General features: G+C 36.6%; 6 protein-coding genes across 12 annotated transcripts; 4 read left to right on the top strand and 2 right to left on the bottom strand.

Annotated features, from left to right (window-relative positions):
• Positions 1-65,994: 65,994 nt before the first annotated feature.
• LOC128865096 (uncharacterized) lies at positions 65,995-168,658 on the bottom strand. 7 transcript variants are annotated; one of them, XM_054105057.1, is made up of 7 exons: positions 168,059-168,184; positions 164,543-164,896; positions 106,785-107,270; positions 106,519-106,580; positions 99,617-99,764; positions 96,891-97,126; positions 65,995-67,859 (listed from the first exon to the last, which is right to left on the bottom strand). In XM_054105057.1, the coding sequence occupies exons 3-7, from the start codon at positions 106,802-106,804 to the stop codon at positions 67,003-67,005; spliced, it is 1,323 nt and encodes a 440-aa protein (XP_053961032.1). In that variant the 5' UTR covers positions 106,805-107,270; positions 164,543-164,896; positions 168,059-168,184; the 3' UTR covers positions 65,995-67,002. The 7 variants fall into 7 exon arrangements, with proteins under 7 accessions (XP_053961032.1, XP_053961035.1, XP_053961033.1 ...); XM_054105060.1 differs by lacking the exons at positions 164,543-164,896; positions 168,059-168,184 and adding an exon at positions 168,568-168,658; XM_054105058.1 differs by lacking the exons at positions 164,543-164,896; positions 168,059-168,184 and adding an exon at positions 168,426-168,561.
• Positions 168,659-172,624: 3,966 nt separating this feature from the next.
• On the top strand, positions 172,625-173,241 carry LOC128863726 (anaphase-promoting complex subunit 11). The gene is made up of 2 exons (XM_054103034.1): positions 172,625-172,875; positions 172,973-173,241. The coding sequence occupies exons 1-2, from the start codon at positions 172,782-172,784 to the stop codon at positions 173,134-173,136; spliced, it is 258 nt and encodes an 85-aa protein (XP_053959009.1). The 5' UTR covers positions 172,625-172,781; the 3' UTR covers positions 173,137-173,241.
• A 20-nt stretch (positions 173,242-173,261) lies between these two features.
• Positions 173,262-175,451, top strand: LOC128863725 (uncharacterized). The gene has a single exon (XM_054103032.1). It carries the CDS (start codon positions 173,262-173,264, stop codon positions 174,249-174,251), a length of 990 nt encoding a protein of 329 aa, XP_053959007.1. The 3' UTR covers positions 174,252-175,451.
• A 3,219-nt stretch (positions 175,452-178,670) lies between these two features.
• On the bottom strand, positions 178,671-180,532 carry LOC128862861 (phosphatidylinositol glycan anchor biosynthesis class U protein). The gene is made up of 5 exons (XM_054101644.1): positions 180,292-180,532; positions 179,598-180,231; positions 179,266-179,537; positions 179,064-179,206; positions 178,671-179,005 (listed from the first exon to the last, which is right to left on the bottom strand). The coding sequence occupies exons 1-5, from the start codon at positions 180,410-180,412 to the stop codon at positions 178,895-178,897; spliced, it is 1,281 nt and encodes a 426-aa protein (XP_053957619.1). The 5' UTR covers positions 180,413-180,532; the 3' UTR covers positions 178,671-178,894.
• Positions 180,533-182,205: 1,673 nt separating this feature from the next.
• Positions 182,206-184,535, top strand: LOC128862860 (U3 small nucleolar ribonucleoprotein protein MPP10). Its single transcript, XM_054101642.1, has 3 exons — positions 182,206-182,410; positions 182,475-184,209; positions 184,281-184,535. Exons 1-3 carry the CDS (start codon positions 182,307-182,309, stop codon positions 184,443-184,445), a joined length of 2,004 nt encoding a protein of 667 aa, XP_053957617.1. The 5' UTR covers positions 182,206-182,306; the 3' UTR covers positions 184,446-184,535.
• A 19,420-nt stretch (positions 184,536-203,955) lies between these two features.
• On the top strand, positions 203,956-286,931 carry LOC128862859 (diuretic hormone class 2). The gene is made up of 4 exons (XM_054101641.1): positions 203,956-204,301; positions 272,512-272,636; positions 275,367-275,477; positions 284,665-286,931. Exons 2-4 carry the CDS (start codon positions 272,539-272,541, stop codon positions 284,798-284,800), a joined length of 345 nt encoding a protein of 114 aa, XP_053957616.1. The 5' UTR covers positions 203,956-204,301; positions 272,512-272,538; the 3' UTR covers positions 284,801-286,931.
• The last annotated feature ends 1,427 nt before the right edge of the window (positions 286,932-288,358 follow it).

Here is a 288,358-nt window from a genome sequence, read left to right as displayed (position 1 = left end):
CATCTTCTATGTAGAGTAAAGACGTACAACGTGAAAATGTCAGCAGTGCGCGCGAAGAAAATTGACGCCTCGACATGCTGATGAGTGGCAACGATATGCATACACACACATACTCATATGTACTACGTACATATATATGTACACATACAAGAGCCTACATAAATATCGCTTTTGCAGTTCACGTACGAGTATTTCGGTTTTAGCTTCGGGCAACAGGCATAAATGCCTGCAGGCGTTTGTGAGCAGTGCGTAAATTGTCGCGCCCAATTAAGCGGCAGCAGCTTGGTGTAAGATTTCTATAGTGCATCAAATTGGCTGTGCTTGAGGAGAAGTGGAAGGGAGTGTTTGAAGGAAGGCAGCTCGCGAGAAGGGTCGATCGGTTGCGTCACACATTATTGCATACGCAAGCAATTTGTACGCACTTACGCGCTAATTAAATTAAATTTTCGACTCGCACCATTGGTAGCCTGCTGCGGGTGTGAATGCAAATAAACGATTTTTAGGAACCCGAAATTTTCGAGATCTCGATGTTATTGTATAATATCGGGATCCCGATATCAGTCCCGAGATTTAGATTTTAATTTTTTTTGCAACAATTTAACTCCAAAAAAATTGCATTATTATTGCTTGAAAACTTCTCCTGCCAAATCTTTATATGGTTAAATATCAAGGGCCGATGTTGGATGTGAACCACACCTAAACGTCAACGGCTCCGTTGGACTTCTTTCTTTGGGGTTATTTGAAAGAAAAGGTGTACTTCGATAAGCCAGCAACAATTCAAGAGCTAAAGGATAAAATAATTCGGCACATTAACGGCATAGAACCACAATTATGCCTCAGCGTCATCGAAAATTTGGACCATTGGATGGAGGTGTGCCGTTTGGCCGATATTTTGTTCCATACGTAATTGAACCCTACCAATATTATCATAATAAAGATAAATGACAATAATTTCCTAAAAAAATTGTATTTTATTCAAAATCAACACCGGCCCTTGAAACTTAACTTTATATAAAAATGAATGTTTGTCTGTATGTCATCGATGAACTCAAAAACTACTGGACCGATTATTATAAAAATTGGTACATATGTATATGTATTTTTCCACGGAGAACGTTTGTAGAATATGCTCATTGATGCCACTCGATACCAGGTAGCGCTGCAGAATAGCAACTTCTGCCCCGTTCAACCGATTGCCATAAAATTTAGTATGACCATGTATTTTTACACAGAGGAAACGAATATGATATGTTCATAGATGTATTGTGTATCCAACAACACTACAATTAACATCGAATTGAAACTAAACTTTGTAATGTTTTTTTTATTTAAAGTAAAAATTATTTTATTTATTTTAATTTAATTTACAAATTTCCTTTTTTGCTCCAAAAGAGAATTTTTGTGTTTCCACATCATCTGTTTCGCAAGAAATTACAAATCCCGAAAAGCCCGGAATAGTAAACGCATAATCCCGAAAATTTCGGGATTGAAAAAATACCCAAAAGCTCGAAATCCCGGTATTGACATATCACACTTACACATACACGCAAGTGGTGCGTGGCATGCAACACCATTCTCGCCACAACTGGCTATAAAATTAAAAACTTAAATGCTTCCAGATGTTGCATAAAAGCAAAATTTGTTGCAGTCACCGTTGCATTGAAGTAAATTCAGAGCGCCAAAGCGACAAACTCGAAGCGCCCGAAGTCATTGTGGTAATTTATGCAAATACCATATGGCCGTTTTCTTATGCGACTAATTCTTCATTTTCGCTCTGCGTCTTTACACTATTTAGCGGCGCTCAACGCTCTGCAGTGGGCATCCGGTCCGTCCGGTTTGGCACTCTATTTCAATTTCAATTTGTAGTTTTTGCCTTCACCGCTCGAGGCGTACGACTTAATGCAGTTGGTTATTTTTACACCCAACGCAAAGAGGTATAAGAATGGCTGCAGCTAAGTCATCTCTTTTTCCACAGGGACTATGCTCACACTCACAAGAGTAATAAAAGGAAAGGAATTTGCTCTCCGATTAGTAAGAAGAGTTAATTTTGCCTAACAAAAAATGTTCTGTCTATTTTATACTTTTTTCACTTCTAAATACGCATTTATTCCGATGAAAGGGGGATTATTGATTTTTTCTTACATTTGAGAGCAATATGTACGAGGGTCGCGTAAACACTCACCAAGTTTCAGCCAGATCGGTATATTTCTTTGTGTTTAGCATTCGTTCGAATTGAGGAAGTGGAGTGATTTCCTTTTTCCATCACGACAGCGCACCAGCTCACGTCTCAGCAATTGTGTTCGCAAAATAAATGGAAATGGGGTTCCAACCCCTATAATCCAAACTTATCTCCTCAGATCCCTTGCACTACTATTTGTTCCCCAATTTAAAAAAATGGCTCGCGGAAAAAAGAATTTATTCAAATGAGAAGGTGATTGCAGGAACGAAGAGCTATTTTTCAGACTTAGACAAATGCTATATTTCGCAAGCGATCAACGAACTGCAAGGTGAAATCCAAAATAAATAAGACTGAGCTAAAATAAAAACCACAGGAGCTTTGCTCTTATAACTTCGAGTTTATTTATTCAAAATAGTCCCCTCTGGCCTCGATACACTGCCAGAGTGAAAGCGATCTAAAAGCTTTTCGAAAGAGTGTTTCAAGTCATTGACCGGAATGTCCTTTCAGATGTCGGTACAAGCCTTTTGGATGACCTCTACGGACGCAAAACGTTTTCCTTTTACGGCCAAATGCAGTTTTCCGAATAGGTAGAAGTCACAGGAAGCCATATCAGGCGAATATGGTGAGTGATTGATGGTTAAAATGCGATTTCTAGTCAAAAAATCAGTCACAAGAGTGGATCGATGAGATGGTGCATTATCATGCAATAAGCGCCAGCTTCTCCCTTAGTGGTATTCAGGGCGACTTCGACGAATACGATGCAATAAACGCTTCAAAACGCCAAGATAGAAAATTGCATTGACGGTTTAGCCCATTGGCACAAGCTCATTGTGGACAATTCCCTTGGATTAGTAAAAACAAATGAAAAGCGACTTGATTTTTGACTTCTTCAAACGCGGTTCTTCGAGTGGTGCCTCGTCTGAGGTCTTCCATTCGGCACTTTGACGCTTAGTTTCACTTTCATGTTGGAAACACCACGTTTCATCACTATTTACAATGTTGTAAAGGAAGTTCTCGTCCTTTCTCACCACATTAATGAGGTCTTTTGAATGTTGAATTCTAAGCAGTTTTTGGCCCTCAGTTAACTCGTGCGGAATGAAACGTGCACAGACCTTTCGTAAGCCCAAATGATCAGTTAAAATGCGATAAATCGATGTTTTGGAGATATTCAACTTCGATTCCATGAATTTCAATGATGATTTTGGTTCACTTTTTATAAATTTTCGAACAATTTCGATAGAATTTTGGGCGATCCGTATGTTCATTGTCATTTATGACCTCACAGCCATCTCTGAAACGTGTAAACCACTCATGAACTCTGGCACTAGATATACAATCATCGCCATAAACTTTTTTCGTCAATGGAAATGTTTCGGTAAATGTTTCTAAAACAAAATTTGATATTAGCTCTTTGGTCGAAACCCATTTTTGTAACGATGACACAAACATACTGACACTTTAGATGGAATAACTTCGCTTCCACTGAACCAAATCCACACTTGTATAACTTTTGCTCTTTGGCATTCTTTGGGTTAAAGTTCTCACATGACTCATTGAGATATAAAACAAGAGTTAGGCATATTGCAGCTCTATCTGAATATATCAATGACCCTATTAGAGAAGCGCGTGATCTTTGAGAAGCCTTCGTCTTTTCATATCATTGGCCTTTGACATTATCTGGGTTAATCCGTTCACATCACTCACCCTAAAATAGGAGCTATACCCCTTGGCCTTATATGGTTTCGTCTATATATATTAGTGACCCAAATTTCTAGCACAATTATCTCTGGATTCAAAGCAAATCCCTCCTCATCACCAGTTCGACGTGGTGCGATACCTCTACTATATTTTGAGTTCACCCTAACGGCCAACTTAACCAAGGTTTCCTTGAACTCAATAAATTCTGGTATTGGGTATAAAATGTTGCCGTTTTAGTTGTTGTTTACTGCACTTGGAGACCTTTAAGGTGGTGCCATGGCATGTGTTGTTCTAAGATATTGCATTATTGTTTTTGTTGTTGCTTAGCTATTTATTTGCATGCTGCTGTTGATTTGAGAGCGAACGAGAGCGGGCGAACGCGAGCTGTTGCCACCAATGATGATGCTTGACAACAACAACAATAACAACAACAAGTGCAACATCAATCATACATACACATATACATATGTGGTGGTGGTGGTTGTTGTTGTTGTTGCTGCCATTGCACTTGTCATATCAATTGTAATTGAGTAACATTTGCAACTAGTTGACTTGCCGCATCCGCATTAACTGAGTTCAACTACAACGCAAGTCTCAATATGAACTTTTATACGTGTAAATTAGTTCACATATACATACATATGTATACATGTAGGTGCGGCGCATATTTCTGTATTGGTGCACATCATCCAGCTCGTGTTGTAATAGAACATCACCGGCTCGTACAACACTTTGATTGATGAAGACATCTTCCGCTACGCAATGGGCACTCAAGAATGCATAGAAACCCACACACACACACACATACACATATATACTAGAATGTACATACTTATGTATGCAACTGAGTAAACGTTTATAAATGTACAATTTCCCTATTAACATTTACAAACTTTAGAGAAACTTTATGCCACATCACATCTTGACCACGCTGACCTGTCCAACTTACAACACATTCGCCGACCCAAATGTCACACTTGTCACTACTTACACATATGCGTGTGTATGTGTGTTTTGTATGTGTGTATTTGTATGGGTCCTGCTAGTAACCACACACAGCACTTGACATCTGTCAGCCAGTGTTGCATTTGATATTACAAAGCACTGTTTGCTCACTTTCAGGCGATTGGTTGTGTGTGCATGCATGCGTGCGTGTGTGTGTATGCAGGTGGATGTCTGATTGGAATAAGTTGAAGTTGTGATATTTGCATAAAAATAAAATGTATATTCCTTATTTTTTTTTTTTTTTTGTTTTAATTGAAGCATAAATTTCCAGAAAGCACAAGCGTAAGCAATTGTTTCCTGTGGATGTTGGTAGAGAACAGATGCTCCGGTCCGGTAATGGGATTCAGATATTCCTTCCCTTCTGCTTTTAAATTGCAGTTCAGGCAAATTGAAACCAATTTGTTTCTCCAAGTACAATAAATTCATGAGTTTGTAGTATTTTTCCATTTCAAATTTTTGGTTTAGGTCAGAAATTGTGAGTACACCTTGATCAAAAAGTTCCAGAAATAACGCCAGGATTTGAGTTATATTTTGTTTTTTTTTGTTAGGTTGCCGTATCTGTGATTAACATTTCTACCTCCAATTTAATCGGCATTGTTTCACATTTGTAAAAGTTACGCCGTCTCGAGACAATCCAGCTCTGTACGTATTTTCGATTTTTTACAATTGTAAAAATGGACTTAAATTTGCAAAAAACGAATTTCAATTGAATTTTGCGTTCAAAATGGATTCAATGGTGCGAAAATCGTAGAAGCGTTGGGAAACTGTTTCGGTAACAATACTCTAAAGGAAACAGCCCTTAACAAGTGGCACGAATACACCAGAAGAAATCCTGAGTCCATCGCGGATAACGATGATGAACGAAGAAGTGACAGGCCGTCGACATCGAAAAGTGATGAAAACATCAAAACCGTGAAAGAGAAGTTAATCGATAAATGCAAATTAACCACCAGAAAGCTGGCAGAGGACGTGAACATTTCTTATGGATCCGTTCGGGGCATTGTAATTAATGATTTGAGTTTGCGCTGTGTTGCTGCAAAGTTGATATTTGGTCCCAAAGGAACTGAATGTCATCCAAAAAGGAGGCCGCGTTGATATCGCCAAAGTAATGATTTTTAAGGCTGAATCCAACTCAACATTCACCAAGCGCAGCATTACTCGAAACGAGACTTGGGGTTATGAGTACGGGACGCAATGCCTAGCATCAGTCAAGTGAGTGGAGAGTTCAGAATGAGCAAAGACTAAAAAACCCACGTCGTTTTCAGTCAAAAACGAAAGTGATGCTCACGATTTTTATGGATTAAAACTTTATTGTACTTCAAGAATTTTTGCCAGAAAGTCAGACTGCCTTTTTTTTTTTGGTTTTTTTGGCGGGACAACTAGCAGGTGCAGCACTCAGCCAACATCAAGTCCATTGTACTGCACTCGGGTTCCCTTTTTAATTTTCTTTAAATCTACATGACCTGCGAAAAAATCTGAGTAGATCTTGCGGTACCAAAGAGCTACTCTTCTTAAGACATCAGTGCCAAAGACCTCAAGCCTGATTCGAGCGAAGGCCGGGCAGACCGTACAGAAAGTGGTCCGCCGTCTCATGCTCATTCTACATGCTGGACCGAGTGCACTGTCTGAGATGCCTACCTTCCCCATGTGCTTTACATATAGAAAGTGACCCGTCATCAGCACAACCAGCTGCCTTCAGTTCCTTCTGCTTAATGATAGGAGGTTCTGTAAAGTCGGTCGGACATGACAGGTAACATCAGTTTTGTCCATTAGTCAGACTGCTAAGAAGGACTATTAATTGGGTGTTATGAGACGTTTACATGAAATAATTCGCGAAAAAAGAAAGCATTTATAGGGAAACAACTCATGGACGCATGGAAAAACAACGCACCGTCACACAGTGCCACCATTATCCGTGAATTTTGGACCAAGAACGAAACGAATACCATACAACAGCCATCGAAATCACCTGATATGACTCACTGCGCTTTTTTTTTTTTGTTCTGGTTCTCATCGAGTAAAAAGATCACTACGGAGAACGCGTTTTAACAGCCGAGAGAAAATAATGGAAAAATCGAAGACGGTTCTGATGACTATACCGAAAATAGAGTTACAGAAATGTTCGAGATCTGAATCGAATGCTGGCATAAGAGCGTTGCAGTTGATGAAGCATACTTTGAGAGGGAGAAGGCGATAATATCAGTTTTGTGGAATAAACTTGCATTTTAAATTTGCTGAATATATTTCGGGAAATTTTTGATCAAGGTGGTGTGCAAATATATGTACTTACAAAATTCCTATTCAATGGAAAATTGAGATAGCAGAAATATCTTTTTAAAAAATTGTTCATTTTAAGTATTTAATATTATTTAATATTTATGTTGCTACCCTTAAAGTAGACGGCAACACAAAAGAATATTTTTTTGTTTTTTAGTTTTTTTTTTAATTCCCACCTAGTAACCACAGGCTGTGCTCCACGCTGTTAACAGAAGTTTTCTCAAATTTCGTATTAAAAATTTATTCCTATTAGATATAATAATTCCCATTGATGCAATTACAATGAAAAGTGTTATTACCATAGGTGACTATGATCGATAGGTGACTATGATATTTTTAAAAAGGCTATACAAAAACACTGCATCATATTTGCAAAGAATATTTTCTTTTCCTTGAAAAAGAAAGTATTCGTATTAATTGTAGAATTTGTCTACATTGAAGTGATTGTACTGACTAGTCCTGCCATACCACATTTTCCAACTCCATCTCGACTATTTGTGGCTTCATTTCAAAAATGGCTCGTCTGATATTCTTTTTAATAATCACAAACATTTCTAGATCAACCGCATGACATCTAAATATCAAGAGCTCACGGAATAAGGTCCAGCGGGAGCCCTGAATACAGCTCTGAGGCGGACAATTGACATTGATTAAGGACTTGGTAGCACATTTACAGAACATTCGAGTAGTTTCGCAAAGAACGATTGTTTGTTTAGATGTGTGACATGTTGCGCCATCTTGCTGAAATCAAAGATCGTCTAAGCTCAAATTGTTAATTTCAGCTTATAATAATGCGATAAATAAGGTTTCATAGCCAGGACGCTTCAAGTAGGAGGCTTGTCATATATGACCTAAAGAGAGCAGAAAGGCTGTGGGAAAGGTCCGGTATGCATATTGCTAACCTCCGCTATTGTACTCCTATCCCTTCCCTATTCTTGCTGTACGTTCATCTATTAATAACTATAGTGAAATGATGGCTGGGATATACAGCTTTTAGTGTAGAAGTTTTGACTGTTGAACTTTTTCTTTCTAAATTTCCTTCTTTGATAGCTTGGTCCCTTGACTCGAACTAGATATATGTATATATATTTGCCGTGGTTTCTAGGAGGAACAAAGAGGCTCAATAAACATGAACGACCTGCTTGTAGCCCTTCTACTTCAACTAGTCGCGTCCACATGTTGGATGATCTCCCACGCCTGCAACTTCCTTGTGGACATCAGTCTAGGCTTTTTTGATACCAGGCTTTTTCAATACCTCCATGAAGCTTCCGATGTGTATGCCCAATCCATTTCTATTTTCCTCGCCGAATTAAACCTCTGCACTAACGTAATAGCAGACTGCAACAGTCAGATTTGCGTTGCGATCATTGAAGCAATCAAATAATGCCCAATCGATACATTGAACAAATGATATATCCCATATCGTATAACATTGAGAGTTATATTTATCACAGATGCTGGGTAGACGAACTAGGACTCGGAGGTAGAGCGCCTTTGTAAATTAATATATCGTACACTCCTTCAACGACCAACAAATTCACACTAGGAACGGATTACATCCGCCCAACGATCTTCTGGGTCAGCAACTTTAAGAATTATGCTCCACATAACGAAGAATGTCCATGCGGTAAGACTTGGGATTGTATAAAGTTCTTTCTGCAGAAGCTGTTTAGAGCACGAGATGTGATCAGAAATATCCAGTAACCGCGACATTATTAAGGAAGTCAGAGAGAGTTGTATCCAGGGCGCACGTATTGCAGGTTGCATTAGGGATGTTGTATGGTGGAACAAATATATAACCACTGAAAGCAAGACGCGGATATACAAGACTGTAATAAGACCAATCCTGACCTATGGAGCCGAAGCACGAGCTGAAAACGCAAAAAACAAAACAGCTACTGCGTACAGCTGAAATGCAAGTTCTACGATCCATCGTAGGAAAAACACGTCTTGACTACATTAGAAACGAGGTTATTCGTGACGAAACTGACGTTAATGACGTAGTGAAGTTTATAAGAACAAGAAGACGAGCTTCGAATGATCATGTTTCTAGATCTATTGACGACAGAATTATCCGAATAGCGAGGAACTGTATACCTGGAAGACCACCAAAAAGATGGCGCGAAAGCTGGATTTCGACATCAGCGGAAGGACAATAACATTTCGTCATTTTGAATGTTAATAATACTTTGTAATTTATAACTATGTAATTGTGTGAAGAAAAACAGGCAAAACCCTATAATAAAAGAATAAGAAGAAGTACTTGGTGAATTTCGTTAGCAGCTTGAAGTGGTTAACGTAATTAGTCATTATTTGGACATGATCCTCCTTCCTCTACCGTCTTTCCCACTTTTGGGTTTTTGTTTTCCACCTTTTCCTCTGTATGGCATCACAATGACTGAATTTGATTCTTTGTCCAAGTGGCCCCTCGTTTGGGTAGCCGTTTATCCTAGCCTAACTTAGAAATAACTAATTTTACAGAGAATAAAATGTTACAATATTTGACCTACTGTACTAAGGTACGAAAACAGCGATTAGTTGCTTGCTATGCAGTTTCAAAGCTCTTTCCACGCCGTCACAACTCAATCTAAGCCACTTGAATAACTAATAACTGTATTAAAATAATTCACGCTTGCACACTTGCACATAATGCATAGGATTTCATGTATATATAAGTGCTTGTGCTGGTGTATGTGTGCTCTAACTCGGTCACTTAACCCAGTCACCTAAGCGCTTTGATAGTTGGCTCATAATCACCAACAACCTTAACAGCTTTGCGTTTTAGCATTTCATTATCACAATTTTTGATTTATCATAAATCATGCATGCACACACACACACACATGAGATTCTAAAGCATGCATACATAAGTAAAAATTTATGTGTAAATAAAATAAATGGCCACAACCAAACGTGCATAAATTGTTTTTATTGCACAAGCGTTTCATTGCCTGAATGACTGTGGCATATGAGGTTCATGCCGCTTGAGGCATTGCCCAGTAGCTAGCGATAAGTAATAGCCGCACCAAGCACAGCGGCAGTTCATCAACGGGTCATATTGTGCACAATTATTACCCCATTTGCAGATACTGAATTTTGTTGTAGTTGTAATTACTTGTACCGTGCTTATGGGTATAATTGTTTTTTTTTTTTTTTTGTTTTTACTTTTATTAATTCTGTAATAGTTTTTGGTTTTCCCCCGTCCCCTTGTATTGCATTGCATTGAAAGTGCGTGTGTGTATGTGTATGCGCGCTTTTCCCTACCTTTAACTATCAATAAATGGGCATGAAATGGCCAATGTGAATCAAAATACAAAAACAAAAAAAAACACACCCACTCACCGCTTGCACCCTCGCATTTTACATAATATTCAACACACACACACATACATGCAAGTGTACATGCGCCTCCATCACTTATAAATTTGTATTTGTGCACCCTTCTTTCATGCGCTTTTTTATTTGTTCTGCCAGCACCACTGCTCAGCTCACCCCTGCTCCTTCATATTAATCCTATCAGCCCGTTGGTGTTTGCATGAGTATATGTGGATGTGTGTGTGTGCCGTAACACACACCAGCGTCAACGCCGCAACCGAAGTTGTGCGGCAATCGAAATCTGCTAAAAAATATATAAAAGTTGCAGGAAGGAAGGTGGCAAGAGGAAAGTGGCAACAACAAAAGTGTTATAAAAAATCGTGTGGAAGAGAAAATGAAAACCGCTTAAAATTGCATATAAACAGTTAAAAGCCACATGAGCACGCTCTATTAATTTGGCTTAAATAGAATTGCGAATGGCCAACCGAATGGTAACTGGCGGTGGAAGCGCTAATAGCGTCAGGTGGAAACCAGGTGAAAAGCGCAGCCCAGGTAGTTGGGGAGGGTTATGTGTCTAGGTGGAAAGATGAAAAAGGGGCGTATGTTTATTGTTTGTAATTGCCATGGGACAAAGATGAATTGAGTACAGGGTGCAAACGGAGGTATTGCTGACACGGCAAATGCATAGAAGAAGTAAATCAGTTTGATCGACCTACCGCTGTGGCATATAATTCTCGTGCAAGTGCGTGCATAGTTGCGGATATAAAAATGTGAATATTTTATTTTTTCCAGTTGAATTTATATACATAAATATGTAGGTATGTATATCTATTTAAAATTATATATCACTAACACCATTAAAATGGAAGTTTGTTTGAATTGCTTTAAATTACCCAAAAACAACAATGCGAATTTGTATGAAATTCTGCACGCAGATAGACCAGCAACAGGAATATGGCAGAGTAGCCTGTGCTGCTTTGAACACATCAACAGTTCCTCTGGATACAGCGAATTTATGTTATAAAAGATACTATACGCAGGCCCGGTCTGCCGCCCTTACTCGTTCATCTGATAGCAATCAGATTTTGGTACAGATATACCTGGGCCCAGTTAAAAACTTCACTTAGAAAACAGAAAAAAAATTTTTTCAAAAACATATAAAAAAATATAAAAATTTTCTTTTTTTTGCGCAAAACAAAAACGTAAGTTTTTTTCATAAACATAAATAATTTTTTTCAAAAACCTTCAAAAAAATATCAAAATTTTCTTTTTTTACGCTAAACAAAAAAGTAAGTTTTTTTTCATAAATATAAAAATTTTTTTGTTTTTTGAAAGCACAAAAAATACATTAAATTAAAAAAAAATAAAATAAATTATTTATTTATTTATTGAAAAGAGTAATAATTATAAATAATTAGTCCACTTAAAGGTAAGAAAAAAAAATCAAGCACTGGCTGCTAAGGCCTTCGGCTATTGTTTTAAATGGTTAATACTATATATCAAGACGAGAAAAGGAAATAATTATATTATATTAGATTTATTATACGCTAAAACTAAATTAATAAAATAAATAAATAAAATTTTTTTTTTTTTTTCAAAAACAAAAGTATTGTAAAACAAGCAGTTTTCTTTCAAAAACAAAATACAAAAAAAATTTTTCCTAAAAGACAAAACAAAAAATTTCGAAACAAAGTAGGTAAAAAACTTTTTTTCATCAAAAAAAATTTTCAAAACTAATTAATTAAAAAATTGAAGTTAAAAAAGTGAAAAAAATTTAAACAAATACAATGAACAAAAAAAGAAAAAAATCCAAATACAATAAAAGTAAATAAAAAAATGTTCGAAAAACTATTTTTACAAAAATTATTATAATTTTTTTTATTTTTTCAAATAAGCAAAAAAGTAAAAAAAGTTTTTTCAAAAACAAAAAAATCAAACAATTTTTGTTCAAATAGAAAATAGAAAAGTAAGTTTTTCTTTCAAAAAAATTAAAATTAAAAAAGGGGAAAAAAAATTTTAAAAAGTACAAAGAACAAAAAAAAGAAAAAACAAATCAAATACAATAAAAGTAAAAAAAAAAAATGTTCGAAAAACTATTTTTACGCAATTGTTTTTTTTTTTTCAAATAAGCAAAAAAGTAAAAAAAAAGTTTTTCAAAAACAAAAAAATCAACACAAAATCAAACAATTTTTGTTTAAACAGAAAATAGAAAAGTAAGTTTTTCTTTCAAAAAACAAAAAATAAATTATACTATTTTTCTTTCAAACAAAACACAAAAAAGGAAAAAAAATTTAACAAAACACAAAGAATAAAAAAGTAAAAAAAAATTTCAAAAAACAATAAAAAGAAAAAAAAAATTTTTTCAAAAAACAGTTTTTACGGAAATTTGTTCAAAACAGTAAAAAAAAAATTTCAAAAAAACAAGTCAGTAAAAGTTCCTTGAAAAAAAATTTTGTAAAATCAGTAAAATTTTTAGTATCATATTTTTTTCACAATTTTACAACAATTTTTTCAAAAAACTAACACAATTTTTTCATGAAACATAAAAAGGTAAAAAAAATTTAGAAAAATTTTAGTACAATTAGTACCATTTCTAGTAACATTTTGTTTTTTTTAATTCAAAAAACAAAAAAGGAAAAAAAATTATCAAAATTCAAAAAAGATATAACATTTATTGGTAAGAAAGCACTTTTGAGCACAAATATATTTATATTTAGGGCATTATAAAAAACATGAAGCTGTTTTATTTCTTCCGTTTTTTGTTATTATAAACTAGATTTTTGCCATTTTCCTAGTTACACATTCTGGCAAAAAAGTACCGGGACTTGTTTAATACAACACGAAATAATTGTTTAATCATCAAAATTTATTTTGTCGCCTTCAAAATAGGCTCCACTCGAAGCAATGCACATACGCCGACGATTAGTCCAGTCATGAATCAATGCACCTTTCAAACGCCTTTGAAGACATCTTCTTCAGCTCCTTCAGCGAATTCTCCTTAATGGTTTCTATCGACTCATAGCGGCGTCCACGGAGTGGCAATTTAAGTTTTGGGAAAAAGAAAAAGTCACAGAGGGCTAATTCCGATGAATACGGTGGTTGTTCGATGATATTTGTCGAGTTTGTGGTCTAAAAAGTGTTCACAATTTGAGCCTTGTGAGACAGTGCGTTATCATGGTGCAAGGCCCCTAAGTTTTCTTCCCACAAATTGGGCCGTTTCCTACGCACATTCTCTGTCAAACGTCACGCTGTTTCCAAATAATATTCTTTATTTACCATAAAACCATTTGGAACGAGTTCACAACACCCTAATAATCAAAGGAAACGAGTAGCATGACTTTCACTTTTGACCGACTTTGACGTGGTTTTTTGGGTTTCGACTCATGTGAATAGCACCATTCAACCGCCTTTTGGCTATTGACTGGTTTGCATGTCAGCCACCTTCTTCCGATGAATTTTTTGAAAGAAATGCAACTCTCTTGGAACGAGACGAGCAGAACGAGATGACCAATTGATGGGCATGCAGACTTAATTCTGAAATAAAAACTATGGCAAACCATAAAAAAACATGAATATCGAGGATTTCGCCCACTGAGAAACACATTTTCATGCATTTGCCCATTTCTTCCCACTGTTTATATTGAGCAGCTGCACTCTGCGTCGCTTCCTCTTTATGTATCTAGTCCGGGAGCCAGGGGTCGATTTTGGACTGCGTTTTTATACCGTTAAAGGAGGAGGGAAAATACGTCAGCTGAACAAGCGAACTTGTAAAATAAATTAAAAAGTAAAATTATATTACTTTATGACGATTGAAATTTTTTTACATAATTTTGGACACATATGAAAATATAATAATGATGGTCAGCTGCGTTTATAGCGGTGGAAAGACGGTCAGTCGAAGCATTGCAAATTCCGGGCGCCGCCGAGATGTATGAACACAATGATACATTCTTGCTTCGGCTGACCCCTCTACGGCGCAGCTGACTATTTTTTTCTTTATTCTACTAAATGTCAACAATACACAAAAAAATTTCAGCCGATATTAAATGAGTTGTTAAAAAAATTTATCCGACACGTTTCGCAGCATCCCACGCACGTACCCACCGCTACTGGACCAGCTGACGGTTGGTTTCGTCATCCATTGGATGGCGTCTGCCTTCAGTATTAGAATCAGTCGGCATGAAATGATGAGGTCAAAATGACCCCTGGCTCTCGGACTAATAGGATTATAATAGTTCGCCTTTATAACTCGAATCGAAGATTTGTCTATCCTGTGCTTTTCGTTCTCTTCTTACTTTACAAAAAGGAGATGGACAATATATTTAAGTGGAAATGGGGTGTTACATAAAATAATTTTTTTCGAGGTAGTGACTCTATGCTATAATTTACTCAGTGCTTCAAGTCTGTGACATTTGGAGGTTTAAAATTTTGTCTCAGTTGAGCTTAAGAGAATTATGGCCCTAGCTGTTCCAATAAAAATTTGGTTTAAAGAAAAAATCGCCGGTTCAGCGCATTTGTTCTACTATCTTGTAATTTTGAAAGCGCTCGCCTTGCAAGCTACAATGGACTAGTGACTTGTGGTCTCATTTCAAGGTCAAGCTGCAAGAAAAAGCCAGATTCATATCACTGTTTAAGGACGTTTTCTACCAGCTATTTCTGGCTGAGATGTGGACATTGAGGTTGTGATCAAAATCGATCCGCAAGATTCAACTTTGAGTTTACACAACTTTAAATTTCGATTTGAAAATATATAATTTGTATAATTTTCCATATATTTATATGTGCAATACTTCATTTGCGTCAATCGAAGACTTGAAATTTTCACCCAACTAGCATACCCTGTATAGGCGTGGACCTGCAATCAAATGAATGCGGTAGTGGGGTTAGCGCTCATATACACCTGCCACCCACACACACACATACACACACACGTACATATGTATGTCATTACATTTGGTGGTCGAATGGTTCGAAGTACAATTTGAATTGGACCTAGGCACCAACTGACAGCCAAACCGCATGTCAATGGAATTGTGTTCATTCGCATTTACTAGTAGTTATTTGAGAGCTTGTGGCAATGCGTCTCTGTATGCCAACACATGTATGTATATATATGTGTGTGTGTGTATGTGTGGGTATACGAGACCTGTGTATGCTGCCCGAATGAATGGGCGCCACTATAGTTTTTTCGCATCCGAATTGCTTTCAGTGGTTAACCGCGAATACAAAATGTTGTAATTACACAAGCAAAATGGCGAGCGAATGGAAAAAAAATGAGCGATGGAAAAGGCAAAACATGGTGATTTGCTTTTTTTTTTAATATTTCTGTATCACTAGTCGGTTTATTGAATTGAATGCCTTTTTGTATGAATTTCAATAAATTGTAATATATCAGTTTGTTAAATTGACTTATTTAATGTATATTTGTTTGTTTGTTTGCTTACATATTCGCTAGCTTATTTATTAATTGTGTTAACTCGCTGGATTAATGAATAGCTTGTTTTTTTTTGTTTTTTGTTTTTCTTTCTTTAATTGTGAGCCTTTATATAATTAACGGCTAGCATTTTTTGTTCTGCAGTAATTATTTTGTCTTTCACCGGGATATGAACGGTAAACTTTAACGCCAGAGAAACTTAAAGCAGCCAGTTCTGAGTGGTACACAGCCATTTCTTGGACAGAAGGAAAACAACCGCCGAAGACGAATCATCCTTCGACACGGCAATGCGTAGCGCCTCGCACAAGATAGTTTTCGAACACTCAACAGATCGAGTTAATGGTAATTCGCCTTACAGCGCTAATGATTTCTGATTTCTTTTTGTTCTCGAATATCAAAAAAAAAGTGCGAGGCCAACTTTTTTCAACGCCTTAAGAAGCTGTTGAAGCCTTTAAGCACCTTGTTTTGGAGTTATCCACTTCGAAGGGACAAATACACTTTGCAGTGGTGGTAGCAGAAGAAGAGGGAGGCTTCCTCTGCGTTGGAAGAATCAGGTGGAGAATGACTTGACTTCACTTGGTGCGTCCAACTGCTGGGCCGATTCGCATGAGAAAGAAACAACTGGCGCACTTTGTTAAATTGGGCCAAAATCGCTTAAGTGGTTATCGTACCAATCAAGAAGAAGAAGACCTCGAACTTCGTAAGTACTTATTCGCCAAGTGCTTCAACTGGAAAATTTACCACAAAGTTTGAAATTTAGAGCTTGACACACCAGTGTGTGTCAAAAGTTGAAGAGCAGTTGTATTAAGAGATCTTCTGAAACGACGTCTCATCCTCATGATCGTTTAGAAGGCGATAAAAGTACTGGATTATTGCGTTCCCAAGATAGAAGCGCGAAAGGAGGTATGAAACAGAGAACAAAGCCTTCATTTCGGAAAAAATCAGTAAAGAGATCTTTAAAGACGACCCTTCGACCTCTTGAACGATTTCCAGACCATAAAAATACTGAAATATTGTATTGGCAAATTATTTGTATGTGAAGAAGTTGAGACGTAGTGAAATAATGGTCGAATATCTACAACCCATTGAGGTCTTAGTGTTCCTCTTAGAGTTGTGAAAACCAATAGTGATCCGACGTATGAAAGCCTGATACGTAGTCATCAGACAAAACATCATTGAGACTATTCAGTGCTACAGGGGAACTCATTCTACGTAACTTAGGTAGATCCCAAGGAACCTCAAGGTTATGTCTACTACCCTTTCATAGCATTAAAACGCCACATGAGTAAGACCTCGGCATCACCATTTTCGAGTTAAGAGCAAACCGCTTCGAATAAGCTATATTACCACTCAATTAGAGAGAGTGAAGCTTCTCCAAGAGTCTAAGTGAATGTAGGCTGGATCACAACTGTAACACTGTCAGATCATGCCCAAATCGGCTTGAGTTGATTATTACAAAGTGCAGGGGGAGTCTTCTTAAGTGACACAGAAAGACATTACTTCGGCCGCTAGAATTTATTCCGAGCACTTTCAGTATTAATCAAAACTAGAGATCAAAGTTCCTTAAGGCTGGATTTTTTTTTTTCAATAATAGACACTAGAGTATGGGATATTGTGTTTGGAACCGTTTTTTGTTTTTTTTTTGTTTTTAGGTATAAGTTGGGTGCCTCTAACAGATGTTAATAAGCCTTATATTCGCCGTTTACTGATATCTGAATATCTTTATAGAGCTGCTGTGAGAAGTGTTAAGATTTTAGGATATGAAAAACATCAGAAAAGATGAGTTTTTCTCGACTCTGAAAGGGCATGAAGTTACTTCAACAAGGTGGTGTGGGTCTGTCTTCATTTACTAAGATATCTTCAATTAAGAGACATCACATCCTTGTTTATTATATACCTCATATTGACAGGCGACCTGCGTGACTGCGGCAACTGGCGCTACTACTTAACACCATCTACAAAATGGTAGCCGCGATCATACAAAGCAGGCTCAAAGATATCGAACGCTCCTTAAGAGACGAGCAAGCTGGCTTTCGCCCTCATCGAAGCTGTGGTGACCAAGCCAACACACTTCGAATTATAGTCAAACAATCAGTTGAGTGGCGCTCCCCGCTATGCATGCTATCCTTAGACTTTAAGAAGGCGTTCGACACTATCAAACGAGGCGCAATATTACTGGCACTGAGTAGAAAGGGAGTTCCCGCCAAGATAATCCGCAAGGCAGATATTGGTTGACGGATGCCCGGTGAAATTTGTTAAAAGCTTCTGCCACCTCGGCACGCCAGACGGCGGAGCAGATGAAGATGTCAACTGCAGGCTAAACAAAGCGAAGGCGGCGTTCGGCCGAATACATATAGTATGGGCGAGCTCGTAAATCTCCAGGCGCACTAAACTACGAATATTCGGCTCATGCGTGAAGTCTGTATTATTGTACGGAAGCGAAACATGGCTTGTCTCTAACACCATCACACAGAGGCTACAATCTTTCGTTAACAAATGCCTCCGCATCATCTGCAGAATGTTCTGGCCAAAAACACTTGGAGAAGGTCGAAGCTGCGTGAACTAGCAGATGCCGACATCTCATGGGACGGTGCAAAAACAACAGCACATGACCGTGTACGCTGGAAGAGTCTTGTCGAGGCCTTATACTCCCCAGAAGAGTGAACAAGGAAAAAACAAAAATAGACACATGATAACAGTGGATGTCTATCTACATTGTGAAGTAGTAGACATCGTCGCTAGGAAGTAAATAATCCAGAGATTTATAAGTCCAGTTCTATTTATAGAACTGCCTTGGAGTTTCATTAGGCTACACTACTACTTCTGGATAAATAACGAGGTCTAACATTACTATGCGCAATACTGAATCAGAGAGTTTTGCTGCACGACTGAGGCCTTTAAAATACAGACCGGAGTTAGGCAAGGCGGACACGCTTCCCTCAGCCATTTTTAATATTTTACTGTGCTTCGCAAGAAACGAAGTAACTGATGCAAAAAGAACTGGGCATAACGTAATAGAACAATACAAATATAGGCGTACGCAGATGATATTGCGATAATCAGCAAAAACATTAATGCATTATCAAATACTTTCTGTGATATAGAAAAAGCAACCGGTAAAATTGGATTGAGGATTAACGAGGAAAAAAACAAAATATATGTTGATGTCCAGAGAAAATAATCGGGGCATATGAATTTGCAGCGGTGAAAACTTTCACGTATTTGAGGTTTAAACTAAGCCACGACAACGCAATGATCATCACAATCGGTGAGAGAATACAAGCAGCATAGAGAGCATTCTACTCACTTAGGTATTAAACTTTTTAAATCGAAGCTGCCGAGCAGACCTTGCAAAATTTCGCTGTATTGACCTATAGTCCGGCCAGTTCGTTGCTACGGATGGAGTCTTGGACAATAAGTGAAAAAGATAAAAAACAAACTTCAAGTATTCGAGAGAGAAATTTTGAGGCTAATCTTTGGCCTAGTCAAAGACAACGGCGAATGGGACCAACTTATAAGATGGGTACAAGTTGTACGGTTCATCAAAGCTCAAAGACTAAGATGGCTAGACCATATCATGAGAATGAACCCCACGAGAGCTCAACGAAAAATAAGTGACGGTAAAACATTTATAACAAAAGCAAGAAGCAGAACAAAGACCAAGATGAATTGACGAACTAGAAGACGACATAGAGAAAATCAAGGAAACTGGAAGGAAGCAATCAAGGATCGGGACAAATGGAGACATTTTGTGCCAAAGCTCACACAGAGCTGTAGCGCTAAATGATGATGATGAACATTACTGGACGAAGAAAGAAGGTATGAGACAGAGAGCAAAGCTTTCATTTCGAAAATATCAGCCAAGTCATCATCATCAGCGCCTGTCATAGGCCTCTCGCCGGTCATTACCAGTAAAGACGCGCTTTTCCCTACAGGCTGTGAAGAGCAGGAAGCAGAGAAGCTCTTACCAGATCTTTGAAGCATATAACCTAAATAATATCTCCGTGAAAACAACATCACTTGTGAGGATTCTTAATGATACTTGGATCAGTGAAGACCCGCAGCCTAATAAGAGATCTGTTCCAATATAAAACTCCTGGTCGCAATGACCAGATTACTTACAACCCTCTCTAAAGCAAACCTACTCTAGTCTAATATAAGTTTTTGAATGAGTTTAAATGAAGTTCGTAGTAATTTAAGTAAAAGTTCTGAAAAGCAAAGTAGTCCATCAACCCTTAGTTCTCAACTTTTCAACTATCCAGCAATCAATTGTACATGCGAACACTGACAAAAATATACCAAATCCCTGCAAGGAAGCAAAGTTAGTAAAAAAAACAATAAACAAAGCAGCAAAAAAAAAACAGAAAATGATTAATTACACTACAACCCTCTCGCCGCTACACTCGCCGCCTCCATATCCACCCATTCTCCAATGAGTTAGCAATCATCGTAGGCGGCATGATAAATCCCCTAAAAGCTAATTTGCATTACAAATGAGTGCGCATGAAAAGAAATCCAAAAAAACAAGGAGTTGAATTGAAATAGAGGCAGGCAAAAACATGTACCCATAGATGAAGGGGAGAAAGCGCAGTGGAGGAGTAGTAGGTACGATTCGAGCTAAAGCAACGCCAGTCATACGCGCATTTTGAGCGATGAGTTCTAAATTGTTGATGACATATCGATTAGCGGCCCCACTATTGCCAACCTAAATTTGTATTATACTTTCCAACACTTTATACACACATACATACACCCACACGTGTATAGATATAAATTCCTATATATATGCGCAAATTTGCGCAATTCCGTTCGACTGTGAGTGTAATTAGTTTGTTTGACAAGCGAAAACGACTTATAAAATATGCAAAAGTGATTTCGAAAAATTCTAAACATAGAGGTCCTTACATGCGCATAGAGCTTACCTGCATGCATACCTATATATGTAGAATGTATTTGAAATTTAATATGCGTGCACATATAGTACCAAAAATCAATGCAAATCTTCACTTTTGCGCTGAAAGTGGAAATAATTAGTTTTTCGTGACGTTTTTGCGCGATTAACGCGTTGGAACTACGGATTTCAAGGTAAATGAGCATTAAATATTTATAGCCATTTTTATAACGAGTTTAAAATGCGAATGATGTAACCGCTAACGGAAAACGTATGTAGATAACTAATTGGTGATATAGTCAGACCACGACATTAGCACCACCCACAGAGATTATAAAGGGTGGTTAAATTTTAAGGGCCGGTGTTGATTTTGAATAAAATACAATTTTTTTAGGAAATTATTGGAATTTCTCTTTATTATGATAATATTGGTATGGCTCAATTACACATGGGATAAAATATCGAGCAAATGGCCGCCGCGATCTCGGCGGCACACCTCCGTCCGATGGTCCAAACTTTCGATGACGCTGAGGCATAATTGAGGTTCTATGCCGTTAATGTGCCGAATTATCTCATCCTTTAGATATTGAATTGTTGCTAGCTTATCGATGTACACCTTTTCTTTCAAATAATCCCAAAGAAAGAAGTCTAACGGTGTCGTTGACGTATAGGTGTGGTTCACATTCAACATCGGCCCTTGAACTTGAACCACCCTTTAGAAAATTTGCGGAGCTGTAACTCACTTAGTCGAACCAGTTAATGGTTTCTAATAGATGCTTTAAATTTGCTAGAAACTTTGTGTGCAATCTAAAACCCCCACCGTAGTGGAATGCGCTGGTGCGAGATTACCATTCGGTAGTGACCGAGTTTGAAACCAGGGCCATGAAACACCAAATGCGAGTAAAAGGTTTTTTAAAAGCGGTCGCCCCTCGCCATGCAAAGGCAAGCCTACGACTGTTTTTCTGCCACGAAAAAGAGTGTATTTCTGCCTCATAAAAACCCATCTGAAATAATATGTCACGAAAAAATAGCATGAAGTATACCATAAATAGGAGTAGGAGTGCGTTCATATATTAATAATAATATAAATCCCCTACTTTTGCATTAGCTCGAGCATTGACTAACTAGCGGATAAATAGTTACGGTTTTTTTTACGCTTCCTGCCTAAAGTGCCTGATTAGAAAAGCGAAAGTTCTTACCTAATTGAGCGATTCCATGTCAAGTGATTCACTTTAGACATTGTGAACACTTTTTCTAAAAATTGTTTATTTAAGTTTAAGAAGAAAAAATTGAAAATTGAAAAAAAAAATTGAAAAAATTCTAAACAAAAATTATTTGGAAATTTAGTGAGTGGTGCAAAATTTGGTATCGAATTTTTTAAAGAGAAATATGACACGTAGAGAGACTGTGGAGATTAACGAATGAGGAGCCCATCCTTAGGCAAAACAAACGCAGAAAGTAGCGATGGATAGGTCACACGTTGAGGAAACCACCAGATAGCATCACGAGAATGACACTGGACTGCAACCCGCAAGGGAGCAGAGGACACGGTCGACCTAAAAACACTTGGAGAAGGTCGATGTTGCGCGAACTAGCAGATGCCGACATCTCATGGGACGGTGCAAAAACCACAGCATCCGTACAATGGAAGAGTCTTGTCGAGGCTCTATGGTCCCGGGAGGAGTAAACAAGAAAAGCAAACAAAAAGTATGTTTGTTTTTTAATTTTTTGGGATAAAATACTCAAAAAGTACGTAAGGAAACATTTTTTAGAAGAAAATTTAGAAAAAAAATTTTGGAAAGAAGTTAAGGTTTTTCTTGAAAATTTGTTTAGTAAAATTTTTTTTAACATTACTCAAAAACGCTTCGCTCTGATGTATTCTTATTTTTGTCATAACTTATTTTTCATAACTTTTCCAGCTATATTCAAATACGTCGTACGCCTTTTTTTTAAATTACAAAAAAAATAAATGTTCCCAGAAACGTTTATCAAAACAATATAAAATGTTCTCCAAACAAAGTTTTAAGATGTATGTTTTATTTAAAAAAAAATCAAAAAGAGAGAGAAATTAAAAAAAAAAATGAAAAATAAAAATTAAGTTAAAAATAAATGAATAAAACAAAAATTTTATGCTAAAAAATACAATAATAAAAAAATTAAAAACAATATTCTTAAGAAGTATATTTTATTAAAACCCAGCAAACACAAAATTACAAACTAAATAGAAAAATAAAAAAAATGGAACAACATCAAGACGCACAAATAGGAGGCACAGCTCGGCCAAACACCCAAAGGGTTGTACCCCAAGCATATAAACATATATATAATATATACTCGTATATTATACATGTATATATTAAAAAAATTTAACTATATTTTGTAATAAAAACTTATTAAACAATATTTTTTTTTTAAATCGAGTAATATATGTAAGAATGTTAAAGAACTAAAATTTTTTTCTAAAGTTTTACCTAAAATATTTTTATAAAAATTTTTTTTATAAGACTTTTTTTATAAAATTTTTTTTTATAAACATTTTTTTATAAAATTTTTTTTTTATTTTTTTTATAAAAATTTTTTTTTTTTTCAAAAATTTTTTTTATTTAAAATCTTTTTCTAAAGTTGTATTTTAGTGTAAATTACATTTTATACTAAGTCTAAGTACACTTATATACATACTATTCTATACACTGATAATGTACTGGTTACTTGAGCCTGGTAGGACAAAGGCTCCACAATTACTATATAAGTCCCTTCAACTTCTATCTGGAGCATAGTACGTCGACAATTACTAGAATCTCAGTATTCGATATCAACCTAACTTTTGTACCCTAATCTCCTAAAAAGACGAAGTTTCTAAATAGCTACTCATATATTTACTTAGCTATCTTATCAAAGAGATTTATATACCAGTTACCCAGGCCTGATCGGCCAAAGGTTGGGCAATTACTAGAAGATTTGTATTCAGTCTATGAACCCTACTTTTGTACTTCCATTCTCAGAGAGCACTAAGTTTCAATATTCACTTAGGTATTCAACTTTCACTTAGGTATCCTATACTAACCCATTATTTGTGTTCTGTCAGCCAAGGCTCAACAATTACTAGAAGTTAGGTACGTGGTATGAATCCCACTTTTTGTCTTAATCCTCTGTACAGCTAAATTAAAATTTCTGTACAGTTATATTTACTTAGCTTACTTATCTAACTAAGTTACCTAAGCCTAACGATCAAAAGCTCAACAATTACTTTAAACTATTCCGGTTAAGAACCCTGCCTTTTTACCCACTCGAGCAGGGACGAAGTAGTCTCATGACACCCATTACATATATCGTTCGATATATCGACTTCAATAAACAGCAGCGTTTTAGAGACGTCAAGATTTTTCCATGGTTCATATGTACAGTTATATGATAAGACAGATGTCACCGGTCACCTATAAAACGTCGATTAAAATATCAAGAACTCTATATTATCATTCACTGTATTCAAGAAGGTTTCAAATGGGTACAATCTAGCTGACAGTTATCTAAAAATGAGCGATCAAAGGCTTACTTAACTCTTACTTTACTCTGAATTCAATCTAAATACCCCACTATGAGTAGTCTCCAATTACATTGCGTTAAGAGAGTTAGCAGAGAGACTCATGCATTGACAGGTTTTGGCAATTTATTTCTTTCTTAGTTAATTTCAATAGTTTTTTATGAAAATGTAGTTCAGTCTCATACGAAATCCATATAAATCCAAGCAAAGTGAAAAAAAATCAACAAAATTTCATCAAAATTTTAAATTTTTAATAAGCATTTTTAGAAAAATTTCGAGTACATATGTAGTTTTATAGTCTATTGAATTTTGGTATAATAAAGTACAAGTTTAAAGTGGATCGATAATCGCGTTGATTTTTGCAAATTTTTTGCTGAAGTTGATGTCTACTGCCTTTCATACAAAAAAATGCCAAATATTCGTTTTATGAAAAACAAATGCACAATACCGTCAACCAAAAGAAAAAATCACAAATTAATGCAATAATTAATACTCCCCACTTTTCTTAAACACGGGCAAAAAGTAAGGTGAAAGGTATTTGTCAAACTTCGCGGGATTAAAATTTCGCTTTAGTTTTTTTTTTCATGAGTTGGCAGCACTGTTAATAACATCTGGGCCAACTTTCATGTGAATGTCATTATCAGTAATATATTTACGCTTGTGTTTACCAAACGACCATGAGTGCATTTTTCGACTTTTACAATATCTGATTTGATTGAGTTTATAAGTGGTACAAAGACTTCAAAGAGGAGCGCTCCGGACGACCATCGACGTCAACAGATGACTAACACGTCCATAAAGTGAAGGAGTTAGTGCTCAAAAATCAATCGGTTGACTGTTAAAGACCTTAATGATATGATCGGAATATCAGAAGGATATGTGAAAACCATTTTGAAAGACCATTTGGGCCTACGAAAAGTCTAATCTCGTTTGGTACCGAAAACTCTCAATTTCTTGGAAAAACCCCGTAGCGTTGATGTGTGTGAAACAATGCTTTCAGACTATCAGGACAAGCTCAAATGCATTCATTACGGGAGATGAGACTTGGATTTACGCTTACGACCGTGAAACAACCGACCAATCAAGCGAATATCGTGCTAAAGGAGAGGCCAGACCGAAAAGAGCACGTAAAAGTCGTTCAAAAATAAAAGGTCATGATGACAGTTTTTTTTCGATTTTCGTGGTGTGGTGCACTATGAATTCCTTCCACCTGGCCAAACTGTTAATAAGGAATATTATTTGAGCGTTATGCGTCGTTTACGTGAAGCAATTCGTTTAAAAATACCAGAATTATAGGCCAACAACTCTTGGTTTTTGCATCACGATAATGCACCGTCTCACACAGCACTCGTTCGTCGTGACCATTTCGCCAAAAATTCCACGCATATCGTTCGCAACCACCGTATTCGCCTGATTTGGCTCTGTGTGACTTCTGGTTATTCTCAAAACTCAAGAGACCACTCCGGGGAACGCGTTTCGAGTCGATTGAGGAGATAAAAGCTATACCGGAAATAGATTATTTGGCATGTTTCGGGGATTGGAAAATTCGTTGGCATAAGTGTATATCATCGAGAGGGGATTATTTTGAAGGGAATGAAATTGATTTACATGAATAAATAAAGATTTTTCATTTTACAACCAAATTCACCTTACTTTTTGCCCACAGAGTATATGTGAAAGTAAAAGCAAATTTATTGTGAATTTATAAAAATTTCTTAGGATACTAACTGTTAGAAAGGACTTTTTAATTTGCCTAAATTGCAACACATCTGTCAAATTTTGGCAATACAACTTAAAATAGTTTAAGAGACTTTATTTTAAGCTCAATAAATTCAGAATTATCATAGAAAAATTTCGCATTTTGTTGAACCTTGATCAAAATGTTTACTTAAGCAACGACTGTAACCGATGAATCAATTAAATATTTGAAATATTGAAGAGCAAGCAATTTTTCTATCTGACCGAAAAAAACTGCTAAATTGACTTAAGTTGCTTTATAAAAAGTACAGAGATATATAAAAGACAAATTTAATTCCTTTGGTAATAAATTTTTCCATGGTAAAGCGACTATCCCTCCTACTCAAGCGACCAAGTCCAACGCGAGCCAATCTCTACCATAAACGCGATTATACAAATTTTTATATCTGCATATTTTATCAATTGCCTACAATTCTCCATAAATAAAAAACGTATCCAACTTTACACTTCGTTAAGAGTGTTATTTATGAAATTATCGACACACGAAATGTGTTTAATCAAAACAACTCGAATTTTCATTAGCCGCCCAGATAAAAAGAAATAAGTAAATTTATGAATTTTCTGAATTGAAGGCAATTACCATTGACAGTCATAAATTTGAACGGCACATCTATTGGGTAGTGACGCGTTTCAGCATGGCAAGGAGCCTGTTTTTTACTCACTTTGCGATGGACATTGAAGGAGAGTAAGGCAAAGGCCAACACATTAGAAATACTGAGAAGGGTACGCTCTATGTATTTGTTATTGTTTTTGGTTAGGTATTTATTTGAATTGAAATTTATTAGCATAAAAAAACACAAAAGCGTACACTTACCAAAAAAGCCGCATACCATTTGGAGACACACATAGGTACAACAACAAGGCACATAAATTTCGTATGGTACTGAAGAGGCTACCGGATCGAAAAGATAGATACAATCGCAGAGTGTAGTGCATAACAAGTCAGCAAATATAAATATGTAAGCACACACATAGGTATGTGTGGCGTGTGGCATGCAGCACGTGGATTGAAAGTACAATAAGAATACCCGTGTACATACATATATACATACAAGTATGATACTTAGTAGATAGAGATGAGAAAAACGAATTGGGAAAACTTGCGACAAAGCATTAAATTATTTTGTGTGAACTCCAGATCCGCAGGCCGAAATAAACCCTTTTTTGTTATTTCTTTTTTTCTTTTCTTGAACAAAAAATTCTAAATCTATTGCCAGCAAACGAGTAGAGCAGAGAAGTCCGTACATTTCTGTTTTTTTTTTAATTTTTTTTACTCTTACACAAAGTAACGAGCCTGAGTGTAGCGCTGAAGAACCAGAAGATAAATGAAATAAAAAATAAATAAAAAAAGGAAAGCAGTAACAGAAACACCAACAGAAACAGAGAAAATATTCAAATTGTCTAGCTTTGTAGCCCAGCTCCGAAATGGTAGTGAGCACTGCGCACATAAAATTTCAATTCCAATATACGGAGAGCGAACGAAGTCAGTCTGTTGTTGTCGTCACAACCGAGGGCCCCCTGCTGACTGGTTGGCAGCCTGCGGTGCGGCACTGCAGCAGCTAGTGTATGCGACGTTTTTGGGTGACATTGCGGTACACAATGCATCATTGGCTGACACTATGGAGGATTGGGGCGAGGGTTTTACCCTTCACACACACACACACACACACACACACAAGGGCCCGGGAAATAAGCATACATATGCATGTGCGTAAATACTTTTTCAGTGGAACCTGATGTCTGGTTTGGCGCGCTTACGTCTAACTTTACACTCTATACCGGAGCAGTTGAAGCACTGAGCCACTGAGCTGCGCGTGGTCAGACAGATAGGCCCAACAAACGACTTATGTGCGCTTGCATGTGCCTACTCGGCCCGCCACTATTCTTATGATTTTCTGTACCTTTTATGCTTTCTTCCGCTGCTTAACTTTCTTGCAACAGTTAACAGTTTATGCTTTGCCCGTCTGCTCAATTTCTTTTTTTTTTTTGTATTCTTAGTGGCTTCGCCGTCAACGTCGTCTTATGCTTCTCTATTTCGTCTACTTAGTTTATTTAGGCAGCTTAAACATTTGAAATATAATCGCAACAATAGTTTAGGAGGCTTGTAAGAAGCGGGGCTTCCATAGGGAATAAATTGGCATTTTAAATGACTTTGCTGTGTAGTATTCATATTACGGTCGAGCTAAGACATGAAGAAGAAGGAGAGTAGGTGGTAGATATGGGTGAGTGGGAGCGAAGAATATCAGACAATGGACACTACTGATGGATGACACATTACGTTCATATCGTACTATATATCGGGTGCTTTTTAGCTGCATGAGAACTATCGACGTCGATAACTTATGGTTTAGCAGCTGATAATGGCAAACTTTGTTGATGTTTCTGTTCAGTTAGGATTGGCAAGTCATCATCAATCGTTTAGCGCCCCAACTTTGAAAAACAAATTCTGTTCACGAAGCACACAGTATTGAAAAAATATCGATCGCTGTCATCCTCAACTTGTGGGTCTACATGGAAAATATTACTTAAGGATCTTGTCTTATTGCCTATGAAACAACTCCTGCAAGTATTGAAACCAAATGGGCATCGTTTGCGGCGCATTTTTGCTGATTGGGCTCATTTGGATTTATTATTCAGATTTATTGGAAAAAGTAGCCAAAAATTGTATTGATCGAATGGACCATGTAACTCGTAGCAGCGGCAAACAAATGCCGGATATTATATTCAAAACATAAATGACATGAAATTATGTACCAGATTATAATAAAAAAAGAGTATTCCTACAATATTTCTGTTTCGTGTTATCATTTTAAGTTCTCAAGCTCTTAAAAAACCGCCTCATATTTAGGAAAGGGCTATTGAATGTAGAAGGGTTGTCAATATAAGAGGTAATTTATGATGCCCAAATTTCCGGACTACATTACAAATATCCCGTTACAAGTGATGTAAACATAAGTGGTAATTTATGATACCGAAATTTCGGAAAATTTCTAACCTTTTGGGGTCGAGAAGTATTAGAGTGCGTAGTAAAAAAAATAAATACGTTGAACATTTTAAAAACTAAGGCGTTTCTTAACACAAGGCAAATTTTTCCTAAAATTAAAAAATAATTATAAACAAACTGCTAATGTTCAAATGCCTGAATGGATTTCTTATTGCATGGATTTCACTTCCACTTGACGAAGTAATGCCGTCATCTTCCGTCTTATCAGATTCAAAGTAATATTCGCCAGATAACTATCTAACTTATCATCTCTAGATCGCTTAGCCATCGTGCGTAGGATAAAATATAAAATATTTAAAAAGCCTACTGGTTCCTCTGGCAGTAACGCTGAGAGACTGAATCGAAGAACTGAAATTCGTTCTGACTTTACCGTCGTCTGACGTCGTAAGTTTCCATTATCAGGATGATAAGACTTCATCGCTAATGGCCCCTAATATCTTTGAATGAAAACGTGACTCTTTTACTTTACGCTCAGAACGACAGTCGTTCCGAGCCTTACAGCTACGTACTACACTAATCCCAAAGGATTAATACAGTCGCGGGAAATATTTAATATAAATAATCCCGAAATTTCCGGGTCATAAATTACTGCTTGTATTGGCATCCCTTGTACATCTAATTTACAATTGAAAAGAATTTTAATTTACAATTTGAAAGAAATTTGGGACTAAATAAAAAATATCCGAAATTTCGGGACCCGCCCTGAGATATATTTTTTTTTAAATTGAAAAAAAAGCAGTTAAGCCCTTCGTTTTTTTTTTTTGTTATTGAAACAAAACAAGCAAAGAAATTTGTAAAAAGAAATTAAGGTTTACGTAGGCCAAAAATATACAAATAATTGCAATACATTTAGTTTAATACGATTTTTAAATCGTATTTAAGTAAGTTAAGGTTTCGCTATCTTAGTCAGTTGCAATAACTTCGTCTATTTCTTGAAATTTCTCTTTGAACTAAATGCCCGGGTTTTGAAGGTTTAACTTGGTGCTGCTCAGCGCTCGGTTCAATATAAAAAATTCGAGAAACGACTTCAATATCTTCAATTTACTGGTACATATATGCTTAAACTAAAGAGTGGCTCGCTTTAACTGCAGCGGTCTCAAGCAAGGATGGTGGAATAACAGACTGCGCCCATCAGAGAGGCGTGACGTCACAGTTGCGTAAGAGAAATGTTAAAATGCGAAGTAAGTATGAAAGAAGAGCAAGAAGTTATACAAACAACACATGAATAAATTACACAAATGTGACGTCATACAGGCAGTGATTCATGCAAATTAACTGAGCACGGAATAACCGCACGAGATGGACGCACGCCGCCTTTGTATTCCGTAAATCGTGAGTCATAGAAGGCTAAGGAATAGTCATGCATTTTTTTACATAGCACAAAAGAAGAGCTGGTGATGATTTCTACTTACTTATCGAATGAATTACGGATTATGAGACTCTTGTAGAAAGAGAGTGATATAGCGGCTGATATGGAAAAATGTACAGTTAAAACAAATTCGGAACGATACCATCCAGTAAATGTTAAGTAGGCATTAGATATTCAGTGCCACTGTATACTAAAAAGCCATACAAAAAACAGTATATCAGTAAATGAAAAATATTATTAATTTACGATTTACTAAATAGCTTTTTCTGCTATGAAAAAGCTTCTCATAAAAAACATCTGCCGTTCGGAGTCGGCTTGAAACTGAAGTTCCCTCCTTTTGGGGAACAACATCAAGACGCACGCCACAAATAGGAGGAGGAGCTCCAATTATATATATATATATATATATATATAGATATAGATATAGATATATATATGAATAGCCGGAATTTCTTTTTCACCCCCAATTTGAACAAAAGTATTTCAATGTGTAACGCTTTGCCTGTCCATGCAACTGTTCAATCCTTAAAGCTTTGGCACGACTACTGCTAATTATAAATTCTTACGGTCATTGCATTTTCAGCAAATACTTCCAACGAGCACATAATCTCCTATTTTAACTCGTCAAACGTTAAGCTCAAAGTGATACGAGTATGAAAACCAGATTTGCTTACCTGAAAGTAGAGAAGAAAAAGAAGATATTTAGAATACGCAAGCATCTGTACATTTATTGAGAATTTATACATATATTTATATGAGTGCATTGCTCTTATTATTCTACTGATTAAAGCCTACATTTATTTAAAATATATCAAACAACTGACAGATGGTCGCATTTGTACTGCTACAGTTCATAGCTCGTGCCCACTTGGACATTCGTGTCGTTGTTGCTTACTTCACAAATACTGCAAATAACTTTGCAATACTCTTCAATTCACGGAATCCATGCACTGTGCCTGAATTTCGCAAGACTAATGCAGTCCATTTTTCGATGAGGTACCAGCTGGTGGTAGCAGAGGAAAAGGAAGGTCTCCTATGCGTTGGAAAGATCAGGTGGAAAAGGACTTGGCTTCACTTGGTGTGTCCAACTGGCGCCGGTTAGTACGAGAACAAAGACTGGCGCGCTTTGTTATACTCGGCAAAAATCGCGCCAATCAAGAAGAAGAAGAAAACAGTCCACTCATTGATTTATTAATTAGATTAGTTTAAGGTGGCTGCCATTCTATCATGTGGAAGAAAGTGCACTTAAGCCAGCTGATCCGTTGCTATATCAAGTTAACAGAAACTCTAACTTTGTCTTTTCTTAACTTTCCAGTAAAATTTGTCCACTGAATGCGCCTGAGGAGGCAACAAATATTGCGCATATCCGCCGAGTTCAGATCTGCTAGCGAATCGAAGAAGTAGTTCAACGAACAACGGATTGCATCTTGGGTGTAGCCGGAACAGGATGCATGAGCTAGAAACAGAGAATCAAGCCATCCTCTACTGGGTTCCAGGACACAAGGGAATGGAAGGAAACGAGAAAGTGGATGCATTAGCAGGCGCAAATCTTCCTATACGTAGCCACGGTCGGTATAAAAGCACCTCTTTGCAAACAACGACTGACTATGGATACGGCAATGATTCAAGAAGCGAGCTCAAGGTGGAAAAGAACCAGCTAATACAGCATAGGGAAGGACTTCTCCGAGCCGTTTGATACCAAACGAGGTTTCAGACATGGGGACTCGCTGTCGTGTGACTTCTTTAACCTGAAGTTGGAGAGCATCGTACGAGCCGCAGAACTTAATCGCTCAGGCACAATATTTTATAAAGAGACAAAACGAATGGGTCTGTTGGTGAACGAGAACAAAACAAAGTACCTCCTGTCTTCAACCAAACAATCGGCGCACTCGCGTTTCGCACCCACGTCATATGTAACCATCCTCCACACTTGGTATCACTTTGGATCAATTTCTGGTGTATGCGATATTTACAGGATCAACCAAGTCCGACCTAACTTAACCGTACTTTGGGTATGGCAAGACAGTAACAGAGATAATGCTCTGCATTCACTACTTCCTCTTCGCTTCGACAGTTGCGGCAAAAATCAGCTGATCAAAAGAAAAAGAAAAGAGCCCCATCATATTTCCATGAAGTTGGATGCCGGAATTCTGTTTTCGTTATCCATATCGAATAAGGACGAAGCCCTTCAAATATCTTAGATCTATCATCTCTGCGGACGCAACATCCAAAACAGAAGTTAGAGGGAGGCTCCAGACGGGAAACATGGAAATCTTTTCGCTATGCAAAGCTCTAGACTTCTCGTTTCTTTCTAAACGAGCGAAGCTGAAACTCTATAAAACAGTACTGGGGCCTTTCGTTACTTAAGCTTCTGAAAGCTAAACGACTTCCAAATAGCCGACGAAATTGATCTTCAGCACACTGAGGAGGCTAGACATGTTCTGAGGAGGAACCCCAATGAAATTGCAAAAACGATCTACATTAGTAAGCTGTATGTGCCTTACAAAAGGAGCCGTTCTAGAAAAATCTGGATTGACACAGTTGATAACGACAACAAGACTTTTGGGCTGAAAAACTGGAGGAAGTCAGCAAAGAATCGAGATTCTTGGTCGAGGCTATTAAGGGAGGATGAGGTTCAGCACGGACCGTCACGCCAACATTCATGGTGATAATGGATAACGTGATCACATCAAAAAATCAAACGTTTGATAAAATTACATAAACTTTATCTTAAAAATTCCTAGGATAGACCAAACAAAAAAAAATAATAATTGGTACACTTCTGTTCGATGTTTGGCGGAGCTCCTTATTTGAGGCGTGCGTCTTCATGTCGTTCCACAATTGGAGGGACCTACCGCTTTAAGCCGACTGCGAACGGCAAATGGTTTTTATGAGGAGTTTTTTTTTTTTCAAGGAAGAAATGCACTCGGAGGCTTGCCATTGCCTGCCGAGGGGCGACCGCGATTAGAAAAAAATTTTGTCTATCATTATGCTGTGCATGAAACAGAGACTCGAACCTACGCATTCCCAAATGGTAGTCACGCACCAACCCCTTCGGCTACGGCGGTCAAACCAAATACAACCTAGGAAAATTTGCCAATAAATGAACGAATGAATGAAGAAGAGGTTTGCACTTCGACCTCATGGTATTTTCTGTCCTCTACTCATCAGAAGAAGAAGAAGAGGAAGAGACTCATCACAGTACCTCATCCAAACCCAGTTTCCTTAATGAACTTAAGAACCCCGCTGGTTGAACTAAACGCATATATCTTCCTTTCGTGAGATATCTCAACCTTTTTCGCACTAATAGCATCACACTAGAGAAGAAGATTTGCTGGAGTCTCCGGGGATTATACGCAAAAACGAAAAGAGCGAAAAGAGTCAGTGGACCATATCCCAATACCGCGCAAAAGACTACGCGACCTGAGCAGATGTTGTGCGTGAGCATTCACAATTTATGCTTAGAGAAGGTTATTAGTAGGCTGAATCTCCTTGTATTGTTCACTCCCCAGTAAGCACTTCGCCTGGCGTAGTTCCTGACTCACGTATCTTAGCCTTAACTCATCTGTACTCAACTTCTTCATGGCGTGTTGTTCCATATGACGGAAGGGCGCGGTTCCTCTCTGATTGTAGTGCACATCGCGATTGTTCTGGCAACATTCACCTAACAGTTGTGTGAACTGCAATCTCTTTATGTTTACTGTTCATAGTTTCGTGGCAGCCACTTTACATGCCATTAACATTTATATGGCCACCACTTTCCATGCGATTACTTACCCCCCACACCGGCATCATTATTTGTTTAGTTGTGCGCATCTAATGCCAACTGCAGCCACTTTAGTCACGCTGGCATGCTGATGTTTGTCCTTTGTTTACTATGCGCCGCCGCCGCCGACCACCACTGATCTGGCTAGTGTCAGCCAAAGCGTTGCTAAGACTGTCACTGACATCTGATATGGCCAAGAAATGTTTGTCAAGTCAGCAGTCGTCAGTCCGCAGTCCGCAGTCAGCAGTCGCCTGACTCGCTTGCCGGTATACAAATTTTTGCTACGCGAAACACTACTTTGTCTCGCAAATGTTGTCATTACTTATGACTGACAGGGAGACACTATGCAGTTGTATATGTGTATGCATGAGGTGTGTGTGTGCAAAGGAACGGCTTTCATTTGTGGTTTACTGCTCATTCACTTTTTCCTTTGTTACTTAATTTGCCCACTCAACAGAAAGTGCTTGTATGAATGTTTGAATGTATGTCTGTATGTATGTTTATTTGTAATTTCAGCTCACATAATGCTGAGTACTAGTTGGTAGATCAGCAAATACCTACGTAGTTCCACGGATACCTACTCGAATGCTTGAATGTGAACAGCAGCAGCCGCGCAGCAGCATTAAGTGATGGTCGACAATTTACTTTTGCTTACATTCAAACGCTTATCCGAACAATTAAATGGACAATGACCACAGACATTGTATGTGGTATTTTGTTGTTCCTCTTCGTCTCGTCGACTAATTGCTGATAAGCAATTGAGTGTGAGTTTCATTATTCGATTTTTTTTTCTCATCTTCTTCATCTTCATGTACGTGTACGGGCGATAGTTACATAAGCACGGCTTCAGCTTATGGGTCATTATGTGGAAACCATGTCAGTTGAGATTATGCGAATTTGCATGAATTTATGGGCGAGACCGTCACCATAAAAAAAGTATCAACTTCATATGCGAGAGCATAGCCGGCGCGCATATGCGAGTGATCGACCAAAGAAACATAATCGCCATGGCAATAGCTCACCAGAGGCAAATAAACATACACACACACACACGTGCATACATTCCCACATATGTCTAAAGACAAATACATACATATGTAGGTAGGTACTATGAAGTTGAAGAAATTCTGTGGATTTGACTACGTCATCCGAACTTGACTTGATTCGCTTTGTATCAGCGGCACTTGAACGAGCGTCAAGCATTGGTTTGGTCGGCCGACTGTAGTAAATCTGGACAGCCGTGCACAACTCTACACAAACAAACACACACACACGCGCACATACAAGCATACCGATGGACGCCCAAAACGAAAACATTCAAATATTCTCTGATTGATTTTTCGGTCTTCTATCTTCGTTTTTTTTTTTTTTTTTTTTTTTTTGTTATTTCTCTGCTTATTCCCCTCTTTACGTTGTCTGTTTTATCTGTGCGAGCGGGTGTGTGTGTGGCCCTGCCAGTTGCTGGCGTTGTCAGCTTCATTTCCAGCATTTCTTTTTCGTTTCCATTCAAATCAATTCATCTATTCAAACTGAATTCCGTGCTCCACAAAATCCCTGCAGTTTTTTCGTTTCTGTTGTTTTGTGTGTGTGTGTGTGTTTTTGTTTTGTTCTTGTTGTTGTTAAAGCGTTGGTTGAGTAATCGAATACATACAAAATTGTTACCTTTAGAAGATTGCTTTGCTTGTAGGTATTAGTTCAATTCAATTATTCATTCATTGTGTGGGCTTTTTACTATTGTAGACAGGAAACTTGAATATCTACGAGTATGCGAGTCAAGCCTTTCAACAACAATTTATAGTATTTTCTAAAATCCATTTAAGTGCTGGTTATCAGCGAGAAAATCTAACCAAAAATTAAACCAAATAAATGTTTGTTTGTATCGGAAGCAGGTAATTTTGTTTATTGATGCAAGGGGGGATAGAGTTTTTAACTTTACTAAGTCTGACTGATCGCCGACGTAGTCGAATGGGTTGGTGCGTGACTATCATTCGAAAGAGCACAGGTTTGAAACCGCGGGTAATGAAGCATCAAATGATGGAACATTTTTTTTCTAACAGCGCTCACCCTTCGGCAGGTAGTAACGAGCCTCCGAGTGTATTTCTGCCGTGGAAAAACTCCTCACAAAAAGCCATCTGCTTTTCAGACAAGGATCTCGTGGAAGATGTTGTTATTGAAAGGTAGGATGGCCATGTAAAATTTGCTTTTTGAATCGGCTATAAAAATAAAAAAAATAATCAATATTTTTTCAAACTTTTTTTTTTATTTTGAAGATTGAACATTGTCATTTATGAATGAAAAATAATATCGTTCAAATGACTGCCACGACTGGCTTTACGGTAGGCCATTCGATCAACCCAATTTTTAGGCACATTTTCGATTGTTTGGGCTCCAATTTCATGAATGGCAACTTCGATTTCGTGTTTTAAAGCATCAATCTTCTCTGGATGGTTCGCATAGCATTTGCCCTTAACGGCTCCCCACAAAAAATAGTTCAACGGGCTTAAGAGGTTATACGCAGTTATGACTTTCAAAAAAATCGATTTTTTTTTATTGCATTTTTGTAATGTTCATATATTCAAAAGTATACGCACGAAATTTGAAGTAGATCTAAGCAATACTTTCGGAGTTATACCTAAATATGTAGAGATGCCTCGGAGATGTGTCAACCGGTATTGAAACTTTAAACGTGTTTTTTCAAAACGGCATTTTTCAAGTCGGTGTACACGATATCTCGAAAACGGCTTGTTTGATCGGTCAACCGTTTTAACTCAATCTTTAAAGATACATTTTCTAGTAATTGATCGTTCCTTTTGTAAATCTGATACTTATTTTCCATTTTATAATCAATTTACGGCCAAATTTTAACGTAAAAATCGAAATCATTTCTTTTAAAAGCTGCCATTTTGTGAAAATTCACTATTTTGATTAGCCGAACGATTAATTACTAGATAATCTAATATATTATATTAACAAAATTTGTTTGGTTTTTTGATTTCAGATAATCCAATCCTGAGTTACGATGTACACCGTAAATCGTCTTTTTTTAAAGGAGGTTCCAGAAATCGCCTGCAGCGCGCTCTATAATCAACATTTTCATAAATAAAAAATTTTGTTACGTTCTTGAAGGATGCTTTTATAACCGCCAAAAATTTTGAAATTAAAATATTCTGAAGTTTCTTCAGGATAAGTCCTTGACAACCCGTTTTTTTATTTGCTTCATAACTGCGTATAACCCCTTAAATCACAGCTCCGAGGCGGTCATTTTCGAATGTGACTTTCTCAGCACAATTTCGGGAATTCCCAAGAGAAAAAAGTGAATTTTGTGCGTCGATTTATCTCTATAGATTAGACTTGGGTCTATCACCATAATAGATGTTATTCAATTTCAATTGAACCATAAAATATAACAATTTGAAGGTTTCAGTTAATATGGGAGGTGCATGCTACCTTTTCTAATGCCTAACACTTTTCACCCCCTACACAGGCAATTTGGCAATTTGTGTACCTGAATCAAAATTCATTATCTTAGGGAAAACCGATTTGATTTTAATTTATATGGGAGGTGCCGCGCTTCCTTTTCCAATACGTACCACTTTTTACCATATCACCTTGAATTTTTGTTAAGAGGCCACATCTGTGTTTAACATTCCTGTCAAAATTTCATCGCCAGTGCTTGGCATTTGTAAAAGTTACTTCGTCTTGAGTAAATCTACCTCTGAAGATGTATTCGATTTCTTACAGTTTTAAAAACAGGCAAACAACGAGTTTGCACTAAATTTTGCATTAAAAATTAAATTAAAAAATTAAAAAAGTAAAAAACTTTTTAAATGTTGGGAAACTGTTTCGGTGGCGATACTCTAAAGAAAACAGTCGTTTACAGGTGGCATGAACGCTTCAGAAGAGATCGTGGGTGCATCGACGATGACGCTGACGAACGTAGTGGTAGGTCGTCGACAACAAAAAGTGATGAAAACATCAATAAAGAGAAAAGAAAAGTTGGTCAACAACTGCAAATTAACCATTAGAGAGCTGAGAGAGGATTTTAGTATTGCTTAGAGATCTATTCAGGGCATTGCAATTAATGATTTGCGCCATGTTGCTGAAAAGTTGATCTCAAAGAACCTGAATTTCTTGCAAAAAAGGTACCTCGTTGACATCAGCAAAGACATCAAATCCAAAGCTGACTTTGACCCAACATTCATCAAACCTTCAGTACGACATGCATATCAGTACGACACGCAATCCATACATAAGGCGAGTGAGCGGTAAAATCGAAGACGACTTTGAAGGCTACACCGAAATCAAGAGTTCCAGAAATGTTTCGAGAGCTGGATTAAACGCTGGTATAGGTGCGATGCAGTTAATGGGTAGTAAATTGAAGGCGGTAATAACACTTTTGAGAAATGAACTTGTGTTTTAAGTTTCCTGAACATATTCCGGTAACTTTTTGATTTTTTATATAATTTAGGCACTAGTGTCAAGTTTCAGTTCTTTAGCTTAATTGGTTTTAGAGATATATTAGTTATATATGTTGGGTAGTCGAAAAAGTCTTTTCGTATTTTGTCAATTGATGTCGTTGGAGTCATCTATCTCCAGTGCTACCAATCACAATGTGTCATATCATATGGTGTTAGAAAGGTGACATTTTAAGCTTCATTTAACCAAAAACAAATTAAGTTCGGAGAAGTCGAAAAAAAGTTATAGCTGTTCAAAAATGAGTGAAAATAATGAAGAAATTCGCTATATTTTGAAATTTTTTTATAAAAAAGGGAAGAATGCCACGCAAGCCACCAATGAAATTTGTGAAGTTTACGGAGACGATACTGTATCAGTTCGTGTAGAACATCGCTCGCTTCCGTTCTGGAAATTTCGACGTGAAAGATGCACTTCGCTCCGGTCGACCTATCGTTGAAAAAGACGATGAAATTATGGAAAAGATTGACCAGGACCGTCACATAAGCTGCCATGACATCGCCAAGGCACTAAACATTCATTATCAAACGGTTTTGAACCATCTAAAAAAGGCTGGTTACAAAAAGAAGTTCGATGTTTGGGTACCACATGAATTGTCTGTAAAAAATTTAATGGACCGATTTAACATCTGCGATTCTTTGCTGAAACGAAAGGAAATCGAACCATTTCTGAAGCGAATGGTAACAGGAGACGAAAAGTGGATCAAATACGACAATAATTTGCGAAAAAAATCATGGTGCAAGGGTGGTGAAGCTCAACAAATGGTCGCAAAGCCAGGATTGACGCCTTGAAAGGTTATGCTGTGTGTTTGGTGGGATTGGAAAGGAATCATCCACTATGAGCTGATCCGGCCTGCTCGAACGATTGATTCTACACTTTACTGTCAACAACTGATGAGATTGAAGCAAGCAATCGAAAAAAACGGCCAGAACTGATCAGTAGAAATGGGACAACGCTAGGCCACACACATCTTTGATGACTCGGCAAAAACTGGGAGAGCTTGGCTGGGAAGTTTTGATGCATCCACCATATAGCCCTTACCTTGCACCATCGGACTACCATTTGTTTCGGTCAATGCAGAACTCCCTTAATGGAGTAAAGTTGGCTTCAAGAGAAGCCTGTGAAAACTACTTGTCGCAGATTTTCGCCGAGAAACCACAAAAATTTTACACTGATGGAATAATGTCTCTAGAAGAAAAAATGGCAAAAGGTGGTCGACCAAAATGGTCCATATTTGGTTTAATAAAGTTCATTATAAATATAAAAAAAAATGAGTTGAAGTTTGATTAGAAATACGAAAAGACTTTTTCGACTACCCAATATATCGGGGTTAACACTTTTGTTCTCCCAAGGATCAATACTCGGACCTGAACTTTGGAATATAAGCTACGATGAAATCTTTCGAATAGAGATGCCTGAAGATGTGCATTTGATGACATTGCAGCTGTAATAATCGCCCGAAACACTGACGAAGCCAAAAGGAAGTTAAATCAGGTGATGATCCGAGTACAGACATGGCTAGAAGACCATGGATTAAAGCTGGTCACAGAGAAAGCAAAGCTAATCCTTCTAACGAACAGACGTATCCCATTAGAAGTAGACATACAAGTACTCGATGCCACTTTATCGACAAAAAGAGTGGTCAAATACCTAGGAGTGCAATTAGACACAAGGCTAACTTACTGGGCGCACATAAACCATGTTGCCACAAGAGCAGCCAAAGTAAGCGGCATGTTAAGTAAGCTCATGGCAAACCTTGGAGGTCCAACGCAGAACAAGCGAAAGCTTTTAATGGTTACGACGAACTCGATTCTCTTATACGGATGCGGAATATGGGCAGATTCACAAAGGGTGCAATGCCGGCGGAAAACTCTGCAATCTGTGCCACGCACCTGCGCTCTCAGAGTGGCTTCGTCATACAGAACAGTATCTGAAGCAGCGGTGTTAGTTATCAGCGGAACCATCCCTATAGATATGGCGAAAAGAGCGAAAACGGAGATGGGAGGCAAAAAATACAGGAATCCCAGTACCACGCTTCTCCGATATCAGAGTTCAAAGGCTCACACTTTGGCAGGCAAGGTGGAATTCTGAACGGTATGGTAGATGGACAGCGAGACTAATACCCGATCTAAAAAAGTGGGTAGAAATAAAGCACGGCGAGGTTAACTATTACCTCACACAGTGTTTGTCCGGACCAGGGTCCTTTCGCAAGTATTTGTGGCGAATGGGAAAAGTGAGCCTACCAAACTGCATATACCTATGGAAATACTGAGTATGATGATGCGGAGCACACCTTCTTTAAATGCGAGAGGTGCAACGTTGAGAGAACAGCTCTGCGATGCGCTATTGGAGTATTTACACCTGAAGAAATTATCGAGAAAATGATGATAAACGCAGGAAAATGGAATGCCGTCGCAAATTTTGTGATGGATCCGAAAAAAGAAGCGTGAAATGGAAAGTTATGCTGAAGAGCATTGAGCATTGGTTTCTCAAAACAGGCAACCCTGGACGCAGGGGGAGTAAGTAAGAGTCCTTCTTAGGACACCGTCTTGGCCCTCTACCTCGAAGCAATGCAGAAGCAGTCCCGGGGTGGAGGGAAAAATCTAAGAGAAGAGGAGGGATATTTTTAATGGAATCAACACACACGTAGTAGCGACGGTTACTATATGGTGCGAAGACATTTTTAACCCAACCTCACCGCCAAAAAAAAAAAAAACACTTTTGTTTCATTAAAATCAGACGAACGGTACACTCAATATTTTTTTATTTCTTTTATTTCAATATTATTTATATTCTTTAAATGTTTTAGTGTGTGACGTATTTATAAAATGATATCACATTTTTGCTTTTCCCAAAAAAATACCGTTATATAAAATAAAGGCATAGTTTTATTTCGATTTCTCCTATTTTCATTGGCACCCTAGTCTAGACAAAGAGTTTACCAAGTTTCATTAAGAAATCTCGCTCAGTCGCCGAGAAAACGAGTTTCGGCCCTTGCCCCATTCAAGTCGAACCACACCGAACTGGTGCGCCTTATTGAACTCGATCAAAAATACTTAAGCGGTTACTGCTTCAATAAACAGGAGAAGAAGAAGATACTACAAAATCACTTCATTGCATATACATGAAACCTTTAGTGATAAAAATCGCTTAGGTGGTCAGCATCTATCAATGGGATAAATATTAATGTAAGCATTGAGGCAACATTTTGATCATGCAGCTTATAGTAACTGCTGCCATTCAAGCAAGCGATAATAAAACCTTTATAAATGCATTTCCGTATTTTGTCAAAGTAAATCGCCTTGCTCTTGTCCTGCTTACACTCAACGCTGTGCGGCGACTCGTATTAACAAAGTGAATTGTATAACAGAGCCGCAAAGCCATTAATCGCATTGCGGCGACCAAATAACTAGTCGTGCCATATTTTCGATGATACGCTTTTTAAGAATCCACTTGAAAAAGGGAAGTAAGATAGGGACACAAAAAATCCAGCAAATCCGGCAAAGTCAGCATGAGCAATGCAGTACGAAACACCATTGAATTCAGGGATTTGTTTAAGCGTAATATACAAAATACGAATATAAAATACAAATACAAAAAAAAAAACACAAAAAAACACTATGATATAGAAAATCAGTTGAGGCAAAGGAACTTACCTTTTTAAAAAGACGCAAATGTTGTGTGTTGCAAAACCGAAGAGGAAAATAAATGTTGCCAGTGTTGAGCGCTGAGCGGAATTTCAATTGCTGTTGCACGTCGACGACCATGCGACCATTGCCAAACGTAGCAATATTGAGGAAAGGAGTATCCCACAGTATCCAGCACGTAGAACGTGTCCTCCTCCAACGGTTGGCTGCCGATGGCAAGCAACCAAACACTCCAAGCACAGGCACTGGCACTGGCACTGGCACTACTACAAGCAGCTGCTGCTTTCGCGAACGTAGCAGAGGCAATGGTGTGCGCGAGTTGTTGAAAGTACTTAAAAACGTATTTTGGAATATGACCAAAATTTATATCCTTTTTCCGTAGTAGTAGTGGTAGCGCTTCGTGCTTCATGCGCAGCTTTTTCCGTTTTCCGCTGCCAAATGCGAATGTGTGAATGTATTGGACACGCGGTGTTTGCGTGTGTCTGTCTGCTTGTCTACCGGTGCCCTCTATCTATGCCTGCTGTATTGCTTTTTGCGTGATGCATGCAGCGTGCACACACATACCGACACACAGTCATGCAAAAAAACACAGCGCCTGCCTGCCTTTGAGGAGTACGTACGAGGACAACAGGAACAAGAAACGACAAATTCCCCACCAATAACAACTTTTACTATGTATGCGCGTTTATGTGTATGTGTGTGTGTGTGTTTAGCCTTTTGTAGTGATGCAGAGGGATCACAGCGTTTTGTCCAGAAGGCAGCAGGAGGCGCGTTACCGACAAAAAGATTTGTACGCGTATGCAAGTTTTGAAGGGGAAGTGGGCGGGGCGCACAGTGTACAACAAAACGGTAGAATGCAGAACCGTTGAGTACCGGCAAAAACGTACGCCGACGAAGGGAGCTTTGACTGGTGCTCACGGACTAACGGAGTGTAAATGCAGAAATAACAAAAACAAAAAATGGATGGCGAACAAATCAGCGAACGAACGAACGAACGTGGGGCGATGTACGTACGACGAACCGAAACAATGATAATAACAACACACAGCAATAACACAGAACAATGACGACGATTTGGTAAAGTAAAAGAAACGAACTGAATGCAAACTAACTGCGCCGCTTATGAGCGGAATTCAGTAGTTATCCTTTATTATCCTTTCAATTTTATTTTACTATTTTATATTTTATCTCTTGTCAACTCCAACACAACGCACACTAAGTTAGGCATGGGTGCGCGTGTGTGTGTGTGTGCGTGTGAGTGTGCGTGAGTGTATCTGGATGAATTTAGCCGTTGTTGAAGCCGGAAGGACGACACTTCACTACAGCGCCACTAACGCCACCACATTTTCGTGTGGAGTAATTTTTGTTCACGTTGTGAATTTATTTTAGTTATCAGCAATTTTTTTTTTCTTTGTTTTCAGGTTTTCAGTTGGTTGCCGGCTCACTTTTCTTTACTTTTGCACTTTTACACTGTTTCACTGTTTTCATATAAATTTTATTTTATCAAAATTCAAACTCACGCATTTGCGGCGGTATTCGAGAGCGAACTAGAAAGAAAAAACACATAAGCAATTAATCTACTGTAAGGATATGCTGTTGCGAGTAAACGTAAATATTGCAATGTATAGGAAATTAGTAGCCGCAGTCACAATAAATAAGTGCAGCGCGCAAAAGAGGTCGATGTGTGTGGAGTGGGCGTGCGGTTGCAAAATCAATCTCTTCTTCACGCATATTTCACATTCAGCGTGACTGTGAGCGACGAGATTTTTCACAAGCAGTCACATCTTTCACTTCCTCGTTCATTCACATTTTTCTTTAACAATATTTTTGCACACTACATTCATTGTTACATTACACTTTTTTTCATTTTATTATTACACTTTTTCCGAATTGGATTTACTGATTTTATCGATTTTTTCCTTGTAGCTTCTTTCACTGAATATGCGTAGGCATACTGCAGCATAGGCGCGCACACGACAAAAGCAAACACGAAAAACACGCAAAAAATAAAAACACACTACCGCAAGGATAAGCGCACCAGCAGCACTGTAACAGCGATATGTAACAGCATAGCAAAGTGCGTGTAAATTCACAAAAAGAAACTAAAAGAAAAAACATAAATTTACCCCACTTTGCCTGTTATTGGTATTTTTCTTCGCTTTTGCTTTGCTTTCTACACAGGCATTCTATTGTGACAACGAGACGCGCTGTATGCTAGCGCCACCAACACACACACACACACCCATGCACGCACAAAGCGAGAGCATACAAGTAGGCGCGCGAGTACATTTCTATTTGTGATGCTTTCTATTTTACCTCCACTTCCTTTTTAATATACTTTTCTTCAAACCTTCACATCTATGCGCGCGTGTGTGTGTGTGCGTTAGTAAGCACACAACTTATCATAAAAAAAAGTTCTAATAGCATTTTACTTTGTGCGTTTGTTTGTGGGTGTGTATTTAAGCACAAAGGATGGCTGTATGCCTAGCTGCATAGCTGATTGTTTGACTGGAAGTACGTACGGAACTCGACTGGTTCATTTGATTTGCCATTCTGCGGGCGAAATGTTGTGGAAACGAAATGCAGCGAAACGAAATTGCACGCATACAAATGCAATAAGGAATGCCAAAACATAAGCAGAGAGTAAGCAGAGAACGTGATTCGGAGAGCGTGAATGGTAGAGAGCGCAAGTGATGAGGTGGTATCAGTGTTGGGAACCAATGCAGAGATCTTTCGCCAAGGCTTATTTCGAATTATTTTGATAATAAATAATGAAAGCGAATAAGTTGGAATTTCTAAGAGGGGAGCCTGATTTAGAGGCTTCAAAAACTCGATTTTTTTTTTTTTTTTTTGCATAAATGTCTTCCCAAACTATCCAAGAATGTGTCCTCGAAATTTTAGAAGCAAATTCAAAATATTTTCGGAGTTACGGTAGAAATTGTGACCAAGCGTTGAGCAGGTATACGAGCGGATTTTTTATATACAAAAACTTTAACGTGCGATTTCTCGGTTTTTTTATTTTTACGATTTTTCCTAATTGGCGGGAAAGATAGGGAAAACGTCAAACGTCCCATCGAAACGAGATAACATTGATTGTATCCGGAATTAAATTCTCTTCTAGTTGAACCTAAAAAACCTTAAGAAAGTTATGATTAACCCACTTTTTAAACAATCCAAAGTGAATTTGTTTTTCCAAAAAAATGAATTTTTTTTTAAATTAGCGAAAAATTATTGAATTTCTTAATTTTTTTTTTAATTTTCTTGGTTTAACTGGACTAACTATACTAAAATAAAAATGTTTTTGGGTTTTTGGCTTGAGATGAAAATTGCGACCTGCATCTTTCCCGCCGCACGACACATGCACACTCGAGGCGCTTCGGCATAATGCTTGTACCAGGCATAATATGACATATATTTTAATGAAAAAATTTGAGAAGACTTTTGAAATATATAACAATAAAACCTGAAAGTTTCGTTTCAATTGAATATTTCTTTCCTTCCCAAAAAAATCCACGAAAAAATCGATTTTTTGAAGCCTCTAAAGCAGGCTCCCCCTTAAGGAAACAAATTATTTTTTAATTTACAATATTTTATTACATATAAAGTCTAAAAATGAATGCCTTGCCTTTGGAAGCAGAGAATGTCAACCCTTGGTTAACCACTACATATTCGAGAGTCTCGAGCAACTGTCTGGCTTAGACATTAACAACCTAGGTTCTTAGACCGCACAGACTGGATACAGTCATGCTGTAAATAACCATTTAACAAGTTGGTAGAGAGAATGTGGCAACAAAATAGTGGGGAAGCGCTAGTTTGATTCTGAATGAATCATCACCACTTTAACCAAGCTAGCTTACAAATAATTAGTAAAAGGAGTAACCAACAATAAATAAAAGGCATCTAGGCATATTTCCTATACCCATCTGTGAGGTGCCCCTTCAAGTTTGATCAGAAATGGTTTTCTCACAATTTTATGCGGTCAAATCAGTCTTATTAAGAAGTCGACACCATTAGTACGCCTCTGCGCATTGGCGCTTCCATTGAGCTCGAATAAACCGAGAATTTCAATTTTCTAAAGCTCCATTTCTCTGCATTCAAACGTTTGTCAACAAATGCCTCAGAATTATATGCCGTATCTTTTGGCCAGGGGATAATCTCCAATATGGAACTTCTTTTGCTTACTAAAAGTTGCCCAATTAATTCTGATATAAAAAGACGAAGATGGAATGGAATTAAATGAACTCATTGTAGAGAAGACGATAATGTTGCCAAAATGGCAAGGAAGGGACGCAGAGGCGGCTACGTTAAATTTGGATGCGCGCAATTACCCACGAGAGTCCTTCCACCACCGCCTGGAACCAAATCAGACACATAGCGGCTGACAGAAAACATTGAAGAACATTTGTTTCCGTTCTAGAAGCTATATAATATGTATAGCATGAAACTGTAGGTCGCTCCATTTGTGGAGAATATTAAAACGCACGCCGCAAATAGGAGAAGTAAGACGGCCAAGCACCCAAAACAGAAGGCTGTCAACCCCAACATCCATATATTGTACAGGGTTTATATGAAAAAAATTAGAGCTATTTCCACAAAATCGTAAATTTCTTCAAAACATCCCTTTTGACATAATTCTGAACGCAAGCTTTTACATGACTCGAACGATTCCTGATAGACGGATTCCGCAAGATGCTTAAAAGTACACTTGCATACCCCTTCTGCTGTACTTAGGCCCCATAGTAATATCTTTTGAAAGAGGATTTCACTTTTGGAAATAGAAAAAAGTATGCAGAGACTAAACCACGAGTGTTAAGAAGTTGGAAAACCATCGCGACGCCTTTTTGTGTCAGCTAATCAGTCACACAGTTTTAAGGATCAAAGTGTCACCATCGTGTCTACTCAGTGCAAGAGTGCTGCGATGTTGTCATGGCCAAAAAACGTTCATTTATTTTTTGTGCTTGTCTTAAAACCATCAAAGAATAACTCAGATTCATACAAGACGCGTTGAATTTACAGATTCAGAGAACTGAGGCTAACTCGCACCTGAATGTAAACTAAAGACCTTTTCGACACAAAGGTATCAAGCCGAACTCTTAGGATAGTGAACTCGAATAGCGGATTGAAGTATGCAGTACGCACTCCAGGTATTCTATGAGAAAATGCAATACTGAAGAATGCCAGCAAAAGATTGAGAGATTCATGGTTGCTAAGTAATCGATAAAGCTTCAAGTTCACCAATATCGTCGGTGGAATTCAAATTTCTGCAAAGAATTCGAGAGTTAAGTTGCCCGGTCACTGAACATACACACAATTCCTGGGTCATCACACAGTAAGCAGTGACATCAATGGCATACCGGTATGGAGCTTCAAGCTAAGGTCGACGAGAATAGCAAACTTTTCTTCGACTTTCGCCAGATTCAGGAGGCTTAACTTTGCATGAGATATTTTGATAAAACAGAGTTTTCTTTACTTTTATTATTTTTGAAGAAAGACTACTGCGTACTTATGATATATTGTGCCCCTTCATGGATAAAAAGAATGTGCTTCAACCCTCCGCTGGGCACTCGCGTCTAGCCAGACTGGCTTTTTCGATTTTGGACGTGAGTTTAACATATTTCTTGTATAGCTAACGACTTAAGCTGTCAGGTAGCTTCTATTGATTATGGATAAGACCTTTTAAAAATAATTCTCGAACAGAACGAAAAAAAGGCCAGACCTGGGTGTCTAACTGAAAGTTTTAAAAAAGGTGTTCAACCGATGGTTTGTTCTATTTGGGACAGGAATATTAGTAAAAACCGTAAATAGCCGGAACTTAGCGAGTCCTTTGGCATTATTTCGTCACCCAGGCTCAACTTCTGCCTTTTTGCATCAGAGTAGGACATTTCCCAGAAATGTTTCTTGTAGTTTCGTACAATGAAATACGGTTATAATTCTGAAGTTATACTTTGATATACTTTGATAGACTCAAGCTTTTCTTACACCGGGTTTATAATATGAAAAGTGCGCGGAGAGCTTCAAACCTAATAAATTCATTCGGTCTATTTCCGGTCTCTTTCCTCTTATTTTTTTGCCTTGACCGCAAAAGTACTCTGGACTTATTAAAGGAATTGATACTCCCTTTTTTGCGAGTTTTTCACATTTCCTTCAATGTCAATACGACCCGAGGCCCAGAGAGTCGACGAGCCTCTTACCACCAGTTAGTTACCAGTTTAGAGATTACTTATTGCGTAATAGCGCTTTGTATGCTCGCAGTTTCTTAAATAGACTAGAAAATTCAGAGTGACGTGAAGAGACCAGCTCTCTTTCTTCCACTCATATAACTTCTTTACCTTTAACTCTTGACGCGATTGGGGAACTATTCCGCGATGTTTGTTAAATCTCAATTTTTTTTTGCCTCTTCCAAATTTTAGCCAATCCACTCCAATTGGTGTGCATTAGTTTGAAAAAGTAGTATGAAAAGTAGAATTAAGCTACAGGGACTCTGCCCTGTATGTGGAGAGGAGGATGAGGCGGTGGACCACTTTCTGTGCACCTGCCCGGCCTTCGCTCGAATCAGACTTGAGGGTTTAGGCTCCGCTGACTGTTTGGCACCCCAAAATCTACTTAGATTTCTTCGGAGGTCGGATAGATTTAAAGAAAATTCAAAAGGGTTCCGGAGCGCAGACTTAATGTTGTCTGAATGCTGTACTGCTAGTTATCCCGACAAAAACAAAAAAAGCACTAGGATTCAAAAAAGCTCAGTCTTTAACGTTGACAGTCTGTTCCTTCAGTCTTTTTGTAGCCTTCACCAGCCTATTGTTTCAGTGGTCCCAGAATAAGCTCGAGTTTACAGAGACAGAAAAATCACACCTTGGCCTTTAAGAACGGTTTACTTTTTAGCAAGCATTGCGTGTCGATACATAGTAGTTTTTGTTACCAGAATAAAATCTTCATGGTTTTTTTTTTGTTTGTATTGCTACTGAAGTGGCAGACTTTGGTATTGAAAACCAAGTAAACTCGCCTAATCGGGGTCATACGCCGCGGCTTTTAGCTCGAAAGAAAATCAAATTGTTTTACCTTTTTACGCATTTGTTTCTAAGCAAATTGTTAGAGAGGCGGTAGTGTCCCATTAATATTTTGCTTATTTCAATTATAGACAACCATTTTTTGGCTTCTAATATTCTGGTGACAAAATGTATGGCGCACTTTTTTATTGGACGAGTCACTGAGCACTGAGTCCAATATTTCAGGCGGTAAATCTATAAAAATTTGTGCGGCCACCGCAGCCGAATGCACCTGTGCGTGATTGCCATTAGGGAGTGCGTAGGTTCGAATCTCCGTACATGAACGTTAAATAGTAGAACAAGTTTTTTTTTCTAATAGCGGTCGCCCCTCGGCAGGCAATGGCAAACCTCCGAGTGTATTTCTGCCATGAAAAAGCTCCTCATAAAAATATCAGCCGTTCGGAGTCGGCTTGAAACTGTAGGTCCCTCCATTTGTGGAACAACATCAACACGCGCACCACAAATAGGAGGAGGAGCTCGACCAAGCACCTAACAGAAGTGTACGCGCCAATTATTTATTTTTTTTTTATTATCATTTTTTTTAATCTATTTATAATAATACTAAGACGTTGCCTGTGGAACTTTAACAGATAAATGAAAAAGAATGAAACGTTGAATTAGTAGATTTCCCTACTAATTCAACCTAAAAGCGCCTATACCAAAAGTGAAAACGCTTTTCGCCAACACTGGACTAGAAATGGCACCTAATAACAACAAAAGCGAACGAAACGGTCGAGTGTAGGGCAAACCGCACGGAAAATATGGGAAAATCAAGACACAAGTAAAAAAAAAAGCACGAAGAAAGCGATGTAATGAGGCAGATGAACGGGCGAACAAGGATAAAGCACTTAGGAAAAAAACACGAGAACACCAAAACGGAACGAAGAGAAAGGAAACATAGTTAGGAACGACGGAAGCACTAAGCACGCATACATATGCATATTTAAATAGTTGTATGCATGTGTATGTGTGTGTGTGTGCGGAGAGCGCAAATAGCTGCTGCTGAGAATATTGCTGATGAAAACACTACACATTTTGTTGTTGCTGTTGAGTAGCAAGGATATTTTGACAAATATGTATATTCAAATGTATGTATGTATGTGTATGTATGTATGTATGTACATGATGTGAGTTAGTTCGGATGGGCATGCGTTGTGGTGTACGTGAGCGTATGTGTGTGCGCGTGTGTGTGCGTTTTTTTGGATTTTCAGTTTCAGCGCTTATGTAAACATACAATGCGAGCCAGCGAGACAACGATGCGGGTCTTAAAAGGAAAAATTTAGTAATAACACACATACATACATTCTGATATTTTGTCTACGAACTGTTAAGAATACCAGCTACACTGAATGGAAAGGACGAGGACACTGTAGCAAACGCAAAGCCATGCACTCATATACAGTCATATGTATATGTTCATATATGTATGTATGTATATGTGTATGTCTATATGCAAACTATGCATGGTTCGTTGCCGTTGCCGTTGCCGCTATTTGGTTTTATTATTGTTGGGTCGTTTCGGAACGCGACCGATTGAAGCCGAAAGTACCCGCACCCGAAAAATTCGCTCAGGAACATGGGAAAATTACAGGCGGGGGTAATGAAATTGTTTTATTTTTTTTTTGTTTTTTAGATTTTAACAGAAACCGACAGGAAATTGGGCGCTGGTTTTACATATTTTTTGTGGATTTTCTGCGGATTTTCATTTGGAAATATTAAAAAAAAAAATTTTTTTTTTTCAAAATTAAAAAACTAAAAAAAAATTTTTTTTCCATATATAATTTTATAAACAAGTGGCGTTATTTTTTGTTGCGTTAGTGCATTTCTACAGCCTTCTCAAGCAGGCGGTAGTTCTTGGCTCATTTGCAAGTTGCTTATTTAATTTTGTATAAAAAAATTTTCAAATATAATTTTATAAACAAATGGCGTTATTTTTAGTTGTGTTAGTGCATTTTTAAGGATTTCTGAAACAGGCGGAAGCTCTCCCCAAGTTGTTTATTTTACTTTATAATGCAGCTATTCCCGGATTTTTTTCAGACATTCAAAGACAGAAACCGAGAGCCATTACTTTTGTAATTCTTGTTGTGATTAAAGAAAACTGAGTCTATCCTCTACTTTGGGATTCCCAAACACTCAAGTTCTTTGATGGGCTCCACTAAAAGCCCTGCATTCATGCCAATCCTTCCTAACTAAACATAAACCTGTATTTATACGAATTTTTTTGTACTCCATTTCATTTTGGGCATTTCCTCAACAAGCACAACAATACACACAGCGCTAAGGCGTAAATCCATATTATCATCCCTGCTCTGACAGGAACAGGAGTAGAAAACAAGCAGACCACTCTATGTAGTTGGGAGCAGCCACAACGCTGCGTATCCCTTTCCCCATGGGCAGAGACGAAGCGAAAAATCAATGGGAAAATTTTCACATCGCATTCAAATGCACAGGCTGCTGTTGCCGCAACTCCAACTGAAGTGCTGCCACAACTGCGACTCCTAAGGCTAAGCAAAAGCGAAAAATTCTTAATTTTTTCCAATTAGAAGACACTAACGTAGTCTGCGAGGTATGGGTAAGGGGGGTAAATAAGTACATAGGTACTTGCAACAAGCCGACAATTAGACAAACTGAGAGTGCTAGAACTTTGTAGCAAAAGTTTATGCCGCGTAGCGCACATTTTCTTGCTTATTCGCTTTAAATTTAATTAAATTTCGACAAATTCACTACATTTGCACTTTTTACTCATTTCAAAAGTTTCCATTTTATTCCGAATATAAACAAATTTCTCGCACTTTGTCACATTTCATTCATTGCCTGCTTGGCTGGTCGCTTCGGCCGGCCTTGTGCCTTTGACACGCCTGTGATTTACGCGTAATTATGTATTTAATTTGCTCAATTTATTCATTCATTTGTTTACTGTGCTGTGCTTCTTGTGCATTGGCTTGTCAACACCACTCGCAAACGATTTAAAAATAATACACAGTTATTTGTTTATTAGCACGCCCCACTCGCACTGTTCGCACTTTTCACTTAAATGCCACTCGCAAATTGGTAAATGCAACGCGCTGCTCACCACTGTATTTCAATTGCAAGTAGTTTTGCATAAAATTTTCATTGACGAAAAAACACCAGAATGTATTTTTGATTATTCATTCATTCACAATCACAATTTTCACTGAATGCGAGATACAAACGCGCGCGATACCACCTCCCCAAAAGACGGCAAAACAGAAACAAAGTCGCTGTCATATAGTCAAAGGCGCTGTGCAGCTAGTGGCGCCCGTTCAGGGTTGCAAGCAGTCGGTGAGAATAGTACGAAATGTAACATGCATGCGCAGCAGGGCGGAACGTGGCTCCAATTGGAACAAAACACCATTGGGAGAGAGAGAGAGAGAGCCAGAGCGAGAGAGTGCGAGTGAGAGTTGATATAGAGAGAGTGTACACAGTATGCCCGAGAGCAGTGAGCGGGTTAAGAACACAGAAAACACACATAAATCTAGTGGAATGCGACGAATCATTTCCAATGTTCTTTATTCTGTATAAAATGTAGCTTTATTATTTGATGTTTGAAGTCATTAAAAATAAATTGTAAATAAAAGCAGAAGACTATTTCTCTTTATATTTGTTGTTGCTGAGTTTTTTGCTTAAGTTTTTTATTTTGCCACTGCAGTGAGGCGCATTGCCACACCGCATCAAATTTGCAGCAATCTAGACATGAGTGCTAATATGAAGCAGCGATGCCAGATAGCTTGCAAGCAATTCATGTCTAAATTTGGAGGAAAATCTGTTTTGAGATACATTTTTTTTAGGATTTGAAAACAATAACATTACAAAAAAAATTTTTATGTTTAATTCTCGTACTACAAAAAGATATTTTTGCGTTCGATTATAACATATTTTTGTGACTGTAGTTATTATTTATGAAATTAAGTTAATTATTTAAAAAAAATTGCTTCTGCCACAACTCGAAAAAACAGTATTATTAGCAGTGGCAAGTCACCAAGTGTATTTCTGATATAAAAAAGGCTTCTCATAAAAACCATTTTCCGTCCGGAGTCAGGTTAAAACTGTAGGTCTCCCAATTTGTTGAAAAATATCAAGACGCACGCCACTAATAGGAGAAGGAGCTCGACCAAATACCCAATAAAGAATGAAAGCGCCAATTACTTATAACACTGCGTTACAAAGACGAACTTTTTTTTGTCCTATGAACCAAATATACTTTTTGGGAAAGAGGAGAAAAAATAAAAATACACGTGTATCGGTGATTTTCATGTACACGTCAGAATTTTTTTTTCCAAATTTTCGGCATAACTTGAAGGAAAATTTTTAATGTAACAATTTTTAATTTTAATATAATAAAATTAATAAAAAAATTCCGGGTTTTATGTCACTATTGTAATGCGGAGTGAAATACCTTTCTTTTGATACCCACATCGGCATATCTCATGCAATTTTTTGTTTTAATTTCGAACAGGTGGCAACCCTGTGAAACATTGTCAGTGGCAACACCAAGGTGAAAAGTTTAGAAATGGGATACACTGACTGTGTGCCCAATTTCATTCAAATCCGTTAAGCTAATCCTGAGATTGTGTGGCTACACAGATATGCATACAAAAATTGCTTGTTTAAAGTTATAAAATACAAAAAAACAAATTGTGACGTGTACATGAAAATCGCCGATACACGTGTATTTTTATTTTTATCCCCTTTCCGAAAAAGTATATTTGGTTCATAGGACAGAATGTGTGTAACGCTGTGTAAGTAGTAGAACGTACGACTATAACATTGATATATTATCAGGGCATACCTGCATACCTGCTAAGGATTCTCCAGAGCGTGAGCTGCTGTACGATACACCAGATAGGCAGAAAACAAAAGCAATAACGTCTGGCAAAGCTCAAGGATCTCAACTACGACGAGATATTGAGCATAGAAATGCCAAAAGATACATATTTAGTGGGGACAGATGGCTCGCGGAGAGAAATGGTCTGAGGGAGTAGATTGGCGACATCGCGCCGAACAACATTAACAGCAAAATGCTCGAACGTGAGAAGATCTGGAACGCGGTCAAGAAATACATCGAGAACGTACTACAAAAAAAAACATTTACCTCGACACCGGGCAACAAAGCGAAGCCGCACAAATAGAGACACAAGAAGACGAGTCTATAGCATGAAAACTGGCTACAAATATAGTGATCGTAGACGTGGGTGAATAGAATTGGTCCTTTATGGTTGTCGTTCTGGACCCTCTCGAGGTAATATAGAAAGCAGTCCCAGGAAGGGTCTCTCACCAGAAGGAGAGGAGGGATCATTTTAGTGGCCACACCACACGACGCAGTAGACGACGGTCGCTGTAAGTGCGAAGGCATTTTGAACCCTAGCTCACCCACCAAAAAAAAAAACAAAAAAAAAATATGTTGTCAGTCGGAATAATTTAAAATAATTATATTTATAATGCCACATTTTTCTTCATTTTCAATTCAAAAGGATTCAGGTTCAAAATTCCAAAAATAACTAAAACTTCAGTATGCACAAAATATTTTTATTCAAACTCAAAAGTGTACTTATGAAAATTGATTTAAAATCATTTCCCTATACTTCTTACAGTAGGATAAATATTAATAAAAAAAACCCTATAATCACAGCCATTTAAGATATTTATAATATATTGTGCTGATGGTCAAAAAGCATCAGATGTTTTCGGAACACCCACGTTACAAACGGCAAAGGCGGTAGAAAGTAAATATTTAAAAGGTCTCGCATTTAGCTTAAGCAGACTTCCTCTTACACGAAAAATTAAGCTAATAACGTAGGCAGAAAAATCATCACTGAAATATTTAATATCTCTAAGTGCTAAGTTAGCATACAAATCGTGCAATTCTGATTTAGCAGCTGAGTCTAGAAAAGTCAAAAGTTTCTTATCCTTAGCATTGTCTAAAAACGAGGGTATGAACGCAGACTAGGATTCAGGAGTAAAAGCATTGAGAGACTCCATATTTAACATTAGCGCGATATCCTTTCACTTTTTTACCCAATGAGCCCTGAGGCGTACAGTTTCCTCAGCAAGGATGCACGGAAGCTCGGAGTGTTGTAGATATTGCGGAAGCAAATCTGTTCCAATGTGAATCGTATAATTCGGAGTATTTGGCGATAAGAAAATTACTTTTTTAATAAAGAAACGAAGAAGTCTCTCAACTGAGTGGTATGCATTTCATATGTACATATATATACATATCTCGGATTTATACAAGAAGGCTATAGAAACAGTAGTAAAGCCAAATTGTGTCATGTCCGTTTCTAACAATAATTTTTTTGGTTGTCAGCGGCACAAAGATTTTGAATTCATTATTAAAATTTGTATTAATATTTCGTGAAATATCTCGCATTGAAGTTTATCTTTAAAAACTCGAAGCACTAAATTCATTTTATTTATGGATGTGAGGAATGGTAGAAATTTTAGTTTTTTTTATGTAATGAATGAATCCAACTGCTGTTTCTTGATTATTATAATTTTTTTTTGTTTTGAGATATTCAAAGTTTTAACTTATTTTATAAATTTCCGATTTATTTTCAAAAAACTCAAACAAGGGCTTCGATAAAATTAGGCATTAATAGAAAAATATTAAAATTCGGTTCATTTAAATGTAACTAATCAATCGAGAATATTGAAATACAAAATACTTATAATAATGAGTTTATGCAATATTGGGTTCTTATAACCTTCTGTTGTCTGGACGATGGTCTAAGTAATTGAAGTCTTATTTTATGGTATTTAAATTTTAAGATATTATATATATATGGAAAAAAAATTTCCTAGTTTGTGCATATTTCGCTTCATTGACTTTAAGCAAAAAAAAAAGTATTGCAATTTATTTGCATGTATAGTTTAATTCGTAATAAAGGGCGTTCAGAGAAGGTGTTGTTTGAAAATAAAAAAATTTAAAAATTTAGATTCTTTCAAGGTTAACTTTTTTATTCAAAATGCGATTCTTAACAACTATATGTGGAAAATTACAATATCTAAATGTCTAACATGAGCAAGTCTACAGATAAAACCCGCCAAACAGTCTATTAATGAATGCCTAATTGTGCAGAACGTCGAGACAAAAAGTGAGGTGAATTTATTTGTCAAACTTCGCGGGATTAAAATTTCGCTCTAGTTATTTTTTTCACGAGTTGGCAGCACTGTTAATAACATCTGGGCTGACTGTTAAAGACCTTACTGATACGATGGGAATATCAGAAGGATCTGTGAAAACCATTTTGAAAGACCATTTGGGCCTATGAAAAGTCAAATCCCGTTTGGTACCGAAAACTCTCAATTTCTTGGAAAAAAGTCGTCGCGTTGATGTGTGTGAAACAATGCCCTCAGACTATCAGGACAAGCTCAAATGCATCATTACGGGAGATGAGACTTGGATTTATGCTTACGGCCAAACATTTAATAAGGAATATTATTTGAGCGTTATGCGTCGTTTACGTGAAGCAGTTCGTCTAAAAAGACCAGAATTATGGGCCAACAACTCTTGGTTTTTGCATCACGATAATGCACCGTCTCACACTGCACTCGTTCTTCGTGACCATTTCGCCAAAAATTCCACACATATCGTTCCGCAACCACCGTATTCGCCTGATTTGGCTCCGTGGGTCTTCTGGCTATTCCTAAAACTCAAGAGACCACTCCGGGGAACGCGTTTCGAGTCGATTGAGGAGATAAAAGCTGAATCGAAGAAGGTGCTGATGGCTATACCGGAAATGGACTATTTGGCATGTTTCGGGGATTGGAAAAATCGTTGGCATAAGTGCATTTCATCGAGAGGGGATTATTTTGAAGGGGATGAAATTGATTTACAAGAATAAATAAAGATTTTTCATTTTACAACCACATTCACCTTACTTTTTGCCCACAGTAGTACATAGATGTTGAAGGTTATTCAGCAAGACTTTGCGCTTATGCAGCAAAATTCTCACCAGATCGAATAGTTTTTGGCCAGCCAATTTATCTGCCTTTTGTTATCCTGGTAGAAGCAGTTTCTTGAAATTTTATACCAACCTTTGAATTGTCGACTCTTTCCCACTATTATTTCCACCAATAAAATCACGCCTTTTGTGAAATGTTGTTCTTAAAGATCAACCATTTTCATAACAAGTTTTAATAATTTTCACGCGTTATTCTAAATCGTCTACTTGAAAAATGTTAAAGATGACTTAAAAAGGTACCTTCTAGGAATTATTCATTTCTGACATCGGGACGTCACTTTTGAAAGACTTTTTATTTGACTAAATATTGACCTCTGTTACTCAGCACACAAAATGTCTTAAATTTTATTTCTTTATTTTATTTATTTTTTTTTTTTTATTTTTTTTATTTTTTTTACTTTAAAAGAAAGCTCACATATATATGAATAAGTACATATGGACATATGTATGGGTAGGTAGAAAATGTTTCAATAAAGGATACGTGCAAGATCATAAACATTGAAAGCTTAACTTTATTTAGACACATGAAAAAGTACTTTCTGTAATGCGGTCAAAGAGATGGGTAAATTAAAGGAATCCTAAAATTTCTTACTTAAATTAACTAAAATTCTTTCTAATCTAGATACCAAGAACAAAAAGTGCCAGAACTTTCACTTAAAATAAAACTAAAAATTGGCAACACTACCTCAAATTTATTTGAAAGTTCCCAAACGGCAGCACTGGTTATCCCTACTTCTTCGAGTATGGCTACACCCTTTACTGCAGGTTTTTACGACCGATTTGTTTATGCACTGCATTCCTCTCTACTTAATTCTAATACAACCATAGGTATATTTTATTGCTACTTAATTCACTTTTCTGTTTTTCAGATTTTCAATATTTATTTTTCTCGCCTATCATAAAATCATATTTGTTTTGCTTATCGGGGCACAATCATCTTTTCTTCACTTCCAAACCAACCGACCACACTCACTGCTCTCGGGTTGTTTACGAATGGGGCGAGTGGGAGAATGCAGACATTTCTCCTATTGGAAGCGGCAGCCGCTGCAGCGGTGTCGAACCAAAATACAAACACAGCAGTGGCGCTTCCACGAAATATGAAGACAAAGTGAAAATGGCAATTGTGAAAAGTTTGCTAGTAAATACTCTAATTTTGTATGAAAATCACTTGCAATCGTTGAATTTTTATGCACTGCGTTAGTAGAACACTTTAACTTTTGAATTTCGCATATAAAATCTAATTTTCAAACGATTTCTCAGACGAAATGACACATAAATACAAACTCGACCGCACCACCGGACAATGAACTTATTACTTTGCTACTGCGCTCTCACGTCTGCTCTTTGCGGTGTAGTGCACTCTCCGATGCAGTATAGAAGTATGTGGCTGGTTGGTGTGTTTAAACAACGGCGTTGAATTGGGTTAGTTCAGGAAGCTTAAATAACCTTGTTTCCTTTTCCTTTTAATTTTGAAAAAAGTACGATCGGTAATTATTTGAGTGGCTGCTGACGCAAAGAAATTGAGAGTGTACAATAATTTTTTGAGAGCATTTTCACTAATGTCATGCAAAAAAACAAAAAAAAAAAAAATTATTGAGTGTTAAATAAAAAGCCGAAAAAATAAATAACTTCTAAAATCACCTACAAAAAATACCAGAGACTGCAATAATTGGAAAAAATATTTATATATTTTATTAAAATGCCATTGAAAGTTGCTTTTGAGATGTAATGAACCTTTTAAATGTATCGAATAGCCTCAAACTATTTCTCATTAAGGTGATTGAGTGATTAATGCCCCAAAAAATTACGAGCTGTCCTACTTCCGCGAAATTCAGCAATAAACCACATACTTACCGCAAAGGCTGTCCGATTGAGACAGTAGTCCATGAAGTTTTTGGAATTTAAAACTAGCGCTAAGCCATGTGGAATCCATCCCAGGAGACTTTCTGAATATAGAAGTCACTTTTAACAACGTTAAATTGTAGTCCATCCACTTCACTATTACTATCGCATGAAGCACTGAGTCCGCTGATTATTCTCTGGATCAAAGGTTTTTTGAAAAACTTTAGAACCTCGCGCAGAATGGATTTCTGATTCACCTACCTCGGAAGCCATTAATCTAGTTATCTTGATCATAAGGATATTCCTATGGAATTCAGTTGCATACTCCAGTTATTGGCTCGGCTAAAGAACTGAACTAAAAAGAACAACCTAGGGGTCAAACTCTCCAAGACTGCGGCATTATAAAATAGACTGTTTCAGAATTCCATCACTTAATGGTCGGTAAATATCTTATCTTGGCTAGGGTAGGTTAGGCGCTTGTGGCTGTCGGCTTAGAGCAGCCAACTCACTTTGACCAAGTAGTTCCGTTATGGTACCACTCCGTAACACGGAAACCTCAATGTTTATTCATCACGGAACCATTTAAACGCTCTTATGAAGCTTAGTATAGATTTTAGCCCAACACCGGATAGTTGCGTAAGAGAATCAAAATGGTATTTTCCTAACAACCTTACTCTACTCCTAGCAAAGGATGGGCAATTACAGAGAATGTCTCTCTTAACTCCTGTAGTCCCTGATGGGACATTGGGTCTTTATAAATCGCTTCCAACGGTCACTTCGCGATGATTTTGGCTTCTTTGAATGATTTCCCTGCGGCCTTAAGTTCTTTTTCGAAAGTTCTCTTCCAAGGGCAGCTAAAGCGTATTTTTTTCAACTGCCTTGCAGGTTCCAATCGAGTGCTTATCAGCATATTCCTGTGGAATCCTTTCGAAAAGTATGGCCAATTCATCTCCTCTTCCTCTGCTTTATTTCAGTCTGGATGGGTAACAAAGGAAATGTTTTAGTGTTTCTTCCTCTCCCTCGGTTGACCACTTCTCCAGTATTAATGCGAAAAAACCCACGAAAAACCTAGAAGAGTGCCTACCTAACAGCCAATGATCGGAGACACAAGCTACGACCTTAGAGATGTTCTCTCGTGAGAGGTTGAGCAATTTATCTGATCTTTTCTTAACTATTTGCAGCCAAATTAGCCTCCTGGAGTATTTATATTTTTTATTCTTAATTTGCAAGTTGCCACAGGAAATCCAATATTGTCTCTGTTTTCAAGCATTGGAAAATTGGGGCCCTTTCTGGCTAGCTCATCGGCCTTACAATTTCCTTCAATATCTCTACGTCGCGGAACCCATATAAGACTGACCTTGAAGGCGGTGCTAATATCATTTAGAGTTGCCAGCCATTCCTGAGCAACCTTTCATCTTAATATAACTGCGTTCATTGGTTTGATGGCCGCCTGGCTATCCGAGAAGATATTTATCGTCCTTTTTGTTACGGCGTGTACACAGTTACCTCCTTTATGGCTAACACTCTGTCTGGTAGACGCTACAGTAGTCCGGAAGTCGGATAGATACTAACTCCAGAAACTCCATAGCCTACTTTATTTTCTAGCTTGGATCCACTAGTGTCAAATTATTTCCCCTTTTCTCCATGGCCTTTGAATTTGCCACTCTCTTATTGATGGGGGTGTTAGGCTTGAAGAGCTTGTTGAAGGTGTGTTTAGGGAAAGACTAGTCGATTTCTTGATTATAACTATTCATAGGTCCACTGACTCGTGTCGCACTTCTTCGTGAGTGCAGCCCTGTAACGCGGAGAAGGTTGAGCCATCGTGGACAATTACAGCCAGAAGAAAGACACCCACGCTAAGTCCAACCCAGCTCTATCTTAAGTTTAACAAGGGAACTGGGTTTGGAAGAGGTATTGTGATAAGTAGAGGGCACAAAAGGCCATGAGACCGAAGTGAAAACCTCAAACTGGATCTAATCTAATCTAAGGCAAACAAATTAGCGGGTGAGGTGTAGTCGACTCCCTCTTGGTATGGAGATTGTAGGTATACTCCTCTCAAGCTACAAACTGCGTGGTGCAAGTAGCATTGTCAATACAGCCAACCCGTGATTGGTTGACGTGCGAGGCTCTTAAAGGCTCTACTTAATCGGTCAAGGAAAAACATCTCTACATTAGTTGCTTTGATTACAGGCCCCCGTTTTCTAGATCGACATGCTCAAAGATTGAACGTTGCAGAAGCTCCAAGAATGGGGAGGAGGAAGAGTCTGTGAGACATCTTCTCTGTCACTGTCCTGCGTGGAATGCCACTCGGTTTAGATACTTTGGGTCATAGTTATTAAATGATACTGATGGCCTTAGAGATATCCATAAGTGTCAGCCAGATCAATGGGTTTGCGTGTCAAACAAGATGGTTTAACGAAGAGCAGCAGACAAAGTGCTACTGTGAGATCACAACGGATATCCAATAAGGGTTCTTGAGTATTTTTCAGCGGCTGTATGCTTCCATAAAAATCTGCCGAGCATTTACTTTTTTCTTGCCTATTGACTTTTGTTATATAGAAGACCTTATGGTCCCTTCAAAATCTTTCACAGTCAGTTTCATAGTAGTTTTGTGTTATCGATTTGCTTTGCTAAGTTAATGAAAATTTATTCACTCCAAAAATAAATAATTCCTTTTTTAAGAAAAACAACCAATCTATTGTACTGTAATTCCATTAATTCCGTAATTATATACATATTTTATTCAACTTAATTCAATTGCTCGCAATTATCGATGCGATATTAAATCGCATATTTCGTATACTTCATTTCGTGATAACAATAAATATAATATATGCATAGGTAAATGTATATGTATATGTATGTACATATGTATAAATATGTAATTAACAAATACTGGAATATTTTAAAATAATAAAATGAATTTTACATTTGTAAGCTTTAAGTTTTATTTTAATTTGAGCTGCCTTTTCAATTAAGTACAGTGAAGGTACGAAGAACTTGAACCTTGCTAACTGGACACATTTTAATTGAATATTTTTTAACGAGTTTCTATTTTTGTTTTGTATTAAAACTTCACAAACTGGGATTATTTATAAATATTATTGATTGTATTAAAAATTAAATAGAAAAAGTTTTTGGTTGACAAAAAAAAAATTATTTAATATAAAAGAAATTAAATTTTTTTTGGTACCATATTTTAATAAAAATAAAAAAGTTAATTGAAAAAAATTAATTTAAAAAAAATGTATGTATATCAAAAAAATTTAATTTAAAAAAGTAAAATTTAAATTTTTATAAAATTTTTGTTTATTCTTTTTAATTTAATACAAATACTGGAATATTATAAAATATTAAAATGATCTCTTCATTTCTAAGCCTTAACAAACCGGGATTATTTAGAAACAGTATTTATTATTCGTATTAAAATTAAATAAGAAAAATTGTATTTAAAAATTTTTATTTCTTATAAAAATTTTAATTAAAAAAATAGTATTGTTTTAAAAAATTTAAATATTTTTTAGCACTTTTAATTTCTGGTAATTTTAACAAAAATAATTACTTTACAAAAATTTACTTTTTATAAAATTTTTATGAAATTAAAATTAATTCATTTTAAACTTTACTTTAATTTTATAAAAACTAAATCTTTTTAAAACAAATTTTTTTCAATAAAATTTTTTATTTTTATTAAAATTTGGTACCAAAAACAATTTAAATAAAAAAAAATGTTTTTCTTTTCGCATTAAAACTTGCTTTAATTAAAATTTTGCATAAAAACTAGATTTTTTTATTAAACTTTCTTTCTAAATTAAACATCTTTTTAATTCAAAAATGAAAACAAAATTATTTAAAAAAAAATTTAAATATTTTTTGGCACCAAATTTTAACAAAAATAAATAATTAAAAAAAAATACTTTTTATATATTAAAATTTTTATAAAATTGTGAATTTAAATTTTCCTTTAATTTAAAAGAAATTTAACTTTTCTAAAACAAATTTTTTTAATGAAATTATGAATAAAAAATTAATTTAAATTTTACTTTCATTTAAAGGAAATTAAATTTTTTTAAAACATATTTTTATTATTGAAATTACTTTTATTAAAATTTGGAACCAAAAAAACTTTAAATTTAATTTTTTTCACTACAGTCTTTTTAATTAAAATTTTGTATAAAAGGCTTTCTTTACTAAATTTTTTTCTAAATTAAATTATTTTCTAAATCAAAAATTAAAAAATAATATTTAAAAAAAAATTTAATACTTTTTGGTACCAAATTATAATAAAAATAAGTAATTTAAAAAATAAAAAAAATTTAATATATATAAAATTAAACCTAATTAAATTAATCTAATTTTTTTTAATTTTAGTTTTACAAAATTTTTTTTAAATCCCTTTGTTTTAATAAATAATCTCTATTAAATTATTGATTTTTATTAAAATTTGGTACCAAAAAAAATGTATATAAAATTTGTTTTTTCTTTTTTCTTAAAATTTTTTTAATTAAAATTCTGTATAAAACTTAGCTTTTATTATTAAAATTTTTTTTCTAAATTAAAAATTTTTTTAAATAAAGAATGAAAACAAAGTTATTTTTAAAAAAATTTAAGTATTTTTTGTACCAAATTTAAAAAAAAAAGATAATTATATTAAAAAAAATATTTAATTAAAAAATTAAAAATTTTATAAAAATTAAATTATTTCATTAAATTATTTTTTATTTTATTTACTGAAATTTTTTTTGATTTAAAAATAATTTAGAAAATTATTTTATAAAAAAAACTAGTTTTTATAAAACTTTGAATTATGTCAAAATTTAATGAAAAAACGGAACAAATTTTAATTTTTTTTGCCATGAAATTTTAATAAAAATCAATAATTTAATTAAAATTAAATCTTCAAAATTAAATCATTTTTTACATTCTTTTTAATAGTTTTTTTTGTCATTTTTGATTGACAAAATTAATTAAAATTTTATAATTTTTTTAAAAATGAAAATTTGTTTACGGTACGAAATTTCAATAAAAATACAAAATTTAAATTGAAAAAATTTTATTAAAAAATACAGTGCACTCGCGGTAACTCGAATAGCCGCTAAGTCGAACGACGTGCTAACTCGAACTCATTTTTCCCCTATTGACTTCTTTGTAACTCGAACAATAAAAAAGCGCTATAACTCGAACAAAAAAAACAAATTTATTTGTACACACATTCTTTTCAAACATGTATATTACATTTTGTACATAGATGCATATGTAATAGTATATGTATATAAATTATATGTATACTAGTGTATTGTCCATATGAATATTTCGGCGTTAATATCCCGTTAGTTTTCTGGGAACAACATCTTGCATTGACCAAATTGCTTTAAATTTGTCATTTGTAGTGTATCAGTGCACGTGAGTAATGGATCGTAAAAGGTTGAAGTGTTTAACATTAAAGAGAGGGCTGAAGTCCATAACAAAATTAAACGTGGACGTAGTGTTACTTCTCTAGCGAAGGAATATGGGGTAGCCAAGTCCACCATAAGTCTTATAAAAAAGAAAGATAAGGCAATTTATGGCTTGCACTAACGCTACCGGCAACCATAAGCTTAAACTTCTCGTTATTGACAAAGCAAGAAATCCTCGTGTTTTCAAAAATTTTAACTGTCCGGTGGAGTACAAAAATTCCAAATCAGCCTGGATGACTTCGGCGATTTTCAAAGACTGGTTTCATAATTCGTTCGTGCCGCAGGTAAAATCCAGATTCATTAAAACAATTTTTTTAACCAAGTTAAATGACTTTAATATTTAGGTAAGAAAATATTTGAAAGATGGGGGACTACCTGAGAAGGCTCTTCTTCTAATTGATAATGCCCCATCACATCCCAACGAAATCGAATTAAAGTCCGAGGATGGTTTAATTTTAACTATGTTTATGCCGCCGAATGTGACACCATTGATCCAGCCAATGGACCAAAATGTAATTCGTATAACGAAACTATACTACAGAAATTTTCTACTGGCTTCCATTCTCAACAATCGATCGAAAAATCGATATCGATGACTGTTTTTTTAACATAGCACACTCAATTGATAAGTCGAACAAATTCGATAAATCGAACAGCGCCTGTTTTAATTAGTTCGAGTTATCGCGAGTGCACTGTATTTAAATTTTTCCATAAACTTTAGTTTTCTTCGGTATGAAATTTTAATAAAAGTAAATAATTCAGTTTAAAAAATTTAATTAAGAAAAATTTACTTTTTATAGAAACTTTAGTTTTATAAAAAAAATAGTTTTATAAATTAAAACAACATTTTTTTAAACAATTTTTTTTAGTGTTACTTCACTTCTATAAAAAGTAGTTGTTTTTTAATAAAATTTTTTTAAATAAAAAAATTTATTTTTATTAAAATTTGGTACCAAATTTTATATTCACAAAAAAATTTGGTTTTCCTTAATGTTTTTTTCATTAAAATTTTTATAAAAATTAATTTTTTTATTACATTTTTTTTTTATAAAAATAAAAAATTTATTTATTTTTATTATTTAATTTATTTAAATAATATTCAATTTTTTATAAAAACTTAAGTTTTTTTGGTACGAAATTTTAATAAAAATAAATCATTTAATTTAAAAAAATTTAAAAGAAGAAAATTAATTGAAAAAAGCATTTGTTTTTCATATATGATTTTTTTTTCATTAAAATTTTTATAAAAATTTATTTTTTTATTACATTTTTTTCTTATTTAAATTGTTTTTAAAATTAAAAATGTAATAATAGTTTTTAAAAAAGCTTACATTTTGTTGGTACCAAATTTTATATGAATTTCTGCTTTTTTTCGAATTTATTTTTCATTATTTTCAGTGCGCTCTAAATGAGATTTTGCTTATTGGAAAACAATTATGTCACACCGTCCTATCATAAACCTCGATTGCCAGTCACACTTGCATGAGATAATAAAATATTATATATAGTATATCAGAGAGCTTTGTGCAACTTATTAAGCGGCTTGGAACGAAAAATTTGTTATTCAGGTCCTTCATTTTATTTATTTATTTATTTTATCGCTTTATTAATTAATTTATTTACCTGAAATATAATTATAACTGATTTATTACACAATTGAGGCAACTAGCAGCAGGGGCTGTCAATTTAGTTTCGTACTGAGAAGTGATGCCTAAAGGTATGCAACAATTCACGAAAATGTGACTCGCATTCGAGATAAATGATGAAGCAGGTGAATCGAATATCATTTTGAAAACAATTCAGTTCAAGATTGTACGTAATAATTTATTTTGAATATCCACAGTTGAATTATAACTACAATAAATATTTTATACGCAGCTAAATTTCCCTTGATTACTTCGGAACTCACGTTTCTTTTAAGTACTTATTTATGTTACAAAATTTAATAGTTCGTGGGAATATCAAAAAGATAATTCTGTAGGATTGGCGCGGGAATGAGCAACCCATTTTCTTAGCAAATTTAAGAAAATATACAAAATAAACTACAAATAAATGCTCAGATATTTACAATCGAATATAATCGAACTTTATTTATTATAAAAAATTTAGCGCCCACTTTCGAAAAAACCACCTAACCTTAATATTTTTATTTACTTTATTTTTTTAGGTTCAAGTTCAGGCAGCTCCACTGTCTAATACTCTAATTTTTTACACTCTCTCCTTAGCGCTCACTTAAGTACATACAACAGCATGCCATCGCACACTATCCCCCCTTCCATCCGCGCTCGTTAAGTTCTTCTCCACCATTTCCCACTCTTTCTAGTCCAGCTGCTTACCCTCCTCCTTATTCTTGCGGAACGACACTGAGTGTATCAGCAATGGCGGCAAATTGCCACGCAACATTTGCAGTCGCTTACTTTTACCCTTCTCGCCCTTGTGCATGCCTTCAGTGGACATTGACATAGAATTTGTAGATGACGATGATGGTGCGGACGATAGCATTTCATTGCTCTGCGTCTGCATTGCTGCCGCTGAGCGACGGAAATAACGCGGCATCGAGTAGTCATACTGATTGACGCGCGCCGCATTGGCCGTCTGTATGGAGTAGAGACTTTGCGAGACCCGATACTTTTCTATAGTAGGTGTATCTTCGTAGTTCTTCGGCAGATTGCTAAACGATATGGATGGTACTTCGGGTGTCATGCTAATGCGAGAACCGGAACCGGTAATCGAAAAGATGTCGGTCTCACTGGCCGCGCTGCGCACATTGAAATGTGGCACACTGGTTGCGCTGCGTTTGAGCTTGCGCGGCGATGTTAAACCCGAACTGGTGGTCATCAAGTGTGTTTGGCGATCGATGAAGCGCGGTGGACGGAGTATCACCTCGTTCGAGTCGGGCTTTGACGGTTGAACACGATCCATACCTTCTTCAGCAATCGCGTCGAATTTCTTCGGTGTCAATGTTTGGCTACCCTCGGGCGACGAATCGGTGGTTAAGGTGAAAGTGATGCGTTTTTCTGTGGTGCCATCTGCCGCATCAGCTGGTGTGGTGACAGCGCTGTTGGGCGCAATGCTTTCGGGTGTAACACTTGCGGGTGCAGCACTTTTGGGTGCAACACTTTCGGGCGTCTTCTTTTCGAAATCACCAATAGCAGCATCAACATTGTTGTTATTTCCTAAAAAATAGAAATAGAGAAACGGAGCGAGAGAGAATGTTAGAGAGCGTGGTATTACGGAAGGCGAGTAAGCGAATATGTATGTAAACTACAATAAATATGTGTGAATGCAATGCCTATTTTATACAGGGTGGTCCAATTGAACTCTATGCAACTAAAAACCTTATAACTTTCGAAGCGCTGTGCACATTTCGCCTATTCACAGCGGGTTTTTTTCAACCAACCGTAGTAAATAGTTTGCTACTGTTTTTTAAGATATTTTGTCTGTGTCGTAGACATAGACTCTAGCCGAGACTATAACCGAATATATCATTGGCAGATACAACCAATTCTGAGTCTGTGGTCGAACTTGTCCTCTAATTTGTGATGTGCGACTTGAAGGTGCTCCACAAATGGAGCGACCTAAAGTTTCATGCTAGCTCAAAAAGGCAGGTAATGAGCCCACAATTGATTTCGACCCGGTTCGTACCAAATAATACTCACGCATAAACCCATTCGGCTACGACAGCTGCCAGAAAATTACAATTACAGAGCCCGTTGCTCTATCTCCGTCCCTCTCTTCATCTCTATCTCTACCTCTATCTCTATAACTATCTCTGTCTCTATCTCTAACTATAACTCTAACTCTAACTCTACCTTTACTTTATCTTTATCTTTATCTTTACCGTTATCGATATCTTTATCGTTATCTTTATATTTATATTTATATTTATATTTATATTTATATTTATATTTATATTTATATTTATATTTATTTTTATCTTTATCGTTATCTTTATCTTTATCTTTATCATTATCTTTATCTTTACAGTTGTAAAATATGTTTGCCTATCAAATAACTGCGTTGAGTACTTTTTACTGCACCCAATATGAAAAAGAATACAAAATGTTTCACAAAAACCTATTAAAAAAATTCAGCGTTCTGAAAAGTGGCAGTTCAATTGGACCACCCTGCGTATCTAAGAAATTTGTCTAGCACAAACAAAATATTTACACACGAAAAACACTCAAAAACACTATTTTATAAAATATAAAACAAACTAGGTATGTGTGATAAATAAAATAACAATCAGAGCACCCCTTAAGCACGACTCTCAAACTTCTCATTGCTAGTCGTTTTTATTATCTTTTTTTTTCTGTAATTTGTTCAATATTTTGTATTCAGCCAATTGGGCGATAGCCATTACAACAATTTCATGCACAGCTCATTAGAGTTTTGAGCAACATTTACGGGTACAAAGGGGCATGTGTTAGTATGTTGAAAGCGTATTGCAATTATAGCTATTTTGCAAATAGCAGTTTTGTTAATCATCAGAGAAGAGTAGTATATGTATGGTATGTACATATGTAAATAAAGACAGCGCCACCAACGGAATTCCCCAACTGTAACTCACTCGACTCATTTAATTTTCGTACTGTCCTATACACATAAGTACCCCTATGTGTGTATATATATGTAGGTATATGGCATGTAGATTTTTGTTAAGGAATGCAGAATGTCTGTTATCTCAAGTCTCCTATCGAACATAGTTTTACACATCCCTACTTGAGATTTCGGGCTAAAATCTGCGCTTCAAGTACTGCCTTATAATTAAAAGAATTTTGGCACTAAAAATAAATAAATATACAAAAATATATAAGCAGATTGAAAATAGGTGTAATATAAATTCATAGGTACAGAGATGTAAGTATATATATAATATTTTTATATGATTACGAGTATGTAAATTGAAAGTTACTATCATACTTAGAAAATATTTTTTTTTTTTTGAAAATGTATATGTAGTTTTCTTATTTTATATACAAAAAAGAAAATTTCTTGAATGCAGCAGTGTGCTATTCGACATATTTTCTGCTTGCCTATCCACGCTGAATATACTTGTATGTATGTATGTATGTATGTAAAAACATTGATAAGTTCGCGTAAGAGTCATTAGTTTCAGGCCGATAGCCTCTGCTGCTAGTTGCCTTGATTTTGTAATACGTAACAAAAAGTAAGTAAGTAAATAAACAAATAAATAAATAAATGAATAAATAGTTGCAGCTTTTGCGTGATCTGGCACCTACCGACATTTCGGATTCTGCAGGGTGATTCATCTAGTATTTGGAAAGTAATTGATTTCGAATGTAAAAACCAAAGAAATTGAAAATACAATTTTGAACAAACAAAAAATGTGTTTTCATTGTTAGGCCCGGGACTTTTCAGCCCTTGTGTCATATAAAGTGTAAGCTCTCCTAACGGCCAACTCTACTAGTGGGGCATTTCTATTAGCCGGGCACCTCCCTTGAGCGGGTAATTTTTTCTATACCAAATCTTTTGTATCGGAAGAAGTTACCTTCTTTTGCGTGGGCATCTCTCTTGGACGATCAAAAGCTAATACACCATAGATGTCTCTGGCAAATTTTCAGAATTTAAAAGCGTAAATAAAATTAAAAAAATCGAAGCCCAACTGAACAAAAGAAATGAATGTTTCTGGTATATACATAGATACTACGGAATTCAGAAGGTGTGACCAACATCAGACCGTTAAGCGACTCTCACCGAATTTAATCCAATCAGCTGATTGGCTGACATAACTGGGGCAGCGGTTTGTGTGCGAAAAAACTGAGATTGTGTTGATGATATACGAAAAACAACAACGCAGTCATTGCTAATGCTACTAAGTTGCCGTCCGAACCATGCTCTGAACTCTCGTTTTTTGTGAGAGCGCAACCAAGAACTCATTTGAGTACTTTGCAGCAGGCTGATGAACAGCAGATACACGAAATGAGGGAATGCTAGAAATAAGGCACCAAAAATAGCTGACGACAACAGTTCGTTTCGACATTAGTGCTGCGATGTATGTATACATTTCGCAGAAGAGAGGAAGAGAAAGATAAGAGAGAGAAAAATATCAATGACGAAGGTTGTGCAAGGTTGATATTTTAAGCTAATTAATTGATTGAATTATATTGAAATACTATTTTTTAGGAGGAAAATATCCAAAGTAAATAATAAATGGGTTGAACTAAGTATTATTTTCCCAGGCAGCACAAGACTTGACGAGAGAAATCAAAAACCTGTAGTAATGAAACCACAATCCTGCTGTTGATCAGTAAGGAAAATCAAATCCTGTTGTTTGAGGCGAAATGACGAAAAATCCTGTAGCTTGAGACGAAATGACGGCCGAAAAAGATGAGGTAATTTCTTCAACAATATTTCTTCAATATTCTCCGTTTTATAAAAAAAAATTGAGTGTGGGAATAAGTTTCCGCCCTCGTAAAAGTGGTGTCGAAGCTGATACTATTTTTGTGTTCGCTCTAGTAATATACTGGTGATTTGAAGGGGTATATGTGAGGTCTAGATCGCAGTAGTTGACATTCGTTTGAAGCATAAATCCCCTTTTTTATCTGAAGTCAAAAATGTCTACGTTCGTCCCGAAAAAAACAGCATTTGCGGAAAGTAATGCTTCATTATTAGCTTTTAAAGAAAAGTGCAGCTGAAACGTGTCGTATATTGATCAATATTTACGGTAATCACGCTCCATCAAATACAACTTATAAAGAGTGCTTTCGACGACAATTTCGACGTGAGTCGTAAAGATCGCGAAGGGGTACCGAAAAAATTCGAAAAAATGCGAAGATTCTCAACTACAACAGTCATTGGATGAAGACGCATGTCGAACGCTTGGTGATATGTCTGAAAAGGTGGATGTTGCCCAATCAACTGTCGGTAAACGTTTGCAGACGATGGGAATGGTGCAGAAAGCAGGAAGCAGGTAACTGGGTGACATATCAATTGAAGGAGAGGGATATCGAGATACGTTAGGTGACGTGTGAGATGCTTCTTGAACGGCAGAAAAGAAAAGGTTTTCTGCATCGCATTGTCATTGGCGATGAAAAATGGATCTATTATGATAACCCTAAGCGTCGACAAAGTTGGAGCCTACCAGGTGAACCAGGTCCATCGTAAGCGAAAAAAAAATATTGATGCTTCAAGGGTTATGTTGTGCATCTGGTGGGATCAGAAGGGTGTCATCTCTTATGAACTCCTTAAACCATCTGAAACCATCACTGTGCGATGGTTCGGCCGAAAAGGGACCGTAGACATGACAAACAGATTTTGCTGCATGACATCGCCAGGGCACACGTTGCTAAATCGGTTCAGAAATATTTAGAGGGACTACCTCAGCCGCTGTATTCCCCAGACATTGCACCTTCGGACTACCATCTGTTCCGATCAATGCAGTCAGCCCTTATTGGAGAGCGGTTCACTTCTTACGAGAGCATCGCAAACTGGCTCAATAAATGGATCAATTCAAAAGAACTCGGCTTTTTCGTCAGGGGAATCCGTATGCTGTCTGAAAGATGGAGTAAAGTTGAAGCTTCCAAAGGCACATACTTCACATAATATCAAGTATTATTTAATTATTTAAATAATTCGTAACTTTGGCTAAGAAAGCACGGAAACTTATTCCCATACCCAATATTTCAGTCAAAGCGTACGTATTTTCATGGAAAATAAAACCTACTTATTCTCACATATAACAAGTGCTGATAAACTTTAAAGTGCATAACTCACAAATGTCGAGTACTGTTTTGGTTTACATTTTGAGTGAATATTTGAGTGTTTTAATAAACGTTGCGAGTACCATTAGGGTGATCCAACAATCTCCTAATGTGTGATATTTTTTAAGAATTTATTTCATTTAAGCCATAAAAAATTAAAAGTTATCTGTGTTAATGTGTTTGTTGTTTACACATTCTCTTTTGTTACTTGCTTTTTATTTTATATTTGAAAATTACAAGATTTGTTTAAGCATATAACTTCATCATTATTGCATTATTCTTGCCCTTCAATCGTTGATAATTTTATTTAAATCTTAATTTTTGAATACTTGCTCATTTATGGGGTTAGGGATAGTCAGAGGCCCGAAAAAATGATGATTTTCAATAATTTTTTTTTTGCTAGTCAAATGCGTTATTAATTAATAATAATAATGCATTAATACATCAAATTTGGACTTGAATTTAGGAAAATTTCAAAAAAAAAAATTAATAATTATAAAAGTTATCGCTGTTTGGGTGGAGCCCGTTTCTCCAGAAGTCATCGTTGGAGATTCATCTAAAATCAATCGGACAAGAGAAATTAGTTTTATTAATAGATAATCTTGTGCCTGATTGAAGCTTTCTTGTTTTTTCCAAATTAACTATATGGCGGCCTTAGCAAACATTTTTCAGATTTTCGAGAAAAAAAAACCGACAATTAATTGTTAATAAAAAAAATCGAAATTTTTGAAAAAAAAAAAACGAAATTTTTGAAAAAAATAGAAATTTTTGAAAAAAAAAGAAATTTTTGAAAAACAAAATCGAAATTTTTGAAAAAAAAATTGAAATTAAAAAACAAAAATCTTTCGAGCAGCTACGAGTTTTTTATGGTTTTCAAAAGCTGTACAAATTTTATTGAAATCTTCTAAACGGTTTTTAAATTACAGTGATCACCAGATCATAGTTTTGAGAAAATCGCATTTAAAGTTTTGCTATCGCATGCCGAAGCGCCCTTTGTTAATTGATGAATAACTCGAAAAGTATTTGTCGGATTCACTTCCAATTTTCACACAATATTTCTAAGATATTAGACTTTAAGAAAATGCAAAGAAAAAATCCAATTTTTTGAAAATTCTGAATACCCATACCCAACTTATGTATTTCATACTAATTTTTTTCGCGGCAAAGCAAAGTTTCGGATCTTTTCATCTATGGACCGAACAACGGCTATTTGAAATAGCTTAACCCTTTCGCGATATTGTTGCCATATGGCAACAGTAAACTTTAAAAGGCCGTCAACACTCTCTTGTAAAAAATATCAACTTTTTTGTTACATATTTTCAAAAATTGAAGTTTAATGGTTAAACAGAAATAAAATAAATAATAACCGTCCATTATACATCGGTAATACAACATTTTTAAAGAAAGCCTTCTGGCATATATATAGCACTTCACTCTGAAATTTGTATTTTGCATTTTTAGATTTTTGAGGCATTTTGGGCAAATGTTTTCAACAATTTTTGAATAAAGTATATAGAAAAATGTTCAATCTGTCATTTGGCATATAAATATTTTTTCGCTCGCCATATGGCAACAAATTTCTCGTAAGGTGTTAATTTGCATTAGATTGCAGAAGAAGTTTATTTGCGATTGAAACCAATACAAAACATTTGTTGCCATATGGTAACATTAAAAAAAAGCACTTAACAAAAAGAAAAAATAAAAAAAAAATTATTTGTATTGTTATTGGTCCTAAAATAAATACTCAAAATGGCGCAATAAAAAGATGTACCGAAAGGGTTAAGAACGCGTGCGAAATGAGCGGGCAGAATTCTGCTGCCGAATCCCCTATGGCATCGCAGCCGAAGTTACTTTAACATTTTTGCTTCGGATGGCCAAACCCTGTAATCTACCATCCTTAATAGATACTCCTGTCAAATTTTCGAATATAGCGACTGCTTGTGTTCGAAAAAGTGTTCGTACAGTTAAAAAAATAATAATTTATTTTCATAAATCATAAGTAAAACTAATGGTTCAAAAAAGTTATTGCATATTTTACTACTACAGTGGTATCAATCAAGAAAAAAATAATTAAACTAAAATTTTTAATTCAATTATAATACATTTTAAGTGAGGTGAACAAATAAAAATGCATGTCTTTCAATGCCAAAGTGAAATTCGTACATTATAAAGGGTGGTTAAATTCAAGGGCCGATGTTGAATGTGAACCACACCTAAACGTGAAGTTTTGTCTGCATTTCATTCGACATTTTTCAAGACTAACTCAATTTCAACCATGGAAAGATACACAATAGAGCAACGCGTTAAAGTTATTCAGGCTTATTATGAAAACGGGCGTTCAAACCAAAATGCATATCGTGCGCTTCGTGCCTCAGTGATGCCGCATTTGGGCGAATGATAATCCAAGAGTGATTGCCGAAAAACCAATGCACCCACAAAGAGTGACTATTTGTTGCGGTTTATGGGCCGGTGGCATCATTGGGCCATATTTTATCCAAAATGAGGCCGGTCAGGCAGTTACTGTGAATAGTGTTCGCTATCGTGAGATGATAAAGAACTTCTTATGGCCCGAATTGGAAGATATGGATGTGGACGATATGTGGTTTCAACAGGACGGTGCCATTTCTCACACAGCTAAAGAAACAATGGCTATTTTGCGCGAAAAATTTGATGGCCGAATAATCACACGCCGCGGCGATGTCAATTGACCGCCAAGATCATGTGATTTGACACCGTTGGACTTCTTTTTTTGGGGTTATTTGAAAGAAAAGGCGTACGTCGCTAAGCCAGCAACAATTCAAGAGCTAAGGGATGAGATAATTCGGCACATTAACGGCATAGAACCTCAATTATGTCTCAGCGTCATCGAAAATTTGAAATTTGGACCATCGGATGGAGGTGTGCTGCCGAAGCCGCGGAGGCCATTAGGCCAATGTTTTTTTTATGCGTAATTGAACTACACCAATATTATCATAACAAAGAGAAATGACAATAATTTCCTAAAAGAATTCTATTTTATTCAAAATCAACACCGGCCCTTGAAACTTAACCACCCTTTATTAAAGTAAAGTTAATGTAAATACTAATATTTCGTTTGCATGCCTTTGTTTCTGATAACCGTTTGCAATCTATTTGTCACACTTTTAAAAAGTTTTTCACAAAATCTAGGGTCAAGTTTTTGCAATTTGTCCTGAAGGCACCCTCTTCATGTCATTCTTTGAAATTATGCTAGCTTGCGGATTTAAATCTGGACGTTGGGCTGGTGTATCTATGGCATGCGCGCAATTATATAGCAACCACGATCACACATGCTTCGGGTCATTGTCCTGATAAAAATGCAAATCTTCCCCTACACCAAGTTTTTCTTTACAAAGTGGCAATTTTTCTTTTAAAATGTTAAGATACTACTGTGGGCAAAAAGTAAGGTGAATTTGGTGTAAAATGAAAAATCTTTATTTATTCTTGTAAATCAATTTCATCCCCTTCAAAATAATCCCCTCTCGATGAAATACACTTATGCCAACGTTTTTTCCAATCCCCGAAACATGCCAAATAGTCCATTTCCGGTATAGCCATCAGCACCTTCTTCGATTCAGCTTTTATCTCCTCAATCGACTCGAAACGCGTTCCCCGGAGTGGTCTCTTGAGTTTTGGGAATAGCCAGAAGTCACACGGAGCCAAATCAGGCGAATACGGTGGTTGCGGAACGATATGCTTGGAATTTTTGGCGAAATGGTCACGAAGAACGAGTGCAGTGTGAGACGGTGCATTATCGTGATGCAAAAACCAAGAGTTGTTGGCCCATAATTCTGGTCTTTTTAGACGAATTGCTTCACGTAAACGACGCATAACGCTCAAATAATATTCCTTATTAACAGTTTGGCCAGGTGGAAGGAATTCATAGTCCACCACACCACGAAAATCGAAAAAAACTGTCATCATGACCTTCATTTTTGAACGACTTTGACGTGCTCTTTTCGGTCTGGCCTCGCCTCTAGCACGATATTCGCTTGATTGGTCGGTTGTTTCAGGGTCGTAAGCATAAATCCAAATAAATTCACCTTACTTTTTGCCCCCAGTAGTACATAGCCCGATTCATAATACCCTGAATAAAATGCAATTCTCCCGGACAAGATGCAGAAAATGAACCCCACACCATTACTGACCCAGCACCGTGACCCATCACTGTAGGCTTCATATTTTTGGCAAGTCACGCTTCGTTTGATTAGTCCGGGAGCCAGGGTCATTTTGACCTCATCATTTCATGCCGACTGATTTTAATAATTTAAAATTTTTAACAACTCATTTAATACCGGCGGAAATTTTTTTTGTGTTTTGTTAACATTTAGTAGAATAAAAAAAAATAGTCAGCTGCGCCGTAGAGGGAGGAAAATACGTTAGCTGAACGCAATGATACATTCTTGCTTCGGTTGACGGTCTTCCCACCGCTATAAACGCAGCTAACCATCATTATTATATTTTTATATGTGTCCAAAATTATGTAAAAAAATTTCAATCGGCATAAAGTAGTTTTACTTTTTATTTTATTTTACAAGTTCGCCTGTTCAGCTGACGTATTTTCCCTCTTTTACAGCTCAGCAGACTATTTTTTTTTATTCTACTAAATGTCAACAATACATGAAATAAATTTCAGCCGGTATAAAATGAGTTGGTAGAAATTTTTTTTCCGACACATTTTCACACCGCGGGTGCGCCAGCTGACGTTCACTTTCGTTATTCATGAGAGCTAAATCACAAGTATAGCCAAGAATTGAACGGTATAAAAACGCAGTCCAAAATCGACCCCTGGCCCCGGACTAGATCTTTTCCATACATATCGTCTGCCATCTGAACCAAAAAGGTTGAACTTGCTCTCATCAGTGAAAAGCACGTTCCGTCAAAATGATAAATATTTTGATTGATGTTTCTTAGCAAATCGCAGCCTGGCTTTACGATTACGTTCGTTGATATGGGGTTTACGCCTTGCTCTTTTGCATATCAGCCGTATTGAGTACATTTCTAGTCGTCTGTGGGCAACATTTTTTCCCAAATCGTTTTCGGCGATTTTTGCAAATTTCGGTGCACTTAAAAATGGATCCCTTTTGACTTGCCGTAGAATATATTGTTCATCACTCGGAAAGAAAATTTTGCTATTTGCAATTTTTAATCTATTTTAAACACTTTTATCCTCTTTGTACCGTTTTATGATGTACTGTACGGTCGTCGATCGTCTTCGATTTACAATTTCATATATTTCCCGAAGCGATTTTTGGTTTTTGGTAATGATGAATTACTAATTTTCGCACTTTAACACTGGTTTGTCCCCTTCGTCTGCCCATTTCACATTTTTATTATCCTTTATCAACAAATGACACAATATTTAAGATAAGGCAGAGAAGTTTAATGTTTGGAACTTTACGGAACTCCACTTTAAAAATAACGTGAACTTAGTTGTAATTGCAACCAAAGTTGTCTGATAAATTAACAGTGTACGAGTTTGGCTTTTGCGTTGAAAATGGGAAATAATAAGTAAGGGAGCATTTCAAATTTTGCTTTTGTCGTTTAATGCACTACCCAGTATACTAATTAAATAAAACCAATTTGTTTTTATTGCAAAGCTAATCTCCTCTATTTAATGTAAAACCAAATAAAGGGTTTTCCAATAACAAGTGTTATCTGTCGCTATCGAGAGATGATTAACGATGCTTTATGGCCGGAATTAGATGGTTTTGATCTGGACAACGTTTATTTTCAACAAGACGGCGCTACGTGCCACACAAGCAACGAAACCATTGATATTTTACGGGAAAAGTTTCCGAACCGTGTTATCTCTCGAAGAGGTGATCACAATTGGCCACCGAGATCTTGTGATTTAACACTTCGTGACTTTTTTCTTTGGCCCCACGTGAAAGAGAAGGTCTACGCCAACAGCCCAGAGTCGATTCAAGATCTCAAAGATGGAATTCGTGAGGCTATCGAGGACATAGGGCAGCCACCTTGCAATTCGGTTATGGAAAATTTCATGAAAAGGATATTGTCCTTGCTGTAAGCGTGGTCGTGGTGATCATTTGTTTGATGTTATTTTCCACTATTAACGGCATACCTTCCTCTTTATAATAAAATAAACATCCGATCATTTATATTAAAAAATAGCATTTTTCTTTGAATATCAAAATAAAACCCCTTACTAGATAACCCTATATCAAGGTGGATGTACGAGTTTTGCTTGGAGCTACTGTAGTTTACGTGCACTAAATACGAGTAATTTATTGTAGATACTAATATAATACTAGGTATTTTTTTATTCATACCAGCTAATGAGGAATAAAAGTTATTTATTATTTTCTGTATTCATGCGAACTGGCACCTTCCGAATTCTATGGGTTTGATTCCAACGGCTATTGTTGACGTTTACTTAATTTGTTGGCACGAAGTATATTGTATTTTAGCACTCCATTGTGTATTACTAAGTATTAAAAGCATTGGCCCCTATTATGAGTTGTATTCGATCATCGATATTCGCTGGTTGGCGAAGATCGAAAATCGAATGTCAATTTGGTATTATGAGCGGTGCAACCCTATCGAAATTTTCGTTGTTTACCGAATTTAGAGTCGAATGCAATTTTGCTTTCGATCGTGTAGCGTATAGTGGGAAAACTTGTTAAAGTGTAAGTTGTTTGCGATTATTTATGGTTTTATAGTAACCAAATAATAAATATATACTAATTTTGTTAATATTATGCAGGGCGAAAGTCGTGAGTACCAAACAACAATTAGAAAGGCGAATCCACAATTCGCAAAAGGGATTTGCACCAAACTTCAAGCAGCAAAAAAATGGGAGGAATTTACAACGGAGCTGAATTGCTTGGGACCACCAGTGAGAACGGCAGCAAAATGGATTAAGCTTAATAATGGTTTTTTTTTGTGATGTTTATAGAAATACATTTTCATATTTTTTTCGAATGACGAATAATTTAATAAAGAAAATTTATAACAAAAATAAAACAGAAAGTGTGGTGTAAAGGTTTCTATTTAATTCTTTTTAGATTTTTCTATAATATTCTCAAAATTTCATTTCTTATGTTTTCTAATTCTCCGTTATTTGACTCCACTTCAATATCTTCAGCATCATCGTACACATTGGGTTGAGCAAGTCCTAGCATACCTTCATTACCAATACTCAATTGGTACGATCCCTGAGCACAAACTCGCAGAACTGTGGCTAGCTTTAAAATATTTGGAATCAATTTGGCTCGGGTGCACTGCTGCAACTGGTTTTCTGTACTGGACAGTAGGTTCACAAACGGCTCTTTAGATAATCTAAAGTTCTTTAAAAATCTGTAAGGAAATTTCTGTAATATTAAGTACGTCAACACATTTTGAAAGCTCTAAATTTACTCAGTGGAAGCCATTTCTAGGTGGTTGGATGCGTCCCTCAATTGTTTCCTACTTCTAGCTAGTTCCACTAATCTTTCATCGTCCGATGAATCGTCGAACCACAACTCCGTTGTACTCATTTTCACAAAAAATACTTTTTTTTACCTTTTAAAAATAATGTTAGCAAAGAATTTCAACACAATCGGTTTTTCTTTTATTTTGATTTGCTGTATCAGCTGAGAAAAAATTATCTATTGTAAATGCGTCGAGCGATCGAAATTCACAATAGTCATATTCTTCAACGAATGAGCACCATAATACCAAATGAAAATTCGTTCGATCAGAACTTTCGACTACAGTCGAAGATCGAATGTTGCTCATAATAGGGGCCATTAAGAGTAAATATTCAATTATGTTTGACAGCAGAAATGAGAGAATAATTCCAGATATTTTTGTTACATTTGCGCCGAGATAAGACTTAGTAAGGAAGCTATTTTAAATCATTTACGATAAAAAGTCTCATTTTATTACCTTAACGGACACTAGAATAAAAAATAAGGTCCGAGAAATTGGTTGAGCGGCACAAAACATAATTTCGCTTCGGAATGCGAATACAGCAACAAGATTCTATGGTGCCTACACTCCGGTTCACTTGATTAGAGGCAATAATTTTTATGGAAGAAAATCTTTATATAAGCAACCGTAGTTGATATAGTAATTCAAGGTTAGCTGATAATTCAAATTAAGGCAGTACTTTGCTCGAAAGTAAAAATGCATCAAAATATTATTCCATCTAACGGTATTTCGCAGCAGTAAAACTTCAGCAGCTGCTGCTTTCAGAGAGTACTGCCCAACAAACCGGCATGCACGAGCAATGGAGCAACATTTCTCGTTCTCTACGTACCGCCACCGAAGAAGAAATCGGATTCCGACGAGCCCGAAAAAACAGTTGGTACGACGAGGAATGTAATGCTTCTGCCGAAAGAAAAGATGCCGCCTATAGAGCCACGCTGCGATCGGGCGCAACGCGAGCCATGTGGGATCGCTACAGAGAGCTGAGAAAGGAAAAGAGACGTATTACCCGACAGAAGAACCGAGAGGACGAAATACGTGAGTGCGAGGAGCTTGAGATGCTGGCCAATAGGAACAACGCCCGAAAATTCTACCAGAAAGTTCGGCGGTTTACAGAAGATTTCAAGACCGGGGCGTTTTCCTGTAAGAACAAAGACGGCGATCTGGTGACTGACATCCAGAGCATTCTTAAATTATGGAGGGAACACTTCTCGAACCTGTTAAACAGTGACAGCTGCGCATGTCACAGAGAATGTGAAGATCCCGATACCCCAATCGTTGACGACGGAATTGTCGTTGCGTTACCTAACCATGACGATATGAGAATAGCGATAACGCGTCTAAAGAACATCAAAGCCGCGGGCGCCGACGGACTGCCGGCTGAGCTATTCAAACATGGCGGCGATCGAGCTAGTAAGGTGCAGGTATCAGCTTCTATGCAAAATATGGTCGGATGAAAGCATGCCTGCCGATTGGAATTTACGTATGCTCTGCCCAATCCATAAGAAGGGCGATCCTGCAATTTGTGCCAATTACCGCAGAATTAGTCTTCTAAATATCGCCTATAAGGTTTAAGCGAGCGTATTGTGTGAAAGGCTGAAGCCCACCGTCAACCAACTGATTGGACCTTATCAGTGTCGCCTGGAAAATCTACCATCGACCAAATATTCCCAATATGCCAAATCTTGGAAAAGACCCATGAAAGGAAAATCGACACACACCATATTTTCGTCGACTTCAAAGCTGCATCCGACAAAAGGAATTTCCTGTATGCAGCGATGTCCGAATTCGGTATCCCCGCAAAGCTAATACGGCTATGCAAGATGACGTTGCTCAACACCAGCAGCGCCGTCAGAATTGGGAAGGACCTCTCCGAGCCGCTTGATACCAACCGAGGTTTCAGATAGGGTGACTCGCTGTCGTGTGACTTCTTTAACCTGATGTTGGAGAGGATGGTATGAGCAGCAGAACTTAATCGTTTAGGTTAAATTTTTATAAGAGCGTACAATTGTTGGGGTATGCCGATGATATTGACGTCATCGGTCTTCACAACCGCGCTGTTAGTTCTGCCTTCTCCAAACTGAATAAAGAGGCAAAGCGAATGGGTCTGGTGGTGAACGAGGACAAAACGAAGTACCTCCTGTCATCAAACAAACAGTCGGCGCACTCACGTATCGACACCCACATCACTGTTGACAGTTATGATTTCGAGGTTGTAAAGGACTTCGTTTATTTAGAAACCAGCATTAACACCGATAATAATGTCAGCCTTGAAATCCAACGTAGAATCTCTCTTGCCAACAAGTGCTACTTTGGACTAAGTAGGCAACTGAGCAGTAGAGTCCTCTCTCGACGAATAAAACTAACACTCTACAAGGCTCTCATCATGCCCGTCCTAACGTATGGCGCAGAAGCGTTGACGATGACAACATCCGATGAAGCGACACTTGGAGTGTTTGAGAGAAAGATTCTGGATGGAACGAAGAGCTGTATGAGCTTTACGACGACATAGACATAGCGCAGCGAATTAAGATCCAGCGGCTACGCTGGCTGGGTCATGTTGTCCGAATGGATACAAACGCTCCGGCTCAGAAAGTATTCGATGCGTTACCAGCTGGCTTCCTCTTCCTCTGCATTGGAAAGATCAGGTGGAGAATGACTTGGCTTCACTTGGTGTGTCCAACTGGCGCCGGTTAGCACGAGAAAGAAACGACTGGCGCGCTTTGTTAAACTCGGCCAAAATCGCGTAAGCGGTTATAGCGCCAATTAAGAAGAAGAAGGTCGCTCCTCAGCAGGCAATGGCAAACCTCCGAGTGTATTTCTGCCATGAAAAAGCTCCTCATAAAAATATCTGCCATTCGGAGAAGGCCTTGAAACTGTTGAACTCTCCATTTGTGGAACAACATCAAGACGCACACCACAAATAGGAGGAGGAGCTCGGCCAAACACCCAAAACGGGTGTAGGCGCCAATTATATATATATATATATATACAGTGTCGGATAAAACATATTGGACTGATACCTATTAGTGAAACTAACATAATAATATATATGTACATATAATATATATTATATACAGTCCTGTGCAAAAAAAACCGGGCAGCTAATTTACCCTATTTAAATTTCTATAGCTTGAGTATAAAGCTTCTTGGCGGTAAGTAGCTTTTTTTGTGTATAAATAGAACAGTTTTGAATTAATTCGTATCATAATTTAACCAATAAGTGAAATAGTTGATACGTGGCAAGTGTTAATATCAAAAATATGCCAAGATCGAAGCAAATGCGAGCTCTCGTTAAGGGGCAAATTATTGCACTATCACAGCAAAAATTGTCCGTACGTCAAATTGCTGCTAAAGTAGGCTTCAGAAAATCATCTGTTGCCGATTTTTTAAAGAAATTTGCAGGAACGGCGTCAACGGAGCGAAAGAAAGGATCTGGACGACGAAAAAAGACGTCGCCTGCTGAAGGCCGGATGATTAAGCGGATGTGTATCCAGGACCGTTTCAAATCTTCGGCAGACATCAGGAAGGAGTTCTTGGATGCAACTGGCGTCGAAATAGATTCATCTACTGTGCGTAGGAGATTGATAAATGCCGGTTTTGTAGGAAGACATCCCGCAAAAAAGCCGTTTTTGAACGAAAAAATGCGTCAAAAACGATACCGATGGGCCAAAACTTATGAAAACTGGACTGTCGAGCACTGGAAGAATGTGATTTTTTTTGGATGAATCCAAGTTTAACCTCTTTGGATCGGATGGTATCCACCATGTGAGGCGCAGATCTGGCGAAAGATATAAAACTGGATGCATACTGCCTACTGTAAGACAGTCAGTTGGTAGAATGGTATGGGGCTGCTTCAGCTATGACGGAACGAAAGTACTGGCTCTTATTGATGGTCGGGTGAACGGAGATGCTTACATTTCAATTTTAAATAGGCCTTTAATACCTGTCATTGAGGAGCAGTATTCTCTAAGAACGGATGTTATATTTCAGGATGATTCTGCGCCATGTCACCGATCTCACAAAGTAAATTATGATTTTTGTTAAACCTCCCGAGTGTTTTGTTTAAATGTCGAATCAAAAAACCAATGATTTATTCCTTATTTGTTGCAGGTAAAAGAATTTATGGAAAAAAACGGAATTGTCCAATTGGAATGGCCGGGTAACAGTCCCGACCTAAACCCAATTGAGAACCTCTGGGCCATTGTAAAGAAGCAGGCAGCTGAAAAAAAGCCGAAGAACAAAACTGACCTGGATAACATTATAATGGGCACTTGGCACAACGATATTTCGGAGGAATTGTTGCAAACCCTAGTTACATCAATGCCGAGACGTATTAAAGCGGTAATTAAGGCAAAAGGCGGTGCGACCAAGTATTAAAACTTCAAATTATAACATTTATAATGAAATAATTAATTTTGTTTTGAATTAATTAGCTCTAAGATTATATAATAAGGATAAACTAATAATAAAGCATTCGTTATTGACTACGCTAAAACAAATAAAGTATGAAAATATTAAAAACACGTATGAAATTTATTGATTTTATTTCATACTTTTGTATTAAAAACACAATGGAATATAACCACATTCAAACATATTTGATAAAATCCATACTACTTCAAAAAATGGAGTTTTCAGACTGTCCGGTTTTTTTGCACAGGACTGTATGTACATATATATTCTCGGGATCGGGATTTGAGCAATCGACTTTTCTGTCACCAACTCACCAATATTTTTTCCTCACCACTGCACCTTATTTGTGTTGGCAAGCAAAAACAATTAAGGCATTTTATCTCGTACAACTTCTCTTACACCGGCAAAGCACGCACCCACCCACATAGTTCCCACAGCACATACATACATATTGTGCATACATACATATGTATAGACGTACCTTCGTACGTGGTAAATACGTCATTTTTGTTAGTGGCAGATATGCACAACACAATTTGTAAATAAACGTACATACACACATACATACATACGCACATGTACATACCTGCTCATTAGTTATCTAACAAAATGACTTTAAGCCTCTTCAAACAAATTTTGCATTTCCAACTGAAGGCAGTACGGCCGACAAGCCGTCCCAACCTGTCGCTAACGGGAACATATTTATAATGGTAGTGTTAATAGGCAAAGCTGCGCGAAATAAAAAAGATCATGAAAAGTCTGACTGTGAAAAATGGTTGTGTGGATAAGAACAATAACAATGATGAGTGAAAGGCGTAAAAATAAAATAATTCATAGATAATATGTCTGTGAAAACAAAAATGTCAACACATGATAAACGGTAAATGTTTTAGTCTTCTTCTGGGCACCCTTACAGGCAATAACTCATTGGGTGCACCTGTGTGTGCGTGTGTGTGTGTGTGGGTTTGCTATTAATTTGGTATTTAATGTGGTTTGTTTTTTCTTCCTATTTTTGTTGATTATTTCTGTCTTTCATATTTCCAATCAGCACCACAAATTACCGCACCTTCAACGGGTAATCCATCACAGTGCGATAAGAACGAAAAATGTGTTAATTAAGTTGCTTCTGGTGTGGCGAAATATATACCAGCGTGTGTGTGTGTGTGTGTGTGATATGATATGTGTATTTGTACCAACAGTAATGGCACAATTAAGTAACGACAAATTTAGCACCTACATACATATGTATGCACATATGTACATACATCCATACTTGAAGCGCGTTTTTATCAAATGATAAACTCGCTTGTCGCTCATCGCATGTGTGATGTGTACGTCCATATGTGCATGTAGGTATGTATGCGTGATGTGTATTTAAGTGTTATTGCATAGGCAAGCCGAACTGATTTACGAGCAACGATTAAGAAATTACAAACTGAATTCAATCAGTTCAATATGCGAATAATCAGGAAAAGTGGCAAACAAAAATTACTCAGCTGACTTTGAGAATATTTAAATCCAATAAAAACACAAAGGGTTTTCAAATAGGTGCACGCAAATGTTGTATTGAAGTGCGAAAGCATGCTTGATTTAATTTTTTTTTTATATATTCGTTTGTCAAAATATTACTGTAGGGAAAAAGAAATCCATTATTTCCTCGGTTGATCCATTATCTCGTAAAGTATCGATCAAACAATTTAAAGTTTGTGCTCGTTGTCAAGGCGACATTTCACACTAAAAAAATTCTTTTGCTCTTTTTTTGTTTGTTTCACTCAGTTGTGAGTTACAGGATGCGAACAGTGCAAGTAAACAAAGAGAAAATTCGGTACATTTCACAGTTTTTCTTCGATAAAGGCAAAAATGTAAGCCAGTCCGCTGTCCGAGATCCGATGTCGAGAGAATGAGTACTATTCGTTCTCTAAAATTGGAGGATATTTACAGATTTGCCAAAGAATCTGGAAAATACTCACGGGACTAACTATCTCTGGCTATATACAGCAGTGGTAAGGTCTATTATGACATACGGTGTCTTAGTCTAGTGGCCAACACTCGAGAAAAGAACAACAGTAAAAATGCCTAGAAAGTATTCAAAGGGGTGCTAATCTCTGCATAAGCGGGGCACTAAAGACTACGCCCATGGCAGCGATGAATGTCATGCTGCACCTATTACCGATTGAGGCCTACAGCAAACAGCTGGCGGCGAAATCGGCACTTAGGTTAAGAGAATCTTCCAACTTAGCCACTAACAGAAGACGTCTCGCAAGAATACTAGACGAATATCCCTTCCTACATCAAACGACAGAATTTTGTAGCTCAGTGGAGTTGCATTTAAACACATCCTTTACCACAAATTTCCCAACGAGAGAAGATTGGGACAATGGGGTATTGGACAATAAAAGCGGAATCAGCATCTATACTAATGGTTCCAAGCTAAATGATCAAGTAGGCGGAGGCCTTCATTCCGAAGGAATGATTGCCAACATCTCATTCCGGTTGCCGGATCACTTCAGCGTATTTCAAGCTGAAATAATGGCTATCAGATTCAATTCAAATTTCAATTTCAAGCCAGTCCGTTGAAATTGTGAATGGTGCTTACGGTACGGATACTGTTTGTTAAGCTAATTACGTGCAATTTTTTTTTCGTCAATTCCATTCAGGCATTTTTTTCCAACCTAATATCATTCCGGAACATAATGTTTTATGTTCCCCTTTATTTGCAGGGGAAGTGCGAAGAGATTTTAAAACGCTCTCTTACTCAAGCGTTTCAACGTACACAATTCACATTTAGCTAGGATGAAAGATTTACCAGATTTGCTCTTAAACTATAGTGAAAAAGAAAATTGTGAGCGGAAATTCGGCTGCCACAATTACTTGAGAGATTCTGCAGCCGAATACTGCACGATCATTTCACATATATTCACACACTCGTCCAATCAGTCGTTGTTCATATGGCAACGAAGTGTCATTGGTTGATTTTTTTCATATATCACCAGCACAATCTCGTTTTTTTCCACACATCGCAAATGGGGTAAGCCCTTAACTGATTTTATCAAATTTGCTGAGAGCCGAATAACGGTCTGCTAAAGAGCACATCTTTAAAAATCTTTTCACATTTGCCTTCTTATAACATACTCTTATGCGGCCGTCATAGCCGAATGCGTGACTACAATCCGGGAATGTATAGGTTCGAATCTCTGTTCATGAATATCAAATAATAGAAAAAGCTTTTTCTAATAGCGGTCAACCCTCACCTGGCAATGGCAAACCTTCGAGTGTATATCTACCATGAAAAAGCTCCTCTTAAAAAACCATTTGCCATTCCGAGTCGGTTTAAAACTGTAGGCCCGTCCATATATGGAACAACATCAAGACGCGCCCATAAATAGGAGGATGAGTTCGCCCAAACACCTAACAGAAGTCTACGGGCAATTATTTATTTATTAGTTTCAGCAGAATTGGCACAGTCATGAGCTCTTCGAACTACTCTTATCTCATCTTTTCTTCTTATTCTTTGAAATATCTACCTACAATCTAAACAAAAAATTATCGCAGCACCACCACCTATGAATTGAGCTTCTTATCGGATATCTTTGAAGGTTTCATTTGCTTTTCAATTAGCTGCGGTAATATACAGGCGTGATCACAATTACAGCACAGCGCCATTTTGCCAAGTTTCGACTATTTATTTTATTTTTGTTAATTTATATTTTTAATTAATTTTTTTTTAATTTCTTGTTTATTTGTTTTTTAATTTCGTTTATAAAAGTACAGGTTATACTAAAATAAACCCCATATAACTCAAAGTTTGTGTAGAATTTAAAAAAATTTAAAAATGTTCATCGAAATCTTTTTAGATAAATTCTGGGTATGCAGTTTTATAGCCCCCTCCCTTTTTGACGTAATATTTGCATATTTAAAGTGGCGCAAAATTCGCATTGATTTTTAATAAATTTATATTTTGAATTGAAACTGTTTTTGTTAAATTTTTTTTATAAAAATTTGAATTCTACTTTAACCACACAACTCAAATTTTTTGCAAAATTTAAAAAAATTCAAGAAATTTTCATCAAAATTTCAAACTTTTTAGTCAAAAAAAAAAAATTCTGGGTATGCAAATTTTATAACCCGTTCCATTTTGACTTTATGTCATACAAATTTAAAGTGTCTCAAAACTTGCATTGATTTTTAATAGATTAATTTTTTGAAAAAATTGTTTTTGTTAAATTTTTTTTTCTAAAAATTTTTTTTTTATTGTTTTTGTTAAATTTTTTTTTCTAAAATTTTTTTTTTTTTGTGAAATTTTTTTTTTATAAAAATTCAGGTTCTTCTAGAACAAAAATCATACAACTCAAAGTTTAAGCAAAATTCAAAAAAATTCATATAATATATATTTCATCACAGTTTCAACTTTTTTAATCAAAATTTTAAGAAAAACTATGGGTATGCAGTTTTATTGTCCATTAAATTTTGACGTAATATTGTGCAAATTTAAAGTATCTCAAAACTTGCATTAACATATGATAATTTTATTTTTTGAAAAAAATGTTTTTGTTAAATTTTTTTTTGTTAAACTTTTTTTTTTGTTAAAATTTTTTTTTTGTGAATTTTTTTTTATAAAAATTTAAATGCTACTTCAATAAAAGCAATACAACTCAATATCAGTGGAAAATTTAAAAATATTCAACAAATTTTCACAAAACTTTCTAGTAAAAATTTTTAGTAGGATTGTTGGATTTATGGCCCATTCGGTTCTCACGTAATAACGTGCAGATTTAAAGTATCTCAAAACTTGCATTGGTTTTTGATAATTAAATTTGTTTATCATTTTATTTTTTGGTAACATTTTTTTTTTATAATTTTTTTTTTTTTTTTTGTTAAACATTTTTTTTTTTTTGCGAAATTTTTTTTTATAAAAATTTAAATTCTACTTCAATAAAATCCATACAACTCAAAGTAGCAAAAGCAAAATTAAAAACAAAATCAACCAATTCTCATCGAAATTTCTAACTTTATATTGTAGTAAAATTTTTTAGCAGAATTCTGGGGTGCAGTTTTTATAGCCCACTCAATTTTGACGCGATATTGTTCAAACTTAAAAAGTCTTAAAACTTGCACTGATTTTTGGTGATTTTATTTTTTGATAAATATTTTTGTTATTAAATGTTTTTTCTAAAAACTCAAGTTTTTCTAGAACAAAAACCATGTAACTGAAAGTTTTAAATATTCAAATTCGCATCGATTTTTAACTAAAGTGCACCATAAATAATATTTTTCGCAATATTTTGAGCGGAGCCTTATTTTTTATTATATGTATTTTTTTTAATAATATAATCACCGCCCAGACACGATGGAACTAAAGTTGTATTTTACGTAGTGTAGATTATTACCGATATTCTGAATGGGTGGTTGTTGTTGCTATTGTAACAGCACAAACCCTCCCTATAAATATTTGGAGAGCGCTGCTAAGTTGACAGTTCTTGACCTAACTTCAAATAAAGGGGCCCACGGGTGCCTCCAATAATATAGAACAGACTGTCGCGAGAACGGCCGAGTCGTTGATTAGAGCTCTAAGAGCCCTTACTACATTTTTTGGTAATAACAATCATAACAGCAGACAGGCGGCCGCCGTAGCCGACTACGTGACTACCATTCGGAAGTGCGTGGGTACGAATCTCCCTGTTTTTTCTAATAGCAGTCGCCCCTTGGCAGGCAATCACAAACTTCCCATTTTATTTCTACCATAAAAAAGCTCAATATAAAAAATATCTGCAGTTCGGTGTCGGCTTAAAACTCTGGGTCGCTCCATTTTTTTACAAATTTTGCTGAGCCAGCCAAAAAGCGCATCGTAGATTTACCGAAAATATGGTTCAAATTGAACCAAATCAGCCAGATCACCAATTTCACGCCTTAACAGCAATTTGTAATTTCTCAGTCTCAGTTAAAGATATTGGCCCACACCCTTACAAGGTTAAAGCCTCTTGACCACTTCAAACGTTGCAGCTTCTGCGGTTGCACTCAACAAAACTTATGTTACACCCACATTGAAGGCCCCTTTACATGCAGTGCCAAGTCATTTTATTTATAATTTTATGCTTTTTTTTTAATTTATAATTAACATTTGATCAGATGACAGATAAGGCGGTAAATTCCATAAATTTGCACTTAAAAATCGTTCAACGTCAGCGAGTTTTGCGATTAAAGTATTTTAAAATAAAGATATGCAAGTCTTGTGCTTATTTTGGGCTGGGACGCCGCCATAAAAAACTCGAGCAAACTGAGAACGTGAGATTGCATACATAAACGATACAGACGATTTATGTGTTTTTTTCAATCATTTTTGACTTTTTACGACGAATACAAATAAAATAGGATCATCGGGATTAGGTGATGACTAACAGATTGCGAACAGGGTCTATATTTTAACTATCACTTTCATAGTTGAAAGTGGAGAAATAGCAACGTCAGCTGCGTTACTGGTTTCTCTAAATGGCATAAAGTAATATTTTCTTTGAAAAGTAAAACTGAAGCTGGATTTATACTTTGGATTTCGGGATCGCGATTATAATCGGGATCAATTTGATCGAATCAAAGATGATTTATTTGTAGAAATGGAATGTTGCATGCATTTACTTAAAAATAAAAAAATAAATAATTGGCGCGTACACTTCTGTTAGGTGTTTGGCCGAGCTCCTCCTCCTATTTGTGGTGCGCGTGTTGATGTTGTTCCACAAATGGAGGGACCTACAGTTTCAAGCCAACTCCGAACGGCATATATTTTTATGAGGAGCTTTTTCATGGCAGAAATACACTCGGAGGTTTGCCATTGCCTGCCGAGGGGCGACCGCTATTAGAAAAATGTTTTTATTAATTTTGCTTTCACCGAGATTCGAACCAACGACCTCTCTGTGAATTCCGAATGGTGATCACGCACCAAACCACTCGGCTACGGCGGCCGCCTTTATGCATGCATTTACTTACTCGTAGTTAAAATCAAATCATAGAAATTGCGGTGCTGATCATATCGCTCGGTGCAGGAAGAATGTCATAATCCAAAAAAACCAAAAGGTTTCTGAGATTAGTGCGCTTAATTACCGGTGTATAAAAATTCATAGCGATAGCTATTAGTGTCGGAAGCAAGCTATAAAGTTACTGCTATAATTATAACGGTAGAAAATTGTAGCCAAAGGCTGTTGAAGTGGTTGCAATCAAAGTTAGATTTTAGGTAGAATTGCTTATAAATCTTTTGATCAAGGACGATCAGAGGAGGACGATTGTAGGAGGTCAAGATTTGTATAACAAATTAGTTCAGTATTCTCCATTAAATTTTTTTTTTCATAACTCGCATAAGGACGCATAAGGCTATAACTTAACATAAAATAAAGGAAAAAAAGAATAAATAAAAAGGGCCAGATATCCTGTCCTCGTGTGCTTGCAAGTGAGAACAGCCGCTCCTGGTTAGGTTAGGTGAGGTTTAGGGCTTTCTGGCAGCCAGCTTAGAATAGCCAACTCACTTAGGCCATGTAGGTCCATTGTGGTGCCACTGAGCAACACGGGAACCTTAGTGTCTACTTTCCATGGAGCCGATCAGACTATCTTATGAAGTGTAGGTTAGGTTTTATCTCAACACCGAATAGTTCAGTAAGATTCCTAACAATCTTGTTCTACTCCTATCAAAAGCTGGTCAACTACAGCGCAAGTCTTCTACTGTTTCCTCCTCTTCGTAGTCTCGTAGAGTGCCTACCTAAAAGCCAATGGCCGGCGACACAAGCCACGATCTTCGAAATGTTCTCTCTTGAGAGGTTAACACATTGCCGCCCGATAATATTTTGCTGAAGTTTACTAGCAGACCGGTGATTTAAAACCTGAAAATTACTTTGGGAGACATGTAATAAAACTTCGAAAACTTTTTGAAATCAAATATCAATATTTCAAGAATTATTTTTTTATTTAGTCCGAGTAAGTCTAAGAGACGAGATTTCTCGTTCCCGATCACCTACAAATGTTTAATGAAAACGAGAAATGCCGTTCCCGGACGTCAATGTGTTAAGCGATTCTGCTGATCTTTTCTTATCTACTTGCGGCCAAATTAGCCTGGTTGTAGGTAGGTAGGTTGGGTGGTTGTCGTAAAGACACACTTAGACCTTTCGCAGGTTCATTGTGATACCACTGGAGCATATCCTTACCCTACGTGTTCCTTTTCAAACCATCCGGTAACTTTAATAAACGAGCAGAGCTTCGTTAGTTTTAGATGGGCTATGTCCGCTACATCGGTTAAAAATGCTGTATCAAGAGTGCGCAGCCTTCTCATAGCTAAGCCTTCACACTCACATAAAAGGTGTCTGACTGTTTCCTCTTCTTCTGTATTACGTGGCTACCTATTAAACAATGACCAGTTAATACCCCTATCATTTTTCTTATAGCTTCTCTGTTAAATCTTAACAAGATCTTCGATCGACCGCTGTTCCAGTTCGGCTATGTCTGTCTGCTTAGTTCGCATATTGTGAGGTGTTGCCAATTTGTATTTACCTTTTTGATGGTTTCCCTGTCTATAAGTAATTTACAAGGGGCTATAGGCATGGGTATCAGCGCCTTATCCGGATTGAGATCGAGCGTTGTACCGGTTCGAGCAAAATCATTCCCCTTGCAGTTTCCTGCAATGTTCCTGTGGCCTGGCACCCAGATAGGGTGCACTTTGTAGCACTTAGATACGTCATTTAGACGTTTAAAACATTCTAAAACTGTTTTTGACGAGTGTGTTTTAGATTGAAGCGCTTTTACTGCCGCTTGACTGTCCGACTAAATGAAGACTTCATTTGTGGATAATACTCTCGTTTTTATTACCATAAGTCCCCCTTTTATGGCACTGACTTCCGGCTGAAATACACTGCAATGATCAGGTAAGCGAAATGATTGGCATACTCCGAGTTTATCGGAGTAAACCCCTCCACCTACTTTGTTGTCTAGTTTTGAGCCATCTGTGTAGATGTTTATAACATTTTTCTTAACAATGGCCCCTATTATGAGTTGCATTCGATCTTGGATATTCGTTGGTTGTCGAAGATCGAAAATCGAATGTCAATTTGGTATTATGAGCGGTGCAACGCTGTCGAAATTTTCATTGTATACCGAATTTAGAGTCGAATGCAATTTTGCTTTCGACTGTGTAGCGTATTGTGGGAAAACTTGTTAAAATGTAAGTTGTTTGCGATTATTTATTGTTTTATAGTAACCAAATAATAAATATATACTAATTTTGTTAATATTATGCAGGAATATGTTAATATTTTGCGAGGAATTTACAACGGAGCTGAATTGCTTGGGACCACCAGTTAGAACGGCAACAAAATGGATTAAGGTTAATAATGTTTTTTTTTGTGATGTTTGTAGAAATACATTTTTATTTTTTTATTATTTTCCCTTGGCAGGTATGGGCTGAAATACGTAGAGGAACTGAAATACATATTTTTTTCGAATGACGAATAATTGAATAAAGAAAATGTATAACAAAAATAAAACAGAAACTGTGGCATAAAGGTTTCTATTTAATACTTTTTAGATTTTTCTATAATATTCTAAGAATTTCATTTCTTATGTTTTCTGCTTCTCCGTTATTTGGCTCCACTTGAATATCTTCAGCATCATCGTTGAGGGTCTCATCGGATAACTCTTCATCCGGAAGTTGAACATTTTAAAACAAGCAAATGTTGTGCAAAGCTGCACACACATTAATAATTTGTGTTGCTTTTTTTGGAGAATAGTGAAGAGCTCTTGGCTCGGGTGCACTGCTGCAACTGGTTTTTTGTACTGGACAGTAGGTTCATAAACGGCTCTTTAGATAATCTAAAGTTCTTTAAAAAACTGTAAGGAAATTTCTGTAATATTATGTACGTCAACACATTTTGAAAATACTAAACTTACTCAGTGGAAGCCATTTCAAGGGGGTTGGATGCGCCCCTCAGCTGTTTTCTACATCTAGCTAGTTCCACTAATCTTTCATCGAGCGTTGAATCGTCGAACCACAACTCCGTTGTACTCCATTTTCACAAAAAATACTTTTTTTTAACTTTTAAAATTGTTGTTAGCAAAGAATTTCAACACAATCGGTTTTTCTTTTATTTTGATTTGCTGTATCAGCTGAGAAAAATTATCTATTGTAAATGCATCGAGCGATCGAAATTCACAATAGTCCTATTCTTCAACGAATGAGCACCATAATACCAAATGAAAATTCGTTCGATCAGCACTTTCGACTATAGTCGAAGATCGAATGTTGCTCATAATAAGGGCCAATAAGCCCGTTATCCCATTCCTCTTTGGAAGGAAATACTGTGACAAAAGATTTGTTTAAGTTGATATTCTTGGTCTTACAGAATTCCTGGCTCATGCAGGGGAATTTTTCTAAAATTGAAGAGTGCCCTCTTTGGTTCGTTCTGAGTAGGCCGATTTCTCTTAATCTAATGCTTTGGCAGCTGTTTGCTTACCGAATTGCTCTATTGGTAAAAGGTTAAGCATAATATTTAGTGCCTCTGTGGGTGTGGTCCTAAGGGCTCCGCAGATGCAAAGACTGGCCATTCTTTGCGCATGTACCATGGTTCTTTTAATGTATAACTTATCTAAAGTCGGTCACCGTACTAGTATGCCGTATGTTAGGATTGGTCTGTGTAAAGCCGATATACGATAGATGGGGAAAGACTCCAACTTAGTCCTATCAGCTGTTTACAAGGGTAGAGAGCTATTGTCACTCTTTTTACTCTATCTTCGACATTTGCCTTCCAACTTAGTTTTCTGTCTAGTATTAGACCTAAGTAGCGGGTCTCATCACTAAATGACAGTGCCGTTCCACCTAGAGTCGGGGGAGCTATATTTGGAATTTTATGTTTCCTTGTAAATAGGATGAGTTCAGTTGTATTGGGGGGGGTTGACACTTAGCCCATTTGCTTTTGACCAGTTTTCAACCATGTTTAGTAAATCTTGCATGACTTCTCGAAGTGTATTGGGAAATTTCCCTCTTACTCCCATTGCAACATCATCCGCATATGCTACGACGTGTTATCCTCTCTTCTCTAGGCTCTTTAGCAAGAAGTTTAATGCCAGCACCCATAGGAGAGTGGACAGCACACCGCCTTGAGGTGTTCCTCTGCTAACTTGTTTCTTGATCTTTGAGGTACCTAGGGTTGCGATCACAAATCTGCTCAAGAGCATGTTTTTGATGAACTCAACCAGAGCGCCAGAGATCCCCAAGTCCTGGTTGTAAAACACATATTTTCTTCTCTCCATGAGTTATTGGCCTCTTGAAGAATATTATTTTTTATCTTTAATTTGCAAGTAGCCATAGGAATTCCAATATTGCCTCTGCTTTCAAGCAAAGCAGCCGCTCCCGGTTACATCGGAAAATCTCAATAAACGTGAATTCAGATTCCAGCTCACACAGATTTTACTGCAGTATCAATAAATGAGTATAAAAACAAACAATCTATGAAATCGTTAAATTCCAACTCCACTTTCGCACAACCCGTGATGATACAATTTTTCATTCATTCATTGCAGCAATCACAGGAAGCCATTAAATTATTTTATTATTTTTTCAAAACAAACTTAATTATTGCTTAGTCTTACTTAATACTACTTTTTAAGTATCCATTTGACTTATTGTCGCACCGAGCGCACAAATACATACATCCATACATACGCGTATGTACGCCCACTGAATACGCAAATATGCGAGCCTATCCATGGCCGGCCGACGTATTTGGCAACAAAGTTTCACACATTTCGAACAGACTGTTTACGTGCCTCCTTGCCAATTAAGAGCAGCCACCCATGTTTGCGCAACTACAGCCTACTTACATATAATCAGTTACAGCGTGCTAAAACCACAATTACATGCATATTTATGCTTGCTTCATATATAAATAACTGCATATTAATAATAAAAATAATAATAAAAGTAATAATAATAATAATAATACTCTTTATAGTAAAAAAAACGTACATACATACATACAAACTAGTAAATACAAAACCGTAATACTATGGCTACGTAGATACATATATAAGTAAGCTTGTAATTCCATACACTTGCGTGTGTACCATATGTAGCTATGTATATATATGTGTGTGTGTGTATAAGTTGTGGCAGGTAATTTGTTAAGTACAAAAAATATTACGCACAAAAAGACTTATCAACTTTTTAAATACATGGCAACTCCAACTCCAATTCCTAGTTGTAAATTGCATTGCACTGGTATTAGTGCGCAAAAATATATGTATGTATTTGTATACACTACACCAATCGCTGCCGAATCGCGCTGTTAAGCTTCGGTTAGCTCAACTCTACATATTCGTTCTGTTTCTGTTCTGTTATTTTTCTGTTGTTTTGTTTTTGCTTTTTTTATAATCAGTCTAGATAAAACTTAACCTTGTGATGGCCAGCAGGAGTACTACTACTACTACTACTACCACCACCACCACCGCCAACTACATGTGTGCCACTACCATTACTATTCTTGCGCGAAGGGCGTCGTAGCGGATGATGTGGTTGTGCGTGCAGCCCACCATCATCATCGTCATCATCATGATTGTTGTTGTAACTGGTGTGGTTGTTGTTGTTGTTATTACCTTCCAATCGCCGTATTAGCCGATCTTGCTCGGATTCACGCGGCGTTGTCGGCATCTCTTTATTGGGTGAATGTACGCCCGCCAGATAGGTCTTCGTGCTGATTCGTACCAATTTGGTCGGTTGATGATCTTGGAATATTTGTGAGTTTGCAAAAACAGCCAATATTTCGGGTCCCAACATTGGCACGTTGGTTTGTGTTTCACGACGATAGTCTTCTTCGTGTATCTTCGCATTACTGGAAAGGCAAAAAGGTTTGAAAACAAAAAAAAAAATAAAAATTAAAATTAAATTAGTTTGATTTGGCTAAAAATGTAGGTACTATTGACCCCAATGGGCAAATAACGTTTGAAGAAAGCTTTAAAATTTTATTTTAATAAGAGTTTTGTTTAACTTTGACACTGAAAAATTATCGGGAAGGTTAAAGTATTCTCGATACTCGCACAAACATCTTCAACGATAGTCAAGCTGCTATTAAAGCAATAATGGCTATAACTACTAGCTCGGCATGCGTGCCACACTGTAGATCCAAAATGGGCGAGCTCTACGAGATTAGACAGGTCACAATTTACTGGGTACTAGGGCACAAGGGAATAGAGAGAAAAGAGAGAGTTGACGAGCTTGCTAAGGCACTTCCACTTGCCTGGCATGAGTACGTCGCACAAATATCCCTCACTCTCAGTTTTGAAGAGTCAGTTCGGAATAATGAAGACTGAACTAGATGATGAACTAATTCTGGAAGCTAAGTCTATATGACAAGCCTCGACCGAAAACCACCAACTTTATATTATCACTTCCACGGTTCCACGGAAGGAATGTAAAATATTGGTTGGAGCACTGACGAGGCATTGTCTTACTCCATAGTACGCAGCTAAAATGGGGTTGGTCCAGAACGACGCGTTTAACTTATGCGCAGAATAAAAGGGTACGTTAGAACAGCTCCTTTGCCACGGTCCTGCTCTAAGCAGAACTCGTTACAACTGCCTGGGATCGGTATACTTTTTGTCTCTGAAGGCTAAGGCTACTGCTGGCAAAAATTTAAACTCTTTCTTAAAACTCTCCAAGATATGTATCACGAACTATGTTTAGCACGACTCCAACAATACTGGTAGCACTACGCACCTATGTGAGATCTATACAGATCAGCCAGATATACCTATAGCATTATCGGCCACTATACTGTAATGCGTGTAGAATACTGAAGGAAAGTCGAGAAAGTACCAACCTTTTGTCGATTTTAAAGCTCCCTCCGACAACCGCAATATCCGCATTTGTTGACAATGTCAGTATTTTTTTAAGACAGTTTAAAGTAAAACTAAAATGTTTATATAGTTTAAGAGTAAACTAAAATGCAGCTGCTAACTGCCTCAAGTTCATGCAAAATGTTTCAAAGGATCGAGCTCTGAAGTATTCGATGCGGCACCCTGCGGTGGTAGCAGGAAAGAGGTAAAACTTCCTGCGCGTTGAAAATACCAAATGTGGAAAGACTTGGCCACACTGTTTTGTTCTAATTTACGTCAGCTTGACCATTAAATATCAGATAACTGACGCGCTTCTTCGAAGTTGTTCGAATAGCTCGCGAAAACCCTCGAGCCGCCAAGCGAGTTTCTCTACCTTTTAGTGCTTCCTATTAGCAAACACTTCGTGAATTACAGTGAGAGTGAATTAAGCGCGTGAAGTGCGCTTCATATCAAAAACGATGATCGTTGAAAAATCAGAGAGGTGGCACTACTGGCGCATATCGAGGTTATGTTTAGTTAGCAGAATGTCTTGGAATAACACACACCAAGTTTCAACCAGATTGGTCTCTTTTTTGCATTTGGTATTCGGCGGCCGCCGTAGCCGAATGGGTTGGTGCGTGACTACCATTCGGAATTCAGAGAGAACGTAGGTTCAAATCTCGATAAAACACCAAAAAGAAAAAAGTAATAGCAGATGAAGGCGAGTGATTTTCCTTTTCCGTCTCGCCCATGCACCAGCTCACGCCTCAGCAGTTGTGGTCGCAAAATTAATGGAAATGAGGTTTACAATTCATTTCACAACCTCTCTATTCCCTAGACTTTGCTTTCTAGGATTCCTCGAACTATTATTTATTACCCAACTCGAAGAAATGACTGGCGAGAAAAAGATTTTATTCAAACGAAGAGGTGATTGCCGAAACGAATGGCTATTTTTCAGACTTGGACCAATTCTATTATTCGGAAGGGATCAACATATGTGAGAAGTGAGAGACTTTGTCGAAAATTAAAAATGGTTTACCCTAAACAATTAAGTAGTTTTTATTTTTGCACGGCCTTTTCGAATTTCTAATGCGCACAATTTGCCAGCGGAAACTTTCACAAAAGTTTTCGTTAATTTTTATGAAAAATATAGATTTTTAACTTGAAGGAATGCTTACTAATCCTAATGCTTATTGAAACGAAAAAAGGTCACATAAGTTCCGCGAACTTTTCTTCCACAGAAGCCCTGCGTAAAAAACGCTTCTCCGACAACTCCTAACCATAAAAACATGCGAACAAATTTCGTTATCTTCTACACTCCCGCAAATAGTACAGCAAATCAAAGCTAAATGTAAAGTATTTTCTGTTTTTTTGTTTTTTTTTGCCCATTGAGAACACAAAAAAAGGGGCACAGATATGTTTATGACTGGATGTGGGGCTTGGTAAGAGTTTTTTTTTTTTAATTTACATTCAAAAGCTCCACCTCAAAATGTGTGTGGCATATGTACCTTATAAGGCCGGAATTACTCCGTCGCACTGGTTGATTAATGATGGGCACCATCAAATTGTTGTTATCCGAAACCTGGATATGACTCAGTGCACTGCCATTCTTCTGCATGGTCACATAGTCCATATCCTCGTCAGGATTGTAGTTGGCTGAAATGAGTAAAAGAAAATCAAAAAGTTGGCATGCATTTGATGAAATCATTCATTTGATTATGATTACATTCTGATTACTTTGTAATCAGAATTTGAGGAATGCAATCATTAAATGTAATTAGAGCAGTTTTTGTTGTGATTACAAAGCAATTGTAATTGTTAAGTTACTGATTACAATATCAATCATGAAGTAGTGCATTACAAAGGAATCATTATCACTGAATAATTGATTACAGTGTATTAAAAATGCGATAATGTAAATAAAATTAATGGCAACAGCATTAACAAAGAATGTAATACTAAAATTTTAATTACATATCAAAGAACAAATAGTGAAAAAACGCGTAATGATTACATAATAAAGATAAATAATAATCGTTTTACTATTTATTATTTTATAATGGATTAATCAGTGTATGCATGCAATCAAAAATTAAAAAAAAATATAGTACTGATTACATTGTAATTATTACTTTATAACCATTACTTTACAATTTATTACATATAATCAGGTTAATAAGGCAATTAGAAATAAAAAAATATATTTTTGAATGTTTATATGATAATGATTACTTATAATCATTACTCTCTTACTTTTAACTGATTACATATAAGCAGTACAACCATGCAATTAGAAAAACATTGCATAATCATCATTACAATAAAACCATTATTTTATAACTGATCAATCAGTGTATCCATGCAATCAGAAATAAATACAAATATTGTAATGATTACAAATAATGATTACTTTACAAACATTACTTTTAACTGATTATATATAAACAGTACAATCATGCAATTAGAAAAAAAATTACATAATAATGATTACAATATAACCATTATTTTATAATTGATCAATCAGTGTATTCATGTAATCAGAAATAAAAAAAATATTGTAATGATTACACGATAATGATCGCTTTACAATCATTACTTAATAATTGATTACACATAAACGGGCAATGATGCAATTATAAATAAAAAATGTAATGATTACACGATAATGATTACTTTACAATCATTACCTTTAACTGAATACATAAAATCATGCAATCAGAAATAAAAAAAAATATTGTCATGATTACAAAATAATGATTACTTTACAATCATTACTTTATATTGTAATTAATTACAAGTAATCAGTAACTTCCACATATTTGTCAAATGTCGATTTATCAAATCACAATCGTAATTTTGCCGGCATTGCATGCTTCTACCATACTACACATGTGCATAAGTATATATGTATGTACCAAGGTGTGTATTTTCTAAAGCAAACACTCGCATTATTCACGTTGATCTGTTCGGTGAAACTCAATCAACTACACGTACTTATATTCCACAACACGTACAAGTCATTACAAATCTTGTTTGCTTAACATTCTCACGATATATTTACGTAAGTAAATACTTAATCAGTAATCGCAAACGGTTAACACTAAATACAAACAACAATAGTAATCATTATGCAGCAAAAATCTTACATTTACTCATTGCGTTACGGTGATTCATCGATCCAACTTTACAAAATAAATGCTTGTGCTCAAAAAACACAATTATAGCCTTTGTTGTTGGCATTTGTTGTTGGAGAAATGTAATATTATATTTTTAGCAGTAATTGTATGCCGACTTTTTGCACTTAAATCATTATGTGACTGAAGTTGTATTAACAAAACAAATTATTGACACAGTAAAGCCGGTTTAACATGAACTTGACTGAGTTAAAGTTTAATCTTTTATATTTAAATACAATATAAAATATTGTACGTCGTACGTTTATGTACACTTTGCTACACCGAAAAACTAGAACTTTTGGACGATTCATTTTTATAAAATTGCCGAATTATCGACCTCGTTTGACGTATACGGGAATTCTTTTTCTTACGTGGGGATACTTCTTGCTTTTCAACTGAAATCATTAGGCTATAAAGCAAATCCGTTCTTGCCTTTTTGTACAGACAGGAATAAATAGATAAATGGGTAAGGTTATCTCTTCCTGTTTTCCAATTTCGGGACCTACATTAGGAAAGTGTGATTTTATGCAGGATGAGTAGGGTTAAATCGTGCTAACTTGTCTAGAAAAACGTTATATCTGCACCTGTAAATTTTTTGATAATTTAGGTTTGACGCTAAGAGATTTGAATTGATTGTTAGTATTTTCACCTATCAGCTGATAGTAACAACAAATATCGAAACTATATCTTCCGCTACTAAAACTAACACGATCTGCAATGGGCTAGTTTACCCTAAAAATAGATTTAGACATAATAGTCAGGGAAAGTTCTGTGAAGTCAAAATGAAGGGATCTCTTTACAGTCGATTCTACGTACATCTATGTCTAGGTTTTAACAAGGACTGTTGTTTCAGCCATTTAACTCTCTTAACTTTATCGGACTCTCTGACTATCGAGATCTTCGCAAAGCGCGTATAGCTAAAGTTCCGCAGCATTCGCTATTACTTATCCGCAGTTCAGTAAGTTTTCTAAAAAACATTTTTCGAATATGCCATTTTATGCCGCATTATCAGGCCCAATTCGACTTCTATAGAGCAGAATCTTTGCTCATCGAGCTACAGATAGATTTTTTACTGGCACTTTTACCGTCGGGCGTCTGCGTTTTTCATTGCTGGATTTTGCTTGTCTTTACAGACTTTGTCGTCTTTTTCCCTGCGAGTTGTCGTAAAATTTCGTTCTAAAATGCTTTTTCGAGCATCTTTACCAGCTGCATGAGAAAAGTTAGGTTAGATCTAGGTCTCGAAGTCAGTATCAATAAAAAGTGAGTGAGTTTGACTAATATTTTCGAATGTTTTTATTATTACTTTTTAATTTTATAATAATATATTTCATTTTATTATTTTTTTATAAAGATTCTATAATAAATCTATAATAAAGGCAAATTAATCCAAGTTTCGAAATTTGATTGGCTTTTAATTTTATTACTTATTAGTTTTATCATTTTTTAAATTTATTAAATATTTTTTAATTTTATTATAATATTTTTTATAAAGGTTCTTTAATAATTATTCTATTAATCCAAGTTTCGAACTTTTATTGTCGTTTAATTTTATTGCTTTTAAATTCTATTGTATTATTTTTTGAACTCTTTATTTTTTAATTTTACTATTTTACACTATTTTACTATTTTTTAATTTCAGTTTTTTTTATAAAGATTCTATAACAAAGGCCACATTAATCCAAGTTTTCAACTTTGTATAAGACTTAAAAAAATTCGACAAATTTCTACAAAATTTCAAATTTTTTAATCTTATTATTTTTTAAATGAATTTATTTTAAATAAATATTTTTTAACCTTTTTAGGTTAAGTTTTTAACCTTTTAATCTTATTTTTTAATTTTATTTTAAAATTTTTAATTTTATTATTTTTTTTAATTTTTAACTTTATGATTTTAGATTTATTTTTATAATTTTATATTTATTTTTATAGTTTTATAATTTCTTAATATTATTATAGTTGGTTGGTTGGTTGGTTTAAGGGTGACCCCTCATCGGAGTGCCACATAGACCGCAAGTTGGGTCCGTGGTGTTGCCCTAGAGCTCATTATGTTATATGATTTGCCCACCTAACCGAGATTTTGGTCAAAGATGTTAATTCGTTTCGAGAATTTGATGAGAGACTCGATTTTCAGGTTCGAGAGTCCTGAAAGATTGTCAATTGTTGGAGAGCCAAGAAGAGCGAGTCGACTTCTGGCTAGACCGGGACAACTGCACAGCAAATGTCTGCTCGATACTTCCTCATCTTCGTCCTCGCAGTATCTGCACAGGTCGTTTTGAGGAACCCCGAGCCGACGTGCGTGAGTGCCCAAAAGGCAGTGGCCGGTGATAAGAGATATTATATGCCTTAGTTCGTGTTTCGAAAGACTTATAAGGGTTTTTGTCTGTTTCAGATTGTAGGATGGCCAGATTTGTCTGGTCGTAACGCAAATAGTTTCCACTCGCCACCTCCGATCAGCAATGCTGTGAAATTCTCGAAATTATTATAGTTTAATTTTAGTATTTTTTAAAATTATTATCTTATTTTTATAATTTAAATCTTTTTTCAATTGTATAGTTTTTTAATTTTATTATTTTTTAAATAAATTTATTTAAAAATAATAGTACTCTTTTAACCTTTTTATAATTTTTCTAATTTAATTATTTTTTAATTTTATTATTTTTTAAATTTATTATTTTTTAAAATTTTTAAGTTTATTAATTTAGATTTATTTTTAAATATTTTTTTTTTAATTTTATAATTTCTTAATTTTATATAATTTTATTTTATTATTTTTTAATTTTATTATTTTATATTAATTTTTATAATTTTAATTTCTTTTTTTTTCAATTTTGTAATTTCTTAATGTTATTATTTATTAATTTTATTATTATATTTTATGTTTGTTTTCATATTTAAAATTTTTTTTTAAATTTTATGATTTCTTAATACTATTATTTAAAAAAAAAAATGTATTAACCTTTTTATTTTTTTAATTTAAATTGTTTTTTTTTTTTTAATTTTATTATATATTAATTTCATTACCTTTGAAATAAATTTATTTTAAATATTTTATATTTATATTTACAATAATATTATTTTTTTTTTTAATTTTATAATTTCTTTATTTTATTATATTTTAATTTTATTCTTCTATATTTTTTTTATAATTTTAATTTTTTGTTTTCAATTTTATAATTTTATAATTTCGCAATTTTATTATTTTTAATTTAATTATTTTGTATGAGACTTATAAAAATTCGACAAATTTCCATCAAAATTGCAAACTTTTTAATCAGAAACAAATTTGAAATTTTTTAACATATAGCCCCTTAAATTTTAATACCATAAAGTATGTTTGAGGTGACTCAAATTTCTCGATGATAATTTTTTCTCCTTACGGTGCTACGCAGTTTCTACAATACCAAAAATGTCTTGATGCTTTCGTTATATGGAGAAAAATGCAATGCCGGGAAACATCAGCGCGAATTTTAAGCCATTTAAAACTGGCACTTTATTATACCAGAATTAAATGGACTATAAGACTACACACCCTAAAATTGTATAAATGCATTATTTTCTGGGTAGATGGCTGTAGTGATCGATATCTCGTCAAGTATCGAACAAACAATTTAAAGTTTCTGCTCGCTGTCAAGGTGACATTTCACACTAACAACTTCTTTTGTTCCATTCAGTTTTGAGTTACAATGGAAGTCAACAAAGAGAAATTTCCTTACATTTTACAGTTGTTCTTTGATAAAGGCGAAAATGCAATCCAGGCCATGCAAGCGGAAATTGTGAATGGTGTTTATGGTACGGATACTGTCACACATTTCGTCGATTCCGTTAAGGCATTTTTGATGTTAAAGATAAGTAATATTTGAGATAAAATCACAGAAATAATCGCAGTTTGCCGGCGTGTTAGTAATCAGTAGCTAAAGATCGACCATAAATCAGTTTTTAACCATTTGCACAAATTATTTTACGCAAAAATAAAGGAATTCTTTTCCCCAGTTAAGGGGTTTTGAATAAAATGTGTGACATTTTAATGAACATTTAAAAAATTTGCACAAAGTTTGAAACTTGGATGTATGTGGTTTTTGTCGTAGAATGAAATATAATTTCTTAAAAACAAAATTCAAATTAATTTAAAAAAATATATAGCCAAAATTTTTCAATCTGCCACTCACTTTATTTTCAGATTTCAATGAATCCAACTAAAAACCAATTTTCACATTCTTTAAATTGGATTCATAATTTTGCACAAGTCCGAAATTGTTGCGAGAATTTTTCGTTTCTTGGTAATAGTCCTAAACGCTCTTCACTGTTTTTTTTCTCTTATGGATAACATTTTCCTTTAGCACTCATTTGTTTATTCTATTGGTACTCCATCAACATACCGAATACGCTCCGGGCATCGCAACAGGTACTTTTATCTTCATTTTGCGAGTACTACAAATGAAATTTGTTTTTGTTATAACAAGATAAAATATTCCCCATGCTTTCTTAGGAAACGCTGGTGAATGAAGTCGGGCCATTTCGGTCACGTAGGTAGACCCGATTGTCGTGGGGGAAAAATGCTCAATCTACTAACCTCCACCCCTCAAATGACCCCTCCGATTACAATAATTAACGAACTCAGCGGTTTTGTTGTTGCTGCTATAGCAATCACAGCTCGTGTATTGTGAGGAGAACATTCCTTTTTGAAATATACTCGTAAAAGGAACTATGAAAAAACGTTATGGCACTGAAATCACTTTGTATTTTAGACAATCTTGACGCACTTTCATCTTCTACTGATCTCCTTAAATTTTTGTTATTTTAATGAATTTTTATTATTTTATATTTTTTGTTATTTTATTGAATTCTCATATTTTTATAAATTATATTATTAAATTATTGTTAGCGCGGTTTCACTATATGTCGCTATTAGCACACTTTAATTGCTCAAACACTAATGCGTCAGATATTACTTCCCTACAGCATTTTGTCACTTCCAATGTAAATACTTTCTTGCATTAATCGCAATTTCTATAATTTCCACATTTATTTACCTATGTTAATACCTCCAATATGTCATCAACCAACAGCGGCTGCCAGTCAGTCTGATTACGGATTTCGTAATGACTTGTCGCAAGAAGGGGAATAAATGTTGAGTATAATCGCTTTTTGAATTAAAACCTTTGGTATCTTTAAGGTATTTCTTAATTACAATTGCTTATCTGTTGTTATTGTTTTCTTTTTTTTTAGCAACTCACCTATTGACTCATCGTAGCAGAATCTCTCCTCAAAGCAGTTCCACTTGAAGTCCTCCCAGCAACTGTATGTTTGTAGGTATGAAATTGTTATTGTTGTGTTTTTTTTTTTTTTGTGCAAAAAGAAATTCATATTTATAGAAATAAAAAATTATATATGGTTGGTTAGTGTCACGCAAGCGTGAAAATTGGAAGAAAGCGTATAAAAAGGTATCAGCTTGAACGCCAGGTCAGTTGTTTGCTATGTACCTGTATGTATGAGTACTCACCTCTGACAGCAGCGACACATTTTACTATTGCAATGCTCTACGCACCGTCGATTGAAACTTGCGGCGTTCGGTTACTCTTGCTCGCTTGCGTATTGTGGAGTGCTAGTGAGCACGCACCGGCGGTTGGAGGGATGCGTTGTTGTTGTTGTTACTTGCTATTGTTGATGCGTCCGCTATCACTGATGTTACTATTATTACTGGCGGTTATTGTTCGTTGTTCGCGGTTCGTGACGCGCTGCTGGTAGGTTGGTCACAGCTACCACCGTTGTTTTCGTCGTCGTCGTCGGCGTCGTCGTCGTTGTGTACACCAAATTATTGGTCGATGCTTTGCGTCGCACGCGTATTACGTATAGTCGCGTAAGTTACCGCACCACTCTTTTCGGTGGTGTGCCAAGTCTTATTATCAGCTTCTACGCAACCAAAAAGTGCGCGCAGCTTTGTACAACAAAACTCAGTTGCACGTTTTGTTCGTGGAATGCTCAACAACTGCAAACAAAACGAAACACGAATAGAGAATATTACATTCTGCTGTGTCGGCAGCCGCTGTTAACATTCCTCGCGCACATACACAACACAAAAAACACACATGCATACACTCTAATAGAGGTACTATACGTCATTCGGCCGCCTTTGCCGCACTAAATACTAGTTTTGTTGCTGCTGCCCCTATTGCTGCCCACCTGAGTTTAGTGTTGTTTCAATAGCCGCCGCTAAACAAATCTCATTCATGGGATTAATTTAATTAGCCGATGACTGTCAGCTATCATCTCGTCGCTTGCCACTCGCCGTCCGTGTAATTCATTCACTTACACTCTGTCTGCTCGGATTGCTCGTACTGCCTTTCGTTCGTGTGTACGCACCCATTTAGTATAGCCAGTGCTATGCATGCGCTCATGCTGCGTACCAAGTTGCTCCACCGGCTCTCCCCAATTCTCGCGAATTTGCTTTGCTGCCGGTGATAGAGCGCATGTCGTAGCGCACCGGTTCAGCGCGCAAGCAACGTTCTTTCACTTTCTGTTACGCACCAGCTTTTATTTGCTTCGTTTTTGCAGTTGCATTTCTCTGATAAGCAACACTGCATTTTATGATTTTTTAAATCCATATTTACATTGTTAATGCTTATGAGGGTTTTGTTTTCATGCCGCCTCATACCATTTCGCTGTCTCGCTTTAATTAACTTTTTTGTAAGTAAAGTCATTCTCCGATCAATTCAACTCTATTTACTTTGCACTTCAATTTGCTCCCGATAAAGTGGCGTAAGAATGTATTTGTGTAAATAAAGCGTCAGAATGTCTGCGAGAGCAAAAAGAGCAGAAAAGCTAACACGCAATTCAAAGTACGAGCGGGCGCACAGTGGAGCGATTTGTGGAAATTTTCGTCGCGCTAGAGCGCTTAAGTATTTGAAAAGACTTTTTCAAATCCTTTGCAAATCTTTCGACCATTTCTATGGGAAAATATTCTTCGTTTTTTAAATTTTGTATAATTTTGGTGGAGATAGGTCATTTTACATATTAACCATTCACATTAATACGTCCAATGCTGCACTCACTAAACCCAGGAAGCAAAAGAAAAAATTGCAAATTGCTTGAAAACTCTTTACTTCCTTAAACAAATTACTTTGGTTTATGTAAATTTAACAAAGGGTCGTTAAAATATTGTCTCATAAAATTTGGTCCACTTATTGCCTTAAATATAAATAGGTCAACATATTTTCTTTACGATAATTTTGCAGCTGAACTATATTTCTGAGATATAAAGAATTAGATAGCATTTGAAAGATATTTTAATGGAGAAGGGAAAACAATTAATTAATTGAGCTAAAGAACAGGATAGAATGGAGGCAAAGATAGAGATAGAGAAGAGGACGTTTCCACGACAGTCGGTTCTACGTTACCGAAACGACCCGGATTTATATCCGGCCAAGGACTGTCACTCCAGCAGCATTCCCCGTATGTAAGTATGGAGAATGTTTATGTTGCTACAACAACAACAACATAGGGAAGGGGATCAATATAAAAAAAAGAGGCAAAGACTAACACAAACCTGGTTAAATTTCAATCAAGAATAAGAACAACAGTTATATTAAGACGAAAAATTCTACAAATGGTTGATAGATAAGTTTGATCATATGGCGGTGACTTAATTCGATTTGCTGTGTATTTGACAGAGTCAGCGATTGAGCCAACGTATTTTTAGAGTTTTATTAGGTGCGCAACAAAGATCTCGCTGTTTTTTTTTATGAAAATACAACTTTATTCTGAAAAAATGGTTACAAGTGAACCATTGAAAATATTGCCCATCGCTGGCTACTACTTTTCCCCATCTTTCTGGTAGATCTCGTGTACCGTCGCGGTAAAACTGTTCTATCCACGGATCAAGCCATTTTTTGATGTCTTCATATGAATGGAACTGCTGGTCAGCTAGACCATGTGCCATCGATCGGAACAGGTGATAATCGGACGGCGCAATATCTAGAGAACATGGCGGGTGAGGTAGGATTTCCCATTTCCGTGTTTCCAGGTAGGTTTTAACGAGTTTGGCAACGCGAGGCCGAGCGTTGTCATGCTGTAGAATCACTTTTTCATGCCTCTCCGCGTATTGCGTCCGCTTTTCGCGCAGTGATCGGCTCAATCACATCATTGGAAGTCGATACCGATCCCCAGTAATTGGTTTTAACAGTTCATAATAAATAACACCTACTTGGCCCCACCAAATACATAGCATAACCTTCGCAGCGTGAATATTCGGGCGAGGCGACGACGTAGAAGCATGACCGGGCAGTCCTCATGACTTTCGTTTTTTTGGATTGCTGTAATGAATCCATTTTTCATATCAGCCGTCACGATGCGATGAAGAAACCCCTTCCTTTTTTGCCGCTGGAGCAGTTGTTAACAGGCGAAAAAACGACGTTCAACATCCCTTGGTTTTAACTCATAAAGAACCCAAGTCCCCTGTTTCGGAAGCAAACTCTTCTTGCGTTTGACACGGATCCTCATTAAGCAATGCCTCCAATTCAGCGTCTTCGAAAATGTTTGGCCTTCTTTCACACGGACAGTCGTCAACAATAAAATCACCGTCTTTGAAGCGACGGAACCAATCTCGGCACATTGTTTTACTTAAAGCAGCATCTGCATAAACTTTTTGTAGCTGACGATGCACTTCAGCCGCCGTTTTTTCTTCGATTGAAAGAGGAAATTCAACACTTCCCGCAAATGACTATTATACGGCACAAAATCAGACAATTTCACAAAACCAAAAGTATATGACACAAAAACAAGATCACTAATGTGTCGAAGCAGTTTGTTTACCATATGTCTAAGCTTTGTTTATGACGTTTAGGTTATGTTAGAATCGACTAGCACACTCTGCTGGCGGCATCTATTGACAAACAGCGGGAACTTAGTTGCGCACCTAATACTTGAATTTTTGTTTGTTTTTCCTTCTCTTCACTTTTGGATTAACTACCCTGTTTGCCTTGACCTAACCCAACTTTTTAATTTTGCTTACAGAAGCTCGCTATTTCGACACCTCCCACAAGTGCTCTGTCATATCTCAAATAAAATTACGTCATGGGAAAATTACGCTCAGAATTCCACTTGAATTTACGTAACCTTACATTGAATCATTCGTAAGTATTACATACATACATACGGTATATAGATGTATATACAACAGTACATCTAATGTAATTTTTAAGTTTTCTAAAAAAAAAAACAGTAGCGTCGTTTTAGATTGTAAGGGCATTTCAAGTTATATGATTGGCTGAATACCGAGTACGATTTTGACGTACTCTATCAGAGAAAATGCAGCTCCGGATGTAAAAACGTCTGGGTTCCAATCCCTAAATAAATCTTATAATTCATACACCTGTTTTGGTATGATTTCTTTTCCAAAAACTTCATTTAAAATAGTTTTTTTTATTCTATACAAATAGTAGGAGATCAAAAGAAAGTATTAGATATTTTTTGATTTACGCAAGAATGTGAGTGAGTCACGAAATTTATTGTAATCAGAATATAATGAAACCGAAGAGGCAAAATAGTCCAGCAACCGAGACTCCAAAATATATTTTATAAATTAATTTATAAAATACAAATTTAACAATAATATATTAATATTAGTATTCAAACTGAAATAACAGCACTTCACAGAATGCATCAAATAACTTCAGAAGTTGGTCCAATAAGCTTCAGAACTAACATAAATTTCCAATATCTAACTGGCGGCCGTCTCTGGGTTCAATGCCAACTGTAACTTGGTACATTCGTTTTTCTAACAGTGGTAGCCACTTGGCAGGGATTGGCATATCTTCGACTGTATTTCTACCACTAAGAACATTCTAATTTGAATGTCACTCTACCTACATAATTTTTGACTTTACTTGAGATATTCCCAGGAACGCACTGAGTGAAAGCAAAGTAAAACAATCTTGAGCCTATTTGTGACGTGTGTCTTGATGTTGTATGACAAATAGAGAGAGCTACAATTTCAAGCCGACTCCGAACGGCAGACTATTTTTTTTTTTATGAGAAGCTTTTTCTTGAGTAATTAGTTATTTAATAAAGTAAATTTTTAGATAAGAAAAGATTACAATTCATTTAAAATACAAAATTACGGATCAAGAAAACTTGTCTTAAGCTGAGTCTTTCAGAGAGACACAAATCGAAAATTAACAAAATAAAATCTATCAAATAATAGTTACTAATTTTTGGCATAAGTCATTCAATCAATGATGCCAGACTTTAAGAGACAAGTAATATATTAAAATTGAATATTTCAACAAAACTTATTTCCATTTTACGATTAAAAAGAGTGGTCTCAGATGAAAACTGATTATGAAAAAAGTTAAACTATTTTTACAAAAGCTATATTGCTATACAGAATGGACCAGTGCTTCACCAGTATTTTTTTTTTTTTATTTCTTTAGTGCACCTCAAGCAATGTCGTATAAAGGAATGCCGGCTATAGCCATCGTCATCATTATATGCTGCTCAGGAGTTTACTGGAATGCCCAGTTAAATTGAAAAACAAAAAACTGAACAATTCCTATGAGGCAACTCACCTCCATCCGAGCCAAGACATGTGTATGTATGTATATCTGAGCCATGATCTAACACAATACTATGTCCAAAACGTAAATAGAATCGTATATCGAATTTGTATCTTATTGCAGTAATGATTTTACATCTGACAGCTGGCATAGTATTCGCTATTCGTATTGCCTCGTTACGTTGTAACAAAGCGGCTTTGATTCTTTATGTAATGAAGGAAGACACTTTAACCGTTCATTTAAAAGCATAAAACAATTATCAAAATTGAGGTATGACACATTCATCTAAAATAAGTATATCTTATTTGCTCAGAACTTCAGATATTAAGGGGACAGATACCTGTAAAATTTCGAAAAAAAAATTTTTTTTTATAAAATTTTAATATAATCCTTTAAATTTAAGTATTTTTTATATTATAGATCCGTTAACCCCGACGACTATAGTCTTTGCGTTCGAGCGCTAGGAGAGGTATAGTTACGTTGTATTAAATTTTTAGACGCGTTTTTCTCAAAACTATATTTTTCGAATTGTCGTACACGATAACTCGAAAAGTTATTGACCGATCTCCCTGAAATTTTGCACACATATTCTTTATGATATTACTCTCTATGTGAATTTAAAGTTTTCGAAGCAAAAATAGTAGGAAATTCGCCCTGAAATGCAGTTTTTTAAGCATTTTATTCCTCGAATATTTTTTTTCATTTATTGTAAATTCATATGGAAATTATGACATTAATAAATAAAAAAAAATGTTTGCTTTTTGTATTCAGGTCACTGACGGCTATGTTACAATGGCCGCCAGTTGAGAAGCCTCGCTGCGACTTTCCTGGAAGAATTGAGTGTACATCCGCCATTTTAAATGATTAAAATAAAAAAAAAATGTATATTATTTTAATGTATTGTATAAATAAACTGTATGCCAATTTTGAAAAAAATATATAGACTTCTTCATTTTAAATGATTTTAATGAAAATCAGCGAAAATATGGCCGGTTACAGGTATTATCCCCTTAAATGAAGTAATTTTTCACAGTCATATTCTTGCAGAACCGAAACAACCGTTGCAGAAATTCGTTTTTAATTTTATTTCATTCACATACACAAATGTATTATATATACATTTGCGTACAAATGCCCACTGTAAAATGGCCTGATAAGTGAATGTGAGCGGGAGCGCACATATTCTTTTGTATCTACTAACACATGCACACATACATTTGCATGCGGATGTGCGATTAAACTCTCTCCCGATAAAAGAGAGCTTGCGTCGCGATGAGCCGCATGAAAGTGCAGCGGTTGGCAAGCAAACTTGCAAATGATTAACAGGTAAATAACTGACTGCTGGTAAAATAGTTGTAAATTGATGTATATTTTTCGGCGCAAGCAAATGAACGATCAGGTTCATATCAGAAAATTAGTTGAACGAACAATTTAAATAATTCTAACTGGCCCAAAATTGCTCGTTAAACTGGTGAATTCAATTTGCAATAAATCTTTGATTTCCTAATCGTTTTTTCGTTTTGTTTTGAAATTCAAATCAGTGTTTTTATTGCCAAACACGCGTGTGACCTCGGCATCATATTCACAAAAACCAGTTTGAGCGCGAATTCACAAAATATACAATAATTTATATTATAATTATCTAATATATAAAACAGAGATAATCGAAATTTTGGCAGTTAAGTAAAATACCAAAAACAAAAACGCAAGCGAGGCAAATTAATTGGCGTTTTTGTCTTACAAACAAAAAACAAAAACTGATCAAGTTTAATGTGATATATTGGCATAGAAATCACAAAAAAAATTAAATAAATCACGCGTTGGCTTCAAAAGTAGCGCACATCAAGTTAAAGGGTGCGGCAATAAAAACATAAAATGAGAGTCCCATTTACGGGTTGCAAATTTGGAAGATAACAAAAATTGGAGTGAAAGCTCACGAAAGAACGGGTTAAATTTTGTATATTATACAATGGCGTGTAAAAGAATTTCAGAATTTACAACTTTTTGATAATTGGTATGCGAAATACATATGTATGTACATTAGGGTGCATCACTCGCCACAAAAAATTAGTCCTCTTTTTCCATAGGAATTATAATATTTATTAAATTCTAAGACTTCCACCAAAGCGTTTTAGAAAAATATTAAGATTTATGTGAGCTGGACCGATTTGAAAATACCGACAAAGAGCGAGTTTTTTATAAATACATTTATTTTTTAATTTTTTTCCAAAAGATCAACCCAGATGAAGGAAGCACTTAAGCGTAAAAGGTCAGTATAAAAATGTTTAAACATTTTGTTAATGGAATCAAAAAAGTGATATTTGTTGTGAATGAGTTCATTTTTCACGAAATAAGAAAGGTGAAAAAATCCTTTGAAAAATAATTTAGAAGTTTTAAACCGCTTGGCTGAGTTAGTCAAGTTTTCCTTAAGCCTTTCTTTCAATAAAATAGCACCAAAAATACCATTGTTTTGCTTCGGTTAATAAAAAAATTATTTAAAAATTCCATTATTTTGCTTCTGTTGATAAAAAAAAAATGTATTTAATTAAAAATTTGTATTCGAACAATTTAAGCTTAAGCTTTGTTATTATCTAAGCTTAATTATTGGAAAAACATTTTTAAAAATTAATTTTACTAATTGAAATTAAATTTTTGTACATATTTTCCATACCTCCAGCTCAAGTAAATCTTAATATTTTTTCCAAATTTATTTCATTTATAAATAAAACTTGTTTTTCAAGAAAATTTTGCGAAAAAATTATTTTTTCGAAGCAAAAATAGTAGGAAAATTCGCTCCAAAATAATTTTTTTTTTTAAGGATTGTATTCCGTTAATTTTTTTCCATTTTTCTTATATAGAAATTATGACATTAATAAACAAAAAAATTTTTGCGTTTTTGTATTCAGGTCACTGACGCCAATGCTACAATGCCCGCTGATTGAGAAGCCCCGCTGCGACCTTCCTGGAAGAATTGAGTGTACATCCGCCATTTTCAATGATTAAAATAAAAAAAAATGTATATTAATTTAATGTATGAATAATATATTAATAAAATATTAAAAATAAAATTTTAAAAATAATTTTGAAAAAAATATATTGGCTTCTTGATTTTAAATATTTTTTATGAAAATCGGCCGTTTACAGGTATCTGTCCCCTTAAGCGTAAAAAGTCTGTATAAAAATTAAGAAAAAAAAACTGTTTTACGCGAAGTGGTTAATTTTCTAAGAAATTAGTGAGAAATACCTTTTGAATGATACTTTAAAAGTCTAAATTGGTCGAGATTTGGCTGAGTTATTTACGTTTTCGTTAAACTTAACTGCCAAAAAATATCAAAAATTATCACCGAAAATCCGATTATTTTGCTCCTGTTGATAAAAAATTTATTAAATTAAAAATTTGTATGCAGACAATTTAAGCTTAAAAATTTTTAATAACTAAGGTTTTTTGAAGTGAAACTTCTTAGGCATCGATGAACGAGCGAAAATGGAGAGTAAAATTTCAAGGCCATGCAACGTTTTGGGCATTTTCGTTCCGCGAGAGAGAAACAAGATATAACGTAGAGGAAAAGGAGAGAGAGAGCTATACCATATATATGTCTTAGATACACTCTAGGCTATTTTTCGTGAGTTTTTCCTTGTGGTTGCTAATTTAAAGTGAGAAATAACACTGCCTACTTTTTGGCGCAAACTTGTAGGAAATATATTTTTGGTGCCTACTTCTTGGCGTTATATTTCCTAGGTGCCTACTGTTTGGGGCGTTTTTTGGTCCCAATTTTATTGGGGTTTTTTTTGGCGTTAGTTTTTTTGGTGCCTACTTTTTGGCGCTTATTTCAGTTTCCTGGCTAGTGCTTGTGCGTACTATAAAGTGCTAACCATTCCGGCGTCGGATTTATTGGTATTGCCTTGCGGTAATTTGTGCCGTTGCTGCGATTCTGGAATCTCTGCGTTTGTGCGGATGATAAACGCTTGGAATAGTACGCGTTGTTGCCGGCGTTTCTTATAAGTTTTGTCTATTTGTATTCTCTGCAAATATTGTGAATTTATTTAGATATATATTTTCTCTCTCTCTCTCTCTCTCATTCTCTCTCGGGTCTCTCCCTCTCTAAATTAATTAATTTTATTATTAAAATTTAATTTTTCAAGTAAATCTGAATACAGATTTTTCCTAAATATTTTGGCGGAAATCTTAAAATATAAATTTTTTTGTAATTCCGTTGCAAAAAATCGAAATATCTTATAAGTGACGCACCCTAATGTACAGAAATAGTTATGTTTATGTCTAAATATTTCCTAAGCCACATAAATCTGTATGCGTGTATGAATAATTATATGCCATTTTTTTAAAGAGGCAATTGGAACAGCACAAAAGTCGGTTAAATTCAGTACGCAAAAATTGGAAATTTTGTTTTTTTTTCTCTTTAATCTTCATAACCCAACGTGTCACGGCTAAGCTCTAAAACAGAGTTTGCATATAAAAATTATTGTATGGTGAATTAAGGTGAGATCAGACATCCCAATTAAGGTGCTTTTCTACTCACTTTATTGATTAAAATTTTTTACTTTCCCATATAACAACTGGAACGTAGTTTAATGAATTTATTTCCGTGAAAATAGCGATTTCAGAAAGTTACCCTGCAAGTTAGTCACCTCAGCTACTTTCTGAAACTCTTTAAGGCTGAAACTCTTAAACTCTGTCTTAGGCTATGAGCGCAGTCCACCTACCTTACGAGTATAACGGAAATTTTCAAAACAGCAAAAAATTCGATATTTCAGTAAAAGGCGAAGAAAGATGCCGCCTAATTTCAAGTTTCTGTTTCTTCGTGAGGCCAAGGTTTTTTGAGATAGCACACGATAAGATAGATAGAGCTCATATTCTGCGCCTGTTTGGTCGCCTGGAACAAGTGACAGGCAATGGATAAGGCTCCAGACTTACCAAAACACTGGTATTTGGACAGCGACGGATTGCCTCCTAATGTCCGCTCTTCAACACCTTCACAATGATGCACAGATGCTCCCATTAAAGGAGCATAATAAACTACTTAGCAAAGAGTTTCTGCTTGAGCCAGAGCCGCCTCCCAGGCACGTCAGAAGACACCTCCTCAATTACGCCGACGGGATCCAGGACAAAACGAACAGACATCTACTGAACCAGACAGTGTTTAGACAGACAATAAACGACATTCATCGGAAGACCATCACCACCTTCTTAAGCTCCCGACCACCGAATGCCGTAATCGGAGTCCAACCACAGCCTATAGCAGATGAAGAGCTCCAGCTTCCCCGTGGGACCCGCGTAACACCGGCACAATTACGTTCGGGATCTTGTAGCAGGTTAAACTCCTACTTATCCAGAATTGACCCCGACATACTAAACATATGTCTGGCATGTGAAGGCACCCCGAACGACACTAACCACCTTTTCACATGCCCCTGTAAACCCACTCATCTGACACCCCTCCCCCCTGGGCCCAACCTGTCGAAACAGCATGTTTCCTCGGTCTATCTTTAGATGAGTTAGATGAAGATGACCGGTGATATACACTACACTGACAGGGCTTGTATTGCTGCTAACACAACAACAACAATAGAAGTCCTTGAGCTTTTCAAGAAAGATATTGTGCAGTTTTCCCTTAAAAGCGGAAAAGGGGACACCGATGTCCGAAATGAGAACAACTGAAAACGGAGAAATGTTTCTTGCATGTTCGTGACGTTTGATCTCCTCCTTACAGGAGTTGACCCGAAGAGAACTGCAACATGGCGACGACCGGCCCTTGCTCATTGCTTGATTATCGCAAAAAATATTTATGTCTCCCTCCCAACAGCGATCTCTAAGTATTTTGCATGCCTGCAAGATCGCGAAGACCTCTGCTTGAAAAACACTACCAGTTTAGAGAAAACCTCCACTTTAACTCCAGACTCCGTGCAGATTCTTCTCTCCTTCGTATCCAGTCTGCTTGGAAATATAGCCCTAGCACAACCCCCAAAACCCAGTTTTCGGATGACGAGATTTGTACGAAGTACAGGGAAGGAAGGAGGAGTCTGCCTCAAAATACTGCTATGTCCTACAGGAGATTGCTTCCAGATCTCTAAGCAGCAATAGTTTAAACTTGAAGATCAACGGGAAGTAAGTGCAGAATGACGTTTAGGGCGCCAGTGGTCCCTGTTATACACTCTGCACTCCCTCTACTTTAGTGATGTTATAGCCCTTCCTAAGAGCTACACACCAAACTGAGTAACGATATGTCAAAATTGGCAGAACCTCTAAGTTGACCATCCAGAGCGCGACACGTGGCTTGAGACCCCATTTATAATTATTTGACTAATATATTACTTCATTAAAAAACTGTATTTGAAAGGTTTATACCTTTAATTACAATTATAATTACAATAATATAAAATAAATAAATAAAAAATTTCAGTTTGTGCGAAAACTCCTAAATCTTAACTTGACTACCAACTAGTAAATGTACTGCAAATTGATGCTCGTTAAAAACACCTGACATTGTAACAATCAACAAAAAAAAAAGCAAACAAATATTTAAGCACATGGTAACTCTATTCTACCTCTTTTTATCAGAAACCTATAAGCCTACAACAAATCTATAAAAACAGCTCACCCCAATAAGTACTTAAATTCGCCGCCTCTGTTATACTCGTAGCATGCAGTTTTTGAATGCGTGTTTGTACTTTTAAGTTTGCGCATACTTACATACATAGATACGTACTTGTTTGTAATGTGATTACAAAAATATACAAAATCACTGCCAAGTAGCATTCAGACTTTTAACCGGGCAATTTCATTTCGGCTGTCATGCAATAATTGTAGCGATTGTGTTAAAATGTAGTTATACAAATAAACACGCTCACATATTAATATGTACATACATATGTACATAAACAATTGTACCTGTAGCTTGTTTGCAGCAAAAACATCATATCTCAGAAAAAAATAATTAACAATTATCAGAAAGCAAACCTGCTGTAAAGCTGTCAACTACTGCTAAATGCTGTCTTTTGAATGTAAATGTAAACTTTCCCCAGGAGGAGAGTAGAGAGTTGAAGAGATAGATATGTATGTATGTGTATTTAGTGTGAAATATAGAATGACCGAACATAACATTTGAAGCCGAGCCAAACTTCGGTAAATAGAGTTTGGCCGAGATCGCACTAACAACAGTTAAAAACAAAAACACTGTATATTCTTTAATAAGACAAAACGGCAGTGCATTACATTAAATCACATTTATTTCACAGAAAATTAAAAAAAAAAAACAAAATAGAAAAAAAATCAAAATAGAAAAAAAAAACAAAAACAATTACAAAAAAATTAACAAAAGAAATATTAAGTATATTTTGATTAATTTGGAAAAGCTTCACATGCAATATTTTCATACATACTTATACATACATACATATATGTATACTATAAAATTATCCAACAAAAATGTTTTTTTTGGAGATTACCTGTAAGTAATTAACTACGCTGTGGGACGCTGAATCATAATTGTTCATCCGTAAAAAATCACTTCAGAGTTTTGACCAAATTTACCTCAAAAGGGAGAAATAGCAATATACAGGTGTGCGAAACTAAGCGAAGTTGTTATTATTTATCTATTGTATATTCAGGCTTCCACGAACACTATTTGAAGTTTTAACTACCATACCGGCAACATTTCGTTCGGACATGTAACTCTACAGTTTTATGTTAACGTTCGCTCATTATTGCATTAAGCGGTTTAACAGCACTTGGGAGAACGAATTTAAATTTCATATGAAGGGCAACTATGCAAAATAATAGTTCGAATTATGAAAAATAGAAAAAGTTCTATTTTTTTTGTAAAAATATTATTTTTATTGTTATTGTGTTACTTTTATTAACACTATTTAAAGTAGATATTAGCCACCATGGCTGATTCATTCCATTGGATCTCACTGCATGTAAATCTACAGCTTTATGTTAACCCTCGCTGTTAAATGCATAGGGCGCTTTAACAGCAGTTACGAAAACAAGTTTCAACTAAATACAAACAACTAAGCAGAGATTAGTTTTGATTAATTTAGATCAATTATGAAAAATAGAAAAATTTGTATTTTTTGGCGAAAGTCTTCTATAAACTGTGTTATTTTTACTAACACCATTTGAGGTATTCCTTCATTGTGAGCCGAGCATAGCCGGCCAAGCATTGTGTGAGTTTCTTTTCACTTCTGCCACCCTGTAGTTATATACGCGGTTGCAAATGACTAGGTAAAATATAAATGTACAAAAACTATAAATATTTTTTGCTAATTAAATATTTAAATTTTTATTGCATTTTAAATGTGCTTATTGACATTTTTCCAATAGGCTTGAAAGTGGTCGACTTTCAACGAGCCACATAAATAATTTAGAAAGTATAATATATCTGTAAATCTACTTATAGAACTGGATTTCTGAGTTAAGTTATGGGAAAGCATACGACAGCGCTTCACATTGCATTTCAATCAACATCATTCAATTATTTTTAATTGGAATATCGAATGAGTCTTTCCAATCCCGTATGATTATTAGGTTAGGCAATAATGATGATTGTCATGAATATTCACACGATCGACACGCCGCCGAGCCGGTAGCGATGCCAATTCGCGAGTTGGACAACAATCGACATTACAGGGCGGATGAGCAACGCACTTACACACATACATACGTATATGGATATGTACGCACTTGCATACGTGCTAAATCACGCGAGTACTGAAAATGTAGAGACATGAGTAGCCTGCAGGGAAAATATGAATGAGTGAAATAAGTTTTTGGTTTAAAACGTTTTCGCCAATTGCGAGCCATCTCCCAACGAATGTCGAATGAATAGCGAAATCGGTCTTGAAGGGGTGAAATATTACTCGTAAAGCCAAAAAATAAATACCGAGAGCCCGCCTCCTCGGATATTGAGAACGTGGTCGATGGGCGTCTAAGGCTTTTGGCGCAGTGAATTGTCGATCTGAGTAGGGAAGATTATGCACCCGGCGGCAGAAAGCGCGCGCACGCTTTATGGTTATCAATTTTAGAATTTTTTAAATTTAATTTTAACTTACAAATTAATTAATTAACAAATATAGTTAATTTTTAACGAAGGCCATTTGAATGGAAGTTACAAACTTTGTACGAAATTCAGCAATATTCATTAATTTTTTATCAAATTTCCTATTTTTTAATCATTCGAAAATCTTTATGATTATAAATTTCGACATTTAATTTTTATTTAATTTTATATAATTTTCAATAAAAATATAGTTAATTTTTTTAACAAAAGCCATTTCAAACAAGATTACAGATTTTGTACGAAGTTCAGCAATATTCATTAAATTTTCATCACATTTCCTAACTTTTTAATCAAAATCTTCGAAAATCCTCTGGGTATTAAATTTTGACATTTAGTTTTTTAAAATTAATTTTTGTTAATTTTCAATTTTTTGACAAAAACCGTTTAACTGGAATTCAGGAAATTCACTTTTAATCAAAACTTCCAACTTTTTAATCAAAATCTTTTAAAAATTTTTATGGTTATAAATTTTGGCATTTTTCAACTTTAACTTTAACTAATTTAAAAAAAAAACTATAACAAAAGCCATCTGAATAAAGGTTACAAACTTTGCACAAAATTCAGTAAAATTCATTAAATTTGCATTAAAATTACAGATTTTTAATCCAAATATTCAAAATTCTTCTTCTTCTGATTATAAATTTTGACATATAATAATATATTTCGAATTTAATTTAAACAAATTTTCAAATAAAATATAGCTCATTTTATAACAAAAGTCATTCGAATCAAGGTTACGGACTTTGTACAAAATTCAGCACAATTTATTAAAATTCATTAAATTTTTACCAATATTTATTTTATTTATTTAATTTAATCAGAATCTCCGAAAAACTGCTGCGTATGCAGTTTTAAGCCAATTCAATTTTACGGCATCGAAATGAAGGTTTAAAGTGCCTCAAAATTCGCATTGATTTTTGTTGATTTTTTGTTTACGATGTTGAAAATTTTTGTATGGAAGAAAATACTTTCCCAACTTTTTGGGTGTTTGGCCGATCTCCTCCTCCTATTTGTGCATCTTGATGTTTTTCTACAAATGCAGAGACCTACAGTTTCAAGCCGACTCCGAACGGCAGATATTTTTTTATGAGGAGCTTGTTCATGGCAGAAATACTCTCGGAGGTTTGTCATTGTCTGCCGAGGGGCGACCGCTACTAGAAAGAACTTTTTCTTTATTTTAGTGTTTCACCGAGATTTGAACCTACGTTCTCTCTGAATCCCAGATGGTAGTCACGCAGTAACCCATTCGGCTACGGCAGCCGCCATATATTTGTAAATATTAAATTTCAGTCAAATCTATGGCTTCAAATCCAGCTTCGTTTGAGACATTGTAAGCCAACTTTATCTAAGAGCGGATGACCGAATTACGGCGCAGTTGCGGCCAACAGCCAACATTTGAATGAGCTTATCTTTAAGGGGGAGCCTGCTTTAGAGGCTTCAAAAAATCGATTTTTTCGTGGATTTTTTTGGGAAGGAAAGAAATATTCGATTGAAACGAAACTTTCAGGTTTTATTGTTATATATTTCAACAGTCTTCTCAAATTTTTTCATTAAAATATATGTCAAATTTTGCCTGGTACAAGCATTTTGCCGAGGCGCCTCAAGTGTGCATGTGTCGTGCGGCGGGAAAGATGCAGGTCGCAATTTTCATCTCAAACCAAAAACCCAAAAAATTTTTTATTTTAGTATATAATAGTATAGCTTCTAGTTAAACCAAGAAAATTAAACAAAAAGTGAGAAATTCAACAAATTTTCGCTAATAAAAACAAATTCATTTTTTTGGAAAAACAAATTCACTTTGGATTGTTTAAAAAGTGGGTTAATCATAACTTTCTTAAGGTTTTTTAGGTTCAACTAGAAGAGAATTTAATTTCGGATACAATCAATGTTATCTCGTTTCGATAGGACGTTTAACTTTTTCCCTATCTTTACCGCTAATTAGAAAAAAATCGTAAAAATGAAAAACCGAGAAATTACGCGTCAAAGTTTTTGTATATAAAAAATCCGCTCGTATACCTGCTCGACGCTTGGTCACAATTTCTTCTGTAACTGCGAAAATATTTTGAATTTGCTTCTGAAATTTTGAGGACACATTCTTGGATAGTTTGGGAAGATATTTATGCAAAAAAAAAATCGATTTTTTAAGCCACTAAAGCAGGCTCCCCCTTTAAAAAATAAATTTCATGAATGGTTCTACACAAAAACAAGAAAGATTGTCCAATCAATTTCAATTTTCGTTGTTTTATTTCTATTTAAAATCCGATACCTCTAAATTGATCACCCTTTAAAATCTATGGTTTCACGTGTATGTGCAATTTTCGCGGAATAACAAAAAAAACTTGATTTTTTTCGCAGGGTGTAACCTCTCTAAATTTTCTTCTAAAGCAAAATTTCTCTACATTTTTTGTAATTTCATTAACAAAACTAAACAAATTAGGAATCAAAGTCGATAACTCAATTTACTCTCCGTAGGACACCTTTTTTGAAACCTTCGGTTATGCACCCAAGTCTGGCCTTTTTTCATCCTGTTCGAGGATCTTTTTTAAACGGTTATATGCATAAATCGATAGAAAATTGAATTTTAGGAAGCTACTTGGAAGCTCAAGTCGTTAGCTATAATAAAAAAGGAATTAAATTCACGTCCAAAGTCGAAAAAGCCTGGCCAGAGCCGTCTGCCCAACTTAATTGCCGCAATTGCCGCATGTCTCCGACTTACGTTGAATTTCACACCAAATTCAAATTGTTTAAAATAGCTTGCAGAGAAGAATAATTCACACCTTATACGGAAATGAGAAGCAACGCAAACTAGCAATAGCGCTAAATTCACTAAAAGCGCGCCGGTACGTTTCTAGTGGATTTTCCTACAGGGTACACATTAGAAAACTACATTCCTTATTTAGAATCTCTCATCTTTTATTCAACACAATTGGCCCCTACGTTTTGTTATTGGTGTTTTTTTATGTTTTATATTACAGATTCGCTTAGAACTCATACGAGCGCTGAAAGATCTATTGATAATAAATTGCATAAATTAATTGATTTTATAGATATTGTAAAAACATTACAGATTCCACAATTAGCAGCGCTATACACATACATATACATGTGTATGTATGTATGGCTGTGCAATTATATCCATGTGAGTACTTATAGTTTACCATAAAGCTTATAAACAAACAACATTCGATTGCCGCTGGCTATGATTTGGTGAATACAGATGCGAATATGAAAACTAAAATCTAATGATGGAAAAAATAAGGAATTTAAATGCAAAATATAATTTCGTATGCGTATAGAAAAACATAAATACAATAATCTGTTGTTCTTGGTAATGAACTTGAAATAATAATCAAATTTTGTTGTAAAATAATTATCTAACTATCAAAATGAATAGATGTTTGTTTAACGTTAATTGAATTCGCATTAATTTACGAGGATTGCGATGGCAATTAGCATTTAATTTCATTGATGTTAACTACAATGTTGTCTGGGTAGAAGCGCAAGTTTCCGGTCTGATCACCCACACTAGTAGAGAGCACGTGGTATGCTCACCTAAGGCACCTCTGAACTACGAGCTTGGAGTTATTATGGGCAGAAAGCTGGCGGAGGGCTTGTAGGTAGCCCGTCCAAAAGCACTCAACATTCCTTTCAACAGGAAAAGAGTTTTACCATGCAGGGATTCGCTATTGGTTTGGTCACCAAAGTTAAGTATCTTGGCCTTGCCCTGGATGCCAAGCTTAGCTGGAAGAGGCATGCTGACGCAAACTTGTCCAAAAAAACAAAGGCTCTCTAATGATCTGCAAACGTCTAGCAGGAAAATCTTGGACCTGTAGCCGAAAAATTCTGAGATGGATGTGCATCATGTTAATAAGACCAATGGTGACATATGGAGCGGTCGCTTGGGCGTTGAGAATCACTCTCTTAACAGTGCGGATAGCGCTAAATTAGGTTCATCGCTTAACATACGTGTGCATCACGGAGGCGATGGGACTTGCCTTACAGCTGCGATGGGGGTGGTGCTTGAGCGGGCACCGCTTCATATAGTTATTCAGCAATCAACCAAGCGTATTGAATATTACCAGGGAAGGCTTCGGGAGAGAAAAAGTGATGTCATCTAAAAACATAGAACTGCTAAGGCTGTTGATCCGACTTACCCAACTACCCAGAGATGCTATCACTAATCATCAAATTCGAAAATAGTTCAGAATTGAGCTGGACCACAAGTTAAACTACAGTAGACCTGCATTTGAAAGGAAGCCCCAGGAGTGTACCCTACACTGTTACACCGATGGCTCGAAGACCACAAAAGGTATAGGCGCTAGAATATGGCTATAATGGCTCCAAAACCAAGTATTCTGTACCGATGGGTAGTTTTTCAAGCTCACAGGTCACTGAAGACTGCGTAGTCATCTATCTGCACATGGTCGGGATATGGACCACTGATTCTTGTTGTTTCTGCGACCAATCTCAGGAGACTCCAATGTACCTTCTCCTGGTTGAGACATCTCGACCAATTGCAGCCAAAAGAAAGGCACACACTCTCAATCCAACCCCGCTCTATCCTAGAGGAGGTACTGTGATGAGTAGAGGGCACAATAGACCATGAGGTCGAAGTGCAAACCTCGCAGAAAATCAATCTATCTATGTAGAAAACAGTGTTACAAAGATAACATCCACGGAAAACCCTCAATAAGAAAAATCCTATGGCCATCCATTGAAGGATGTTCAGGATGCTCTCAAATATCGTTCATGCATTAAGCCACTCTGAATATTCCGTTTCAAATGTGTATGTACGTATATAATTGGCGCATACACCCTTTGTGGATGTTTGATCGAGCTCCTCCTCCTATTTGTGGTGTGCGTCATGATGTTGTTCCACAAATGGAGGGTCCTATAGTTTCAATCCGATTCCGAACGGCAAATATTTTTTATGAGGACCCTTTTCATGGCAGAAATACACTCGGAGGTTTGCCATTGCCTGCCGAGGGGCGATCGCTACTAGAAAGAACTTTTTCTTCAGTTTGGTATCCCTGAATTCCGAATGGTAGTTACGCACCAACCCATTCGGCTACGGCGGCCTTGCAACTAATCTTATGCCATTTTAAACTAATATTTTTGCTACAATTTCGCGCCTTTTCCTTTAAGTAAGTTAAATATTACCCCGAAGCATTGTTGGCTTCCAAACTTTTAAAAAAAAGTTATACACATAATTTCCTTCATCCTCTTCTTTATGCCCTTGATTCCCATATTTCAATTAAGTGAGAATTTCTCACAGAAAAGTTGGCCACAAAAAATACCTTTTCTCAAAAATCGCGAAAAATCGCAACCAAACATTTTGTAGGTTTGTATCAAGCCGATTCCGAACAGCAGAGTTTGTGAGTTTATATCTCAAAATTTTATACTTTTATTCTTCACTAACTATTTTTTAGCCAAACCCACCAAAAATTGTCTGCCTTGTGTAAATTTAAAATCTACGGAAGAGCTAAAAATTCAGTAGGTACCAAAGCAATGTATGTACACTTTACCAACAAAACAAAATCACTATTTTTTGTTATCGTAACTCTTTAACATCTACTCACTCGTAGCTTTAGTATCCGTGCTCACTTAATAATGAGTTCTAATACTTTAATAACGGCAATTAAAATTCACACTTCATGTCTCTCGCACAATCGAATTTTCTAATATACACAAATAAGCAGGCTTTGACGGCTGATTACGTCTACATAACGAAATTTTATAAAAACAAAGTTACCTCTCCTATGTCTTACAGTATTTACTAAAATATAACAATAAAACCAAGATGATTTTAATATATGTACATATGTAAAAATTAGTTTTGGCCAGAGAAACAGACAGCATAAAGCTGTGTGGTGTAAATCTCGTGACCAAACACACACCGCTTAGGTGAGCATCCGTTATTGAAGTAAATATTCCAAGTGTATTAGTGCGGTTACCGACGAATGCAATCGCTGCCCGTAGCCGAAGGCCGCAAAAACACAAATGTGACCACGCTGCTCTCTCTCGCTTGTTGTTCTTTTTGAATTTTTTTTTTATACCTATTTGTTTACTTGACTATAGTCTGGCCATTGATCAGTTTGCTTACACACCTTTGCGCAAATGTGGTTCATCACTTGCCATTTTAGATGCTACAAATGAACAAAATTCAAATAAACCAAATATGAAATGTTTACTTTTCTAAAAATAAAAGAATTCTATATTATAATTACACTGTACGACAAAATTAAAGTTTTTCAAAAATTGCAAGGTTCCAGCAATGGATTCGGGTGGAGAGGAAACAAAAATACATATACATACGTGAATCAGCGATTTGAATGAATTGTATATGAAAATGGGAACTATGTTATTTTTACATTACAGATATATGTATGATATAAGCTGTGTTTCAAGAGTAAATAAGAGGGAGCAAATTTTATAAGCAAATGCAACAGCAAAGTAGTTCACATTTTCCTTGTTATTTTTTATTTTTTTGTTAGGTTGTATAGTGTTATTTTCAATTATAAATTTATTGCGAAAAATTTGTTAATTATCTCAATTTATTTTATATTTTTTCGATAAGTGTAAACTGGTAACCTCGTCTAGAAGGGAGCAAGGAGCTGAAACAGTTGTGCGGGAAAAATCAAAATTTCGTTTATTGCTGTATTTATGGGCAGCGATTACGCGGTCTTCTTTGATGAGTTTTTATTTACATGGCACTCTTATAAAATTTGTAGATCGTATCAGCTGGCAAGTACTAAGGGCTTATTGTTGAGACTTATTGAAAAGTTTTTCTTTCTGATTTGATTTAAATAATTTTTTTTAATGCAAATATAGTTCATAAAAAAACCAAATAAATCAAAATTTCAAACTTTTTGCAAATTAAAAAAAATTAAGAAAAAAAAATTAACCAAAATTTTAAGCTTTCCATCAGATATTTATTTGAAGAAAATGTACATCTGTACAGTAGGTTCTGTTTTTATGCGGCTTTTTTTTATGCGGTTTTGAAATAGTGCGGTTTTTTTTTTAAATTACAAAATGCATGTCGACCTATCGGGAATTGTATATTACATATAAACAAGATTCTAAACCAGCTAAGCAAAAACTCATCACAGATTCATGCGGTCTATGGAACGTATCTATAGTTATAATATGGGACTAGTCCCCTTTTTTATGCGATTTTATTACATGATTTCAGATTTATGCGGTTTTAGCATTTGAAACGTATCTATAGTTTTACTATAGAACTAGTAGCTTTTTTTATGCTGTTTTTTTTTTATGCTGTTTCTTGCGGAACGTATCTACCGCATAAAAACAGAAAGAATTGTGAAAAATCAACGCAACTTTCGAGCCACTTCGTATTTGCACTTTAATGGGAAAGCAGAATTAAATGGGCTATAAAATTATATACTCGAAATTAGTCAAAAAGTTTTGATTAAAAATTTGAAATTTTGATGATTTTTTTTTTTTTTTATTGACATGGTTTTGGAGAAAACAATTAAATTAAATTTTGCATATTTAAACAGGTTAAAGCTTCTGCAATTTTGTGTCGAAATTTCAAGCAAACCGGAGGAAATTTGGAGAGATAGCCAGGGCAATTCCTTGGTACTAGTGAGGCTTCAGGCGCATTTGAGATATTTTTTCTTACCGATTTCTGTGTTTTTTGCATATTTAAAAACCTCAATGCTTCCGTAATTTTGTGTCAAAATTTCAAGCAAATCAGAGGAAAACTGAGGGAGTTTAGCCAGGGCAACTTGGAACCAGTGAGACGTTAGGCTCATTTGACCTATTTTTTACCGATTTTTGTGTTTTTTGCATACTATAGTTAAGCTTAAGGCTCATTCGGCTTACTTTAGTTAGGCTTTAGGTTCATTTGACCGTTGTTTTTTTGTAATTAAATCAAAACTAAATAAATTGTCAAAATTTTCGAGTTATTCAACAATAACCAAAGGGCGCTCGGTCGCTCGCTCCGCAGCGTTCGAAAACAAGTAGCTGGATGCTGCACGCATGAAAGGGGCAGATAAGCGCACTAACGATAAGACTCGAGAAGGTAGAATTTTACGTAGGCAAAAGCAAATCGATGTTTTGGAAGCTGCTATGACGGCTGAAGAACTATTATATAGCCCACAAATCGATGCAAAACATTAAAAGCGTTTTTCTCAAAACTATGTTTTTTGAACTGGTGATCACTGTAACTTAAAAACCGTTTGGTAGAGTTCAATAAAATTGATACTGCTTTTGAAAAACATAAAAAACTCGTGCTTCATCGAGGGATTTTTTTTTTTTAATTTAGATTTTTTTAAACTATTAATTGTTGGTTTTTTCTCGAAAATCTGGAAAATACTAAAATATTTCCTGAGGCCTCCATATTGTTAATTTTGAAAAACAAAAAACGCTTCAATCAGGCACAAGATTATCTATTAGGTATGTAGGTAGGTAGGTAAGATGCCAAGAGTACCCCATGTACACTTCAAGTAGCACTTACGTGCCGTTTTGATACCATAATGTGGACCATTACCTGGGAAAAGATTTAAGGAAGAGAAAAACCGTCTTTAGCCATCCAGTTCTGTTGATGTAGTAGAGAAAAGAAAAGGGATCTAGACTGGAGACTTCCATGAAGTCATCCCCAAAGGGCACGCTAAGGAATCTCAAGCGCCTAGCCGCCAGAGCCGGACATTTGCATAGAAAGTGTTCCACAGTCTCTTTCTCTGCACGATCCCCTCAGCTTCTGCAATAGGGATTGTACGGAATTCCAAGCTTCTCCGCATAAGTGCCGATCACTCAGTGAGCAGTAAACACTGCAATGAGTTTGGAAATTGAATGGCGGGGGATTCCCATCACCTTAAGCGTTCTGTTTCTGTCATATTGAGGCCATAGTGCTTTCGAAATAGCACACGATGAGACAGACCTCCATCTGTGTTGCGCTTTTTTTAGAAAGAAATTGTGTAGTCCCCTTTAACAACGGTCAAGGGGACACCGATGTCTGAGAAGGGGACAGCTGAAACCGGTGCTGTCGACCCCTTCCTGGCAAGCTCATCGGCAATTTCATTTCCCTAAGCCCAGGAACCCAGAAAAGAGAAATGTTTCCTGCACATTCGAGATGTTCCATCTCCTCCTCACAGGAGTTGACCTGAAGAGAGCTGCAACATGGCGACGACAGAGCCTTGATCGCAGCTTGACTATCGGAAAAGATAGTTAAGTCTCCCTGCCAACAGAGATCTCTAAGCATTTTGCATGCATGAAGAACTCTGCTGTTCCTGTACCCTGGAACTTAGATAAGAGGAATATATCCTGCGCGTTCGAGACGTTTAATCTCCTCTTTACAGGAGCAGACCAGAAGAGAGCTGCAACAGGGCGACCACAAAGACTTAGTTGCAGCTTGAAAATATATTTGTGTCTCTCTGTCAAAAACGATCCCTCAGCATTTTGCATGCTTGCAGGATCGCGAAGACCACTGCTTGAAAAACGCTGCTTGTTTCCGGCAGTTTAAAGGAGGCCGAAATGCTGGCTGATTTAGAGTAAACCCCCACTCCCAATCCAGACTCCATCTTGGATCCGTCAGTGAAAACAGAGGTATCTATATCCGTGCCGACTCTCCGCTCCTTCCAATCTTGCCTGCACGGAAAGATAGCCCTAGCACAACCTTCGAAACTCAGTTTGCTGATGGAGAGATCAGTGCGAAGAACAGAGAAGGAAGGAGAGATCTGCTTCAAGATGCTACTATGTCCTACAGGAAGTTGTCTCCAAAGGTCAATCTCCTTCAACCTAGCCAACCAATAGCCTAATGGATTTAACCTGCAGATCTACAGGAAGAAGATTGTCTATTAGTAAAACAAATTTCTTTTGACCGATTGATTTGAGATAAATCTCCAAAGACTGGTAATTATCACGCAAGGAAATTCTGGAGAAACAGCGATAACTTTTGCAATTATAAATTTTTTTTGTGAAATTTTGCTAAAGTCAAGTCGAAGCATGAAGATTAATGCTATGTTTTTTTTTGTAAAATAAAGCAATTAACTAGCAAAAAAGAAATTATTGAAAATCATGATTATTTCGGGCCTCTGACTACCCCTAACCCCTTGACAAAGATGCCACTTTCTATCCCTTTGAACAAAAAGCAGAAAACAGCTGTTTAGTGTTAGTTAACATAAGTTTGTGAATAGCACAATCGTTGGTGCAATCGACAAATACTGTAGACAAAAATAACAATTGTCGAATCGTTAAAAGTTAGCGAGTCGCACTACAGACTAGTTAAATCTCTTCGCACGAATATTGTCTCACATTCAAAAATATTTATCATTGCCTTCCACGAATACAAAAAACCCAGAACATTATAGAATTTTCCTTTATTTATGTATGTATATATGTATGTGTGCATGCATGTATGAATTCGTGCACGTGTACCCATATTCATACACAAGCAAACACGATTGCTTACATTTTGAAGCCTGGCTCTTTGTAAAGTTCGTGATTTGTCTCAGTTAATTACAATAATTATTAGGCGTTTTTTAGATTTATGTATTATGATCGTTAAAAGTCGATGTTGAGGTATACATACATACACACCATTGTTCTATTGACGATTTCACAATCATTATATGAATGAATTTTAGAGTTCTGCTGAATTATACACATACACACACACATACATGCATACGTATTTAATTAAGGCTTTTACAGTGAATTTCTCATTAGACTAATTTTGAAGGTGTTAATGCAAAAATATCACAAATACTTTTGAGCTACTGGCTTTGTTTCAGACTTATGAGTCATTCAAGCTGATGAAATGTTGTGCAAATAAATATGTATGCATGTATGTATGTATGTATGTAAATACATAAATGCAATTCCATTCGCAAGGGATGCTAAGGGTCAATATACGCTTAAGTAAGGGGCAAAATATTTAAACAAATCAAAATTTTGGATCAATATTTGTTTGTTTTGTTAAGAGAAATATTATAAAATCGATATTTATAGAGTTTCATTGCTGTTTTTTTGTTTTTCGTGTGAATTTCCGTTACAACTAAAGTCACGCTCAAATGAATATGAAAATTGAGGAACGAAAAAATAAAAAATGGCATTACAAATATAATTATAATGTGGTATAATTGCTATTCCATGCACATATCACAAGTTATGTTATTATTAGGGTGCATTCAAATATTTTCAATGCAATTTCGGGAGCCCGAAAATTTTTCACGGGACTGAATTATTTTTTATCATTTTTTTTAAAAAGGGGCTGGAATTCGCAATAATGTCTATTGGGCAATTTTTGGCAAACTATAATGTCTTTATTAATGAAACTTGGTGGAGATGTTAGTGAGGTGTTAAGGAACACTCTTTATAACTCCAAATTATTCGGGAAATAATAATTTCGGAATTATTTGCCTTCAAAATGCCCTCGGGGACTTCACTATAATTTGGCACATTACACTATACATATATTATATTTTTTTACACTTCACTAAAATACACTAAATATACACTCACACGCGTGTTTTTACTTATTTTTATCCTTATATTCGAATTATTTTCATTAAAATTAAATGCAAATGCATTTGCCCATACAATCACTTTCCAATTTTAAAAGCGAATAAGAAGAAAATTGGAATGGCAGCACTATGGTGTTGCCGGATGCCTGCAAATGAAAGCAAAAATATGAACAAAAATGAAGTGTTTCAGTTTAGTGTTAATGATGGGGATGGGGGTTATTGTGCCTATTTTTTACACATAAGCATATGACGTTTTAATTTTGGGTTCAATGGTTTTAACACGGAAAGGAGTTCTACTGTGGATTGCGTAGCTGGAGTGGGACTGATGAGGGTTATTTTTTTGCGTGACTACCATTCGGAATTCAAAGAGAACGTAGGTTCGAATCTCGATGAAAGACCAAAATGAAGAAAAAGTTTTTTTAATAGCGGTCGTCCCTCGGCAGGCAATGGCAAACCTCCGAGTGTATTTCTGCCATGAAAAAGCTCCTCCTAAAAACCATTTGCCGTTCAGAGTCGGCTTACATGAAGGCCGCCCATGTGAAAAAAATTATATACAAAACTTCTACATACATATATACAAAAACAATTCTCAATTTTAAATGTACAATGGCAACACTAACTTTTCGCTAAATTACAGAACTTTAACATTAAATTACTTAAAAACTATAAGCTTCTGGCGGGTGCGGTGGTCGGTTTTAAGATGGGGTTACACCCCTCTATTGGCCCCTTTTGACCCTTATTTTTCAAAACAATAGACATTATACTAAATATTTTCCTAAAAAGGTTTTTATGCTTCACTTTCCCTTATATTTGGGTTACTTTCATTTCAGGATCCCGAACATTTTACACGGGATCCAATTATTCTTTATCACATGACTAAAAAGGTTTTTATATAGTTTTCCAATAAGAGGTGTTATTCCCGTAAAAAAGATCAATGGTTTCGTTGCTTGTGTGGCACGTAACGCCGTCTTGTTAAAATGAAACGTTGGCCAGATCAATACCATCCAATTCCAACTATAAAAAATCGTTAATAATCTCTCGACAGCGCAATCCATTCACCGTTTTCCTTTTCGAAAAACTAAGGCCCAATGACGCCGCCAGAGCATAAACCGCACCAAACAGAGGATAGAGAGACTCTTCAACAATAACTCTTGGATTTTCTGAGCCCCAGATAACTATGTGATCCGAACACTTTCATCCTGAGTTAGAATCATTAAATAAATAATTGGCGCGTACACTTTTGTTAGGTGTTTGGCCGAGCTCCTCCTCCTATTTGTGGCAAGCGTCTTCATGTTGTTCAACACTTGGAGGCACCTACAGTCTTAAGCCGACTCTGAACGGCAAATGGTTTTTGCGAGGAGCTTTTTCATGGCAAAAATACACTCGGAGGTTTGACATTGCCTCCCGAGGGGCATTCGCTATTAGAAAAAACTTTTTCTTAATTTTGGTGTTTCATCGAGATTCGAACCTACGTTCTCTCTGAATTCCAAATGGTAGTCACGCGAATGGAGGCGACTGCCTCACCAAGAATCATTGCTACCACCCAAATTGGGTGGTACAAAGCGCTGCTGGTTTGGTAAAATGAAAAATTCTCATATTCAAATTTTTTAGTTTAAAAAAAAAGTTTATTTTACCGTAGCCTAAAAAACATGAACTTTAGAGATTGTCAAGTTCTTCTAATATTTTTTTAGATACAAATAACCATTTGTTATGAAAATCCGCTAATTTTATGTCAAATCTTTCATTTCACCCTTCGAGACGCCTATCATATATTATAACCTGAAAATATATCAAATCCCGAAAGCCCGCAATTTCGGGATTGACACCACTAGTATTCACATATACAGTATTGGCCAAAACTAAAGCAGCCCCCTAATGGCATTTCAAATAATGCTAAATCTCTCAATCAAACATCCTGAAATATGGCATATACATATATACATACATATGTCATGTGTTTCCTTGTTACTTAAGTATTTATAAAATATAATACCAAATATACAGCGTTTTGGGTATACTGAAAAAAAAATTGAAATGTTCATATTATTTAAAAACTGAATGGTCAAAACTAAAGCACATTTTATTTTTCTTAACTACGGCTTTGTTTTGTTGTTTTTAAGTTAATTTCTCTTCCTAACGGTATTTAAAGCTGAGTCAAAGTTCGTTAGAATAATTTGTGCAAAACACGTGCGGATTTAGTAGGACAAAACATTTCATACGGGAAATCAGCAAATATGGCCAGAAATGCGTATTCAAATGAATTTAAAAATAAAATAATAAGTGAATGGCAAAGTGATTTATCGCGACACAAAATTAGTGAGAAATATTCAATAAATAGAAGTGTAATATCGCGACTGATAAAAAAATTTGAACAAACGGATTCTATTTCTGCAATCCATAGTGGAGGAAGGCCACGAAAGACTACACGACAAGAGGACTCCACGATTAAAAGAAAAATTCAGAGTGATCCCACAGTCTCTTCTGAACAAATAAAAATTGATTTGAGTTTGCCGGTAAGTTCTAGAATGATCAGAAGACGAGCAGTGGAGGCTGGACTTTTCAGTCGACGAAAAAGCGAGACTCGAGTTTGCGAAATTGCATATTAATTGGACAGTTCAAAAATGGAAAACTGTATTATTCTCTGATGAATCAAAATATAATTTGAAACATTCTGATGGAATAAGAAGAGTAAGAAGGCCAAAGCAACACCGACTAAATCCGAAGTATTGTATCGGAACTACCAACTATGGTGAGGGGAACATTTTGGTCTGGGGTTGTTTCTCTGGCCAGGGTATCGGGACTATTCATCGAATAGAGGGAATTATGGACCGTTTCATGTACACAAACATCCTTAAAGATGTAATGCTACCACACACTGAGGAGGAAATGCCACTGAGATGGAGATTCCAGCAGGATAATGATCCGAAGCATACCTCTATGCACTGTAAAACGTTGTTACAGCAAAATGCTATAGAGGTCTTAGACTGGCCAGCTCAATCTCCCGATCTCAATCCCATTGAGAATTTGTGGGAGATTGTAAATTCAAAAATTAATAGGGAAAATTGCAGCACAAAGGAAGCCCTGTTTGAAGCGGTTAAAGAAGCCTGGTACAACATTTCTCCGGAAATTATTAGAAACCTAATATCTTCTATGCCAAAAAGATGTTCTGAAGTTATCAAAAATAATGGGTTTAGTAGAAAATACTGAAGAATAAAAACAATTATTTTCACTTTTAATGGGGGGTGCTTTAGTTTTGTCCAGACAAGTTTTGAATAATATTAATATTTTTTAATATAATTTTGAATGTATAAATATATGAAATGTTGAAAATTTTTTGTTATGTTTATTAATCACCAAGATAATAAGAAGAAAAAAGGTGTAAAAGTAAGTAATATTCGATGTTGTTTTATTGAGTTATTTCACATTATTTGAAATGCCATTAGGGGGGTGCTTTAGTTTTGGCCAATACTGTACATATTCATTTGATTATAAGTTGCCGCCAACTGTCACTTGGTTAAGAAAATCCAACTGCCAAATGTACCTACATTTTTTGTAGCGCCTCAAAACTTATGCAAAGGCACTCATACACACATACATATGCATAAATACATATATATTTGGCAAAAAAAAAGCATTTGCTTACGCTCATCTTCTACGCAGCAGCAATAACTTCAAATATTTTGAACCACTGCGCCGAACAAAACACTTCAGTACAACTGAAAAAATAGTGAAAAGAATAAACAGGAAAATAACCGGTAACGGTTGAAGAGATTCGTGATGAATTTCATGTGCGACTGCCATTCTACGATTACAACAAAAAGCTGAAAGCAAAATAATTCATAATTTACAATTTGTGTATTGCATTCAATTTGAGAAAATTTTCCATTGTGCATCGTTTTTTCCAGCCCTAATTGTGGTAATAAATATCGTCGTAACTGTAATTTAACTTGAAAGCTACGATCCCGCACTCATACACCAGCCTTATTTCGTCTTTAAATTGTTGATTGACAGCCAGTAATCGGACAACCAAATATTTGTACACTCATTACCGTCAAGACATTAATTGTATTAACCAATTTAATGGATGTGTGTGAATGAGTGTGTAAACTGTGCACTGGTTAAATTATATTGTTGGGCGTATATATGGTATGTATATGTGTTTGTATGTTTGTATGTACATATGTATGTATGTATGTAAATGCGCGCATTTATATACCATCTTATTTGCCAAAGGAATACAGGGTGATTGTAATAAGTCGAGAGTAAGGAAAAAAATACAGAAGGCAGCCGAAAGGCTGCAACTTCTGCTTATTTAGAAGAGAGGTGCCGTCGAGCTTTTGCATATCAGAAATAACTCATTTTAAATAAGGCAAGAAGTGTTGGAAAGAAGAAATAAAGACGTTTTATGATAGGTTTCTAAACGGAGAGGAGAACAGCTCGTACACTGAAATCGGACCTACCAAAATCTTTACTTCCCTTCTTCCCATAAAGTCTCTTCATAGCCCATAAAGTATCCGTTCACCTAACAAATATTTTAAAGTTGAATAAAAACAAAATATAAACTTATATTAGTTGAAAACATATTTTATTTATTTATTTCTTCATTACATTCTTAAACACCAAAAGCATATGTATAAACAAAAAAACATAAGGAGATTTTTCACTCCAATTTTTACATAGCGATGAGTAATTGCAGCCACATGTAAATATATCAACTAAAAAGTCTGCGTTCGCTTTTAAAGCATATGGAAGAAGCTTTATAAATAGTATGCAAAAACGAAAATGACTATTTTATTGGATAGTCATGATGTTTTAGGACTTCGCTCAGTCCATTTAACATTGAGTTTACTAATTTCCTTGCTTCTCAGTTGTCATATTCGCTCATGCTGCCCACATAACACTTCGCAAAGCGGCCTTACTTAATATTACATGCTGTCGAATTATATTTTCTAATAGATTCCACTATTGCTCAACAGGGTGAGATCGAGTGACTGTGGGGTGTTTCGAGCTGTTTTGGAGCGTTGTACGAGAGCCAAAGCTTAACGATCTCGGCTGTGCGTTTTGGGTCGTTGTCTTGTTGGAACCATTCGATCTCTTTCTGATCTACAAAACTATGTTAATAGTATTTTTGAAATATTTTATTTTTTATTAGTTTTGTGGCTTAGAAATGGAATACCCAGGAGGCAAAAATCGACACCAGCACTTCTTTGGCCTTTGCTTTTCATCGAGGTCAAAAAGTTGCCGAAGCAGCCCGGGACATTTGCGGCATGTATAGGAAAGGTGGCGAGTCTACAGCACGGAAATGGTTAACAAATTTCAAAAATGGCGACTGTGGCGTCGATGACACGTCCAGCAGTGGAAGGCCTTTTGAATTCGATGAAGAACGTCTCAAATGGGAGAACAGTCTCACGAAGGTGAACGGTCGCCAAACCAGTCGTAAATTGGCGAAAAAAATAAACTGCGATCATAAAACGATTCTCAATCTCATTCATTCAATGGAGTTCACCGAAAAATTGGAAGCCTCACGAGCTCAACGAAAAAAAGAAAGAAAGTCGCCTTCAAATTGCAAAGCAAAGAATATAAAAGTAAGCAAAAAACAGAAAAATTCGTAATGAAAAAACGGTATTTTTAAAAGAAACAAAGTGAAAGCAGACTTTTCGTTATTATATTTGCATGTTGCTGCAATTTCTTATCGGTATGCAAAAAATGTAGTGAAAAATCTTTGCTATTTTTTTGTTTTGTTTTTGTAACTTAAGAATATAATGAATGATATATAAATAAAATGGGTTTGAACTAAAAATATATGTATATACTATATGTGTATAGTTTATAACCCACTAAAAAATATTTGTGAGGTGAACGCAGATTTTAAGGACTATGTGTATTAGGCCGGGTCGATTTGTGGGGAGGCAAAAAAATTACCCATTGCTCTGTGAAAATCATATTCTAGGGATCAAAATAAGAAACTTTGCCGAAGGAACCATACCTCTAAAACCAATTCTGATGTCCCCCAATTTGGGTCGAACTTTTTAGTTTCTTTTCTCATGTAAAGGCCAAAAATGGTGATATTTTGAAATGATTGTATGGGGAACCCCCCAGGGGAGTTCCAGAGGGTGTGCCACTGGCATGGGTGGATCGGCCGTCCAAAGTTAGTGGGGGTTGGTCATACATTTGGACTCGATTGGAGCACTCTAAATGGGTCAAAGTGGGATTTTTCGTTCGACCCAAATTGGGGGATATCAGAATTCGTTTTAGAGGTATGGTTCCTTCGGTAAAGTTTCTTATTTTGATCCCTAGAATACGATTTGCATAGAGCAATGAGCAATTTTTAAATCGACCCGCCCTAATGTGTATATACATATGTACATATGCACCAAAAATAAAGAATACATCAAGTCTAACGCTCAACACAAAGCTCACTATGTCCTTCTACTAAGAAATTCCACCGTGGGTGCTCTACTGAGCCTCCAGCAAAAAATTAAGAAATCTTTGAAAATATATAACTCAGGATAATATGATTCTTGGATCTTGAGAATATTTCCAAAAAAATCGCATATAATGAAAACCAAAAATTATAATGTCCACACTTTTTATCTTCAATTAGTTGAGCTGCTTATAAAAACAGTCTACTCTTTCTAAACAGAGTTCACTCGTTGGCCACAGAGGCCATTCCACCTCGGTCGCCAAAGAAAATACATTCAGTACCGTTCCTAAATATGATCCAACTATCCCACAAACTGCCGCTCCTGCACCACTGTGGCTAAACTATCCAGTAGATCGAAGAGAAATCTGAGGTGCATCGAGAAATCTGAAGTGCATGATTAGAAGCGCCAGAAAGAAGTACTGACTGAACTTTACCTATATCTCCTCTATACATCTTTCACAAAAAATCGTTATGCAAGGCTCCAAATCTAGCGACCGTATGACCAACAGTATAGTGCCTCCTTAATATTCCCGTGAGAAGGCGTAAATTAAGAAAGTTTCTAATGTCGAGCATAAGGAATTCGATACTCTGAAGTTGCCAATGTAGTCCAAGTGACTGCTCTAGCTTTCTCCTGAACTTGTTAAAAAAGGAAATCCAACAGGGCTTATAGCTTGGTCCTCTATGACTCATATCCCGTCTCGGATCCTTTCCGAAACACATTTCGAGTTAATCCTAACCAACCTGAAGGCTTTGATCAGTCTGACTTTGCGCAAAGAAGATAATCTTTGAAGGCGCGATGTACAGTATGCTTACCGGCTCTGCTTGACGGTCCAAGTAAAATAAACTCCAACGTAGAAACTACTAGGTTAGGTAAGGTTAGGTTAGGTTAGCCAGGTGGCTTGTCTAAGACAAAACATTCCGTGGTCCTAAGGAACATTCTGATACCTGCATTTAATTTCCATCAACTAACTAAGTTGCTTAAACCGCTTAGATATTTTAAAGAAGGTAACTAGTCCTTCCAGTGAGGCATTTTGCAAATTTCCTAGGTCTTCAAAGAGATAATCGCCAAGATATTTGGCACGGCTTCTTTGAACTGCAGGACATTCACAAAGGAGGTGTTATACCGACTCTATATCTTCTTCATCTCCACAACTACTGCAGAAGTCATTGTGAGGTACATTCATTCTACTAGATAGAGTGCCAGTAGGGTTTTTGTCCTTTGAAGATTCAGTTTTGGTCAGAACGCTTTGGAGACCCTGCAGGTTCGTAGTCAGTGTCAATCGCAGTGTACAGCTCGTTTAGAGGAATACTAATATACTCTACCACTCGCTGAAAGTCAAACTGAGAACCTTTTCTTGTACACTCATCTGCTCATTCATTTTCCTCCACTCCAGAGTGGCCGGGCACTCAACAAACAGTGGTATTGTGTTGCTGGATAAGCGAGAGCAACCTCCTGCATTCTTTAACACATCTTGAATTGATGCGCGCTGAGGCCAGTGCCTTTATCGCTGCTTGATCATCAACAAAAATGGTAAGGTTTGCCGGAGATTAGATGTATGTAAGTAAATTACTATTTTACCAGTAGCTCACAGCTACCAAATTCCTCGCCTTCAAGAATCCATCGTAGCTACCCGTCGCAGTGAGAAGCGGCAGCGCCACTACACGAATATTTTATCTGCCATCTTCAACTGCAACATGCGCTCTTCAACTAAAGACTCGCAACATGGCCAGTTGCAGCACAACATTTAATAGCTTCACGCCAATTACATCGGTAAGCGATGGTTTGGTAATCCTCAAATATCAACTGGCTATTCTAGAAGAAAATAAAGAAGCTTCGATCAGAGTCAATGGTGTGACTTACCTTGTCGTCTTCAAGAACCGTGTAAAAAATTAATCGATTTTACCATGAAAACTGTGATATGGTGCACTAGACAGGGCTGCTGTACTGTGGCGGTCGGGTCGGAGTCAATTCGATATCGTGGAACCGACTGCCGTGGGAATGTACAAATGAAAACTAAATCAGGCCTCTGAACTCCATGCGCTTCCTACTCCATAAACCAACTGCATGGGTTTCCGCAATCAACGTAATGCAGCATTTTTAAAATAAATAAAAAAAATACTCCATTACAGTGGAAATATCGCTCTTTCAACTGAGTCTTCTTTTGAATGCGTATGATAATTTAGAAAACAACTCAAAAAATTAAAGAGTAAAAAAAAAATTGAGTTGAAAATTTCATCAGAAAAGTTTACTCTAACTAAAAAATCACACTCATGTGCAAAATATATGTATCCTTAAGTAAAATAACGTCTTAACGTCTTAACACATTGATTTCAGATATCACGGGGCACTGCCTAATGGGTAGGCACGCCCAGAGAATGGGTGTGCAAACACATTACTTCTGCAGAAGTTGTCTAGACGAGGAAGAGGAAGAAACGAGCCCGCACCTTCTGTGTCACTGTCCTGATCTATCCAGACGTAGACTCGCCATTTTTGGCCGGACATTTCTTTACCGAATTAGAAGACCTCGGCTTTGTCGAAATTTAGGAGCTTGCGTTATTTTTGAATAGTACACATTGCTTTCAGGAGAGATAAGGGCTAGTTCTCCACGCGGCATCACAATGGGCCATGAGCCTGAGTGTGTCTTACAATTGACAACTGCTTCAACCTAACCTAAGTAAAATATAAAATTATACCTCATGCAAAACTAGAGCCGCCGTAGCCGAATGGGTCGGTACGTGACTACCATAGGGAATTCAGAGAGAACTTAGGTTCGAATCACAGTGAATCACCAAAATGAAGAACAAGTTTTTTCTAATAGCGTTCGCCGCTCGGCAGGCAATGGCATACCTCCGAGTGTATTTCTGCCATGAAAAAACTTCTCATAAAAAAATATCTGCCGTTCGGAGTCGGCTTGAAACTGTAGGTCCCTCCATTTGTGGAACAACATCAAGACGCACACCACAAATAGGAGGAGGAGCTCGGCCAAACACCCAAATAGGGGTTGTACGCGCCAATTATATATATACAGCTATGGACACGTAAATGGCACAAAATTTCATATGAACGCAATGTGAAAAATTTTCAAACATAAATTTTAGGTAATGCAAAATTGTTGTGCTATTATCGGCGCCGCAGTACTACTCCAACTTATGGCGCCTAAATGCACCGTTTTGTCTGGTTTTCTGGTTGGTGGCAACCCCGAAATACTGACTAAAGGCAAAACTCGGAAGCCAAGACCCCGAAATACCGATGCGCGAACGGATGCTGCCATTATAAGGATGGTGAAAGTAGATCCTTTTATGTCATCGCGGCAGATAGCATCCGATATTAGTCATTGGACCCAGAAATATCCTCTCGGCTTGTTAGAAGGCGGTTAAACGAGGCAAACTTGTTTGGACGCATTTCCAGGAAAAAACCGCTTCTGTCTAAGAAAAATATTTCGAAACAGCTATCTTTCGCCAGAACCAATGAAGGGAAAAATCTAAATTTTTGGAAAAACGTGCTGTGGAGTGACGAAACCAAAATTAACAGGATAGGACCAGATGGGAGAGTATTTGTAGACCGACCGATATGCCAAGAATACAATCCTAGGTTCACCCAGAAGACGGTCAAACACGGTGGCGGAAATATCAGGGTGTGGGGTGAATTTTCTTGGCACGGAATAGGCCCACTCGTTTGAATTGATGGTAAAATGGGCAAGTTTCAGTACTTAAATATTTAAAAAAACCACATGGAACCTTATGCCTTTGAAAATATGCCCATTAAATGGTGTTTTATGCAAGACAATGACCCCAAACACTTCTCCAAACTACAATAGTAAAGAGTTGGTTTAGTACGGAAAAAATTGATGTTTTGGACTGGCCTGCTCAAGGCCCTAACTTAAATCCAATCGAAAATCTGTGGAATGAAATTAAGATGGAAGTGGCAAGGAAAAACTATAAAAATTTGGATGATCTTTGGTCTGCCGTTAAGGAATCATGGTTCTCCATACCTAACAACAAGTGCCAAGAACTCGTAGAAAGTATGAGTCGCAGGTGTGAAGCAGTAATTAAAAACAAAGGCTACAGCACAAAATATTAATAACTTGCAGGTTTGTGAAACTAAAACAAGAAAAAAATATTCTTTTAACTAGCTTTTCTTTAATTTTTTAAGGTTGTGCCATTTATGTGTCCAACAAATTCTATTACCTTTTCAGAATTTAAAAATTTTTTTGGTGTTCAAATTGAATTCAATATTTGTTTTGTGTTATCGTTGAATATAAGAAATAAATCTTTATAAAGAAGCAAATACCTGTGCGTTTTTTTTTTTTTTAAATTGACGTTAGAATTGCATATCAAAGTTGGCTTTAAAAAATGTGCCATTTACGTGTCCAAAGCTGTATATGTAATATATATATATAACTATCCAAATTCACCACCTCCTGATCATTTCGTGAACACCGTGCTTATGCACTACAGGTGCAAATATATAAGTACTTAAGTATATTAGCTGTAGTCACAACAATCAATAGGCATCAATTCCATACAGAATGCATTCGATTGGCCAATCGAGGCCATGTGTACCCAACTCATGTGCACTACTTATTGATTGTATCAGCACCGCCGACACACAATATTTAGTTAATATTGCCACAACAGAGTGTCACATGCCTTTGTAGATATCCACATACACACATACGCGTACATCGTTGAGCAAATCATTAATATCGCTGAAGCATTTTATTTAGCGCTGCGCTGCGATGGCATTAGCACCAAAAATTTGTTTATCAAAGCAATTATGAGCGATCACGTACATACCTGATTAGCAAACATCGATGGAAGCAGAAAATTATATGGGTACACAATTATACATATGTATTAATTTATGTATTTATGTAAATGATATGAATACATAACTGGTGTATGTACTTGCATATGCAGATATATCCTGCCTTCTTAAATAAGAAGATAAAACTGGTGGCTTGCTTTAACCTGTAAACATACATCAATATACACAGGGAAATACTGTTGCGAGAAAATTGTATGCGAGGACTGCCTTTTATATTTCGCGTCTTTGCAACACTACGTGTGATCAGCCGTATTTCGATACATTTTTATTTATTTAGGAAAATCAGCCATTACCTGACTCATTTCGAACGCACAAACAACGAGCCCAAGACCTTAATCGCTGCCTAGCTGTCGGGGTAGATACTTACCTCACTTACAATAATTGCAGAAGTAATTACGGCTACCTTCGCTTGGAAAACACTACAGCGGTCTGGTGGCCTAAATTTGAGCTTGATAGGGAGCTCCCCGCAAAATACTTCTTCACAAGCCTTTTCGTACGACTTCGAGCCATCCATAAACATGCAAACATTGCCCGTGAATGGAAAAAGTACCGCTCGGGCCGGAGCGAACTATAAGTTCCTAAGAATACTAAAATGTACGTGGCTTAAGTCTGTCTGGTGGCGCGAACACCTCAATCTTCGACGCATGGAGCAGCTGTTTTCTTAGCGATTTCCAGGGGTAACAGCATAACGTTAAGCGCAATAGTAGGTGTGGTGCGAAACGGCCCGCTGATTCCAATGAAAGCAAACCTTTAGACCCCATCCAGCTTTTGAACTAATGTCGTGCTTTCTAGAGAGTTCCATCAGGCAAGGCCTCCATTCAGTGAAATTGGCTTTATAATGTTATACGAGCATAGCTACAATAAATCTTTAGGCGAGAGACCCCATATTTTGCATATAGCGCCCCTGCAACCATATAGAGCGGCTCTTACCTTCCAAACTCTCTTCAATGTTGGGCTTCCACGGTAGCCCTCTGTCAAGGAGGAGTCCCAGATACTGTACACTGTCTGAAAGCACCAGCGCTATTGAGGGAAGTTGAGCTCTAAGTATTTTATATTTTCTTGTAAATAAAACACAATCTTTGGCCCATTTCAAAACTAAATTCAGATAACCCTATATTAATTTCATCAAACTATCTAAAACTTCCATCTGCTAAAAAGTGCCTCACCATGCTCGTAGGCAACCAAATTGCAGCCTCTCCGCAAAACGGTGTTCTCTCGCCACTACTCTAGGTTGTTGTTCTTAACGACTTGCTAGAAGAGCTAAAGCCGAGCGCCTCCTCCTATTTGTGGCGTGCGCCTTGATGTTGTTCTGCAAATGGAGGGACCTACAGTTTCGAGCCGACTCCGAACGGCAGATATTTTTATGGAAATTATGGAAAACTAATTGCCGAGGACTATTGATTAACGAATAATGATTCATCAAGGCAATGCGAACTCTCACGTATCACACGAGAGGGTTTTTGAGTACTCAAAAGATCGAATTAATGGATCATTCGTCTTACAGTCCTTATATGGGATCTTATGATTTATTTTTGCTCCCAAACATCAAAAATAAAATGCGAATACAGCAGTGTATTGTCTTCCAAAGAGTATATTTTGAAAATCAAGAAAGCCATTTTATTATAATTTTACTGTGCTTTCATGATTGGGCGCAAAAAATAAAATACAACCCTCGTAATGCTCAAAATTGCTCACAAATATCTTTCTCCCCGCCACAGCAGAGAAATGTGGCGACTTAAAATTTTGTGTACACACTTCTGGAATAAAAATAATATATTGGAAGTGGGAAAAAATTTCAAGTCAAAGCAAATAAAAAGTCGGGATCGAAAGGGTTAAAGTAAACGAAATTCTTTAATGCGATAATGAAATGAGAAGCGCCTGAAAAATTTGTTGTAAAGGAACAAGGCGGAGTCCCTTTTGCATTGTGTTCTTATTTGGATGTGAAGATTAGGGTGGGATGGGGTTTGTTTACGACAGAGACCCGCATTAACTGAGATTGTGTTGGTAATATAAGAAAAAATCAACGCAACCATTCCTCACGTTACATCGTTCCGTCTAAACGACTCATTGGACAAACGGGAGGGTTCTGCCGAATCACCGATCGAGAGACAGCCGCAGTTAGTCTCACAATTTTTTAATGATTGATTAATGATTATTTCAAAACCACGCGTGGTAGCCAAACCTCTGCATTCTGTACATCGAAATCTTAATTGCGTGCGCCTCTTTTACATTGATTTAAAAAAACTTAATTAGTTGCTTACGGCGATAAGTTAGGGTCACGGGATTCAACCCAGGTCACTAGTCGAGAACAGTATTGAAGTGCAACTGGTAGTAGCTTCGGCTAACAAGTCAGGCCTGGAACTTATTTCTGATAACAAGAGGAGAAAGAGGCCTTAGAGCTTGCTCCAACCTGTGCGTGGGAACTTATCCTACGGCAGTGTCGTGATGACTCTGGTTTACCATCAAACGCAGATTGGCTCGATGTGGAATTGCATTGAAACCAAATGCCGGACCTAAAACATGGCAGAAGTGTTTTAGATAGAATTGGAACCATTCTAAGGTGGTTAGTGTGTCCATTCCGCTCGACTAATTAATAACAAAAATGCTTGCTCTTGAGCACCTTGCGGATGAGCCGCCGACGGCAGTTATCTACGTAAAACACACCGGGTGCTGTGAGTTTTCACTTTGTACAACAACATCAAGACACTCCCCACAAATATGAGGATAAGTTGAACCAAATACTGAACAAAGGAAGTATTTATGTATAGGCTCATTATACTTGTAGATGTAAACCATCCATAAAACTACGAGCTGTGACTAAGAAATAACAAGACTAACGCTGAAGTACCCACGAGACAAACACCAACGATTACCACCTGTTTAGCGTGAAGCCTTTTCTCTCGAATGTAGGACCTTTCCCTACTGCAAAGAAACTAGTGAAGACATAGTATTCATTCAAGGTACAAACACGAGCTCGACGCATTTATAAATAATGGAAACGCAAACCGCTTTTTTGAGAAGTCAACGAATCAGATGACTGGGATGCATGTACAGAATTCCCAAATGGAAAGCTGCCAGTATAGCGTTCCATAGACAAAGAATTGGACGGAGAGGTCAAGGGAGACAAAATTAACACCGAGTTGATGAGGTCACAGCCGACCTGCGGAAAATGGGGATCACAAATTGGAAAGGCGTAATAGAGGATCGATCAGAGTGGAAACAGTAGTTTCGGAAGCAACGGCCTGTACAAGACTGTATGGCTAATGATGATGCTAGTAATCATTCGCATTGGAGTTTTTTTTTTTTTTTCATCGGATTGAAAAATGAAAAAAAAAAAATTGTATTTTATCAAGGTCAGGTACTTGTCATACACGTCTCATATTTTTGAGTGAATTTAGCATTTCTGAGATGGCTTCCAGCCCTGCTCCAAACAATCGAACATTCGAATGGAGCATTGGATGGATAAAGGAGTGGTGGCGTATACTGAAGGTAGATATAAATGAAAATGATTTTATCCATGAAACCAAAGCAATATATTTTATAACGTCAGCCCACCTCTTTAATAGACACATCTAATGTACAGGTATCCCTTGTATAACGCGGTCTTATACAACGCGGTTTCGATATAACGCGATTTGGAAAAATTAGGTTTCAGTACAACGCGAAATTTAGGCTTATATACCGCGAAGGGGAAAATATTTTGAAGGCGATAATATCACTTTTGAGGAATAAACCTGTTTTTTTATTGTAATTTTCTGAATATAGTCCGAGAACTTTTTGATTGAAGATGGAATTTTTCATCAGAATTATACAATTTATTATACTTTAAGATCTTCGCCAAAATATTTTAAAAATTTGTTGAGACTTATTTGAGCTGCCCTTTTTCCAAGTATTTGAAAAGTTCCATTATTTTGACTTCGTTGCTGCAATTTCTAAACATTTGGAACAAATATTTCTAAAAACTAATTTTATAAAAAAAAAAACGATTTTTTAAGGTAAAGGGTTTTTCGAGAGATAATTAACAATTTTTTATGGCCGGAATTGGATGGTATTGATCTGGACAACGTTTATTTTCAACAAGAAAAGTTTCCGGACTGTGTTATCTCTCGAAGAGGTGATCACAATTGGCCACCGAGATCTTGTGATGTAACACCTTGAGACTTTTTTCTTTGGGGCCACGTGAAAGAGAAGGTATACGCCAACAGCCAAGGGTCGATTCACGACCTCAAAGATGGAATTCGTGAGGCTCTCGAGGGCATAGGGCAGTCACTTTGCAATTCGGTTATGGAAAATTTCATGAAAAGGATATTGTCCTGTAAGCGTGGTCGTGGTGGTCATTTGCCTGATGTTCCTTTCCACTATTACCGGCATACCTTCCTCTTTATAATGAAATAAACATCCGATCATTTATATTAAAAAATAGCATTTTTCGTTTAATAACAAAATAACACCTCTTATTGGAAAACCCCTTTATTTTCGTAAAATAATAAATATCACGTAAATTATAATTATATATAATTATAAATAATTTTAAAATTCCGGCAACTTGTTTTGGTGAGCCACCCTAATGTGCATGCATAGTTACAGTTGTACGCGCATGTGTGTGCCGATATATAATATTTGCACAGGTGCTGAGAACGGCTTAAATTCATATTTAATACAATAATTTATAGATTTGTACTATTCGTGAATATATGGTAATAGGAGCAAATAAAGTTTCTCATATTTAATTAGCAGGTATTCAACTGGCTTACCACACACCGACACACACACACACACATGCAAACTAAAACCCATGAGTAATTTCTATAATTTATTAACTTTTTTGATAATGAAAAATTATTTAAGTTCATTAGGATTGATTATTTTCAAGAGTTTAATTGTGTTCGCCTACACGAAGATAAGTGAATTATAAACACGCACACATGCACAAAATAAGAGGTGTGACATTTAAGCCACAGGAATTAAGATATAAGAAAAATTTTATTGTCGACCTTCACAAGTGTCTGTCACTCTAACTTTACATAACAATTACAACGTTGCGTCCACGATTGGAAGTACCTTTGGTAATCCTTGGAAATTAACCCGTTCAGCACCGCGATTACAGCTTGCTTTGCCTCTTTTCTAGAGCCGTGACAAAAACACTTGAGACGTGATTCCATCTTGGGGGGATACGAAAAAGTTTGTTCTATGTGCCTTGGACAAATACGTTTACGTATTTAGGTCTCATCCCCAATGACTAATCAACTACAATTTTCTGAGGATTTTCAATGGTTTTTTGGTATGTTTTACTATAAATTGCATCATTAAACATTGCTTGTAATGTGTGTTATTAATTTTTGTGACGTAACTAAAAATGGTTTTAAGGAAAACTTTTATAAAACACAATTTGATTGTGTCATCGATTTCTGAAAATACGTCTAGAACTAACCTCGCCACTCCAAGGCTAACAAAGCTGTAGCTCTCGAATTTGGTAGATATGCGTACCGGACATTGTGATTTCGACAAGTCCTTTCTGCAGAAACTGTCTGGAGGGTGAGGTGGAATCATCTTCTCAGCTGCCCTGCTCTCATCGAGCAAGGATTTAGACATTTGGGGTTTCGCTTTTTCGCTATATCTGCGGTTATTCTTCTTCTTCTTAATCGGCGCGATAACCGCTTACGCGATTTTGGCCGAGTTCAACAAAACGCGCCAGTCGTTTCTTTCTCGTGCTAACCGGCGCCAATTGGACACACCAAGTGCAGCCAAGTCCTTCTCCACCTGATCTTTCTAACGCAGAGAAGACCTTGCTCGGACGACATGACCCAGCCAGCGTAGCCGTTAGATCTTTATCTATGTCGTCGTAAAGCTCATACAGCTCATCGTTCCATCGCCTGCGATATTCGCCATTGCCAATGTGCAAAGGTCCAAAAATCTTACGCAGAATCTTTCTCTCGAACACTCCAAGCGTCGCTTCATCGGATGTTGTCATCGCCCACGCTTCTTCGCCATACGTTAGGACGGGCATGATGAGAGCCTTGTAGAGTGTTAGTTTTGTTCGTCGAGAGAGGACTTTATTACGCATTTGCCTACTTAGTCCAAAGTAGCACTTGTTTGCAAAAGAGATTCTACATTGGATTTCAAGGCTCATATTATTGTAGGTGTTAATACTGGTTCCTAAATATACGAAGTCTTTTACAACAACGAAATCATAGCTGTCAACAGTGACGTGGGTGCCGATAAGCGAGTGCGTCGACTAGTTGTTTGATGACAGGAGGTACTTCGTTTTGTCCTCGTTCACCACCAGATCCATTCGCTTTGCCTCTTTATCTAGTTTGGAAAAGGCAGAACTAACAGTGCGGTTGTTAAGACCGATGATGTCAATATCATCGGCATATGCCAACAACTGTACGCTCTTATAAAAAATTGTGCCTGAACGATTATGTTCTGCGGTTCGTACAATCCTCTCCAACATCAGGTTAAAGAAGTCACACGACAGCGAGTCACCTCTTTTGGTATCAAACGGCTCGGAGAGGCCCTTCGAAAAATCTTAAAATTCGGAAGCTACCCAGAGGATACTTGGTCTAGTCCCGCAAGTTGTGAGCTGCTTGAACCATATGCAGAAGAATCGTCCTGGCCCACTGAATGGCGATCAGTAACTTTCCCCACTTGCGTGGACTTCTACATATGGAACCATCACATATATTTTAAAATTCATCAGTAGCTTGAAGCGGCTAATATGAACGTAAATTAGCCACTGTTGGTCGTCCTCCTCTAATTCCAAGGCCTCTTCTTCTTTTCTTTCCATCTGCCTGGTTCCTTTCCTTCTCCTTCCCTCCTGTATAGTATCACAACGGACGAGTTTTGAATATTTGTCCAAAAGGGTCCATCGTAATGGCCATTTATCCTAACCTAAGGTCTTCTTTTTCCAGTTATATGAACGACGTGGTGTTGTGAGTTACCGAGTTTTAACTAAACTCACGGAAATTAATTTCCACACCTCGTTGTTATAGCGTGATTCAAAGATGATGCAGATCCTTCACAGAAGTCTTCGTGATATGCAAATATTTTACTTTATTGTTTTTTCTTTTCATACAATCCGTACCACAAGCTTTAGCAAACTTAGTCAGGGAACGATACTCAGTTGAACCACGCATGAAAGTGAGCCAAACGTTTTATGAAAATGGTCGTACTGCAAGAAGTACATTTCACGTATTTCGTTATTCTTTCATCACGAGCGATGAGGCGCATTTTCATCCGAACGGATCATCATCATCATGAGGCAGCGTTACAGCTCGAGATGAGCTTTAACTTTATTCACAATTTTCTTTCAGGCGTGTCGATTTTTGGACTATTTCCCTTCAGTTGCTTAAGTGCATCCCTTTCAGGTCAATGGTGATTTGGTCTAGCCAATGTACATTTGGGCGTCCTTGTGCGTTCGAAACCAGCGGATTATAAGTGGCTCACCCAAACGGTTACACTACAAATAAAACTGCCGCATTTGGGGTATTGAAAATTCTATAAAAATCCTATTATTGAAGAAAAAACTATGCACCCACAACGAGTCACTGTTTGGTTTGACTTTTGGGCAGGTGGAGTCATCGGATCGTACTTATTTGAAAATGATGCCGGTAATGCGGTTACGATGAACGTTGAACGTTACAAAGTCATGGTAACAAACTTTTTCTGACCTGAAATAGATGAGATGACATGGACTTGGAGGATATGTGGTTTAAGAGAGTGGCACCGTCCTCTATCTCTCACATAGGGCATGAAACAATAATGGCTCTATTGTGAAGAAAGTTCTTCGGACGCATTGTCTCACGAAGAAACGAGATCAAATGACGACCGAAATTTTAAAATTTCACAGCACGGAACTTCTTGCTATGGGGCTACGTGAAAAGTTTGGGCTATGTTAATAAGCCCGTGGCGATTCCAGTTCTGAAGAAATCATACGAAATGATGCAAAGCCCGAACTACTCCGAAACGTCATGGCAAACTTTGCTGTGCGCATCGCGTGCTGCCAGAGGAGTCGCCATAAACTAAGAGCCAATTTACATGATGACTTCTCCGCTCAAGATGGCATGACTTTACAGCCGGGGTGTATTCACATTTTCCTATTTTTAATCAAATGCTCTTTGGCATCGCGCTCAACAAACGAATGACTAAAGAAAATTGCCCACTTAAACGTTAAAAACACCCAAGGAAAGCCGCAAACAAAAAGCCATCGTGTAAATGCAAGAAGATTTTCGAAGACTTCTTTAAAAAAAAAGAAAGAGCATGTAGCGTAGTACACATAACAGAAGTGAAACTTTGAAGGCAGACAAAGAAAGAGGGAGAGACCCGAGAAAGAATGAGAGAGAGAGAGAGAGAAAGAATATATATCTAAATAAATTCACAACATTTGCAGATAATACAAATAGACAAAATTTACAAAAAACGGAGAAGAGTCGACCGATGTAGGTAAAAGTCGGACGCAAACCATGGCAACAACGCGCACTACTCCGAGCGTTTATCACCCGCACACACGCACCGATTCCAGGACCGCAGCATCGACACAAATTACCGCAAGGCAATGCCAATAAATCCGACGCCGGAATGGATAACACTTTATAGTACGCACAAGCACTAGCCAGAAAACGGAAATAAGCGCCAAAAAGTAGGCACCAAAAAAAAAAAACACCAAAAAAATTGGGACCAAAAAACGCCCCAAACAGTAGGCACCAAGGAAATATAACGCCAAAAAGTAGGCACCAAATATATATTTCCTACAAGTTTGCGCCAAAAAGTAGGCAGTGTTATTTCTCACTATTTCTTATATACTTATTTATTTTTATCAATTTCATATCATTCTATTATCGTTTATTTTAATTCTCTTTCATATTTTTTCATTTAATTTTTTTTTTCATCTTATATATATTTTGTTTTATTTTATATTCCATTATCTTATATACTTTTGTTTGTAATTTTTAAATATATTATTCTATTATAATTGATTTTAATTTTGGTTCACGAGAAATAGCCTAGAGTGTGTCTAAGATATATGTATATAAGGCATAGCTCTCTCTCTCCTTTTCCTCTACGTTATTTTTTTTTTCTCTCTCGCGGAACGAGATTGCCCAATACGTTGCATGGTCTTGAAATTTTACTTTCCATTCTCGCTCGTCCATCGACGCCTAAGAAGTTTCACTTCAAAAATGCGCAAAAAACCTAGGGTGAAAAATCATAACGTAGACAAATATTGTAAAAAAAATTATACTAATGGCCTTAGAATACAAGTGTCAGCCGGATCATTAGATTTGCACTTAAAACAAAATGATTTAATGAGGAGTGGCAGACAAACTGCTAGTGTGGACTGCCGACTGCCACTTCTACCTACCCACCCACCTACCTATTCATAAAAAAACCTATCTGTAGTCGGATTGAATCACCCTGTATTACATATAAGAACATGCATGATAAAAATAGCCATTTGTATGCATATATGCAGCTATCGGGTCTACTGTATTCACTTATAACTTTAAGGTGTGCGATAAGATGTAATTTAGCTGACACCACCAGGTAATTCATCACAACTTCAAAAGCCTCTAGAAACAATGACATTTAGCAAAAACAAGGCGAATTGAAAAAATTAAAAAATTTAAATCACTTGTAAACGTTGCCGTTTTTATCAGCTCTTTGTCACTTGCTGTCATTGCTATATTAACTACAACAACAACGAACGGGATGTGTATGGGGAAAAGCCCCTTTGGAAATTTCCCCCGAAATATTAAGTAAATTCATGATATCCACACCTGCTATTAGCGTACAGAACGTCTGTGTGAGTTGGGCTCCTACAGAGTAGCGAAGTGCTTTGTGAAAGAACCAAACAGGAAATTAGCGACCTTTCTTCTAAAACTTAGTAAGGAGGACCTGATAGTACCGGCGGGTGTTCACCTGTTCAGCATATGGCTACCATGGTAATCATTGGCAACCAAATATGTCTAACGTGTCGTGAGATTGAGGACACTGCAGAGCATTTCTGTAGCTGTCCAGCGATTTCTAGAATCAGACTTAGGCGGTTGGGATACGATGTATTGAATATGGATAAAGTTCATATTCTTCCTCTTCCGGATCTCTTAAGATTAATTAATTAAACCAAAAGATTCGCGAATAAGTGACCTCAAACCACTTTTTCCGTCTTACCATCCATACTGCATCTGTCCGGTCTCTCTATTCCTTCCAGTGTAATCAATCTGGGTGTAGTACAATGGTCTTCCTGACTGAGTGCTTGGATTTGTCCAATCCCTTACAAATCTAATCTCATCAGGTGGCATCTGTGATCTTCATTGCAAAGTTTGACATATTTTCCGTCCTGATGTTGTCCCATAAACGGATGGTCCTACAGTTTTACTTGTATGCCAACCTTAACTCAGAGGCGACAAAGTTACTACCGAGGGGCGACCTCTATTTGAAAAGACCTTTTCTATCATTTGATATTTCAGGCCTATAGTGGGTTTTGAGTCCAAGACAACCGAATGGTAGTCTCGCACAAATTCACTCGTCGGGGAGTATTTAACGGTACTTCTCTATTTATACACCATTTTTAAAAAGAAACCCGCCGAAAGCCCTGTTGACAGAGATGGGCCTATTGACAAAGAATGTTCACTTAGTTGTCAAGAGAATTTTTCACCCATACTCCCTTAGAGACAAAGTGCACGAGGTCTAGCACATGGAGACAGAGCCTGCTAAATCTTTCGACGGATTTCTCGAATTTGAACGAAAATGTTAGTGAAGAAATATTTTTCGTGGAGCTCCCTATTCAGCTCAAATTCAAGCTACCAGACCAATGAAATTGAATGGTTGTTTACTTGAGTAACTAACTAGTAACTAGTCATGGAGATAAACATTTACACTGACAGCCAAAATAGCCAGTGAAGAATACCGGAGTCCTCTTTTGACCGCATCCGAACATTTCGATATTAAGCTCATTTGGGTTTCTGGTCACAGTGACATTTCGACATTTCGGAAAACTGCTGCTCAGTTAGGTATCCACGCGGTGAGACTTGATATTGCATCGAGTCCTTTCTGCAGCAGCTATCCACAGGAGAAGGTGGAATCATCTCAGCACCTTTTCCTCAACTGCCCTACTCACGCCGATTGAGATTCAACTTGGCTCTCGGTTTTTTTAGCTGGACTTGCGTTTGTAGCAGGTTTAGATATCACATACCTGATGAATTTTATCAGTGTATAAAGCGGTTAACACAATCCTAAGTATCATCGTAACCGTTCGGTCTTCTTTTATATAACCTCCAAACATAATTCACTCTCTCCTATTCTTTCTTGCCTGTCTTTCTTACTTTTACTCTCACAATGGTATCACAAGGGCAGAAATTTTGTATATTCGTCCAAGTGGGCCCTCGTATGGGTAACTTAATCTAACTGGAAGGAGGTTTAGAGTCGCATATATTGCTTTCGATGGCGTGCTTGACATCGCACCGGCTTTGAGAACAGATGCACGCCTATGAATTATAAAAAGAATCCAGCCGTTGGCCTACCCTTTACAATATATTTCGAAATGGCAAACTAAAATGTGCCTAGTTGCTCTTACCTATATTTAGAAGGTTATTTAAAGTTACATTACTGCGTTAATCCAAAACTGCATTCAACTTTTAGTAATTCGCCGTTTACTTTTAAGCATTTAATTAGTTGGTAAGCTATTTCCGCAGTCTTAGAATTTATATTCAAGCACGCCATGTAAGTTAGTATTATTATGAGTAAAACATACATACAGGTCAAGCTGAGATGTAAAAAACGCATTGAAAATTACGACCGGCTTTGAAAAGCGATTTTCTACTGAAAATTATGAGTGACCTCCAGCGTACGAGCTCACTGAGTTTTAGATACCTTTCATTTATAAATATACGAGTACACAAGGCAAATTTTCAAAAACAGCAGTAGCATCGAGACTAACTTAGTTATACCCCTTCTGCACTCCCTCCTTGTCGAAGAGGGCGCGTAGCACTTGAAAGTCCATACTCGTAAAATGGCCGACACAAATTTGAATTTGGCAATAATTGGAATATATTACACACACATACATATTACAATATATGTAGTAATACAATATAAGTAATTACAAAATAATTTTCGATTTGAAGCCTACAAGGCCTCCGTTGCTTACAATCTCGTTATGTTGTTGCTTAACGAAAGAAAAAAAAGAAGCACTCCCGGCTATCAGTCCTTAATGTTTCTAGATTATTTTATTTAAAAGACTATAACTTCCCACTGAAGATAAGTTATTTGTTGTTTTTATAATTGGTTGTGTATGTCCACATTTACTCGTGTGCAGTTAAACAACTCTTCGAGTGCTAGCTCGATTTTCGAGTGGCTCAAAACTGATAAGCATCACGTCACATTGACTGCAGTTGGACATGTGTCAACACTAATAAAACAGTAAAACAAAACAACTACAGAGTTGTAAAAAATAATTTTTTAATGGTGATTAGTTGATAAATAAATGAAATTTTCAAACTCGGAGGTGCATAAAAGAATCCCAAGAGGAAAATGCTTTCTGTACTTCTGTACTTAGTTAAAAGTTAGTTAAAGCTACTTTCCTTTATACTTTCTTTTACCTCCTTTCCTTTCTTCATATACCAAAGACATAACTGGCGCACCCGCATAAAAAGAAGAATCCACTATTTTCTGTCGGCCGGCAAATAGTTTTCTTATGGAGAGATTTTTCTTGGCTTAATGATACTCGCTAATTTGTTATTGTCTTTCAAGAAGCAACTAAAATTAGCAAAAGACTTTTTCTATCATGGGGATACTTCATATTTCAGGAGATTTCAAACTCACTTCCTTCGGACGCGCAACTGGCATACCAGTATATTCGACTATAGCGCTTACCAAATTAGGAATTCATCAGGAAGTTTTTTTTATTTGGTGAACAACGGACATACAGTCGTCAGTACCTCGTTCCTGAGCTTCGAAAGATCTTCTGGAGCTACCGCAGCGTTCGGCAAATGCAGTGCTTTCAATACACGAGCCATATGCGTAAAACCACCCATAGTAGATGGTAGGTAATATGGTTGATAGTACCAGACTGGCACTCCCCAAGTAGCACTAAAGCGCCGTTTTGATACCATTAAGAGAACAGAGGGATTTAGGTTGAAACACAGCCCCAAGCTGCCAAAAAAAAGGAAAGGAAAATCGTCTGGCTGTACAACCAGCACATTTACAAATGCTCAATAGTTTCCTTCTCTCAAAGATCTCCATAGCTTTTGCAATGGGGATTAATTTGTACATCCAGCTTTTCTGCATCCCGACGGAGCAGGGAGGCCATAGAAAGGCTAGGCGGAAACAGTAGGCTGCATATCTACTGGGTACCTGGTCACAAAGGCATTATGGGGAACGAAATAGTAGATGAGATAGCAAAAAGTTCTGTGAGACTACCATTTGAACAAGAGAACGACATACCAAAACCGCTAAACACAATATACAACGAAATGGACGACCACATGAAAAGGCAAGTGGAAACTAGGTGGACTAACCTGACCACACGCAAAACTGCAAAAGTCATGTGTAGGACTAACGACAAAAAACTGACTCAATTCGTACTTACGCTCTCGCGAAAGGAATGCAGAACTATCATAGGTATGCTAACGGGTCATAATCTATTGGCTGCACATGCGAACAAGGTAGGGATTGCTAACACGGACAAATGCAGGAAATGCTGAGAGGATGTTGAGGAATCTTTAGAACACTTTCTGTGCGTCTGTCCGGCATTATTAAAAACGCGACTAAGACGCCTGGGAGCCCCACTGTTTGAGGGTCTGGAAGACGTCTCAAAAGCGGAGCTCCCAGCCCTACTTAGATTCGCCAAAAGCGCTGACATCCTACATGATATCTACTTTATGTATTCATAGAGGTCGGTCTCCATCTGGTATCGCTAGGGACCAAAAGGTCTATGCGTGGCTTAGGCTAACCTAACCTGACCTTTTCTGGTTTTCACGGAGAAATAGAGCTCCATCTGTTCTGTCGGGGGAATGCCGATGACCGGGTAGGATACCTCTGAAATCAATTTAGTCGATCGCTTCCTGGAAGGTTAGGCTAGGTTTGGCACCCGCATCGCACATAGAGACAACGATGCCACTTAGACCACGAAATGGGTCCGTTGTGAGCCGCGGGGGCTGGGCTGCATTTGCCTCTCCATACTGAACCATCCTCAGCTTTCGACAAAACGTAAAAGGTTGTTGATACCTAAAGTGTATAGATTATCTATATTCGTTAAGAAGTAGGATTTTAAAAATCGGTTCCTGCTTCTGGCTAGAGCCGGGCATGTGCAAAAAAGGTGTTGATTTGTTTCCAACTCCTCCTCATTTCTGCAGCTACGACAGAAATCATGCGTGTAAGCGCCTAATCCCCTTGCAGGATTTCCTGTGAGACAATGTCCTGTGAAGGCCCCTACTAAGGTCCTGGTTTGAAATCTACTCAGTTTTATAATACTCTTGGGCAGATGTAAATTTATGCTTGGCCATGTTTGCCTAGCAGTTTCACAGGTGTTAACGCTAATCCATCTTTGATTTGCAGAACAAATTAGTGTGTCCTTAATGAGAAGCTTACAAGTTGCGAGAGCTCTGGCATGCTCATCAGCAGTTTCAATATCCCTATGTGTCCCTATGTTCTGGAACCCAGATAAGAGAAATGTTCAGGACGTGTTCGGCCTATGTGAGACTATTTCTCAGTCTACCACCTAAACATATCTACCTACCTGAGTAACACTGGTCGCATGGGAATACATTTTGAATGGCAAAAATAAATGTAAAGTACAAAATTGTCATACACCTGTTGCTATCTCTTAGGGAAAAAGTCGGCGTGCGTGTGAACCTCGGTGCGGCGGTATTACCCTAACATTTCTCTTCAGAAATTAAGCACTCATCGGTCCCAAAATCACAAATGGTACTTAAAGGGATTGTAGAAGCTGGTTACTAAAGGACGATTGCCACTGAAAAGCTGTTACCATCATTTTTTTATATTTCATGGCTAATAAACTGCGATCAAAGTCAAAATCTTGTAAATAAACCTGAAGTAGTCAAACTTACAAGACTTTTCTTTCACCCCGATTAAAGTATGGACGTACCTACCTACATATGTAGTCGCCTATGATACGAAGATTCTTATCTCTATTGCATACCCCGTTTACGTTTTAGTGTTCACTGGTGTGAGTAATACTGACTCATTCTTACCTTGATATTCGATTGGTCAGAAGGAATTCCCCTTAGCATGAATAGTGAACATTTGTGTATAATATATTATATTATGACTATAGTGAAAAGAATTCAGAGGTGTGGTCAAATCGAACCATTAATCGGCTCTCATTTAATCGGCTCATTTTAAGGAATCATCTGATTGAGTAACGTAACCGAGGTCATGACAATAGTTTATTTACGAAACAATTGAGATTGTAATATATGAAAGAAATCAACACAGTCTTCGCTAATATTGCTTCGTTGTCGTCCGAACAAGGACTTAATACGATTGATTGGTCAAGTGTGTGATGACAACTGATTGCACGGTGACGTGGCAGCCGAAGTTGCTCGCACAATATCATTTTTCACCATAGCTGAAGACCATCCTTGGGTAGAGTGGCAACCGAAGTTATTATTTTTTTTTTTATTATAATTGGCGCGTACATCCTTTTTGGGTGTTTGGCCGACCTCCTCCTCCTATTTGTGGCGTGCGTCTTGATGTTGTTCTACAAATGGAGGGACCTACAGTTATAAGCCGACTCCGAACGGCAGATATTTTTATGAGGAGCTTTTTCATGGCAGAAATACACTCGGAGGTTTGCCATTGCCTGCCAAGGGGCGACAGCTATTAGAAAAATGTTTTTCTTAATTTTGGTGTTTTTACCGAGATTCGAACCGACGTTCTCTCTGTGAATTCCGAATGGTAGTCACGCACCAACCCATTCGGCTACGGCGGCCGCAACCGAAGTTACTCTCACAATTTTGCTTTGGATAGCTAAACCTGGTAATATGTGTATTATTATGACCACTCACTCACGCATTCCTTTTTAAACTCACGAAGTGTAAAAACAAATTGCATTTCTGAGTGACCCCATCGCATATGATTCATTGTTTTCAATTCCAATAAAATCTAAAATTGGATTCTCTATCTAATCACAACTTCTATTTTTATGGTATTATGTCGAATTTAAATGCTAATGGATTAGTCTTCAAAGACTTCAAAGAACTTTTTCCCCCTATTTCTGTGGGAGCTTTAGAAATAAGGAAGAGGTGCAATCTCTTTGGCACACCCCGTAAGAATGCCTTGAATAATGCGCTTCAGATATCTGGGGAATGAATTTTTCGAGGTTCTGCACATTTTAAGTGCACTTTGGTGGAAGAGACTGATGGACTTCATCAAAAAATCGCGTATTTTTAAAGATATGTGGAGATAGGACTAGATATACGTATCTCTCCTGGGCACCACAATGAGTTTCTGTAGTTTCGTGGCGAATTTCGCTCGTTAGCAATGCAGTGGGGAGGTAAGAAAAATTGCATTGCACTTATTGCATTACTTTAGTAAGATAAAAGTGCTAGTGAGATTAACTAATTGCTGAAAAAATTTAATATTTCGAGAATGTTTGTTTACCGCACGAGCAATCGTTTTTCCCAAACGTCTGTAGTAACAGACAGAAAAGAAAGTGGTCATCTTCCTCGGTTCGAACCAGTGCAGCCATAAAAACCGTTCAAGAAAGAATGCGCAGAAATACCCTACAAAGTAGAAAATCATATCCTGGGAAATTAATGTATCGACCAGACCCATGTGAAGACTAATTAGAGATGATCTGCACATGAAAGCCTTCCGTCGCTCAACTGGTCATCTTTTGACAAGACGCTTGAAGAAAATTTGACGCAACAGATGCAAGCAGTTTTTTCGACGGCACGCGGTCAACGGCCAGAAAAAATATTCTTTTCGCAGATGAGAAAATCTTCACTGTTGCAGAAGTTTTTAATAAGTAAAACGACAAAATCTATGCTAAAACTTCTAAAGACGCAAAAAATGTTGCTCCAAGGGTTCAGCCTCTGTATTCAATGGAAAGCGTTAGATCTTCTAACAAGATTCCCATCCAGTCCATAAGGCAAAAACCACTAAGCAGTGGCTAAAAAACAATATTCATGGGTTCATAGCCGCTGAAGATTGGCCGTCTGAGAGTTCAGATCTGAATCCATTGGACTACAGTTTGTGCTCAGAATTGGAGAATACGGCCTGTCGAAGATCTCACAGAAATTTGGACAGTTTCAAACCATCTTTGGATCGAGCAGCGACGTCAATATCCATGGAAAGAGTGCGTGCTGCAATAGCTGAATGTCCGAACCATTTGAAGGCTTATGTAAAAGCAAATGGTGACTATTACGAATGAAAATTTAATTTTTTTGCTTTAATATTTACCTCATTAAATAAAATTAACTTTAAAAAAATAGTAATTACAGTTTCAAAAAATATTATAATTTCATATTATAACGGACCTAACTTATAACAGAACTTATGGCAGGACTAAGTATAGTATCACAGGCAAAATCGGTTTCAAATAGGATCCTCCTTAAAATTACCTTCGTGTTCCTCTCTAAACACATATACCCTCACGGTCAAAATAATAGATGCACGATATTTTGACAAATTTTTACTACTTTTTTCTTTAATTTTAATTTCCATTAATTTTGTATTGGGTGTTTTTTAAGAGCTTGAAAACTTAAAATTATTCCACAAAACTGGAATATTGTTAGAATGATTTTTTTTTTATTATAATCTGGTAGATAATCTCATGGCAGTTTTAGTTTTTTTAATTTTATTTTCTTTATTATGATATCCGGCATATGACCGCCGCAGCTATGAGTTAGGTACATTCGATTAGTTCAATTGTTGACTACTTTTTTCCTGAATATTGCAACAAGTCGGCTGATAAGCGCATTGTATGGCAAATTGCGCTGACTTGTTGGAACCAAATGTCGTCGGTGTTTAGCTTATTAATTTTTGGAAAAAAAATCCAGTCAGCATGCTTCGATAGCGCAAGCCATTCATCGCAATGGCAGCTCCTTCCCCATTTCGAAAGAAATAAGGGCCGATGATGCCGCCAGCGTGTAAACCGCACTTAAGGCGGAACACCACTGTGAACGCGTGAAAATTAAGTGATTTTCATGATTTTTGACTATTTGAGGATCAGACAAATTGTAGTTTATTTAACATATATTCAACTATACTGACACAAATTTTTATTAAAAAAAATTAAGAATTTCAATTGTTATTAATATTAATGCAATGGCATCATAAAAAACTGATGCACCCTGGTGGCCACGATACAGCGGTGAAAAATCATCTGAAAGCAAAAAACCAGAAAAATGCTTAATCTATACATAAAAGGCTATCGTCGTACCTGGCGGTTTTTTTTTATGTTTTTTTTTTTTTTTTGAGAAAATGGTGCAGGTTTGAAGAATGAGTTTGTGCTTTTATAATTTTTTTTTGTTTCCGAAAGGCTTGAAAAAATATTAATTTTTGGAATTTAAAAAAACGGCTATGTACGACTGTAGCCAATACATTTACGAAAGTTAAAAAAAAAATTTAAATCGGTACATAAGTCTTCGAGAAATCGAGGCCACCGTATTCAGAAAAGTCGTTTTGAGAAAAACGCGTTTAAAGTTTTCATTCGACGTTGTAAATCACTACCAGCACCTTATTGTATTGGCTATAACTTCATCAATTTTCAAGATTTTAAGTTAACATTTTTTTACATATTTTTGAATATATCTACTTTAAGAAAATGCCAAAAAAATCGATTTTTTTGCAAAAATCATAGTGGTGTTCCCCCTTAACATGGACAAATTGCTCTATGAGCTTGGCGGGCAGATTTATTATTTCATATGTCAAAGGAACTGCACAGAAATGTCAACACAATTTGCCATTCTCAGTTGTCAAACTATAGTTTCTTCTTCTTCTCATGCAGCTGAAAACATACCCGATATAAAATATAATGCAATAAACAACAAATAGAATATCAATCAAAATTTCAAACTTTGTAAAAGATTTGTAAAAACTAGATACATTTTCATCAAGCACTCAAACTCTTTAATCGGAATTTCTAAGCACAAATTGAGTACGCAGTTTTATAGACCATTAAATTTTAGTACTTCATAAGGCTGAAGTGGCTCAAAATTCCCATTGATTTGTGATATTTTCCTCCTGTCGGAGTTGCGCATTTTCGCCATATAACGAACGCACGACATTTTTTTTTTTATATGGCAAGTAAAATACTTAGTTGCACAGATCATGAATTATCTGTGTATTGGCGGCAAACCTGCAACTAACTGCTTACATACACACACACACGCACACATATGTTGGCAGCGTAATAACACTACAATAAAAAGAGCAGCGGCAGCAACTCTAAGCTGGAGCGGAGTAAAAGTAGGCAGCAGCAGCAGCCGCAGCAACTTGTAGAATGTGGTCGTTCAGCAAATCGTTAGAGTGTTTTGAACGCGTAATGATTACAGGGTCAGCCACGCAACGCCAAAAAGGCAATGATGAAAATAAATAAAAAAAAAAAAAAAAAACAACATAAACAAAAACACTAGCGACACTGACACTGACAACACGCATTTTCAAGTCACTTTGACTGCTTGTTGTTAGTGTTTTTTTTTCTATTTTAACGCTGTCGCCGTCGGCAACTTTCAAATTCGGTTTTGGTGGCAGCTTAAAATGGGAGAGGGCGCGCCGCGTCGCCACTTTAATTAATGCACATTTTTAACGAGCAAAATGCTACTTTTTTTCGTAATTTTTTTATCACATTTCATTTTCGTTAATTTTATGTAAGCGTTGATATTGCAGCACACACGCGCACACACACACACGAAATGCAAATATATTTTTTGCTTAACTTTATACTGCGCAGGCGCGCGGTTTCACTGTGGCTACGATTTTTATTATTTTTTTTTTTACTTTTTGATTTTTTTTTTTAATTTTTCCTTTTTTTGCGTTTCTTTACGGTTCAACTGTCAGCTACACAACACAATTCGGATTGACAATAGCCCAAGGGGCGGCAGCAGTCAACAACATACATGCATACATACATACATACATGCACATGTAAATATGTACATACACAAACACATTGCATTGGCTAAATAAAAACAGACTTGCTGACACTGCAACGGCCGCAATGCGGCAAACGCATGCAGGCCAGACGTTCACCGCATGAGCGTTGTTGTTTTTGCCGTCGTTGCAATTGTTGCTAGCATTCCTGGGATTGCTTAATTTCTTCTCTGTTTTTCTTTTTGTTTTTGCTTTTGTTGATATCCAAGTATTTTTGGCTATCGCCTGTAGCTCACAGCTAACAGTTCACAGCTTTTCGAGTTGCGCGAGAGTGGGGGCAGCCACTTGAAATTTCGGTTCGTTCACTGTGTGTAAGCACACAGTTTTCCCTTCGATTTGCCATTTCGCAATTTTTCCTGCCCATATGAATAGATACATATGTACGTATGTTGCAAATTGCATGTACTCGTACATACATATGTACATATGAACATATCGTGATTTTGATTTATTTCAGCTGGCAGCAATGAGCCATAATTGAAATTATCTAAGTGTTATTAGAAACAAATTTTCGATTGTCGCAATAAACTCTAATCACCTTTTTATCTTTACTTCTATGTAAGTATGTATGTAGGTATGTATGTATGTATGTATGTATGTATTTAATTCGCGTAAGCACTTTTACCAGTTGTTATATTTTTATTTGTTTTTGCTTTCAACACAAAACAAATAAATAAAACCGAAACAACGGTGTGTTTTTTACCACAGGCTAAAACTAAAAAAACAAAAAACAACAAAAGCACACAAAGACACAGCGCATATGCGGAAAACAAATTACCGTCGCTCGATCACAAGACACGTTGTTGGTTGGCTTTTGATGATGTGCACCTTGTTTTGTGGGTTAGTTTGTTGTTTGGATAGTTTGGTTGGTTCGCTGTCGATCGCTCGTTTGACCACCTCTTCGTCGGGTAGCTTTGTTCAGTTAATGTATTAATCACTCCTGATCACTACAACTTGTTTGCCGTTCGTACCGTTCGCGTGACCATCACAGATGTATCGAGTTCAACAGTCGTCAACTAACTGCCCGTCGCCGACTGATTGCTGATCACTTGAGCCGGAGCTGGAGCTAAACGTTGGCTGCTGCTGACTGTTGTTGCCGCTATCGCTTTCGTTGTCTCGTTGTCGTTGTTGCCTATGCCGTCAGCATCGGTATTGGCTGGCGTTAATACTGACGCTGCTGATATTTGCTGATCGACATTTCGGAAGTTGGCCAAAATCAACGCAAATGCCGGTGTCGTTCCCGGCAATGGGGTGACCAGCATGCATGTATGTAGATATAAAAATGCATTCAAATTAAATGCAAAAAGTAAACAAAGACCGATTACACGTAAACTGGGAATGACAACTGAACATTTTGAAAAGTAAATTTGAAAGGGCGTTCGGTTAATTGAGCCTGTGATGAAAGGTTATGCGAAGTTAGATTAGCTTTTAGCCTTCCAAGTACAAGAGTTCACTACATCTTCCTAGCGGAAGTGTATGCCATGTGTCTATGTACAGAGATCAATTTAGCGAGAAACCTCCGGAATGAACGAATTGGCTTTCAAAACGACAGTCGGGCTGGCCTCAAGGCTTTATCATCTTTTACGGTTAAGTACTCACTAGTGCTTGAGTGCATAGAGAAATTAAAGGTACTAAGCCCAATATGATATAATCATGAGCTGGAACTTTTAGCAAAAAACGAAATTGTGATAAGATTTTTAAAATCGCAGAAGATAAGATGGCTTGAACACGTGTTCAGAATGCACAGGGAGAGAAAAACTCGAAAGGCAGTTGAACTGCGCCCTGTTGCAGGCCGAAGAAAAGGACGCCCCAGAAAAGGATGGCTCGAAGACGTTGAAGATGACCTTGCGAAGCTGAACATGCCGGTTTGGAAGGAAGTAGCCTTAGATTGAGAATGAAGCAAGGACTGTGATGCTAAGAAGAAGAAGAAGCCCACAATGGTATCCGGCAGAGATTGGCTCCAGATCATGGGGGAACTTCTGTAAACGCAGCAACGAAAGTATTGGCTAAACAGGCTGCGGCTTCGTTACTAATAGAGCCCAAAAACTCAACACGGAAGAGCTTAGAAACGAGGAGTTAAGGCTACGAGATACAAGTAGGCATCTGACTATGCGGTTACTCCAGCCTAAGTTCTTATTAGGAGGGTATAAAAAAAGAGATGTAAGCATATCAAAAGTATCTCCCTAAAGACAAATTCAGAATGATTACTGTTATTCTCACAGACCACTGCAGATTATGTAGCCATCTGCATAGGCTCGGCCCACCGACTCCTGTCGTTTCTGCAACCAATCCACCTTCTTCTCGAAAGCGCTGATGTACAGCGATAAGAAAAAGTAGACATATCGGCCTGAGATCAATCACCGACCGGTTTCTCGACGCACTGTGCACGTTGAAATCATTAACGAGAGTGCGGTTTCATTGCTTTAAAAAAGGGTCTCGACCGTCCCTGATCCACCACATCTGTGGTCAGAAGGACTTTGCTAACTTGTATGTGAGTGCTCGCGCCTGGTGCGCGCTGAACTGAAACGGGGCCCATTTACCCAAGAGCAGACACAGGTTGCCAAGGGAACACCAATGTTTTTCGGCAGAAGAATTTGGCTGTTTATTTGGGTTTACTGTCAATTTGAATACAGTTTTGATGAACACAATTTACCAAAAAGCTTTATTACCGTCAGTTGCGAAGATGTTTGGACGAACTAGCCAACCGTGGATGTTACAAGAAGGCAACGATCGCAAGCATCGAAGCCGAAGGGGTGTAGAGTGGAAACAGCAAAATAGATTTGATATGTTGGATTGGCCTTCACAGTCGCCTGATACAAATATTTAGGCAATAGTTAAGCAAAAACTCAAAGGAAACCAAATATGGGCGGTCAACCTGTTATCAAGCCAAATTCGGCTGTTTTGGAACCGATTTGTTCCACAACTTGCGGAGACATTAACACAAAGTATGACTCGAAGATGTTGGCGGTGGTGGCCGCCGTAGCCGAATGGATTGGTACGTAACTGCCATTCGGAAGATGTAGGTTCGAATCTCCGTGAAACATCAAAATGAAGAAAATGTTTTCTAATAGCGTTCGCCCTGTTTAACCTGGAATATCTGCGGATGCGAAGTTTGTCATAGCGCTAAGCACCAGATATGGGGTGATCCGTAGTGGTACCCACCAAACCCACGTAAACTTCTCGAGAATTAAACAAGATCCATTTAAAGAGTGAGCCGGGCCATTGGCCAGTGACAATAACTGCCATATTATCCGCTTAAGCAATTAGCCGCAAACCCTTTCTCTACAGCTCCTCAAGCAGGTTAACGACAAGGACCCAAAGTAAAGGTGAGAGTAGCGGCTTTATGTAGAGAAAGACACGGCAAAACCAAGGTTTGGCGAATAACTTTGACGAAAAAAAATTGTGAGGGGAACTTCGCCTACCAAGTCACAGGGGATTCGGCAGCCGAATTCTGCACGATCATTTGTCATGTATTCACACACTCGTCCAATCTGGCGTTGTCCAGATGGCAACGAAGTGATATTGTGTATGAATTTTTCGTATATCACTAACACAATTAGAGTTTTTTCGTAAACACCCTGCTTCGCAACCGCTGATTCTGACAAATTCGCTGAAAGCCGGATAACGTTCTATCATTGGCCACACCTTCTCAATTCTCTTCACCAGGGTACAAAAGCACAAACAGGTGAAATAGGGGAATAATTTTGACGCATTTTCAACAACAAATAAAGTAACTATACGCTTCGCAGTTTTAAGAAAACCAAATAACCCGTTTTCCCTCAGTTTTGGTTCATTATAAACAGAATCAATTGGAAGGCACTTCGCCAATATTTATATACTTTGCTTAACCTGACCATCTTAATTCAGGTATTTGAACGTGTGTAAATACATACATAATTACACACCTGTACATACATACATACATATGTATGAGCATTGAACATAAAAACAGACTCTATTGCGTCTACAGCTGCTTAGAATAACAGGCAACAACAGCAAACGTCTCTTTATGCATTATATTGGATATTCGTAATTATTTCTCTTCTCCAAATCTCACGATTTTCGATTAGATCAAGCTGTTCGAACCCATTTCGCCACCCGACAACTTAATGAAATGCGCGCGCACTGGTCGATCCATTGCACTTCCATCAATGACAGCTGCAAGCAAATAAACAGCAGCAGCAACAACAACAAAAAAAAACATTTTAATCATATGGCGAAATATCTTAAGCAAAAATTCTTCCACAATGAATTCACTATACATTCTGGCCCACTATAAATTACACACATATACACTTATTCGTAGTCTGCAAGCCACAAAATGCACTCTTTATGAGGAAACAACTATTGCTTGTATTTTCGATTTAACTTCACATAAGTTGCAGGCGCTCGCTTTAGCAACAGAATTTTGCATCCACACACTCACAAGTTGGTCAACGCAACGATATTTGTTGAAGTTTTACGTTTTTAAGTTGTTAACCTCTTCAAGGATAACCAATTGCCAAGGTGAAGGCGTTTAACGTTTTTTGCATATTTGTTGGCGGTTAATAACTGTGTAACGAATCAGTGACGAGTAGAATAACTGCTTTTCAAAACGGGTTTCGTTTTTTTTACGTATTTTCGTTATCATATTGCACGAATTGTGTAACAAAATTATATACCGAAGTTATAGTTTTAACACCATTACTGCCCATTTGCTGTATTTGCGCGTTAAGGAGTATTATTGGCGCAATTTATTTAACATTTTTAATTATTCATTAAATTTAGTAATAGATTAAAAAACTAACTACTTTTATTACTAACCACTTCGTGTTGATATTGCCGACATTGCTTTCTACACTATTCGCCGGAAAAATGTCAAACTAGCCAAGACTCGAACCGCGTTATCAGTGCAATGCTGCCAGCGCTATGAAATTAATAATAATTTAAAACGAAATAAAAGCCCGTTGTTTAAAACAGCAGGATGTAGATAATGCAGAAGGTGGCACCCTCCGAAAACCCCTACTTCATTTTTGGCGAGTTTGCCAATTAGGCGACGTCAGTATAGAAAATAAACAAATCCATGTGTGCAAATGACTGAACATGGAGATGTATGTGTGCACGATTTATTCTATATTCTTCGTTATCCACTCACTTTTGTTCATCCTTCTTCTTATTATTGTTTGTTTATTGCCTGTACCGAATTCGCGAAATTTGAGAAGACACAATCCTGTATTCTATCACTTTTGCTTATACGTTTAGTGATTGCCAATCATATCAGGCAAATTCTTTACACCTGAAAAAGTGAAGAAATAACATCTCTCTTCTAAGGTATAAGACATTCAATTCACGTGCGCGAAAATCATGGTTCTTATGCCATTTATCGTGATCATACTCTAAAATGAGTGTCCTTGGTGACAAGTAGATCCTATCAAAGAATAGAATCTATCAAAAATAAAAGAAATCCGATCAAAACTTAATCCCAGAACTTGCAGATTTAGCTTAAACAAGTAGATCACCGTTGGACTTAAATACTGCAAATTCATTATGAAGGCTAAGTTTTGTACTAAGCTTGCACAAATTTGGTTTTTTTATAACTTCATGAATACGACTTAAAACACTTTCAAAATTAACAATAAATGGTTTTCCCATGCTGTTGAAATAACAAACCCTGTACCCATTTTTGACAATTACATAGAAATTTTAGTTAACATAACTAGATTAGAAACCTCTTCTTTTTGCCAAGCGTTAGCAAGTGGTGAGTAGATGAATCAACTGGTAGAAAGGAGCATATCTCGGCAGGGTTGGAATAGAGCTGCCTAAAATTAACTTTGTTTGTACAATAGTGAGTTATACCAGTTTTATGAGGTATATCCATACTCGCTAGCGACGAATCTTGCTCGATAACTTTATTGTTGCTTTTGATCTAAATTTTTCATCAAGTGAGCCGAGCAGAGAAGCGGCGAAAAAAAGAGACCTTAAGTTTGAGTTTTTTCAAATGAGTAATTAACAATTTTTTGTTTGCTAGTGCCTTAAACCACTTTCAAATTATGCACAGATGACAAAAGTGCAAATACATTTATGCAAGGAGCGCACTTTCAATTTTTAGTGGTCGACGGCGAACCAAAGTAACCCAGAGAATAATTTGTTTAAACCAATATTTGCATTTTGGAAAATTACACTTGTTTCTGTAGCCCAGTTTTTCCATGCTAACTTGTGTAAAAATAATTTTCATAAATTTTTGTGTCATATGTAAACATTTTTTACTTCGATATTAACATGAAATTCACTACACAGTTACTAATATCTGATCAAAGTGCCTTAAATTGATTTACCATAGTACTGAACACGTACTCGTTTGTTGGAATTGTATATTTAATTCTTAAAGGTTGTTATATTGTGGATGTTATTCGATAGTAAAATAAATATAAATAATTGGAGCGTACTCTTCTATGTTTGACCGAGCTCCTTCTCCTACTCATGGCGTGCGTCTTAATGTTGTTCTACAAATGTACTCACTGAATACCAACACCTGTGTTCATAGCATCTATACTAACTTCAGTAAAGCGTTCGATCGAGTTGCTTATGACATATTGCTAAGCAAGCTCAGGAAATATGGCGTCTGCGACAAAGCATTAGACTGGCTTAGGTCATATCTAGCTGGTAGACACCTGCAGGTCAAAATGGATGGCCTCCTATCCAATGAATAGCGGCTAACTCTGGTGTTCCGCAAGGTTCTCACCTCGGTCCGATTCTATTCAGCATATTCATGAATGATATTGGTAACGACTTCAACTCGGAATACCTATTCTTTGCGGACGATCTTAAAGTTTATCTATCAATCACTAGTGTGCTGGATAGTCATCTACTACAACAGGTTGTCGATAATCTCTCTGACTGGACAAGGAACAAACTGGATCTCAACTTTAAAAAGTGTGCTGTGATGTCCTTCTCGAGATCGCGTACTCCCTTACCTGCAGTGTACACACTCAATGGTGATAAAATAAGGGAGGTGGATGACATCAAAGACTTCGGTGTCACGATTAACACCAAACTAACTTTCCACAAGCACATAGACGGAATAACTCAGAGAGCTTTTAAGATAATCGGATTTATAAGTAGGAATAGTAAGGACTTCAAAAACCCCTACTGCCTGATTTGTCTTTTCAAAACTCTAGTTCTTCCAATACTGGAGTACGAATCCATAATCTGGTCTCCATACACTGAAGCAGGCATTACTAGAATTGAAAGAATGCAGCGTAAGCTCTGCAAGACCCTAGCCTTCCGGCATTCATCATCAACCGTTTCAGCTACAGAAGATATTTACATTCGGTACAACATCTACAGTCTGCGGCATAACTGATCTGGCGTTATTCTATAAAGTGGTAAATGGTATTATTGATGCCCTGCAAGTACGCAGCTCCTTCGAGCTTGCCCCGGCTGGTCTCACTCTTGGGAATAGTCGCCTACTGAAAACAGTCGCTACCTACAAAAGCTACGTCTATCACATCCCGTGCAATAGAATAGCCATCAGCGTCAACTCACTTCATGGTATTCTCGATTGCTTTGGTGGAACCTACGATACTTTTCTGCGAAATGCCAAAAATATCATCCTATAGTAATACCCTGATTTTTCTCAAGAACGTTCTGTCCCATAATCTTTATCATTGTATTTCTTACCAGCCCTCTATAAATGCTGATTCTGTACTCTCTTTTTTATTTGTATGTGTATTGCCGATTGGCGTTTGTTTAATAAATAAATAAATAAATAAATGGAATTAATATAACAAAAGGAAAAAAAATAATTAAGGGGTTATACACAGTTACGATTTCCAAAAAATCAATTTTTTATTTTTTCCATAATGTACATATATTTAAGAATTCATGCAGAAAATTTATTATCGTTCCGGTGAATATTTTCGAAGTTACACGCAAATTTGAAAAGGCGTTTCAGAGTGCTTGAAAATACAAGACCGTAGCGGCAGCGCGTTTTTCTCAAAATAGTGTTTTCAAAGTCGGTGGCCAACATTATTCGAAAACGGCTAAACCAATTAGTCTCAAATTTTAACAAAAGCTTCTTAAATAAATTTTTTAGTAATAAATCGAAGATTTTTTCTCACCGATAAATCATTTTTTTATAAACAATTTAAGGCTCATAAATCTCATAAAGAAATTTAATTCAAGTATAAAAAAGCTTTAAGAAAGGGTTGAACTCATGAAACCGCATTTGGCAATGAAAGGGTAAATATTTCTTTTTTTTTTCTTTTTGCTATTTGGAAACCAAGTCTTTAGTTATATTTCTGAATTTTGTTTTATGGGCATTTAGGTACTATTTGTTATGCTGTTCATATCTGAAATAAATTTCGTTTACATAGAGCTGGTTTTGTGGACCTGTTGAGATGTTTTTCTGGGCTTTATTATTGGTTGTCTAATTGTCGAAAATACTTATAAGATATCTAATTAAATTTTATTAATATTATTTATGAGGCACACATACAAAATAACCTTAACTTAATTTAAACTTTTAAGAAATCTAATCAAATTTCAATTCATTGCTCGATGTAATAAATAAAGTTTGCTTATCCAAGGTTTGTATAAAATATCATGTGGCTTTACTATGAGAGTTTGAAGAAAAACTCCATTATTTTTTTGGTAGATGTAAATTATATAATCGAAGTTGACTGGTCCAGGAACTAAAGATCGTCCACAAACAGAAATAATGGATTTCTTTTTCCTCACAAAAAATATCTTATTTTCTATGTATATTATTTTTTCTACTCTAAATTTTTAAGTTTAAACCGCTATCTTTTCGCAGTGTGGCAGCTGCAATTAATTTGCGATTTAGTCTTTCTCTTGATATTCGCTCAACCCATTTTCGCCGCATTATAGCAAAATCAAAAGCAGAAAACGTAAAAAGGGCCAGGACAAGAATTGTGAAAATTTTCGTTGAAAATTTATTTGTAGGGCTGTTAACAAAACAAAAATATTTTGCTGTGTATATTGCATTTGTTTTAATAAATGATCCTAATGATTGCAAAATGAAACTAACAATTAAATCATGGACTGGAGTAGCAACTTGGCGATGGATCGCAAATGATGAGAATTGTGGCATCTGTCGAATGTCATTCGAGAGTAAGTGGTAAAGGCACCAAATTTGATGCAATCAATAGAAAAAGAATAATTATTTATTTTATTCAGTTGATATTCATGCCTATTCCAATAATATTAGGTACCTGTCCGGAGTGTTCGCTGCCTGGTGACGATTGTCCTTTAGTGTGGGGCGTGTGCTCTCATTGTTTTCATATGCACTGCATTGTGAAGTGGTTGAATTTGCAAACTATGAATAAGCAATGTCCCATGTGCCGCCAAAGTTGGAAGTTCAATATACATTGAAAACATGGACGAAGTGTTACAAAAATAATTTCGTAAAAGTCATAATATAATATTAAATGCGAATTAAACGCGCAAATTTAATAAAAATAAAATTATCTAGAAATCATTAAAATATTAAACGATATATGAGATTAGCAAAAGAGCGTTCACGTGAGCGTGAAATGGATAGCGAATTGAATAAATTGTCTTTGCCCGGTTTGCCGCCACTGCCAAAAAGTCTGAGCACAGCAGCTGCAGGCGTTTCGTCGACAGCCTCATCAGCAACGCACTCGAATACTGCATCGCCGCTAAACCACCATCACCATGCATTACACGGTGTTGAAAGTGTTGAGCTCTTTTTGGGGCCCTCAACTTCGGCGGCAGCTACACGTAACCACTACCGGCACGGCAGCTTGTCATCGACGCAGGAGTCGTTAAGCGATCGCGAAAGTCTGCACAGTCGTGCCTCTTCATCGCACAGCAGCCATCATACGCCTACAAACACACATACCGATAACGGCGGCACATCACTTTCAACTGGTTTAGGCAGCGGCAGCGGAAGTAGCAGTACGAGCACACTAGACACCCAACTAGCCATACTGCGGCGTGAAATGTATGGTCTGCGACAGTTAGATCTTTCACTACTCTCACAATTGTGGGCACTAAATGAATCGATTCAGGGATTTCGTGTATTCTTACAAGAACAGGAGGCGCTTTCACCGCCATCACCCTCACCCACGCCATCAGACACGAATTCGCTTACATCCGAGGCCGAAGAGGAATCATACTCTGCGCAGCCTATAAAACTTGCACATCCCATTGTTGTGCCAGCAGCACTACCACCTGGTGGCTCGATTACGTCGCACGCTTCAACGAGTTCTGCATCCGGTACTTCCGGCTCCTCATCGGCTACCTCCTCGATGGGCAAACACGGCGGCGGCGGCATGCCATTGCCGCCTGCACCACAAAAAACACATCCTCAGCTGCCACGCATATTGCAGCAGCGCATGCGGCGGGCACCACCACCACCGCCACCAACAACGCGACCCAAACTGGGTAAGGACAACATGTCGGCGGCGAGCAATGCTGCTGTGGTAGCAGCAACGACAACACCTGTGCCGCAAAGACCTCTATGACAAAACCCATTCTTGGACTAAACACACACATATACCCACCAAAGATAACGGCGTATATCTTGGAAGTGTGCGATGCTTGGTCCAAGAATGTAGCGAACACAACTTGTATTTGATAGAAATGAGCGGAAACGCGCTCATAAGACAACGCGTTTTGGAGCGGAGTATAGCGCAACGGCGCCTGTTAAGCGTCTACATGGAAGTAGTCGTGGGGTAATCGAAGAGGCGAATGTTGTCAATTATGTATTGCAATTGTAATGCGATTGAAGAAGAAGCACGTCAAGTAGAACTTAGTTGAGGTTGGAGCGCAATTATGAATAAATAATCAAAACATATTCAGAGGATTTACGACTTGCCATTTTGGAAGTGTATTTAGCAAGCATGCAAACGGTAGTCAGCATGCCCAATAAAATTGGAACATTTTTGGCTTTTAAGTTTACTGATTGTGGCGCGGCATATTTAGTGCGTTCCAAGCGATTGTATGTAGTTTGTAAGCGCGTAAGTTAATCAAAAAACAGAAAACAAAAACACAAATAAATAACAAGTGACAGATCAGTGTCGTACTGTACACATACTTTCGAATATTGCTGTTAAAGGATTGAACTTACATATGAAACGAATTGAATATCAAACTTTTTAGATATACGAAAATTATTTGTTAATACATACATACTATTTATAAATAAAAGTTTGACAAGTTTTTTCCACTATATACAGACATATGTACACTCACATGCACACCAACGACGTGAACATAAAGATATTTGTAACAACCTACACATTGCATCCTACATATAACTTTACTGCATTTACATACTTAAAAACAAAAACAAAAAAATTATGTTTAAAAAAGTGTTCGATTACGTTTTTAAGCTTACACATTTTGGTGTCTCTTGGCAGCCACACTTTGTGTTGCTAGTCATATTTGCTAGCAACCGCGATGAAGACATTAAGTACACAACCTTAGCTGATTTTAGTCCAATACATAAATACATACACACATACATGCATGCATATACCTAAAGCGAAGTAGCACTAGACGTTCAATTCACATTCAGAACTTGCAATCAATTATTAATTACATACATACAAACATAAATAACGAATAACTGAGCATCATAATTACATATATTGCGAATTACATCGATCTAAATATATAAATTAATTAATAAAGCATAACTTCAACAAACAAACAAAAACAAAGAATGAAAGACGAAAAGTAGTTGTATTGTATGTAAGCCGCATTATAAACGTTGGCAGTTATACAAAATACAATAAAAATCCATATACATATAAACGCTAAACAAAATTAAATCATATAAACGCATTCGCATAGGTAAAAAAAACGAAAAAAATCATCCATTAAATAAAATGAAATCAACTAAGCTAAGCTAAACCTAAACTTGTTCTCGTTCAATCGTTATAATCAAGCTCCTATTATAAAATCTTCTACTCCACTAATTTTTACAAAAGTATTCCTTTCTATATAATTCTTAAGTTAGTATTGGTGAGGTGACAAAGGCCAGCCCAAAGAAAGGAAAGGTTGCTTTAACCAAAATCAAAGTAGCAGAATTCCTTGAAATACAGGAATTCGATGTGCATGTATGTATGTGTTTACTACATACATACAGATACGTATATGATTTAACAACACTAGGCAAAGAGCACGCAAAATTATACATTTCCACCTATGCATATTACTACTAAACCTATTATAACTTATTGAATCGTAAAATAATAAATAAATCAAATGTGAAAAAGAGAAATGTTAATATGAATTATGCAATAAATTATTAAACGAAAACAAAAGAAAAGTTTAACGATTTAAGTGTGGAAAGTTCATTTGCAATATTGTGCTGTAACACCCCGCACCGCATGAGTATCTACATACATATATCCTCATCCGCTGACGACTACTTTTACGAAGAAAAGAAGCAATGTTGCCGATGACCTGTCAGCGTTTCCATGGCAGTCAGTTCTACGTTACCGAAACGACCCGGAGTTATATCCGGCCAAGGACTGTCACTCCAGCAGCATTCCCCGTATGTAAGTATGGGGAATGTTTATGCTGATACAATAACAACAACAACAACAACATGACCTGTCAGCTATTAAATGTATGAGCATTCCCTGGCAGCCGATTCTACGTTACCGGAATAACTGAGATTTTTCCCGACGAAAGGCTGCCACCCCAGTAAACTTAGCCCTGTTTAGTGAACAGTTTATCATCACAGGAGTAATTCCATGCAGCAATCTTGCTCCAAATACTTCTCCTTAGAGCTGGTATTGAATCCAACTATGGGCCAAAGATATTCTATTGTTGCGTTTGCCATAAACGGCTCCACCGGAACGCCACCTCGGCTAGGTGCAATAAGTGCAAGACCTGTACAGGCCTTAAGTCACATAGGGAGTGGTCCACACGGTATGTGGCTCTCGTCACCAGGCTTCCATTGCCCCAATGGCTATCAAATCCCCTGATAGGCCGGAACTACTAATCGCCACCACAACCCATACCTTCACGGTAAGGAGCTTACTGGCGCAACACAACTCTTCCCTGTTAACGAGGGATGGCTATAACGTGCGCAGGCAAGATCGCGAGCGAGACAATCGTGGTGGCGTAGCGTTCATAGTCCACCACACAGTGCAGTGTCGTCTGATCGACAGCGGGGGTAGCACCTCAGAATGCTAAGGCATAGATGTTCGGCCAGGCGATGTCGAGCTCGAAATTTTTAATATTTACATACCCCCTGTCACCTGCTGCCCGGCTGGATATCATCCTGATATTGGTGCGCTTAGAGTTCAAAACCGATTGATTGTAGGTGTATTCAATGCGCATCACGAACTTTGGCATTCAAGCCTGTCAAACGATCGTAGAGGAAATCAATTGGCAGAGCAGATTGACGATTCGATATTCAGCACTGTGAACGACGACGCCCCCACCAGGGTAGAGGGCAATTGCAACAGCTCACCTGATATAACAATAGCTAGCGCTGGTTTGATAAATAGCATCACCTGGAGACCTATGCTAACGCTTGCATCAGACCACTTGCCCATTATCGTCTCTATTGAGAGACCTGCCGTCTTTGTTTCCGCGAATCACCCGTCTTATATTATCTTCAACAAAGCTAATTGGGCCAGCTTCGCGGAATTTACCGAGGACACCTTCCCCGCTCTCCCCATCCTCACCGACGTGCGCGCAGGCGAATGCGCATTCTCAGCCGCTGAGGCTCGCTTCATTCCTGCAGGAAGTATCCATTTTAGCAAACGAGCGTGGCCACCTAGGCTAGACCGATCCCGGGAATCCCCGCATAAAGGAGCTTAATTTGGCGATGCGGCAACTGGTCACCCAGCATAAGCGGACTAAATGGGAAGATCATCTGAAAACCTGCATCTTCAGTACTGAAGTGAGTAAGCTCTGGTCCCACCGTAAGGTACCTGTCGAACCAGACGGCTGTACAAACTGCCGAAGAACAGTGCGACACTTACTTTCTCCAGTGATGATGTTCAGGTGACTGGCAATAAAGCTAAATCATCCAAAACCATTGGCCCTGACGGAGTTAAAATGCTGATGCTGAAAAACATGGGTCTATTGGGAGTAGGATTCCTCACGAGGGTATTCAACCTGTCTATGGCCACTCTCATAATTTCTGACAAATAAAAAGCAGGGAAAGTGGTCCCACTACTAAAACCTGAGAAACCCGCTAACCAAGGGGAATGATACCGTCTACACATCAGCATAGCTTCGAGCGTAACTTTGTCTAGAATACTGTCTTCTTTTTTAGCAGGTTAAAGTCCTACTCATACAGAATCAACCCCTACAATATATGCCCGGCATGTGAAGGTGAGGAAAATTTTAATACGTAGAACTGGCTATCGAATAAATCGCGGCCTAAACCAAAATCGGTCTTTTAAGAACTGTGCTACTAACGTTAAACTTAGCGAAGATTTTCGATATCGTAAGCCGCACAACGCTAAGAGAAGACAGAGAATTTTCTCTCACCACGACTAAAAAAGGTCATTCAAAAATTTTCCAGATCAATCATTTAAGTAAAAAAGAATTTAATACTCAACGACATTCGAGATATCACAAAGCTCCCGCTATTTTTCCCACTGGATGATTTTCTAAACGATCGTGGGAGCCGATGGATTCAAAATAATGACAGTAAAGGCGAAGTCAAGGAGCTTCACTTTTGTTTTGGGGAAGGAAATGATTAGACACGGTAAGTATTTGAACTATTGGCCGGATATTGAGATACCGTTTTTTACTCATTTTGTTACAAAGTATGGCATATGCAGAAAAAGTGTTTCGTTTATGACTTCGCGTTTTTTTGTTTTGGTTGTGGATAGTGGTCGGTTATTACTGCTCAGTGCGACGAATTTGATCGCATTTCACCTGCCTATTAAATTTAAATTGCACATAAATAATTTTGAAATATGTGTAAGTTCCTTTTTTTTTTTAATTGCTAAAACAAACATTCCATGTTCCACTTTTTTTAATACTAAAAATTCCATACGCGCACTCCGATAATGACAACTCAGCAGCCAATACTCGGCTTTTCACTAATAAATGCAGTCAATAACAGAGCAGTGTGCAATTGGTACATTTAAGAGACAGCTTAAGTACTGGACATTAGGCAGCATAGTTCTTATTCCAAAATAATTTTAGCTTCCTTGCCATCGACATAGACCTTCAAGCCATTACGTAGACAGAAGTCGCGTTTGACATGGGCAAACAACAAATCGGTGACCAGAAATATCTGTGGAAGAAACAGTAAAATAAAAAAATGGTTTTAGTTGTAATTATGTTTGGTTTACTTGTCCTGTGGAGAAGGCCAACGTTGTACCAAAGTAGAAGTTGGCATTCGCCGAACCGGAATAAATCCATAATTGCCAAAGTGCTGGCATCATTGATAATGTCACCACGAAGAAACAGAACACCACAAAATTATGCGCCATAACTGTAATATAAAATATTAATATTTTCCAACTATTTATTATTATTCAACAAAAACCTTACATTTCCAGCAACGACGCCACAGCGGAAGTAGAGCCAAATAAAAACTTACATCACCAACACAGGGATACGAACGGAATATGGACATTAGGGCAATGAGCACTGTTGCCAATAACAATGGTTCTTTGCGTAATTTGAGTGACAATGGCACAAGGTAAAGGACGGTGGCGTTCATTTGGAATGTAATAAGGAACATCGTGCGAAAGTGTTCGAACATTTCAGTAAAGAAGTACCAAAAAAGTCCGATATTTGGCTGCAGATCACGATAGAAGAAGCTGTGAGTAAAGCAAAGCGATTAACAACATTGAATTTAGTAAAACATATCCATTACTTACATAAAACCGAGCGTGGCATCTAAGAAATTCCAGCTTTGCATTAAAGCATAGTTGACTAGAGTGATTCCAGCGCATGCAGCGACAAATAGTGCGACCACACGAATGGCACTGGATGTAGTGATTTTTGAGTGTTGTGTGAAGACCAACACAATAGGTGCAATTAGTACTAGCGGATATAAGCTGCGCATTGTTTCTAGCGCTAGGCAGAACACACAAGGCAACAAATACCGTTGCACCAAAAAATACAGTGTTAGCGCCAGCAGAAAATTGCTGAAAACTGTCGATGTTAGACCAGCGCAACTAACTAGCGTTAAAGGATTGAAAAGATAAGACAGTAACACACAACGCGGCACCACTTCCATATCAGACTCCTGCACTTGCAACTCCTCTGTACCTAAAGCAAACTCCGAACTTTGCTGCTTTTGTTCCAACAATTTGGACTGCACGAACTTTTGTGCCAATTTATATAACAGCATTGCTGTGGACAGATCCAAGAGAATGTAGAGTAGTGGCACAAAGTTGGAAAACCAGCCGAAAACACGAACGAGTAGTACTAAAACTACAGGCAACTCGTGCACCACATCGCCCGTATATGGATCTATTCCATTCTCATAGAGATATATTCCTTCTTGCACTGTGTGGGGAAAGATTACTTATTAATGAATTTTAATTACTGGTATTGAATCTGACTAACCTCGCTTGAATGAGTTTATAGGTGTTGACACTTCAACCCGTTCGCCAATCCAATGGAGACTTTGCAGATAGTAGCGTACGACACCTCCGAGCGCTAACAGCAGCACCAAGCTTTTATCCATATTCTATCTAGGAACCCAAAACTATTCTTTATACGCCGGCAAAATGTTTTCAAGACGCCAAGTGAAAAAAAAAACAAATTATGCCCACCACCAAATATGTGTAATCCACCACAGTCGGGATGGGTTTTGAAAAACATCTGAAATAACGGAGTTACCAGATGTGTAGCATGTGAAAATTATGGAAATTACGGATTGGCAGTAACAGCTTTTAAAATCCGCCGTTACTGCCAATATTGGCGTGACTGCTGAAGCAACCAGAACGTGGCATCATCAGTGAGTGAATTACTGAACAACCTATAATTCATTGTGCAGGCGAGAATTTTGTAAAAATTAGTTATACATTGTTTTTAAAATGGTTTCGTTGCGATAAGAAGAAATATTACTGTTAGATTTGGTACAATATTAAAAATCAAACAGCTTGGGTGGGAAACATCAATCGAATGAGAACGCGGAATTAACGAAATATTAATTAATAAATGAAGTAAATAACTAAATTAAACACAATATATCAATTACGTCGATAATGAACCGATCGCTGGGTTGGTTATAACCCAGACAGACGGCGGCATTAATCAGGATTACCAGCGAAGTTAATTCTGTTTAAAGTTGTAGTGTTACAGTTGGTTGTTAGGCGCAGTAGCGAACAGTTGATTTGCTTATAGGATAGTTTTGTCAGTAAAAGATGGATCGCAGGCAACAAATACGGGCAGGCAACTGATACTACGAAATAATTATTTATTTAAAAGAATCTTAAATTGCAATTGCTGAAACTGACCCGAAATATCAAAAGAATTAATTTAATTTTAATTAGTGCAAACTAGCATTTCATCCAGTCTTTCTTGTTCTTCTCTTTAAAAGTTTTATTATTTTTCATTAACAATAAATATTAGTTGTCATTTTTCGGCAATTTCGGCATCGACAATTCCCATAATCCGCTTAAATTATGAGGATTAAGTATAGTTGTTAACCCACATTAGTTGTAGATCTAATTCTGCTAAATTTTAGCTGATTACAGCGTTAAGCTCTTATCACGTTTTTTGTGCATGCAGGAGGAATAATGAAGTCAAAATGCCTAAAAGCCTTGATTAACATCGCAGTAGCAAAAGGCCGTTGTAGGAAAAAGCCCTAGTTATTACAAATGGTAGAACCAGATGTTGGGCGGTCGCCGTAGCCGAATGGGTTGGTGTGTGAATACCATTCGGAATTCACAGAGAGAACGTAGGTTCGAATCTCAGTGAAACACCAAAAAAAATTAAGAAAAACATTTTTCTGATAGCGGTCGCCCCTCGGCAGGCAATGGCAAACCTCCGAGGGTATTTCTGCCATGAAAAAAGCTACTCATAAAATTATCTGCCGTTTGGAGTAGGCTTGAAACTGTAAGTCCCTCCATTTGTGGAACAAGATCAAGACGCACACCACAAATAGGAGGAGGAGCTCGGCCAAATACCCAAAAAGGATGTACGCGCCAATTATATATACATATGTAGAACCAGATGGTGTCGGAAAACCATATTTAAAAAATGCATCTCTATTTGTGCCAAAAACGTATATCCATTTCAAATACATCGTTTGTTTTTGCACCTTGACAATTTATAAATTAACTATCAAAACGAATCAGAAATAAAAGAGTGGAAACTTTATGGAATTCTTTATAATTCAGGTATTCTTTGCTCTGAAGCGCTGAGAGCTTAAATAATGAATTTAACTAACTTACTAATATAGGAGTCTGGCACCACCAATATTCAATTTTTGTGTGGCAGTTCGGGTGTCTAAAATTATTGTGAATGGTCGCTTGAAAAGAAGCAGTTTTATTTACATCTTCTATGGTACATTTTTGCGCTGTGATTTCTTTAAATAATTTTAAATAAAAACAATATTAGTTGATTTGCTTACAATGGCCAGCGTTAAAGAAGGCCTTCTTCGCGAGAATGAAACATTTAGTGAAATCTCTAAAGAGTTCAATGAAATTACCGATGATCCGACACAATTTTTACTTGTGTAAGTAATGCACGTGGTGCACAAATATACAAAAACAAAATAATCTCTTTACTAAAATTTTTAGTGTTCCAACGACGAAGCAGGAGCGGATAAAATCTTTGCTGCAGAAAACATACCAAGCCTGTGTAAGAAATGATGAAACAACTAAAAAAGCGCCAGAAATATTGCCGGAGTTGTTCTTGGAGGACATGGATGAAGAACAGATTTGGCAACAGTTAGAACTGCGCAACAACACAATCATTTCAGCTATGGTAGAAAATGCATCAAAGCTACTGTCATTGCGGGAAGAAAAACTTGAGGTACGTTTGGATGAAGGCGAAAATGAAGAATCGGTTGAAGAGGATTTGGTGGAGAGTGAGAATGAAGCAAAAGATAATTCCGGCGTTCACGACTTGTTTAGTGCTGAGGATGATGATGAATTCGAGGAGCAAAATGTCGTTCAGCAAGAGAAAGAACATAGAAACAAGAGAAAGATCCGTCCCTCTATAGTAGACGATAAATTCTTTAAATTGAGTGAAATGGAATCATTTCTGGAAGAAGAAGACGCTAAAGAGATGCGCCGTAAGAAGAGCAAAACTAATAATTCCATCGATGCTGGTGTTGACTTCTTTGATGAGAATTTGGGTATAGAAGGCGATGATGATAGTGAAGATGAAAATCCAACATACAAAGACTTTTTTGATGAAGCTGGCGAAGATGAGGAAGAAATAAAAAAAGAAGATAGGCGGAATAAACAGAAAGATCATTTCGCAGATGCGCCAAGTGGTGACGAGGTAGAAGATATGGAGGAAGATGAAGATCTAAACGCCGAAGAAGGAGAAGAGGAGGAAGACGATGATATTGAGCAAAAAGATGATGAAAATGGTGATAGCGATAATGAAAGCCTTACTACCAAAGGAGCTCTACAACCCGCCTCTTCAGGTTCGGATGATGATACGGACGATGAAGCGAATGATAAAAAGGGGCAGCCACAATCTTCGTTTGAAATACGGCAGTCACGTTTGCAGCAACGTATACGCGAATATGAGACAGAAGTGCTGGGCGAAAAGACCTGGCAATTGAGAGGAGAAGTCCAAGCTGCTAGCAGACCAGCAAATTCACTGCTAGAGGAGGTGCTTGAATTCGAGTCAACTGTGCGACCAGCCCCCATTATCACTGAACAGACAACGCGCTGCTTGGAGGATATAATAAAACAACGCATTAAAGACCAAGCGTGGGATGATCCACAACCCAAAATAAAACCTGTGCAAACTCCACACGAACTACGAAAGCAATTAATATTGGACCAAGACAAGTCCAAAGAATCGCTAGCTCAAGTATACGAGAAAGAATATCAAAAAGAGATGAATAAATTGGATCCGAATCGGGGCGATACAGCTGAGGAGGAATCCAAAGAGCACAAGGAAATCAAAGATCTTATGCGTTCGTTATTCGTTAAATTGGATGCACTATCCAATTTCCATTTCACACCGAAACCGGTCGCGCCAGAGGCTAGAATTATAACAAACACACCAGCGGTGGCAATGGAAGAGGTGGCTCCTGTGGCGGTTAGTGATGCCAAATTACTTGCGCCCAAAGAAGTATACCGCGGACCTAAGAATGAATTAGTCGGCAAAACGGAACGTAACCGCACAGACAAGAATCGCGAGCGACGCAAGAAGAAGCAGAAACAACGTGCCATCAACCAGATATTGGATGAGAAGAGCAAGAAAAAGCAGGAGCTGGGCATAGCGCCCACCAAGAAAGAGGAAAGCGCCAAGCTGCTAAAGTCGCTAACAAGACATCGCAATGTCGAAAAGGTAAATTTAAGCAATTGTTTTTTGTTTTTAGTTTTTTCATTAAACAAAAATATTTAATTTTTAACTTGCAGTTGAACACAACCAGCGACGATCAGCGCGCATTGAAGTCGTCCAAGTCGTTCTTCTCCAAATTGCAGGATACAACCAGCGTCGCGGGCAAAGCGGCCATGGCAGTAAAAGCGAAGAACCAGAAATCCGTTGGGAAAGCACTAACAGCGAAAAAAGTGAAACTGTAATACGTATTATTACGGACTTTGTTAGAAATAAAAAGTTGGTTTTATTATATTATAATACATGCGTATGAGTTGCACGCACATGCATACATATTTGTTGGGCCACATGCGTAAACAAATTCTACAGGATATTCGTATTAGTGAACTCTCATTTTCAGTACGTTGTTGTTTTTGCCAAGTTTTAGTTCTTAAACTGACGTCAACATTCGTCATATTCATTTGTAATGTAGCAATTTTATGCTGTGCCCAAAGTCACGTGCCACCGCAATTAGGCTGCGTCCACAAGAGAACTGAGTGATGCGCGCGCCGGTAAACTCGGCAACGGCAAAGTTACTTTTGCTGAATCAATGTGATTGTGTGAGTGAATATCAGTGCATTGTGTTAGTTGGAAGCCGCATGGGGGAACCGCTGTTAGAAACAGCAGATCATCAACTTAAATATTCTTGTTTTTTTTAGCTATCGCACACTTCTATGTGGAATTTGCAAAAAAAAAGGCCATAGGGGTCGGAAAACTATGCGCGCGTGTCATGCAGAAATAAAATTGGCATGCGAAAATAATATACAGCTATCTACTTATTCTATTGTAGAAGGGTAGCAGAAATCGAAAATTGCGTTCTTAGAGCCACATGCGTTGAAAATTGGCGGAGAAAAGGATTGTGCGTGGGTTGGCATATGTATATAGCAATGAAAATATACAAGCGTATGTGTGTTTGTATGTATATGGGAAACCAAGTTAAACCGCTGCCCGAACATATTTACTTAATGATTTTAATTTGAAGAGGTAATAGATGAATTGAAATAAAAACAGAAGTGGAAAATCCACGTCAAAGCGACGCTTTCTTATGTAAGTATACAGGATCCGGCTCGCGAAGTGTAACCAATTAAAAAGGCCATACATTTAGTTTGGAAAATTACTTTTATTCAATTCAAAGAGGCATGGGTAGTGTCACAAAGCGATGCAGCCGCTCTTGAGGTGCTCGAGAGAAAAGCTGTGCGCGTTGGCGAAGAATACCGTTCAAGAATGAACCACGAGCTGTATGAGCTCTACGCCGACATTGACGTAGTTTAACGCATCGCCATCCAACGCCTGCGTTGGCTAGGGCATGTCGTGGGTATGGATGAAGAAGCTCCAGCAAAGAAGGTGTTCGAGGGCGAAGTCCAAGGGAGCCGACGAAGAGGAAGACCATTGCTCCGGTGGAAAGACCAGGTGGAGGAAACCCTATGCTCGCTTGGTGTACAGAATTGGAGAAGGCGCGCGCGGAGCAGAGGCGCCTGGAGAGAGCTTTTGAGGTCGGCCGTAACTCGGTAACGGGTTGATATGGCCACCTAAGTAAGTAAGTAAGCAATTCAAAGTAAAAAATGATGGAAAATAATACAAAATTAAGAATCAATTTACTTTTGCTCGATTTGACCACCTTTTGTCTTGAATATGGCCTTGAGACCGTCCAGAAACGAATCGGCAGCTGTCTGAATGTGATTTGCAGGTATTTTGGTCCACTCGCGGGCAATGGCTTTTTTCAGCGACTCGAGACTAGTTAATCTTTTGGGTCGGACCTTGCTCTCCAAAATGGCCTAAAGAGAATAATCCATCGGATTCCCGTCTGGTGAACTTGAGAGCCACTGTGTGGACGTTATGAAGTTCGGAACGTTGTTTTTAGCTACTCTTGGTTCACTCGAGCTTTGTGAGACGATGCCGAGTTCTGTTGAAAAGTCCATGGTCTGCCACCGAAATGTTTGCCTGCCAACGGCTTCAAAGCAAACTCCAGAATACTTTCCCGATAATATTTCGCATTTACCTTGACGCCAGGCTCGATGAAAACGATTGGAGAGTGCCCATCTGCGGTTATAGCGGCCCAAACCATTACCTGTGGCGGGTACTGCTTCCTAGTGGCCAATCGATGATTCAAATTCTCGTATGAATGGCCGGTCAAATAAACCCTATCGTTTTGGGAGTTTACGGATTGCTCACTTTGAAAATTTTTCTCGTCAGAAAGCACAATGTTCGGAAATTGACCGCTTTCGGCCAAGCGAAACAACTCCTTCGCTCTCCCAAGTCTGACTTGTTGCTGCTTTGGTGTGAGATCATGCTCATGGATCGTGTACGGCTTAACTTTGAGATCATTTTTCTGTATGCGACGGATGCTACGGTTAGATATTTTCAATTTTTCCGCCATTTGATTGGCACTTCGTCTGGGATTTCGCTCAAGGCGCTTATTCATTTTTTGAAATCTATTACTGATTTTCTTTTTTGGAGTTTACTCTCGGCAATATGGTTCCGTGCGCTTGTGAACAATACTCTGGACTGTCATTTAGCCAAATAACAGACAGCTGATGCCCGTCCATCAGTTGCGTGAGCGGTCCAAAGTTGGTAAGACTTCGGGCGCCGGACCCTGTAATATAATCTAATGTAATCAACTTTTTTTTATAGAAACAGCCCATGATTCAATAATAGATCTGTTCATGTAAAAATTATCCAGTAACGTTCCAGTAACTTAATTTCCGGGAATTCGCTCTCAAAGAGGAAAATATCAAAAAAGTACATGAACGCAGAATCATTAACAATTGCCAAGTTTTACGAACAGCTGATTAAATTGTTGGCGGGAAACATCAAAAAAAGTAAAAAAAAACCAGATCAGTTGAGCTACTTACAATCCTTCTAACTACGTCGAGCAATCTTCTAAGGTTGACAAAATCCTAGCTCTCGAACTTTGTAGGCGTTCTCACAGGACATTGACCGCGAGGTGTGCATGCTGTGAGACTTGGAATTACCTCAAGTCCTTTTTGCGTCGGATGCAGAGAAGATGAGGTGGAATCAACTCAGCACCTTCTCCTTAAAAGGCGATGTCAAGGGCTGTTCAAACTGCTTGGGAATAAAACTTATGTCACATTGTCTAAAGACATGGGAACGTATCCTCGACGTACGCATTACCAAGCAACTAGTTCGGTTTCGTGAGTAGGAAGTCGACTGTTGATGCTATCTACATTTTTCGTACGGTCATAGAAAAACACCGATTAAATAAAGAAAATCTGTTTAGAGTCTTTATTGACCTCGAAAAGGCGTTCGACCGCATGCCTAGAAACTCGTTTGAACGACATGAAGCAAGCACCTGATCCCGGAAACCATCATTAAACATGTCATTGATACCTACCATCGAGTAACTCCTCAGGTAAAATGTGCGAGTGGACTGATCTACCATAAAGCTTCTCTTTAATCTGGTGACGGACTTCCTTACGCGGGAAATCCAAGGCAACCTCCCTTGTACACTGCTGTATGCTGACGATGTAGCCCTTCTCGTACGCGACAAAGCCATCCTCCAAGAAAGTCTGAGGCGGTGGGTTACCTTCCATGAGTCGACTTGGATACAAGTAAGCCGCACAAAGCCCAAAGCAATCGAGTTTAATTTTGCCACAACGAGTTGTGAGAGTCCAGCTTTTACAATAAATAGTGTGCGCCTTCAAATTTGTTGATAGTTTTAAGTATGATACTTTAAGTATTTGGGCTGGCATGTCAGCGAAGATGGCGCCTTAGAATGAGAAATTGCTCACTGAATTCAATATGGATGGCAAAGCTGCAGAGCAACCTTCGAAGTCTTGTGCGACAAGAAAGTTCCGCAAAAATTAAAATGAAGAATTTACAAAAGCTTGAAAAGTCCGGGAATGGCAAATGCATCCGACTAGGCTATATATACCATGTAAACTAGAACTGAAACTGCACGCGGCAGAAAAGCGGATGCTGAGACGGGTCTGCGGCCTTACACTGCTGGACAAGATTCAAAACACCTTTATTCTTGGTAGCAATAAAGTTGCTCAGTCATGTTATGAGAAGACCAAAGAATCACGGCGTTCTTGCGCATCTTCTCCATATACAATTTTTTTTTAACATTCGTTTTATGGAAGAGAATGCAAATACCAAACTTGAATGGAAAGTTTTGTAAACTGCATACCCTGAGTTTGTCTAAAAATTTTAATTAAAAAGTTTGATGTTTTGATGGAAATTTTTTCGACATCAAAAATTGAAAAAAAAAAAACAACGAAAAAGAAGTGATTGCACAAATACGCACCATAAATATTTAGTATTAGTATTAGTACTCGTACCTACATCTTAATTATTCTTACACTCACTAAACCATATGATTCGAATTCAACATCGAGCCGCTATCTGCCGCTGCCTTCCTTTTCATTAATTTCTGCTGATATGTTGGTTTCCATATTGTCGACTATTATAGTTTTTTCCTCATTAGTGGCACATACGAACTCACATAATAAATTTTTAATCAATTGATTTTGAAAATCCAACTATGGACTCTGGCGACTGGCTGCGATGATTGTAGGGAAAACCAAGCGCATTCGTCTTTATTGTAGTCGTAAAAGGCGTCAGCATTAATGTGTAATAAAACTTATTGAGTTTGCTGGTTAAAAATAAACATACATATGAAGATATGAATATGCAATTTACTCGAAGATTAACCCAGCAGGAGGTATCAGCAATTTAGAGCTAGTGCCGCAGTACAGCTACGATTAGTTCGCCAACCTTTTCTTTTTTATGCAAAAAATGTGTAATGCGTCTAACCTACTTTTTCGGTTATTAGTTTGTGTTTGTTTAGGCGGGCTGCTCTCATCAAGAGTTCAGAAGAAGGCTTCTTTAGCTTTACCTCAACCTTAGACCCTTCCTATTATTTGGCGATTCCAAACAGTAGCTGCAACGGAAATGGGCCTAACTTATTCAGGTCCTTCAAGAAATGGCTCCGCATAAATCTGAAGCGCATTGTTCAAAGTGCAGGGCGTTTGCACAGGAAATATAACTCTTCCTCGACTGTACTTTCTTCTACAGTAATCGTTATGAGGCCAATTTCAAATTGATGGCCATACACCTAATAGTCCAGTGCATCATTTGTATTGATTGTTGGCCAAAGTGAACGCAATACTCTCCAGATATCCAGGATAGTTTCCATGATGTTAGTAGTTATTGTAGTATTTTCTTCGGGCGTTAGGAATCATTACTTAGTTCAATGGATAGAAAACTAATCTGTTTAGTGCAGATAGGGTTTCTGTTGAAGTGGGTGCCTTTTCCCACATAGCTCGACTCCATCTGAGAGGGGCTCTGTGGCTTTTCTTCTTCATGATAGCGTCCACGAAAGTCATTGTAAGGGACCGCAAGGCATTTGAAATATCTCGAGGCAAAAATGTGAGCTGCTAGTCGCCCCCTGACCATAGTTAGTTCTCTCCGAGTAGCGATTTTCTTAGGATCCGCTCGAACCGTCTTTGGTTTGGATGTGTTGTTAGTACTAAGTAGCACTAACTGGGATCTGTGGTTTTTATTAAGCATTCCCTAATGATGATACAGGGTCCGACACTCGAAGTGTACCCAACTTTAGACCGCTCGCGCAGCTGATGTACGGGCATCAGCTTAAAGTAAATAAAGTTTTTGTGCACCGCACCATTACTCGTTACAATGATACTGGTAGCATCGCGAAACGTCATGGAGATGGTCATCAAAAGGCAGCAACATCACGTGAAAAGGTGCAAAAAGTGAAGAAGTGACTTGAGCGAAATCTCCGATGAAGTGCCAATCAAATGGCGAAAGAACTGAAAATATCTGACCGTAGCATCCGTCGCATACTGAATTGATCTCAAAGTCAAGCCTTACAAGATCCAAAAGGCGCATGATCTCACACCAAAGATGCAACAAGTAAGACTTGAGAGAGCGAAGGAGCTGCTTTGCTTGGCCGAAAGCGGTCGATTTCCGAACATTGTGTTTTGTGATTTTGATTTTTGATTTTGTGAAAATTTTTCAAATTGAGCAATTCGTAAATTCCCAGAACGATAGGGTTTATTTAATCGACCGTTCATACGAGAATTTGAGTCATCGATTCGCCACGCGGAGGCAGCACCCGTCACCGGTAATGGTTTGGACCGCTATAACCGCAGTTGGGCGCTCTCCAATCGTATTCATCGAGCCTGGCGTCAAGGTAAATGCGAAATATTATCGGGAAAGTATTCTGGAGTTTGCTTTGAAGCCATGAGCAGACAAACATTTCGGTAGCAGACCATGGACGTTTCAACAGAACTCGACACCATCTCAAAAAGCTCGAGCGAACCAAGAGTGGCTAAAAAACAACTTTCCGAACTTCATAACGTCCACACAGTTGTTCTCAAATTCACCAGACGGCATTAATCTCTATGGGCCATTTTGGAGAGCGAGGTCTGAACTAAAAGATGCACCAGTCTCGAAGAGCTGAAAAAAGCCATTGCCCGCGAGTGGGCCAAAATACCTGCAAGTCACATTCGGACAGCTTGCTCGTTTCGTTTCTGGACCTTCTCAAGGCCATAGACAAGGCAAAAGGTGGTCATATCGAGCAAAATTAAACTGAGTCTTAATTTTGTATTATTTTCACACACTTTTTACTGTGAATTGAATAAAAGTAATTTTCCAAAAAAAGTTTATGGCCTTTTTAATTGGTTACACTTCGAGTGCCGGACCCTCTAGTAGCTGGATGCGAGTGGGATACCTAATACTCTCAGGTCAGTAAAACTAGTATGGAAGTACCATTACTTTTAAGCTCATCTGCCTCGTCTAGTATAGAGCGGAAGACGGGAGCCATTTGAATCATTAGTTGTTCAAAGTATAGATTACCGTGAGCTTTGTTCTCCACCCTTCTTCCATCCATATGGAACTGAATGGATTTGTCGGTTCGTAAAGTTACTTCGGTCTATAAATATGTGAAACCTCTTGAAGAAGATGAGCACTGGCTTTAAGTATGTAGTTCGATATGTGTTGTAGGCTGGGTGCTGATAATTTGACACCTTCGAGCTTCGTTCCAGCCTTTTAGTTGTTGTAGCCCTTGGAAAGCCTTGCTTTGTACAGAATCTCCCATGCCGCCACTGCATAAGTGTAATATAACTTTATTTACTTAAGATCGTAGAAAGAAAGCGGAGTTAGATGTGAAGTTTGAAATCACGCATTCGTCGGTGATTTTGGACAGTTTTTGTCTAAGTACCGATATGCATAGTTGATGGCACAATGCTCAAAAAGTTAACATCGTGAACGTTTCACTGGAGGCTCAGTAACTTCTTATAAAAGTTAGAAGCCTAAGAAGTATGTGCTCAATGGAAATCCCAATTTGTAAGACGACTCTTTGCTATCAACATATTTCTACTATCAACATATTTAACCCTTTTGGATCATTCGACGGGATAATTCACGCACAAAAACTCTTTCTTATCACCAAGAACGGAATAATCCACAATAAATAATTTTAGTATTCCTGTAACATTATTTTTCATTAGAACAAATAGTAAACGTTTTGCGGACGCAAGGTATTATGGCGGTAAAGTATTTTGAGTAGGTACAACGCGCATTTCGAACGGTGATGCAAAAGGGTTAATAATTCCTGTCCGACGAATGCCATTATTGGAGACTAATTTCATATGAAGAACTCTAGTCAACCCATGAGATCTTCATGACGCTAATGCAAGAGAATTTTGGAAATTGTAACAGGGTAAAGCCCTCCATCGCATAGAAGAAGGGGTTGGTGTGTGACTACCATTTGGTTTTGCCCGAGGTCGAAACCTTTAGTGGGCACGAAGCACCAAAATTGTAGAAAATGCTGCTTTATAACAGCGTATTTTTGCCAACAAACGATGTAAGCGCCAATTACATATATATATAAACTCTTCCTGGTCCAAAATGGAATACGCCAATATATGCATACATAAGTCACAAGGATGGTTCCATGTGTAGAAGTCCACGCAAGTGGGGAAAGTTACTGATCGCCATTCACTTGGGAGTGGTCAGGACGATTCTTCTACATATGGTCCAAGCAGCTCACAACGTCCGGGATTAGCCCACGTATCCTCTGGTTAGCTTCCGAACACCCGTCCGGGAGTGAGCTAAAGTGAGAAGGCGAAGCATCCCAGCATAGCTGGTTGTGCGCTGGGTTTGGGATCCGCCACTTAAAAAGCCCCCCCAATGAAAACAGCAACAAAGCCTCGGATGAGAACTTCCAACACTGATGACGATCCCTGCAAACGAAATAAGGAATACGATTTGAGGGCATGCACCTGGAATGTCCGGTCCCTTAATGGGGAAGGTGCCTCTGCCCGGCTGGTTGATGTCCTCGTGAGAGTAAAGGCTGACATCACTGCCATCCAAGAGATGCGATGGACGGGGCAAGGTAAGAAAAACATAGGACCTTGCGACGTCTAGTACAGCTGCCATGTAAAAGAGCGCAAATTCGGTGTCGGATTTGTTGTGGGAGAGAGACTTCGTCGCCAAGTACTGTCGTTCACTCCGGTGGACGAGCGTCTCGCAATAATCCGCATCAAAGCGCGATTTTTTAACATCTCGCTAATTTGCGCCCACGCCCCGACGGAAGAGAAGGACGATGCGACCAAGGATTCTTTCTATGAGCGCTTGGAACGTTCCTATGAGCGCTGCCTCCGCCACGACATTAAAATCGTGCTTGGCGACTTCAACGCCAGGGTGGGCAAGGAGGGAATTTTTGGTCCCACAGTCGGAAAATTCAGCCTGCACAACGAAACATCCGGTAACGGACAGAGGCTGATCGACTTCGCTGGGGCCCGAAACATGGTAGTCTGCAGCACCAGATTCCAGCATAAAAAGATACACCAAGCTACCTGGCTGTCTCCTGATCGAAAAACGCGAAACCAGATCGATCATGTTGTGATAGATGGAAGACACGCTTCTAGTGTATTAGATGTACGTACGATCCGAGGAGCCAACATCGACTCGGATCATTACCTTGTTGCAGCCAAACTGCGCACACGCCTCTGTGCAGCAAAAAACGTACATCTACCTACGCAAAGAATGTTCGACATCGAAAAGCTGCAATCACAACAGACAGTCAGAAGATTCGCCACTCGACTCTCACTCCTGCTCTCGGAGAGCACTGCCCAACACACCGGCATGCGCGAGCAATGGAGCAACATTTCTCATTCCCTACGTACCGCCGAAGAAGAAATCGGATTCCGGCGAGCCCGAAAAAACAATTGGTACGACGAGGAATGTCATGCTGCCGCCGAAAGAAAAGATGCCGCCTATAGAGCCACGCTGCGATCGGGCGCAACGCGAGCCATGTGGGATCGCTACAGAGAGCTGAAAAAGGAAGAGAGACGTATTATCCGACAGAAGAAACGAGAGGCCGAAATACGTGAGGGCGAGGAGCTTGAGATGCTGGCCAATAGGAACAACGCCCGAAAATTCTACCAGAAAGTTCGGCGGCTTACAGAAGGTTTTAAGACCGGGGCGTTGTCCTGTAAGAACAAAGACGGCGATCTGGTGACTGACGTACAGAGCAATCTTAAATTATGGAGGGAACACTTCTCGAACCTGTTAAACGGTGACAGCTGCGCATGTCATAGAGAATGTGAAGATCCCGATACCCCAATCGTTGACGACGGAATTGTCGTTCCGTTACCCGACCATGACGAGGTGAGAATAGCGATAACGCGGCTAAAGAACAACAAAGCCGCGGGCGCCGACGGAGCTGGTAAGGTGCATGCATCAGCTCCTATGCAAAATATGGTCGGATGAAAGCATGCCTGCCGATTGGAATTTAAGTATGCTCTGCCCAATCCATAAGAAGGGCGATCCTGCAATTTGTGCCAATTACCGCGGGATTAGTCTTCTAAATATCGCCTATAAGGTTCTAGCGAGCGTATTGTGTGAAAGGCTGAAGCCCACCGTCAACCAGCTGATTGGACCTTATCAGTGTGGCTTCAGACCTGGAAAGTCTACCATCGACCAAATATTCACAATACGCCAAATCTTGGAAAAGACCCATGAAAGGAGAATCGACACACACCATCTTTTCGTCGACTTCAAAGCTGCATTCGACAGTACGGAAAGGAGTTACCTGTATGCCGCTATGTCTGAATTTGGTATCCCCGCAAAACTAATACGGCTATGTAAGATGACGTTGCTCAACACCAGCAGCGCTGTCAGAATTGGGAAGGACCTCTCCGAGCCGTTTGATACCAAACGAGGTTTCAGACAGGGTGACTCGCTGTCGTGTGACTTCTTTAACCTGATGTTGGAGAGCATCGTACGAGCCGCAGAACTTAATCGCTCAGGCACAATATTTTATAAGAGCGTACAATTGTTGGCGTATGCCGATGATATTGATATCATCGGCCTTAACAACCGCGCTGTTAGTTCTGCCTTCTCCAAACTGGATAAAGAGGCAAAGCGAATGGGTCTAGTGGTGATCGAGAACAAAACGAAGTACCTCCTGTCTTCAAACAAACAGTCGTCGCACTCGCGTATTGGCACCCACGTCACTGTTGACAGTTATAATTTCGAGGTTGTAAAAGACTTCGTTTATTTAGGAACCAGCATTAACACCGATAACAATGTCAGCCTTGAAATCCAACGTAGAATCTCTCTTGCCAACAAGTGCTACTTTGGACTAAGTAGGCAACTGAGCAGTAAAGTCCTCTCTCGACGAACAAAACTAACACTCTACAAGACTCTCATCATGCCCGTCCTAACTTATGGCGCAGAAGCTTGGACGATGACAACATCCGATGAAGCGACGCTTGGAGTGTTCGAGAGAAAGATTCTGCGTAAGATTTTTGGACCTTTGCACGTTGGCAACGGCGAATATCGCAGGCGATGGAACGATGAGCTGTATGAGCTTTACGACGACATAGACATAGCGCAACGAATAAAGATCCAGCGGCTTCGTTGGCTGGGTCATGTCGTCCGAATGGATTCAAACGCTCCGGCTTTGAAAGTATTCGATGCGGTACCAGCTGGAGGTAGCAGAGGAAGAGGAAGGCCTCCTCTGCGTTGGAAAGATCAGGTGGAGAAGGACTTGGCTTCACTTGGTGTGTCCAATTGGCGCCGGTTAGCACGAGAGAGAAACGACTGGCGCGCTTTGTTAAGCTCGGCCAAAATCGCGTAAGCGGTTATCGCGCCAATTAAGAAGAAGAGAGAAGTCACATTTTTAGCGGATTCCGGCAAGATAGTAACTACGCCTTTATATGCGTCTTTAAGTTAACTTATCTAACATCCCTTGGCCTTGGTTCGACATCGAAAAAATATGTTTCAAGGTTCTTAAATAAGATTGATTTTTACTCCTTCGACTGGTAACAAATTAGACAATTACAGACTAGTTCACATTTGTCGAATCGTCTCTAGTTTTGAGTCAGGAATTTGCTCATTATATAAAAAAATATGTGCACACCCAATACTAATGAAAGTAGGTAAATGTTTATGCATTTTTTCACAAGGGCGTAATGCTATTATTATGTATTACTTTCGCTCTACTTCCAACTACAACACATTCAAATGTACTTACGTAGATGTACGAGTATGTATGATGGAAATATTTTTATTTTAGAAATATTAAATTGCTTTTTCACAGAAGGAAAGCAACATCTAGCAATATTTAAAAAAAAATTGAGTCAGGAAATGAGCTCTTGAGAGATCCTTTGCCGTTGTATCAAGTCTAGCTTATTATGGATCACATTTGGAGCCTCAGCAACTAATAATCTGTTACTTAACTTGCAACCGAATGGTAGGTAGTCGTTTTTTAATAACAATTTTTGGGGTAGGAATTGTAAAGTTAGTATGATTTAAAATCACAATGCATATATTAGTCACTTGCTTCAGCAAACCAGCAAAGCCAACTATAGTCAAAACATAAGAAAAATTGTGTTCGAACTTTTTGAATGGTTATTAAAATAAATCTTTACGAAAAATCAAAGCAGTTGACAGCGACATAAATATAAACATGTATATTAAAAAAGGTAAGAAAAATGTTCAATCAAGTACTTCATAACTACCATTTATTTGCTATCCGTAATGTGATATTTTATTAAAAAAAATAGGTTGAAAAAAGGTGGCAACCCTATTCCAAAATATTTCTTAATTAAAGCTATAAAAATAACTTTAATTGTATATACATATTGAGATATATTCTTATAAAAACACAACAGACAAAAAGCGAGGTGGCAACCCTATTCAAAAATATTTCTGAATTAATGCTGGCAAAAATAATTTTAGTTTGATATACATATTGAGATATATTCTTATAAAAACACAATAGACAGAAAGCGAGGTGGCAACCCTATTCAAAAATATTTCTGAATTAATGCTGGCAAAAATAATTTTAGTTTGATATACATATTGAGATATATTCTTATAAAAACACAATAGACAGAAAGCGAGTTGGCAACCCTATTGAATTGAGGGGGTCAAAACAAACTTCACTTGATATCCCTATTATGATATTTTATAATGTAGTATTATAGTAATTGCTTCAAAAATAAAATATTATTTAAGTATAAAATTTAGTTCAAATTTTTTTAAACATGTGCCAAGAATTGCTCCATTTAAACAGTTTTATCTGCTTTCAGAAATAATGGAACTGTCTGCAAACATAAAAGACATTGAATTTTTCAAAAGGGATTCCATCTTGTTTCAAGTATATTTTTTTACTTAAAATATCATTATGTGGACAGGAAATTAAAGTTTTTTCATAATATAATTTATACACATTATCTTTATTTCTACAACGTTTTTATGCTTATTTGTGTCTATATTTCTATTCAATTCTTTATCTGTTTTGCTTTGCTTTTATCTCTACTGCAACCTTTATTCTTATTATTTTCACATCTGATTTTTAACTGCTCTTTGTCGTTATTTCAAGTATTTAAACTAACCTTCATCTTTACCTTTATTTTAGGTGGCCTTATTTTTATTTTTAATTATACCTTTTACCTTTTCTTCTTCTAGATGCTCACCTTTATCTTGATCCTTGCATTTGTCTTAATCTAAATGTTACTCTTAAACCACTGCTTAATATGCTTCTTTAATTCAGTACCAATATTAAAGCATACATTTAGGAGACATATATACTTATATACATATATACTGTACATGGCTCTTGTATTAGTCATTTTTGAATTGATTTTTTGCTTTATAGAATTTGCTTTGCTTTATTTAGAATTTGATTAATTTGCTTCCTTTCTGCAGCAAAATACCTTTCGAAAAGAGTTGTGAAGAAAGCTGGTGGAATCAAGAAAAAATTAACAAAGCAAAATGTGTGCTGAAAGTGTAAAAAATTTGTATGAATAGTGAAGTTTTTATTTGCGTTTGTGCATAAGACCAAGAAAAATAGGGGAAAAGTCTGATTCTTGCTTCATCTCACCATATACGACTACTTGCGCGGACCGATCTAAGCCGCTAAACAAAGCCCGCTTTAAAACCTTATGCCCACTTAATTTTTTATTGCTTTGCCACAGAAATGTTTCAATAAGCCAGCCGGAAAATGGAGAGTCCAAAGCCGCTATTATAGACATATGTAGATATATGTAGATATGTGATTGTGGTGACGTGTGCCAAGCGAATCATTTTATGATACATGCGCTTAAGCATTAAGTTATAACTTCCGATGTTGGCTTTGGTGCGCTGTACATAAACTACCCATAACCACTTATTTGTGACTACTTTTTTGATTAAAACCAATAAAAATGATGACTTTTATATTTTTGGCGATTATTGATCATTGGCATTTAAGTTCTCAATTATCTTTCGATGCCGCGGCGACGCTGATTTAGTCAACACGCGCACGCCAGGTCGTATGAGTGATGTGACGACACAAACATTCTAATAAATGGTTTTCATGGCTTTGTGTTGTTGATATGTACTATTCCATCTTTAGCTTGGCGCTCAACACTGTCACGTATCATTGACACGGACTCATTAGAGCCCCCTTAATGTGCACTAAATAAGCCACAATCTGCTTGCTAATGCCACAAGCTTTTTATTGTTGAGCGGCTATTTTCGGCAAGAATAGCGGCATTAAGCACCGAAACAACAACTTGATATGCTACTGTGCATATGCTGGATGTTATCGTGATGCATCCCTGTATGTGTGTGCGTGGCATTTTTAGTAGGCTTGTTTGTTAGCCTATGTACGTAGGAGAAATTCGTGTAATGTAAAACATTGTAATGCTTTTATGCTAGACTGACTTAACAACTACCGCGTGCACAAAGGTCGCGGATAGAAATTCGGGAGTTGTTCATACTTGGCACACAGATTTGACCAGCAACAGCCGAGTAGCAAGGAAATAGGAAGAAGCTTTAAATTTACCACGAAAAACGTACTAATTTCCTTACCATCATTTAAAGAGTGCTTTTAGGCTGAGAATTTGCTGAGCAGATAAATTTGAACTAGCAGTGCTGTATGTGTGTGAGTGTGCGTAAATTGATTAGTTTATTTGTTTGACTCTATCTTACTTTAAGGGGGCACACCCAGCGCTAGTCCTGCGGCTTCTTTATCATTTTTCGCCTGACATACATACATACATATATATACCTAGAAGCGCCGTTTATATGTACCACAGAAAACAACAATAAAACGAATACGAAATGGAAAAAAAGTTGCTTAATTATGAACAGAACAGGCAGAGTTAATTATCATGCAAATGTGAATTAACCGGCTGAATGTGCAAATGTGTGCGTAAGGTAATGAAAATGCGATACGTAAATCACAAAGCAAAAAGAAATAATAAAATATGTATACAGTTGCAGGTAAGAAATTACAGATAGGTGGAAAGCTTGTATTGAAGGGGTTGCAGGCTTTAAGGGGGGAAACCGGTTTAGAAGGCCGAAATTTCTGTGTTTTTCGTAAATTTTTTTAACAAGAAAAGAATGATCAGAATTTGTTTAAACTTACAGGGTATTTTATTAATATTTTAAAGTATATTTTTACATTTTTCAAACTATTTCCGCCGGAAATAGTGGCATTAGAGCATGCTGTTCACGGACGATCGCCATCCGAGTATCTGAAGTTGTAATTTTTCTCTGTAATCAACAACAATTTTTTTTTTTCATTCACAACATGTTTTCTAAGAATATGAACCTTATTTTGATTTTTTCATCTATTTTGCTATAAAAAAAATATTTTTAATGATAATATAATTCAAGAATTAGATTCATATAAAATAGAATTGAATAAAGAGCACTCTCCAAAAATTTCATAACGATTGGTCGATAGCTTTTTGAGCTAGAGTGCCCACCCGTCAAAAAAAGTCGTTTCGGGAAAAATGCCATTCTAACTACCGCGCGCTACGGTGCCGAAATGACGGGCGGTCACTTAAGTGCTCATAGAAACGGGAATAATGCGAATTTCCTTTTAAAATTTTTACCACATATTCTTGAGTAGTTATACTAACAATTTATGCAATAAAAAAATTTCGATTTTTTGTTCAGTCTAAACTGGTTTCCCCCCTTAAGAGGTCTTAGATTCCGCAGGTTGCCCACTTTTTGGTATAGGTAGGTAGTATAGTATATTAGTATAGTTAGGGGAAATGGTGGAAGTACCACTCTGGCGTTCCCCGAGTAGCACTAAAGCGCTGTTTTGATGGCATTATGAGATCTCCAACAGGCAGATATTCACAGCCAGCCAAAGCTTTTAATGTAATCGGGAAGATTGATGGGATTTAAGTTAGTGAGCTACCCCAGGCTGTCGAAGAAAGGCGCACTTAGTGATCTTAATCGTCTAACAGCCAAACTCGGACATTTACAGAGCAAATGATCAACAGTCTCCTTCTCTGAAAGTTCCCCACGTCTTCTGCAATGGGGGTTGCATGGTAAACCATTGATCGGTAAATACAGCTGAATCGCGTGGAGTCCCCAGGACTTTCTGAGTCCTCCGTCTATTGTACTGAGCCTACAGGGTTTTCGAAATAGCATATGAAGAAATGGAGCTTCATCTTTTCTGAAAGAAATAATTTGTGCAGTTCCCCTTTAACAACAGTCAGGGGGATACCGATGACCGGGTACGTGGTCTCTGAGACCAATTCAGTCTCCTTCCGTCAAGCTCATCAGTGATTTCATTTCCCTCTTTGTGCCCTTGTCCTGTATACTTTTAGTATAAATAAACGCAGTACGTTTTTTTTTCTTTTCAAGGCGAAAATAGTGACTGCGCTGCGATAAAGATCGTAAAAATTTCGTTCTTATGAGTCCATGTGCCCTTTTTTAAGAGCAATTTAAGCATACTTAAAGAGTGATGTCTCAAAATTTTTAACAAGGAAAAAATCTCAAAAGCTTGTTCCTCATTAGTGTAAAACTTGAATCTGAGTACAACCATCTGCAGCCCTGCCAGTACTACTCCTGAGTACTTTGCCTTGAAGTGACTTAAACATTTTGGCGTTATTTTAACGCAAGTTGAACTTGTCTACCCACTTTCAACGTTTGGTGCAGAGTGTGAGTAGGCAAATAGGACGCCTTTCGCAGCTCATCTCCATTTGATCCATCTCTATGATCATAAGTCACCAAATACAAAGCTTTTTAGGTGTTTCCAGTAACAGCCACAGCGCTTATCAAAAACTGTGCCGAATAGAAGTTTACCTTCCCATATTTATTCTCGATTAATCTGCTTATTAAGGTGTAAAGGGAAAAAGAAAGAGACAGAAAATGAGACAGAAAAATGCATGAGCAAGAGAAAGATGAAGATATAAAGAAAGAGAAAAAGAATCAAGAAGGCAGAAAGGGAAATAAAATTAATAGAAAACAGGAATAAGAAAAAGAGAAAACTAAAATCAAACTAAAATCAAAGAGAAAATGGAAAAGCAGAAAACCAAACCAAAAAAAATTCAAAAAATTTAACTAAAAGAAAAGCAAAAAAGGAAAGAAAAACATAAGTGGAGAGAAAAATGAAGAGAGAGAGAAAGGGAAAATAGGCAAGAAAGAACAAACAGAGAGCAAGGTAAAGTGGTAAAAACGAAAAAAATAGAAGGAGGAATAGATAAAATCAACTATATTTGCTTCAGTGTGCTACTGGATAAAGGCATTGGACTGCTATGTTATGGATAAAACTGGGTTTTGTGACAGCAGAAATAACGTATAAATAATTGCATTATCGCAAATGCAGCAAATTTCGCATACAGCATTGCCATACGTACAGCCATGGACAGATAAATAGTACAAATGTGAACCTTATATGTTAAGTTAAGTTTTTAGTGCGAACTCTGTTTTGATCAAATAAATTTGTTTGTTTACATTTATTACCGTTATTAACCATACATTTATGCGAGGAATTTACGGTTTTTTTTTTATGGAATTTTCCGCGTTCTATTTTATTTATGCTTATTGCTGTTTTGAAGTGGACACAAAAATAGCACATTTTAACTTGTGCAGCGCAGAATAAAAGTTTGTTTCAGCGATTTATAGTATAATTTTTTGTTTCTTAAATACAATTTTAAGGTAATTACTAAAAATGGGACGTGGAAAACACTGCACTCGGGAGAAAAGAGCTCTTATATACCGCATGAATCAAAACGGAAAAAGCTATGCAGAAATAGCTGAAATGATGATGTGCTCTCGAAAAATGGTTTATAATGCTCTTAATTTACTTAAGAGAGATCCATCCCCACTATAATGCGCAAGAGCAAAGCAGATCCTTTTAAGTCGCCACGGCAAATAATGCTTGAAATAAACCAATAATCTGGTCTACAGGTGTCCCGAAAGCTTGTAGGAAGGCGACTTAATGAACTCGATTCCAAAGGAAAGATGCCACACGCTTGTAGGAAGCATGGAGCGATGGCCTGAAGAAATAATCAAAAAACGGTGGTATGGTACAAAATACTAATCTGCTAAAAGAAATTGATTACTTAACTATCTGATTTGTTTACTATTTTTTCTTTTATTTGGAATTTTTTAGGAAGTGCCATTTATGTGCCCTGGAGGTTTCGTGAGTTATCAACGTTCTCGTAAATTGAATCAGAACTGAAATTCTTTTTGAACAATTTTTTGGTTTAAAGTGGAAGTAATTAAGTTTTTTATTTTTTATGTAGCTTTTTCCCAATAAAAAATAATTATTTAAAAACATATTCAACTCTTTGCTCCCAAATTCTAAATGTACAATACTATTTATAGGACCATGGTTGTAGCTCGAAAAAAGCGTGACTGAGCAAAAAACCGAAGAAAAACTAAAAAAAAAAAAAACAAAAACCAAATGAAGCAAAAACTCATAAAATTGGTGGCAGCAATAAATTTGACGTATTATTATGCTAATCTTATCAGCTAGCGATTGTCCAAAAATAATTAATGCAAATTTAAGCTAAGTGGGATTGTGTTGAGGTAGCTTTTTTACTGAAACTGCAGCACACATTTTTCATATCCAGTACTGGTACTCATATGCTTGCACATACACATACATATCTTTACATGTGGTCGCGCATACAAATGCGTTTGAAGTCTGTTACGTCCAACCGAAAAAATGAAATGAATTAAATGCTATCGCTTTATGATGATCTGCGGAAAGTTTAGTGGTTAATTGCAATTTTATGTGGGAACCAATAGTCGCTTGCCATTCAACGAAATGTCGCTGAGGTGACTAATTTGTATTTAATCGCCATGAAGTCCATAAATGATAATTATCAAATATAATTGATGATAAATTCTGATAAGCAAAAAATTAAATGACACAGCAGAAAATCGCACAGAATGAAACGGAACTTTATCGCGTCGAATTTTGTGCTGGACTATCTATCGTTCAGTTAATAACATTTGAGCAGTAAAATAATTTGGCAGGAATTGTGTGAATTGGAAAAGGCGTGAGTGGGCGCCACAGATTCACTCGCATATAAATGCACAAAATATATATGGAAAATTCATGGATTCAAGCGAAATTATGAAAAATTCAGAAATTAGCGATGCAAATGCGCTGTCGCCACAATAGCACGTGTGGGTATGTGTTTTTGTACGCTTTGCGCTGACAAAGTAACCACGTGTTGCTCATACGCCACCACGTACCTGCATCATGCCCCGTTGACGAGTGTGTACGAGCGCACTCGAGGCAACGCAAAGTGAGGCTTTATGCTGCGCCAGGCTGTTGCATGCCATGCCACTTCAACGCTTAGAACTGACTGCCTGTCTATGCGCCTGTTTGTCTGTTTGTCTGCCTGTCTGTCCGCTTGTCAGTCTGCCTAACTATCTGTCCGTCTGTTTGCCTGCTTGCTTATGGCTATGCTCTGCCACTGCGCACAATCGTTTCCGTTTCGTTGATTGTGCTCGTTGTGTGCTCGTGTGTGCGCTCACCTGTGGCGATAAAAGGGGTACATTAACATAGCCACATACACACGATTTCGCCTGCTCGTTAGCTTGTTCTCGGTCGGTTATATGTAACTCTCCACTTCCGTTTGACGAACATTGAATTTCGGATCATAACTGTTGCCGCCAAAATTGCCGCTAACCGCCGAATGATAACTGTTGCGTTGTAGCTTAATGAACAGTTGCGCGAAGCACACACACACGTATATGCACACGCATATAAATATATATGTTTGTATGTATTCGTGCTGTAAGCACTCGTGCTTATTCACTTGCTGTTATTGTTGTTGCTGCTGCTGCTGCTTCAACTGTTACTCCACTTGTGAAGTTCGTGGATGGCGTCGTGTACCTTTCGCTGCTGCAGATTGACACAGTCGCGCACTATAAATCCCGCCAACTGTGCCGAGTTGCTTTCACTGTTCATTCAGATTTATAACGGTGCACTCCACTAGCAGCACTCTAAGCGCAGTGTGACCAGTGAGCACTGAGCACTTGAGCAAATTCAAATATTTGCTTGTTTGGCAACAGTTGCATTTCAAATTAACAGAGTGTTTTGAATTTAGCGATTCGCTTCGAGTGAAAAGTGTTTGTGAAAGAAGCAATTCTTGGCAGCGAAAATTGAGAACAAACCTTAATAAGTGAAGCTAATATTTTTGGAACGCTTACTATTTTGGAAAAAAGCTAACAAAGTGTAAAGTGTGTGATTTTTTAGAAAAAAGCGTACGTACTTTTGAGTGAATCTCAAAAAGCAGTAAATTTCTGAAATCAAAAAAAGGTGAGTTTTTGCAAAAACACTACACTTTTTTTTAATAAATTCAAGCAAAAAAGCTACATTTTTATGTAGGCAAAAAGCACCTCCTGCAAAATTTGAAACTAAAATCGCACTGTTTAACAAAATTGAAAAAAGAAAAAATTTCGAATGCCATATAGCACAAGTTATGGGATAATCGGGTTATAAAAACTGTCTAACCGAAATTCAAAGACACTGGGATTCTGAACTTATACATATTGTAAAAAAAGCACAACGATTTTCGAGTGTTTCTCTTATAAATTCAACCTTTTGAACTGAGTTTAGTTTTTTGTTATTATTTAGTTAAAAAACACAACGTTTTTCGAGTATTCCCCTCATAATTCAACATTTCGAACTGAATTTATTTTTTTTATTATTTAATAAAAAAGCCACAACGATTTTCGAGTGTTTCTCTTATAAATTCAACCTTTTGAATTGAATTTAGTTTTTTGTTATTATTTAGTAAAAAAAAACACAAAGTTTTTCGAGTGTTTCCTTCATAATTTCAATATTTTGAACAATTAAAGAAGAGGTTTTAGCGCTAGTGTCAGTCAAAATATCTACATATATTCCGATAGTCAGACAGCTCTGAAATCGCTTCAATCATGGAAATATTCTTCGAAAACAGCGGTAGAGTGTCATGAACAATTAAAAATACTCGCAAAGTTTTCCGCTATAACTCTAAACTGGATGCCGGGCCACAGTAAATTTGAGGGTCTGTAAGGTGAATGAGTTTGCTAGACTGGGCACTATGCTCAAAACTATTCCAGACAAAGTTGATATACTTGTGCCTTTGGCAACATGGAATCTACAAACAGATAGATGCACCTTAAGTATTGTCAAGAAACGCTGGAGACAGTTAGATACCTGTAGCGTTACTAGGCAGACATGGCCAGAATGGAATATGGGTCGCACTAACAGTCTACTTGAATTTAAAAGGAAATACTTAGGAATATTAGTAGAAGTCCTATCCATTTAACCCCCCTTGTGTGGGGGTGCTGTGGCGACCTTTCAGAGAAGTAGACTGTTCAGTACTTTCTCTGTAAATATTCGAGTTTGGTAGCTAGACGAATAAAGTCACCGGTTGCTCATTTCTTCGACAGCCTGGGATAGTGCGTCAACCTAAATCCCATCAATCTTCTCCATTACATCCATAGATCTGGCTGGCTGCAGATATCTGCCTGTTGGAGGTCTCATAATGATATTAAAACGGCGCTTTAGTGCTAGTTGGGGAGTGCCAGAGTGGGACTTGAACCATTTCACCTACCACCTACCTAACTACCTGTCTGTCTTATAGGAAGACGTGCCAGTAGAATTGGGCACCATATTTTGACTTTTGCAGTGGCAATCAGGATGTAGAAGAGAAAACTACAGTTGAACACCTTCTATGCGGGTGCGCGGCTCTGTGTAGAAGAAGGTTGAGTTTGCTCAGAATCGGGTTTTTTGGACAGCATCGCGGATCTTGCATATACAAAATTTGCTAGACTACTTTAAATTTACAATATAAAGTCCACAGGATGGTTGAAAGAGCACCAAGTGGAGTAAGAATGGGATAGTTACGGTGGCATTACAAGCGGCCTCTATTTGGCCTATGTGCGTCGCAAGGCACATAACCTAACCTAACCCAGGTTGACGCAAAATTCAAAAATTTCATAAGACACTTTTCTATAGCGTTTTTAATTTTCCCAATAGCGTGCTGGCATTTCAGGTAAAGCGAGTTTACGAGTGCTGGTTATTGGACTGGCTTCAGAATTTGCGATAGCTAGTCGACTCAAACGTGGTGCATCTTCAAGTCTCAGACTACTGTTCTTAAATTTTCAATAAAATTATTGCATTGTATTGTAAGACACCTTTGCTCTACTCTTCACATGGCATTTCTTGCCACTCCAGCTATCTTAAAGCCTAGAATTATTGAAGAAAAAGTAAAAAAATTGCAAAAATTTTCCATCATTTAAATAAAAAATAAAATGAAATAAGTAGTGCAATGTTAAAAAGCTAAATTGGATATGATAAATTACTTAAAAGGCTACAAAATGCTATGCTATGTATGGATAAATTTGCACAAATAAAATAAAATTACTTACTTAAAAAAAAAAATTTTTTCACAGACATTAAAAAAAAAATTAATTATAATTAAATAAAAAATTATCTTAAGTAAAAAAAATTGTTTGTGAAGTAAAATTGTTTAGCGATTGGAATACCAAACCAACATTATCCAAGAGGCCTATGGGGCATGGACGAAGTAAGGCACGTAGCGTCGTGCGTAAAACCGAGGTTACTGGCTTGTATAACCAGTCATTGGCTACTTGGCAGGCATTCCTTGAAACTAGGAGATGAGGAAGAAAAAGACACTTCCTCCGCAATTGTCCAGCCGTAGCTAAAATCAGAGCTGTTTTCTAGGTAGATACTCTTAACTATCTTGCATAACTGCCCGGCGTGGGGATGGTACCAATCATGCGCTTCATAAGAGTCACAAAATGCTTCCACGAAGAAAAATAAATGAGGTTTTGGTGTCTCACAGTGGCATCAGAACGAATCTGCAAGATCTAAGTGTGTTTAGTCGTACAGACCGACTACCACCATATTTTTACGCGCTGCATTGCTTGCCTGTTTGTATAGTGCAGCTGTCGAGTTTACAACTGCAAAACATGCCCATTCGAAATTATATCAATTGCCCACTTGTGTGGACCGCACAGTAAAGTTATTCAAAGATTTCAAAATGTATGGGCCAACGCTAAAATAAGAAAATTATTAGCTAAGTATGAAAGAGCTACAATGGCTCAGAATTTCGTTTTTTATCATATATTCCCAAAAAGGAATAACGAGACTAACGTATGACGCCATTTTCAGATATTAACAATTTTCCGATATGGTGATTAATTTGCGCCATCCTGTACCTCACTCTCGGTAAATTAGAGCTCGAATTACGAAGCGCAATCAGTGACTTTGAAATCCATTCCGGAGTAAGACATAGAAAATTTTCAACGATAGTATTCATTATTTTAAATAATCTTACATTATTTTATAAAAATTGGTTAATTAAAATTTTATTGTGAGGGATCACAAGAAATGAGGATTAAAACAAAATTTATGAAAATTTCAAATATATTTGTTATCTTCATAAAAGCCAGAAAATGATTCTGCGAAGAAAAATAAATGTAGGGTCTAAGTGAGTTGGTCGTATAAACCAAATATCACCATAACCTAACCTAAGAGGTAAAACAAGCTTAATAAATTTAACAGACAAATTCAAAGTCATTTGTAAAACAAAATTAAGAAAACTTTTGTTTAGGTTAGGTTAGCCTGGTTGGCAATAAGCCACGCATATACCTTTTAGTCCCTAGCGATACCAGCATGTAGGATGTCAGCGCTTTTGGCGAATCTAAGTGGAGCTGGGAGCTCCGCTTTTGAGACGACCTTTGTTTAATGTTAACTTTTGTTTACCTGTTTTTTATGTTATTTTATAGATGTTCACAATGTAATGCAAATATACCATACATTTTTAGTAAAAGAATTATCTTGAAGTACAAAAAATTTAAATAAATTTTTTCATTAAAAATTGGAAAAATAAAATAAAGTAATATAATGAGGGTGAATTTTATTATTTTTCTTTTTTACTTGAGGAAAATTTAAATTGAAATAAAACAAAACAATTTAAACAAAAAATTTAAATAAATTCAAATGTTTAAATAAAAAATAAAAAAAAATAAAATAATAAAATATGAAAACATACTTACAAAAATAAAAAGCAAAAAAAAAATTCAAACCAAAAATTTAATACTTTTTTAATATTTATTGTAAATAAATCAAAATTTTTAAATAAAATTAAAATAAACAAAAAAAAAAAAAAATTAAAACAAAAAAAATGTAAATATTTAATAATTTAAATATTTAAATATAAAATAAAACAAAAAATTTAAATAAAATTTAAATAAATTTAAATTTTTTTTATTCAATATAAATTTGCTTCAAATAAAAAAAAAATAATAGAATTCATCTCCATCTTAATATTTTCTTTTATTTTTCCAATTTCTCTAACTCCCAATTGAACATTTAAAACGGCATAAAATTATGAATATACAGGAATTAACCCCTAACAGTAAAAGCTTCTACATTAATTTGAATCTAAAAAATCTCTTCTAATCTAAAAAATCGACTCTTATGTATTTTCCACAAAAGAACCACTCGCGGCCCAAACCAAACAAAACACTTGCTTGGAGGTGCTGATAATATTCTAGTTAGGGCAGGCAGACTAGTAGCCTATTCGACCGATATTTAACTAATTAACAAGCCATCAACTGCATTGCCACGTATATAAAAACCAAAAAATTTATAAAAGAGTATTTAAAAAATCGTTTGACTTTTACAATTCATCACTGTTTTCCTTTTGAGATATCAGCAACAGTCTGTCTCCAGTCAGAAACATACTCCCTTTATTTTGACCTTAAAAATTTATTCTACCGTTTCTTTCCCTTGGCCTATTCGCTCACTTTCCTCGCCTTTAAATTTTCTTTTGTTCTCAGCAACGCAGCAATCATTTTTTACCTCCACCATTACCAAGACAATGAATGCATAATCAAATGAAGCTGCCTCTCTGTTGAGCGTTCTTTACAATTTTTTCAAAGAAACAACAATTTTGATGCAAACTCTTTGTACTTTAAAAATTTTACGGATTAGCGTAAAGATAAGATTCTTTTGACTGCAAATTAAAAAGTCGTGCCGAGTATAAATTCTGTTAAATTCTAACAGTACTGTGTACATACATAACTAAGTGGAATAAATTATTTCATTTTTGCTCCAATTAATATGGAAAAAATGCTTCAAAGTTACCGACAAGCGTCAGTTTTAAGCTTCTTAACAGATGTTTAAATCTACCCTGAGTTGAGAATAAGAAGTGACAATCGAATTATGGTGATACCAGTAATATTTTGTGTGAATTTGTATCACCGAAATGAAACCACGCTTTTCTTTCGTATTTATTCAGCGTTCAACTATAAAAACTTAGTATTGGCTGCTTGCGTCAACATCAAAATCATTATGACCTTCAACGGTGGCTAATAAGTCTGAATAGTTTTTTTACTATAAGCCAATTTATATATTGTATGTTATGTATAATCGCTTTCAAGTGACATATGGCAGCTAAAAATCTATGCAAATAAACTTAAAATTATAAGCAAAAACATTATGAGACCCACAAAAAATAGGATTTTGTCTCCAAGCACAGGTTGTGATGGTGTATTTGATATTATTAATCGATCAAATAAAAAGTAAGTTTTCACTCTGACATATTTAATTAATTTTTATATATTTGATTGGACTTAATTTCTTCCAAATCGGAGAGCAATTTATGCTTTTGTGCTGTATTCTGCGCAATACCAGCTCACGCAGTTCGTTGCATATGTAGAAATTTGGCATACTCGTATTCTCTCTTACGAAATTTTTCTAATAAAATACTAAGCAATGTTTTTTCCCCAAAGAAGAAGTCAGTTGTTTTTGGGTAAAGTTTGGTAAAACAAATATCTATCTGATCTCTGAAATTTTATACCACAAAACAATTTAAAGAAAGTTTTCGAAAAAATGCACTATCACCATTTTTAAATGAATAGCCACTAAAATTGCGAAGTTATTGAAATTTAAAGCGAATACTTTGCTCAGTTGCCTTCATTTAGCTGCTTTTGTTTTCACAAGTGCTGTTAAAGCGCTTTATACTTTTAACAGCGAACGTTAACATAAAGCTGTAGATCTACATGCAGTGAGACTGAATGGAATAAATGAGCCATGGTAGCTAATATTGCAAATGGTGTTAATAAAAAACACAATTTATAGAAGACTTTCGCCAAAAAATGGAAATTTTTCGATATTTCGTAATTTAAAATAACATACTATTTTGCTTAGTTGCGTTTCATTCAGTTGAAATATGTGCTCTCAAGTGCTGTTAAATCGCTCTATGCAGTTAACAGCACTAGCATAAAGCTATTGCAATCGAATGTAGTTAATTAGTAAAAGTAACAGAATTTATAGAAGATTTTCGCCAAAAAATACAACTTTTTCTATAATTCATAATTGAAACTGATATTTTGCTTAGTTGGCTTTCATTTAAATGAAATTCGTTCCCCCAAGTCTTTAATAGCCCTTTAACAGCGAAACTGTTAAGCATAAAAATGTAAACTTATATTAATATACATGTATTGCGATCGAATGAAGGTCAAGGTGAAATATTTCAAATAGTGTGCGTAAAAGTTTAAATAGAATTCATTGTGGCATTGGCAAGCATGGAACATTTTTGCACAACTATTAAAGGCTTAAAAGGTTATAAGACATTTGTCGCTACTTTGAGTACAACTTTCTCATGATATGAAACATTTGTGAGGCGAATTTGAACTCAAGGGCCTACAAGTTATTAAACCAGGGTTATTACTTCATCACCACTCCACATTTAAGACTGAAAATGTTAAATTTTGTAATGCAGAGAAATATTAACTGAATTACTGGAAAAGAGGCTAGCATAGGATATGCCTTTTGAAAATGTGTGAGTTTGAAAAAGCTCGCTACATCGAATAATTGGTTTGACTTAATTATTAGACATTTTCCAAATATATGAAATCCATCAGTAATCAAGGTTTCGGTCAAGTGATGACATCAAAAATCTGCCCATATTAATGGTAGTTACCTACGGCCAAGCTTTTAGCAGATACGAACAAATGGCTTACGAATGAGGTTTTCTGCCAAACTGTTCATTGTTTCCATTCATATATTAATTTTTAAATAAATTTTATCCCCTATAATCACGCAGAGTTTAATTCCTTGCCTGCTGGTTTTGCTTCATACAATTAACGTGCGAGAAAAATACTTTTTGTAATTTTTGTCCTCTCCAGTTTAAAGCTTTTTCAATTTTTAAAATGCATAGTGCTTATTTTTTTGTTTTACCTCTTCATGTCAGATTATTTTTTCTATCTGGGTCTGCGGTTCCTATCAGTCGACCATTCTTTGCTTATCCTTCACTGAGGCGTGCTCTTGAAAGCTTGAATGCTATTGGCTTTCGTACGGTATCATAAGAAGACCCAGCTAATTTTATTAAATTGTTAAAAGTAATATTTAGATATTTGTTAAAAGTAATACTTAATATGAAAGTTGCTTGCAAAGATCTCTATTTTAGCTAATTTTTCACTTTCAATATTGTGATTGCGATGATTGAACTGATTTTGAAAGTATAATAGAGTAAAATTACGAAAAAATTTATTAAAATTTATTAAAGTCAACTAAAGATTTTGCAGCAAACTCTAAAGTGGCAAAAATTTGCATTTTTCTACAGTTTTTTTAACCGTAAAAAAGTTCTTAGAAACTACATTTCTTGAAAAATTTATTAAATATACTCTCAGCGTCAAAAGAAAGTGTGCACCACATATTGATAAGTCTTGATTATGTATTTATTAATTTTATATTATAATTTCAATTATTGTTTTATAAAAAATATAGTTCCTACTACAGCAGGAACCATATAAAGCAAAGTTTCGAACTTTGTATCAAATTTGTAAAAAATCGGCAAATTTGTATCATAAATTCAAACGCTTTACACAGAATTTTTAGAAAAATTTTTGGTATGCAGTTTTATAGATCATTGAATTGTGCAAAATTGCTAGTAGTTAAAAAAGCGTGTTGATTTTTGACAATTTTTACTGCTTGGTGTTGGCTGTTTTCTTCCATATAAAAAAATGTGGAGTATAGTAGACACGGGAAATGGAGAAAATGCACAGACCGTGAGCGAAAAAAAATTCTCAAAAATCAGTGTGATTTGTAATCTACTTGAAACTTGAATGCTACCAAAATCTAATGGGCTACAAAATTGCATACTTAAAATTTTTTTCAGAAATTTATAATTAAAAAGTTTGAAATTTTGATGAAAATTTGCTAACTTTTCACAAATTCTATACAAAGCTCGAAACTTTGCTTTACAAAGATTCAGACGGCAACGACAGTAACATGAGAGGAGGTGGAGTTGACTTTTTTCGTACTTTGGCGACCGCCATAGCCGAATGGGTTGGTGCGTGATTACCATTCGGAATTCAGAGAGAGCGTCGGTTCGAATCTCGGTGAAAGACCAAAATGAAGAACAAGTTTTTTCTAATAAGACAAACCTCCGAGTGAAATTCTGGCATGAAAAAGCTCTTCATAAAAAAAAAATTTGCCATTTGCAGTCGGCTTGAAACTGTAGGTCCCTCCATTTGAGGAACAACATCAAGACGCACGCGACAAATAAGAAGAGGAGCTCGGCCAAACACCCAAAAGGGGTTTACGCGCCAATTATATATATATATGTATATACTAACATCAACTCAGTTTGTTCGTACACCACAACCAACACAATCTAAGTTACATCAATAAATCAGCCCACTTCTTCAAAACCACAAGAAGCCGGTTAGCTATCTGATGGTGGCCACACCTCTGGATTCTGTACTTAGTGAGTGCATTTTATTGTTTTTATAACAGCATAAGCCATTCCCCCATAAGAAGCTGCTGTTGTAGGATATTACCAGCAGGATCTAAATACGAGACGTTTCGATCGTTTCAGATAGTAGAATAGGCTGTTGTGAGAACTCTGATCGGAGCTATTACAACTACCTGATAGTCATAGCTGCGTGCCTCGTTGCCACATGTCAGTTGAGAGTGCCTAGTTTAGCCAACCCAACTGCTTTGGTTGCATCATTAGATTTCGGCATGTAGAATGTTGGAGTAATCGAGATGCTTTTATGAATTAAAAATCAAGCCTCGAATAGAATACAGTGGACCCAATTGCTTCAGTAATTTATAGTGGAAATTGAACCAAACACTTTTCCTCCACTCATCTTGCTTTATTATCATCTACGACCACTTCATAAGTTAATTTGCTGTTCAGTTTTCGCATCAACGCGTCTTTAACCCTCGGTTTTAGCGCTTCACACCTTTCATCTGCGTTCTTTGCGACTAAGCCTGTTGGGTGAAATTTTATTAATTTTCTTAGTATTGCTGTGGAAGTCGTGCTAAGTGCTTTTATAATCTCTAAACCTGCGATTGAATACCCTCCAATTTCTTGTTATACTATACTAAAATATCATAGAGCAGGACTTGTGAAGGTCTCATAACAGCTGTGCAAATCCTATGTGAGAGTTGGACGGATACTTTCCATGTCTTATTAAGGGGTTAGGGATAGTCAGTGGCTCGAAAAAATGATGATTTTCAATAATTTTTTTTTGCTAGTCAATTGCTTTATTTTAATGCAAAAACATAATATTAATACATCATGTTTTGACTTGACTTTAGCAAAATTTCCAAAAAAAAATAAAAACAAATCATATATTTTTGTTAGATTTTCGAGAAAAAACCGACAAATAATTGTTTAAAAAGAAATTGATATTTTCAAAAAAAAAAAAAAAAAAAAAAAATCTTCGATCAGGCACGACCTTTTTATGTTCTTTAAAAGCATTATAAATTTTATTGAAATCTACCTAGCAGGGTAGCAGATACTTCCCTAAATATAATATAAATATCGCGCTTTCTTTATATTTATGTGCAGAGAAAATGTGCCATATTGTCAGGGAAGTGTTTCTAAAAAATTAACGAGAATTTTGAGCCACTTCAAATTTCCATTTTATTATATTAAAAATTTAATGGACTATAAAAATACGTACACAATTTTTTTTAACTTCTAATAAAAGCTTCGTGATTTTGATGAAAACCTGTTGAATTCCTTTAAATCTCGTAGAAAGTTTAAAACTTGGATTTATATGGAAAAAATAATTCAAATTGAATTAAAAAATGAATCAAAAGTCAATGAGTCAAAAGCTGTCAATATGTGGCGCTTTCTTAATTTAGCAACCTCATTACCCCCACCCTCGCTTGCGCGCATGTCGAAAAGCATTTTCCCACGCACTCAGCGAAAAAGCCGCCTGCAAGAAGAAGAAGAAAAAAAAACACTGATAACGACTTGATGCTTAATTAAGATATTCACGCGTAAGTATTAAACTGTTTGCCACAATTAACAATAGCAACTAAATTATTTGAATACCGAATTACGCCAGTTGACAATACAAAATTCGAGTATGAGAAAAATTCTACTGCGAATTCGCGCTAAGTGCCGACGTTGTTGTATTTGGCATACTCGAAATTATTAAAATATTTACAATATACAACGTGACGGGAACGGTGAGTAACTTACTCACATATATACGCATATTTTTATACGTACACACACCCACACCCACATACATACACACCTTCATGCATTTGCAGCATTATTGTAGTCAAACAATTAATTTCGTACACAAATATGCTAATTTAATTAAGACTCAAGTATTTTTGGTTAGACTACTACTACCACAGCCACTATGCACAATTTATATGTATTGTGTTTGTAAGTCATAACGAGATGCTGTTTTTAATTAACGCGCTCAGTTTATTTATAAACGTGTTTGCATACAACTTGAGGCATCGTTATGTAAAAATTTTAAAGTCAGCCAAAAATTCACGCGCTTATTTACAATAGTACACAGTTACATGCATATGTATGTATATGGGTGTATGCATAGTAATAAACGCTGATAACAACGCATTCATGCTGATGAGTCAGTTGCTGCGTTAGCAGAATTTGTTGCGTATACGCCGTGTTGTGCGCCGTTCATCCTAAGCGTTAGGTGTTAGAAATCGCACTCTTAGAGCAATACTGGTAAATAGAAAAACAAAAGTAGATTTTTGTTTATTATTTACTTTACAAAAATAGCTGTTGGCATTTATTTTCATCCTACACATTGAGCAGGTGATTTGCATTTTTAGTTGGAAAATAGTAAATTGCAGTGTTGTAGGAACAATTTACGCTATGCATTTGGTTGCATGTACCGGGAAATGATTTCTTAAATAGTGGGTTCAAAGGTATTATCGATATTCAAAACAAAAAACCAATATAAAAAAAAAAACTAAAAAAAAGAAATAAAAAAGGCCAGCAAGTAGGAAAAAAATAATATCTGGACGTTATGCAGTGTTTGAGAGCACAACTGCTGATTTTTGTTCTAGGCTTTTGGATACCGCCTTAAAATTTTGTGCATTGTTTATGTGCATTTCGCTTTTCCAAAAACTCGACTCATATGGGCTCTTGCTAACATTAAACATTTCAATCGACTTAAGTGGGTTATCGCGGATGATGCTGGAGACAACAGCTATGAAATCTCAACCTTTAGTTACTAGCCTTTGCTTCAAAATAACCTCTGGCCTCGCATCAAATTAGCTATATATATATATATAATTGGCGCGTACACCCTTTTAGGGTGTTTGGCCGATCTCCTCCTCCTATTTGTGGGGTGCGTGTTGATGTTGTTCCACAAATGGAGGGACCTACAGTTTTAAGCCGACTCCGAACGGCAGATATTTTTATGAGGAGCTTTTTGAGGGCAGAAATACACTCGGAGGTTTGCCGTTGCCTGCAGAGGGGCGACCGCTATTAGAAAAATGTTTTTTTTTCTTAATTTTGGTGTTTCACCGAGATTCGGACCGACGTTCTCTCTGTGAATTGCGAATGGTAGTCACGCACCAACCCATTCGCCTACGGCGGCCGCTATAGCATCACTAAAATACGTAAGTTGCCTTTCATATTTAGCACCCAACGATAGAAATACAGTAAAATAATAATGAAAATGGTTCTATTGTTTTTCAAAATTTGTTTCTTGGAAGTCAATACACCTCGGTATTCGCTTGAACCGATTTTCAAAGCACTTGAGCCAGAAGAGGATATTTCCAAAACAATCTTGTTCAGGCGTAGAAAAATGTTGGCCTTATATTTTATTTTTGATGCTCGGGAAATTAAAGAAATCAGAAATCATTAGATGTCAAAACAGGACTGTAAGGCGGATGATCCATTCATTTGATCTTTTGAGAGCTCAGAAACTCTCTGGCGTGAGCCGATACGTGAGTGCTCGCATTGCCTTGTTGAAGGATGACTCGTCATCGACGATTGGTTTTCCATAATTTTCCGAAAACTTCTGGCAAAAAAATTGTTTATGAACCACTCAGAATTGACTGTTTTAAGTTTGTCTATTAAAAGAGTCGCGACATGACCAGATTCTCCGAAAAAACAGGTGGCTATTTGTTTTGAGGTGCTTCTTTCGCTAACAAATTTTGTTGGAATAATCACGTCTTGTAAAACCCATTGCTGACGATTGCTGTTATATACAGTTTCGTCACCTATTACGATGTCAAAGACACCATAGCGGCTGAGTTTCTTCAACATTTTTTACGCCAATCGACACGAGTCCTTGTTTGGGCATTCGCATGACCGTCGGTTCTGCGTAATCGGAACGACCCGGATTTATATCCAGCTGAGGACTGTCACTTCAGCAACATTCCCTGTATATGTATGTCACATGCATGGTATATTTATGCTGCAACAACAACAGCCAATAACAAAGCCTCCACTTGGATACAATCTCCACTGTTTTCATTATGCCGAAAAATTTTTGTATCTGTATTTGTGTGCTTTAGGCCGCACTATACTTGATTCTACCACGTGGAGCCTTTTGGATGCATCTGTATACCATTTTTGCAAGTCATCGTGTAGCCATGTTGGGCTAGTGCTCCACTCTCCCGTCCCTAGACGGGAAGATGTCCTTGTATCCCTTAGTAAAATTGAGTACAGGTTCCGTGTGGTCATTCGTCTAGGTCATGGCATAAATGGAAAAGTAATGTGTAAGGTTATGCAAACAAAAGTACTGAATAACAGCCTATCACACGTAGTGTTGCCAAAGCGCAAAATATAAAAGACAACCCACGTATCAAAGCAAAATTGAAGTGGCTATAAAACGGCATACCCAGAATTTTTCTAGAGGTTGTCAATAAAAAGTTAACATTATTGAGAACATTTTTTGAAGTTTTTAAAATTGTGTATACCCGTAAAATTTGAAATTTCTAATTAAATAGTTTATGTTGTAATATGAGCTATATTTTTGTAACCAGAAAAAAATAAAATAAAAAAAATTTAAAATAAAAAATTAAAAAAAAAAATAAATAAAAAAAATAAATAAAAACTAAATAAATATTTAAAACTTGACAAAATGTCGCACTGCTTTTATTGTGATCACAGGCGTATATTGAAAAAAAAAATATTTTAGAAATTTTGATTTGGATAATGTAAATATTTTATAAATAAATAAATAAATTTGAATAGAGAATTTTAATACAGAAAGTCAGTGGCAATCCTTTTAAAAACCTCTAGGTCAAAGCGTTTTTGAACACAGCATTTGATGATTTGCTACAAATTCTTTCTTCATTTCATTTTTTTATGTGCGCTTAAATATTGGATAGGTGCCGTTCACTGCCAAAAAATTGTCCAATAAAGTTTCCTCAGACTCTTTTTCCACTTCATTTCTTTCTTCACTCATATATTTCCATATTTGAAAAAAAAAAACGTTCTTAAACCGCCTTCGTTTGATACCTGTATTGCGATATTTTATTTAACTTACAATTTAATTAATTTAAAACCTTCAGTTGGGCACCCGGGTCTTTGCCTTTTTTCGTCTTGTTTGAGGGTCCTTTTTCAAAAGTGTTATCCATAAATTGATCTAAAATTAAATTTTAGAAAGCTACCTGAAAGCTCGAGTCGTTAGCTATAATAGAGATATGTTAAATTGACGTCCAAAGTCGAAAAAGCCAGTCTGGCCACAGTCGGGTGCCCAACGGATTTTTATATAGCCAGCTTTCAGTTGCTATCAATCTTGTTACATTATATTTCATAAAATTTCGTATTAATTTTTCAAACAGGTAGCAACTCTTTTTATCCGATTGGTCCCAAACCATACAGAAACACACTTCAAACGACGCCTGAGCATTCCTGAAAATTTCATCAAAATCGGTTCAGTGCCCATGGGGCGTATACCGTACATAGGGAACACACAAATATACAAACATACATACAAACATTCATCCTCTTTTATGTATATTTATATAAACGTAGGCTCAGAATTTTTCAGTCACCCTCATATTTTGCTTACACCTAATTTTTTGTTTGCTTTTCAGTGCAAGAGCCTCTGCTTTTTCCGCAAGTGATCTGCTGTGATTTTCTCTGACTAGTGAATAACCCAATCAATTCACTCATCTGCCTCCTGGCGTATGCCTACATGATTACTTTTTAATTTAATCGGAAGTAAAGCAAATATTTTTCACATTTAAAGCTCTGCAGATTAGAGTTCGTTAAAGTTTTAGATCGAAATGCCTCTTAAAATATACACGAAATCCCAAGCAAAGTCATCAGGTATTGGTTGAATGCAGCTGAGCTAATTTCGTTCACAATATTATGCTATTGGCATTCTATTTTGGTTTTTTCGGTAGCTTAAGATAACCATTTATTAATCAAGTTCTTTAAGCTCGTGGCTTTGCCTTCCCTGCCGCTGTCAGCTGTATCAACAATTTAGGTCTTTTTTGCTGGGTCATTAAATTTGCCATTTAGTTGACCGTTCGGCTGACAGTCAAATGAGAATTATGCTAATTTTGTTGAGGACTTTTTCATGTTTACAAGAAGTAAAAGCCTGTGGGAAACATGGGGAGAAATGTGAAAACAAATCAACTGCTGCTGCTGGTTACTTTGTAGGTGTGCATCGACCATCGGCAGACTATCCCACATTTTTTATGGATTTGCTTACAGCGGAAGCAGGTTGTTTTCGTTGACAACTGTCCCACATATACTTGTATATTTATATGCATAGGTATGTATGATTTGTTGTAAGGTAACTGTGCATTAGGGGATTATAAATTGGTTAAAAATGTTAATATTCATTACTAATTAAAACCAGAGATTTTATGCGAATTTTTTTGTGCTGGGTAGCCTAACTCTTGTTCGATATATGGCTTTAAACTATATTATAATTTGACATTTATATGCGGTAATACATTTGGTAGTACTGATTTAAAAAATGATATTTTCATTCCAAATAAAAGCTGAGCAATAATTTTTTTCGTTTAATTGGACATTAATTGCTTTTAAATAGAAGTCAAAATTTGGATCCTTTTTTACTATAGTGAAGTTTTGCTGTTAACGAAAATTTTTAAAATTCACAAGCAAAAAAATGTTTGCTAAATAGCAGCGAACGGCTTGCTAGAATTAATTCTGAAAATTTCGATTTCACTGTTAACGAAGACAACTAACTGGTGTACCCCAGTGTTTGAGTGGAAACTCTTCGGGTATTCAAATTTCATTCTCAAATACAAGGGTGCTAGGATATATGGTCTTAAAGTAAAACCATGTGTGCCGTTGGGTAGTTTTCCTAGTATCTTCCATCTTCTGTTTATGACCAGAGATCAACAGAGAGAAACCTCCGGAATGAGCAATTTACCATTCTGAGCGACAGTTACGCTACACTTAAGGCCTTGTCATCCTTTGAGTGCATGCAGAAATTGAATTTGCTAGGAGCGTACAATCGCATCAGGCCCTTCCTTGCCATAATGCATTAAACCATCAAGGAAGGGTTTAAAAGTAAAGAATGAAAGCTGCGAGATGTTAGCTGGTATCAAACTGTGTGGCTATGTTAGGTGAAGTCCTTATTGGGAAGGTATAATCAAAAGACATTTAACGCTTTGGCTACATTTGACATATCAGAACGTCATGCATTTATTTGGCAAAATTCATACATGACATTTTGATACTTCTCTGAAAGGGAGGCAAAATGTTACTTATTCACTCTTTTCCATTTGAGAGTAATTTGGATCAGTTGCAACAGAAAAATAATAATTCCAGTATTGTGGTGAACCTTATTCGGGATATACAACCTAATAATGCATGACAGCAATAGACACAGAGAAATATTTATCCAGAAGGCATTCAGGGAGGTTTGACGGATGTTTTTTTTACCGATTAGTCCAACAATGAAATAGGGTCTGGAGCCGTATGGTACTTAAACGATAGTAATACGTTTCACTATGCTATGGGGGAAATGACAACTGTTTTCCAAACAGATGTTTTTGCCATCCTGAAAGTAGCCGAATAGGAAATCGAGAGGAGATGGAGCGGGAAACAGATTGGAGTTTTCAGTGACAGTCAAGCTGCACTGAAGGCCCTGGAGAACGCAAAGCAAACTTTGAAGATTGCTCAATAACGTAAGAAGAAGCTTAATTCTGTTGTAAGACAGAACAGGCTTGTACTTATATGGGTTCCAGGACACTCCGATGTTCAAGGAAACGAAATTGCCGATGAATTGGGCACCGGGGCCCCCACAGGGGTCAGAGCCAATAATCGGAATCAGTTCCGCAGGAATCATGAATTGGATCAGCGATTATGTAGGCAATCTACATAAAGAGGGATAGCCAGGTCTAGAGCGCAAAGGAAAGACGTTCGGTTGATGGTCGGTATCATTACAGAACACAACCCATGGGGTCAGCATATGACCACTATTGGAATCATTGAGGACCCAATGGGCCTGTCATGCTTGGAGGAGGCAGATAGCACTGAGTTCTTTCTCTGTGAGTGTCCTGCCTATGCTAGAGCATGGCTACGAGTTTCGAGTTCCGATGTCATGAGAATGAGTAATATTCGTTCTCTAAAACTGGAGGATATTTACAGATTTGCCAAAGAATCTGGAAAATTCTCACAGAACTAACTACCTCTGTCTCCGTCTCTATTCTTTCCTATCTCTTTCTCTGATACTTTTCTTCTTTCCTCCTTGACTATTTATCCTCTTTCCAGAGCTCTAAATACGCTGGGCTTTTTAGACTGAGTGTTTTAGGAGCCACCAAATCTCCTGGTGCTCCTTGGCTCGACTTTTTGAAATTTCAATTTCAATTTCAATAGAAAATATATTTTACCAAAGTAATAGCGAGCGTTTTTTTGAGAAAGTAGTGATTTTGATCAAAGTGGTTAAGAACGTTTTAATAGTCCTTTTTAATCTTTTTAAAAATAGTCCACGCTTCAAAATGATTGTTAATTTGCTTTTTTTTATATTATTAATAGCCTTGAGTTACCTGAATATAATCTAACATAGTAGTACCCCGAGGATGAGTAATATGAAATAAATGAATCGACTGCTTTTAATTACCACCAAAATTAGTTGCGCTCCAAATACAGAATTCCTATTAAATAAATGTGTACCGAAAGGGTTAAACATCTCATAAGTCTCGCTAAAGACAAACTGTGAATATTCATTGGTGATATAGCCCACCGACTCGTGTTATTTGTGTGACCAATGTGTAGAAACTACACCACAACTGCTTCTCAAATGCAATGCCACAGCGATTTCATAGATTTTTCCTCTACAAAATTTAGTGCCGCCTTCTTCTATGAGAACTCTCCTCATGTTTGGAGCAGTTTTGAATCGATTTATTGAACTCATGCTATCCAGACGCGACACAACTTTCGGCTAACCCTTCTGGCACCTTCTTAGTCTCGCCTCCGATCCTAGTCTCGATAACCAGATTCGCGCATAAATCATCAAAAAATGTCCAATGGTGGACTTGAGAGACTTTACTTTTTACTAAGCTTATATTTATATTAATATATATATAGGTATTGTGCTTCCATGCCATTCAAATTTCTTACTTACCACTTTCAAGTATTCATTTATTTATAGTAAAGTAATCTAGTAGTAATCTAGATTAAAAAGTTAATAGTCTGTACTATCAAACTGAGATCAAAAGTTGGTCGGGAATGCTTGGCAGCTCTAAATGATATTAACACCATCTTCGCGGTCAGTCTCATATGGGTTAAGAGGCATTGGGATATTGAAGGAAATTGCGCGGCCGATGAGCTACCTAGAAACTGTACTAATCTTCCATCTCTGCTTGAAAACAGATTCAAGATTGGAATTCCTATTGCAACTTGCGAATTAACGTAAGGATAAAAAATAATATTCTCCAGGAGGCCAATAGGTCATAGAGAGAAGAAGATAGTTTTGTTACAACCAAGCTAATTTGACCTAAAGGCTAGGAGAAGTGTTCAACCTCTGAAGAGAGAATATCACGAAGGTCATGGCTCGTGTTACCGGCCATTGGCGGTTATGTAGGGACTCTTGCATATTTTCTCATTAATATTGTAGAAGTTGTATAGACGAGGAAGAAACAGTAGAACACTTCCTCCGTAATTACTCTGTCTTAGCTAGGAGTAGAGCAAGGTTGTTATGAAAATACTCTTTTGACTCTCTCACGGAACTATCCGATGTGGGGATAAAACCTAGCTTATGCTTAGAAAAGGTAATTTGGAAACACTTATTTATGTTCAGTAGGCCGGGTCGATTTGTGGGGAGCCAAAAAAATCGCCCGTTGCTCTGTGAAAATCATATTCTAGGGATCAAAATAAGAAACTTTGCCGAAGAAACCATACCTCTAAAACGAATTCTGATGTCTCCCAATCTGGGTCGAACTTTTAGTGTCTTTTGTGGGGATCAAAATAAGAAACTTTGCCGAAGGAACCATACCTCTAAAACGAATTCTGATGTCCCCCAATTTGGGTCGAACTTTTTAGTTTCTTTTCTCATGTAAAGGCCAAAAATGGTGATATTTTGAAATGATTGTATGGGGAACCCCCCAGGGGAGTTCCAGTGGGTGTGCCACTGGCATGGGTGGATCGGCCATCCAAAGTTAGGGGGGGTCGGTCATACATTTGGACTCGATTGGAGCACTCTAAATGGGTCAAAGTGGGATTTTTCGTTCGACCCAAATTGGGGGACATCAGAATTCGTTTCAGAGGTATGGTTCCCTCGGCAAAGTTTCTTATTTGATCCCTAGAATACGATTTTCAAAGAGCAATGAGCGATTTTTAAATCGACCCGCCCTAATGTTCAGTGATAGACGATTAGTGAAAGAAATGAAAACCGAAAAAAACTTGTTTAGATTGAACTGTGGACCATTGCTTCGACACCTAGCTCGGACATTACATAGATCAGTTTGGATCTTATTGGAGTTTGAGGAACTTGAAAATATTTTCAGGCCATCAGTATATCATATAAAAGAAATCTAGACTTAGCACTTAAAGTACTTACACACTAGAGTACTTAGGGTATAAGCGGATCTGTCATTGAAAAGTAAATGGCCTTAGATGCTGCCTTGTGAAGTCCCGCTATGAAAGTATTGAAGTGCATGTTGACGACAACGACTACTTAGATTAGACTACACTGCCTTCCACCCAGTTAAATTTTCACTGCACTTGCGCAATCAGCTGTCGCTAAATATAGGGTTTTTCAGTAAGAGCGCTTCAACTTTTGAACTTTTTTGAATAAAACACAAACGGTTTGACTTTTTTAACTAATTTTTGTTTTATTCTCGAGTATGAACATATACATTTAAGTATGAAATTCGATTTCTTTTGCATGACCACCGCGTGCACGTTTTACGAAGTTCAATCGTTGAACCCAATATTCGACCACTCTTTTGCATAAATCGGCCGAAATTCCAGCAATTTCGCGTTCAATATTGGCTCTGAGCTCACAAATCGTCGCCGGCTTGTTACTGTAGACCAATGACTTCACATAACCCCAAAACGGGACGGCTTGTTAAATGGACCGTAAAATGGCCGTAATGCTCTTAAAGTAGCAGCAAACAGAACGATTATTTTCATAAAAAATTTGCACGATTTGCAATCGTTGCTCAAGTGTGTAGCGTTCCATGATGAAATGTATACTAATGAAGTTTACAAATGACAAACGAAAAGTAAAAAATATTGCGTCGTTCGCCCTCCCTATCGGAAAAAAGTTGAAGCGCACCTATTGAATAACCCTATACAAGCACATATTGTCTAAATTTTTATCGGGTATTTTTTTAAGAGCTTGAGAACTTAACATAATAATAAAAAACAGAATTATTGTTGGCGTAAGGTTTTTTGTTTTTTTGAGCGTAACAGCCCACGAAAAGTATTTGGTGCTGTTTACGAAAACGGCATTTTGAGAATACAATTCAATCACACGCTTCATAGACTGCATAAACACCGGGATATTGTCATGACAATAAAGCTTAACCGTATACGATGGGCTGGCCACATTATAAGGGCGAATGAAGCATACACACCGAAGTAAACCCTACTGGGTAGTGCAGAAGAAATAGAGGCAAAGGAAGACCAAAACTCCAATGGTTGGATGACGTAGATCGGGACGCTGAGACGCTGGGCTATTAGGTATACGTTGTTGTAGAACTCAAGCGAGGGATAAATTGAACTGGAAACAAATGTTGGCTACTTTTTCCAATAAATCTGGCCGTATAGCGTCAAAGGTGGCTTGAATATTGCAATAAATCGCCTGTTAAGCGCGCTGTATGGCAAGTTGCGTCATCTTATTGGACCCAACTGGCATCGGTGTTTAAATGATTAATTTTTGGAAACAAAAATTCAGTCAGAATGACTCAATAGCACTTGTCATTAACCGCAACAGCAGCTACTTACTTTTTTCAAAAGAAATAAGGACCGATGATGCCATCAGTGAACTATAAACAGATTTTTTTGAAGTAAATTTCCACAATTTGAAAGTGCATATCTGGTATTGAACGACTCATGATGACTTGTCACCCATAAATAGTGAATTACTGAATAAAAATGTCAACACAGTTTGCCATTCTTAGCTGTCGAGCCACAGTTATCTATATCGATAGATCTCATGCAGCTAATAAACAAACACCTGTTACTAAGATATCTTATACCTACTAGACTGTGTAACCCTTTGCGTACATTTAAGCTCACCACTTGTCTATACATACATACATACATACACAAAACTATATGCAAAATTCTGAGCACTTGAAATTTAATTAATTTAATGCAACTAAATGCCGCCTAATAAGCTAAAACCAGCTGAAATGCAAAACAATCTGTGTAAAACCCATAAAGTAAACAGATTTACTTGTCGTGGCTTTTTGCGTGCGTGCACGAGCACACACTTACGTCAACATAGCCATAGCGAGCGCGCCTTAAAGCCTGCATTAAATGTGCGCACTTTGGTCGCCTTGTTTGCCGCACAATTACTGGAAACAAAAAACAACTGCAAATTTGTTTTAAACATCTTTTCGGGAATCTCTCTTCAACTGCTCAACCTTTAGAACTTTACCCACATAATTTCCGCAAGTTTTAAATAACTTCTATTGCTACACATGCACGTGTACGCGTAATATGCTTGAGAAGTGCTTTATTAAAAAATCGTGAAAACGCGTTTCAATTTTGTACAGGAGATAAGCAGCAAGCAGGAACAATGGCATCAACAGACGGGCAAGAACAAACACTTTGAAAGCTCCAAGTGGGATTTGTGCAATTTGCACAATTTTTTGAAATAAATACTCATATAATATGCCCTTATACACACACGCTCAACAGCAGCAGCGCAAGCAACAGCAACAGCCGAATAGTTGCTCATACGCCGTGCTGTGCGACCGCCGAAAGTGGCACTCTGAGGATACTTTGTGACTGATATTTTGTACATGAATAAAGTCTGGCGGTAGATCAAAAGAAATGTTAGTGTTTTTGTTTTTGTATACTGCGACGTACACTCATATTCTCAGTATACTCATGTACTCACATACACGTCTGGAGTGGGAAATGTGTTATGTGCGGCGGCAGTGTTTGTTGTTGGCATTTAACAAGCAAATCACTTATATTAAACCGCATAACACAAGAAACAAATGCAAACAATTCAGTTGCAATACTAGCAAATCCATCAGTAAGTCAGAATGTAGTGAAATGGTGGTAGCAGCCATGTTATCAAGAAGCAAAACCATGTTGCAGCAATGAGTCGACATTTCGTTTTGTTTTCAGCTTTGTGAACTACAGTAATATAAAACAATAGCACCATCACCCAGAGGAATAATCTAGCTAAGCACTCTCTATCGCAAAAATAACCGATTTTTTTACGAATTGAAGTAAGCAGAAAAAATTCTGATATAATTTAGTATGAAGGCCAAGATTTCTGTTTGTGTCGAAGAGTAGATCTTCTATTTATAACAAATCACTTGGAATTTGGTCTGCAAGAAATTACAATTAACCCTCTAGTGCCCAAATTTTATTTTTGAATGAAAAAAATTGCTTTGGGTGGGGATTATGTAAAATTAAAGGTTCTTTATCAAGAAAGTAAAATTTTGTTCCTTGATCCGATTATATAGGGATAAAACCTTACCCCGCCTGCAGGCGGCTTTGGGAAAGAACGCCAAAAAAAAAATCTAAATGAAAAACTTGCAAATTCAGTGTATTACGTACTTTTATTGAACAAAACAGAAAGTTTTTAACAGAAATCAATACAAAACAAACAGTCAGTCTTATTTCAAATAGTTTTAGAAAAATGTCTACAAAAGAAAGGCATGCTTTTGGGCATAAATAGGCAGTTGGTGCAAATTATTTATGGTGAAAATTGTGAAAGCAGTCCTTTTGTTGGGAAAAACAAAGATTCAGATTCCATTTTCGGCACACGATTTGAGTTTCGGAGGTGCAGCCAGGATATTTGCACCTTTTTTTACCGGTGCGTGATAAAAACTTTGCAAAATGTCCAACTCCGTCGTAGCGAACGTCGTCAGGAGGTAAGTAAGCTTTTCTTCCAGTAAATTTTACTTGAGGAGTTTGTCATGGACGACCTGGAGCTCTTGGTATTGGAGAATATTGTTGTTTGCATAGTACGTATGCGATCTCTGTCCGGAAGTTCGGCAGTTGGTACTGCCTAGCATGCGTGTCAATCTTGTTAATTCTTCTGAACAAAACATAAGCGTTTATCATGGCCATATCAAGCAGGTGATTAAAAAGTCGGTTTGTGTACTTATTGCTCTTTACCGCTCTTAATCTTATATCGCCCAATTAGTCCATCCATGAGGTCGACGCCCCCCATATATGACTATTATATTCACGGACTGCATTGGGGCAATCGACATCAACAAATTTTTTTTCTGAGCGGACGAACCGCGACACCTTATTTATAACATTTGTTTCATTCTGGAAGGGCTTTTCGCCTGCGTAACTCGATGCGAGTCACACTATTTTATTGTCCTTCCCAACTGAAACTCCTAAAGCAGATCCACAAAATTCAGTTGAATATCCACGGGGTTGTTTCCTGAGATCAAGATCTGTCGGAAGTTTGCAATTCGAAATTCGATTTGAACGAATAGTTCCCAGCGAATGTATTCCGCGTGATTTTAGATAAACCAGAAGTGGCAGTGACGTGTAATAGTTGTCGAAATATGTTATATGGTTTTTAAAATCTGGAATATTACGGGAAAATCGGACCACCACATTCGCTGATGCCCCAAGATCTGGTGTATCAGTCAGAACAGCATTGTCTCCTGCGCCGTCACACAAAACGAAGAGTTTTATACCCCATTTATGTGGTTTATCTGGCAGATATTGTCGAAGGAAAGTCCTCATCTTCGGTGCGCACATTTGTTCATCGTCACATAAACGTGGAGTCATCGGAATGGACTGAAACCTGTTATTGAAATGATCAACGAGACATAAATTGACAACATGTACATAAATTGACACACACTTTTGATTCCAGCATAGAATCTGACAAATTTACCGCCCTGTTAATCACTTCGTCAATTCCAGTGTCGATAGGTAATTCTGCATCGTCCACATTTTCGTCTAAAAGATCTTCGAAATCTTCTTCCACGTCTGTATCATCGTCGATTTCTAGTAAATCCAAAAATGTTGCAATATCTTCATCATTGAGGGATGATAATTTAGACTTTTGCCGTTGATCCATTTCTAAAAAACCAAAACTTTAAGCTTAGCCCCCCTCTAAAAATATCAAAATTTCAAACTTATCGCATAGTGTTATTTATTCCGAGTTATCCCAGGACCGCCTCTAGACGGGCTGTCTTCAAAGGTTTATAAAATACAGGAAACACTTTTTTTTGTTATTATTTTTAACTTTCGTATTTTGAACACAACCAGCAACACTATGATAATTTTTATTATAAGCTAAATACACTTCTAATATTTTTATTTAATTTTTAAAATACACCACTTTCGCAGAATAATTAATTTGACCGCTTTTCACTATTTTCCGACTTCAAATGACTATGACGGCTGATTAAAAAACAAGACGCTGCTGCAAATGCACCAGCAATAATTTTGGGACTTTCCGGAATTAGAAAGAGTTTAAAAAGTAACGAAATGGTATTTTAAAAGGGAATAAGCGTGAAATAAACTTAGGCCGTCTACAGGCGGTCTTGGGTACTAGAGGGTTAAGCTCTTTTTTATGTATAATTTTGTATACTTTGTAATCATAAACTTAATATCAAAAAAAGAAATGAAAGAATTTACACCTTTCACTCTGCTTCTATACGCAATTTTGCAAGCTTTTTCAAGCAAGGGTATAGCATTCCCATGAACGTTACTTACGGGGTTAGGTCACCCCAGCAGTCTCACAAAATCATTTTTTTTTTGCTTAAAAGAAACCCCAACACGTTCAACTTACAACATTTGAAGAATTAAGATCTATTTACATACATACCCTTTGATCAGAAAGTACCGGGAATATTTAATTTAAACGAACCGAAGGCGTAATGCACCATGAGCTGGTATTCATACTTATGAAATGAGACTTTCAGCTATTAAACCTTCCCAAATGTCCTGTTTTTTCGTTTGTCATCTGTCAACAATATTCAGTTCATTGTTTGTTATGCTTCATACACCAATGCATATTTGTCGCTCTTAAAAATGTCGAATTTCGTGCCTTCAAACTACGATTTGCGGACGTCGTTGATTTTCTGTTATCAATTAAAGAAAAATGCTTCTCAGGCTCATCAAATGCTTATAGAAGCTTATGGTGGACATGCTCTAAATAGAGCACAGTGCTTCAGGTGGTTTGAAATATTCCGAAATGGTGATTTTAGTGTGGAGAAGCGTCTTCTTGTCCGTCAGTGAAAAGATGGGATATGTATACCCTATGATCGAAAAGTACCAGGAAGGTGGTGTTGACTGTTTTCTTTGATAGCCAAGGCGTAGTGCGCCATGAGTACCTTCCATCGGGCCAGACAGTCAAAAAATAATATTATTTATCCGTTTTGAAGTGTTTGAGAGATGCTATATGTCCCAAACAGGCGGAAATGTGAGCAAACAATTTTTGAATTTTGCATGATGATAACGCGCCATCGCAACGAGCCCAAATTGTGCTGTATTATTTGACCAAATACTAAGTAAATAACATCGTGCAAGCACCGTATTCAACTGATATGGCCACGTGCCACTTCTTTTTGCTTCCCAGGCTGAAGTTACCACTTCGTGAAAGGAGATTTCAGTCGATAGAGAAGATCAAAGAGAATGCGGCGAAGGATTTGAAGACCATTCCTTCGCCGGCCTTCCAAAGAGTGTATGGAGGACAGGGTTAAACGTTGGCACATGTGTGTTGCTTCAGACGGGTCATATTTTGAAGGAGATAAAATAAATTTGCCTGAAATTTAACTCTGTTTTATTTTATTTAAACATTCCCGATACCTTCTGATCATAGGGTAAGTACTAGGGCGGGTCGATTTAAAAATCTCCCATTGCTCTGTGAAAATCATATTCTAGGGATCAAAATAAGAAACTTTGCCGAAGGAACCATACCTCTAAAACGAATTCTGATGTCCCCCAATTTGGGTCGAACTTTTGGGTAGCTAAAATCAGCTAAATGGCTATGTTTTTTCTTTATTTTTATTTATTTATAATAATATTTATTATTTATTTATAATAATATCTATTTTTTCTCTTAAGAAATTTATTTAGTCAGAACATATGTAATAAAAAAATTAATTTAAGTGAGTTATAGAAAAGAAACTAAAAAGTTCGACCCAAATTGGGGGACATCAGAATTCGTTTTAGAGGTATGGTTCCTTCGGCAAAGTTTCTTATTTTGATCCCTAGAATATGATTTTCACAGAGCAATGGGAGATTTTTTTGCCTCCCCACAAATCGACCCGGCCTAGTAAGTATTGTAACAGTTCAGTATCAATGTTAGTTTTAGTGAAAAATAAAATGTATTTGCTTAGTCTCAAGTCCAGCCTAGTGACGTTTTATACCACCAGCGCTGCTTCAGTGTCTGTTTCGTCATTTATAAATCCTTCGGCAACGGTAGTTTTGAGTATTTCAGTACTTAAATTCATTTCATATATCACCCTATTCTATTCGAATTTCGCTGAAAACACAGGACAGACTACGAATGCATTTATGTGAAGTCGTATCACTGATCGATACTTATTGACACTGATGCTGAACCAACAAGGTATTGATTTGTATAAATACACAGATTAAAGTGGAAAAAACTATAAACCCTTCTATTTTCAATTTTGGCGAAATTTTTTTTTTTTCTGATTAAAAAGTGTGAAATTTTTATAAAATTAATTTTTTTTTTTTTTTTAATTTGAACAAAATTTGAAACTTGGATTGATAAGATCTGTGTAGGAAAATGAACCGTATTCTCATAAAATATTTATTATAATTAAAAAAGATGCAAACAAATTGGCAGAACTGGTTCATAAGTTCTTGTGTTAGTTATTTTATGCGATTACAGAGGCTTTTTTATAAACAAAATTCGTACTTTTTTGGTTTTCAAATTTTTCTTTTAATATGTGAAGATTTTTTGAAAATTTGGCCATATGGCTCCCATAAGGTGTTCGCTAAAAAAAGTTTTACTCGAAGAAAATCCATGCAGTCGACTTTTTCTGTTAAAACTTGCAATTTATCGAAAGCCATTTCACTTACTGACTATGCCAGCGTATTATAGGCTCAACTATTAACAATCAGAGATGCATGCAAATCACTTAAATACTGCAAAAAAATTGGGAGAAAAATAGCTATCTTTTCAGACAGTCAAGCAGCTATCAAGACTTTAGGTTCCAACTCCATTTCATCCAAACTAGTCTTATAGTGTAGAGAAGAGCTGGAATTGCTTAGACATTGGCTTCAAATTACTCTAATATGGGCAGAGTAGAGAGGAACTAGAATTCCTTGTTTATTGGGGCAAATGATACTCTGATATGAGTTCCCGGTCATAAGAATATAGAGAATAATAAGATTGCAGATGAGCTAGCAAGAAAATATTCGGCACTAGACATAACAGAGGCGGTGGCAGTTGCTACCCCATTAAACATAATAAAAATATCCATTACTTCATACTAGCTGAAAGAAGGTGGAAGCAATTAACTACCTGCACATAGCCCTCGTTGAAAATTCAGTGGACGAATTATCTGTTATAGGATGCTCCCACTCAAACATGTCACGTATCACTACAACACTTACAGATCATTGAAAGGTAGGGGATCATGCAGCCAGACTCAATTTTGCTCTTTCGATAAGCCTTTCTTTCTATTTAATTATTTTAAAATCTAAAAAACAAACAAAAAAAACAAAAACATAAATTCGACAGCAAATTCGTAAATATTCGCAATTCTGTGAAATTCAACGCTCCATTTGCGGACCGCCTTTTTCTATTCAATTCGTAAACTATACTACTTAGATAGAAATAAACTCTCGAAGCACTTCACAAAGTATTTTCACTAACCTGCCTGGTCACACTTACATTTAATACAAAAAAACAAAAATAAGTCAAATTTGAGACGTAAAAAGTACTACAAATCAAATAAAAGTCTAATCAAAGCCACCACAAACGATTCTACAATACTGATTGTGGCAACTTTTGTCTTACATTGAATCTCTTGATATGCAAGAATATGCATGCAAATATATCACAAAAAACTCCACTTAAAATCACTTTAAATGTCACGAAAATAGCGCAATAAAAACCAAAATTTTTCAAAGCCACATCGCGAATTGAACACGCCGTACACGGCGTATGAGTAACTTTACGATGGCACTAAACAACATTAAATTGAACTTGCAACAATGCACGATTGCGTTCAAGCGAGAGGCAGAAGTTAAGATGAAATGAAAAAGGGGACGCTATTGATGGCATAGGCACACAATCACACACGCAGCTATACATAAAAAAATACGATCCATATGAGCGCATAAAGTTCATTCAATTTGAGTTAACAGTTCGTACGCCTATGTGTTTTCGTAGAAGTATATGTGCATGGCGCTGATTTATAAACGCATTGATGGGCGAAGGTCCAGTTGTCGATAACAAGCAAGCAAACAGCAATCATTGTTGCCACTTGTTGGTGTTTAGTGCCTTTTGTGTGCGTCTCACAATGACACAAACTGTGGCTTCCTGTTGAACCTGGCCACTGTCGAACAGCGAATGACCGCCGAGCGGGGCTAGCGTTGCTCGCCCAAAAGAGGTCAACTAGCAATGAATGGTTTGACGCTAACAAAGGACGCTACAACCAGGAAAAATCAACTTCAACAATTGTCACAATGTTTCACAATTGAAAGACGAATGGCGGCTGTGTTTTCAATACTCGAGGCAGTTGCATCAACGATTGGCGCCGACACTAGATACTTGTTGCGAGTTCGTATGCCTGCAGGTGTTTTAGCATACAAGCTGAGAGTAAACCATTTCAATTTGAAAATGTGATATGTTAGGTAAATACTTAAGCTTCGCTTTCATACAAAATATTCAAACTAAATGCATTTTGTGAAGCCGGCAAACACCTCACGCTCCCCTTGCAGCTGATACTTTGACGTAGCCACAGAGATCAACTTACTTGCAACGTTCACAATTCGAATACAAAACAATGTTTCTCTTGCTTTTCATTTCACTTGTTGCAGTTATTGTTATGGCTGGCCGTATATGTTGCGCGTATATGTTGGTCATTGAAAAAGCTTTCAATTGAATAAGCACCAACTTGTGCGGATTAAATCATAAAAAAAACTTTAAAAGTACGATTGTAAACATTTGATTGACTTTTGTTTGCGTGGAGCGTATGAATGGGGAACGTTGATTGACGGGTAAGAATTTTGGAATAATATAAAAATTCTGTTGTCACCTTCCACATCTCTTTATTGCCGCTCTTTGAGTTATAGTCGTTGCTAGAAAGCAGTAATGTCATCTGATTTTTATCTACTTATACAGGAATCTGCTCACAACGGATCCGTTTCGTGGCTTAAATGGCATCGTTGTCTCTATGTGCGATGCGGCTGCCAAGCCTAACCTATACTGGAATCTATACTTCCGTGGTGAAAACTTTAGATAATCCTGAGAATATTAATTCGTTAGTAAAGAATTGAGATTGTGAATGCTGCGATTTGTTATACCGCTATGTTATAAAGCGAAGAAATCTATTGTGGAACGTGCTACAAGACTAACTCGTCAGAGCAATGCGGGTTTCTACGCAGGTCGACATAGATGTTTAAGATGTACAGCGCCCACAATAAAGAAAAAACTAGTATTCGTCCGGCCATACCAACGCCACTGAATGCTTTCATGCACGCAATTAAATTCCTGTACAAGGCTACACAAACCCTACTGAGGTATCTTATATCACCGTTTCCGTGCGATCGAGCATTTCAGCTCTAAAGATATCAGGTCGGTCCATCCGAATCAACCATCCAATGCTAATCATGTCTCACACTGAACCACACCTAAAACAATCTAATACACATAATTTCACTCTTTCACCGTGCATTCGCCGTGCCCGTTTATTGGCTGAAGTCCTGACCCGAGTGGTGGAATCAGTGACGCGATATTTAGCGACAGCCCATACTGAATACGGCCACGGTGACACAAAGCTACAAGATTACAAAACTGTGACATTCGTGAGAGTATTTCTTTCTTTGTCAACTGAACAAACAAGAAAGAGAACGACGTATGACGAATAAAATGCACGTGAATAACAATAACAATAAAAACAATATAACCATATAAAACAAAAACAAATATTAGATTATTAATTATAAATTCACTGAGAGCGGAATAGCGAAATGCGAATCGGCCGCCACCTTTGGTATTCTCTCCCGTGTTGGTGAGAGAGAAGAAACTTCCAAGCAAGAAGTGAAAAATGAATGAATGAAATGTCGATCAATGAATTTCTGCTATATCTGGCATTCTAGTTTGCTACAGCTTACCCGGTTAACATAAGAATAAATTTTAGATTTCGAAAGCGCTCGCTTAATTCCATTTATAAGGCACGAACTAGGCTGCGAGAAACGTTTTCAAATATTCAGACTGTGTTTGGAGAGCCTAACCGCTCACAACAGCTCATATCCACTTAGAGCTCCTTTTCTGCAGCAGCTACTTTTATTGCTAGCAAAACTTTAGAAATAAAAATTGTTCGACAATTCAATGAAAATTTGATTTAATTAATCCTGGTCGGCTAGGAAATACTCTCGCATAGATGAAATGCGTCCATATGTTGCCATAAATATTTACCACCATTGCACCTTAATTTTATTTGTAGGGGTACTTATTTCCGTTCTCTCTCGTCAGTAAGCCTTAAATCTCTCCATAACTGAGTAAGTCTGAGTCTGAGTCTTCATCGAGCTCCTTTTGCGAATCGCATTTTGAGTATTTTTTTCATTATGAGGCCAAATATGAATATAAGTGCTACCAAGGGTTAGGTAGACCTCACCAGCAGTTCTACTACATAGAAGCCTTGAGTGCTCTCTTTTAAAAGAAATCATTTTTTTGCCTATTATTCAGTAGTTTCTTTTGAAGATTAGTGCTCGCATAGGCATGTTTGAAAAAGCGTTTGAAAAATGCTTCCATATTTTTATTTAATTTGCTTGGAACTTGCAGTGGCCGAGAGAATTTTCGAAGCCAACAGCACCACGAAAGTGAAAACAAATAAACGAAGCTGGACTCTCTATTTAATGGCAAGATAGTAAAAGTGCAACAGCAGTACGAAGAAAAAAGCAACTTAAGTGCTGTTGTGTGGTGAAGCTTTACTGGAATATATTTAACTAATAATGGGAAAATTTTATATTTAAATAGAAGAAGGTATTCAAGAGTGCGTTTTGATAAGTCAGCGTTTTTATTCTGTCAGTCACAAAAGAGATTTTCGGGTTGGATTTATTTTTCAATGCTATCCAGATCATTACGACTTGGGTTCGTTTTGACATTATCTGCCTATCTTTCCTAGATAGTGCCAGTGGACCATCCAAAATTTTTTCATTCCTAAAGGTGATGTGCTTCAAATGGCTCCTCATTGTACGAATCCTTCCGCGAATTTATGTTTTGTTTCAATGTGTTTTTTGTTTTAACATCGTGTGCTGAAGTGAACTGAACTTTTTCTCAGGGTTTTCAGAAATAAAAAACAGTTCTGGGTAAATTTTTGGCAGAATAGCTTAAAAAAATTATGGAAGAAAGATAAGAATTAAGAAAGTTGCCAAAACAAAAAAAGAATTGAAAACACATTAAATTATTCTTATTTTAAAAAATGTTATTATTTATTGTTGATCTCGCCCCTTCCCTGAAACGCTGTTTTTTAGGAGAGGCTTGCCGTGATCACGGTACCGCATGAGCAGCTCAACTGAAATCAAAAAAATTAAATGATTATTAGGCCGGGTCGATTTGTGGAGAGGCAAAAAAATCGCCCATTGCTCTGTGAAAATCATATTCTAGGGATCAAAGTAAGAAACTTTGCCGAAGGAACCATACCTCTAAAACGAATTCTGATGTCCCCCAATTTGGGTCGAACTTTTTAGTTTCTTTTCTATAACTCACTTAAATTAATTTTTTCATTTAATATACATATGTTCTAAAAAAATTTCTTAAGAGAAAAAATAGATATTATTATAAATAAATAATAAATATTATTATAAATAAATAATAATAAAGAAAACACATAGCCATTTAGCTGAGCTAAAGGCCAAAAATGGTGATATTTTGAAATTGGGGGACATCAGAATTCGTTTTAGAGGATGGTTCCTTCGGGAAAGTTTCTTATTTTGATCCCTAGAATACGATTTTCCCAGAGCAATAAGCGATTTTTAAATCGACCCGCCCTAATGATAATTGTAGAAAATGTTTTTTAGTGAATCTGAACGATTTATTTACCCAAAAAAAAAATTTTCTCAATATGAAAACCGCTTTGCACCAAAAAAAACGATTTTTGAGGAGTAGAAAAATAAAAAAAATTAATTCCAGCAAATTATTATAAAAAGAAAATATTTATAAAAAGTGAACCGTTCAGATTCACGAGGTTGTAACTTCAAATAATTAAAAAAAAGTTTATGCAAATCGGTCAAATAGTTTTTGATAAATAACGATCACCGCGACGGTAATTTTCAAAAAACACGACTTCGAGATAATCGCGACTAAAGTTTTGCGTGCCCTTCATTTATGGATAATTTACGCGCCTCCACGGTCTGTAACTTTCGTTCTAGTGCTCCGATCTTTATGATTTTTTGGATTTATATTTTTAAAATGATGTACTCTTAGAATATGCCATAAAAAATTTTTCGATTTTTTAGTTCAACGCAAGGTATATAACCTCTTAAGCCGACTCCGAATGGAAATACACTCGGAGGTTAGCCATTGCCTGCCGAGGAGCGACCGTTATTAGAAAAACGTTTTTTTTCACTTATTTTGGTGTTTCATGCACGGACATTCGAACCTATCGGAATAGTAGCCTTGAGAATAGTAGCCCCGCACCAACCCATTCGGCTTCGGCGGCCGCCTATTTATATATACAATAAAATGTAAAAGCTTTTCATATCAGAAATAAAGTGGTTTCTAAATGAGAGTTCAAGGGAAATTTTCAATCACCGGTATCTCGCAAAACCATATACAATCTGTCAAAGTAGTGAAGGTCATTGGGTTTAGTAGCTTCCAATTAAGTTACTTATCAAAATTCTATTTCAAATTTTTAACTTGCACGGTATAACTATTCGCGGCATACAAAATTCACTGTTTTACTTAAATAACGAAAAACTGTAGTCATGGAATGGCACACAAGCTAGACTATCATAAGCAGTCATTCTATAGGGTGGGCCATGCAAAATTTGCTTTTTCAATCGCCTATAAAAAAAAACGAATCAATATTTTTTCAAACTTTTTTTTTATTTTGAAGATTGAACATTGTCATTTATGAATGAAAAATAATATCGTTCAAATGACTGCCACGACTGGCTTTACAGTAGGCCATTCGATCAACCCAATTTTTAAGCACATTTTCGATTGTTTGGGCTCCAATTTCATGAATGGCAACTTCGATTTCGTGTTTTAAAGCATCAATCGTTTCTGGATGGTTCGTATAGGATTTGTCCTTAACGGCTCCCCACAAAAAATAGTCCAACGGGCTTAAATCACAGCTCCGAGGCGGCCGATTGGTAGCCAAAAGTTCGAGTGTAACTTTGGCAGTGTGACAAGTTGCACCGTCCTGTTGAAACCAAATGTCGTCCATCAACAACTCGTTGAGCATGTCACGGTAACGCTCGCCATTTACTGTAACCGCGGCTTCTCGCTTATTTTCGAACAAAATGGCCCGATGATGCCGCCAGACCAAAAACCGCACCAAAGAGTGTGGATGCATTTGCTTCTCTACAGTAACGTTTGGATTTTCTGAGACCCAAATCCGACAATTTTGCTTATTGACGTAGCCACCGATGTGAAAATGAATTTCATCAGAAAAGAAGAAGAATACTCACCACTTTGGAAATAGGTTTTCAATATTTCCCAATTTTGTTCAAGCGTATAGCGTCCCATTTCGTAAATGTCAAACCTTTAAGTAAATTTTGAACACATTTGATATGTCATTTGTGTTACCATTCTCAAAAAAATAGGTTGTTCAAAAAGCAAACGCTATATGACCCACCCGTAGTAGCTAACAGTAGGTTATAAAAAAATTTGCCCCTTCACATGCCTTAAGTGAAAAAAAAACTATGGGTTAATAATGTTTTGCAAAACTGCATTTTTCTAACTCAGTTCAATCTAACGAAAGAGATATAAAAATAAAGCTTTTATAGAGTGCAACATTTTATTGCGCGCAACTGTAAATGTTCTAAAAATTCACCCATAAAATACTCACATCTAAAAAAGTGCAGCTGCTGCAAACTTGAGGAAAGCACGTAAATATTTACTGAAATGTTTCCTTTGAATACTGGCTGTTACTTGCACTTTTATTTTTGAAGTTTTTTATCTATTTCTCTTACTTTTATAATTTTTTTGGTTTTTTTCTTTTTTTTGCGCGCGTTTGTTATCTCATAATTTCATTTTTGCCCTTAAAACAAAATGTATTTTTATTGCTGATTTAATTTCGGATATCGTTTATGACTAATATACTACTTCCCTTAAACTCAAAAACACAAAAGCAACTTATTCCAGTTTATCATATAATCATAATAAAAATCACGAGCGGCACACAGAAAAGCACAAAAAATACATGCGTGTGTGTTTGTATGCTTTGTAGCCCACACATTTCATTTAGGAAATAAATATTTTGCGGCAACCGTCTGGTCATAAGAAAATATTAGTATTTCAAAAAATAACAAAATTTCGCTAATAAAAAGAGAGGTAAAAATTTTGTTTTCATTTTTTGCTTTTTTTATTTTTTGTTTGCTGTTTGAGGTCAAAGCTGCTGGAAGGCGTCCACTTACATAATAAGTGTGCGCGCATTTGACTTAAAAACGTGCTTGATATTGCGATAAAGCAGGTTTCACAGCTTCCGCCCCATTTGCTGGCGCTGATAACGTTTTATATATCTATGCACATACATACACACCTACATAGAACTTGGGTGTATTTTCTGATATATTGTGCAGCTGATGCTGATTGCATGCGGCTTTAATAAATACTCTGGCTTATTTTTGGTGACAAACATATTGAGGTTGGTAAAAAAAAACAGTCTAGTAATGAGTAATTTCTGTAAAATTTTCAAATGATGTTTATTTGTGTGTGCCCATTTGAAACTTTTCTTTTCCTCAACATAGTTAATTGTGTGCCAGTTAAATTTTCGCTGATAAATTCACATTAAGGTAACCGCTATGAAATAAGAAAAGCGAATGCAGCATCGGCTTTTAGTATCATAGTAAAAAAATGCTTCAGAATTAGTCAAATCTCTGCTCTCGCTCGTACCACTCACCCTCTCACACGTAAAACCGAGCCATCACTCGTTTGTTCATCGTGGCCGTTCCTTAAAATTAACGAAGCTTGTAATTAAATACTTGCGCCAAGATTATCTAGCGTCGTCTTGCTTATAGCTGCATTTAAAATTCCTGGCCAATTAGTTGGCAGTAACTCATTTCCTGAAACAAATATTAGGTGAAGCAAAACTTATTTTTCCACATCTACTACATCAAATTAATTTCCACTTCTACTCATACATACATACATACACAAGTATGGACAGCTCGAGGCAGCACTGAAGCAGAGCGATTCAATGTCAAGTGATCCAAGTACTTTGGACATTGCCGTCTTAAAATTTGTTTAATTGTAGGCGTGAATGGAAAGAGTGGAGTGAAAGGATTTTTAAAGAATTACCAAAGTTTGAGTTTGTTCAGTGTTGCAAATTTTGGTATAGAATTCTTTGAAGTGAAATATGTTCGGTTCTGTTAAATTTCTTCATAATTGTTTTTTAATTAATGTAAAATATACTGTTTAAAAAATGATTATTAAGCTAATTTAAGATTTTTTTATTTGAATTTTGGAATTTTTTGTAATTTTTGATAACAACACCTTAAGGGGACCGTCCAGATCATGCGCTAAAAAAAGCTATTTTTGGGAATTATTTTTGAGTATGTAATGAAAGATACAGATAGAGATATTGCTAGATATAATAAATAAAGTCTTAAATTGTGTAAAAAAAATTTTTTTATTCATTTTATTGCATTTTAATGTACAAAATGGTGGTAAACGCTTTAAAATCGAAGTGCAAAACGGTACCAAGCAGATTTCGGGAACGGCTAGTCGGAAACAAAAAAATCAAAATTTGTTAGATTCAGTATAACAAATACTAGTTAATCCACCTATAAAAATCAATATTTATCGAAAAATATCAAAATGGCGGATAAAAATTGAAAAAATGCACCTTTTTTCGCTGTGTTTTTAAATAAACAATTAATAACAATGCAAAATTTTATTATTTTATAGGTGGACTACCTCGTTTATTATGTGTAGATTATGTGGTTTAAATTTCAAAAGAATCGGTCTAACAGTTTTTGTAAACTCTTTGGTACCGTTTTTAAAACGTTGTTTTGAGAAAAACGCGTTTAAAGTTTTTTTTAATATAAAATTGAAAAAAAATCTTACCTCGATTCAATCAGCAATGCCTGCACCGTAGGGAACACCTTACAACAATATTTCTACATACATATACTTTCGAAAAATGTAAAGAAGTGCTAAACTAGACGGTCCCCTTAAGTTTTTTTTTTCGTTGTTAATATAGAGCTGAGACTATACAAAATAATCGGTGAGAATTTTATATTGGATTCGGAAATTTTTATGAAAATTTATTTATTTGTAGGCTTGACTATAATGAATTGAAAAAATTTTGAAAAAATGCTGTAATTTTGAGATTTAGTTAATCCTGTAAATTTTGGTATAGAGGAGGAGGAGAATCGAGGATCAGTTCTTTTCAATGTTTGAATTTTTTGGTTGGGATGAAATAATAAAAAAAATGCTTTTGGAAAATTTTTTAATTTTTGTTTTTAAGCTTAATTTTTGGAAAACTTTGCCATTTTTGGTTTAACAATTTTGTACCATTTTTGAAAAGCACTTAATTTGTTTCTTATTTTTGGGCTTAGTAATCCCTGAAAGCACTGGAATTCCCATAACTTTTTCTGCATATTGGTTTATTTCTTAGGCTTGACTGTAATAAAAGGTACAATAAATTAAACAGATTTGAAAAAAAGTGTTATAATTTTCAGTTTTTTTTTTTTCATTTTATAAAACAAAATATACTTAAAAAATATCTTCTCAAAAATTGAAAACTTTTTCAAAAAAATTTTATCTTTAAAATTATAATATTTTATCTTAAAAATTATAATACAAAAATTAAAAACAAATGGAGAAATTTCTTTTTAAAAAACTCATACCAAAATTCTGAAAACTGAATAAATCTCGAAATTATTGACTTTCTTCATAAAAATATTTGATTTCAAGAAATTTAAACGTTGGACATAAAAACGTTGCATCGCGATGTTCTGCTTAGGAGAGGAACTAACCTTCAATCAGTCAATTCCACCCAATAGGGGGGAATCCCGTTATCCTCAAACAAGCTCCGGATCAGGTTGGCCTACATCGGGCAAGCCCTCAGTAGATGGACTCTGGAAAGAAAAAAAACAAGAATTACTTGAAGGAGGTAGTGGTAGTTAGTTAATATAATAGAAAAAGTTTGTCCCGTAGTATTTGAAATGATTGCGAATATTTTATACTTCAGAAGTAAGAATTTTGAGATGCCGTTTCATATTGGAAGAGGCAAAATTATTATCATTCTAAGAAAAGTAAAACGTTCAGACGCAAATATATCAAATATACTTACTTACTTATGTGGCACTACAACCGTATGCCGGTTTTAACCGAATCTAAAACATTGCGCCATCTAGTTCGGCTCGCTGCTTGCTGACTCCAGTTGGTGACACCAAGTGTTGCCAAGTTATGCCTCACTTGCTCTCCTCGTCGTCCACCAGTGGGTTCCGTCTCGAAGGACTGCCATGCCGGTGCACTTTCGTTCATCTTCGAGACATGGCCAAGCCAGCGCAGCCGCTGTATTTTAATACGCTTTACTATGTTCACATCTCGGTGTAGGTTTCACAGCTCGCTGTTCCATTGGATACGGAACTCATTCTCTCCCAGTGCTCCCTCATCAGTTGTCGTCACCATCCGAGCATCTGTGCCATATACAAGGACGGGGATGATTAGGCTTTTGCACAGCGTTGCTTTCGTTTTTCGAGAGAGGGCTTTACTTTTCAATCGCCTAATGAGCGCAAAGCGACACCTGTTGGCAAGAGTTATCCTTCATTTAATCTCTAGGTTGACGTCGTTCTGGCTATTTAAACTGGTTCCCAAATAAACAAAGTCCTTCACCACTGCAAATTCGCGGTTGCCAACAGTGACGTATTGTCCAAGACGCGAGGACCTTTTATATATTGACAGCAGGTACTTTGTTTTAGTCTCGTTCACCGGTAGACCCACGTTTTTTGCTTCTTTCTCCAGACTGGAGTGCGCTGAACATATGGCGCGGTTGATCAGGCCCACAATATCAATATCGTCAGCGTATGCCAATAGCATGACACTTTTGTATTAAACAGTGTCAATGCGGTTTACCTCAGCAGCACGTATAATTTTTTCCAGTAGGAGGTTAAAGAAATCCTACAAAGGGGAATTGCCTTATCTGAAACCTTACTTGGCATCGAACGGCTCGGAGATGTTCTTTCCGTTTCTGACGGAGCTTACTGTAGCCCTCAACATCATTTTTCACAGCCGTATAAGTTTTTCGCCGTCGTAGCCAATTCACAGAGAGAACGTAGGTTCGAATCTCGGTGAAACACCAAAATTAAGAAAAAGTTTTTTCTAATAGCGGTCGTCCCTCGGCAGGCGATGGCAAGCCTTCGAGTGTATTTCTGCCATGAAAAAGCTCCTCATAAAAATATCTGCCGTTCGGAATCGGCTTTTAACTGTAGGTCCCCCCATTTGTGGAACAACAACAAGACGCACGTCACAAATAGCAGGAGGAGCTCGGCCAAAAGGGTGTACGCGTCAATTATACTATACATATATATCTATATAAAGTGTACTATTTCATAAATAATTTTTGCATTTTTTTTTTTATGTATTTGCTCAAAATTTTGGAAATTGGGTTTTGTTGTTTTGTAATTTCTGAAAAGCACTCACTCAGATGTTTTTCTTATTTTTGTACAATAATTAATATAGTAGCTGAGGCTATGCGCAGTTATCCATGAAAGTTTTACATTGGAATTCTGAAAATTCGTTTATTTGTAGTCTTGACTGTAATAAAAAGGAAATAGAAAAAATTTTGAAAAAGTTAATAATTTTGAGATATATTTAAGCCTGTAAATTTTTGTAATATATATAGGGTTTTTTAGGTGAAATATTTTCGGTTCCTCTAAATTTATGCGTATTTGGTTTTAATTGGGATAAAATATATATTTTTAAAAACTATTTCTGGAAAACTTTTTTAGTTTCTCTTTTCAATTTAAGTATTTTTAAATGAAATATCTTCGCTTGCTTGAAATTTTTCATAATTTTTTTTTAATTAGTATAAAATACGCTTTTTCAAAAATTACAATATTTTAAAGCAAATTTTTAACTTTTCTCCAATTTTTGGTTTTTTGTAATTTTTGAAAAGCACCGTATTAGATTTTTTCTTATTTTTGTCAATATGTTTTTTCCAAATTTTTTTTTATTAGGGAAAATTATGTTTTTAAAAAATCATTTTTGGAAAAGTTTTTAATAATTTTTTTTTAAATTTGGTTCTTTTACATTTTTGCATATTGTGTTTTTAGGATAAAATACATGTTTTTAAAGATTATTTTTGGAAAACTTTTATATTTTTTTTTGTTCAGAATTTTGGGGACTTTTTTTTGTCATTTATCAGATTAATTTTCTTATCTTTGTCCGTAATTCCAGAGAAGTTTTTATTGGAATTCTCATAACTTCGGAAATTTTTCTGGAGATTGGCTTATTTATAGGCTTGTAAAAAGTAAGAATTGAGAAAAAATTTTTATAATTTTCAGTTTTATTTAATACTGTAAATATTGGTACATAGTTTTTTAAGTGAAATATATTCGGTTCTTTTAAATTTAAATTTTTTTTAGTTGGAATAAAATAAATTTTTTCAAAAAATTTTTTTTGGCAAACTTTTCAATTTTTTTTTAAGTTTTAGTTTTGAAAAACGTTTTATGTTTTTGTTAAACATTTTTGGAAATTTTTTTGTGTGCGAATTTCAAAATTCATCCAGATTTTTTTTCTTAATTTCGTCATAATAGCTGAAAATATGCTCAATAATCCCTGAAAGATTTATGCTGGGATTACCATAACTTCGCACATTTTTTTGCTAAAATTTTGAGAAAATTCTATAATTTTGATTTATTTCATCCATTTAAGTGAAATATCTCCGGTTGTATTAAATGTTAATAATTTTATTTAAGTTGGGCTAAAAAATATATTTAAAAAAAATTTGTTTTTTTAATCTTTTTAATATTTTTTTTAGTTTAATTTTTGGAAAAGTTTGTTATTCGTTTTTTTCGTTCAAAATTCGTCCTGCATTTAATACTTCTATTCTTAGCTGGAGCAAAATTCATTGCTTAAAATGCCAATTACAAATATGCGATGAAGATTTCGAAAGTTCGTGAGCCACCTGCTTGCTAGAAATGCCATTTGATGAACTGCATAGAATGTGATTGCTTCATAAAACCCAAATAATACTCTTACACACCCACATTCCAATTGAGAAATTAGAAACTGAACAGATAAATGCCAAATAAAATTTTATAATGACATTTTGTTTCGATTATGTAAAGCCGAAATTGAAGCGCAGCACAAAATTTCATATGAAAATTCATCTCATTTATGACTATCTTGCGTATTTGCACAGACGCACGCAAGCACGTCACAAAAACAGGAGCACACAAATACAGAAGCACCCAAATTCAGGAGCAAATGTGTTTTACCCGCTGACCACATAATAAATCAAATTTTGGGAAAAATGATTGATAAACGCATTGACGCAGTCAGATGAGGATTTGTGCGTGGGATTGGTCAATGTACCAGTTGCTTATGTGTGGCACAGAGACACACATATATATGTATATACGAGTATGAACCTACCGCACTTTACGTATCAATGCATTTCCACTCTGCTCTTTATCTGTCCTAATAAATCGTTCATCGTCCACTAAGCCAAAGTAACTGACAAATGTATTGTGCAAACTTACATAAATACACACAAATGTAGCATGAAAAGGAAAGCAAAAACAAATAGGCACGCACGCACACTCAAATATTGAGAAAAAAAACGGCTCCTGTATCAAAATTACCGCAAAAAGGTTACCTAAACTCTTACTGCCCATCGCAGTGACTCGTGCAAGCTACGCTTAGCCACTGAGTGACCGTACGGAATTGTGCTGATGTGATATACTATATTAAATAAATACATGGCACCATGGCGGTCGAATGGTTGAAAAGGCGTTCACATGCATGCCAGCTCATGTGGAAAATTCGATGATTTCTTTATTTGCACAATATTGTTCTGCTCGCATTTATATCCTTGAAGGATTGTAGGTGGCTCTCTTTTGGCTTGATTTTATTTATTTTTGTTTTGTGTTTGCTGTTTTCTTATTGTCTTCCTTTTGTTATTTATTATTGCTTATAAACGGTCAATTGCTGCCTGATAAGGGCAGAAAATATTGCTCGAATGGCTATAAAAAGCAATGTGGCACACGTCACCAGAGGTAGAGAGCTGGGCAACTTGTGGCATGTAATATAAGTACGATAGGCGTTCAATGTATTCTCGGTAGCATTAAGAAAAACAGCGCGAATTAAATGCAAGCCATTTATGAAATTAATTTTTCAATGTCTTCTAAAAATATCTTTCCTCCTGGTTCGAAAAATGTCCGTTTATTACCGTCTTGAGCTCTTCATCTTCAGAAACTTTTATTCCACGAAGATCTTTTTTCAAATTTGGGAACAAAAACTAATCACTGAGCGTCCGGTCTCAGCTATACTGTGGATGATTGATTTGTTAGAGATCGCAATCTACATTTTTATGTCGTCTTCGAAGTCCAGATATGTTTTTTATGAGGAGCTTTTTCATGGCAGAAATACACTCGGAGGTTTTTCATTGCCTCCCGAGGGACGACCGCTATTAGAAAACAACTTTTTCTATCATTTAGTGTTTCGTGCCCGTGATTTAAAACCCGTTGGCCTACGCATTGGGCTATGGCGGCTGGCGGATCCCAAGGGGAATGATCAAGTATCTCAAAAATAGAGCCAATCTGTCAAAACGGTGGACACCATTGCATTTAAAAAGCCTTAATCAAGTAAGATTTCATCGAAACCTCTACCCAAATACTGAACTTGCACTTGAAGGCACAAGCTATCCATACGGAACACCAATTTCGTTGTATTTGCTGAAGGCGGTTTTTCATGAAAGTTTAGAGACGAGTTTTTCTTTGCGTTATAATATTTTTTGTTTATATTTTGCACTATACTGCCGCTAGCGCTGAATGTTCTTTCTTTCAAGAATAGAAATTTTTTTCTCATTCAATAAATACGAGTAATTTTCACTCCTTGATGGCCACACACTGCGTCGCAGTTTACGTGGCGCAATCCACTTGAAAGGAAAGGTATTTCGACTATTTGATATCTCACTCGAGCTTGCCATTTATGCCTGCAGAGGAAAAGAAGTTTGTGTCATTGTTGTTGTTGAAATAGTTGTCATTGTGGCCAGTTACCTGGAATTTTTACGTTTAATTGTGTGTTGACCTCAAATATGTCGGTGAGAAAGCTTTGGCTGCGCTGTGCTTAGCTTTGATGAGAAAAAACGCAAGATACCGCGTTGTCATAGACTAAGCGCAGGAGTGGGGGTAAATGAGTGACAAATTTATACAGCTTTAATTTATTGCTTTGAATTGTCGAGAGTAATGAATTAAAGATTAGGTTTGATAATTATTTACAGCAAAACAATTTTTGGCTATGATGAAATTCAGAGATCAAATGAATGATATTTATTTAATAAATGTGAGAGAGTGGTTTGACTTAATCTTTCCCAGACGTTTAATTAGCAATCAGACGTTTATGTTGTTTACTTTTTTGTTTATTTATTTAGAAAGTTGAGACCCAGCTCTGTCTTAAGTTTGATAAGGGAACTGGGTTTGGATGAGTGATGAGCAGAGGGTTCAAAAGGGCATGAGGTCGAAGTGCTAGCCTCCAATAAATCTAAATCTAAAACTAGACTTGTGCTTACATCATAAAATCACTCTAGCTTTTTACAATATTTGTAATTTTATGTTTTTGCAAAGTTCTTATAAAACTATAGTATAAGGTCAGTCCATAAGTTCGTGCGTTTTTTAACGTTGGTTTTAAAATTAATAAAAAAGATTTTTAAAGTATTTATTAATCAATAATATATTTTCCTTCATTATTTACAATGTCTTCCCAAAGTTTAGGCAGTTTTAATTCCCTGCTCAATAATTGTTTGTCCTTTGAGCCAAAATACGCCTCGATATCCCTTTTTTAGCTTCTTTTGAGGAGTAGTTCTTGTTACTCATAGAGGATTGAAGTGCACCGAGAAGGTGATAATCAGAAGGTGCAATATCCGGTGAGTATGGTGGATGCGCCATTAGCTCCAATCCAAACTCGTTCAGCTTGCCTCATGTTTGCCCTGCGGTATGAGGTCTTGCTTTGTCGTGGTGAAACAAAACTTTGCATCTATTCACTAAAGACGGTCGATTTTTGTTAAGTGCCTCATTCAGGTTTGATAGCTGATGGGAATAATAATCAGCAGTTATCGTCTGGTTTGGTTCCAGAAGCTCATAATAAACAATATCGGCCATACCCCACCAAATAGACAGGAGAATATTCTTGGGGTGAAGGCCATCTCTAGCGGTCGGCTTTGGTGTTTCATCTTTATCTTACCAAACAGGATTATTGTAAAGAACCCATTTTTTATCACCAGTAACGATACGGTTCAAAAAACTTTCATTTTCAAGCCGTTGCAGGAGCTGAGAACACACATTCATCACTCTCTGCTGAAGGTTGGCGACGGAAAGTCTATGCGGAACCCATTTTCCCAGCTTTGAAACCTTTCCCAACTGAACCAGGTGCCTGTTCCATGCGATGAATTTAACCCTTGAGCTATCATATCGACTGTCAATCAGCTTCCACGAGCTCGAGCAAGGCGTCGGAGTTAAAGACTTCAGGGCGACCAGCGCGGGGCATCCTCCACGTCGCAGTTACCACTTCGGAATTTTGAAAACCACTTTTGCGCAGTCCTTACACTGACGGTATCCTCTCCGTGAACAGTGTTTATTTCTGCAGCAGCAGTTATTGCATTTTTACCACTTTTATAAAAAAAATACAAAGTACGCCTCTTATACGCGTTCGAAGATTCCATTTTATTTTTCTATCCGCGATTAAAACCACTTGTTGAATGCACAATATATCAAAGAAAATATAAATAAATAGTTCCGTTATATTCCGCGAATAATTTTTTTTATGCAAAAATTGTACAAAAATTAAATTCTGGGTAAAATACGCACGATCTTATGGACTGACCTGATACTTAGTTTACGAAAATATCATTATTTACTATTAAAATGGCAGCAATCAATCAACAAACTCAACATAAAAAAGGTACAAAAATTTAAAATCTCCAAATTGCAAATTTCTCTTTGAAAGAATTACCTTTAAAAGAAATATTTGATCCTGTAAATTTCATTTACTCATTACCAATATTAAATTTTATATATTTATCATATGAATATATAAATAGTCGTTTTGATGCTGTGTAACCTCAGTGCGTAACTCATACGCCACGTAGTCCCATTCAAGTAATGCCATGTACGACACTACAAAGTCAATACAGAATTATTAAATTAGCCAAAAATAAGCTTAAGACAGTTGCAACTGTTACGTCACTACTTTGACGATAACTCCAAGGCATCTGGCAACTTAACGCACGCACTCATACATAGATTTGCGCGTACACTTTAATTGCCAGTAAATCCATTTATTACGCAAATTTTACGATGTTAAAACTATGTGGGTGAATCAAGTTAAGAGAGAATTGCAAAGTATGTGTACAAAACGGAAGTAGAAAAGTCAGAAGTGTCAATGCGGGCAGGGTTGTGTGTCATAATTTTCTCATCTGCAGTTAAATGAAGTGACGCTACAGCTACGTGATTACGTTGTTGCTGTGAAATTGAGTTAAATGTAGTCGTTTAGCGCAAATCGTTAGCCATTAGCCGAAAACTTTGTGATTTTCCAATTGGTCATTTATCATTCATCATTTAGTGTTTATCAATTTCGTTCACTGCGACGCCAGCTTTCATGCAATGCAGTGTAGGTCATTTATCAATCTACAAGAAGTCACTGTAGTAAGTATATAAATGCCTACAATGATTTAATTACACCTGCTTGCCTGGTCGGCAGCTTACGTCACATGACAGCTGGCTTAGTAGTAAGACAACTCAATAAGCTGCTCGTCTGCTCATCTACTAATCTGCAAGCCAATAAGTCATTCCGTTTTACTGTGGCTCAAAATCGAAAAAGCGGTTCAAATTTATAAAAAGTTAATTTATGAACTTTTTGCCCTTTGCTGCTTGGAGTCCCATCAGTTCACAGCAAAGAATTTCGTTTGCTACTTGTTAGACACTTCTACAGTTATAAATGTGAGTATATTAAGAAAATGGTCGTATTTGAAATGCTTTAACTTCCATATAGGGGTTTCCAATAGAGACATACCATGAAAAAACTCTAAGTAGCTTGAAATTGCATTAAACATTTTCCGGTGCTACAAATGGTGAAGAGGCTCCGTTTCTTGAGTTAAGGTTTATTTGGTCTTGTAAGCATAGAAGCCACGTCCTTTGCATATAATTTATCAAAATGTTAACTGAGATACTCCTTCTTCTTGCAAAAGACGTGGAAGCGACCGATTCGGTTTTATTTTTAGCTAGCACATTTACAGTTGCTTGTTTTTGAATTTCATCATGGAAAATATGTAGAGCTGGAATGATTTAGGCATCAATAAACAAGCATGAAAAACAAAAACCATACAAAAAAAATCCTAAATTCGATGTATTCATGTGAAGTTTGCGCCAAATATCCATTTTATTATTCATAATCTGGTCTGAAGCAAAAACAACAAAATTGATAAATGAAATAAAAAGAAAATAAAAAATTGTTCACACAAAAAAAATATTTATGAAAATTTATCAACGACTTTCAAATAATAAATTTACCGGGATGTCGAAAAATGGAACATTTTGTTCCAAAATTTGTTGAGAATTTGTAGTCCTCTATCTTCAAGTCGAAAAATCTTATAAATAAATAAATCCTTTTTAATGAAAATAGACGTAAAGTGTAATAAAATATATGAAAATAAACAAGAATTGGCGCGTACACTTCTGCTAGGTATTTGTTCGAGCTCCTCTTTTTAATAGAAAAATCTTGTATTGTATATAAAAAAATTATAAAAAATTGAATTTTAAAAATTTGGATTCCATGTGGCAAGCACCGATCTTCAAAACCCAAATTCATCGAGATTTTGAATAATGGAAACAATTTGTGATAATGTTACAACATTTTTTAGCAACTTTTAGTGCATTTTTTTTTAATCTTATCTAAAAATCTAGTCTAATTAAAATAGAAAAAGGTGTAATGAAAATATGTAATAAAATAAAAATATGTATACCAAGTTATAAATACATAGGTATATTGAAACACTTTTCCCGAAATTTATTCCTCATTTTGAGTTTTAGAAATCTAAATTCATTGACGTATTTACCGATTTGCATAACGTAAATTTATTGAGACTTAAAAGTGAGAAACAATTTTTCCAAAATTTTTCCGAATTTTGTTCGAAATTTTTTCGAACTCTTCATTCCATTATTTTGAAATTTGAAAATCTAATAAATAAATAAAATTGAAGCGAATTTGAATTCAATAAGTAAATATATTAAGAAGATCTAATGAAAAACTTTATATATTTCTACCATTTTCAAAAATATGGAAAAGCTTTTCTCACTAATCATGCGCCACTTTAAATTATCAAAATCATAAATTCAATTTCGTAATCAGCAATCTTCGAAATGCAAATATACGAAATCTTGAAAAGCTTGACCAAATTTTTTTCACACATTTTCCCCCATATTGAGTTTTAGAAACCTAAATCCTGTTTCTTAGTTAGAGTTTGGAAATATAAATAAACATAGTTTAAAAAATGTGTATTAATGGGCTTCAAAAATTTTAGAAAACCTTGTGTGAAAAATTCAAATTTTTTTCTTATTTAATATTTTTAAATTTAGATAATCTAAACTCGCTTTCATAAACAGCGATTTTTGAAACTTCAATATACGGGGTCCAAAGAAAATTTCCAAACTTTGTGCTCAGCATTTTATATCTGTAATCTTAAATTTTGATCATCTGAATTCAATGCTGTATTTAATCAGTGAACGTTGGAAGATAATTCACAAATACAGAACAACTTTTCTGTTAACCAATTTTCAACTTGTTTTGAATTTCAGAGTTTAAATTCAGTTTCGTATTCAGCGCGTTTTAAAATATAAATAAACATAGTTTAAAAAAAAAAATATTCGTGTTTAAAAAACTTTGGAAAACTTCTCTTGTCCACCATTTGATCTCGAAATTTTAAATTTTATAAATCTGAGCTCTGTTTCATAATCAGCGATTTTTGAAGTGTAAGTATTCCAGATTTTTGTAGCATTGAAAAAATTTTATGGAAAAGACTTTTCCAATTTGATATTTGAATATCATAAATTCTTTTGATGATTATTCAACATTTTGGATTTTAGAAATCTGAGTTGAGTGTCGTAATCAGCAAAACTCAAAATGTAAATAATCAGCAACGATTCGATTGAAAAACTTTTTTCGAAAAATATGCGCAAATCTGAGTTTTAGTGTTGTTATCAAAAAAATAATAGAAAATTTAGAAATTCATAATTAAATTTAAATATTCCTATTCAATTTTGAAAATCTCAATTCAACGTTGTAATTAAGAGAATTTAAACCGTAAATATCATATATCGAAATATACAAAAAAAAAAACAAAAAATTAAAAGCATTCACTGAAAATTGTTCACTAGTTTACTATTATGAGAAGAGTGTTTTGTGTCGTAGTATTTTTCTGAGCACAACTTCCTGAATAATAAAAACTAAGTATTTGTCCTACTCTAATGAGTTTTAGTTCCTACTCTGGTAAAATATGTTTAGCAGTGCTGGGCACAATTCCAGCAGGTCACTCCAGTGTTCAAGGAAACGAAATTGCCGATGAATTGGCCAACCGGGGATCAGCGGTTCCCGCATATGGGCCAGAGCGAATAATAGGAAGCAGTTGCGCAGGATCATGAAGTGGATCAGCGATATATGTAGGTATTTTACATAAAGAGCGATGATCCGGTCTAGAACGCTGCAGAACTGCAAAGTGATTTGTCAAAAGTCCGAACAGAAAACCGTCAAACTTTCTACTAAAACTTGGAAGGAAAGACGTTCGGTTGATGGTCGGTATTATTACAGGATACAACTCATGGGGTCAGCATATGATCACCATTGGAAACATTGAGGACCCGATTCACTTGTCTTGGTTGGAGGAGGTGGATAGGCTTTTTAGTCTGAGTGTTTTAGGAGCCACCAAATCTCCTGGTGCTCCTTGGCTCAACCTTTTCAAATTTTAATTTCAATTTCAAGATCATAAATAATTAAAAGGTCAATCTACAAAGCCCTGTTAGAGTTTCTATTTTTATTTTATGCCAAACAATCTTTAAATCGGTGTAGGTTAAATCTATCTACCATTGATTTTGATTACAATAAGCGCGGTGGATTGTCCCAGTATAATCTTCTTTGCCTTTCCTCTACTTACTGGATAAGAGAGAAGAAATTACCCCTTACTAGGCCCAAAAATTGCTCGGGGCCTTAAAATGGGAAAGGCCGCCTCTTTCCTGGCTAATTTATCTGCCATGTCATTCCCAGTAATTCCTATGTACCCAAGAACCAATAGGATACGTAGCTGGTTGGTTTGGTTTTTTTTTGTATGAATTTACCATATTGAATTTTCAAAATCTAAATTGAGCTTTGTAATCGGTGAACTTCATAATATAAAAATATACCGAATTTCAACAAAATAGAGCAAATTTTCTCTAAATCCGTTGTTAATTTTCCATTCATCATTCTGAAGAATTATGGCACTCTACGAGCAGTAGCTCCTTCATATTTTGTCCAGCTGTTTTTCTGCTTTGAAATTCCTACCACTGTGCGTCAGTCGGTTAGTCTGGACAGCTGCTGCTTCTGCCTACAATTTAATTGCATTACCTCAGTGTCATATCCAATCTGTAGTGTTCTTCTCATTTTCATATCAACTACTCCCACCTGCTGTCTGTTAGAAAGTTGCCTGTTACTTGAGCAAAACGCGCCCACTGCCCGCCAATGCTTTTATTTCGATTTCCGCTTTGAAGTCAATGCTTCTCAGATTACATCATTTGCGAGTGCGTTCATACACTTTTTGCATTTGAGTGTCCACTGGTGTCTAGTATTTATTCATATACTCGCATTTGCGTCCAAGGATATCGTATCGCACCGTCTATTGATAAAAAAAATTGGTATTTTCATAAATCTGAAATATTTATGCGGAAAACTTTATGTCGTCTCAGCCATTCACTAATGCGCTTTTCCAACTCATACATATTTAAATAAGAAAATCGGTCAGTCGACAGCATAAAAAGGTAATGCATAAATTAATTAAACTTCTGATGTATTACTAATCAAATCGCTGATAGAGGAGGGGAGCGAAAAATCATTCGCAATGTAAAGAGAGAAATAATTTAAACAAATTTAACCAAATAAATGAAAAGCCTAAGTTGTGGCAAAAATGAGGTTAAGTGGAAATTAACGAATATGAAAATATAGAGCAAAAAAGTTTCCCAGAAATTTTAATATAATCTTCTCACTTAAATATATATTTTTAATGCGATTATGCTATTTTTTAAGCATTTAATTCAAAGTGAAATAAAACAGATTAAACAGATGTATATTAATTTAGTGTGTATTTATTCATAGCAACCACCAAATATAATAGTAAAAATATTTCAACCGCTGAACATTTTTCATGCTACTAAATTTAATGCAAGCGGAAAATGCAAATTCAAATGCACTCCTAATTCGATTACTAACCAAATTTGTTTTTCATATTAAAAATACATATACCTATTATTAAAATTACTGTTTGAAACGATATTTTGAATAACTTTCCACTTTTTCGCTGGTAAGGAAGTGCTGCTTAGCCAGACCAGGCCGCATTGATCGGAACTGTTGGCGTACGGGCTATTACGGATTGTGGACTTTGTGCTAAATAATGAAAACGCAGTAAAATAATATTAAATTAGAAATTAGATTTATTGCTTTTAAAAATATTCTCCTTGGAAGTCATTACACTTCTGCGACCACTTGAACTATTTTTCAAACCACTTTTGCCACTCAAAAGTAGATATCTCAAAAACGAACTGCTAGGTTGTTGAATAAGTTTTGGCGATTAGATAGGAAAGGGCGTTGCTGTTAGCCTAAATTTTTGTTTTTTTTTGCTATGTTGATGTACCCTTCTTATGAACGAATGCGAAGTTTCATTTCAATTTGGCAATTCAATCTTTTTTTTACAAGTCATTTAGTATCGACGTGCTACACCATTTTCTACAACAAGGTTTCGAGCAGTGATTGAAGTTCTATTTTTCGAACGTTTAAAAGCAAAGCAAATTTATGAACGAGTGTTGAAAGTGTACAAGCACTTTGCGCCGCCATCAATTAGTATTGTAGAAAGATGGGTTGCTGAATTTAAACGTGGTCGTAGAAACCGTGAAACCGACCCAAATTGGGGGACATCAGAATTCATTTTAGAGGTATGGTTCCTTCGGCAAAGTTTCTTATTTTGATCCCTAGAATATGATTTTCACAGAGCAATGGGCGATTTTTTTGCCTCCCATGAAATACACTAAAAGTTGGACCCAAATTGGGGGACATCAGAATTCGTTTTAGAGGTATGGTTCCTTCGGCAAAGTTTCGTATTTTGATCCCTAGAATACGATTTTCAAAGAATAATGAGCGATTTTTAAATCGACCTGCCCTAATATTTATATATGTATATACGTATAAGTATACTATGACCAAAAATTGGTAAATGCTCTACTAAGAAAATGCCTTAGGAAAGAAGAAATGTGAAATATGTTCAAATTTGGCTTGCTGCCTTGCCCTCCCTCCTGTGAGTAGAAACGTTCAATAATATTGTATTTGTATACAAATATGTTATACCTACCGCTGCCACCTGCAATGCCAGCCACTGCTCTGGTTAAATTTCCCCTAAAAAGTTGTTGCTATGTTTTTCACAATTTTAAATTATTTTTATTTGCTCAGAGCATTTTGCGTGTGATAAAATTGCTCTATACGAGTATACACCAATGCTGTTTATAGTTGTATTTGCTTTATGGTGTTGTATTTGATTTGGAAAGCTTACAGACCAGATATAGATTTACTTATTTAGAGTAGATAGTTTACTTAAAATAAGAAAGTAATGCAGTTCTAAAGCCGAATGCGCCAAATAAAAAACAAAGCTATTGTTTGATTCTTTAATTTGAAGTAAAGGTTAGGAAAAGGCTTAATGAATATATGTTTAGGATAATCGCACATCATACAGCATATATGGTAAATCTTCAACATCGATCTCTAAAATGTTAAATCCAGCGATCACTGCCTGGTTGAGACCCCCTCACTATCGAAAAGTTGATTGAGTTAGCTTTAAAAGCTTTAAAACATTTGGAAACAAATATTTTTTCTAATGAGTACACTCGCTAATCCTAGCTTTCAAACAAGCCGGACACAAACCGTGGCAACAACGCGCACTACTCCGAGCGTTTATCACCCGCCCAAACGCAGCGATTCCAGGACCGCAGCAACGGCACAAAAATTGGGACCCAAAAACGCCCCAAACTGTAGGCACCAAGAAAATATAACGCCAAAAAGTAGGCGGTGTTATTTCTCTCTAGAAATTAGCAACCACAAGGAAAAACTCAGGAAAAATAGCCCAAAGTGTATCTAAGATATAAAGGATGGTTAAGTTTCAAGGGCTGGTGTTGATTTTGAATAAAATACAATTTTTTAAAAAATTATTGTCATTTCTCTTTATTATGATAATATTGGTATGGCTCAATTACGTATGGAACAAAATATCGGCCAAATGGCACACCTCCATCCGATGGTCCAAATTTTCGCTGACGCTGAGCCATAACTGAGGTTCTATGCCTTTAATGTGCCGAATTATCTCATTCTTTAGCTCTTGAATTGGTGCTGGCTTATCGACGTACACCTTTCCTTTCAAATAACCCCAAAGAAAGAAGTCCAACTGTGTCAAATCACATGATCTTGGCGGCCAATTGACATCGCCGCGACGTGAGACTATTCGGCCATCAAATTCTTCGCGCAAAAGAGGGCGATAGCGAACACTATTCACAGTACCTGCGTGACCGGCCTCATTTTGGAAAAAATACGACCCAGTGATGCCGCCGGCCTTTAAACCGCACCAAACAGTCACTCTTTGTGGGTGCATGGTTTTTCGGCAATCACTCTTGGATTGTCATTCGCCCAAATGCGACAATTCTGCTTATTGACGAATCCACTGATTTGAAAATGTGCCTCATCACTGAAGATGCAGTGCGCGATATGCATTTTGATTTGAACGCCCGTTTTCATAATAAGCCTGAATAACTTTAACGCGTTGCTCGATTGTGTATCTTTCCATGGTTCAGTGGTGAAATTGAAAAATGTCAAATGAAATGCAGAAAAAACTTTACGTTTAGGTGTGGTTCGCATTCAACATTGGCCCTTAAAATTTAACCATCTTTTATATAAGGTATAGCGGTCTCTCTCCTTTTCCTCTACGTTAAATCTTTCTTCTCTCTCGCGGAACGAAAATGCCCAAAACGTTGCATGGCCTTAATATTTTACTCTCCATTCTCGCTCGTCCATCGACGCCTAAGAAGTTTCACTTAAAAAAAAATTGAAAAATCGACGCTACTTTTAAGCTATTTAAAAGTGTAAAATTTTTCTGAAAATTAGTAATATTTTTTTTTTGAAATTTGAAGTTTGAAATGTTGATTTAAATGATTTTTGTTGCAGACTTAACCATATTTCCTTAAAAATTGAATTAAAATCAAATAAGAAACAAACAACTTGTCCAAACATGCCAATAAGTGCATATGTCCCTACTGTAAATGATTTGCAGCCGGTTATCACGTGCTACATATGCTTGCATGATTAGCAAATCTGCGCAACAACCATTCCACTACTTTCTTGTTTTATCAGATGTTGCACTCACCGCCCCTGCTTACTATAATCACTTCACTACCCACCCACACTACCCCCACTTCAATAAACTGATTCATTGCGCCATTCATTTGTCATACGAGTTTCGCCAATCATTAACTTATTTTGGTGGCACTTAAAGTTTGATTCAGAAAACACCGCAGGCGGCCAGCCATAACGCCGCTTACCCACATCCATCGAATCAGTTTGGTGTTTCTTTGACTAGTTCAGATTAATGCTGATTTCCTTCTTCTGTTTTTTTTTCTTTGTTATCCTGCTGTGTGTTGGTTGAGTTGACGAATGCAATTTCAGTGTAGCAAACATTCATATCAACAAAAGCAGCAACTCACTACGCGTGGAGGACATGCAGCCTCAGTGGTAAACAATTTGAAGTAGAATGAAATAATGATTTTTGCTGATTACTTTACTTCTACGAAAATGCGTATGTGAAAAGTTAGTTTCTTAAATTAGAAAAATAGTTTTTTTCCATCTTCATTTTCATTATTTTCTTTCAGTTCGAATTAAGCCCCCTGCCTTTGTGCTTTCAATTTTACTTATTATCTCTGTGTGCGCTCAAATTTAGAGCTGGACTTGACATGAAAAACGCAACAAAAGAGTGGTCTTGCTTTAATCTCATTTTCAGTTAAATTACAAGCACGCTTTATGTTTCACAAATTTAAATATATTAGATTTAAGTACATTTAGAAATAAAAGAAATCTGGTTTGAGCGCAGCAAAATATGACTAAAAGCGATTAAAAGCGAAATGACATCAACTCTGAGTGGAAAACTGACTGTGAAAGGTGCACATAGAATTTTGATATGTGTAAGGGTACCACACAGGGTGGTCCATATAGCAGTTTTTTTTATAATCATTGCCAGTGGTAGCTCTTATTTGCTGAAAATCAGTTTCGCAGAAAGTCAGTAGCATATCAAAATATGAGAAGAGTGAATTTTCTTCTAAAGCTAATTTTGAGCACCTCAAATAATGCGGTAAGGTAAAGCCATCTTCACTGATGAAACGCATTTTCATCTCGGCGCCAATGTTGGCATCTAAACTGCCGCATCTGGGTAACGAAAAGCCTGCACATGATCGTTGAGCAGCCAATGCATCCTTAGAGATTGACAGTTTGGTGCGAATGGAGCGGTTACTTTTTTTTTTTTAAATGCTACTGGAAATGCCATTTCTGTCAACAGTGAGCGCGATTGTAGTATGAGACATGATACTCGTACTTTGTGGCCGGAAATTTTTTTTTGGTGGGCGAAGAAAGGTTCAAAATGCCCTCGCACTTACAGCTACCGTCGTTTACTGTGCCTACTCTCCTTCTGGGGAGACACCCTTCCCGAAACTACTTTCTGTGTTACTATGAGAGGGCCCAGAACGGCATGCAGAAAGGATCAATTCTTGGACTTGGACGAACTTTGGTTTTAGCGGAATGGCACGGCCAATATCGAACTTTTGCGCGTCAAGTTCGGTATTCGTGTTATCAGCCGCCTCGACTATGTCTATGAACGAACTCGGAGCTGCTTTTGGACGACCTCAAACTTTGTTTTGTGAGGTGTTGTGGAGGGCCGATATTAAACAATCCATTAACGATTCAGAGCCTTAAGGCGATTAACGAAGAAGCCGTTCGTCAGATAGGATTGGAAACTGTCTCCAAGGTGTTGAAAATCCGCGTAAATTTTATGTGCTACTGCGAAGCAAGTGGAGGGAGCCCATGAATGAGATTGTATTCCATAATAATGGGAATGTTTTGCAAATAACTAAACTAACTAAATATAATAAGGAAAATGGTTTTTAATTGATTTTTGAAATTTTTAAAAAGAAACGTACGATCTCTGTTAATACTCGTCTGACGCTTTTATAGCATAAGTCAAATTTGATACCTTCACTGTACTTTCCTCTCATGAAATCCGTGGTGTGTGTATGATTTCATGATTGAAAGCCTTCGATTAAAGAAGTTTTATTTTTATATTTCACTACTATGGAGATTAAATGACTGCATATGAAATATTTTCTATGGTTTTAGGGCCGTTTTTTCAACCAACTACCAACTTTATAGACCAGTTTATAGTAACAGTAAACGCATTTCCGTTCTTTCAAGCGCTTATTAAACGCTCGATCCTCTATATTTAAAGAACAGCTGATACACTCTTTAACATTTGTTAGCTGCGTTTAAAGATTAAGTAATTATTGGGAGATTATAATCAAAAGTGTTTTAAGACGTTCGCGGACACTAAAAATTTCAGGGAGCTGCAAAAATAGACAGACAATATTTTTGAAACTAGTTATAATATCGAAAATCTGATTATACATATATTATAGGAATATTCAGAACATTGTATTTTGACTGTTATATGAAAGTACTTAATGATTCAAGTTGTCATTACTGTGAAATGTGTATTAATTACGAGAACTTAAGGTTACATGCAATTAAATGAACACAACTTGGCTTTAAAATTTGAATGCTGTAGCATTCACGTAATTTTGCATCACTATAAAAATGAATGCTATAACATTCACGTCCGCGAACGTGTTAAGCATCTCATAAGGCTCCCAAGAGACAAACTGAGAACGCTCACGGGCTCATGGCTCACAGGTCACTGCAGATTGCGAAGTCATCTGTACAGGCTCGGAGACTAAAAGTTTCTTTAAAATATAAACATTTTCTTTGCTATAATTTAGGAATCTATTGGAAATACTTTCGAGCCGTTTTGGGTTCAAATACTATCAAGGAAAAATAATAAACTTCTCTATTAGCTCAAAAATATAAAATATTGCATTGTGCTCTGAAAAATGTTAATCGGTGCATGAATTGCTTGTTAACATTTCTTGACTACATGCGCTTAACAGACAATCGGGGAAACAAATCTGTGTTTACAGAGGGGAAAAATGTTAACAGTTTATTGAGTAAAACACGCAGTTCCTCTGCTTGTTAAATGTAACATGCCAGCCGAATGGGTTTGGATATAATTTTTTGAAAATATAAAGAATTCATGAATTTTGTTTTTAAATAATATTTCACGAATATCTGGAGAGAATTTTTCAAGAACACATATGCAAATAATTTGCATACCAACAGGTTTTCGCATCAATAATAAGCCGACAGCTAAGTGAAGCATATCCATTACATTTTTTGAAACGACTTCAACAGCGTTCAACCATAGAGAAGCGTGAGAAGCAAATCAACAAAAAACCAAAATACGCAAATCTAGCAACAACCAACTTGCTTAATATTTAAGTATCTTTGTACTTATACATACAAACATCTGTACGTGTAAATTGCTTCCGAAACACAAGTACAAGTACTTTTTAACTCGACAAAATCCACTCGCAGCTGGGTATGGAGTTATTTAAGCATTATTTTGCATTGCTGAGTGTCTAAATTGTTGAGAATTTATGAAAACCTACAGAGACATGCAAAATTTTCAGCAAAAGGGAGCAAACAACAAGGCGCAAAGCAACAACTAGCCAAAAAAAAAAAGCATTTGCGAAAACAAAGCCCCAGCTGCAATGATACTCTGTAGGGGTGGGAATTAAGGAAGACACGCCATCAAAGCTACATAAATGTTTGGTGCAACCACAGGAGTATTTCCAACTGGAATATATTTTAGCAAATCTTTGTGGCGTTTTTTTTAAATGCCACCGGATTTTGGAAGCGACTATCAGCCACACTGGCATTTTGCTTCTTGATATTAAATAAATGGTGCATGTAACTATGTGTACGTGTGTGTGTGTGTGTGCCTGTATATTATCAGGAGTATTTGTACTTGTTTATATTCTAGCACGGCATGTGGGTTCGCCGTTTACACTTGTGCCTCGGGGAGTTGAAGACAAGCTAGTGGATTAAAGGTAAATGCGTGCCTCTCGACACAAAGTATCTATTTCGCAGGCTAACATAGAAGGTATTTCTTGTAAGAATCTCGTTTGTGTATTTGGTTTTTTATTGCTGTTTCAAGCCAAAAGAATTTCAGTTGTTTTCTCTGTGTAAGCGTCGCCAAAATAAAGACAAAAACAAGAAGTGTGGGAGTAGTGTTGTTTGTGCTCTTTTTGGATTTACTAATGCAAATGTGGCATGAAATATTCAAGCTCAACCCTATGGCGTACACTCACGCACAAGCACACACGGCAGCAGGACGACGGGCTAAAAATTAGCGTTGGGCATATTTTGAAAATAAATTAAATTTAAATAAATATTTAGCCGTTAGGAGCAGCAAGAGACCCATCAGAAACATGCGCTCGCCCAATGCTTACAGCGAAAGTGGCCTGCAGCGGCGTAAAAGTAAATTTTCTGCATACTCCACTGCCCATTTACGCTTTAATGGATCGCTGTTAGAAATCTAGAGAATAGTATTTGCAGTGCGGGTGGTATAACAGGCGGGCCATTTTTGTGTGCATACCATTAGTCAGGAACTTGGACATGATAAAAGCAATTATATGAGTAACAAAGATTTAGGTTTTAGTAGGCCTGGTTTCACTCGGCGTCATGGGAAATTTATGCTAATTTTTTCCACCTCAATCCATTCATTATAATCGATATCATCGGCATACGCCAACAATTATACGCTCTTATAAAATATTGTGCCTGAGCGATTCAGTTCTGCGGCTCGTACGATGCTCTCCAACATCAGATTAAAGAAGTCACATGGCAGCGAGTCACCTTTGTCTGAAACCTCGTTTGGTATCAAACGGCTCGGATAGGTCCTTCCCAATTCTGACGGCGCTGCTAGTGTTGAGCAACGTCATCTTACATAGCCGTATTAGTTTGCGGGGATACCAAATTCAGACATCGCGGCATACAGGTAACTCCTTTCCGTACTGTCGAATGCAGCTTTGAAGTCGACGAAAAGATGGTGTGTGTCGATTCTCCTTTCATGGGTCTTTTCCAAGATTTGGTATTGTGAATATTTGGTCGACGGTAGACTTTCCAGGTCTAAAGCCACATTGATAAGGTCCAATCAATTGGTTGACAGTGGGCTTCAGCCTTTCGCTAGAACCTTATAGGCGATATTTAGGAAACTAATCCCGCGGTAATTGGCACAAATAGCAGGATCGCCTTTCTTATGGATTGGGCAGAGCACACTTAAATTCCAATCGGCAGGCATGCTTTCATCCGATCATATTTTGCATAGGAGCTGATGCATGCACCTTACCAGCTCCTCGCCGCCATGTTTGAATAGCTCACCCGGCAGTCCGTCGGCGCCCGCGGCTTTGTTGTTGTTGTTGTTGTGTAAGTTTACGGAGACGATGCTGTATCAGTTCGTGAAGCACAACAATGGTTCGCTCGCTTCCGTTCTGGAAATTTCGATGTGAAAGATGCGCCTCGCTCCGGTCGACCTATTGGTGAAAAAGTCGATGAAATTATGGAAAAGATTAACTAGGACCGTCACATAAGCTGCCACGACATCGCCAAGGCACTAAACATTAAACATTCATCATCAAACGGTTTTGAACCATTTAAAAAAGTCTGGTTACAAAAAGAAGTTCGATGTTGGGGTACCACATGAATTGTCTGTGAAAAATTTAATGGACCGAATTAACATCTGCGATTCTTTGCTGAAACCAAATAAAATCGAACCATTTCTGAAGCGAATGGTAATAGGAGACGAAAAGTGTGCGATAAAGATCATGGTGCAAGGGTGGTGAAGCTCAACAAATGGTCGCAAAGCCAGGATTGACGCCTCGAAAGGTTATGCTGTGTGTTTGGTGGGATTAAAAAGGAATCATCCACTATGAGCTGCTCCAGCCTGCTCGAACGATTGATTCTACACTTTACTGTCAGCAACTGATGACTGACTTTTGATGTATCCACCATATAGCCCTGACCTTGACCACCGGACTACCATTTGTTTCGGTCAATGCAGAACTCCCTTAATGGAGTAAAGTTGGCTTCAAGAGAAGCCTGTGAAAATTACTTGTCGCAGTTTTTCGCCGAGAAACCACAAAAGCTTTACACTGATGGAATAATTTCTCTAGAAGAAAAATGGCAAAAGGTGGTCGACCAAAATGGTACATATTTGGTTTAATAAAGTTAATTATAAATATAAAAAAATGAGTTGAAGTTTGATTAGAAATACGAAAAGACTTTTTCGACTACCCAATATATATATATAATTGGCGCATACACCCTTTTTGGGTATTTGGCTGAGCTCCTCCTCCTATTTGTGGTATGCGTCTTGATGTTGTTCCACAAATGGAAGGACCTCCACTTTCAAGCCGACTCCGAACGGCAGATATTTTTATGAAGAGCCTTTTCATGGCAGACACTCGTAGCTTTGCCATCGCCCGCCGAGGGGCGACCGCTATTAGAAAAATGTTTTTCTTAATCTTGGTGTTTCACCGAGATTCGAACCGACGTTCCCTCTGTGAATTCCAAATGGTAATCACGCACCAACCCATTCAGCTACGGCGGCCGCCATTTTTTCGAATATCTGCTCAAATTTCGGAGGGCCTTTATTTAAGCAGATATATCCCACCAATCAACTTCGAAAATAGCTTATTGAAAATTGGAAAAATATTTTAAATATTAGAAACATTCTTACAATTTCAAAATATTACACTCATATCATGAGAGTTTCATTGTTTATCCCGGGGTCTGGATTTTTGCTTGATAGCTATAGTTGAGCATGATTGTTGCCAGAATTGTTCTGTGTTCTTTCAAAGGTTTGATTTGTGTTCTTTTAAAGATTGTGAGGAGTTGAAAAATAGTTACTAGAATTGACCTGCAGGGCTGGCTCCACCGACATCTATCACATATGAATAGTACCGGGGGAAAATAGGCGAAGGTAGGAAGACAATTTGGTCCCACTCTGTGGTGAGCTTATCGTTAAGTTCAGTCATTCACTCCGCTAAATGAGGCATAGCCTACAGAAAGTCAATCTTTTTTTGAAAGTTGTTAATTCTCACTCGCCTACAGTCGGACCACTCTGCCACCCATATCATTTCAGTAAAGTAAACGCTTCAAATCTTACGTTTTTCGCTTTTCTCGTAGCAATGGCGTCCAGTTGCACACTGCAAGTTAAAGAAAAAATCTCTCTATAGAACTCAGCATTTAACAGATGAGTTTGGTTCAGTTAGACCAGTTGACTAGGTGGTCACAGCAGCGCTAATTTTACGCAAAAACAAACGATTTCTGAGCCCTTTCCCCATACCCTCACGCCATCTTGACAAACTGTTTAGATTCTCGAGCTGAACGTAACCGAAATCGCTCAGATGGTCAATCAAAAGGAAAAAAGATCGCAACAAAGAGAGCTAGGAAAATATTTTGCAGACGTTTCATGCTGCAGTCTTAATCAGGCCAGGTGACTTTCGATGGTATCATTTTACCTCTTTCAATTTTCTAAGCTAGTGAAAGAAATGGTTCTTATCCGTGCCATGAAGGCATTTTGTTCCGCTTACTAAAATCTGGTGCATCAGATCGCTAAGCATTTAGCTGCTTGTGGCGGCAAGGCTATGAAAATACCAAATTTTAAATTAACTACCTCAGTTTGGCTTCAGTTCAGTGTTCTTCTTACAGACGCCCTGTATAGAGGGGGGAGAAAGAGAGAACATTTCCTATCGGCAATATGCAGGCATACTCAAGCAAGTGCAGAGTTATTTGATTGCATATAAACAATTTAATTGGATCATTTCCTGCATTTCAAGTGCAATTTGTTGTAGGCATCTATGGGGAATGAGACATGGCGTATACGCAACATTTCTTACAACTTATATGCACTAAAATTCAGGTCAATGCTGCAACAATTTGCACCTACTGACTATGGTGTACATAAAAATTGTTGTCAACTAACTGCCTGCAACTCCACAGCCACTTGCTTCTAATAAAATTTGAACATTAAATTTTAATAAACAGACGATTAATTTTACAAGTCGGTAATGACCTCAGCGCCGACAAAAATGTTTAACAACCAAGACCAGCCAAGTAGCGCCGGCACGTGCTTCAACTGCCACTGCACTTTCCCGCACAGTCATTTATGTGCACTCAGGCACTTATCCACTTGAAATTCAGTACATTTGCGCCTGCTCTCATCTCTATCGCTTGACAAGCTGCTGGCGATTTTTTTTTTGGTTTGGTTTTTATTTATTGCACTCAGGCACTTATCCACTTGAAATTCAGTACATTTGCGCCTGCTCTCATCTCTATCGCTTGACAAGCTGCTGGCGATTTTTTTTTTTTTTTTTTTTTTTTTTTTTTTTTTTTTTTTTTTTGGTTTGGTTTTTTTTATTTATTGCAACACCAGCGGCACTTGAGTCAATGAATGAATGACGTTGCTGATATGCTGCTGTTGGTGCTTTTGTTGCAGTGGCTGATGGACAGGAAGACAACGGCACTCAAATGTGCACATACACACACGCATACATTTTTCTTTTTTTGTATATGTAGGGGGTGGGGTAGAAGCTACCTGGCTGTCTCCTGATCGAAAAACGCGAAACCAGATCGATCATGTTGTGATAGATGGAAGACACGCTTCTAGTGTATTAGATGTACGTACGATCCGAGGGCCCAACATCGACTCGGATCATTACCTTGTTGCAGCCAAGCTGCGCACCCGCCTCTGTGCAGCAAAAAACGTACATCTACCTACGCAAAGAATGTTCGACATCGAAAAGCTGCAATCACAACAGACAGCCAGAAGATTCGCCACTCGACTCTCACTCCTGCTCTCGGAGAGCACTGCCCAACAAACCGGCATGCACGAGCAATGGAGCAACATTTCTCGTTCACTACGTACCGCCGCCGAAGAAGAAATCGGATTCCGGCGAGCCCGAAAAAACAATTGGTACGACGAGGAATGTCATGTTGCCGCAGAAAGAAAGGATGCCGCCTATAGAGCCACGCTGCGATCGGGCGCAACGCGAGCCATGTGGGATCGCTACAGAGAGCTGAAAAAGGAAGAGAGACGTATTATCCGACAGAAGAAACGAGAGGCCGAAATACGTGAGTGCGAGGAGCTTGAGATGCTGGCCAACAGGAACAACGCCCGAAAATTTTACCAGAAAGTTCGGCGGCTTACAGAAGGTTTCAAGACCGGGGCGTTTTCCTGTAAGAACAAAGACGGCGATCTGGTGACTGACGTACAGAGCAATCTTAAATTATGGAGGGAACACTTCTCGAACCTGTTAAACGGTGACAGCTGCGCATGTCATAGAGAATGTGAAGATCCCGATACCCCAATCGTTGACGACGGAATTGTCGTTCCGTTACCCGACCATGACGAGGTGAGAATAGCAATATCACGGCTAAAAAACAACAAAGCCGCGGGCGCCGACGGACTGCCGGCTGAGCTATTCAAACATGGCGGCGAGGAGCTGGTAAGGTGCATGCATCAGCTCCTATGCAAAATATGGTCGGATGAAAGCATGCCTGCCGATTGGAATTTAAGTGTGCTCTGCCCAATCCATAAGAAGGGCGATCCTGCAATTTGTGCCAATTACCGCGGGATTAGTCTTCTAAATATCGCCTATAAGGTTCTAGCGAGCGTATTGTGTGAAAGGCTGAAGCCCACCGTCAACCAACTGATTGGACCTTATCAGTGTGGCTTCAGACCTGGAAAGTCCACCATTGACCAAATATTCTCAATACGCCAAATCTTGGAAAAGACCCATGAAAGGAGAATCGACACACACCACCTTTTCGTCGACTTCAAAGCTGCATTCGACAGTACGGAAAGGAGTTACCTGTATGCCGCGATGTCTGAATTTGGTATCCCCGCAAAACTAATACGGCTATGTAAGATGACGTTGCTCAACACCAGCAGCGCCGTCAGAATTGGGAAGGACCTCTCCGAGCCGTTTGATACCAAACGAGGTTTCAGACAGGGTGACTCGCTGTCGTGTGACTTCTTTAACCTGATGTTGGAGAGCATCGTACGAGCCGCAGAACTTAATCGCTCAGGCACAATTTTTTATAAGAGCGTACAATTGCTGGCGTATGCCGATGATATTGACATCATCGGCCTTAACAACCGCGCTGTTAGTTCTGCCTTCTCCAAACTGGATAAAGAGGCAAAGCGAATGGGTTTGGTGGTGAACGAGGACAAAACGAAGTACCTCCTGTCTTCAAACAAACAGTCGGCGCACTCGCGTATCGGCACCCACGTCACTGTTGACAGTTATAATTTTGAGGTTGTAAAAGACTTCGTGTATTTAGGAACCAGCATTAACACCGATAACAATGTCAGCCTTGAAATCCAACGTAGAATCTCTCTTGCCAACAAGTGCTACTTTGGACTAAGTAGGCAACTGAGCAGTAAAGTCCTCTCTCGACGAACAAAACTAACACTCTACAAGACTCTCATCATGCCCGTCCTAACGTATGGCGCAGAAGCTTGGACGATGACAACATCCGATGAAGCGACGCTTGGAGTGTTCGAGAGAAAGATTCTGCGTAAGATTTTTGGACCTTTGCACGTTGGCAATGGCGAATATCGTAGACGATGGAACGATGAGCTGTATGAGCTTTACGACGACATAGACATAGCGCAGCGAATAAAGATCCAGCGGCTTCGTTGGCTGGGTCATGTCGTCCGAATGGATACAAACGCTCCGGCTTTGAAAGTATTCGATGCGGTACCAGCTGGTGGTAGCAGAGGAAGAGGAAGGCCTCCTCTGCGTTGGAAAGATCAGGTGGAGAAGGACTTGGCTTCACTTGGTGTGTCCAATTGGCGCCGGTTAGCACGAGAGAGAAACGACTGGCGCGCTTTGTTAATCTCGGCCAAAATCGCGTAAGCGGTTATCGCGCCAATTAAGAAGAAGAAGGGGGTGGGGTAGACTGGTGCATTCTCAACTAACGCTTCCGATTGCTTATCCTCTACTTTTGCTTGCCAGAAAGTGGTTGCGAAAAGTGACAGTAAAAGAGTTGCAAGTAGCAGCCATTTGCTGTACACAACATTGGCTCCCGTTGCTTTGCTGCCACCCGTTTGGTTTGCCACGTCCATCGGCATGAATGGCAACATTTTTCTATTAGGTGGATAGGTGAGTGGGTAGGTAAGTGGGTACATCTACTCCTGTATTTAAGTTGTATTGGTTGACTGTTGGCAGGTTTTATAAAAGCTCACTTAACTCAGCAGGTAATCAACAACGTTTTGATAGTGTCAACGATGTGTCAGTCGCGTCAGCATATTTCTCTTCGTTAGCTGTAGCATCGCATGTTTACGTGCGCCTGCACTATGGCACATCAATGTTTGCAACATTTTGCTGCACCATTAAATGTTCGATCGGATAAATAGTTTAACGCATACATACGTACACACTCTTGTAGTGCTGAAATGTGTACAGAGCGTGGGAAGGGATAACAAAATGTGCAAACATATTCTCTGGGTAGCATTGCTGATTGTGCTGCTGAGTGAGATATTCAACATTTGCAATAGCAATAGAAAAAGCAACAGCAAAGCATGAAAATGTGTTCGATAGTTTATCAAAATTTGTACATTCATTTGATGGGGAATTTGGGTATGTGAAAATATTTGCACTAAAATGTGTGAAGCAGAATATATAATTTCATGCGAAAATATTTTTGTGTTTTAGGATTAGTAATGTTGTAATGCATTGTAGTTGTGGGCTTTTGGCTGTCAGCAGTTGAGTGTGCCGACGAGTGGCTTACCATCTGCAGATATGGAATTTAAAGCTCACTGTGTTCATTGCACAAATTTTTTAACAAAAAGGCATTTAGTTTCTTTGAGATATACAACGAGCTGAAAGATCATTTCTAACTTCAAAGACAAATAATAAAATTTAATGACAAATTTTTCGAGAGAACATTTTAATCCTCTAACACTACAGGCGCATTCTTTTTACACATTTTTAAAGAACTTATATATATATATATATTTTCACAATAGATCAGCTCTGGTCGCAGTGCGTAATGACCTTCTAATAATAATAATTTTGTATATAATTGGCGCTTACATCTTTTGTTGGCTGTTTGGTTGACCTCCACCTCCGCTTTAATGTTGCTCCACAAATGTAGGAACCTACAGTTTCAATTCGCCTCTGATCGACAAATGGTTTCTAATGAAAAGCTTTTTCATGGCAGAAATACACTTGCAGGCTTTCCATTGTCAGCTGAGGGGCGCGGTTTTTAATAATTTTTAAAGAGCTTACGGGGAAGTTAATTAAAAGGGCAGTTAGAGGGTTAAAATATAATACATAATATAGATCACCGTAGATGAAAAACTCCTACGTGATCTTTGAAAGAAGATTGTTTGAGCAAACAGTGTTATCACAATGGGCCTGGTGTCTATTTACACTACTAATTATTTACTCAAACTAATTAAAAGTTCTATCTTCAAAATTAGATGGCAACACTATTCAAAAATATGATTGAAGTAAAGCTGTATTTTAATTTATATATTTTTATGTATTATTTTAAAATTAATAAATATTCGTAACCGATTTGAATTTCAAAATTTAAGTGGCAACACCAATGAAAAATATTTTTTATTGACGCTTTTTGAAACTCCATTCATCTTATAATCATATTTTGGTATTAAAATGAACTGTTTCTTTTTTACAACTAAAATCACGTGGCAACATCAGCTAAAAATATTTTTTTATAAATGCTCCTTTCATCTTGTATTCAAATTTTGGTATTAAAATGAAATGTGTATATTTTTGCAATCAAAATTATGCGGCAGCACCAGCTAAAAATATTTTGTATTAACGTCTTCTTTAAACTCCTTTCATCTTGTTTTCATATTTTGATATGAAAATGAAATGTGTCTCTTTTTACAATTAAAATCATATGGCAATACCAATGAAAACTATTTTTTATTGACGCTTTTTTAAACTCCATTCTTCTTATATTCATATTTTGGTATTAAAATCAAATACGTATGTGTGTTTTTTTTACAATTAAAATCATATGGCAACACCAGAAAAAAATACTTTTTTATAAACCCTTTCATTTTATATTCATATTTTGGTATTAACCTGAAATATGTCTCTTTTTACAATTAAAATCATATGGCAACACCACCTAGAAATATTTTTTATGAAAGCTTTTTAAAACTCCTTTGATGTTATATTCAAATTTTGGTATTGAAATGAAACATGTATCTTTTTAAAATTAATATCACGTCGCAACACCAGCAAAAAATAATATATTTTTTTTTAAATGCTTTTTAAAACTCCTTTCATCTTGTATTAAAATTTTGGTATTAAAATGAAAGGTGCTCTTTTTGCAATTAAAATCATGTGGCAAGACAACTTCTTTCATCCTGTATACTTATTTTGGTATTCAAATGAAATAAGTCTATTTTTGGAATTAAATTCATGTTACAATTTTTTTATCATTAAATCTTTTTTAAGCTCCTTTCAGCTTGCTTTCATATTTTAGTATTCAAAATTTGCTTCTTTTTGCAATTAAAACAGTGTGGCAACACAAGCTGAAAATATTTTGTATTGACGCATTTTTAAACTTCTTTCATCTTATATTCCAATTTTGGTATTAAAATCAAACATGTATCTTTTTACAATTAAAATCACATGGCAAAACCAGCAAAAAATATTTTTTTATAAATGCTTTTTAAAACTCCTGTCATTTTATATTCATATTTTGGTATTCTAATAAAATATGTCTCTTTTCACAATTAAAATCATATGGCAACACCAGCTTAAAATATTTTTTATGAATGCTTTTTAAAACTCCTTTCATATTGTATTCAAATTTTGGTATTAAAATGAAACATGTATCTTTGTACAATTAAAATCATGTGGCAACACCGGCTAAAAATATTTTTCATTAACGTTTTTTTTAACTCCTTTTAACTTGTTTTCATATTTGGGTATTAAAATGAAATGATTTAATTTTTCATGTGGCAACACCAGCCAAAAATATTTTGTACTAACATCTTTTTAAATTCCTTTCATTTGGCATTCATATTTTGGTATTAGAATTAAATGTGTTGTTTTTTTGCAATTAAAATTATGTGGCAGCGCCAACTAAAAAAATTTTTTAATGCCTCCTTTCAACTTGTTTTCATATTTGGATTTCTAATAAAATGTTCCTCTTTTTGCAATTAAAATCATGTGGCAACACCAGCTAAAAATATTTTTCACTAAAGCTTTTCTAAACACTTTTCAACTTGTTTTCATATTTATGTATTCTCATGTAATTTTTTTAATACTGAAAATTTCGTTAAAAACTAACAGGTGGCAATATGCTACTAAAATAAGGGCTACACTCAAAATCATTTACGACACCTAGACTTTCCAATGGTGTAAGAAATGTTAAAATTGGTGCAGTAATTTTTGAGAGATGCTCTTTCGAAGACAGTTTGTTTTTACTGTTTATCTTCGTTTCTCTTGCCGTTTTTTAAAAACGTATATTAAAAAAATAATTGAACCTTCCTCCTATGAAAAGTTAATTTTTGTCCAACACGGGGTCCAATATTTTAATGCACTGCATATGGCGATTCGGAGTGTTTTTGAATGAAATTTTATTCGTTATTAAACAAAGTATAAAAGACAAAGCTTAATGTCTATAATAGAGTACAAGCAGCTTCGGCCATCGAAATTTAGCTTAGCTTACCGAAATAAACACGAAACACTCAAGCTGTCCATGACGGAAGGCATCTTGTAATGTCTTCGAAAAGGGACTTCAGTTCATTGCATACACTAAATTTATAATAAAAAATTAAGCGCTGAAAATTTTTATTTTTGATAATAATAAAAAAAAATTAAAAAATGTTCAATACTCGTAATAATTTTAATAAAAATAAAATAAATGGGGTCACAAAGGCGTAACTTCAATTAGCGCACGAGTATTAGCATTATCGTTGTGAAACACACATTTCGTATGTACACTCGTAGTTGTGCTGCTCATGCAATGTAACATTCACTCACGAGTGATTTTTTACACATCATGGCTTAGCTCAGCACATCACATATCATCGACAATATTCACATCGCACACACACATAAATAAGTACGATAATTTATTGATTGCTCGAAATTAAGTATTACCTGCATGTTTTGATTGGTTATGCGGCCCCCACCTGCAGACATTTTGTTCCCCCCTTGAATTAATAGGTGTCTGCTAGATTTATTTATTTTGATTGCTTTACCTTGATTGAATTATAATGTGCAGAAAACGCTGCCAGCGACTTCTAAGAAGTTGCACAAGGGAACGCATACGCAAATACATATACAAGTACACTCACTCTCTTATGTGAGAGTGCAAATATATTATATAATATTAGAGTATGAAGTGAAACGCTAGAAGGTGTATAGATTTTTACAAGTATTTTCCTACATATTTTTGTTGCGTCGAAAGAGTTTCTTAGGTAGCAATTTTTGGCTCGTTTCAGCTTGCTGATTAACCATAAAAGCTATTTAATAACCAAATTTACATAAATGGTTTTTGTTCTTTTCTTCTTTGCAGCTCCAAGCCTTCTAAGCAAAATTCGCAATGATGTCAAATAAGGTATTCTGTTGTACTTTGGCCTTTGCCGCTGCTTGTTTGGCGGTGTGCCTGTCGACGTCGGAAGCAGCGCCATTTCCCAGGTAGTTGTAGCTATGCAAGAGATCTTTTCTTATGAACTATACACATATCATACCAGTACATACTTATGTTTACTATGACATTATTTATAATGCATTTTGTTACGCGAATGCGTGGATTACGCAGGATTTTTAAGCGATTAAATGAAAATATAGCATTTTATAATAAGTGCTATTCGAAATGGAATAAAAAGTGTGAGTGTGGAATTAACGTAATTCTCTTTTTTATTTTAAAGCCTCAAGTATGCCATTATAAAGGGTGATCAATTAGACTTATCGGATTTTAAATTTAAATAAAGCAAGGGAAATTCTAATTGATTCGGCAATCGTTATTATCAGGTCAGTCCATAAGTTCGTGCGTTTTTGAAAGGTGGTTTTAGAATTAATAAAAAAGATGTTTAAAGTATTTATTAATCCATAATATATTTTCCTTCATTATTTACAATGTCTTCCCAATGTTTAGGCAAATTTTTAATTCCCTGCTCAAAAAATTTGTTGTCCTTGGAACTAAAATACGCTTCGATATCCCTTTTTATAGCTTCTTTTGAGGAGTAGTTCTTGTTACTCATATGAGATTGAAGTCCACGGGAAAGGTGATAATCACAAGGTGCAATATCCGGAGAGTATGGTGGATGCGGCATTAGCTCCCATCCGATCTCGTTCAGCTTGCCTAATGTTTGCCCTGCGGTATGAGGTTTTGCGTTGTCGTGGTGAAACAAAACTTTGCGTCTTTTCACTAAAGACGGTCGATTTTTTTTAAGTGCCTCATTCAGGTTTGATAGCTGATGGGAATAATAATCAGCAGTTATCGTCTGGTTTGGTTCCAGAAGTTCATAACAAACAATACCGGCTACATCCCACCAAATAGACAGGAGAATCTTCTTGGGGTGAAGGCCATCTCTAGGGGTCGGTTCTGGTGTTTCATCTTTATCTAACCATTGGCGTTTGCGAACAGGATTATTGTAAAAGACCCATTTTTCATCACCACTAACGATACGACTCAAAAAACTTTCATTTTCAAGCCGTTGCAGCAGCTGAGAACACACATTCACTCTCTGCTGAAGGTTGGCGACGGAAAGTCTATGCGGAACCCATTTTCCCAGCTTTGAAACCGTTTCCAACTGAACCAGGTGTCTGTGAACTGTTCCATGCGATGAATTTAACCTCTGAGCTATCATATCGACTGTCAAATTTGGCTCAGCTTCCACGAGTTCAAGCAAGACGTCGGAGTTAAAGACTTCAGGGCGACCAGCGCGCGTGGCATCCTCCACGTCGCAGTTACCACTTCGGAATTTTGAAAACCACTTTTGCACAGTCCTTACACTCACGGTATCCTCTCCGTGAATAGTTTTTATTCCTGCAGCAGCAGTTGTTGCATTTTTACGACTTTTATAAAAAAAAAATACAAAATATGAGGAATATTCCATTTTATTTTTTAACAACACGTGCTGCTATCCGCGATTAAAATCACTTGTTGAATGCACAATATATCAAAGAAAATATAAATAAATAGTTCCGTTATATTCCGCGAATTTGTATGCCAAATTCGTACAAAAGTGAAATTATGGGTAAAATACGCACGAACTTAGGGACTGACCGATATTTGTGTGTAGACCCATCCATGACATTTATTTTAGTCAGAGGCCTGAAAAAATTATAATTTTCAATACTTTTTTTTTGCTAGTCAATTGCTTTATTTTACAAAAATAAACATCATGTTTCGACTTGAATTTAGCAAAATTTCAAAAAAAAAAAAAAAAATTAGTAATTGTAAATAAAAGTTATCGCGGTTTGTGTGAAGCCCGTTTCTCCAGAAGTCCCTTGCGGTGATCATCACAAGTCCTTGAAGATTCATCTAAAATCAATCGGGCAAGAGAAATTAGTTTAATTTTTGTTTCAAAATTAACAATATGGCGGCCTCAGGAAATAATTTTCAGATTTTCGGGAAAAAAATTGACAATTAATTGTTAAAAAAAATCGAAATTAAAAAAAACCCTCGATGCCTGGTTTTTTATGTTTTTCAAAAGCAATATACATTTTATTGAAATCTACCAAAAGGTTTTTAAGCTACTGTGATCCCAGTTCAAAAAACATAGTTTTGAGAAAAACGCAAATTTTGCTATCCGCTTTGAAGCGCCAAAGCGCCCTTTGTTAATTGTTGAACAACTCGAAAAGTATTGGTCGGATTCACTTCAAATTTTCACACAATATTTTTAAGATAGATTATATTTAAAAAAAAAAATGCAAAATAAAAATTTTTAAAATTCTGACTACCCCTAATCTCTTAACTGCTATAAGTAATTTTATCTAGCGCTACCAACAAATATTTATTAAACCAAGTTGCATCATCTATTTGCCACTTGCTAACGATTGGCGCATCGCAGAGGCCTAACATTTATTCCACTTCAGAGACAGTTATTGGATTTTTGCGTTCTTGCTTTCTATCTTCTTTTTCCATATTCCTTGGATTAACAGTTTTATTGCGCTGAACGAGAAGCTTAGCATTTAAAAACGCATTATATTTAATATTTTAGTACAAGCAAAAGCAGAAATGACAAGCTATAAATACATAAATACGAGCTTAAGAAGCTAATATGAGATTTTCTTATTTTCCAATACACTTAACAACGAAACACTACGCAAAATAATGCAAACATAAATCCTTATGCCGACACAAATCACACACATGCACGCACGCACGCACACATATATACACACACACACAACCGCATACAGTCAGAACAATGGCTACTACAACGAGCTGGAGGAAGTGCCCGATGACATTTTAATGGAATTGATGGCCCGTTTTGGACAAACTATTATGAGAGCACGCAACGATCTGGAAAAGTGAGTAACTAAAAACTTTCAGTAATAATAATTTAAGTATGGGTAGGAAATTTTCGTAAAGAGATGGTGTTGGCTGGTGTTTGACTTACTCAGTTGCTTAATTTAAATGACTCAATAAACGTACAGGCGTAAAGTGTGTATTCAATTTTATGGTTTGTCTGCATTTTACATATATACATACATTCACATACACACAATACATACGAATATCTTCTTAATTCATAGCCGACCGAGTGCAAACAAATCCGTTAAAAGTCTTAAATGGGCTCGTAAATTAATGGCTTTGACCTAAAGCAGGTGGAAACAGCAGCAGGTTAGGGTATTATTAGTGTAGTCAAATCTACTAGTTCTGAACTACTCTACAAACCAGTGAGATTTGCAGCTAGAGTATATAATAAGCCTGCTATATTTTTTCAATGCCAGCAGCTGCTTTTTATAACATAGCGATGTTCTATGAACTGTTTCATTATTCTCGTACAAAAATGGCCAAAAAAATTATTATAAACATGTGCATGACTAAAAAAACCCAATATATATGAATTACAGGTCAGAAGTACAGTCTGAAAGAGACAAATGAGCGATTCTATGTCTTGTGATCCAAGTATTTTGGACATTGTCATAGCAAAAAATATTGAATACAGTAAGAAATAAAATGAAAAAATTAGAAAAGAAAAAAATTTAGTTAGTTTAAGATTTATTCAATGCTTTTTAGTAGAGTTTGTTTCGGTTGTTTTTAACATTTTTATAATTTTTTTCACAAATATTTCTGATGAAACCTTATTACTAAACAATTATTATTTTTATTTTTTTTGGAAATTTTTTAGGATAAAATATAGAATAGATTAGATTTGAGGAGGGTTGGACAAGTCCAACACTAGTCATTGTACTACTCCCAGTTAGATTTCAGTAGAAAGAATAGAGAGATAGGAAAGATAAAATGTGGGTGGTAAGACGGAAAAATTAGTTTCAGATAACTCTTCCCCAAATCTCTTGGATTCATTGATGAATCCGGTTAATTAATGATTAAATAATGGTCCCGAAGGGCACGAGAATGAACTTTAACCATACTCAGTGTATCGCAACCCAATATCCTAAGTCTTATTCTGGAAAACGCCGGACAGCTACAGAGAAAATGGTCTGCAGTGTCGTCATCCTCAAGACAGGATAGTCATGTCGGGCTGTCGACGACCCCCATGGCAGTCATATACTGACTATAGACGTTGTGCCCTGTGATTACACCCACCAGTACTCTCAGGTCCTTTCTGCAGACAGGGACAGATCGCAATTGTTCTGATTGGTTCTTTCACAAAACACTTGGCTACTCTGCACGAGTTCAACTCAGACCAACGTCCTCTATGGATAGACCTCATGAAGTCGTCAATCCTTGGTTGAATCGATGCGGAATTGACACCTAGAAAGGGTTCAGGGCCTAGTTGCATACTTGCAGAGCCTTCATTTGCCAATTTATCAGCAATACCGTAATGTCCAGGCACCCAAATAAGACTAACTTCGTTGTGTTTTGCAACACTGTTCAATTTTATCATTTTATCTTACATTCACCGACTAACTTCGAAGAGCAGCGTGGGTTAGGAAGGGCTTTCAGAGCAGCTTGACTGTCACTATATAAAAAAACATAAATTTTACCAATGTTTTTTCGGGAAAAAATAGTAATTTTTTTTTGTTAAAAACAGTATTTTTTTGTAATTTTTGATAGACATACGTGCTCGTATATTATGATGGTTTGCCTATCGGTCTGCATTAATAAGCAGGTCTATATTATTTTATGCTGATTCGCTGTACGTATTTGAATATAAATGGAAAAGTTAAGGGAGTGCTATTAGGAAACTTGCAAGGATTGCTGGGTATAGGCTCCGCTATTAATAAATGTAACTAAATATTAATAAAACGAAAATTCGAGTAGTGTTTTTCGAAAAATTTAACAAAAAATTGTAAAAAAAATTCTCCGAAATTGCATTTTACTGTTATTTTCTTCTCCGGCATTTTTTTCAGTATATATTTTATACTAAAAATGGTTTCTCTACAATTAGTTTTTAAAAATTACAATAAAAAATATTTTATACCAAAAATTAAAAAAAAAAATGTATATTAAAAAGAACCGAAGTCATTTCATTTTAGAAAAAACTTAATAATCAAATTTTTAATATAGAATAAATCTCAGATTTTTTATTTTTACAAAATATTTTCAAAATACTTCTTATTATACTCAAGCATACACAAATTTTTAGCAAATGTTTTTTTTTCAATTTTGTTTTTTTTTCTAAAAAGTAAATTTGAAAAAAAAATTTAAATCTTAAAAGAAGCAAAACCTTCAGTACTGTGTAAGTCCCATAGTTATTAATTTTGTCTTTTTATTTTTTTCAGTTTACTTCTTATGAAATTCAAACCTACACAATTTTTCACAAAAAATGTTATTTTTTCCCAAAAACTTTATTTTTTGATTTTTTCGCCTTAAAATTTTTAATATGAGGGCCATTTTTTGGCAAATGTTTTTTTCTTTTCAATGAACATTTTATACTTAAAAATTAAAAGTTATTATACTCAAGCATATACATTTTTTCTAATTTTTAAATAAAAAAAAAATTTTTTGAGTTTACTTCTTATTTTGCTCGCAAATAATGATTTTTTTTCGCCCAAAATTCTTTCTAAAAAACATTTAAATGATACAAAAAATCTATTTCACTTTAAAAACTTTAAAGCAAAATGTTCAGTACTGAATAAATCTTACAATTATTTGCTATTTTTTGTTATGTTATACTTAAAAATGATTATACTCAAGCATATACAAATTTCTATTTTTTTCTAAGTAAAAAAAAATGTATCTAAAAATTAATAAAATACATTTTAAATGTTTAAAAGAAATAGAAGCAGTTCACTTTAAACACTCTATACAAAAAAATTTCAATATTAAATAAATCTCACATTTATTTTTTTTTTTTTTCAATTTATTTCTTATTTTACTCAATCCTACTAATAATATTTTTTTTCGCAAACATTTTTTTATGCTCAACAATTTTTTGTAGAAAAGATTGAAATGTTAAAAAGAAACTATTTTACTTCAAAAACTCTCTACCAAAATTTTAAACATTGAATAAATCGAAAAATTTGTATTATTAGATATTTGTTTTTTACTTTTTCAATTTACTTCTTATTATACATACTCAAGCTTACTAAGATTTTGAATAAAAAATATTATTTTATTTCCAAAAAAATTGTTGAATTTATTTCAATCCATTTTGAAATACCTATCTCACGCGCTAATCTTCCCAGTGTACAAAAAAGGAGACAAGAGAGTATGTGAAAATTATCGTGGTATTTCACTGCTTAACTCTGCTTATAAAATTTTTACAAATGTCCTCTATCATCGTATCAATGAATAAGCAGATACCAATGTTGAAGACTATCAATGTGGATTCCGCAAGGGAAAATCCACAATCGACCAGTGCTTTGTCCTCAGTCAAATCTTTAAAAAACACCACGAATATGAAAAGAATATTCTCTTCCTTTTTATAGATTTCAAACAAGCGTTTGATAGCGTCAGGAGAGACACAATTTTTTACGTACTGCTTAACCTAGGAATTCCAGCAAAACTTACAAGGATAATCATCGTTACGCTCACGGATACAAAAGCAAAAGTAATCATCCAAGCGAAGCTCACAGAGTCATTCGCAATTGAATCTGGTGTCAAACAAGGTGATGCACTATCCTTTGCCATATTCAATTTGATGCTGCATTTTGTTTTAAAAGAGGTCAAAAAGGTGGTACATTACTAATTAAAACAACGCAAATATGTGCCTATGCAGACGATATCGCCATTCTTTCTACGCCTTAAATGAAACCTTTTTAAAAATTGACAAAATTGCCAACGATATTGGCCTCTTCGTTAACGAGTGTAAAACGAAATACATGCTGAAATCAAGACGGCACACAAATGCATACAATCTTCATGTAGGTGCATATACTTTTGAAGCGGTGCAACAATTTAAATATCTAGGTGTTATGTTCACTTGTAGCGGTAACTCAACACCCGCAATCAAAGATCGCGTCAACGCCGCCAATAGAGCACACTATTCACACCTTAGTTTGTTCAGGTCTCGTCTTTTATCTAGATCTACGAAGCTGACCATATATGAAACTCTTATACAACCAATTTTGACATATGGTTGCGAGGTGTGGACTATGAAAATTAATGACAGTGCGCTTATTACTAACTTCGAAAGGAAAATTTTAAGGAAAGTGTTCGGACCCATTAAAAATGAAGATGGCAGCTACAGAATTAGGTACAAATCGGAATTGAACGAACTTATCCAAGACGAGACAGCTATGCGTTTTGTAAAGGCGCAGCGTATGCGGTGGCTAGGTCACGTGCTCCGTATACCTGCTGAATCCGCTGTAAGGAAAGCCATGACTGGAAAGATAATTGGTGCAAAGGCAAAGGGAAGACCGAGAAACCGATGGATAGACGCAGTAGGAAGCGATCTCACAGCAATGGGAATTCGCAATTACGAAGGAAAAACAAGCGATAGAACACTTTGGAGGAGTTTTGTGAAGGAAGCTTTAACACACCCCGCGTTGTAATGCTGTGAATGATGATGATGATCTCACGCGCTACGGGCTTAGCAGATTGTCTTAAAGTTTCGCGATAAGTTTGCAAAAGTTATTTTTCTTTGGTGGCACTTGTTATAATCCGTAGTCTTCCAAAACGTGTTTTGTGGACATTTTGTATAGCTCCGTCGACTTAAAATTTATCCTTGATGTGAATATGGGGAGTCTTGTAGATGGATCACCCTAAAATCTCCCTCTAATGTTCTCAATAGGGAAGTCAGGCCCGATATTCGTGGATTCCAGTCCAGAATATTTCGGAATTATTTGCCAACAAGCCATGAAAACCATAAAATTTTCGAAAGAAACTAGAAAAATTCTACAAACCATCCCTTTTCAATTAGAGTTTCTAGAATAATTTTTTGTATGCACTTTTATAGCTTAATAAACATATAACTTAAAATTATTTGCTTAAAAACTATATAAATTGCTTATTAAAATCCCGTTGATTTGTTATAATTTTTCCCCCTTGGCGATATTGCGCATTTTCTTCACGTTTTTGAAAACGTGAATGAGCTATAAAACTGCATACCAAATTTCTTTCCTAAAAATTTTATATATTTAAAACCCATTTATGTATTATTTTTTTATACGGAAGCTTTTCAAACAATACTTACGTAATTTTATCGAGTTAGGTTTTGCAAAATAATGAATAACTAAATCCCGGCAGACTTCAGCACCATGTGATTATAATAACCGAAAATCCAGATATCATAAAAATCGCAAAAATATATTAGATACCCCTACTTTTATTACTTCAAAAAAACTACGTTTTTCAAAATTTAGTCTAATTTCAGGCATCATTTTAAATAGGTGTGACCTAGAAAAGAAAAAAAATAATTATAACTCATCTGATCCTCATTGCGTTCATGCTTTTCATGTTTAATACAATAACATTTTGTTTTGCTTACAACTCTAATTAGTCACTTTGCAACTGGTACAATTCAGGTCAATCTCGAACTAGTCTGATATCTTCTATTAAATGCCAGTTCAAGAGTTAGACAATTTTGCCGAATAGTTTGGCCTTTCACTGCAGGGTTGTTTTAACCACAAAATCACACATTCACATCTATGCCTAAAGTAGCTTATCAATTTCAAGGCATTACCTCTGTGACTTAAACGGATATTAACTAAATTGAGTGTGTAAATAATGTAGCTTGAATCCATTAGATTACACTTTCAATTTTGAGCAGGTGAATGGCCTCGAAGGAAGGGAAGTGGATACTGCAATGTGAGCTGTTTTGTGGGTGGTCAGTTAATAGGGCCCTACTGTTTTTCATATACGCAAAAGGACACATTTAGTTAAGAGCTCATTTAGAGTTTATCAATCCTTCTCATACGCAGTAACTTTCAATAGACTTTTAATAGACGGATTAGGAAGAAGGTGAAAATTAATCAACGGTGTAAACTATATATTTTGATGGAGTGGTCATCAACCTTTGAAAAGGTCACCATCCGAGGCTTTTTGTTTCTTTATTTGGTGGATGGTATGAATGACGATTCACACGTTCAGCCAGTAGTCCACCCTCAGAAAGGAGGAATATATTTATATTCTGAATTACAATACTTGCAGCATTGAGAGAGCTGATGCAGCTCCTTGCTTCGACCCACTGTCCAAAAGGAATTTAAATCTCCACCTCTACAAGTAACTCCAAATGAAATATGGCTAAGATTTTAAGCCAACCGGTGAATATTTGTTCGAGTTATGAGTTCGGCCGACTTGCAGAATATAATTTTGAGAAGAAAGCGTTTGAAGATTTTGCTACGATACGCATCGCTACACATTTTATTGAGTGTTTGGCTGGGCTTTCGTTTCCTATTTTTGGTGTGCATCTTGGTGTAGTCCCACACTTGATGTTGTTTCCCACTGCCGTAAAAATGCACTTGCGAACATAATTTTAATACGAGGGGGGTTCAATAAGTACCCGTGGTAGAATGAAGACACCATTTAAATTTTTTTTCCTTCAACATAGTCCACTTTTAGAGAGATGCACTTCTTCCAAGGCTACGGCCATTTTTTTAACCTCTCCAAAAAATAGAATTTGTCAAAGTCTCCAAAATTCGCCTCAGTTTCGGCGATGACTTCCTCGTTTGAACTAAACTTATTTCCCGCGAGACATTTCTTCATATTAGGGAAGAAGAAAAAGTCGCACGGAGCGACAACTTCAGCTGAATGAGCTGGTGCGTTATTGTGGTGAAACAGCATCTTTCTTTTTCGCCAAATGCAGCCGTGACTCCTTCAATTTTTTGTGAATGCGGTCTAATAATTCACTGTAGTATTATCCAGCGGCCTCGGTAGTCTAGCGTAAGTGCACTAGCCTGCCATCCCAGAGGTTGTGGGTTCGAATCTCACGTAAAGTACGGTCCTCGCACTTTTCCAAACTTACCTACTTTCCTAGTTGCTATAAAAAAAAAATAATAATAATTCCTCAAACCCAACAACCTTACTTTACCTTCCAATCCTTACTCCCGCACAAAAAGTCAGCGCATTACTTGCAATGTGGCTGCTAAAACAAGCAAAAATCAAAGAAAAAGACACAGTTACACATTGCATCAGTGCCGCCAGCAAGAGGAAAGCGGGCAATCGCGGTAATAGCGCAGACACACCAAATTTAGCGAAGTCCTCAACAATCTGTGTGATCCTTCTGCCAGAAACATTTGACACACAGATGGCGCTTCAAGCAGTAAGAAGGCGTTATTCCTAAGCAACGACAGGAGGGCATTCCCACTACTTAGGACTGGTAGCGGCAGGCTAATCACCTACCCTGTCAGAAAACAAATAGATTAACGAAACCAACGCAAGACTGAGCCTTGTCGAGGTCCTATGCTCCCGAGTGGAGTCAACAAGGAAAAAAAAAATTGTCCAGTGATCGTTCTTCTTTAAATCTCTAAAAAATGCATGAGGATGACGCCGTTCGCATCCCAAAAAATTGTCGTCATGACCTTTCCAGTCGCCGGGAGAAATCCATTGTTTTGATTGTTGCCTAGTTTGCGTAATATGATGACGCAAAAATTCCTTCGGATCTCGCTTAAATTGCTCCAAACGCTGTTTCGACGTTAACAGCCGCATCCACTTGTTGTTGCTTGTGAGCGATTGCGGCACCCATCGGGCTTATCGCCAACTTATCACCTATGGCCTCTGTTACTTCGCGCACTTTCGTATGTCGATCAGTGAGAATGTTGTTGTGGATTTTTTTGAATGATTTCCTCGGTAACCACGTCCGCCGAGCGTAGTGCTCGTCGCGATCTATGATCGCCGGCGTTTAAATTCGTTGCACCAATATCTAACTGTGGTCATAGATGGCGAAGCGTCCCCATAGACAGCATCGAACTTTGCTTTTATCTCCTCGCATTTTTTTCCACCTAAAAGCAAAAAGCGAATTGCCGAACAGTTACTGCTCTTTTTCCATCTTAACGAAAATCATGAAACACGGCTTACTCGAATAGCTGCCAAATCCAAACTAACCTATCAATCAGTCTGAATTTTGTTTTGCCGGCGTTTGATAGATGGCAGCAAACGGCGCTAACACCAATTTTCCTCAGGAAAGCCCTTTGCCATCAAACACGGGCACTTATTGAATCGCCCTCGTAGAATAGAGCTGAAAAGATGGTGAAACTCCCACGACAAAATTGTATGCCGTTTTTTATTAAATTTCAAAACAAAATTTTCCGGTAAAAAATCAATATCAAAAGAGCTTTGAGGTTTAAGTACCCTGTTACCTATTTAAAAGTGCCATTTGATGCGCAGCGTCTTGAGTAATGTGACCTTACATCTTATCCGAAACCGTCCAAGTTGCAAGTGTGAAAAAGTTAGCACGACATCGACCTAGGCAGGATTTACCAAGGCTGCTACAATAAATACTGCACTTATTACTACATGGTTTTCCAATAACGGGTGTTACAGGTGAATGAATTGCACTATCGAGAGATGATTAACGACTTTTTATGGCCGGAATTGGATGGTATTGATGTGGACAACGTTTGTTTTCAACAAGACGGCGTTACGTGCCACACAAGCAACGAAACCATTGATCTTTTACGGGAAAAGTTTCCGGACCGTGTTATCTCTCGAAGAGGTGATCACAATTGGCCACCGAGACCTTGTGATTTAACACCTTGTGACTTTTTTCTTTGGGGCCACGTGAAAGAGAATGTCTACGCCAACAGCCCAGAGTCAATTCAAGACCTCAAAGATGAAATTCGTGAAGCTATCGAGGACATAGGGCGGCCACTTTGCAATTCGGTTATGGAAAATTTCATGAAAAGGATATTGTCCTGTAAGCGTGGTCGTGGTGGTCATTTGCCTGATGTTCTTTTCCACAATTAACGGCTTACTTTACTCTTTATAATGAAATAAACATCCGATCATATTAAAAACGAGCATTTTTCTTTCAATGTGCAAATAACACCTCTTATTGGAAAACTCTTCATAAAATACACCTTCATCTAGATAATTTGTTTTGTATGAGAAAATGTACCGAAAGTCTTTTTTGTTTTTAAATCTTGCTGTCCAACTCACTCTTTCACTCACTCTGCCTCTCTCTGTTTCTTTATTTTTACTCTACAGCTCTAAGCGCACTGTGGACTTTGGGTTGGCGCGTGGCTATTCGGGCACACAGGAGGCGAAACATCGCATGGGCCTCGCCGCTGCCAACTTCCCTGGCGGCCCAGGCAGGAGGCGACGTTCGGAAACTGAGGCTTAAAGTGTTCACACATCGACCAGCGATAAGCAGCGATTGGATGCCAACCAATTTCCTGATTAGACAATTTTTTGAATTTACGCCCGGATTTATTAGAGAGCTCTAGAAGAATTTGTTGATTATTAAATACATACATCCAGCATACATACATAGAAACATATGTGCTACAGAACCCGTTGGACCCTCAAGTACGACGGTGTGAATATTTTTCCATTAGCCTATATGTATTGAGTACAAAAACAAAAATAAAAAAAACATGTATTTCTTTACAACGTACACACAACAGACAGGTATATTTATACTACATACACATATTTATAAATATATATTAACGAAGCAAAAATGTGAAAAGTATTTAACTTCAATTTATTATAACAAAAGAAAAACTTAATTAAATAAACTAATTGAAAACTATGCGTGTTGAACACAAAACTTATAAGCAGAAAAAATATATATATATATGTATAAGTATATTCACAAACTGTTGCTCCAAAAGTTTTTAAATAAAAGTTAAACGAACTCCGATGTTGGCTTTGTTTTTCCAGCTATTTATAAGGAAATGTGCACAAAAAAATGCTTAAAATGCATAGAAAATTTTAAAAATTAAGAAGGAGTAGTCGCGATTAGAGCGCAAGCGCAGAGGAATGAGTAAGAAAAAGAAGAAGAAGAAGAACACTTGTAAAATAAATTCAAATTAAACTGAAGTTGATGATTGCAAACAAAGAAAATCTTTAAGTAGGTATGTAGGTTAAGCGCCAACAACAACAAAAACAACATGCATACACCAACGCTACTACATAACTCACACAGCTATAAGCAACAAACAACAAGAAGCAACCAACAACAACACCAACACCAAGCAAAACAAAACTCCATTGGCAACGCCACCAAAGCCACCACCAACATACAACTAGAAAAATTCACATTCACATGCTTTGAGGCCCCCGAAAGAAAGTGAAAATTTTGGAATTTTACTTAATTATGTTAACTGTAATATATCTCATACTAGCATGCACACACATATAACTTTACATAAATAAAGAAAAAAAACTTTATGAAAAATAAAATTGAAATTAAAACGAAATATGAATGTATATGTACGTACTTATTTAATATATGTATATGTGATGAGTGACGAAATATATAGAACAGTTATAAAAAAGTAAAATGATTAAATTGTACTGAGTATAAGCATTTGAAATTAAAGATGTTTGTAGAAATAAATACGAAATTAATATTTATTTAATATTTACAAATAAATAAATATATATACATATATATACTAAGCATACTTGGCTTATGTCTGCATATTTGTATTTAAGGTACTTTTGTTATGAGTTTCAAAGTTAACCTGTGTGCTCCGCTACGTCTATAAATCTCATACTTCCTACATAAATCTCCTACTTCACATATGTATGTATGTATCTTCGCTCCTCTAATTGCCTATCATCTTCTCATTCCCTCGCTCGCTCCCTCTCTTACTTACTGCCAACCTCCAATTCTCTCAAGCTCATATACTAATTTAACATATTAATACACTTCCAAATGCATGTATGGACACAAATAACCTTCAACCTCCAACTCTCTCAAGTTCTTTCATAAACTTAACATATTAATACATTTCCAAATTTATATATGGATAAGTAACATATATACACCTTGACACCCTCAAACATGCTTCCAATATCCTATACATATGCCTACTATTCTCAAAACGCCAACAAAAAACACCAAAAGCACCACCAATCATCTAAACAGTGTAACACTAAATGATCACCAAAGCTACTGGATATGTAGGGAAACGAGCTGTTAAGCTGAGCAGAGAGAGTAGAGGCAATAATTGCCCTTGCACTCTGATTTTAAGTACCCGCTAAATGCTTACATTTAAAGTCCCTTTTCTCACTCACTAAAAATTCCCTTACTCAGTTAATTGTAAATACACATACATAACTAGTACATACATAAGCACGTAAAAAAGTGTTGTATTATCTCACATGCCATGCCGTAAATGTTTAACAAATTACCTACCTATATACAAAATTAGACGTTTACAACATTACAATCTGAAAATTCCAAAAACAAAATAAACAAAAATTGAAGAGAAGTCATAAAAATAAAAACAAAGTTATGCTTTAGAGACAACTTAGTGGCAAATTGTGTTATACTTATTTTATTGGAATATGATGTATGATAGAAAAAGTTTTTTTCCAGCAGCGGTTGCTCCTCCGAGTGTGTATTTCTGCAATCTAAGATTTCTTCATAAAAAACCACTGCCATTCGGAATCGACTTAAAACTGTAGATCCCTCCAATTGTGGAAAGCATCAAGACCAAACCGAAGGTTGCGCGCCAATTATTATTATTATTTTTTTTTTTGCTGTTTACAAGCAGGATCGAATTAATCATGTCGGGGCTCCAAGGTAATGCAATTTTTGAGGTCATTTACGTTTTTCTTTTTAATACTTTGGCATTGTTTTATATAAAAGTCATATTAAAAAATAATGGACACTCTATACAACATTCTTAAAGGTGAGTGGGACCTTAGATAATTCGGCCATGTATTGAAGTATTAAAGTGGTTGCTCTACTAAAGCCTTCCTCCTCGAAAAAGTAAAGTGGTAAATAAGGAGCAGCTTCGAGACGAACGATCGTTGAGTTATAGTGGAAAAAGAATACGATGAATACATTGAAGAAGGAAATTGGCCGTTCGAGCTACGCAGCACTGAACCTACTATTATGACCCTTTTACTTACATATTTGGTGCTCAGTTGCTGAGACTCAGGTGATAATCTGTTGCAATATTGCAGAAGTTATATTACACAGAGCGTAATATTTGCCAAATTCAAGAAAAGTAGAGAATTATTACTTATTTAAGACCTGTTGAGGTAAAGAGAAAGGCACTGAACAACAAGAAAAAATTGTCTTAACGGTTGCTCTCACGATTGAGAGAATACAGAGGGTTGGTCTTATTTCGATACCGCTACTCGGCGCTCAGTGAACTTGATGGAGTCAAATTAAGGCGAACTCATAGAAGGTCGCAGCAGCATTTGTTGAGCTATCGCAATTGGGTTCGAGACTAACTGCGGCATGAATTATCATCACAATTCGTTAATTAAGGGCAAACCTTTGAGAGCATTTCTGACATGGAAAGGTTTCCACATACGTAGGGCCCTCAATTAACACACCAGGAGCAGGAGAAGCTCGACCAAATATAACTAATAAATATCAACACAGGGGGCAAAATTAATCAGTCTATCGGAAGATTTATAATTTTTAGAAATGGCAATAAATGGCGTACGTCAATCATATTTGAAACTTGCGAACTAAACAGCTGCAGTATAAAAACAAAGAAGCAATGGAGCGCGTAAGGGTGATAATAAAGATTTCAATCACTCCAAACCATTATTTCTGGTTAAAATATTATTAAAAACACACTCCGATTATTAATTTTGCGCAATCCAAAAAGAACAGCAATTTTTTTAATAACTTTACGCTGCAAGGGTACTTTGAAAAGTCAGAGAGATGGCGGAGATGGTCTGGAGAAAGCGAAGCAAACCTCAAAGA

Source organism: Anastrepha ludens, chromosome 5 (genome assembly GCF_028408465.1).
Source record: "Anastrepha ludens isolate Willacy chromosome 5, idAnaLude1.1, whole genome shotgun sequence".
NCBI lineage: Eukaryota > Metazoa > Arthropoda > Insecta > Diptera > Tephritidae > Anastrepha > Anastrepha ludens.
This window is presented reverse-complemented; position numbering and strand designations above follow the sequence as displayed.

What these genes read in the sequence shown, in the direction of transcription:
- LOC128863725 (XM_054103032.1), top strand. Translation starts at nt 173,262, where the DNA reads ATGAGATTAGCAAAAGAGCGTTCACGTGAGCGTGAAATGGATAGCGAA.
- LOC128862861 (XM_054101644.1), bottom strand. Translation starts at nt 180,412, where the DNA reads ATGGATAAAAGCTTGGTGCTGCTGTTAGCGCTCGGAGGTGTCGTACGC. An exon ending in TATAAACTCATTCAAGCGAG is followed by an intron (nt 180,232 to 180,291) that starts GTTAGTCAGATT and finishes TTCCCCACACAG; the next exon opens with TGCAAGAAGGAATATATCTC. An exon ending in TGGCCTTCTCCACAGGACAA is followed by an intron (nt 179,006 to 179,063) that starts GTAAACCAAACA and finishes TTTCTTCCACAG; the next exon opens with ATATTTCTGGTCACCGATTT.
- LOC128865096 (XM_054105060.1), bottom strand. Translation starts at nt 106,804, where the DNA reads ATGTGTCGCTGCTGTCAGAG. An exon ending in CTGCTACGATGAGTCAATAG is followed by an intron (nt 99,765 to 106,518) that starts GTGAGTTGCTAA and finishes TACTCATTTCAG; the next exon opens with CCAACTACAATCCTGACGAG. An exon ending in GCTAATACGGCGATTGGAAG is followed by an intron (nt 67,860 to 96,890) that starts GTAATAACAACA and finishes TCTATTTTTTAG; the next exon opens with GAAATAACAACAATGTTGAT.
- LOC128863726 (XM_054103034.1), top strand. Translation starts at nt 172,782, where the DNA reads ATGAAACTAACAATTAAATCATGGACTGGAGTAGCAACTTGGCGATGG. An exon ending in CTGTCGAATGTCATTCGAGA is followed by an intron (nt 172,876 to 172,972) that starts GTAAGTGGTAAA and finishes CAATAATATTAG; the next exon opens with GTACCTGTCCGGAGTGTTCG.
- LOC128862859 (XM_054101641.1), top strand. Translation starts at nt 272,539, where the DNA reads ATGATGTCAAATAAGGTATTCTGTTGTACTTTGGCCTTTGCCGCTGCT. An exon ending in GCAGCGCCATTTCCCAGGTA is followed by an intron (nt 272,637 to 275,366) that starts GTTGTAGCTATG and finishes AACCGCATACAG; the next exon opens with TCAGAACAATGGCTACTACA. An exon ending in GCACGCAACGATCTGGAAAA is followed by an intron (nt 275,478 to 284,664) that starts GTGAGTAACTAA and finishes TTTACTCTACAG; the next exon opens with CTCTAAGCGCACTGTGGACT.
- LOC128862860 (XM_054101642.1), top strand. Translation starts at nt 182,307, where the DNA reads ATGGCCAGCGTTAAAGAAGGCCTTCTTCGCGAGAATGAAACATTTAGT. An exon ending in CCGACACAATTTTTACTTGT is followed by an intron (nt 182,411 to 182,474) that starts GTAAGTAATGCA and finishes TAAAATTTTTAG; the next exon opens with TGTTCCAACGACGAAGCAGG. An exon ending in GACATCGCAATGTCGAAAAG is followed by an intron (nt 184,210 to 184,280) that starts GTAAATTTAAGC and finishes TTTAACTTGCAG; the next exon opens with TTGAACACAACCAGCGACGA.